This window comes from Chamaea fasciata, unplaced genomic scaffold, assembly GCF_029207755.1.
Source record: "Chamaea fasciata isolate MVZ Bird 193981 ecotype frontalis unplaced genomic scaffold, bChaFas1.0.hap1 SCAF_2, whole genome shotgun sequence".
NCBI lineage: Eukaryota > Metazoa > Chordata > Aves > Passeriformes > Sylviidae > Chamaea > Chamaea fasciata.
The window spans coordinates 56,077,800-56,321,592 of NW_027094087.1; the positions used below are offsets into that span (position 1 = coordinate 56,077,800).

The following is a 243,793-nucleotide window of genomic DNA, read 5'->3' on the forward strand; positions in this document are numbered from 1 at the left end:
GGGATCACAGAACCATGGAATCAGAATGGTTTGAGTCAGTAGAGACCCTTAAAAATCATCTAATTCCAACACCCCCACGTGGGCAGGAACACCTTCCACTCAGTCTAGTTGCTTGAAGCCCAATCTAACCTGACCTTGAACATCAGCAGCCCTGCAGGAAGGAATCTGGGGATGCTGGTTGGCAGCAGGTGCAGTGTGGGCCAGCCGTGTCCTGGCAGCCAAGAGAGAAAAACACGTCCTGGGGTGCATCAAACACGGCATCACCATCCAGGCAAGAGAGGTGATTATACCACTGTAGTCAGTGTTGGTTCAGCCCCACCTGGGGTACTGTACACAGTTCTGGGCCCCACAACTTAAGAAGTACATGAAGGTACTCGAATGCACCCAGAGAAGGGCAGCAAAACTGTTGAAAGGGCTAGAAGGAATGTCCTATGAGGAGCAGCTACAGATATTTGGGCTTGTCTGGTTTGGAGAGAAGGATGCTGAGCTGTGACCTCACTGCTCTCTACAGCTTCCTGAGCAGGGGAAAGGGAGAGGGAGCTCTGAGCTTTTCTGCCTGGGATCCAGTAACAGAATGTGTGGAAGTGGTTGAAAGCCGCATCATGGGAGGTTTAGACTGGACATTAGGAAGCATTTCTTTACCAAAAGAGTAATCAAACGCTGGAACAAGCTTCCTAAAGAGTTGGTTGATACCCCAAGCCTGTCTTAGTTTAAGAAGCATTTTGACAATGCCCTTAATTGTATGCTTTAACTTTTGGTCAGCCTTGAACTGGTCAGGCGGTTGACTAGATGATCGTTGTAGGTCTCTTCCAACTGAACAATCTATTCTTTTCTTTTCTTTTCTATCAAATTTCTATCATTTCCAGTGAGGCAGCATCCACAGTTTCTCTGGGCAACATATTTCAACGTTTCTCCACCTTCATCATAAAGCACTTCTTCCTTACATGCAGTCTAAATTGACCTTCTTTTTGATTAAAACCATTAACTCTTGTCCTATCTCTATAGACCCTGCCAAAAATTTTGTCTCTGTCTTTCTTATTAGCCCCCCCCCTAGGGACTGAAAGTCTACTATAGTCTCCCTGGAGTGTTTTCTTCTCCAGGCTGAAGAAACCCTATTGTCTCAGTCTTTCCTTGTAAGCAAAGTGTTCTGTCCCTCAGATCATCTTAGTGACCCTCCTCTGCACTCACTCTAACAGGTCCATATCCTTCTTGTGCTGGGAACACCGGAGCTGGACACAGGACTCAACACAGGACTCATGAGAGCAAAGTTGAGGGTCAGAATTGCCTCCCTGCTGGCCTCTCTGCTTTTGATGCAGCCCATGACATTGTTGCTTTGCAGGCTGCAAGCACATGTTGCTGGTTTATGTCCAGTTTTTCATCCTGCAATATCCTCAAGTCCTTCTCGTCAGGGCCACTCCCAATCTCTTCATTCCACAGCCTGTGGAATGGAAATCATCAGTACTCGTACTAATGATTTCTCCAACCCACGGCTCAATGATCATTACCTGTGTAGCTCCCCACCACACCTGACAGAAGATCTGTTGCCTTAGCTATTGATCCCACTACTCTCTGGCTGTGTTATGGAAATAACACAGATTTAGAAAAAAAATAGATTAAGATTACTATGAGTGGGGATTCTAAGGCACCTGTGCATCCCTAGTCCTTCCTCCTGACTGGGTGGAAGTGGCTTCCCAAGACCATTTTTGATCCTTGATGCCAAGAGCAGGCCTGTAAGTCCATAATAAAGAACATCCAGAATGACCACCTCAGAGTTGGGGCCCCTCTCCTAAGCACCAAAAGCTTACAAACATCTGTATCCCTTTCCACTTCTGTTTTTTAATATCTCCTTTTTTTCCAAGGCTCAATCCCCAGATGACGTGAAATCAGGGGCTTCTGCTGGAGAACCATGGATGTGAAGGAGGAACCTAAAGAGGCGATGGCTGCTTCTCCCTTGGTGAAATAGAAAGGAAAAATGAAGTCCTTCTTTTTCCATGTGGTAAGGTTTTGTAGCCTGTTTCCCAAAAGCATCAAGCAGAAGCCAAAGAAAGTAATTTGTCATGCCCCTTCCTGCCTGCACACTGCTGTGTGTGCATCATGGGGCAGACCTGCTAAGAGGAAACGTAGGGAGGATGTGATGTACCAAAAAGAGTCTGGGGAGTTTTTGGTGGTTAAAATACACACCTCTGTCATCAGTTCTTAGCAGAAAATGACAGTCAGAAGACCAAAGTATCTATGAGGTAATTCAGAGAAACTAAAAGGTCCTCAAAATAACAGAGGTTTTGTCTCTGTAATCATACTGCATGGAGGAAATCCATTATCTTATTTATGGTTTGTTTTTCAGGGGCAGTGTAGACATGGTGCTGTATATTGAGAAATACAGGTTGTAATGCTTTAACAGGTTGGGCCACCTCTGTGGGTTTCTCATGCAATCCTGTATAGTTTGTTTTAACTAGGGTGTACTCACTGGGTATACAAAATCAGTTAGAACTTTACTGAAAGCCAGGCCAGGATCAGCTAACTTGCAGTGGTTAAATTCTGTAAGACAGTCCAAAGAAGGCTTTGAAAACCTATTCCAAGAAACAAGAACTCAAATTTGAGAGAACAGCAGATAAAAATGTCAGGACACTTTGTGTATTTCATCTGGCCAGGAGAAGAGCCAACCAATTTAACTGAAAACATCTGCAAGAGATGGGTAGTATCTGCAGGGCCCTTGAAATAAGATTCACAAATTCCATCAACAGCTATCAACCAGATATTGCCACTCAGAAGCAAAGTGGTATTTTGGAAGCACACCATGTCTGCACAGAAGAAATGAACCCAAGAAACAATTCCATGTTTATAACACCTCACAAAATATCCTGTGCTTCCTCACCTGCTTTCAGTAATGGAAATACCAACACTGGCTATGCCTTGCATCTCTCCTAGCTTTACATCAGTTCCATGCAGTAGTCAGCTTTTGAGTGAGGCTCCTATTTCTGTCATCCACCTTCTTCTTCGGACCTATTTTAAGTGTCATGGAGATTAATATCTCCATAGAAGTGCTTCTTCATTGGCCAGAAAGTGAGTCAGGGCTGATGAAGATGATTAAGATCAGCTAACATGGAATCTACACAGAGAGATGCAGACTCATCTGTTCAAAAGTGCAATGGCATCAGATCTTGGTTATCCAGCTTGGGGATGGTGGAATCAGAGAAAATTCAGGTATGTCTATCCCCAGACTTTCCTAATGGCTTTTCATGTCAGCTTCTGAGGAGTCATTTGGACAGTGTTCTTTTCCAGAGGGCTTCAACATCACTTTCTGACAACTTGGAAATGAAAACCCAACTCCTAAATTACTCTTGAAGTGTTGCCAAAATTTGTGGTCTAATGGTTGAGACTGAGCATGTTTGGTTGTCTTCTTAAAGCCCTAGACTCTAGAATCAGGTTATTTATTACCTGAGAATTCCATCTACTTTCATTTGAAAGCTCAGGTAGTCACAGGGAGATCACAGGAAAAAAGCCACAAGGGAACAGAGGGGAAAGCATGTGAGTATAAAGAAAAAAAATAAAACTAGTTCAGTAGTAACGATATTGGGAGCCTAATGATTCTTAAGCAAGTGTCTTGTTTTGCTGGAGTCTGACTCAGTTTTCAAGCAAATTGGGCTAGCTTGTCACTATTAATTTGACTGGTTTTTCAAGTCCTGAGGACTTTAGTAATCTCCAGCCTTCTATCAGGCTTCAAAAGATGAAGGCATGCACCTGAAAAACATGTTCTTCCATATTAGCCAATTTTCTTTAAAATTAATATCCATGGATAGTCAAAATTATTAATTTCATTGAGACCAATTTGAAAGTTGTTTAACCAAAATGATTCTTTTGCTGACCTGTGATCTCTTCTTGCATGTCAATGTGAATTGCTACAAGCAAACCTCATGCTGTGAAGGAAGTGGCATACCAAGGACAGAAAGTTTCCAGGTGTCCTGCCATGAGGGATCACACATCGCTGTTGCCTTGGGGTGGTGGGCATATACCATTTTTGGAATTTCCACACTCCCGCACTGCTTGCTTTCAATCTGAGTAAATCTGACCGATCCTGTGACTAGGCTGGTTTCAAGTGAAGGCAGAGTGGGATGGGGTGGGTGGATAGCATAGGAATTAAGATGGCTAGAAAGTGAGCATGAGATGGTTGGTGTTCATTCGTATCAAAAAAACTGTGTCCATCCCCGATTCTGGATACAGCATCATGATCCCCTGAACTGCTAGAGCCTGCCTATAGCTGTTTTGGCATCAAAATATCCTGGCACAGGCAGGACGCATCATAACATAAGAAGAGTGTGTCTCCCATCCGTCTGGCTTACTGATAGCTGCCTCCAAGTGCTTTGAAAAGTGCTGACTGAAGATACAGAACAGTAAATCCACAGCTTGCCATTCAAAGCCTCAAGAAAAATAATAACCTTGAACCCTGTCCTGAAATTTTATCACTTCATGCTCCAAAAGGACCTCAATGTCCCAAATGGGCTATCCATCTTGAGAACCATGTTTTATTGGCAGCTCATTCTGACACAAAAGGGCTAAGAGTGCATGCCTGGCCTTAAAAACACCCACTTGAAAGTTTTCTGAAAAAAACCTTAAAAACTCTGCCTGGCTGGTGGCTTGATTTCTTGCTCCACTACCAGTAAGTTTGCATTTGCTGTGTCTCTTAATAAATTGATGGGCCAAAAAGTTTCTCTTTGGAAACTTCTTTTCCTCCCCAGCAACTGATAACCTTCCACCTTCAACCCCCAGGCCAGCATGAAAGAATGCTCTGCCACAGCAAATGGGGTTCTTTTAAACTATGTTTGCTAAATTAATTTTCAAGCAGTAGAAGGGAGTAGCCACAGAGCCACAAAACCCAATGCCACCATGACAGATGGTGCAGGGAGGCCAAGGTGGGCCTGGCAGAGGGGCAGTGCTGTGTCAGGAGCAAACACTGACATGAAACCCCAACTTTACAGCTTCCCTGGGTCCAGCCAGCACATCCCACCTGAATGCACCCTCTGTGAAAGCCCTTGAAGGCTCTCAGTCATCACTTCTCTTGCTCGCTACCAAGTGCTACCAAGTACTGCTGGCTATGCCAAGGCTTGTGAATATATTTTCCACTTACAGAAGACCAATGCAGGACAAAACAAAGGCCTCCCCATCCATTTGCTTCTCTCAGGTTTCCCATACCTCATTGCAATCCTCACAGCCTTCAGTGCATGAGGTTCTGACCAACTACCTCATTGTCTTACCTTTGAGGCATGCAATTATATTTGCTTCTGCGTTGGTTGCCTCTGTTATCAGCTGCCCCCATAGCCACAGACCATCAATCTTTCTTGGAGTTGAGAACATCTTTCTCTCTTTTCTCTCTCTCCTCAAGCCATTTTTTCACTCCAGTTTCTACCTGAGAACTGCTCTCAAGTGCCCTCAGTCCCCTCCTATTGTACTTCTTGTCCTGGCAGCTCAGCCTTGTCCTGTGACCCACATCCCTTCAGTTCAGCCATCAGGCCATGCCTAGTGTGCTGGTGGAGTCTAAAGGTAAGTAAATGGCCTTCTCTCCATCTCATGCAAGTGTTTTTAATTCTCTTCTGTGGCACTAAACTCTGTGAAAGACTGCAGTTTAAAAAACCCAAACATTCCTATTCATGATTCATTTTGCTTGTGTCAAGAGTTTACTTCTTTCATCTTTGCCGATGAGTAAATGTGTTTGCTTTTAAATCTGGCACTTTAGGCTCATCTTTTGTCACAATGTTTATCAACAAGCAAATGGAATGGCAACCCACCACTGGGAACCAGGAATGCTAGTGGCAGGGAAGAGTATGAGGGTTTTCAAGGATGAACCAAGTCAACTGTTGCTACTGAAACACAATGATAAAAGCGAGGCACACAAGTATGTAATTCCTCCAAAAGCACTTAGACAATCTGCAGGTGAGAACTGTGTCACTTCTTCTCTAAACACCATCCTTAAAATAGGTTGTCTAAAACATTCCCGAATTTTTTTTTTTCTTACAGGCAAGAGTACTTCCAGCATGCTATCTGACTGGAGAAGTCTCTAAAACTTTCTGATGAAGGTGGGGCTGAATGGCATGTTCCTTCAAAATCTGAATGTTGTGTAAGATCTGTGATAAGAAACACTTGCTGCCCAGGACACTAAATATTTCTCTAAATTACTATATGTCCAGATACATCTCTACTAGTTTTGTCAGCACAAAGACAGGAAGCACAGCACAAATAATTTCTGTACATATGAACTCTTCCATCCCACAATGGCACTGCATCTTCTGTACCCTCCATTTGGAAGGGTCCCTTGGCCACACCACTCTCTAGTGTCTGCACAGTATGTGCTGATTACTGGTACTAGTATTGCTAGTTGGTAGAGCCCAGGTGGCATTTTTTAACCTTTCTCTTTTGATTTCTAAATTGCCAATAGCTAGTGATGAAAACAAGGCTCAACGACTACAACAAAGTTCCACCCAAAAGAAATGCATCTTTCCCTATGGGTTTAATTCAAGTAACTAACTGCATGTGGAAATCGCAGGCAATATACTGTGTAATACCACTACTCTCTGTTCAGTAAAGGTATGAGACTCAAAGACAAAATCATTTGGTTCCCAAGCATGCACTGAGAAAGGAGAGCAAATGCATCGAGGCTAAGTGCTCAAACTCAGCTGTGAATGGGCTCAAACTCAGGGCTCAAACAGGCTGAAATCAAAGCTTGAGGCTGAAGTGGGGTCTTCCGTTCGTGTTGAGGGAGGCAGGAGCCCAGCTTTTTTGATAACATAAAGTGTACTCAGCTGCATAAAGGCTCCAGCTATCCATGCCAGGTCAACAAGAGATGAGACAGGGCAAGACATGCTCTGCCATAGCTCATTAGATGGAAGGCTTGGGACCCAAATGCTAGGGATCAGACAGCAGACCTGTCATCATATCAATTTAGTGATGCAACACACATTTGCAGATTTTTGCCTTGGATTCCCTGAGTGAAAAACTCCACATTTATTAATCTTCCCTTGGATTCTCTGAGAGAAAAAAATGAAAAACATATTGAAAGGCTTTAATCTGATTTTCAGCTGCTGCTGTTTATGCTATATACGCATGCCAGTGAGAGGCCCAAAGCTGAATGGCAGACTCTAGTCAGAACATTGGTGCTTAGCAACTGTAATTATTTGCAGCATTTAAAATCAATGGAGTAGTTTGTGGACCCCCATGACACACTGAGTAAATTGCTATAAAATGAATCTTGAAAGAAGCTGAATATCACTAAAGTGTAGGAAATTAATAGAAAAGCTTTTGTTTTCATTTTTCTTACCTAATCGAGGTCAATGTATCCATCTCTTCCTGTATATAAAGTCTAAAAGGAAACTTGTCATTCTACCAACGAAAGTATGGGAATGCATATGCACCAAGTCTTCCATAGCCAGCATCTTCCAACTAAGGAGCTGAGAAACCTCTTCATTTTCTCTGTGTTTAGTGAGTTTAAAAATCGTGCTTCATTTAGCCCTGGAACGAACAGGTGCCTGGTTGCATCGGAGGTTAAATTTGTTGGAGTCAAAACACCCTAATAAGGAACGGTCATTCTTCATACCTCAAGGTAACGGGGTTTGTTCTGGTTTACAGAGCCCCCGTTATAGAGCTGAAACAACATGCCTGAGCAGAGAGGAGATGAGCTGCTGGCGACTGTCTGTCCCCCTGACAGAGGGCCAAGACTGACGGTGCAGCGCAGGGCGGAAAACAGGAGACACGGGGAGGATGTCCTGTACCGCAGACAGGGCACAGGGCCTTTAGTGGTTAAGATGACAACAAATGTGCACCTCTGTCATCAATCCCTAGTAGCAAGCCATATCCATGGAGAAATTTAGACAAACCAAAGAGGTCCTCAAAAACAAGTGAGGTTTTGTTTTTTGAATAATGATAATGTACTGAGGAAAGCCATTATCCTATTTATGGTTTGTTGTTCAGACTCGCAGCCAACAGTGCACCATACTCCGTGAATATATACATTCTAATGATATGATGGGGAAGGACACAGATGTTACGGGTTTGTCACACAGTCCTGCCTGGTTTGGCTTAACCAGCATGTAATTGCCAAGCGTAAGAAGCACTTGCAATTTATAATGGCTGCCAGGCCAGTGTAAACTAATTGCTGTACCATGATTGCACAGGACAACAAGAGAGACGGGGGAATAAGAAGGAAGTGATAAAGGAAGAATTCAGAGGACCAGTCCAAAGAACAACAAAACTGAATTCAGAACAATTCAAGTTGAAACCATGTAGCTATTTTGCTATGCTGAAGCAGAACTGTAACTAATTTAATTGACTAACGAATGAAAGGACAGTCTGATCTCAAATACTGTCAAAGACCACTTGCTGCTCCTCTCTAGGGATGGCCAAGCAATAGAAAACCTAACCGATTAGGATAATGTATCACTTTGCCTCTTCCCAACAGACCACTGAGGTGGAAATGTGTTTCTGAATCACCATTCTCATCCTCCTTTGCTTGTGTGCTTTTGTAGCCAACATCTTACAAGATTTTAAAAATCTAGGCATTTTAAATATACATGCCTCCCCCTCAGGCCCATTTAACATGTTACTTCCCAAGAAAAGCTTTTAAAGCTGAGAACTATTTTCAGTTCCTCTTGATTTTGATTGCAGAGTCCCTTAAATTCCTGGTCTCTAGTCAATCCTCTAAATATCTGAGGCACTGAAAATTAGAGGCCATCCTTGTCAGATGAGTTTTTCAGGAATAATCTAGGTCTACCCATCATGACAAATTAGACAAATGCTCAGAAAAATTTGATTAGAAGAAAAGTGAATTGTTGCTACAGCACGAATAGGGGTTTACTTGTATGTGGGGCTGGATTTTCTAAGAGCATTGATTTTTGCAAGATTTCAGTGTTAGATTTGTACCTCTTCTGTACAATTTGGTGTCTTAAGAGATAAATGAAAGAAGGTGAATGCCTGAACTGCGACCCAGACAGGCCTTTGTCCTCGCTGAACAAATCTAATCCCCTCTTTATAGCAAGTTTGCCCTGGAGACAACCTCTGAGGGATGTCAGAAACCATGATGGAGAGCAAGCCAGATCTTCAGCACTGTGGATAACTGGGGCTCACTTCCCAGCCCTTTTTTATTTGGTAATGTAGGCATACCCTTAGAATCTTTCCACAGTCTCTGCAACTGGACAAGTACATCCAGAAGCCAATTCAAACGTTGGGAGAGCTGCCTTATCTTCTTTTGGATATGCCTCTATCCCTCCATTGCATCTAGTGAGAGCCATGGCAATTTGGTAACTAAAACTTCTTGTAAATCTAACCACTTAAAAAAAGAGAGAAACAAACTGAGATTCTTGTGGGAGTTAATGGTTTTTTCTTCCCAAAATATTTCAAGGCTGTTGAAGAATACATTTGGTCCAGGTAGCTCAGTGTAAGATACAGTGGGAGCTGCAGGTTGAGGTCTGGGTGGTGAGAGCCAAGGCAAGAGGCCATGGACCACTGACCCTTTGCATAACAAAGGGCACAGGGACCTGTGGCACTAGTCAGGTCACCAATCACTCAGACACATGGCAAAAGCCAAGGATTCAACTGGAAGAATCCATATTTTTGTGCACATCAACGCTATGGGTATAAAACCCCAGGATTCCTTTAGTTCAGGATCCCTCCTCAAAGGTACCACCTCAAGTTGTTGCTGCATCATTGTAGTGGTTTTGGTTAAACCACGACAATCATGATAAAATTTCTTAAAAGACACAGAGGCTTGAGACTCTGCCATGGGAAACCTGGGGTCAAACTGGTGAGGAAACCTGCTCTGACTGTGGAGTGGGTGTGTGGGGAGCCAAGGGAGACATATTGGTCACAGGAGCCACCCACGGCAAAGGGGCTTTGGCCCAGCAGTGGAAGGCTCTGGCCTTGGGATGTGACTGCCAGTGCCTTCCAAATGCTCAGACTGGGAAGTTTCCTTAACAAAAAGACATTGCATGTTTAGGAAGATGTTAAGAAGACAATTACATTTCCAGCACTTTGGAATATATTTTCTTATCTGAAATTTCATCCAGAAATACATGCATTAATTATTGTCTGGTTCTGTTTATAATCATTTTAAAAAGCACAGTATTTTGTATAACAAAACTATATTGTGAGGTGGCAAAATGAACATTTTCTCAACAATCTATATGCAGAAGTGCTTTTTTGCAAACAGATTCAATAATACCTATGAACACAGCTAATGAAAAAGAGGAATTTCTCTCTAGTGAGAAAACTGAGTATGTCCAAATCTCATCATGCTTCTTAATATGGGAAGAAGCATGAATTCTGTATTTTAGGGAAGTTATAGCTCAGGCAACTATCCAGGCTATCAGGTCAGGCCATACCTCCATGCTGTATGACAGCCACAGATATCTTTGATGCATCTCATAGAGATGTATGTCAAAAGCCTGGCAACTGGCTTTTGACAACTGATAACTGACAAAGGAATGGCAACTGTAGAGCTCTACTCTTTGAAAAATATGAGGCTCTAGAACTCAAAAAAGAATCCTTTAGAACTTCAGAGAACATGGGTTAATATCAATGCGAAATTAATCTTTTTTTTTTTTATTTGAATTTTGTCAAGCAACTCACCAAGCATCCTGGATCCTCCCAACCTGAAGCAACAAATGTTTTGTGTTGATGAAAACATGTCAGAAAAAAAAAATCAACCATCTTCCTGTGGTAAATTTTGATTTTTATGAGAACCACATTTTCCATTTTTAAGATAGTATTTCCAAGCAACTCTTAAGTATGGCTAAAAAGCATATCCACAACCATCAGGAATCATTGGTTAGCAAATGGAAAGCAAGCTCAGGTTCAAAACAAACAGTGTGGTTTGCAACCTTTTGAGGTTTCGTTGTAGGTATCACAATAACCAGCCCTTTTACCCCTAACACCCAACAGCAAGAATTTGTTCACTGTCTCAAATCGCACAAAGAAAACAAAAAAGTGAGCCCTGAATGCTCAACCACCAGCAAGAAATAAAAACAACACGAAACACATTCTTTGCACATCTCTCAGTTTTGACTGGTTGGGGTCCTGACTCATGAGTGTTGAAAGTTTGGGGTTGCCAAAACTGCTTTTGTTTGTCACTAATAATCATTCATCCCAAGGAACATGTGGTTTACTGTCTCTTGCCAGGCCTCCAGTGCTAGGGCCTGAGGTTCCTTGGTGAGACAGCCTCTCCCAGCTCCAAGACATGTTCTTCCGCATTATCAGAATATTTTATTGTTTTAAGCATCAACTGTAAAACAAATAGGTCTTTCCCTTGATAGACATTATGGTTTTTATTTTTTTAGGATTAACTTTGTTAGCCACAGAACTTTTGCAATGTTTCAAGACCACTGATAACTGACCAGGATGGAAAAGAACACAAGTACATGCAGCCTGCTGTTTGTTTGGCTTTAATTGCTTTCTCTGCTATGGCTAGAGACTTCTGGAATTATCCTCTTGGTGGAAATAAAGTTAGGTAGTTGGGCTTTTCTATCAAAATACTTAGCTGAGTCATAAGGGTTGGGGAAAAAGTAACACAGGGTGAGTTTAGAGTTGTATTGAGTTGTCTGGTAAGCAAAGGTACATTCTTCAGAAGTGCCCAAGTAAATTGCATTTTCTAATGTGTTTTCATTCTCTATGCTCAAGGAAGAACTTATCACTCTATAAAACCTCCTGAAAGGAGGCTGTATGAAGGTGAGAGTTAATCTCTTCGCCCAGGTAACAAATGACAGGACGAGAGTAAATTGCCTCAAGTAGTGCCTGGAAAGGTTTAGATTGGATATGAGGATAATTTTTGTCAGTGTAAGGATGGTCAAGCATTAAAAGGCTGCCCAGGGAAGTGGTGGAATCTCCATCCCTGGAAGCATTCAAAAATATGTGGATCTGGCACTTACGGACACGGTTTAGTGATAGACTTGCCAGTACTGGGTTAATGTTTGGACCCTGTGGTGTTAGAGGTCTTTTTCAACCTTAATTCTATGAATCTGTTTCTGTGATTGTTAAAAGAAATAGAGACATTTACCCTGTTTTCAAATGTCTCCATGAAATGAGACAAATCATGCTCCAGAAGGAGGTTTTCTTTCCCCTGAGTCCTACAAGGAACTTATATCAGCTGATTCCACCATATGTGCAAGGTGAATCACCTTATGTGCATATATTTCTCATAAATGACATTTCAGCTCTGATAGAGACTTTGCTTATGGAGTAAGAGTCTTTTATTACATTACAGGTTTTATGGTTGGGGTTTCAGCTATACTCCAAATCTCTGCTGTAATTCCAGACTGGAGAGGGGAGGGATTCAGAACCTTATTAAATTCAGTGGGGAGGCCAGTACCATTCTGAATAAAGCAATATTTAAAGGATATGGGCTCACAGGTGACCCACAGACAACTGAGACACCTCTTGCTGTTCCCATATTTGCTTCTTGATAGGAACATTGCTCCCAAAAAGAATGCACTTGCTCCCATGCCTGTCTCTTCTAAGGGGAGTTTAAAACCACCAAGGCACTTACACTCCAAGAGTAGCTTGTCACTGGTACAGCAAAATTTGTCTTTACAGTTCTAACCAACCCTTGCTGCAAAATACCCTGTGAATGTCAGAGTGAGCAATAGATACAAGAGGAGCGTTCTGACTGTAAATTGGCTTCTTCCCTGAAGACAGAGAATGTCTTGGCCTCCCTTCTGGGCCTGCTTATGCATTTTACACATCTCATTTAAGCTGCTTTGGAGAAAATGCATAAGCAATTGTGTTAGAGTTGCCAAAAGAGGATCCCAGGCCCATTCCTGAAATTAAGCCTTAAATGCTTTGGAAAATGTCTTTCCATTTCCACCTTAGCACACAGATCTTGGCCTGACTATTCATTGGCTGGAGCTTTAGCCATGCTAAAAGGAATGGAGGGGAGATGTTATTAGAATTAAAGATATCCAGCAGCAGATCAGGTATTTCATTCTCAGCCATTCAGAAGTTCACTGCAGAAGTTTGCAGTGGGCACACAACAGGACTCATTGCAGGTCCTCAGCCTGCCCACCAATCGTGTCAAGCTGCCTTCATACCTGAGGACAGGCATACCAACAGATATAGTCACCAGTGGACTTTGGGCTGAGAGATGTCTGCATTCCTCTAATGGGCTGGTAAGACCATTTTCAGCATGAAACAGTATGTGTTACTATATTGTCAAATATTGGTTTTTATACACAGGCCAAGGACATTGTCCTGCATGTTTCTGGGAAGTAAAAGTTAAGTGCTGTAAAATTAGTCCCTAACAGAAGAAATAGATTTTGTCTACATAAACACACTTATTTTAAATTCTGATAGTAATTTTTTGGTCTCATAAAGTAAATCTAATGACACCACTGTGTGTTTATTTCTGACTCTGAAACCTAAAAAGAGCCAATAAGCCAGTAATAAATAGCTAGGACTCCTCCTAGCTATTTATTTTCCTCTTGATTCATACCCATTAGTGTATCAAAGTGGCAAATTTCCAAAGAGGCATTCATTTTGACAAATGCATTTTACTGACCCCTTTTACAGAGGCCAGACCTTGGAGGATATGTAGAAGTTTTTGTAGAAAATTACCTCACTGTTAAGTAGTAAGGATGCCTGATATCTCCATCTCAGCCATCCATAAGTCATCTTGATTTGTCAGATGCATCAGCTTTTATAAAAGCTCAGGGTAAGAGCAGCCACGGGAATAACAAGCCTTCTCAGCTTCATTCCATGTTTCTAGCAACAGTCAATAGCAAAGGTGTCGTCTTCCCACCTGATTCTTGTACCTCCAAAAATCTTCCATTATTTACATAATGCCATCAGTCTTAAAAGAATTTCCAATAATTATGAATTCCAGTTTAAATAACTGCCTATTGGAAATTAGGACCAGGATTTTTGGCATGAAAATCCTTAGACTGCAGCCATCTGTGATGCCTACACAAATGCATCTCTCAGAGTAACTCAAAAGCTTTGTGAAACTGCAATCTCGAGAACACGGTTTATCTTCCTTCTCTCTCCATCTAAAAAATCCTCCCAAAAGCTGGAATTGGTGACACTGCATGCATCCTCTAAAGAGCTAAAAACTGTGGACTGACAAGCTTGTGGCTGCAGAGTCCATATCCTAGAGCTAAATCTGCAAAACTCTTTTTATACCATATACACATCTTCAGCTGGGCTTAAACCTGAGTGTTTGCCCATTCATAGCAGTTCAGGTGTTCAGCTAAATGTGAACATTTAGCTTATAGCTTAAATGCTTATGCTTATAGCCAATTTGAGGAACAAGCAGACAGGCATAAAGTAGACAATGCCAAATTTGATGATGTAAGTAGGAAGCATGTCCATCTTTGAAAATCTGTTACAACTATTGGGCTTCACTAGCATGTATTTTTACCTCTATCTGGACTTTTATTCCTGGTTCTGCAAAGTGTGACGTTTTCTTCTTTGGTTGCACACTGGCTGGAGGTGCACATACACAAGCTAAGAGATCCATGCCTTTCTCCAAAGATTTGTTATCAAGCACTCACCTTACGGCAAAGTTGTCTGGTTTCATTTTTTGCATTAAAAGTCTGACACGTTATGTTGCCTATTTTTGCTGCTACTTAGAATTCCCCAGCCCCAACACCTCTTTGTTTTTCCAGTAATCTCTTCCTTTTCACTGACCCATATACCCACAGTTCAGCAACTGAGCCATATTGGGTGCACCACTGGTGCCTGTGGGTAACCTCATTCACCTCTTGGCCAACTGCTCTTCTCACTCTCTTGCAACACTTCTCAAATGGGAAAATCCCCTTTGCAGAAACCCACCTCAGCCATCTTCACAGCTGGGTAAATCTGCATTTTCTTTAATTCTAGCATTGAAATCACAAAACCGTAACAAATTTCCTACAATCTGGAATTGCCACTCCTACTGTGGTGAGGAGAAAGGTGTCAGGGTTTTAAAGCAAAGCAAATATTTTTGAAAGCAAATTCAATTATGAGCCAGGTTTTACTGTAATTTCCAGAGCAAAGTTATTAAAAGGAGTTGCAGACAAATGTAAAGAACTAAAAATGAGCCAGTACTCTCTAAATGGTCCCAGGACATTACTTACGGGATATTGCAGATGCTGAGTCTCTCTGACAGTGTTTTTGGTCAAGTGAGGGTGGGAGGCAGGTAGAAGATGTGGAAGGTCGCTGAAGATAAAGATACATGTATCTCATAGATACAGTTCACAATAAGGACCTGATAGGAAAGGTTTACTTCACAAAATGTCAAAACCCACAATTTTAGGTTCAGCATCCAGGGTTCTATATTCATCCTTAATGTAAAAGACGTGAACAATTGAAACTTCTTACCTACTAAGAGAATACATCTCCAAAGGAAAAAAAAAAAAAAAAAAAAAGATCTGAGTATAGACAATTTTTTTAGCACTTTTAAGTCTTATCTTTGTATCATTCTTTTCCTTAAAAGGCTGTTGAAATTGTCAGTGGTAAGTACAAAGATTAAACCTGAGCAGAAGAACTGGTATAAAACTATGTGTAAGCTAGAGAGGTACAGAAAAAGGGAGTAAAATAAAACAGCAATAAAAACAGGAACGGATGTACTCACTCGTCACTAGACATGTTACATGATTAATCACTTGTCCTCATTGTAACAACGAAGCCAGGAAATCCACAAAACCTCAGTATGTATGTAATAGTGCATTTCTAGCTAACAAATTACAGCTATCAAGCTACAGAGAGAAGCATGCACTACATTTACTATAATTTAACATACTGGCCTTGCCTGAAAATCTGGCAAAGCTTGCTACCATGCAAGCCCATAGCATCAAAGCTCTGTATTTCTGTGAGGGTGAAAATTCAAGCATTTAGCATTTAGCATTTACATGAGATTCAGCCAAGGGAGACCATGACCGGGACAATTTGTGCAAAGTAGTTCATCGTAACGGTGCTTGAGATGGCAAAACATCCATCAGTATCCATAAACACAGCAAGCATTCTAAACAGGTTGTGGTGGTGTTACCTGGAGCCAAAGCACAAGCCTGGCTGTGTTTTATGTCAAACCACTGACCAGCCCTGCTGCCGCTTGGAAAGTATGGCTGACATCCGACTGTGGGCCGCCCCATGAGGTTCACCAAACCACCAGCAGAAGAGTGGTTATGCTGCTTTCTTCAAAACATTTTTGTGGCTTTCTTGGGAGCATGGTATTTGTCAGGTGAGTAGCACAGCCAGGATGGTTTTATCTCCTTGTTGCCATTATATGTGCTTCAGTACCATCCCAGAGGCCTCTCCTCTGCTCAGCTGTAAATAGACTGTATGAAGAACCATTCTCTGGAGCGGCTGCAGGCATCAGAACACATTTTAAGGCTAACAAGGAGCATTTTCAGTCTGAACTCCCATACACCAAGAGGAAATACCCAGTTATTTATGTAACTCTATTTAAAGTATTTTTTTATTTCTTTCAAGCATAACATGAAGAACATTTATACCTTTTATGCTGCAATCTTCAATCATGTCAACCCATGGCCAGTACTTTCTCAATGGGAGAGGACTGCAATTCTGAAATGGTTACTTCAGGTCTTCTCAAGGGGTGGTTAATTAGCTGTTAAATTAGCTCTCTGAGCCTAAATTAACACATGACCACTTAACATGCCTGTTAACATCCATCTGCCACACATCATCCTCTGCCAACGACCTCTTTCCCTGGAGCTTCATCAATCAAATTCAGGTTGGCAGGAGACTTCTTGTGTGCCTAGAGGAGGGAGGGAGACAATTTCTACCCACCTCCCTGAGAAAAGGGGCAGGAGGCATCAGTCATCTTCACAAAATGAGGAACAAAGAAGAATAAGACAGAAGACCTACACAAAAGATCTTCCAGAAGCCCCATGTCAGAACTGAGCAGAGAATTCCCTTATTCCAGGCAATCACAGTGTTATAAACATCATACACTGTAATGCAGTCTTTACTGTTGTGGCTTTTATTACAAAGTCATGCCCTTGGGAAAACAAAACAGAGGGATAATATCACGTGGAACCTTAGATCCTTTTACTTCTAGTGTTATCTTTGGGAATTCCTTTCACACAGCCATAGGTTTGCTACTGCCTTGAAGGTGACTCATTATGTAGAACAGGGCAAGATTTTTTATCCTTTTGACTCCCCACAGAAAGAAAAACTCAAAAACACAGAAAGAAAGACTCAAAAAACAGAGTCAGGTACTCAGAAGAATAGGATGGTTTGGATCTGGAGAGACCTTAAAACTCATCCAGTTTCAACCCATTTGTCGTGGGTAGGAACACCTTCCACTAGACCAGGTTGCTCATCTGGGCCTTGAACAATTCCAGGGAGAGGGCATCCACAAATTCTCTGGGCAACCTGTTCCAGCACCTCACCACCCTCAGAGTGAAGAATTTCTTCCACATATGTGATTAAATCTCTCCCCTTTCAGTTTAAAGGCATTTGCCTTTTTCCTGTCACTACATGCCCTTGTAAAAAGCCCCCCATCCCAGCTCTCTTGCAGACCCCTACAGGTACTGGGAAGGTGCTGTAAGGCCTCACCAGAGACTTCTCTAGGCTGAACGGCCACAGCTCTCTCTGTCTTCACAGGAGAGATGTTCCAGCCATCTGATAATGTTAGTGGCCTCTTCTGCACCTACTCCAGCAGGTCCATGTCTTTATGTTGGGGGCCCCAGAGCTGAAATTGCAAAGTGAAATAATGAGGATTTTTCTACATGCAACCAATTTGGGGCAGTGCCTGAGCGATTCCCAGATTTGCCTGAAAAGGCCCACACTTTTCAAGCATTATTACAGGAAAGTATCTGAAACTGTAAAATAATAGTTTAATCATATTTGGGAGAGAAATAAAAATGCTAACAGTTGTGGGATTTGGTAAATACAAGAAGTCATTCTGAATGTCCAGAACTCTTCAGAAGAGCCCAGGATCATAGTTCCATTTTACAGACTGACTCCTTCCAAGAGATTTCACCTTCTTTGAGGGTATCAAACCTTCTTCAGGGTCAATGAAGTGTCTGCAGCATAGGACTTGAGGTTGGGAGACCTTTTAGAAACAGAGAGTCGTATCAAAACCAAGTCAGGGATGCAAAATGCAGAAATTCTATGGAATAGGTGCCAAGGATGCTACGTGGGGTAAATGAATCCACAACCCCTGCTGAAAGGAACTAGTTAGACTGAGAAGGTGGACAAATTAACAAGTCCCACCCAATAAGGACACTACAACCAAAAAGAAAGAAAACCTTTGCAACCTTCACTCTTCTCAACAGTCCAAGACAGTAGACACTGCACATTTAAAAACAGATACAGAATTTAGGACACAACTGTGTTTGAACATTTGACTTGCAAACAAAAGAGAGCTAGTAGGAAAATAATTTCAATTCAAATTCAGTGAGCTCCAGGGTCAAGACTGTGTTGCGACCACAGTTCACTCTCTTTAATTTTCTCCTTGTTAATTAGAGACAATTTCATGAGCTTTAGATTTACTGCACTTCCAGTTTAATTACTGGAAAATGTTTACATTTTAGGAAAAAAAATAAAAATACTGATGGAAACAACCAACCTTCTCATTGCTGCCATGTATTCAGATTAATGGTTATTTCCCTAATTAATCTAAATCACTCATCCAGTGTAATTCGGATGGCAGCAGGAAGGATGACTTTTTTGTGCACTTAAATTTTTTCTTAACATTTGTGCAAGTTAATACATGGAGAAAAATAAAGTAAGTCATATTTTAAATATGCAGAAGACAAGATGGGCATATACCAAAAAAATTACAAGAAAATTTTAAACAAAATTTACCAAATTCTCTGAAACCGTGTCTCTAGGAGCCTCTCAAAAGCACTTTGAGCATACTGATGAGGACTCCTTGGGGAATTTCCAACATCCACCTCTTTATTTTCCCAGGCAGGAAAAGAGGTTTTGTTGAAGATGCCAGCATGTACTAGGCTTGTCAGGATGTTTCAGGCTTAACCCTTTGAAGACTCTGATTGCCCTGAAGATAAAATATTCACAACGTGGTTTACAGCAATAAATTAGGATGCAAGCCAAGTTCTGAACCTCCTAAGCTACACGAATGAAGAATGCGTATGATCTGTTGCCACAGAAATATTAGTTAAGCATCTCACAGTCCTGTAACAGTTACCTTGGATGCTCTCCTATTCCCAGTGCCGTTTAACTCCAATGGATTTAGCTGTGAACTCTAACTCGCTGATACTTACTGCATAACATACTGTAGAGAGTTCAACAGGACACCTGAGTATTGCCATTTCTCTTGACTTCCCTGCTTTTACAACTTGGTTTCCACCGAGCCATATTCTAACTTCCTACAGAAACATCACGTGTCTCCTCTGAACTACAACTTCAAGCAGGAGCAGATGGTTCTTTGCTGTATTTCTGTTCATATTGTTAGCATCATGTCTGATTTTGTGTGGTTATCAATCCAGCTGCAGCATCTGTTCACAGCACAATACTATGGGGCAATAATATGAAAATAAGACCTTCTTAGGTCTTGACTATTTGCTATTAAAGGTTACTATCTATCTAAATTGAGACCTGATGCAACTGGGATTTTGAAAGCTTTCCAAAGGACTGAGTTCTGCCCTGTTTCTGGAAGCCAAGCAGCAGCACACTGCACATACAGCAGCACGAATTACGGAGTATGTTAGAGTTACATTATACTTCAGTATCAGCTTAAAAGTTACTTTTAGATCAGCATAAAATCCAAGGGTTTTGCAAGCAGTAAATTGGGTTCCAAACCAAAGCAACCACAGATTACTTTCCAACAGGAGTGAAAAACTCAGCCAAAAGCAAGTTTAGCTCTTCTTCACTGCTTGATGATTTCTGGTAGGCAAGCCCGATTCCATAGCCTCACAGCTAAGACTCCCCTTGCTGGGTTTTAACCACTTCCACCAGACGAGAATGAGTAGGCCAGAAGTCACATCAGGACAACAGAGCAGGGTCAAAAGAGAAGCTGAAGACAACAGCTGCACTACAAGACTTGACAAGGGACAGAAAAAAGGTAGAAACCAGCAACAGCCACAAGGAAAGCTTAGGAAGAGCCTCTGATTTAACTCAGAAGTTAAATGAGGTGGAAGCTGTACAAAATAAAAGATTGGAATTAAGTGGGTTACAGGGGCAAATAGCAGAAAGAAGAACTACATTTTGACACACTTTCTTTTCTCAACATTCATCTGATTCCCGGTTGAAGCACTGGAATTTCAAAAACCTAAGTCAAATGAATTGCACAAATGTTCTCTTTCGCCCTTTCTTAATTAAAAACAAACCAACCAACCCAAGTAAATGCATGCAAAGCTCCCTCACAGTCCTACAAGCAGCAGTCATTTTCAGAGGGAGAAAGGAAATGCAGACTATATGTTCTGACTACATGAAGGTCCTAATTTCAGTTTTTGCAATTTCTGTGGAGAGGTGTTGGGTGATCATGGATTAGATAGCCAGTACCCTGACCACAGACATGGCCTCATGCTGGTCACTGTTGGTTCCCTTGCCCCAAGCAGTCACACGCTTCATGGTTTGCCTCAACAGCAGGGAAAAGAGACAACATTTGATTAATATGGTGCTCAATAACCAGTAAGGTCAGTGATCTGGGTACACTTCTACAGCCTTGGCATGACTCACTTTCCATAGCCACCTTCCAATGGGAGGCTTGGAGCAATTGCCAGCATGGAATTCAGTCACACCAGAAGTTCAGGCTAGGGACTGAGAGGAAGGTCTGACCAACAGCAGCAAGAGATGGAGTAGCACACATGTTGGGAGAAGACGATGGACTAGCTGGAGACTTAACTCTCAATTTAATACACCAAGGTTAAACAAAGTGCATGGATACTGTTCTGTGGTTGAATGAAGCCAGCCAGAACCAGACTGCTGAATGAAAGAAAAATAAAGTCCAAGGCAGGAAGAAAAAAGCTCAGATTTATCTTCCACATGAGTATCTCCTTTCTCTTTATGATAATCTTTTCTTTGTTTCCAACTCACTACTTGCCTTTTTTGAACATACTGTATTTGAAGAGTAAGTTATTTACTTGCTTCAGTTAACATATATTTTCCATGTGATTGACCATGAAGCATTACTCAAATAAAAAATCTTTGAAACAGATATGGTAATGAAACACAAGAATGCTCCTTTTGAAAGCAATCTCAAAATACTAAAGAAACCTCCTTTAAACAACCACGGCAAAAAAAAAAAAAAAAAAAAATCAAGGAGAGTTACTCACGCTTACTGGTTTTAAAGTAACTTCAGCAAAAATTTCCTAATCCTTGAAATGAAACCCAATTGAGAATAATAGATTCACAACTTATACATCAAAAGACATTAGGACAGCTATTTGCAACAGCAGTACTCCTAAATCTTAGAAATGGTACCTGTGCACATCATCTCTGCTCAGCATTATTCTAGGGTACTTGACAATAGGCTGTTTGGTGGATTTCACAAGATTCCAAAACATCTGAGGATTTTGAAGAAGCCTGCAAAATGTTTCATACATTTTCATTAGCAGCGTATTCTTGGATTTGTCCAGAAAACTAAAGCCAAGTTCTAAGCTAATTTCCCAAATATTGGACAAAGTGCCAAAGTCCAACCTCAGTCCACACGGAAATATCAAGGGAACCTTACTAACCCAGCTTCCGGGCAAGATGAAGGTGACTGGTTCTTACATCCCCCTTGTGCTCTGAGTGTAGTCCATGTGACACTTTACTGCATGTCAGTGGAAGTGTAAGTCAGTAAAGGACTTACATCCTCACCCCTTGCAGGACTCCAACTGAACTCTGTAAGAAGTATGCCATCTACTGATGTACTGTTTACTATACCCTTCCTCAGGAGTCTTCACACAGCCACCAACCAAGACTGGTCTTAGCTGTGTTGGCTGAAGAGAATAGTTATATTCCATGAATTTACAAGAAACAACAGCACTCCTGAAGCCAGTGAAATGTGTTTTATTTTAAGCCACTGCTAAAACAAGGACAAATTTAGTGCAACCTGGAGTTCATAATCTGAAAACTGAATATAGTTAAATTACTAAAATGGCAAAACTTGTCACCATTATACAGTATAAGACCTTCATATTCATTGAGTACAGTTACATAAACATTTATTTATTCAAACTGCTTTTGGTATACAATTGCATCACTAACTGGGCTGTGAATTACTGTAACACTGCACAAATAAGCAGCAGTTCCAGCAACTTATAATAAATTTTATTATTAAATACTGTTCAGACATTAGAACAAAGGCCCTCTAAAACTACAACACCAGCTATACAACAGGAATGTACAAAGATGGTACAAAATAAAGTGACTAAAGTGGCTGGGCTCTGTACCTGCCTCTTCAGAGCTCAAGTACAGTAAATGCTTGACAGTAGTGGCTCTTGCTGAAAAGCCAAACATTTTACAATAAAAATCATTCCCGAATCTTGTATTTTTCTTTGCAAATCGACTGTTTAGAACTACAGGGGTTTGTGCTGGTGTTTACTACTCACTGTGTTCCCATTCTCTCCAACAATTTGTCTCTCTTCATAGAAAAGGTTCCAGACAAAGTTACGTTAGAAAATGGAACATGTAAAATCTGACACCATTTTTGAGAGACCTAATTAGTCTTGGAATGTGGGTTTCTGAGTTTTGGGGTTCTGGTTGGCTTTTTTCTAAAAAGCGTACACAATCTTCTAAAACTCAAGAATAAAGAAACTACAGAAATTGCATTCATGTACATCGTCTGAGCTGCCTTTTCACACCTTGCTTTGAGACAGCAAATCCACTTTAATTTCAGAATATGGGTTTGAGTTTTGTTTTAAGGCTCTATGCATACTTTGTATTATTTATGCACCCTGTTCTGAATGTTAAAACTAGTTTTAAATATGGCCACTTCTAACTTGCTTTGTAGATGGACTATTTCTCAAAGCGCTTTTGCTACAGAATCTTACAAAACATCCCAACACTTCCATTTTTTAGAACATCAAATGTGTTTATGAAGTGTTTGGGTGATTTCTGAAACAATAACATCCTAGGATATATTTTCCTCAACATAAAAATTAAATTACCAGGGTTTCCCATACAGAAAAAATGCAAGATGAAACAAACTCTACCTTATTATGTTTGTTTATAAAGCAGAATTGTCTGCTTTAAATGGACCAGAATGTGGCCCTTCATGTTTTTACAGTTTTCACTTACGTTTCTGTACTTGTGGCCAGGAGTTTTAAACAAACTCCGTAAAAGTGTAATTTAAGACCTGCATGAGCAAGGAACAGCTTTCTCATTAATATGGCAAACAGCACCAGTTAGATATAGTCAGAGTAAGGTTTTCAAAGATTAAAATAATTGAACTACTAATTTTGGTCGGCTAGTTTTAATGCTTTTTAATTTCACACAGAAGGAGAAAAGCCAAGTTATTCAGAACAAATTTAAAACAATTTGTGTAGAAAACCGGTTTGGTTTTTTTGCTTGTTTTCAGTAAAAATGAAGTAGTTTATAACATTTTTCTCATGAAAATTTGGAAACTAGGCTACTTTCCTCAGAGGCTAATAAAACCATTTTATCCTTGATGTAACACCAATCAATAGTTACACAACATATCCAGTCTGAAAACAGGATTCCGTTTATAAAAATAATTTTCAGTGCAACTGTTGTCCACTTAACTTGCTGAATAGTTGTGAGCTTTGTGAATGGCACGATCCTCTGCCTTTATCCAAAAACGTAAATAAAAAGAAAAAGCACTTTGCCAACTTTATAAAATCCATCATTCTGAATAACAGAGTTCAAAAATGGCTGTCCCTGCAGTGCTTTTTGTTGGTTGTGTTGTAGGTTTTTTAATATACAGTTTTTTACACTTGCAATACCTTCAATATCTTTCTCACTGTACAGAAACACTTTACTGTACTGTATCCTCATGCCCTGAAATTCCACTTGGTGAGCAAAATTTAGTCATGAGGCACTGCTTTTAGCATTTTATTTCTTTGACATTTCAATTTTATAGGTAGATTTGTACAAGTATATTATTTCTGCGTTAAGGAGAAGGTATTATAGCCAGGGAATTATTTCTAATTTTTGTCTAAAGAAATGTTGAAATCAACCTTAAAAAAAAAAAGGGGGGGGGGGGGGGATGAATACAGGGGTTTGGGAGAGGAAAAAAAAATCCAGACAACCTTTGTACAATTCTTTAAAAATATCCGTTATTAGAACTATCTTCTAAATATAGGAATTAAATAACTTCCCCTAACATGCCTTGGGCTCTGGAGAAAAATCATTCCTGATGCCTGGATTATAGAACCTATAACAATGCAAAAGACCTTAGAGTGGCTTTTTGTCTTTTTGTCACATACATCCATTTTTCAATCAGTGAAATGATATATGAAGTGAGGAAATAAACTGAGCATATCAGAATTTTAATTTAATAGTAGAAGTTTGCACCAGGAGTTCACAGCAGTGAGATCCCATACACATATAGATACACATATCTGTGTGTATTCACACGTGTGAAGACACATATGTGCATATACACAAACATGAAAAATCTTTGGCTCTGTGAGAAAGGTGAATTTTGTGAGATCCAAGGCAAAAATCCAGATGACAAAAGAGGACTAAAACCAACCATGTCTCTGCAAAAAGGCCAGTGGAATGCTTTCCTAAAATACAAAGACACTGTAAGAACAGTGCTCTTGAGTTTACCAGAGTGACGCATCATAGCAATTCATGGGGTAGGGGAAATCAGAATAGTACATATGCCATTAAAACTCAGGAATAGATTTGGAGATCATATCTCTCCTTTTTTGGGATCACAAAACTGTGCACCATTATCAACAGTATATTTTTCTGTGAAAAAGCTATTAAGATCTTTCTGTTCATCCAAAATCAGTAACACTCTCTGATTATTCATGCCAAATTTTAGGTGGCAACCTGGTAATCACCTGCACATGCCTTTTTCTCTCAAAGGATATATAAAAAAACAAATCGCAAAAAACATCTTCAAACCACAGGATAAGTGAAATTCCGGATTTCCGTTCAGACAGAAAGGCAAATCAGCAGCATTGGTGAGAAACCTGACAAGACTGCTAAAAATATTCAATTAAAAGCGCCTTTAAAAAAATTCAGTGAAGGTAGTTAACAAAAATGAAAAATCAATTTGCAAGAAATTTCCCCTTTACATTTTCATTAGCTATCTTTGCTAAACACTTCCATGCTCACTGCGTAACAAAACTGTCTTTATTCTTGAAAAGAAAATTCATATGTGGCTGCTTTGAAATAAAGAATTAAAACTATTCAAAAAGAAGGCCAAAATCCTCAGAAATTTTTGTCTTCTACTTTTAACACATCTGCATGAGAGACTAATGTACACACTCCTTGACATGGAACTAATGTCATAGAAGTATCTGCCTATAAAAAGCCACAGTAAAAAATTTAGCAATTTAAATCTGACTGGCAAGCTTCAGGAAACCTTGCTCGAGAATTACATATGAAATTATGCTCTGCCCTTTTACTGGAAGTTACTAGCTCTCCCCAAATCAACGAATTCATGCCTTTGCACCTCAGCAATTTCAGAGCAGACTCTCCCATCTTCACATCAAGTTAAAACTGATAAAGGTGGCTAACAAGCCAGACTGTATTAAGGGGCTGCTTGGGAAGGTCTCAGTTTTCTTCCTGGCAATGCAGCCCTTGGGCATGTAACACCTGGCCAAGATGAATCATTTTTCCACTGTCTGCAGCAAGGTATTCCAGAGGAGATTCTTGCTAAAATCAGTGCTCTTAGTCCTGCTGTGAATATAGCACACATAGCAGTGGGAGAAAGAGCTATCCTGGTTCGAGGGGAATCCTGTATATCATGTCTGAGACTGTGGACTACGATCATAGACAAGGGCTGTTCATAAATATCTCAGTGGTATGAACACAGCAGTAAATACAAGTTATGAGTGGGTGGACAATACCAATTATGAACTGAATAAACATACCATGTGCACAGTATCACAAAGCACAGCACAGCTATTTTGACTTTCACCTCAAAGTCTTTTAACGCTGACTATTACTTAAACATTCACTAGTTGAATTTTACTTTACACATCTGTGTTCCTTCTATCTCCTTTCAGAAGAGGAATGAAGTGAAGAGTGTTACATCTTTGGATTTTTCAGACATTTTCCAGAAGCCAATCAACCAAAGATTTACTTAGAGCTTGCTCTCCATCAGATGCCGTCTCTAACATTTCACAGTATTTCAGCACTGCTTGCAATAGATCTCCAACTTTCCAATCTCTTGCTCTCAGTCTTCTGGAAAGCTAAAGGGGAGACAGGGGAACACAAAACAAAATATTTTGACTGGGACATCCTGATTAAGTTACAGAAGTTATTCTTGAAACTTAGGTCATAAGAGATCAGTTGTAATGAGTTAATCATTATTCCCACATCTATAAAAACAAAAACTTCCGCAAGATTCAAGCACTTTTCTTTAGGGCAGTCTTCACAAAGCTTTCTTCTGGAGGGAGCACCATTTTCAAATTATGTGGTGCCACAGGTATGAGGGCTGTGGTTCATCAAGACTGCGGAAAACAGGAAATTCTGAACACAGGATTAAGACATTTGCCACCCCTCCCATGCCAATAATGCATGTATAAAAAGACAAAACTCTGTCTTAATAAAAGGATGTGGATTTTCCTTTCACAACATATAGTGTGGTTGGGGTGGCACAGACACTACCCTCAATGAAAACAGTATCTTCAGAGTTGGGAAATTATAACATCTTGGGGAAGAGGAAAAGGTGATGATTAAGTTAAACTACCACTCAGGAGCAGAGATCAGTGTAGCTGAAAACATTTCTTTTCCCCCAGGATCCAAAGAAAAAATATCTTCCATTGCTGATGTGTCAAGCTCAGCTATATGTGTAAGAAAGCCTACCCTAAGGAAAGAATAAATTTGACAGCTTACCCAGGAGTAAAAAGCCTAACAATTTTTAGTTTAAATAAATAAATAAATAAAAAACACCCACTCAAATTATTCTCTGCAGCCTTCTAGACACCTGTCAATGCTGTATTTTGTAAACACAGTTTACACACCCTACTTGTTCTTTGGAGTTGTAAATTTTTACCCCTTTTTATAGTCCCTACCAAGACATCCCATATATTAAGTTTAAAAAAAGTCATAGACAGTGTTCAGGGAAATATTTTTCACAGCTACAAAATTAAAAATTCATACAGTTTCTACTATGAGACCTGTCAGATTGCAATATAAAGTTCTATAAAAAATATAAAGGAAGACAATTTTTCCCTGCTTCTTTACCTAGCTGATGTTCCAGCTGCAGCAAGGCAGGTGGTAGGACTGCCAGAAAGAACACAGGCATTAAAGCATGTATCAAACAATTAACTTCTTGAGAAAACCATTAACTTGAACAAGCAAAAAAAATCCTCTCTAATCCTGAGCATAATTTATTCTGAACACTGGAAACTTTTCTCAGTGGGAAAAAAAAAAAAAAAAAAAAGACATCTTTTCTATATAAGAAAAGACTGAAATCTGTAGCTATTTCTGTGAATTTTAAAGCAGAACAGAGGAAACGGGAGTTTTATAGTCTACAACATGCAATTTTGTAAATGATGCTTGTTGGTTTATAAAAGAATGGTCATTTTTCTTTCCTCTGAGAGAGGAAAGCGTGGCTAATGTCCAAACACCTACTTCAGCAAATACAATATAAAAATTCTGTCCAAAGAAGTTTTCCACCATGGTAAAACTACAGAGCTGGCATCGAAATTTTAATTTTAGGTTTAATTTCACTACTTCTTTAGATGACCAATCAGTTTCTTACTGCCAGATAAGGGAAATATTAGAGTTTACTCAAAATAGGAATCCTAAAACACCTAGGTAAGATCTGATTAAAAATTGAATACCTAGGATTTTTTAATCCAGGCACTTGCATATCCACACTGTCAGACATCTCACAGAAGTCAAGAACTATCTATTCTAATTTACTAGTTTCTTGTTTTCCTCCTAACAAATGTATTTTTCTCCATACATAGGTATTTAGCTTCTTTCTGCCTCGAGTCCCCTTAAGTAAGAGTTCACACCCAGCCTGCAACAATACCCTGCCTGATACACGCTAGGAACACTCCTGCCTTCTATGCGGCCACATCACATCGGTGGTTCATTACCCTGCTGTGATCAGCTAACACAAGCCTTTGCTCCCTTCCAGAACTCCCCAGCTGCTTACACAGGCAACAGCTGTTCCGACGTGCTCTGCGCCCGGGCCGGCTCCCCGGGAAGCCGAGGTAACTCCCGAGGGTCCCCAAGCGACGCCCCAAGGCCGCGGCTGCAGAGCGACCGGGACACCGGCCACGGATCCCGCTGGGCGGCAGCGCCCTCTGGAGGGGCTCGCCCAGCTTTACAACACCCGGGAATGACTATTTCCAATTCAATTCCGTCTGGGTCAGAGATCATTCCAATTGGGAAGTAGGATGGAATAAAATACAGGGAATCATTCTCTGCCTCGGGGAAGGGAAATAAAATTTCAATTTATTTTAATGGAACTGCATCTCGAGAACCAAAAATAGTCCACAAAACTAACTGAAACAATTAACTACTGTAGCATTTTTAGGAATGCATGACTACTACTGCCAGGAGGTCTTACCTTTAGGTGTCAACTCAGTATCAATTTGTGACTGAAGTGTCAAGTAGAAAAATATTATAATATTTTCAGAAGGGCACACGTAACAGACACTGCTATTTTCCAGAGTGCTCTTCTCAGTATGTCCTCTCATTAAGGTAGCTGGAGTCATGCTCATATACAGAGCCAGCTAAAAATATCTTTCCTGTGTGTCCTGGAGCACTGGCTCAAATCTCAGCACCACAACTTTGTAGTCTCTTAACTCAGAGCAGTCCAAAGAATGAGAGACTCAGGGAAAAATTAAAAAAAAAAGGGGCACCTGCCATCTCTTTTCTGTCTTTCATATTGTATTGTTAGATACATGTGTCTCAGATGCACAGAAAATAAATTATTATTAACACTTGTGGGTCCTACCACTATTCTACCCGAGTATTTGCAACAAACATGAAACAGATTAACAGATCTTCAAAAGAAGGCAGAAAACTTCGTGACTGTTATCCCTAACCCAAACTCGTTCACATCCAAAAACCTTCAGAAAATGCTCAGCCAAGCATGTGAGGACAGAAAAAGTGATGTATTTTTTTCTTTGTGTTAAGGCACTTATAAACCATAACAAAGAGGAAACATATGAGTATTAGGAGTAAAACCAACAATTTCAAACAGCACAGAAATGGAGAAAAGTCCTTCCAAACTGCCTTCCAGTCTATGGTAGCACAAAGTCCACTCTGTCATAACTAATGTACAACAAAACGTATTCCTGAAACAATTCTAAATCAAACATACCAAGCTTCAGAAAAGGAGCATAGGGCATTTATTTCTATATGCCTAAAAAACATTTCCAAACTTTCTGGGTTATTTCAAATAAGAATGCAAAACTTCCTACTCTCAAAATCAAATACACATTCCACCAAACCCGAGTACTTACAGAGACGAATTCCCTTGCAGCAGCGTCGCGAAAGTGAAGATCAGGCAACTCTGTTTCAGAAGCTGCCAGCCACTGGAGCGCTGCTCTGAGCTGTGGGTCCACTAGATTTGGTTCCAGATCAATATTCATTATTGATAAAGTCTTTCGCATTTGCTCCAAACCTAACATTAAATATAAAATAATCAAATCTATAGCTTCAAATTATTTAAAAAAAATCTCTGCAGTTCCCTGTTTATAGACTGTATTATCTTAAAAAAACTCAATTTAGTACACACAGATAATATGAAAGGAAAAAATTAGATTGGTCTCAAGTGTTTCAGCCCATTCCCATTAGGAAGTACTGTTTATCCCATTTACAACTGTGTGCAAACATAGCTAAGTATTAAAAGATACCTAAGCTATAATGTATATTCCAAATGACGAAATTTAGCACAGACTTTCATAAAGTGAACAGCAATGGCTCTCACATGGTCCATCAGTTCCTCCCATTTCCTGCTGCTATTTTTTGCTATGCCTTCATCTAACTGATTTTTGAAAGTGTATTTTTTTAAAGTTCCGAATTCTTTCCTACAGTGATCAGACTGCCTCTCGAACATTTCCTAAGTACATTGCTGTTTTACTGATGCATATCCAGTTTTTCAACATTTCTTTTACAGCATAAGTTCCAAAACTTTGTACAACATTGGAAGAGTAGTTGTGTTAATAACATTTAGGAACTACAGTATTGTCAGCTTCTGTCCCCAAGCTGAATTTCTGTATACAGCTACCACAGAGATCCTTTGTCACACCCCCAGAAACAACTAGGCACGTATGTAGTGCTCTCCAAGTTGGAGTTACTACTTCCAGACTACTGAACTTGACTCTAGAAACATGGAATATATTTGCAACAAAAACATGTATTTGTGTTGAGTTTACCTCAATCTCACTACTCTTCTAACTAAGTTTATGAAAATTGAGGTATGTAAGGTATTCATTCCTAACTGGCAAAGTCAAGCAAGTTGAAACAGATTACCCCAGAAGTAAAAGCAAGAGAAAATTAACTAGCAAAACTGTCAAACAAAACTGTGCTTTTAGTGGATAACAGATTATTTGTCTAGGAGCCCCAAAGTTTAACTTCTTCATAGGAGAAAGAACAATTTAAAAAAATTATGACAGTGGGTAGAAAGCATTGTGTGGTAACATTGTTGGGAAATTCTGGTACATTTTTTAGTCTTATAAAATAGATGTACATTTGATAATAAGGCTTTGTTTCAAATTCCTTGGTGAACAAGGCGCAGTCAGCTTAGAAAAAGCCAGACATTTGCAGGTATGACATGAACAGGTATGACTTGAACCAAATGTGCATGACCAGGTACAAAGGTTTTCTACCTAGCCCACTGTTTAAACAGTCCTACAATTACACAACATGAAGAGCCTGCTCAAAACAATAGTGAGGTGAGGAACTTACACTGGAAAAATTTCACTAGAAAATCCTTAATACAGTATAAAGCAGTCTGTTGCACTACAGACAGTAGGTGACACTTGAACTGGGTAAAGAAAAAATCCAATCACTATCCTAATTGAGCAACTTGAGTATTTGAGATGCCAGAACCTTTTAAAGATGAGACCAAAAGAAAGCAAAGACATATTGATAAAGTAGATGAAACCTACAGAGCAGAAAAAAATTTAATTATTCTGAGAAAAGATACTCAATAATTTAGCTTTACTTCCTTATATCCTTAGGATTTAATAAAATTAAGAGATGTTGATAACTTATATACATTTTCCAGGAGCTTAAACAGAGAAAAAAAACCCCAAACCAACCAAAAAACCCTAAACCCACACATCTTTCTGCTTACATTAAGACTACTTGAAGATGTGCAACAAGGTTGCATATCCTCTGTAAGGAAGTAGCAGAAGTTTCTGGAAACATTTTTATCTTCAAACTATACCCAAAACAAGGAAGAGCTCTGTTATAACTTGTTCTGATATCAGCTCATCTTAAAACCATCTTCACACACTGTGTATTCAGGCTGTTTTCAAGCTAACCTTTGGCACATCAGACAGACTGGAACCAAAGCTGTAACAAGACTCTGGATAGATCCTAGTTATACTTCACTAAGAAGAAATAGAGAATAGCAAATGCATCAAATCCAAGATTTTTAGGTTTTTTCATGACCCTCTCCCAAGATTAATGTGTCCAGTTTGAGTATCTTCTTCAGCACGCTGAACGCAGCCACGTGGATGCACTGCCATGGCTCCTTAAGTATTTTTTTTAAAAAAATTAGGCTCTGCATATAAATTCACACCTTCAACAAGCTGATCAAAGTTCCCTACCTTATGTTATTAAATTCATGCAAGCATCAGTAACTAGCACTTTCCAAAGGCCGCAAATTTCAGTGCCTTAAGAGGATTATGTAGGGCATTAATCTAAGAATACTTTCTGACACTTGACTGACATTCATTATGATGAATAGGGATAATAGAGTCGTCACCTTGTTTTGCAGACTACAAAGGCAAAGAATTAACAAAAAAATTAATGTACAGTGCGCACAACAAGAACAGTAGGATATTCAGGAACTGACATTACCTTCTACAGCATCCTTGGAATCTTCATCTTTATCTTCCATTCCATCACTGTATTTTGATTAGGAAAACAAAAATATGAATACAATCCAATATATGCACTAAAAGTAGTAAATCCTAAGACTGTAATGAAGGTTAAACAACAGGAAGTTGATAAAAGAATTAAGGAGTGATCATGAAAAGCAGCTTTGCTTCTCACACCATTTCATGTTGTAAACAGACTTATCATCACCTTCTCAAGATTTGCTCTCAGGAAAAAAAGGGAGAAGAGAGAAACAACAGAAAGGTGTTAAAGGCACTACTTATTGATTTTAATAGTTTTGCTTCATATGTGGAAAGGTTGAGCCATGTTATGTCACCGACATGAATAGCTATAGGTAAGCCATGAGTGGCCTATAAAAACCAATTACTAAGCAATTCTGAAAGTTTACACAAGTTAAAAGGGAAAAACCCCCAGAAATCCTGTAGGAAGCAAGCTCTAGTCTGCATGAAAAAAAGTAAATATAAAGACTTGTAAAACTGCAGGCAAGAACATGCAAAAAAAGGTACCTTTTTGCAAGCAAAACACATTCATCAGTTTTAGCACAGAAAAATTTAATCATTCAGGGTGAATTAATTAATTAAAAATCATATTGTGATTAAGTGAGAAGAATGTGAATAATGTATCAGCATAAAAATATACTGTATTTTTATTTTCAAAAATGATGATTTCATGCATTAATTATGAGGAACCCATCTGGTTTATATTTCTCAACTCAACCAACCTGTCTGATGTTGGAAAGGATATATTCTCCTCATACATATCCCCTTCTAAACCAAGACTGCTCCAGCTACTGCTGTTACCATTACTGCCAGGAGAAGAAGAGAAGACAGCTGAACTAGAAAAGAACAATAGCTCAAACTAGAACCTTCATTTTCCTTACAACTCTTTTTTCAAGACATTTAATGCAAGAGCACCGAATCTAGACAGGTTTGCTGGATCAAACATGACTCTCAGTGCTATCCAGAGTAGCAATGTGCACAATAATGCAAAACTAGCAGGTTTCAGTACACTGGTGAAAATATTAATTTGTACTCATTAATTTTTCAGATCAGTGCTAGCAGGAATTCTGTCTTCAGGTCTAAGCATATCACTTGTTATTTATAAAAACTCAACAACTTCAAAAGGATTACTTATAGGAAAATGGATTATATCTGTATTATTTGCTTAGGGAGCAGCTAACAGTGAATAAAATTATGCATTGTGAAGACAACTTCATGTAAAAAATCCTTCCATCTCACTCCAAAAATCCAGTAACAATCTGCAACAGCCTGATGAGAAGGAATTCCTGGAGTAAATATTTTTTTAATTTTTAATATTGTTCTGGAAGTTACTCTTTAAAAAAAGAGGAGGTTTATAAATCTATGAAAAAAACACTGATAAGATTACTTCACTCACAGTTCACAAAAATACTGCATTTATTCTATGACTACATTCAACCCAATGCAAAGAACTGAAGAAAATGAGCATGTTCTTACACTTGTTAATTTCAGTCATTATAAATAACACAGTTTGTTAAGCCTGTCACTATGTACAAGACTGAGCAACTCATTTGATTAAATCTCCATTCCTCAACATCATACCTCCCCCAGAGCATGTCTGGAAGCTTTCCAAGAACAGGACTTCCAAATATCTAACATTCTTCAAGAAAGCAGACTGTCTACTAGAGATGGCACGAGAAGCCACGGAGTAACTGCAGAGAACAACAGCTGCAAGAAGATGCTCTCTCCACCTAGGCCTTATGTGACTGTTGAAGCTCATTTCCATTCACACCACTCAAGGCAAATAGCAAAATGGTGGAAGAAAACATTTCAAGAGACAGACACTGATCTCTTTCAAGTGTCTGCCAGTAACATTATCTTCTATCAGTGTCCCTTGCCCTCCAGCATGCCTGCTTGGATCCCAATTTCAAAACAGTGAACAGCAGGTTAGCAAGTCTATAAAATAAAACGCACCCAAATAACGTGAAAAAAAGTTTACGAAGTTGCGAGTGCCTTATTCGGTACATTGTTGCTTATTTCGACTACATGTCCAAAGAAAATTCAGAAAGTTCTCTTGTTATGCACACAAGAAAAAAGAAAATTAAAGAACAGAAGCTTCTGAAGAAACCAACTTACAGAGAATGCAAACCTGGTCTAAAAAACATTCCCAAGTTACTGTATGAGACTATCACACTCTATTTGAAGTATTAAATTCGGCTTAAAATTGTTAAATTACAGGGATAAAAAAATTTAATATAGCCTATTGGTATCAATACTTCACACTCACAGCGCCTCTTTCACTGGAAGTTACAGATGCAGCACATAAATAGAGGTAAAAGCTGCGCTGGTTCTCAGACTGAAGGATAAAGATTTTGTAATCTAACAGAATAACCTCTGCACACTACTGTTCTGATTAGGTAAGAGACTTAATGCACTTTTCAGAGGTCAGTCTTGGTCTGAAATAATCATATATATATATTGAACCATATGATAATAGTGAGGTTTGAGAAAGAGATGAGACTTTTTTTCTAATTAAAAGCCAAATCAGCAGTCTTTAAAATAAACTCCTGTAACCACAAAACAAGCAATAAACAGACAAAGGCATCATAATGCCTCTGTAATGGTTCATGCAGCTCGTCAACAAGAGCCAGCAGAAGAATAACAAGAAAAGCAAGAGGCTTCTGCTCTGAGTTCTAACCCCACCTGGATGCTAAAAGAAAAGTCTATGTCTATGCCTATGCTTATACCTACACACCAACTAGAGAGAAAGTTTAAGGACTTTTTAAGTCTAAATTTAAGTCACTAGATTTAGGCATGAAAAGCAGAAGATACAAGCACTTCCCTGAATAACTAACTTGCAAGTTCTCCAAATAACTTTCATCTTAATGGAGCTGCCCACAGGAAGCAGTGAATTAATTTGTTTTGCTTTGCTTGTGCATGGCTTTTGCTTTAGCTGTTAAACTGCCTTTATCTCAACCCATGACAGTTCTCACACTCTTCCAATTCTGACCCCATTCCACCTTGGCAGGAGTGAAGGACTGGCTGGGTGGGGCTTAGCTGTCAGCTGGGGTTAAACCACAACAGGGTATTATTACTGAATCTGGGCTTGTTACAGATCTCCCCCTGGCTATCTTTTTTTACACAGGGCAACAACCCCAGCTCCTTCCTTCCACCTGATAAACCTCATCAACACAGATGAACACACATGCTGTTACCAAGCCACAATTAGTTATGTAAAACCAGCAGATTAATTTGCACATGCCAGTTTCCTCCATCAACACCTTGCTATCCAAATTATTCCTCCCCTTCTATGAGTAACATGTTAATTCAGGTCATTCCTCCTCTAAGGAGACATAGATTTTCTTCCAAGTTATATAAATTACCTTCTTTTCATTTACATCTGTTTTGGGAATGATAAACAAATAACAAATACAACACATGCACTACTGGTCCAGAATTTTTTTTTTTTTTTTTACTTTTTCTCACTATCAACTAACCTATATTTTATTGTGTATTTGTAACTGCCAATACAGCAAATATTCTTCCTTCCACTCAGATTTTCATCATCATTTTCACTTGTTCAAGAGATGATGTTTTACTAAAATAACTCTGAGTTAATGTATTCTTTTATAAAATTATTAAGGTGTATGAGTGATAAATTATAGTAGTGGTTTGATTAAATTATTTAATTAAGCAAACCAGGAAAAATACTGCAGGTATTCGAGTAGTTTCACATTGATACCAAATAACCTATCTGGATATTACTTAAACAAGCAGGTCTCCATACCTTCTTTAATCTCAGGAATGCTGGAAGTACTACCTAAAGAAAAAAAGTCTCTCTCCCATTTCTGCTGGACTTCAACAGAAATGCTGAACTTTTTTTATATCATAAAAAACCAAGCTTATTTGTTCCTCATACATTCCTTATATAGAAGATCAGGACACAACTCTCAGTATAATTCTCCCTGGAAACAGGCAGAGACATTGCAAATTTTAGAATTGCCATTCTAATCTTTGTTAGTTATCAATCAGGCAGGGTCAGTGCAGTGAGAAGCTCTGTAGAAAAAGTTACTACCCTGAACATGCAAGTTCCAGTATTACACACCTGCATGGTTAGCAGTATATAAATACTCCACCAATGCCAGAGCAGCTCATAAATTCCAGTCCCAAAAAAGACAAAAATAGCTGTAAAAGCTCATCATGTAAATCAAGCTATTACCTTTTTTCAAAAATAAATGAATTTATGTAAAACACTTTCTCAAGGATTAAGTTTTAATATTTTAGAGCACAACTTGTAAACTGTACTCTCTAGCTATATTTTACAGAGGGGGGATGTTTTTAAAATGCTTACATCTTTTGCTAAGCATCTTTCTGTAAGCATCTTTTACTTCATTTTTTTATGTACAGTTTTACTTGATGTGATTCCCTGGCATCAATGACAATGCACTCTCCATATATTTTACAGAGTATGAACATTCATGGCCAACAACATTTTGTAAGAAAACAAAATCATAATATTAGAACCATTTTTAATAAAAAGGTGTTGAAGACAAAAATAATCTCTTCTCCCCCAAACCCTAGGAGAAATATCACTTGATGACAAGTTATTTGATGTCAAAGTAACTGTTTAACTATACTAAATCTTTATAGTTACCTGTCACTTAGGTGAAGAAAACTGCTGCTCTCATCAGGATGTTCATCTTCAAAACTTAGATTGGACCAACTCCCAGTGCTATCATCACCAATACTAAGACTCATCTGCTGGCTAACAACAGATTCAACAGAGTGAAATCCTTCTCTTCCAACAGAGCTAAACAAAAATTTAAGACAAAAACATCACTGCATTTCATGCTGATCTGTGTTTAGTTCATTCAAAGCAATTTAACACCATTCCCAAGACATTAAATTCCATTGGAAAAGAAAAGGTGGAGAATCCCTTAATTTGTGTCCTATTCTTAACACAAGAAATAGTACAACCAAATTAAATTAAAACATCAACAGGTTTAGGTCAGGGATTGCTATTTGGAATTCTTTCATTAGAAATCAGAGAGTGGTACAAAGAATTCTCTCATTTGGAATATTATTTACTATGAAGCACAGAAGGCACTGTAGCTCTGCAGACTGTGTATCAAGGTACACTTTTCAAGCAGAAGACTTACCATTTCTGAACTTGTTCACCCTAGGACTGTTTGGCTGGCCCAACATTTTCCCTGGCCTGCCTTCAGTACAAGCAGCTAAGTGGTTTGCTACTTAGGGCAAAGAGTTTATGTATAATCCAGAGTCTAAAATACTAGGATTCCATTTTTTAAAAAGTTTTCTGCAGAAGAAGATGTTTTCCTCCTTCAAGAAAGTGTAGCAATGCATGACTTGTAGAGAATTTTTCCCCCTCAGAAAGTGTTTAATTTTTTTATCCGAAAACCAATCAAGCAACCTATCCCATAGAAGTTAATATTTAGAAGACACTTTAAAAAATTCATTTAAAGAAGTTTGAACTCCTTATTAAAAAAACAAAAACAACAAAACAACAAAAAAACCTCCACAAAAAACACTTACAAAATGAGTACATGCAGTTATGAACTAATTTCCATGTGCACACTGTGATTATCTATCTATATATATATATATATATAGCAGTAAGAAACACAAGAAGAAAGATCAGCCTACTCCCACACAGCATGCAGCCACAGTAACATCACTATTTAAAAAGCCAACTTAATCACATCATTTCTAACACTTTGTTCCAGTAAGTACAAATTTGTCCAAATACATAGCTGAACTGGAACCCATCAGGGTAACAAAAAAGGTCATTTTTCCCATTTTTATTTATAATTATACCAGCATCAGTCCTGTACATCACACAAGGCAGTTTCTCAAGGAACATACGCATTACATACTACACACTAGATGACAACAGAAGAAACATTTATAAATTCTGTCACAGCAAAATTCTAATATCGTCTCCTTGCCCCAGATTTAATGATAAATAGTATCTATTTGAACCCTGCATTTTGTTGTTGGCATATTCTAACTAGAATTTTTAAATAAAGTGTTATCTTTGATACCATAGATATAGAAAAACATCACCACATGACTTTCTTTTTTTGAAACACATTGAGTGAGAAGTCAAACCTGTAGTGCAAGGACCAACAATATACTACTCAGGAGCACTTTTATGCTTGCTTCATATTAAACCTTGAAAATTTTAGTTCAGTCCCACTGTGGCCTTTAGCCACAGAACATACAAAAATCAATTTGTTCTTTATAATGATGCCCCTCTAAACACTAGAGAAAGAAACCAGTGTGAGGAATACCCCCCCAAAAAAAAACCAAACAAAAAAAAGTAGGAATATAAGTATTACTTCAAAATTTTAAAAAAGGTACTAATTGATTGCTATTGGACCTGAAAAGATTTCACTCTGATCAGAGCACAGTCTGTTTTAGGAAACAGTTGTTTGCCACAAATTTACTGTGGCAAATATTTCCTATTTATAGACCTATTAAAGGAAAGAGTATGTTACCCTTTGATAAATATACAAGGATTTTTAAGTCAATTCCTTCGTTATTGTATTACTGTTTTATAAGCTAAAGTGCCATTTAGTAAGTTGTTTTTTCTTAAAGTAACAGTTATTTTTCTTCTTTTTTTTTTTTTTCTAGTAGTAAAGACACTATCACAACACAGCCATAATAAAAAAATGAAGTCTTCATACTACAAAGCAATGGCTCATTTGGCCAGCATCAGATGTTGAAGAGGAAGTATGAACAGAGAACAAACCTGGATTCTGTCACAGATCATAGATCAACAAAACCTTTAAGGACTAGTATGTACAACTGTAGGTACTATCTTGAAGTTGAAATAAGTTCCACTTATAATTCACCTATTGGAACATACGTGTGCTGATATGCATAGTATCCTTGGTTTCAAGCTCACATAAAAAGCTTTTTTCCCCCAGTTCTGAGTCATTTAAATATAACCAGAAGAACAAAAAGAAAACATTCAGAATATGAAGTGTGTCTTTTTAAAAAAATATATATTAAAATTCCTTCTGAGAACATATTTGTATTAACAACCTCTTTCTGATACGAAATGCAACAAATAAGAGAAAATTAATATTACCTTATGGTAACTGCCTGACCAATATTAGTCATAGCTGATGTCATTATTTCAGTAGTAAGACTTTCAGCGAAACTGACTCCATCTTGTCCAATACCACTGTCAGCTGTCAGACTTGTGTAACTCAGCTCTCTTTCTGCTTTCTCTACAGCCGCAGTAGCCCCCTTGTCAGAAAACACTGTCCTCTGTTCTACATCAACGTGAATTTTGGGAATATCGAGCTGAAACACTCTTGAGTTTTGACAGGCACCACCCAATCCAGAATGAAGAAAATGCCTCACTGCAATGCAGGGTTCTTGTGCAGGTAGTTGATGGCACATACTTTCTGAAAAGTACCGGTGTTCCTTCATACTGCAGTATCTACAGACAGTTCCAGAAAAAGGAGACAGTTTCTCAGTACACAAGAGCTTATCCCCATTTTTTCTGTTTTCAGCCACATGGAGAACAGCTGACTCTAAACTCATTTCTAGAGTATCATCTGCTATTTTCCTAGCATACTGTTCTATAGCTTGAATTATGCCTTCACTGTAGCCATTTTCATTTATATTACCTGTACTATGATAGAGTTTATGATCTGGGGAGAAAGGACGAAATGTCCTAGAAAACCTTGTTTTAATGATATCCCCTGTGACTTCATCAAAATCAGTCTTTTTATATAGACAGGAATCTGTTAGAGACTTTGGCAAACATCCTCCTGAAATTTTCAGTTTCTTCCTGACATCACAAGTGATACTGTGCGCAAGGGATTCGGAAAAATGTAAAAACTCCATACATTCCGTTCTCTGTGCACCGACACTCCTCTCGAACATTTGGCCTTCACAGCGATGAATGCTGCTTTTCACTTGCTGTACTCCATCTCTATTCCCTGCTTTGATCAGCTCCAGCTTACCATTTACCTGTGCATTTTGCCCAGGAAATGTCTTTCTGCTGTATCTGAATTTGGTTTTTCTAGCAGCTTGCTGCAAGCCCGATTTGATAGACCTGTAAGCAAGTCTGCTGGCGTACTGATCCACTAACAGCTCAGTGTTACCTCCTTCTCTTTTCAGAACCCGGATAACATGATCTGCATACTCGTCAGTTACACTTTCACAGCTCGGGTACTTGGATGTCAAACCTGTCGCGCCTGAACCTTGTAGTAAAGGAAGCACAGATGAATCTCTCTCCCCTGGCCACTGGTCCTGTACTGGCCCACACCATTCTTTTGAACTGCCATCTTTATTGCCTTTTCTCACATAAAAGCAATCCACCTGGCAGTTAACCCGCTTCAACCTCAACAGCTTGCAATGCCTTGACTTCACTACTTTCTTGGCCTCGTTGATGACTTTTCCTGCCATATCACCTGCATAATTCCACAAGGAATTACATGTCTCTTCTGGGACTTTTACAAATGCAGTATATCCACATCTTTTCTTTTGCATCCCTAACTGAACCTGCCTACCAGCTTCTCTTTCATTCATTTTGCCACCTAAATGGGAAGCAGCCATTTCAGTTGCCACTGAAATTATGCGGCTAGCTAGGCAATCTGCATACTGAATTATTTTTGCTGAATGATCCTCTTTCTCAACAGGCATTTCACAATGATCTTCATCTTCACTACTTTCTACTTCTTCTGAAAGCGACCGCATGAGTTTCAGCATAAATTCCTCATTTTCCAAAGAGTCGTGTTCAGTTTCAGATGAATCAGTAGTGGATGGATTGTAGGGTGTAGAAGGTGGTGTCGCAGGCGCAAATTCCTTTGCTAATTCTCCCTTGAGTTTCTTGGACAGTTTTTTTAGGTTCCTTTCAGAACTACCTTGACATGGTACTAGAGGAGTCGGTGGGGGTGTATCGGGCATTAAACAGGTATTTCCATGTTTCAGGTTTGATTTTTCTTCCATCTGCAAAGTACATTCACTGCCAAGCATCTCTGAAGAAAAGCTATTTGCATGCAGAAAACAATCAGTCTGCCTGTAATTCAAAGCTCCTGCTGATAGTCTCTGGGTATCGCTCTTTTTGGAAGGCTTGTTTACACATGTTACTGAACAGCTTCCAGTGTCAGTACAGTCCTCTAGAACATGCCTAGCAAAAGTCACAGTGGAACAAGGTGGGGGTGATTTTGAAGAAAGCTTGTTTCCTTTTTGTTCTGGCCAACAATCTTTAGATTCTAAAAAACACTGCACAGAATGAGTTGGAGCAAGAAATTTACATTGATTATTCAAAGGCAACTCTTGTTGTTCCACAATTATAGAAACATTACTTTGTTTCTCAGTCTCTTGCTTCTTTATCACACATTGTTCTCTTTGATTGGTATCTCTGTAAGTCTGTGAGCTCACATTACATGTTAAATTCTCACTGGTGTTGCATAACACAGTTTTACTTTCTTCCACAGACTGTTTTACGACATACTTGGCCAAATGATCTGCAAACATGCTCTTTCGGGAGTCTTCACCAGTACTTTGCACATAAGGCTTTTTATCTATTACTTTTCTTGTTAAAAAATCTGAATACTCTTCTACTGCTTTTGTTACTCTAGATGAGGTTATGGTTTCATAAGCTTCATTTACTATCATATCTACCATAGTTCCAGAGAAAGTATTAATGCCTTTTGACCCACTTGTTAATTCTGAATTATTGCTCATTCCAGAGCTGCTATTTGTTAGTTTGGTATCATTCTGGTTACAAAAGAGTGATAGAGTACTTTCAGTACTTTGACTGTGATCCGAAGTTAGATAAATATTTCTGAAAGAAGCAACTTCCTCTTCTCTAGTTCTGCTTGTGAAAAATGGATGAGTGGAGTCTTTGAATACTTTAGTACTGTCATCAGCATTTAGAACAGTGGATGCTTTCACTTTGTAAGCATCAGAGGAAACCTGTTGCTGACAAAGAGCACTTCCAGCTAAGGGGACAGGTATTGAACTCACAACACCAGAGGTACAAAATAGAGCTTGCTGTACTGTATATTCCTTCTTGGAGTCTTGGATTGGCTTTAGTGCTACCCTATCATTAAAATTAGGAGAAACTGTGGAAGTCTGTGTTGACTCCAACATACTTTCTGCACTTACATACTTGATATTGTCCATGGAAACACTAATAGCTGCTTGTGTTGTGAAGGTCACATCAACCTGAGATAGTTCAATAAATGCCTCCTGAAGGACAGATTCAGACAAATCTCGGGCATAGGATCTTACCACTTTGTTTTCATAATCAAATGACGAGGGCTGTGCAGTAGGTGTTGATGGATATGAAAACTGGCATACCTCCATGATTCCTTCGAACACAAGTTCTTCAGCAAGGTCTGCTGCGAATCGTGCAACGGTGTTGGTAAATATTTGTTTTTTTACCTGACGCAATTCTTTCAAAGCACCAGTTATAGCTTCACTCACCAAGAAGTTTGCTATGCTGTTAATGGCACGCTCCTTCAATGAGATTGCTCTACGTCTTCCAATCTCATAAAAAGCCATTTGAAAGACTGAAGAAGTCAACCTAGAAGCCAAATGGCAAAGTGCATTTGTGCATGAAGAAACACCTTTTTGAAGGTCTTTAAATGCACTGCCAAAACTTTTTTCAACCAATTCAGCTGCAAATTTTTGAATGCTATCTCTTATCATTAGTGGCTTATGTTTAGACTTTGCATGCTTCTCTGGTTCCTTACTAGTCTTCATTTTGAGATCTGCAGCTTGCCTCCTCTTCTCTTTCAAAGCAACCCTTTTCTGCTTTGAATCATTCTCTGCACACATTCTTTCTGACGAGGACTCAGAAAAAAAAACAGAACCCAGTATTTCACATGAAACGCTGTCAGCATATGCTGAGTAACTACTATAAGCTGCATCATGGTGACTTTGACCTGTCCCATCTCCACCAAGATTAATTCGACACAAACATTCAGAAGAACCGCAGCTCCCTAGGGGGCTGAAGGCTGATGTTCTAATGGGGCTGAAGAAGCCTCCACTCTCTTCCCCTGACGTTTTAACCGGGCGAGGGGAATCCGGGACCTCGAAGATGCTGCTGTATGGTGATTCTGGCTTACGAGGAGTTGGTTTCTTTACATTGGCGGGGAGAGTGGGACGATCAAACTTGAATTTCTGAGGATTCATTGTAACGCTTGCAGAAGACAATTTTTCATGTGCAGTCCTCCTTTTCTGGGCAGGATTCCCTAGGATGGGATCCCTAATAATTTTACAAGAGTTTTCCAAGGCTTGTTCTAGCTCATCAAACTGATCAAAACTATCAAAAAATTCACTCACTTCTGAATCTGAATCCTCTATACCATCTTTTACTACTGGGATTTTTGGCAGCTGAAGTTTTGCCTTCAAGCTTTTTTGATACCCTTCTTCATCTAAAAAGATGATGGGGCTTGGGCTGGAGCAATCTGACTCGGAGGATTCAGCTGGAGAGGATGAAAACAATGTTTTACGTAAAAAACTAACACCTTGATCAGAAGGATTATATGGCTTATAGAAACTCCTTTGTATCCAAGGATCAGAAATTGAGGTTGTAACTGAATTCTTTACTGAGGACAGCTCCTTAAGTCCCAAAAAATCAATCAAAGCAGAAGATCTGGTAGATGATTTTCGATGCGCAGAACCCACAAGAATCTTTGAGTCAACAGCTTCTAAACATGGAGCAGGGATGGTCTGTGAAGCAGCATCTCGATGGTTCTGAGCAGTAAAGCTGCATGTACCTGAACAACAACAACAAAAAAAAAACAGTAAAAAGAGATTGCTTCAAAACCAAGAATTTCCACAGAACTACAGTAAACTAGACAGATTTTAATGGAAACTTCTGGCTTTACTATTGTTGCAAAATGCTAGCTCATCTTTAATGATTAAAGCAATCTTTCATTTTCTTTAAATCCTACTATACAAATCTAATCACTGACAAATTAATGTATTTTTTAGCACACAAAGTAGGACAAGATTTTATTTGATATCCATCTGACACTGAGATTAGAATCTTTGACTTATGAGTTGGTAAGCTGCTGTGAAAGCAAAAAACTAATTTTTCAACTGCATAATATCCCTTTACAAGGCATGATTAATGTAAAAAAATTACAGTTTATTTACATTTACTTTCTTATTAAATCCCAACAGCCTAAATTTCAAAAACCAATTTCTAAAAGTGTGCAAGAGCTTACCAGCACTTAGTATCTTTGAAGGTTCATCTTCATCTAAGTGTTCAAAAGCAGTGACAAAATCATCCTCAATTGAAGAAACTGACTGATTTGTGTCATCATCTTCTCCATGGGTTGTCTCTGTTTGATGATTTTGTGAAGAGTTTATTTCCACTGCATATCTTATGCCTGTGGTATACTTGCTTAGCAAGGTAAATATATAATCAACTTTGATCCTTGGGAATGAAGGAGACAGTCTCATCACACAAAACACTTCAGGAAGCTGAGTCTTGAAAAAGAGAACAAGAAGAAAACAAACACAGCAATCTTCAATGGATTCCTTCAATTTTTATGAAGAGTAAATAATTTTAAAGTATTTTAAATACAAGAAAATGAATTCAACAGTTTGTGTAGACTGATAGCTAGAATGACTTATTTTTTTAAGGTCTGCATTCTGAATAAATCATTGCAATAATGTAACACAACCATGATAACATGTACCCAAGAATCTATTAAAAAATGCATGTTAAAAATTTGTGGGGGAACACAGTATTTCAGAGCATGTTTATGCCGTATAATATTTTAGTTTACGGGATATCTGTTCCTTCGAGGTACCTTTAATCTTATATGCAATGTTTGTAATTGGAAAGAATATAATTAGCATGGTAATAATGGGAACAATACAGGAATAAAAATAATGGAAATTATATTATTAACAGCCTTTATAATGCTTTTTAAAAAAAGCAATCACTGAGTTTTATGAACATCAGACATTCCCTTATTTTTGGGTACCTCTGTTTCAACAAAAAAGTCTGCTGAAGATGAAAGCTATCTGAGCAGAGCAGAGATAGGTAAGCTGAAAAACTTCATATTCCTTCCAAATTGCCAGTGAAAGGGGACTATAGCCTAGCAGAAGCATTGGATCAGCACCACAATTAAATATTTCTTAGGTATTTTCTGTAAACAATACAGCACAGTTTATTTTCATGAAACAACAGAAATTTAATATTAATACTACTGTGGCTAAGGTGGCCCAAAAGCAAGACAGGGTGTAATAAGACTAAACTCTTTAGAAGTTCTAACATGCAAGAAGACACAAAAATTTTACCTGATGTTTCATGACATAAGGTTTTGTCAAGGTTTTCTTTATGTCTTTTAGAAATACAGCCTCATTTTCTTTTAGTTTGCGCAACTGGAACGATTTCAGAACATCTGGAAGCTCTACAGAAACAGCTGCCAACTCCTGATTTTAAATAAAAAACATTGAGAATACAAAATCAAAAAAACAGTATGCAAATGACAATGGGGTTGATTTCATACCTCCTCTAAATCCTAACTGCTGATAATTCTGGTAAAGTTTTTCTTTTCTTCCCTATTTCTTACTCCATCCCCCCACTTACTCTCTCAAACTGTGATGTAAAGCTTGTGTAAACGAGATTTAATTCAGTCCAGACTTGGAAGATGCCTAAAAGTCATAAAGCAGAATCTTCAAAGTGCTGAAAAGCAGCTTCACATCCTACAAAATACCCAACTACACTGACCTCGGCTATGATGGTTCTCAATGGATCCCTACATGCTCTTTGTGGGCTTTATTGGAACAGTGTTCTAGCTCCCTTTCACAAAAACATGAGCAAGACACTTCTTTAACACAACCTTGGACAACTTTTAGACTCATCTAATACAGAAGAGGCTTATGAAAGAGCTACAATGTTTTTTCCAACACTTCAAACACTACTGAAACTCTATGGTTCAAAGCAAATCTCCATAAACCTGTTCTGTCTAACCTTCTCCAAATTCCATCTAATTCTAAACAATCAAACAGTTCTTACCCATACTTGAAAAAATGTCTAGTACTATAATTTGAAGAATTAGCAACATTGATCTAATATGGAACACAAACAGATTCAGAGTTTCTGTTTTACATTTTAAAACATCAGCAAACTATTACAAGCAATTCCTACTAAGATCTAGACAGAGCAGAAACATGGAATTTTACTGTGAACAGGTATGCTATGAATTATACTGATATGTAAATTGCACAGGAAGACTAAATCCTTAACTTATGAAAATGGCACATCATAACCCTCGTAGTTTGCTACACTCCACCTTTTAAAATAATATTTCCTTATCTAAATCTCCAGAATAACATCTTAAGGCATAACCATAATACTGACTCACAAACCCCCACCAGCAATTCACAGCTAGAGGTCAGATCAGTAAAGTTTAGTTTCACACATGCAACTGCACCATATCAATAAGCACAGTTCAACTAAGGGTTAGATAACAAACCAAAATACTGATACACCTAAGGTTTTAACAACAATAAAACCCAGACCAAAAAAAGCACCCACAAAAAATGCAACCAACTGAGGCCCTGCCCACCTAAACACCCCCCCGAGCCCCACAAACAATCATCCTCCCCCACTGCATTTAAGTACAAAGACTGACCCAGGTAACATTGTAAATATATATAAAGCACTGATTATCCTATTAAAATAATTATTTTCAGCCTTTGAAACTTAGGCTTTTAAATACTCAAGATACATCTATTCCATTTCTTGAACACCAAATTTCCTCCAGTTAAAAAATTAGGTGCTACTTAGAAGAAATTTTACAATATAGATAGATATATACTGTACCTGCAAGTGAGTAGTACCCATCTCTTCTACAAAACCTATAAATGTAATCTGTAAAATAAATACACCAGTACAGTCAAGTACAGTAAAGATTCTTTTCTTGTTTCCTGCAGATATTTAAAAGTTAAAAATTCAGCAGACTTTAAGTTAAAGCTTCATTCTACTGCCACAAGCAGCAGTACATGTTGCTCAAACTGTAGCACACAGTCATACATAAAGAATAGTAATGCTATATTATTTGACTTGAGAAAGGTCAGATCAGACTGAAGAGCATATACAACATTGAAAACTCACTACACAGGAATTATTCTAGTGGCTGGTATATACAGAGCAACACATACAAGCCTCATTACATCTGTTAAAATAAAGACAGTTTTGCAAAGACCAGAACTCATCCGTCCTTGCTTCAGGATGGGCACATATAAAACAGTTCCAGTCTAAAATCTGTCCATGCTGATAAACTGCTATACATTTGGATATACTGAACAAAGAAAGCATAACGCCAACATACTATGCAATTTACCATGTAAATTGATTAGCCTAAGGCTAAAACACAACAGATCACTTAAGCCTCATGTTTGCATGCATTGCCAAATAAACAAATCCTAACACAAAAGAATTAAAATGTTCAGCCTTCCACAAAAAAAAAGATCTTGTCAGGCTCAGGAACCTGGAGTACGCCAGAAATATCAGTTTTACCTTAGGTTTTTGTGCTTGTGGACAAAGGAGATATTTTAACACATACTGTCCTTCTCTTCTGTCTACAGGTGTTTTGTACCATTCAACACAAACAGACTGAAGAGAGTCAGCCACTGCTCAAACTCTCTTTCAAATATCAGTCAGTTCTCATTTATTATTTCCCTAACAACAAATCAATAGGCCATCTGCATACTCAAAAAAAAAAAAAAAAAAACCAAAAAAACCACCAAGACACTTATTTTCAAAACAAGGGTGTCAGAAAATAAACTTTGCTTCCATTTTGTAGATAAGGAATTAAGCACACAGGCTAAATACTTCCACTGATGTTTGAAATTCAGTTTTATATGGTTTGGGTTCCATTTTTTCAGAGCACTATGCAATAGACTGATTTTGAAGCCATAACTCATAAATTTGCAGCAGCTACTCCATTTACTCCAAAGAACATCACTATGTTTATATTGATATATATTCACTGGTTCAGCTACCTGCTTGTATATACACAGAATCTCTGTAAGTACAGAGCCAGAAAAAGGAATGGCCAGAATTCTATTTTGTGTTTTGAATATGTCCTTTCCAAGTGTGAGTAAAAAAAACCCAAAACAACCCAATCTTTATTTTCAACTGAAATCATACCATGAAAAATTCAGTCTTGTTTATTTCAGGGGGTCTCATGGTAGAAAAAAGATCTTATGCTTCCAGTTAGCATCTTCTAGCTTACATCCACTTATCCTTATGTCAGGTATGACAAGACCATTAAGGAAATAATGCTCCTCCATAGCATTCCAAATAGCCCCTGACAAATTACACATCTGCAGCACCACATTCACTGTGTTAACTGTGAAACAATCCTTTTTGATCAATGTTAGTCTTCAACTCCTACAGCTTCTCTTAACTCCTACACAGTTCATCTGCACAACATCTGCAAGACCTCTACATTTTTTACCTGTACAGTATGTACAATATGAACTGAATTCCTCTACAGAAGGGGCAAAATATCAAACAATTTAAACTACCTGGGGAAAAAACTAGTTCTCTAAAGAACATTTTGAGAGGCTCTAGAGTTTGTTGCTGCTTGGGTTTTTTTGGCAGTTTTGCTTCAGTTTTTTAATGGGTGTTTCTTTTTTTGTCTTCTTACATGCCTCTTCCTCAAGACAATGATTCCAACCCTTATCTTCTCCCACTGGTAACTCATTGTGAAAGACGGGGCAGTGAGCAGGAGTCATAGCTTCACACAAATGAAGGGCAGTATTACACTGTGAGATCAGCAGACAGATGTCAGAGAGACCACAACACTACTGAGTCTGTGTATTTTTGCCTCAATGACAAGACTAATCTGGATCTCTTTATTGTGGTCAAACTCCAGTTTTCACAGAAAAAAAAGTCACCTTTTAATACCTTGAATATGTCTGAAGTTAGTACATCAGTTCAAAAGTTGGAGAGTAGGCCAAGGAAATAAAAAGGTCATCAGTAACATAAGTCTTTTCTTTAAACTAAAAATAAGTGTATGAGACACTGTAATTGAAGGCTACCTTAAACCATGGGCACAAAGGAAATGATACAGGAAAAACTAAGTTCTGGTTTTCTCAAGACTGAATTCTTCTAACAGCATCTTCCACATAAGTTATCATTTCCTGTACTTTCATAAGGAAAAAATACCTGCTCTGTGACAGGACATTGACCCTCTTACATTTCAACCAGAGGGCTCTTAATTGCTCGGTCTCATAAGGTAACCAAATATAGACAGCCATCTTTCTCCACAGGGACTGTCACTGCAGGCATATAAAACATGGTCCCAGCTATTTGTCAGGTATTTTCTACAAGACAAAAAAACTTTCACAGACTCTAAAGCATGCTCTGCCTGATCAGATAAAGACAAGGTTTTGCTCACACCTCCACTGCATGACCCTTTCTCGTTATGTTAATCTGTCACAGCTTTCCTCCTTCACAAATTCAGTTTCTTGCCTGCTCCCCACACATCTTAACCCGAGTGTACCCATTCAGTTACACAACCACTGGTGTTATCCAGGCAACCCTAACTCATCAATCTGCCTCTTACTACTGCTTATGCAATTATCAGTCTTCCCTAACCATTTCCTCCACTGTCTTTACTTCAATTCTCCCTATCTTAGCTCCTCTGCATGGCCTCTTCAGGTCAGCCTCTCCTCTAAGCTCCTTGTCAGACCTGTCAGCTACAGATTAGAAGTCTTGTAAAACCCATAACACAAGTTGCATGATACATACAGCTTTTACTTTTTTCTTTTCCCTTTGGGGAGTTGTTGTTAGCCTTGTAACTCAAACAATTCTAGTAATTCCTCTTTACAGCTTGAGATTTACCAAGATAATCCCACATTCTGCCAGGTCTACTTCTCTCCAGACCTTGTCCAGCTTTCAGACCATCTGTAATCACATAAAACAAGATCTGCAATTCTGAGGCTTCTATCTGCAGACCTGAATAAAAGTGTTCTGCTACTTTGTTAGGATACCATCCATTCAACATTGATCACAGCAGTGCTCAATAATGCAGTACACCCAAGTAATCTATTTACACATTTTGGTTTTCTAGTTTCACAAATTCTCCAAAGCAGAGAAATGTCACCTTGAAATATCCCAGCCTTTTTAATATTTCAGTGACTAAATTCAAGAATGACAATGGGGCATAAATTTTAAGGCCAGTAATTTGCAGCATTGTTTCTATTTACTATCCTGCAGCTTTCCACACTGTTTCAAGAAACATTGTTTTCTATCATAGCCACAAAATATATATATAAGTGGGAATGTTATGGCAAACCTCAATAAAATTATCTTGTTCTTCCTGATTTAAGCATTCTTCTGCTGATACATTGCATAACTCTTTCCTGCTGTGTAGCAGTGACTTCATAGACTGCAGGATACTTTCACCAAAATTCTGAAAAAAAATGAAAAGAAAAATTAAGAAAAAATGCATGTTCACTTTCAGATACATAGTCCATCCATCTATTCTCTACTTCCCACAAGTTTTGCTACTCTGATTATTATTTCAAATTCTTTTGTACATAAATCACCAGATTTGACATTTAAATTTACTTCAGGACATGAAGCTGAAGCAGGTACAATTTTTCAAGCATTACTTTTATTCCAAATTAGTTTGACATTATTTAAAAACTTTTGAAAAAAAAAAAAAGAAAGATGAGAATACATGGAAAAAAAGAGCAGATGAATCCAAGAAGAAATCCAAATCACATCTATTCCTTGCATTGCAGCCTGTGTATGGAACTTTTCCATCAGCTTTTCCTTAAATAGGATGAAAAGGAATTTTTAGCCAAGAAAGGTAATGGAGGTGGCTTCAAAAGTCAAAGGGGAAGAAAACAAACAAGCAAACAAAAAACGCCCCAGAAAATCCACACAGGCTCTTTCCCATTCCTTTAGGAATATACAACAACTGTAACTTAATCCCATGTAAATACTTGTTGTAACATTTCTTGTAATAACACTTATGGCGACATGCAAGCACCCAGGGATGGCTAAAAAAGGCTGAAGAATCCATGACTTTCTCCCAGAGTAACAAAGCATAGCAGAACAAAAGAATCAACACTATGAAGGCAAATAAGACTACAGAAACACAAAACCTGGTTCACTTAGCTTGAAAAAAAGACAATATCCTCTCAATTGTTTTAGGAAGTCAGCAATCTTTTCTTTGTTTAATTTAAAATTTTCATCTTCTCTAGCAAATTGGAAGGTTAAGAAGACAAATAAGAACATCAGATGGTTAAAAATTATTAACCCAGTAATTATTCTCTATAAGACTGCCCTGTTAAAAAGGACATGAGAAATCAGTGTGTCCCACTTATGACAAGGCATTTCAAATTTTCCTAGCTTCTCAAACAATAGCAGAAGTGCTAGATAGACAAATTTGGACAGAGAATGTTTTGTATTTCTGGTACTCCCACAACAAAAACAATCCCTTTATAGTAAAAAGTGATCTTACATGGTACTTTTTTCTCTGTATAAAAAGTATCAAATACTACTATGTTGAAAACCAAATTACTAGAGCAGGACCAGTGTCACGTGGTTGTGCTCATGGCAACACAAAATTAGGAAACCACTTCTAGAATGAACAGACAAAAGTAAAACATGACTTCAGGATCTCTGAAATTGCGAAAATACATTTCAGAATGCTAGCCAACAAGGCTCAGACTGCCACACTGACAGCCAAGGTCAAGTGACACTAAAGAAGTCAAAACAGTAGCTTTTACAGAAAAGTAACAGCTGAACTATTTCTTAAAGTATTTTAGGCAGTTACTGGGTCATTTGAAAGAAATTAATGAAGTGTTCACCTAATTTCCACTTTTATCTATTCCCTTGCCCCCACATGTTTAGCTACAATTTGCTCCCACTTTGTACTTTCCAAAGAATGCCGTCAGTGCCTTTCTCTGATTCTCTGGATCTTCCAAATTCACAGGAAGCTGCAATACCAATTATTGCTCAAAGACTGCTCTCCAGTTATTCCTTCATTCATCTGGTATAAAAGTAATTCAGGAAGCCAAACAAGTATGTTGAAATGTCTAATTTTCAGCTTCTACAATAATCTAATCAGTCACAACATTCAAAATAGTAATTAGGGAAAAAATACCCCATGACCCGCTTATTTTCTGCAAGCCAACAGTGCTTCAGTTTGAGAAGGGATCGTTGTTATCCTCAAGCTGGCTTTTCTAAAGCTACAAACTATTACACACACCTTCTTTATAAACAATAACCTTTCCGTACTTTAACACGTGAAAGGCAGAATGCATAACTAGGAACCAGAGCATGGTATGAGGAACCACTGAGGTGAAGGACAATTCAACATTTTGGAGAATATTGCATTGAAGTAGGAGAAGAAGAAAGATGAAACAACTGGAAAAATCTCCCTAAGGTCTGGAAGGACCAGCATACAAGACTATATGCAGGTCTGGCAGCCCATGGTGGCACTATGCAACTGAAGAGAGAAAATATCCATAGCTAAAATGAGGAGGAATGAAGTGACATATGTTTTTCAGATCATATTAATGAATATTAAAAAAACTCAAAATGTGAAAATAATAACCATATGGAAATTAACATGCACGCTACACACACAGAAGAAAAAATCCCATCTATCTGGACTTCCATAGATAACTTAAATATATGAAGAGTTAACAAAACCAGATAAAGACAGAATTCACTAAAAGAGCTGGTTTTGGAAATGAAGACTTTGCCTGGGTGAAGATAATAAAGAGGGGTTTTGAGAATAGTTGATATAGGTCTGTAAGCAACTTCTTCAAAATTTACATTGAGACTGATGTCAAGCATCATCATCATTAATAAACTTAATGTGGAAAAAAGTAAACATGAAATGGAGACTCCTGGTAATTTGAAGTAAGCAGATGTCACCAGCTAAGAAGGAGAATAACAAATCATACAGGAAGAACTTGCTCAGCACCAGTGTTTTAAAAAACAACCATAAGAAAGATAAAGATTTGTCCTTAAAGACTTAAAGCAAGCTTTAAAATTGAATTGTAAATTCACAAGCTGTGAAATAAAAGACCTTAGCTGACTTCTTGATCATGGCATAACACTGAATGAACAGTCAACATGATACTGCACTCAAAATAGCAAACATGCATCCTCTAGTGAAAGAACTGACATCAGAGTCACTGAGAAGGACATCCTGTGTAATTGCACATACAGTATTATCCACATGCAAAAAGAAGATTAACTAACAACATGCACAGAAAGTAGGACTATGAAGGATAATCACTGGAATGCAGAGGCTTTCATACAGAAGCAGACTAAAACCTTAGTTTACACTGTTTCCAAAAAACTAGGCTAACAAAGGACAGATCACCAATTGTAAAAAAATAAGGGTGAAAATCAGCAAAAGAGAAGAAATTATTTAAGCAGAAGAATAAGGATATCATGAACAAACAGGTATAAATTTGCTGTGAGTAGCTTCAGCCTGAAATTCAGTCTTAGTAATTACCGCCGTGTGGTTCAAAAAGACAAAACCAGCAGTAGGTGTGGGGGGAGGTGTTTTAAAGCCCTCATTAACTGAGATCCAATTTCAGAGAAATCCTCTATCCAACAGACAACAACGTAAATTCTCTCACAATCCCAAACTAGGAGAAGCAACTACATTAAAAACTGAAAACTAGCAAGTTCCCAAGACTATCAGCTCAGTTTAGGTAAGGACAAGAGGTCATCTTCAATGAAAGGATGTAATTTTTTTTTATAACTAGTACACTTCCAACGTACATCAACATACGGGCAAAAAATACCCAACCAACCTACAAAGCTCTACTTGGTAGGCCTCTAGGACTTGGTACTCTTTTCTCACAGAAAATCTTGCAAGAAATCCTATTTCATTCACAAGCACAGATTTCAAATTTACTAAGTTCCACCAGGGGAAAACCAGAAATACCGTCAAGGTGCTCTGACACAAACAGTAGAAATCCTTGCCACACCTCTAGCTCAACTGAGCAATTCGAAGATTTGCATTGTTCCAGCAAATCGAGAAGTCATTATCAACAAATCCATCACAGTACATCACAGGAGATATTTGGTCTCATGAAATGTTTTAAAAAACAACTGTTTTCTAATATTTCAAACAACTTGCAAGATGCCACAATCTCTCGAGAAATGAAGTGCAGTGCTGGGCTGTCACGCATCCTCTGCACTTAAGTAACAAAGCAGCTCTTCCTGATTTCATCTGCTGGAAGATTTAAAGGGACTGAATATTCTGAGGTAATTTTGTAAAAATAGAAACTAAGGCTTTAAATATGCATGGCATAACCGTGCACTGACTTTAAAGAGCTACTACTGCAACAATTGCTGTTACTGGTGACAAAGTATTACTAAGAGGACAGGAATCAGACTGCAATCTTCCGTGAATCAACAGAAGGTGAAACACAGTGCAGTACTGACCACCCTACTGCCTCGCTCCATGAGAATGAAAGTTCCACACCATAATCTAAATAGACACCTCACAGGTAAACATCAAGAGGAGGCAGCCACAGATCAAAACAATGGAGTCTGGCTGCAGGAAAACGCAGAATTCTGCAAAAAGGGTTTAATTAGTGTTTCTAGAACCACACAGTCCAGAATGGCTTATAGCAATTAAGGCAGCAGTTCACAGAGGTAATATTTTAAGCAACTATTAGAATCAGTGAGGAATTACTGGCCACTGTCATTATTAGAAAGATGCTTCTGTATCCCGCAGGTCTAAAAACCTGGTGGGGCAGGGAGGGTGATATTTGTTTTGTTTAGTAAATTGAAACAGAAAAACAAATAAAAGGCAGATTTTAAAAGTCCTTTAAAAGTAAGCTTATGTTCAGGTTAAGGATGCAAAGTTACTTGACTGTAGTTGAAGATCTCTATTTGAGCTGGGCAGTTCTCATTAACCAATAAAATACAAGGTTTTATACCACGTGTCTTAAAGTGAAGGATTATCACCCATAATTAAGAATTGCTTAATATATGGCAGTGAACACTCCGTGTCAAGACCTGGAACAACTGACTACCCACCTGTCTGTCTCCTAACACGCTCCTCTGCTTTCAAACAGGACATATACCATAGACACTGTTTCTTTAAAACAACAAAATCTGCACAGGAAATAAAATAATGCAATCCTCATGTGATAGGATGAACCTTGCTCAGTTTCTCCTCTTACGGTTGCAGCAACTTGCAAATAAGGAAGTTATTAATAACCAAAAAAGACCTAGAAAATTACTCATCTGTGTTTAACTACCTAGAGAAATATGATTAGAGAAATAATTTTTTGCCTTCAGGATAAACTGCAACTTCTGTTTCATTAAGCGCTTGTAGAAGTTCCAAGAAAACTTTAGGAGCAGTATTTATGTTCTCCAAGTTAAAGTGACAATATTTAAAAAAAAAAATAAACTTAATTTAATATTAGAAATCCCTACTAATACCCTTTGTAAGTACTAGACATATTTTCTTCTTCACCAAGGCACTTCCTAAATGTTCATGCAAACACAAGGATAAACCATCCAAGACACCAAGATCTAAAGATATTACAAACCCTAACACAGGCTTCACAGAATTCAATAAGACTACATAGTCATATTTTAATTTATTACCTATAAACTCAAAAAATCTGCTCTAAAATAAAAGTTATGTTGTAATAAACAAGGTGAATTCTAGGAAATTAATAAATCACAATTTTATCACATCGTCTTGAAAGACAAAAGCACCCTTTCCTTAAATTATGCTGTCTCTCAGTTCAATTACACTAAATATACCAAAATGCAAAGCAAAAGCAATTTCTGTGCCTCCTTGAAATGTCAAACAACCAAAATTAAAACACAGTGAAAAAATCGCCACACAAAAAACCCAAATAAACCAGTTAACTTGCTTCATTATTAGATCAAAAAGCTCTGAAATATTTATTTTATTTAAATACAGATAATTACCTTTTCAACAGATATTCTTGATTTCATGCGATTGCCCTGAGCCCTGGTGTACATGTCCATGACCTTACCAGTCTTGGTATTCGATGAAAGACGTCAGCTCAAAATTGCCTACAAAAAACATTTATATTTGATTACTTTATGTTTATCCATTCAGTTCGCATCCACTCTAAAAATGCAAGTAGACAAAACAAGAACCAGTAAAAGCAATTAAAAAGCATTTTAAAACTGGGAAAGATTAAACAGCACACCATCCATACTGACAGCTGCTTTTATGAAAGTACTGCCTTAATGACCTTCAAAACCAGGCATGAAATACAGAACACAGACACTTAACAATAAGTTTCCTAGTTTTCCTTTAACTAGAATTTCAAGGCTGCACTGGGGGTGGGGAGGAACATTACACGAAATATTGTTTCACTGTCACTCCTATGCTGGCAGGTTTTTCAGTGGGTTCCTGTACAATAGAACACACTGCAACCACCCTTTAGCAATCCTGGGAGGCAAATGCACAGCTCACGCACCCAGCCCAGACATGTCTGTCACCCTGAGGTGCCACAGGCTAACGTGGATCATCACTCTCATTCCCTGGTTCCACTCTGGGCAGCCCAGTCTCTACTGGCAAAACACAGCAGACAACATGCATTTACCAGCACTCTCAGCTGAGAAGGTCACAAGAGTTTCTGCTCAAGTCAGCTGCCCTTATTCATCCCAAGTCTAATTCTAACAAGAAGATAAAAAAAAGCTATGAAGGTATTTTTTTCAAGTCTCCCTCTTTAACCAGCAGCAATGGATCCAGCTTGTTTCATTCATCTTTACATTCACCAAAACAGGCAGCAAACAGAGTGTAAATAAAGACAGAAAGCATGTAGTAAGCTTTTAAGTTCTATGCAAGTTTTAATACTTCATCTTTTCCCATGGTCACACAATTTAATCAGGAAAAAGAACTCCTACACTATATAAAATAAACCAGGCAAGCAGCAAGTGCATGCAAAAATGATTGCAAAGATAAAGAAAATGAACACCACCGTCATCAGAGTATGGGTCTTCACAACTGACCAGACTGGTTTTGTCAATCTCATCACACATTTAACCTTTAGATGGGAAATAAAAGTTTTATATGGGCTTGGTCTTGAGTATAAGTCATTTAAGTAAGATCAGTAGTGTCGTCTGTAACATGGAAGTAACTATTCTTAATCTTCCTCCACCCCAGCACATCTAAAAGTAAAGCTTCTTCAAGAATTCAATAGCAAGAGATTATTATTAGGTACATCTATTCACATTTCACTTTGACTTCTGCTTTCCTACACAAGATGAACTTGCTGGATCTTAGAGAAGAAGTTACACTTAGGCAAATAAATTGCAACATTTTCACTCTAGAGCACAACTCTCAACTGGATGTCCGAAGTTTGGAAAATTAAAACAATTACATGAAGCAGCTGTGGATCATACAAGAGCATGATCCACAGATTATATATAGAATGTATAAGTATAATAAATACAAATAAAGAATTCATTTCATAATAAACTATGGCAAGAAGACTAAACACAACAATGCTTCTGCTAAAATTCACGTGTTTAAAAGAAAAAAAAATCCGCAAAACAGTATGGGGCAATAGAAAGAAATTCACTTCACCTGCCCCTACTGCTCTATCCTAAATGCTAAACCAATAAAAATCCAAACCATATGGGGAAACACTTTAGACACTCCTTGTCCTAAGAAAAGCCATCTAAAGAAAACGTTGCGTTTTCACACAGGTACTTCAGCTCTACATTTTAGGATAGATCCCTCCTTGCAGCAATTTTAACAAAGCCCAACATAGCCCTCTGCGGAGATGACCTTTTAACCCTGTTGGGTGCTGCAGTGTTTACTCAGGTACAGTAGTTCACAGTTACACTGTAAACTGCCTTCAGCTTAAGTATTTTCCTGTGTCATCTGCTACTAAACGCTCCAGACCTGAACATCAACTTGTAGGGTCCCCTACCTACAAAACAAACAGACTTGCAAATCACTGTATGAAGACTCTGAAAAATGCTGGACAGAAACCATACAGATTTATCACCATAACACCAACATATTTTGTCTTCTCTGCATCCTGTCCTTCAGTACTTGAATAATACAGGTCCTAATATTTACACCTATATTATACCACCTACAGCATCTCTGCCCTCCATCATGATTTTCAGAGAATCTGAAGGGTCACACTTGTCCAACAAAACAGCAAAACCTGAAGGTTTTCTTTTTAATATTTAAAATTATTATCCATTTTCAATACAATAATGGTCCAATCACGTGAGAAGTACACAAACGTTAACACTAACTGAAAAGGAAGTGAAAGCACTGACAACAAAACAGCCTGGAAATTGCTCATTTGTATAAATAAAACCTACCGTTTAAAATTGCTTTTACTTCTGGATACTGAATTTGACTATTAAATTTAATTTCCTCCTATTGTTAATTCAAAAACGGAATAAATGTCAGAAGCATCAGATATAAGAGGAACAGGACTTTCCTGTTACTGAGTAACTATCGTCAGACACACAATAAAAGGGAAAAAATTGATCACACAACTAATTAATGTTTTTAGCAAGTTGGATCACCTTAAGTGCACACAGCATGGGCAACATACAAGAGGAGTTAGAAGTCTCTGTGCTGCTTGGAAGCTACAACTTAGCTGCCATTCCTGAAACTTGGAGGGAAAAATCCCACGGCTGGAGTGTGGCTGTGGATGGCTACAGGAATTTAAGAAGGAACAGGCTAGGAAGGAGTGGCTGAATGTTGCCCTCTTACACAAGAAATGGAAAGAGTGTGAAAAGCTGTCTCTGAAGAACAGCCATGAGCAGGCTGAAAGCATATGGCAAAAGAAACAGAACAAGGTATCAAGAGAACCTGGTGGTTGTTCCAGGGAAGCCTGCTGAGGAAGCCTTCTTGCTCCAGCTACAGGAGGCATCCCACTCATAGGCTCTTGTCCTGCTGGAGGCCTTCAACCACCACAAAATCTACTGAAAAAGTGCACAGCAAGCTATTTCAGGAGAAGACTCCTGGAATACATGAAGGATAGCTTCTTAAGACACATAACAGACAATCCTGACCAGAGGGGATGCAACACTGGACCTGTTAGTCACCAACCTAAGTGAACTAATCAGCGACGACAAGCTTGGTGAAAGCCTGGGCCATAGGAGGCACACAGTGATGGTGTTTGCAGCCCTGAGGGACAAGGAACAGGCAAAGAGTACGACCAGCATCCTCAATTTTGGAATAGCACACTTCTGGCTGTTCAAGGAGCAAAATCCTTAGGACCCCCTGGGAAACTGTCCTGAGAGATATGGGAGCAGGACAGAGCTGGCAGATCTTAAAGGACACTCCATAAAGCCCAAGAGCTACCAATCCCTGGATGTAAGAAATCTGGAAAGGAAGGTAGGGGACTGGCATTGCTGAGTTGAGATCAAGCTAAGAGCAGCTGAGATCAAACTACAGGGCAAGCAAATGAACAGGCAGCACAAGCAGGGACAGGTATTCGGGGAAGAGTACAAGGACGGTGCCCAGTTTTGCAGGGATGAGGTCAGAAGGCCAAGGTGAAGCTGAAGCTGAACTCGGCAAGGGGTGCAAAGAATAAGAAGGGCTTTTACTGTCAGAGGGAAATGGAAGGTCAAAGAAAATGCACTCCCACCGATGAACACGACTGGCAAACTGGTAACAACAGATGAGATGACTGAGGTACTCAGACGTGAACAACTTTTTTGCCTCAGTCTTCACTGGCAACCTTTCTTCCCACACCTCTCCAGAGGATGGACTGGGGGAGCAAAGAGAAGATCAGGTTTGTGACCACCTGAGGAACCTGAATGTACATAAGTCTGTATCACCTGTCGTGACACATCCCAGAGTTGTGAGAGAATTGGCTGATGTAGTTATCAATATCCATCATATCTGAAAAGTCATGGCAAGCAGGTGACTGGAAAATGAGAAATATTGTGCCCACCTTAACAAAGGGTAGGAGGGCAGATCCTCAGAACTACTGACCTGTCAGTATGACCTCTGTGCCTGAGAAGATCATGGAACAGATGCTCCTAGAAGCTGTGCTGAGACACATGGAGATAGGGAGGTGGTTCAGGACAGCCAGCACAGTGTCACCAAGGACAAGTCCTGCCTGACCAGTCCACCGGCCTTCAGGTGACTGCATCGGTGGACAAGGAAAGAGCTGTGGATGTCCTTTATCAGGACATCCACAAGGCTTTTCACACAATCCCCCAAAACATCCTTCTCTCCACATTGGAGAGATATGGATTTGATAGGTGGAATGTTTGGTGGATAAGAAGCCGGCTGGATGGACCCATCCAGAAGAGAGCAGCCAACAACTCAATGTGCAGATGGACACTGGTGACAAGCAGTGCCCCTCAGCAGCTCCCTGCAGGACCAGGGTTATTCAATATCTCCATTAATGACATCGACCAAGTGAATCAAGTGCAGCCTCAGCAAACTTGCAGACCACACCAAGCTGAGTGGTGCGGTTGACATGCCTGAGGGATGGGATACTATTCAGGACCTGGAGAAGCTCAAGCAGTGGATCCATATGAAGCTCATCACATTTAAGAAGACCATACTCAAGGCCTTGCACCTGGGTTGGGAAAATTTCCACTATCAATTCAAGCTGTAGACTGAACTGATTAAGAGCAGCCCTGAGAAGAAAGACTTGGGGGTGGTGGTGGTGAACAAGAAGGTGGACACGACCCAGTAACGTGTGAGTGCAACCCAAAAAGCCAACCACATCCTGGGCTGCACAAGTAGCCAGCAGGGTGCTTCTCCGCTCTGGTGAAACCTCAGCTGCAGTGCTGCATCCAGCTCTGGGGTCCTCAGCACAGGAAACACATGGACCTGCTGGAGTATGTCCAAAGGAGGATCACAAAAATGATCAGAGGGGTGGAGCATCTCTGCTGTGAGGACAGGATGGGAAAGTGGGAGTTGTTCAGCCTAGAGAAAGCTCTGGGAAGATCTCACAGAAGCCCTTCAATATTTAAATGGTGCTTATAAGAATGACAGGGACAAACTTTTTAGCAGCACCTGCTGTAATAGAATAAGGAGGAATGGATTTAAACTAGAAGAGGGTAGGTTTAGATTAGGTACAAGAAATCTTCTACAATGAGGGTGGTGAGGCATTTGACACAGGGTGTCTGGAGGTTGTAGGTGCCCCATTCCTGGAAACATTCAAGGTCAGGCTGGACAGAGCTCTGAGCAACCTGATCTAGTTGTAGATGTCCTTTCTGCCTGCATAGTAACTGGACTAGATGGCCTTTAAAGGTCCCTTCTAGCCCGAAGAACTCTATAAATTTATAAACCCATTTTTCCACTGATTTTCTGAAGAGCACGTAATAAGCATTTAGCTAGCTTTTCCATATACATGTATCCTTGTTTGAATATATGTAAGGAACAAAATTAAATAATCAGCTTAAGGAAATCCAACAGGAAATTTGCCATGTATTTAATCTCTTTGTGTAAGTCTATCCCATGCCTAAATTTACTTTAAGTCAGTGTGTATTGACAAACCTTAGTTAGCAGAAAAGAAGAAACTTTATCTTTTTTCTGTAAATCCCTTCAATTGCTATAGGGACATATGTGGACATATGCACACCTATGTTAAACACATACGGGTTATGACAAATTTGAGCATTATATTTAGAATATATGTAATATGACCTTATTAAAATTAAATTTCACATAAAAGATTCTAGGCAATGAAAATAGTATATCTGTATTATGTTTTAAAAAGGAGGTGTTTTTAGTAGTACTAGAGCAAAAACAGACATCTTTATTTAAAAAAAAGACTTTTCTTTGTCTTCAGTGCACAGAATCAGCCTAGAGAACTCTGATGATGATTTTCAAAAGCCAGGCTTAATGAAACACTGCGTTTTGAATGATTCATTCCAAATATGAAATATAAAAATACCTTAAGAACAACACTATTTTAGAATCATAAAATCATCAAGGTTGGAAGAGGCCTACAAGATTATCTAGTCTAACCACCCATTTCCTCTGGTTCTCTCACTGCAGGCACAGCAGAAGAGACTGGTCCCCACCTCATTATACCCTTGTTTCAGGTGGTTATAGAAAATGATGAGGTCTCCCCGAAGCCTCCTCTTCTCCAGGCTAAGCACCCTCAACATATGTGTTCTACACCTTTCACAAGCCTTGTTGCCCTTCTCTAGATGTGCTCCAGTGTCTCAATGTCATTTGGGAAATGAAGGGCCCAAAACTGAACACAGGATGCAAGGTGTGCCCTTATAAGTGATGAGTACAGGGGGACAAGCCCTGCCCTGGCGGCCACACTATTGCTGATCAAGGCCAGGATGCTATTGGCCTTCTTGGCCACCTGGGCACACACTGGCTCATGTTCAGCTGCTGTCAACCAGAACCCTCAAATCCCTTTCTACCAAACAGCTTTACAGCCACTCTTCCCCCAGCCTGCAGGATGGAGTGGGGCTGTCATGACCCAAGGGGAAGACCCAGCACTCGGCCTTGTTGAACCTCATACCACCGGCCTCAGCCCAGTGATCCAGCCTGTCCAGGTCTCCATGCAGAGCCCTCCTACTCTCAATCAGATCAACACTCCCATCCGACTTGGTGCTGTTGGCAAATTTACTGAGGGTGCACTCAATCCCCACGTCCAGATCATCAATAAAGATGTTAGACAGGACTTGCCCCAGAACTGACCCCTAGGGACACCACTGGTGACTGGCCTCCAGCAGGGTTTAGCTCCATTCACCACCACTCTCTGTCTGGGCTGGATGTCTCTGGCCCAGACATCCAGCCAGCTTTTTATCCACTGAAGACTACTCCCATCCAAGCCATGAACAGCCAGGTTTTCTAGGAGGATGCTGTGGGAGATGGTGTCAAATGCTTTACTGCAGTCAAGATAGACACGATCAACAGCCTTTCTCCCTCATCTCAGTGGGTCACTTTGTCATAGAAGGAGATCAGATTGTCACGCAGAACCTTCCTTTCGTAAATCCACATTGGTTGGGCCTGATTCCCTGGTCGTCCTGCATGCATATTTATAACCTTACCAAACAATTACTATTAAAAACCAAAATAAACAAGTCTGCACTGACAAGCAGGCATAATAGTCTAAAGGATCCTTCTCTTTTTCTCATTTTTAATGATTTATCAGTTTCACTTATCAGGTCGGCAGTCTTGAAAAAGTCAGGTATGAAACACAAGCTGTCTTAACCACAGCCAGACCCACACGAGCAAAATACATCAGAAGCAAGCAAAATACATCATTTATGGTAAGCATTAATGACAGGCTGGGTCTTCTTTCTCTTGCTGGGTTTTAATTCTCTTACACTTTATTTCTGTCACATAGAAGCAGCAATTTCAAAAGAATCAATCATTTTCTTTTCCTAGATCATCGCCAGCAAGTCGACACCCACAGTTTCCCCCCAGCCCTGGGTCTCAATTCTCAAACACTTCCTGTGAAAAAAAAGTTACTTGATGTACTAGGGATATCCATTGGTCTGTATTCTGTGGCTTATGCAATTAACTTTAAGTTTCTGTACTTCAGTTTGTTGTGTATTTTGTACATAACAGAACCATACCAGGTAACGGGGGGCTATTATTTCCTAAGCTGCAGCATTTTCCCAAAAAAGCTTATTCCAACCTAGAGAAAATTTCACCAGATTTCACCAGATTTAGTTCTCAAGGATTAATTATAGGTGGTATGTATCACTGAAGTCTAACTGTACGATTCTGAAATAATATTACAAACGTGAAGCCATGTAACACTCTTCCCAAGTGTAACCTGGATAAATTTCGACCATTGTTACAATTTATTTCAGTGTCACTGATCTTTTCCTGATACAATGTGAGCGGGATTTTTTCCTTCCTATCTCACTCCGGCAATACATCAGAGATAAGAAGGTGCAATCTTTAAATACACTTCGGGTCTACAGTTCACCCTTTTTTTCCCCTTTTGCTATTGGATTTTTTTTCTTTGTTATGAAAGCCAGAGAAAAGTACTTCGGTTGCAGTAAGAAAGCCAAAGAGAGCCTCTCGAAAGAGCCAAGAAAGCAAACGAGGAACGCTCCTCGTTCCTCCTCCCTTGAGGGAGAAGAGGAACTGGGAGGAGGACGTGTGCCGGGAGGGAGGGAGGGCGAGGAGACACTTTTACAGCGAAATGCTGAGAACAGGCTGAACTTACTTAACCCGTGCGCACCGACCACAATCCAAACAACGCAGAAGGGAACGTAAACTCACGGAGCCTCCGTGTACCGACGCCGACCGCAGCAGCACGAGTCAGTCAGTGCCCAGCCGAGACTGCGGACGGACAGACCCGGCCCACGGGGGCACCGGGGGGACCTGCGATCGCGAACCCCGCACGCTGGGTCCTGGAGCCGAAGCGATGCGCTGCCCCCTCCTCACCTCATGCCACCCCCGCGCTGCGGTCCAGGGGGCCCCGGCCTCGCCCCCGGCCCCTCCAGGTGACGGGCGGGGCCCGCCGGAGCTGCGCTGCCCCAGGGGAACGTTCCCGGAGAAGGGCGGCGGAGGATGCGCTTCCCCGCGCCTCCCCGGGAGCCCCCGGGCCACCTGTGGCAGCGAGCCCCAAGTGACAGGCCGGCGGCGGCGCCCCGCCCTGCGCCGGAGCTCCCTAGCAGGGCGGCCCGTGGGGGAGCGGCCGGAGGCGGTAGAAGAAGAGCGGGCGCTCCGTACCTGTGGCCGTGGCTGTGGCTGTGACCGCCGCCGCCTCCTCAGCGCCCGCCGCCCGCGGCCATGGCCCCGCAGCGGAGCGGCCCCAGAGCGCCCGACCGGACCCGCCGGACCCGCAGCCCCCGCCCCAGCCGCCGCCGCGGGCCCCGCCCCCTCCGGCCCCGCCCAGCCCCGCCCCCGCTCTCGCGACGCTTCCCGCCCAGCCCCGCCCCCGCCGCCACCGCCGCCGCGCGCTCCCATTGGCGGAAAAACGGCGGCCGCCCCGGAAACGGCCGCGGCGGCGGAGCGCGCGCGGGGCCCGTGCCGGCCACGCCCCGAGGGGGAGCTCTGCGCTCCCTGTTCCTGCCCTTGTCCCTGCCCCTCCCCGCGGGGTGCGCCCGGGCACGGGCACGGGCACGGGCACGGGCACGGGCACGGGCACGGCCTTTGCAAGGCCCTCGGGAGCCGTGTGCCGGCCAGGGGGCTGGGCTGTTCCCGCCCGCTCCGTCGGGGTTGGGGGTGCCACCCGCTTGGTCGGTGTCGCCTCTCGTGGCCGGCCGGCAGCCTCAGCACGGGGCGTGGGTTGGAGGTTGCAGCCTGGTTTTAGTCAGACGAGGCGCAGACAAGACTCTTGAAACCCCGTCCGAAAATCCCGTTCCCCCACTCCTTCACACTGCCTTCCTAAATTCAGTGTTGCCGGGATTGCTCAGGGCATCGGGTGTGCTTTTAGCCCGCAGATACGCAGTTCATTTTCCTCCTCATGAGTTGTTCTGATGTGTGTGTAAGTGTAGGTGCTGTTGGGGCCTGGGATTTCTTTCCATTTGGATGGAAGCGGTAATCTCGTGTAGCTTCCCAGCATGTAACTCAGTTCCAGCAGCAGCAGCAGCATCAGCTCGTCCAGGCACTAACCCGGCAGCAGGGACGCAGCGGAGGTGTGTTCAACAATGCACAGTGGATCGTCTGAGCAGTGTGGGCTGACAACTCTGTCCCCACAAGGGAGAGACCGCGGGAATCGGGAGAGGCCTTCCCGAGACCCGGCATGACACCAGTGAAGCCCGGCGAGGAAGCACAGAACCGGAGTTGCGCGGGTGGAGATGGGGCAGCGTGTGCCTGCAGCAGCTTCTGAAACACAGAAAAGAAAAAGCGACCAAAGCTACATTCAGGCAAAAAAAAAAAAAAAAAATCCCAAACTTCGCATACTAGGGAAGGGGTTAGGAAAGAAAAAAAAATCGATACAAAAATGCTACCCTTGTAGGTTTTTCAGTGCTGGGTGGTTTTCAAACTCTAACCTGCCCCGTTTTACAGAGACAAAGACAAACACAGGGAAACTACCCTAACCCCCTCATAAATTCCACTTTTCTTCTGGATACCACCTAAGACCTACAAAAAGGATATGACAGGTTTTTTGCTATGGGTTCTCCCTTACTCTTCTAGATAATTCTTGCTTCTGCCTACCTTCTGTTTTTACTTAAGCTGTGGGTTTTATTTCTATTTAGGCTTTCATGGAGGGCTGTTTCTGAGTTCTACAATCATTTTAGATACTTCAGGGGTCAAGGGGTGCATATTCATTTTTACGAACAGGTAGGGGAACTACATTTTCATTTACCCTAAAATCCACTAAGCTGTGTGACAAAGCCTTGCAAAGACTGTGCAGATAAAGGAAACAAAAGGTTGGTTCTAAACTGTGTCACACTGTATGCCATAAGTGGGACGAATAAAATGTTCCTCATATTCCCAGGGCCTGTGGGTCCCTATGGGATGGAGATAAAGTAAATGACTAATAGCCTCAAATTTGACTCAAGTTAGTCGTCATTTCAGTGCCCATTGAGAGCAGTCTGGTTTGGAAATACACTGTCTTTTGAATAAAGACATTGTAACAGTTTGCTCATCTACAGCTTAGCAGAAAAATACCTCCTTTTGACCAACTCCATCGTTAAATATATTTCTTAATTTTCATGAAAGATAAAAATTGTGTGAGAGGGTTTTGATGGTTTTAATATATCATTGTTTTTTATGTATCAACAGTAAGTAAAAAAAATTTCCAAAACAAAATAGCTGTGGAAGCAATGTAAACATGAAAAAGCATGCTTTAAAAATAAATTCAAACCTTTTATTCTCTTTGTTTTAGAATTCCTCTTAGACTGTTCAGAATAATGAGTTCCTATGGCTGCCTGCCAAAACCTTGAGGAAAAATCAAGGTTTACCCTCGTCAGGAAACTATGAAATATAACCCATGGCATGCTATTGTTTGTCACAAAATAAAAATGTTCTTCTTTATACAATAATAAAAATGAGGATAGCTTTGAAATAATGATTTTTTTAATTTTATTTTTTTTTACAATTGATTTAAATACTGCCTATGGTAAAGCACAGGAAACTTGTCTGGTTAGCCAACATTTCTTAAAATTTATATTAATTATGAAGAAATACAGTGTTGGTTTCTGGGCTCTGGTATTTTCTGTCCTGTTAATTTTATATTTTTCAGGGCAGGATCTGGCCAGTCAGAGCCCATCCCACTGAGTCCAGCCAGGGAGGAAGGCACGCTCAAGACAGCCCCAGCCCTGGGGCATCAGGCACCTGTGGGGACAGGGATGGGTCTAGGCCAGGCTGGGACACCAGTCCATATGTGGGGGTCAGGATCAGGCCCCATGAAGGGAATCAGCATCAGGCAGAGCTGACCATGCACCTCTAATGTTCTCATTTGGTATGAGAAATAGCCATCTTTAGAATCAAAACTACTGTCACGTCCCTGGTACTGTCCTGACTCACTGGCTGCACCTGTCTATTCAGCTTGATATTTCTGGATCACTGGCTTGGAACAACTTGTTCAAAGACTGTCTCAGAGTGAGTTATATGTCATCTCTCTCAGGTGTTGAATGCCAGTTCTGTGAAAAGTGTTAAGGAAATAGTCCGTGGCTTTATGTGACTTTTGTTTTGTCCATTTTTTTACTAGTCACCTACTTAGATTTTTCCCTTCGGTACATGAAAACTACATAGTTGCATGATTGTGTCAGTGTTGTTTTCTTGGTTTTTTTGTTTTGTTTTGTTTTGTTTTTGATGATACTACCTCTGGAAAATGTCTGTCTATAACTAAAGCTTTATTAAGTTCAGGCCAGACTTGACATCCTATAAGATGCACTTTTAATAATAGGGATTGCCTTCTCAAGGGCAGATGAGTAATTTATAGTATTATTCCGACCTTTAACAGGAAGTGCATATTCTTCCAATCTTAAAACCTGTGTAAGCCTTTTCCACTGATCCCCTTGCAGCAAGCTGGGAAGAATCTGCCATGTCTGAAAATATTCCAGTCTCCTCCTTCCCTCCCCAACCGCCCAAAATAAAAATCTAAAGCTCATAGCTCACAATGTAGTAATTTCATGAATGACTTCTAGTGGCTGCTTATCTGTTTGTAACATACCCTTCAGCTCTGCAGCCCAGCTCCCTGCTCCCGTGTCTGCACTGCTTCTGGCCTGTCCCAGCATGAGCATTTGTGAAATCAAGCGTTAAATGAGATTGAACTGAGAGGACCAGAGAACAACCTGCTTTCCTTCCGTTTTGCTGATCCAGTTCAGCAGCATAATAAATGTGTCAGCATGGCACTGAGGACAGCACAGACACAGCTTAAATGGTCTTGTTCTGCTGCAAGTGCACACCCAGGCGTTGGACTTGCTCTGCCATTTAGTGCCTGTTCAGTGTCTCCTTGAAAACGTTCCTGACACTTCCTAAACTGGAATTCTGCGTTTCAGTGGGTAATTCTATGAGTCATCTTGTCATAAACCTGGGCTAGTCCATGGTGTTTGTCTCCAACAAGGGTTGGGTTTATGGCATTATGGTATAATGTGAAGGCATTTTTTGGTCTCTCTTCACCAAGTCTTTCACAAATCCATTGTTTACAGTGACATGTTTGAGGAGTCTTTTTTTTTTTACTGTTTATGGGTATTTTTACTCATTTTTTCAACAGTGAAAACCCAGTAATCTTCATATATGTAAATATGTTGCAGTTATTACTGGCTCCTCTTTTCCCGGAGTTTGATCTGTAACCTGTGTAAGTTTCCAAAACAATATGCATAGAGGATGTCATCCACAAATTCTGTACTGAACTGGCCAGTCATGTCCTGCTGACAGACGAGTTCTCAGCGCCAGCCTAAGAGGCCTTTTAGCGCAGGATGGGAAGCATCACACACTAACCTTATCAAAAGATGCATTGTACTCCATAGAGATGGTTGCAGATGCTATGAGATTATTATCCAAAGCCTTGGAAAACTCCCGACTTCACATCCTTTCTCTGCATTGTGTTTATTAGAGGATGCGATAAATGCCGTCACTGTGTTACACAAGACCATCCAATAATAATTGGAGCTGGCTGGGAAGTGAAATTTTTATTCTACAGGAAATTCCAGCTTGTCAATATTTTGTTTCATCCAGTGCTGGAACAGAACATGTTGGCTCTGCAGCCTTTCTGGCAAAAATGGAACAATCTATTTCTTTGCCAGCTGACAAGCCTGGGAAGCCAAGAAACCAACTGAGCAGTTGGCCTGATGCCAGGGAGCTGGATAGCCAGTCAGCTGAGCTACTCTGAGAAGCCAGCCTGGCCAGCAGCCATAGCCAGATCATGGCTAGAGCTTCTGTAGAAAGTTTTGTTGGAACCAGGGTAATCCAGAATTTCCACTGCCAGTCTGTTCAATTAGAAAATGGCCTAACACCCTTTCGATAATTGATTCCTGTCAGGAGAGGATGTAACTCTACTGCACTCTCTGTTCCTTATGTGTTTCTTTCTTCAGCTTTTGTCTTGTGACTTAGGCACGTATCTATTGCTTGTATGATCAGATTAAATCCAAGAATTTTCCATAAGGATTAATGATGATACCCAAGCCCATAAGGGAGTTTTCAGAGGGTCCCTCATTGCTAGTTTTGTGACTGTCATTCAAATAACCTTGTGTGCAGCAATACCTCATGGTATCCGCCTGTGTATGCCCTGCTGACAAGAGTTACACAGTTACTGCAGGCAGTACAGTGTGAGCTTGGAGTAAACACTTGTCTGCTATCTGATAACGCACTGTCTGCTTGCCTTCAGCCCTTACTTGCAGATGAATTTAAGATAATGAGGCAAAAACATCTTCTGAACTAAGGAGGTGATACTGATCTTTATTGGAAAGTTGGAGATGAGGAGGTCAACACCAATATTTAGAGCACCCTTGTCTGTCAGAGCTAGCTATGTTCAAGTACTGAACTGTTTGCTCAATGTAACCCTAAACCTAAACATTATGGAAGGATTTTTGTAATGCTTCAGTTATTTTTCCCTTTTGGTGTATTTCTGGAAAGATACCAGATCAGTTTGTAAAAAAAATGACATCTTTGCCTTCCTGCAGTTCATGGTTATGGCATCGTCATAAAAGGTATCTGCTCCTTTTTTCAAATGTTTAAATATTTTGTATTATAGGATAAATCTTATAATTCCTTAAATCTGCAGACATTGTACACACTATACACATCTCTTGTTTGTTTACAACCAGTTGTTGCCTGTACTTCCTCTTTAAAGTCCAGAGATGTCATATACCATCCTTACCACAACTGTGGTAACTCCAGAGAACAATGAATTTCCTTGTAAATGTTCAGTGGTAATTAAATTTTCTGCAACTTTGTTTTTTTAAGTAGTCTCTAATATTCCTGCTGTGAAATTAGAGGAAAACCAGATGCTTTACTGAGACACATTTCAAATCTTGTGCCTTCCACATGTAAACAAATGTGACTTATTTTCTCTCTCAAATTCAACTACTGTGGAGATGCTACAGCATCTGGATTCCAAATAAATTCAATGTCAGTTTTCAGTGACCTTTATATTTTCTAAGCATGGCCCAGTTTATTGCTGGTTTTATAGAGTTTATTCTTAAACTGGAAATCATTTTCATAAGTGAGCATTTTCCCACAATGAAAATAGTTCAGTATAATGTTCATGATGTGCTTTCTTCTTCATCTCTGCTGGAGTTGTTAACGCAGTTTGCTGTGTGCTGCTGCAACATATCGTGAAGTGTGCTTGTCATCTCAGATCAAATAACTCGAGCATATGTTTAAGGTTTAAGTCAGTCTCAGTATGACCATTTGGCTTGTCTTGTTTATATTCCACACATGAATAACTGCTGCTGTGTGTCATTTAAGTCCTCCTGATTCTCAGTTTCCTCAGTGTTGCCACATACTCAGAGATTATTTAATTTCCCCTCTGATTCAGTCTATAATAGAAAAGCTCTTTAAACATAAGCACACTTTAATTATAGTGTTATCGTCTTTTTCCATCAAAATATTGACTGGAAACTACCAAGTCCTTACATGTCTTGGTGATACCTTTTCAGCAAAATAGGAATATTGATAGCTTCTCCCAAAAACTAGGAGTGACAAGGAAACCATTACCTAAGACAAACTAGAAGTGCCTCATTCCTCCATCCCCATCGTTGTATAAAAAGTTGCTGTAATACAAAGGCTCCTGAAAACCTCGTGCCAGAGAGAGGGAATTTTTATCGTGTGGGAGTTGCCGTTGTGAAAAAGTCACTGTACACTCCTTTCCAAGGACTTCTTTGTAATTTACTGTTTGAAGACACAGAATCTTGGCCAAAATGAAGCACAGAACAAAAATACCTGAAAAAAATGGTGTGAGTTCTTCCCTACCACTGTAGGATTTCTGAGTAGCTGTTTCTGAGCTACCTTCACAGAAAGCAATTTCATTTTCCCGATGAGATTTTTCTAGGTACATTTCTCGGCTCAGAAATGTTACTTTTACACGGCCTACTGAGAACCAGATTGTCATGGGTTTTGTAGAGAGCATATTATTCTATTCCATCTGCGTGGAGCACAATTGCTTATCTTTGCCCAAATGGGTCAGTGTCACTTATCAGATGGTGGAGTGCTACTTATCTCTCTTCATTGTTTCACTACTTCCATGGGAATGTCTTCTGCTAATGGACCATTAAGAGCTCATCAATGACATTACACATTACAGTGCACTATTGTAAGCTGCTCCACACAGGGAGGAGGAGCCAAACCATCTTAACCTAGATAAAAAGGAGCCACAGTCCCACTAGGTATCCAGTTTTTTCCACCGGATCCCTGGAGGAAGACCGGACCCATCTCACCATTACTGGACCCTTTTTCTTCAACAGGACCATCTCTACTCCAACAGAACCACATCTGCCACTCCAGGAGGGCTTACTTTGGACTGCTTTCAACACCCTGACCAACAGGGTGTCAAGTTGTATTTCTGACTCTGTCAGGGTTTTCTAAGATTCCTTGTTTGTTTATTCGTTTGCTTATTCTTCTGTACTACAACATCTGTGTTTTTATATCCCTAGTAAAGAACTGCTACACCTATTCCCAAAATCTTTGCCTGACAGCCTTTTAATTGCAAATTTATGATAATTTGGAAAAGGGGGGGAGGAGCTTACATTTTAAAGGAGACTCCAACCCTCCCTGGCAGATACCTGTCTATCTAAACCAAGACACAGATAAATTTAATTTTTAAACTGTTTTTAAATTGAAGCTCACTTGATTGTGACAGTAAATCGAGTTTTTCAAGAGTCAAAATGTAGCTTAAAATTATACATTCTGGTAACATATTTTACTGGGTACTTTGGACCATGTACCATTGAAGTATTAGTTATTCTTGTAATTAAAGAAGTTAAAAATTAACTTTATTGAAAGGAAAGTATCTTCTTTGTGGTCACTTATGCTTTAAAGCTGTGGATATATATATAAAAACATAATATAAATATATATTTTCGTAAATAAAGTCAAAATCTTTTTCATCAGTCAGAAGGGGATTAATCCATTGCCTCTTTGCTCAGTTGCAAGAAACTGCATTAGGAATATTTGAAAACATAATAGAAGTGTTTTAAAATCAAATTGTTTGAACTTCAACAATGTGCCATCATTTACAACTGATAAAACATTGTTCTGCCTATAAATGAATGGAAAATGCGAATTAATATTTACTTTCAGATAACTGCCTGGGTCATACATTGCATAATAAAACAGATGTGCTATAGATAAATCAGAATTTGATCCTGAAAGCTGGGTTGTAAAAGTATTAATTTATTTTTTCCTTGTCTGCCAAAAAAGTTTCCAGAATTACCAGTGGCTTTAAATTTCATGAGCTCTGAATACATGAAAATGTTGAGGCTTGTCCCTGCAAGTTGGTTATCTTGAGACATTGCAGTCAAAAGGTTTATTGAACATTTTCCTGCTATTAAGAGTTACATAAGGACTGACCAACTGTGATTTTCTGTTCCTTAGGGGCAATGAAGGTGGGATACAGGAAAGAAATCAGTGGCTGAAGCATGGATAATATTTATATCTCTTTACTTTATGCTAAAAGGTCTGTGATAGTCATAAGTGTTGAATGTTCTTAATGAGTATAATAAAGCCACTGAAGGGTAAGTTACAATGACATATTGATAATGGATTCTTTAGTAATATACCCTTTAAAATACATTATACCAAAGAAGAAAAGTGGAAGTGGATTTCCATTCCCCTACAAGCCCATCTTTACTATTTTTGTACCAGAAAACGAAGTTACATTGATCTGATGTAGCTTATTCATTGGCAAAATGTGTTCATTTTTCAGGCCATCGAAACGATTTTTTTGTGGTTGAGAGCTCAGGGATATGAATGATTTGTGTGGGGAAGAACTCTAGGGTTTCAGAAGAATCACAGAGGATTTTGCATGTTGCTCCTGTTAGGAAGCAATCCAGTGCTTTGTTTTCCCATCTTGGTTCCCCCAGGCTCTGGCAAAACAGGATTGCTCGAAGGCACCCTTTCTCCTCCTTCATTATCGAGGGAGGAGGAGCCTTTTGCAGGTTTGCAGCTTTAGGGTTCATTTTCCCTATCACAGAAATGGAAGTTTGAGGGTTTTTTATGAGGGACAGTTTTAGAACACACAAAGCCACTCCTGATAGCTGGTATGTGAAATGAGAAATGTGCCAGGATCCAGAGTACAAATTATAGCTTCCTCTCTTTTGGCTTGTTTTTAATTCAAGGCTGGCTTTCTTGATCCTGTTCTGTCTCAGGTGGGCTGGGGGAGGATAATTTTCTATGTCAATTCATTTGATGAGATTGCAGAAACCTGATATATATTGATGATTGATTATAAGGCTTGATTTCCAAGTAAACTTAATTACAGCTTTATAGGTGATGAGTTTTGAGATATTTGAAATTTTGGAATTAATATTTATAATTAATATGAATAATAAATCGCAACAGCATAGCTGTATGGTGTATTTGAGGGTAGTATATATGTGTATGTGAGTGAAAAATACACACTGTGCTAGAGAAAATACATTATATTCATTAAAATAAAGTGTTCTGCTGAGGCTTTTTAGTGTCGGTGTTTTCCAGTTCTTTTCAGGAAAGATAATGATGCACACTGCAGGTGAAGAAGATTTGTCAGGATGACACCGAACTGATGTGAAATGATCCTAAGTCAAAAGTAAAGTTCTGCCAACAGGACCAAGTACTGAGGAGCAAGACTGCATCTTTTTTGTTTTGAAAGAAGCTTGCTTAGAACTCTTTTTCTATTAAATTTCCTTCCACTATAGAAATGTCAGGATAACCATCCCAGATCCAACAGTCCAGCCTGTATTTTTGACAGTAGTTAACAAAAGATATGTGAAGGTGCCCATTATCCAGTGTAGACCAAATATAGAAAACATTTATTTATAACTTCTTTCATTTAATAATTTTCTCAAGTTTTACAGTGTAAGACATAGCTTTTCCAGAAATGTTCTTGTTAATGATACAGATTGATCCTCTAGCTAGTGTTAATTTTCCCTTTTTTCCCTTTTTTTTAAAATAAAAATAAGAGCTCTACATGTCTTTAAAAACAGATTTGAATGACAAATTTACTGATTTTTAATTTTAACTAGAAGGCTAAACCCCTACAATAAAAGGAGAGTATTTCCTAATACACTGGCAGCCATGAAGGACTGAATTTAGTTGTGCTATACAATATCCAGAGCTGCATAGCTCAGTATTTACACTTCTTTCACATGCACAAAACACCCCAAACCCACCTATCACAGAGAGGTTTATCCAAAACAAAACTTGGATAGGATTTACCTTCACCAAAATTTAGACATTCTGTAAGAAGTGCCCCAGGACTATTAATAACAGCTGGTGTCTGGGTTTTCTCCTTGTCTCACTGGGAGGAGGAAAGGAAGCTCCAGCAAAATGCTGGGATAAAGTATCTTCCTGGGACACTGGTTACATGTCTAGTCATACAGCTATAGAATTAGTAACATCATTCCAGGCTGTGCCTTTCTACTTTCTTTGGAGATGTCACATTCCGGTGTGGATACTACTGGCTCATCATTTTTTAATAGTCCATGTAAAAGACTGAGGCATATCTTTTTTCTCTTATAGTGCTCTGGTGTCAGTCTGGAGGATGAGAAGCTGTCAGTGTTTCTACCTTAATTCTCTTTTTCTCTGGTGAACCTGAGGATGCGATTTCTGCCAGCTTGCTGGTGGTGGTGAAAGGGGAATACTGTCCTCTCTTTCCCTTTTGTCTTTCCTTTTTTCTCCCAGTACTACTGCCTCCTCACTGGGCCACTTCTGGTGCTAGATCCTTCTACCCTTGGCTTAGTTCATTAATCCAGGTGATCCCAACCACACTGTCATGTTCCTTGGTGCTTCTTGGCCATATTAGGGCATTAATGCTGGTTGACAGAGGGGTCTGACAAAATCCAGCGCTGGAGCAAAGCAAGTAGCAGAGAGCCAGACAGGAAACAGGCCTATGAAATCAACAACCTAAAGTTTCTGTTCTTTTAAGTTGCATGGTGGCACAGTGTGTTTTGAAGAGTAGGTGAGTGGCTGCTTGGTTTGAAGGGAGTGCAAGTGAGGGAAGGGAGCAAACGTGCTGGCAGTGGACTTCTCTCTGTGCTGAACCTCTGCAAGCACTAGGTGGCCTGCTTTTAAAGGAAATGGGCAATCTCATCTGTTTCTGTGTGAAAGAGGTGAAAAGTACAATTTGCACAAGTGGTGCATCTATTTTATACATCACGCTAGTCATGCTAAAACTTCATCACCTTTGTAAAACACTAATCCTGTGTCAGAAGGAGGGAACGCCATCAGTGTCACCACTGGGTGCCCTCAAAGACACCGAGGCCAAAGGAGAATAAAAGGTAAGAGATGCAGCTGACCTGCAAAGTGTGGCATTCAGACATAGAAGCTGCATTTTAGCTGCGATATTTAATATCTTCGGGGAAAGTCCTCCTAACGGTTGTATTTTGTGTATCTCTCAAAGAATGACTTCTATTCTGGGTCAGTAAAAAGAGTCAATGCAAAAGGAAAACTTTGATTACTATACAGGTCTTGAATGACTAAATAAACAAAAGAAAAAATCAGTTAATATTGAAAGCAGACAGAGCTTTTGTGGAATAGTAAGTGATTTAACAAATTTCAACAGCATCATTACACATATCTTATGCTCACTGATACCTTACACATCAGAGTCACTCAGTGCCCAAAACTAAGGTGCTACAGAATTTTAACATGGTGTGCACCCTAAAAGTCTTATTTTTCTCTGTTTAATTTGGGAGGTGGGAAACTGATGGCAGCAAAAAGTGAGCTTGGAAGCAAGAATGGGAACATTAATGGATAGGAAAAATGTCATGTAACATCTTTTCAGCACTGTGATTCCTCCAGGCAAACCCCCTCTACCAATCCAAAGGCAACCTTATGGTCACATTCCCACAAATCACAAAGCAAGTAGGTCTATAGAGGATAGGAGTCCCCTCTAAATTAAGAAAAAGTATTATTTCTTTCCACTCCCCCAGGGATTAGTCTGGATATCAGAAGCATTTAAACTGGGCATTAGCTAAACAGATGTAAAAGAACCACAGGGGTTTACGTTTCAAGTTTTTCTCCATTTAATCCAGCAAAGGAAAAAGTATTTAATAAAAGCCCAGATTGCCCAGCCAGCTAAGAAAACTAAGGACATTGAATATTGTTTTCAAAATATATACGTTTTGAGAGGGGATTTATATTGAAAAAATAATCCATGATGTATTTTTGACCCTGCTAGTAAATGATACAATAATCTAACTTCTATTTAAAAACTAGCGCTTCCATCAAACCTTAACTGAGCTTAATCAGCCGTTAACAATGGTTCTCATTGACTGGGAAAAAAATGGTGATTGATTGGCCTGACATAATTAATTGTTATTATAGTTTTCAACAACTTAAGCTCATTTTCCCAGTCTGTTCTTTTGACAATGTTTGAAAGATTTAATTAATACTCCTGTCAATTATTTAAATAGGCTTAAGATTCTGGGAATTACAGAGTAATCATTTTCATGGCTGAGTGGTCACAGAGAGATATATTGAAATTTTAATTCTGAGAACCTTTGATTTTTAAAGCAGTATATACCTTCCTAAGAAACTCTGTGAAGGTTTTACACTGCAACTGTAAAATTTATGCTGTTCATTTCTTGAAGTTTCAGTGGAGCAGAGCTGGCACAGGTATTGTCTCCTCCATCTCTCCCTGTGTAGCTGCCTAGTTCCTTTATAAATTCTCTAAGGAACATGTTTGATTTTTATTCATATTTAAACTCATTCAATTATTTTCTTTGGATGAGGTAAGTAAGATAATGAACGAAAGATGTGAATTCAACTGGCATCTGGAAAAATATTTTACAAGGCAGCCAATGCTGTTTGATGCTCTGTCTCCTCTTGATCCGGAGCGTTGCCCCTGTCCCTACATGTCCTTGGGTTTACGGTCTGTGGAGCGCCTGAAAGAAGATGCTCAAACCACAGTGGTGAGGAGGGTGAAGGCCCAAAAGAGAGGAAGTGAGAGATGAAATGCCAGAGCAGAACTATGTAAGGTTCATCTTTGTAGAAAGTCAGTGCTTAAAAAAAGAAAGCTCATTTTATAACTTCCTGTTTTATTCAAAAGTGTGTGGGTTTTAACTTCAGGAAGGGGGTGCCCACACACTCCTGGTAAGGCACTCTCCTCTAAACTGTCCCTCTGCCTTGGATGAGGAGTTGGCCCCAGAATCCACCTGCTCCTCCCACAGTTTACAGAAGCTTTGAAGGAGAAAGAATAGCATGAAAATCTTACTACCATGCTTTTAGTCCATGTACTCTGAAGTGACCTCTGAACCTACAATCCTTAAAAAAGTAGCTCCCCTCACTCCAAAAAACCCATGTTTTGGGAACAGTTCCATGGCATCTTGAACTTCTTGAATGTTTTTTCCTTTTTATTCACCTGAAAATAGCCCCCTAAGATTTCTAACTTGCTTTTAAGCAAGTTAGTTGGAAAGCAAGTCATCAGGCACAAATCAGAAGAACATACTCTTACACCACTTGCAGGCTCCTGTGTGACTTGACCTTCAGAGTACCGATGGCTTCAACAGCGGGTTGGAAACGCTGTGCCCAGGAATTCTGAGCAAAGCTGTGCTCCCTCCAAGGGAGGGAAAATACACCATAGGTTGAATCGTGACACCATTAGCAGATTATTATTATTGTTGTTACAAGGGCCATGCATTAGGGATTCAGAGGTATTACATGTCTGATCCTAATTAATGAACTGCTCTGCTCAGAGGACAGCCTGACTGCCAGGAGAACACATATCTGCTGTTACATTAATGTCACTAGGCAGCAGATGGATTTTTCTTTTAATGAAATTGAAGAAAGGAAATTGAACTTGGCAAAGTGTAACTGGGAAATGACGGTAGGTACCTGAGAAGGGCTACAGCCTTTGAGCCATGGGAGATGCAAATAGCAGCAAAAGGGCAGAGGGGAGGAATGAGGTCAGAGGGGCAAGTGCAGGCACAGCTGTGCACTGCTGTCAGGGAAAGGAAATGGAAACTAAAGCCAGAGTGAAAAATCCTGCTGGCTCAGTGAGGCATCTGCCACATCCCAGGATGTCCCATTTCATCACCGTGACATCTCTCATCTCTCCCTCAATAAAAAGAAAGATGCACTTCCGTGTAGATCCCCTCAGTTCTCATCTGAAGGAGGAGGGCATGGGCCAGCTGCTGCTTTCACTCATCTGCAAGCATTTGGCCAGGACAGAAGCTATTGCACCTGCCTTGTGTTTTGTCATGCTTTCAAGACAGATTCAATCCATGACATCTTTTACCATTAGACAGGTGGGGATGATTAGGGCCATGGCTCCGTTGACATATTTTATTTCGAAAAAATATAATTATAAATATGATCAGAACTGCATTTATATAATTAGGAAACAGTCTCCAATAATTCCAAAGGAAATGGAGCAAACAACTAGTTAAATACACGGTCAATTCAGGCTAATGCCATACTCCTATATCTCCCTTCAGAATGGGCAGATTTTAATCTAAACACAAACTTTTAGTGCCCTGAATGGTGTGATTTAAAAATAATTTTTGTTTATCATTTTTCACCATGCTCAGTGTTCTAATATTTTAATATTAACATGGAAAGTTAATACTGCACCAATTTCATTTTTTGTCCTTGTAGTTTATTATGCCACCCCACTAAACTTCTTTAAATAATTTTCTACTAGATTTTGTTTTAGACAAGACATCCATGCAGCCCTTTTTGATAAAACAACTCTGGGCAACAACTCTGTTAGATTTGCCTCAGCACTTCCAATTTCAATGCTTGCCCATCTACAACCTTCTTTTTTTCAGATTTTCATTAATTTAATGATAGGAGTTAAAAGTTAGTACAGTTTCAGACTTCATCATCAGCTATTTGGTGCCACTGACATGAATGGACAGATTATATGCCACAAGTATTAACATGTGGGATGAACAGTTCATTAATTTACCAAACTTTTCTCAAAATTGTTAAAAACCTCCCTCAGTGCATCTTCCAGGTTAAGGCTTATAATACAACTACATTCTTTCACATTCTTTGACTTCTTATTCACAGAAAACTAATTTATGGTCAAGATGAACTGTGGGAAGCCCACCTTACTGTGCAGTCTGACTTCTAGAAGAATTTTTGGAGAGTTCCCTGTGTCCAAGCACATCACACCCAGTGTCCTCATATACTGCAGAGTGCCATCCCTAATGGTGTCCCCTACTTTACCCCATGAGTTATTTCTCCTACTACAGTCCCTCATTTATACCACAGCTTTGATTATTGAAACCAACCATTTCAGTTTGGTTAAAGAAATTGAATCCTCCCAAAACACACCTAAAATTAAAGTACAGGCCTCAATCCTAAGGCAACTGTAAGCACCTGGAATTCATGGTGCATTAAACCCCCCAGCACTGACCTTTAGGCTTTCTGGATTATCCATAAAATCGCTTCTCCAACATATGATCATTCAGGACAATGGGATCCCAACCACAAGACAACTTCATTGATCACAAGATTACAGCCTTAGTGAACTGACTTAAATTCCTACACACTGTAATTTTGCTTCTGTATATGCCACTGATCGTGGTTACTGTCACATCATGTCTTGTGCTAAGTACCAGCCTAGCAGCTCACTGACCTACAACATGGCAGCTGATGCTTGCCTGCAGAATGGCCCTCTGGAATCAACCCCCGTGAGTGTTTATCAGGCTTGGTGCTAGCGAGGCACAGCCCATATTGCTGAGGAAAAATGTGTTTGCATTAGTGCCACTTACCCGTGGAAAAACGGGCGCTACTGAATGTTCTGTTTTAATGGCTGTTGTTACCATGGATGCATATGCAAATCTGTTTTTACACTTAATACGCTGTGTGGCAGCAAGATCCAGCGGAAGATCCCTGCAAGTGTAAACACGTACATGCACAGTGACCTGCTTACATCTGGGTTTGCACATAGCCATGTGGAGGATGTATAAAAGCTGTATTCAAAGCCCCTAACTTAAAACAGTTTTCAGGCAGTCCCTGGCAGACTGAGTAGAAATGACGCTCGATAGTCATTCATCCAAATTTTATGTCGTTTTTAACACAGAGTTTTCTTTAAAATTCCGAAGTCTTAAATTTTGCCAAGGAGTCGCCATTGTATTGATTTTGATGGGGAATTTTGGTTTATATTTGATGACATTCGTAGCAGCCCACATTTTGAGTGGACAACAACCAAAATTCAGTGTCATGATATTCAAGCATTTCTGCTTATTTCTAGACACAAAATAAATTCAAGGACTTATGTACATTGAATGCATTCTGTTTATTTGAGAAGGAAGATCTCATACGAGTGCCTGTTATGGAAGGCATCTCTTATCATGTACAATAAAATCAACCATTGCTTCCAGCAGAATACAAAAATACACATCTCAGTGACTTCCATACAATAATAAATATGTAATCATGCATCCAACAATAAAAAGGCACGGAAAACTGGTCACTTAGTAGTCATAAAAATTACTAACTATATTAACAAAGCCACCCAAATTATCTGTACAAGGAAATGTAACAATATATTCCAAAGGTGAAAACACATAAAACATCTTTAAAATAGTATATGCAATAAATACCTCAATTGTTTTTATATATTAAAAATAAAACTGTGCCATTGTAAACAGTATGTAAACAAACAAAATTCACTGTTCCTTACCATTATTACAAGTAAATAAAGCCAAAAGTTACACCCCTGCTCTGTTAGATATACTTCATTGGCAAGTTTTGTCAGGCAGTTTAAAGTTTTACTCTTTTCTGCAGCAAACAGAGCCTGCTATGTGTGTAATTCTAAGTATTAGAGCAATTGCTAAGCTTCAAAACTGACTACCCAGGATGTAGTAGGTCATCAAAGAGAACTGAAACTAGGAAAAGCAATTCTTGCAGTGTTATGGATAGAAGTAATTTATTTTTACTACATATAATAGTGTGGGTAAAACTCAGCGGTTTATATAACACTGCTCTCCTACAGGACTTGAGGGGGCTGTACAGAGGTGGTGAGAATCCCTGTTCCCTTGGGTGGAGAAAGTGAGGCACTCAAAGGTTAACTACGCTGCCCCCAGTCTTACACCAGCTCCATTGGCAGGAAACCAAAGGCAGAATCCAAACCTTCAGCCACTTCCTCCTCATTTCCTCAGATAGCACATGGCCTTTCAGACAAATAAAGGTGTGTCCTGAACTCCAGTACTGATTAGAATAGCAGAAAGCCAACCAACACGCAAAAGGAAAGGTGTCTGCTCGCTTGGGCGACCATCTGCCCCCACTAACAACCACGGAACCTTGCCACCAAGTGAAGCAGGAGCACCACAGGAGCTTTCCCCCCACTAATCTGTGATCAGATCCACATTAGCACACTAACGAGCCCAGACAGAGCCCAGTGTATCCTTCACAAGCCTCCTGATTGCCTCAAATGTTTATTCTTTTGAGGTCTGTTTCTACAGCCAACAAACTAGAAAGTTCAAGCAGGGTGCATACTTCCTGCCTAATTAGCAAGGGGAAGGATAGGAATCTGAATATGATCCTTTCTTAAACGAAATTATAGGAAAAGGTTCCTGGAAGTGGTGGGCACTTGCACAGATGTCTTCAGAAAGTGCCTTGTGAAAGAAGGTGTCTGCTTTGTTATTTCTTCAGCTTTTGATAACCTTGACATAACTACCTCATTTTACAAGTCCAACTGTCCCTGGGATGACTATGATAAATACAAACTTACCTGTTCCCAACACATGTATTTCAAAGTGCATGACAGCTCTTGTTTGAAAATGGTATTTTAGCCTTAGATGAAGAAATTAGGATGCATCTATTTAGCTGTTTCACAGCCATATGGTTTTTTTACAGGAAGAATACACTTTGAGCATACATATTTAAAAGATACCCTGGAAAGGGATTTAGGAAGCACTGCATTATGGTATTTTTCCTCCCTTGTGCTATTAAAGAACTGATCCTTCTACCTCTAGACAAGCGATTTCCCTAATGTCAAGCAGTTGTCTGACTTGCCTTACCACTTAAAAACATTTTCGTCATTTCAATTGATCTGTGGAATATTAAAAGTCATTCAACACACTGGCTCTGAAGATACCTCCATGTCTTGGTGAGAAACTTAAAGCCACATACTTACTTATGTGACTTTTTTTCCCCAATCAGATACTTTTGGATAAGGTACTTCAAGTGTCTCATACCAGATCTGCAGAGACAGGTGAGCTGCGTGAGACCAGTAGGTACAGCAAACAGACAGGACTAATTTTTATTTATCAATAAATACTTCTTCACATTCACCTGCCACACTGCATTCCCTCTTTGTGGAGAGAGGCATGAAAGGTGACCTCTTTTTAGATGATTCTGTATTAAATCTTACAAAAGTTATTTCAGAAGGTATTTTCTTAGACGTATTCAAGGACCAGATCAATGAAAAATTCTGTACATTCTGGGAGGCATATATTCCCACCTGTGTTGTAGTTTGCAGGTTCCGTAGAAAAATCCAAATAGAAACTGCAGATTTCACATTGGGAAAAAATAAATACATTTCACTCATTTAAAAAATAATCACAGTAGGAAAATAGCCAGTAAACAACAGATTCAGAGGGGTTTAATCTTGGCCCCAGTGAGATCAATGGGAGTTTTGCCAAGGATTTCAAAAAAGCCAAAATTTCACCCAGAATCATATACAATTCTTTAGCTGACAACAATCATAAACATCCTACCACCCCATTGTATAAGTTAAATATTAATAAGCATCTGTAAACATCCTGCAATTCATCTGGTATAAAAAATACTATAATAAAAACAATGCAGCATCTCAAGCACTGTATAGTTTTAAGTTTTTTTGGCTCTACACACAAGTTGGCATCATTATATTGGGCAAAACCCGGGTATGTATATACATCTCTATGTACAGGTGTGCTCTCACATATACACCACAAACTACAAACATCCACACAAATACTGGCAAAGAAATGACATTCATAGGTATGGCATGTAAAAGCCTACCCATGATCAATTTGGGGATCACTTTTATGTGAAGAGCAATTTCCCTCCAAACAAATAATCTGTAGGCTTACATATAAATGCTATAATTGAAATACAAGAACAATCTCCAAGGGGCCTAAAGGACCGTTTAAAGCACAGCATATGCCTAAGTCCCAAAATATCTACATGATTGCAAAGACAATGGACTTTCTTGTGGAATGAACAGGAAGAAGGAGAAACAAAGGGCAGAAATTACTGAGCACACACCGGTTTTTACCTAAACCTGTGCAAACCATGTTAGATGTTTTCATTTTCAATAGAATATAGGTTTGGATTGAGTGGAAATCATGCGTTTCAGCTCTTTGCTGCCAACTGCCATTTAGACCCAATTATATGAGTTATGCAGAGAACTAGACAGTGTCACATCTCTGCAACACTTCCATGTATACTTCATGCATCCATTCATGCATGTAAGTGGATGTTACTACAGAATTAACTAACAGCTGTACTTGACTGGAATACCAGTGTAAGTTACAAGCCTGGCTTATGACAGAAATCACCCATGCTGGGCTGGGATCCTCTCAGAACCTTTGAAATACCTTTAGATGAAATTTACCTTTCTTAAATGCCAGAACTTACATTAAAAATGCATTAATGCGATTCCATAGTGCTCAACATTTGAAGATACCTGCTCTAGACAGACAGATGTGACAGCGAGAAGTTTCACTGGCAGTGACTGATAATTTTGCTGTCACCATGAATTAAGAAGAAGCTGCTAATATGATATGACATTAAATTATTTGTGTGTGATGAGAGCAACAAAGAAGAGCCAGAGGGAAGGTGCAGAGATCAGGCCCCCTTCACCTTTCTGGAGCACCTCAACAGCTTTATGTACAAATCCTATCTATTGCATGTCTCATCTGCCACTGTAAACATCACCTTGCCCTTTGACGATCCCATCAACGTACAAGCATATTAAATTCCTAAGGTAAATGGCAGCTCCAGGGAGGTGCCATAGTTTCAGCTCTTTTAAGATGCAAAGGATATGATGCAAAAAGGTGGCTAGTGAAACTAATCATTCCAGGACAGGTTTACAAGCTGTGTTCCTTGAGTAGGAAAAATGGTAATTTTTGCTGTGTATGGACAATGGGCATTTTTCAAGGTACATGATTTAAGGAGACATAAAACCAAGACAGAAAGTATGGACACCACAAATGACAGATGCCTGTAGAAAATCCTCTGGAATATGGATAAGGACACAGACCAAATGCCTGTTACAATGTATAGCCCTAATGGCATCTTGGGAGGAACCTTCACAGTGAGAATCTGCATACCTGTGTGCTCCTAGCAAACCTTCCTAAACTATCCAACTAGAAAATCTTGTATCCTTGAAATTCTCATTAGAAGCTTCCAGGCCCTACTTTTCAGCACATGTGCTCTCCCCATCCCTGAAAAGCAAGACCAAGCAGCTTTGAATGGCTTTCCTCAATCTCCCCATTCACAAAATAATTGACTGTGACTGAAAAGAGAATTAGTCCCGAACAGAACTCACTTCAACTAACGCCAGGAGAAAAACACAGTTATGTCTCTAACTCTTTTCCTGTTAATGGCACTATCAGGTTATTAATTAAACTAATTTTTTTATCCAATTAATGCTTTAGTTTAAAAAAATTGGGACTTAAAATGCTAATTCCCTTTAAAAAGTCATAGAAGGGATTTGGGGCACTGTGGAGATTTTGTTTTTGGCTTTTCACACAGTTTCCGTAATGAAAACAAACTATCCAATTTTACTGTTAGTTCATTTCTTCCTGTTTCCACCTTCCAGTTCACATGCTCTTGTCTAGCTATACCTGGCTCAAACACAGCTCCCTAAAATAGTTGTTTCCAATGAATTTGGAAAAAGATAGTTGCAAATGACTTTAAACATTGTACCACATCGCTTTTATATTCAGTAGCTTTTCAATCCTAACACAAATCTTTGAATAATACCAAAACCTATATTTTTACAAAGTATTTGTTCCACAGGATAAAATATTCATTGGCCACTTGGATACTTGTCCTACTAATAGCTACCATAATGTCCAGCATTTTCAATGTCTCACACAGCTGGCAGAGTTAACCAAAACACTTCTCTTTCCAAGGGCATTCCGGTAGCTAATGTTAATTGTTAGAGCTTCCAGCAGGGATTGCAAAAATATAGCTTATAGGATTTTAGTCCACCATGGCTATGCTAAGCTTTGGAGCCTGAAGCCTTGCTCGATCTTGCTCTTCTTGAGCTCCCTACAACTTTTTCCTGGCCTGCCTGTCCAGCACTTCTGAACAGAAACCATGGAGAGATACGCAAGGGTCTCACCTTGCCAGAAGCTGGGAACTCATCCAGACACAGCAGCAGGTAAGCAATGTAAAAACATTACTAAAGGCATGACTGGTGTTAAACATAAATGAGGCACCAGCTTCTTCTACCCCACTAATACAAGCAATAGGTTATATGAACTCAAAATCCCATCAAGAGAGCTTATCAAGTTTTTGTCAACTGGGAAACAAGTCTTTAATTATTTAAAACAGATGTCTGTAATTCTGCCATGTGCAAATATGAATTTTCTGTTGACTGTTCTGAAGGTGATGGGTCTTTAACCACTACAGCTGAATTGATTAAAATTTGTCCAGGAATCCTCTTGTGTATGTATTCATCAGCATTTTGCTTCTTTCCAAAAGTGTTAACAATGCTAATATTTTTTAATTTACATATTACAAGAGGATGATGTTTTGAGATTGATTCTGTGCACTGAAAAAATCACAAACCTTTCCAAATAATTTTTTTCAGTTAAAATATTGAGGGTGATCATTATTAAGCCTACAGAAGTTGCTATGAATTTTAGTATTAGCTCCAACTGGCTACAGAAATAGTCCTCTGAAGGTCTCCAGATGGCTTCCAAATGGATTATAATTTCTGAGAAAAAGACTGGGCTTCTGTATGGCAGAAACAAATATTTCAAGTACATAAGCTAACACTTAACAGAGCTATGAAACCTAATGCAACAGTAGTAGAAAACAACTAGATTTTTTTTTTCTTTTTGTAAAAAAGATCTATTCCACACTACACTCCGGATACAAGTAGGAATTTATACAGGAATTTATACAACCAGTAAAGGTTTTGTATTGATAATTACCAAATGATGCTTTATAAATCCTACTGATGCTACCATTCATCACTGAAGAAGAAGCAGAGATATTTTAAGTCCTGCCCAAAGCTTAGATTCCGTCCAAACTCCCAGCTTCCTCAAGTCATTATAAACTTATTCCTTAAGACAGTGATACAGTCACGTAAAGTCATGTAGACTTCTTGCAAACATTAAATCTTCGCAGTTAGAATATGCAGCATCAAACCTTGATGATATGAAAATCATACCACAAAACACACAATCCATGAGAACAGAATCAAAAATACAGGACAGCCTGTGTTATAAATGTATACAGGATGCTGCAGTTGAGAGGTACTTAAGTTATTGGGGTGAAAAAATAAAATTAAAATTACTGATTTAATTTTATTTTCTGTGGCTCTTTACTTACACTTATACAAGTGACAAGATGATTTCCTGGTTCTAAGTTAAACAAATTGCTCCAGCTCAGTTATCCTCAACAAGATACATTCCTTGTGACTTTACCTTTCACAAAGACTTTCTGCACTGGTAGTTATTAATTACCAGAACTGTTGAACTCATAGGCAAGAACTTAATACTTAGGGGCACAGAGCACTGCAGAAATAGCTGTAAACACAACTAATGCAATCATTAACAGAAAGCATCAAGCAAAATGGAATCACCATGGGGGGTTTTGTCTTGCATGTATATTATTACAAATGTTTTTAAAGTAGGACTATGGAACATCATCTCATATTTGCTTTCTATATTAATTTTCCATTACACGTGAAAGGGTCTACTGCCAGTCTTCCTGAAATGAAGACCAGATGCACTGAAAAACACTGATAATTTTACCCTTAAAATAATGTTCATTATCAAGGCCTGATGAAATTTTCATTAATAGCTTGAGTGAGTTCAATTAAAAAGTAAAATTGCCAGGTTATCTATTTCTCTACAAAAAGCATAGGAAAATATATAATGGACATTTATGAAGCAAAAAAACCCAATATCTCTCCTTTGAATTACAGTGATGCAGCACTGCAGTATTAATTACTTTGGACAGGGATAGAGAGAGTAAGATGATTTCTATTTATTTTTTACAGGACCAAGCATGTTAATTCCAGTCCCAAAACAAGAAATACTGGAATGAAATAGTCTGGGAGGGATTTTTAATCATATGCTTTAGACTTTACTGTTCTTCCAAGTTCAAAGCATTTTTCTTTGAAAGAAAGAGACATTCAGAAGAAAAGAATAGTGGTTAAGGGAAGAGACATAAAAATGTATCAAATAAAATTTTCACTTGCCATCTTATAAAAAATTGATTTTTGAACCTCCATTTCTTTGAAGTATTGCAAAACATCCCAAACACCTACAACCATGAGTTGGCTTGATTTCATTCAGTTTCTAAAAAGAAGGCATGAGGCTTTATAAAGGCAAAACTTGCACGACCTAAATCAGAAGTTGCTACAGCAATCAAATACAGTGAACTGAGAAAATCCTGTTTGAAAATGACAAAACAGCAACATACATTTAGCAACCTGCTGCCATTCTAAAACATGCAGTCCTTGTGTTCCTCTCTCCGAGGTGTAGAGCTTTTCATCTATATGAATACCAGCCACTACCAAAAAAAAAAAAAAAAAAAAGCAGATTTTTTGCATTCCTTTCAGGCTTTAATGTATACTGACCATGGAAATCACATGTATTTAACTGGGGAAAAAAGATAATCCAGTAAACTTTGTATAGGAATTGTCTTGATAAATCTAGCACGCTGGATCAGGCTCCACAGGATCTTGTTTTCTAAAAAGATAACTGCTTTTAGGGATGTGTTTACCTTGGTTTTGTTGAAATATTGCGATTTGAAGCACTTTTTAACAGCAGGATTAAATTAGGGAGAATACAGTTCATTTAAAAATGTAGCTATTTATGTACTTAGTTCTAGGAGCTAAGACTTTTACAGCAGTAAGGAAAAAAACCCCCTGTACTTAAAATAATCATGAGAGAGTAACACTGTGTTCATGTCTTCAGAAAAGCCACATCAGTTAAACACAGTTACAACCCACGACCTCCGCAGAGAACCCCTGTAAGAATATTTTGAGCCTCCTTGTAAGATGCATTTACACTTCATAGCCAACACTATTCTAAGGCATAGAGTTGCATAAAATTTGCTCTCCTGGGCATCTAATAAATACAGCATAAGTGATACTTACAGTTTTGTTGTTTCCTACTCACATGTTTAAAAAACTGCTTAGGACAATCAAAGTTAAATTCTTTGGTGGTCATTTAGAAAAATGATCATTGATCAGTTGTCCTATACTGAGGTAATTTGAGGAGTGCCATAAGAAAGTTGTGTTACAAACAACATTTGCCCATGTTCCCTGCTGAAAAGCAGGTCCCATTTTTTAATATATTCAATGTAGACCTCTACAGTGACTTGAAGAGATCTGGTTCCATAGCCCATCTTAATGCATTACAGATAGCAAGGCTGAAAGTTGTAAAGATGTTGTATCTTACAATCAAGAAAGAAAGTTTTGCTATGTATTATGTCCTTGAATAGACCAGAAGATTAGCTATGTTGTCTACTGTAACATCAATATGCTAAAATGCTCCCACATGTTAGAATACAGTGTAGCTTATGGAGAACCAAACAGAAAAGGAAATAAAGCTTACAAAGACTTGACAGATGTCACCTGAACATCATTAAAGGGGTGAATGTCAAGTACATTAAAATAAAACCAAAACCAACAAACTTTCCATTGTTTGCCTAACTTTCCATTTTTTGCATATGCTTTTCATGCAACAGTCTGAAAATCATATGATTTGGCAAAGGCATTTTGGGTTGTTTTTTATGCAAAACCTAATAGAAAATAGCCTTTTATTTTTGTTTGTTTACCAGAACAATCATTATGTCCACTGAACTCCCAGTGTGGTGCCTGTTGAACCTACAGCAACAGGAACACAAAGCACTACAATGCCATACAAATTAAGCCTGTTTTGTTTCTTTTGATTTTTATTTTCTCCAATAAAACAATGATGATTTTACTTTCCAAGGGATGAGTCCCGTCTACTTGCCACGGAACAATTCCTGTCATATGCATGAGAAATGGAGGGCAAAACCAGGATGCAGTACTTGACATTGGTCCCTTTACACAAGAAAACAAGTTTTGGTAAAAACCAAATGAAACCTTACTCTGCTGCCCATGATGAAAACATTAAGAGATTCTAAGATACTCTTTAACGTGCAAGAAACATCAAAGCTACTTGATTAAGTGAAAATCAAGTGTTCCTTGTGCTGCAATGACACATTGCTAGGAACAGCAAGGAGACAGCAATTCTGTGCAAGTTTTCTGGCAGGTGGTGCAAAGTCATTTCATCTCAAACATTTAGATAGGATTTTTTTTTTTTTTTTTTAGATATCTGAAATTTATTTTCTCTCTAGATTAATACTTTTGTGAAAAGTTAACCAGGAAATTAAATTATGAACCTGTTTCATTTAAGTTAAGTGTGAATAACTTTACAAACTCTGGTCTAGAGCAATTTCTAAACAAAGATGGGTTTAATTTTTTTAAACTGTTTACACTCATGGATTACTGTCTTGCATGTGATTCATCTTAGCATGCATAGTCTAAAGCCTTAGAGTCTGGGTTTTTTAATTTTTATGGTCTACTGATGGCAGAGTGCTGTCAAGAAACAACTTGATACCTTTTTAAAGAAATGCACACAGATGCATTTTTAAATTAATAGTTAATTAGCAATGATTAAAAGTTTACCCCACAAAAATCAAATCAGCTGCTACATTTTAAATATCTTCTTATGTATGATAAATAAAATTAAATTTTCCTTTAAGAAAATTTCATTAATATTTAAATCTGCTTTTGAACAATAGAATAAATAAAAGCATTAGTGCCTACAAGTTCAAATATGCTACAGATGTTTAAGATAACTGTATAACTACATTAAAATGCACCATGAGGAGATTCTTTACCATTTTCCATGCAGGAAGCCAATTGATGTTTTTGTGAGGTACCGGTCTTTCAAAAATTCTCATAAGTTAGTTACCTGATAAACCTTCTGTACATGATATATTTAAAAATCTAACTGTACAGCGTTTCAATCATATATACTCTGCTGAATATGGCACAAATGCTAAGTTTCCACACCCACACACCCTTTGCCGTAGAACACATTTTAGGCATAACACAACACTGAAGAATAGAAAAGTGCCTGAAACTGGAGGGGAAAAAAAAAAAGGACACTCAAGTAGCAATAAATTAAATCTCATTCAAACCAATAAAAAAGTTGTTCAAGTGTTTAAAGTATCAGATGTGTCATGCAACAGAACAACAGACAATTCAGGCAGGCACACCATGCAATATAGTTTGCATTCATGGTATCACAAGGTATCTCTCCCCTTTTCTGCACGGCCAGCGAGTGCTGGATACCTGCGGCACTGCCAGGCTCACGGGTTGACTCTTCCAAACTTCTTGGTCTCCTGCACAGGAGGTTTTACAGACCTACACCTCGGAAGGATAACCAGATGACCTCATGCTGTACAGTGGCATATCTTGCTGCAGCATAAAGAGAGGCATACTGAGCTGCATGTAAGCAAAGCAATCATTTCTTGATTATATTTTTCAGTCAGTGCAGTTCACCATCAACCAATCAATTTACCAAAGTGGGCTTATCCAAACTGGCCAATTTGCACACCAAGACAACGTCTTCACAGAACATACCACCTTTTCCTTTCTGTTTTGGCACAAATCCTTTAGTACTCTTGCTTCAAGTTCTTCGCCACACAAGAATTCAGAGATGCTAGCCTGTACAAACACCAGTGCTTATTCTTCCACACAGTAAACTACAAGGACAGCCAAGTGCCTGCAACAGCTTTGCTTCTCCAGCAACTTTCTCTTCTCTTCTCTCTTTAAGAAAAGCACCAGCATAATTATGCTTCAGACAAAGGGGTGTTCTTGCTGAGCTCTTTAATTCCCTGGAGAATTCGCTTCATATGGCCCACTTTCGTTATCCCCAGGTCCTACAGAAAATTTAAAAACAGAAAAAGAAAAGAAGAGAAGAAGACAAAGAAAGAAATTTACTTTAAAAAAGGAGAAAAGAAACCCCAATGATTATGATCTAACCATGCAACAGATGTCTAGAAACGTGCTCACTGAAATCAACACTAACCAGGGAATGTTACCAAGAGTTGCTTTACAGATAGACTGCTTAGAGCATACAATGAATCCCTCTCTGTCTGGCAGACAAAAAATTACTTACCTGCAATAGTGACAACCCAGGGCACTTCAATATATGTCAAAACCATCTTTGGCTTGACTTCTAAATACAAACACCTTTCCCAATTTCTGGCAAAATAAAGAGAACAATCTCCCCCTCCTCTCTAACACAGCAATCAAATGCTTGGTAGGATGTGATGGACTGGAATTTCTGTCCAACAATGTCATTTGATCTGAGGCCCTATGATGTCTGCTTTAATCCACAAACACACATATACCCAGTTTCTCAAGGAAAAGTGGATGTAATGGCTACAGGCATGTAGGACAACTTCCCTTTAGAGAGCAATAGAACAAGTAAGCATTTGTTTTTCATTCCGAAAAGGTTACATCTCCTAGCATGGATGTTCCTGATTAGAGAGCTGGAAGAAAAATTCTCAGAAACATAATAGTCATATCCCAAAGGAAATGTAAAAAGCACAAGAGTAAATCTCCTTGTAGCCACTAAATCATTCACATCAACTGAAATGTTTCTATCATTGGTTTCCAGACCCGTCTCTGTACGCAGCAACAGACAAGAATTTTTGTAGCAAACTTCTTCTAGTATTAGTAATAACTTTAGCAGCATCCTTTTTCAATTTTGGCTGCTCCAATGATCAGAGAAGCAGAATGGGATGCCCAGCTGTGCTAATGAACTCCCACCACACTAATGAATTTTCAGCTCAGTTCGGTGGAAATCTGCTTCTCTTGTCTGTAAAACTCAGCTATGGAAAGGCCATTAAAATCCATGTGTTAGTGGTGTTGAGCAATCAGCAGAGTCAAACACTAGTTATTTGTAGAATAAACCTTTTATAAATAGACCATGGTTAAATAACTAAAAAAAAAAAAATTAAGAAAAGTTCCATTATTTTTCTGAAATAGAAATAATTTCATTTTAATAGGAAGGTTTTTCCATTACAAAGACATTAAAAAGAAGAGAGTATAATTAGGCAGCTTGAAAAAATTTTTCTCATGAAGAGTGGAAAATGAAACCATATATATTATTCTGTACATACTCTACACAAAGACTGTATCTACATTTCTACAGCCAGAGAGACTTCAGATAATCTGTATTCTATACTATTCTAAAATGTTAGCATGCATTTAATTTTGGAAGAAAGGGGCGGTAAAATGGGCATGAATTAATTATTTTATTATAAAGGTAGCAGAGCCAAGATTAAACAGATGGTTTAATTTTCAGAGAGTCAAGACTGAATTCTGGTTATGGTAGAGAGAAAAAATACTTGGTTGTTTCTTCAGTTGAGAACTATCAGCACTATAATAGATGGCCATCATTTACAGGACTTTGGCAGCATTAAGGAGTTCAACATTTGTTCATAAAAGTTCCTAAAGCAAGTGCTTGTTCATAAACTACCAAAAAACCCTCTTGATTTTCCTCACCACATAAATTTGTATTTTATATTTCTAACATCATCTCACTTATAAAAAAATGTAGCACTAATTTTTAAGTTAAGAGAGCTAATGTAGGTAGTAGTCACATTCATCCTAAAATGACAGCAATATTTATAATTTTACATTTCTGTAATATTGTCCTTTAATGTTAAATTTAATTCTCAAGTGAATCAAAAAACCCACACATGACTACTGAAAATAATGAAATAGCCTAGTTGCTATGTGGAGGAAATTCTACATTAGGAAAAACCCATAAGGATATTTTCCAAACCACACAATTTAAAGGTTAAGAACTTACAAATTCTTCAGAACTTACAAATATATTTTCATGAATTTTCAGAACTTCTGTTGGATAAACAATATAGTGAGATGCTGCCAGAGTTCAAAATCAGAAGAAAGAAACACATTATGAAATTCCAAAAAAACCCAGCCAATTTTCCCACCAACCTTTGTAAAGCATTTCACAACACCTTTGATTCAGAGGCAAAGGATTTTGGGTTTATTTCTGTTCCAGCTGAAGTTGCTGTAATGCATATCAGAACAGCAAGGCTCCAGAGCTTCATCAAAAATGTTGGGGCCCCTATTCTGCTACACTTCCAGGAAGAAAAAAACCCCCAACCAACAACTCAGAATTTTTATGCTTTTATAATAGTTTTTGGTTTGGTGGAAATTAGAATTTATACAGTCATGACACTAGATGCTATCTGGTATTCTCAGTTTACTGCTTATGCAGAAAATTTTGCTGAAATTCTCTCATCTCAGACTAAATGGATCTGCTACATCAGCATATCATGAATCATTCAAAGAACAAGATCCTCAAATATCTCTGCATATTTGTGCATGCATGAGTTTCATCATCCTCTACATAATCTGTTCATATCTAATTGATATCTAGTTGACAAAAATTCAATTTGACTAAGCTACGGTTTTGAAGAAGAAGCTCTAACCAGAGTCTGAAGAAAAAAAAACAGCCTTTTTTTTTTCCCCAGATAAGGTGTATCACCTCTCCTCCTGCTCTCTCTAACTACTGTGCCATTTCCTGGACATTTTTTGGCTACATGTACCACCACTACCAAACAATTTATATAAGAACTCCTTAATAATAACATCTTCCAAATGTGAAATCTAGCCTACTTGTATCCCTAGAGTAAAACGCCATTTAGTATGTCTGAAATCCAACAAATCTTACAAAACTTTTTCCATAAAAGAACTTTTTCAAAACATGCTACTGCAAAACACAGGGATGAAGTGTCACAGTCCTCAGCACAGATTTAGTTTGACTGGCGCTGCTTATCAAGTTGATCTGTGGCATGGAAAGCCTTTCTCCAAGGAAAGCAACATTGCTATGGATCTTAAAGGAAGAGTCATCCCCTCATCCTACCAAATTTGTTGCAGTTCTGATTATGACTAAGTTGCATGCATAGTAACATGGTTATCGATGCTAAGAATGCCAATAACTATTTCAGAAAAATCAGTCTAGTTTTCAGTAAGTTTGCTTGTAAAATAAGGTAAAAAGAAAAAGTCATGCTAAACCTTCTTTCTACAGTTTCTGCAGAATAATTCATTATTTACTGCCCACCCATTCATCAACCAAAGAAAATCTAAGATCCCCCTAAAAGAAATCAGGCATAAGAGACTGGAAAAAGGTCATTACTGCAAGGACTGGGTGGAAAGAGGTATTCTGGTTCTTCGTTTGCCAGTTGACACACAGAGCTCCCTGAGAATGGGATCCACAAGCTATGCAGAAATATAATTGGAGGTGCCCAATTCTTCTGTCAGCATATCAATCTGTTCCAGCAATGTGTGCAAAGGAAGAGTGTTTCATCAAATCCTTCTCCATGCTGCTTTTTACCTCTCCTTTTGACCACAGAAAGAAAGGTGGGCTCAGAGGATTCAATAAAAACAGGCAGCAATTTTTTCCTGCTGCAGACATGAAAGGTAATAGAAGTAAATGTACTGCACATGAGTTAGGAGCTCATGAATCAATGGTGATTTCCTTTAGCTTGTCAGGAAGCAGAAGCCTTGCAGTGGAGGAGAGGCTGTAGACAGACTATAGCTTGCAAGAGCACTGGAGGCTCATCTTCACACCTCAATAGCCAAAGGGATGAAAGATTCACAGGGCAGCTTGTGATGTGTTCCTCATTTCCCAAGTACCACATTACACATCTTGACACGGATTCAGGTCACTGGCAGAAAACTGCAGGCTGCCTGAGCCATCCTTAATTGGCTCCCTGCAGAGACCATGTCCCTTAATCAGCAGGATGAGCACTAAACTCTGCTATGTAAGTTCAGTGCTGTTACAGAGTGCCAGCCGTGCCTGGCCAAAAGCCTCGCCAAAAGCTTATGAAGGGCACTGATTTGGAAGCTCTCAGCATCTGCTAACGAGCAGATGGGGCAATTCTGGAGCAAGATTTTGGTTAGCTTGGGACACGCCCTTGGCAACTTGTGTAGAGCAACTCCTCGTCCTACATGTCTCCAGGCAGCACTGGATAGAGGAGACAGTAGGCTCTCTGTAGGCCCTCTAAGACAAGCCTTTGGATATTTCATAGCATAGACCTTTGTGAAGGGATTTTATTTACACTGAACCAGCATGAGCCTTAGCAACAGGGATAACTGGTTCATAATTATGCTGCTGCAGATACTTCCTTGGTTTAAGTGCCAGTCCTCTGAGCACACAGTCAAATTGGTACTTATGAGAACTAAGGCATGGCCAGAAGCCATGTCCAGTTCAATGCTGATCTTACCCACCATCATTTATTCCAACAAGCTGGACTTTTAAAATTTTCTTAACATTTTAGCAAACCCATGCATTGTGTGATGCGGAGTTTCTCAGTTGAATTTTAAGTTTGTTGAGCACCCATTTAGAACAGGGACTTGCAACATCCATCACTGTAAGACTGTAGTGGATTGCTTGGACAATCTTCTATTTCTAAATTTTTGCAGGGAGGGACTGTCCTGAAACTGTCCCTCCCTGTCAGAAACTATCCTGAAAGAAAGGAATTTAACTTCCATGGAAAGAAGCTTAGGCAATTGTCATGGGTTTTGTAAAGAGCATATTATTCTATTCCATCTGGGTGGAGCACAACTGCTTATCTTTGCCCAAATGGGTCAGTGTCACTTATCAGATGGTGGAGTGCTACTTCTCTCTCTTCATTGTTTCACTACTTCCATGGGAATGTCTTCTGCTAATGGACCATTAAGAGCTCATCAATGACATTACACATTACACTGCACTTTTGTAAGCTGCTCCACACAGGGAGGAGGAGCCAAACCATCTTAACCTAGATAAAAAGGAGCCACAGTCCCACTAGGTATCCAGTTTTTTCCACCGGATCCCAGAGGAAGACCGGACCCATCTCACCATTACTGGACCCCTTTTTTTTTTTTCAACAGGACCATCTCTACTCCAACAGAACCACATGTGCCACTGCAGGAGGGCTTACTTTGGACTGCTTCCAACACCCTGACCAACAGGGTGTCAGGTTGTATTTCTGACTCTGTCAGGGTTTTTCTAGGATTTCTTGTTTATTTGCTTGCTTATTCTTCTGTACTACAACATCTGTATTTTTATATCCCTAGTAAAACTCTGCTATACCTATTCCCAAAATCTTTGCCTGACAGCCTTTTAATTGCAAATTTATGATAATTTGGAAAAAGGGGGAAGGGGCTTACATTTTAAGGGAGACTCCAACCCTCCCTGGCAGATACCTGTCTATCTAAACCAAGACAGTAATCTAATACCAAAGAGTAAAATAATACACAACAGCCAAACAGATTATCTCAAACACAGCTATTTTCAGCAGCTGCTTTCTACTGCAACAGTCACCCAATGCAAGCACTTCCATATAACACCAAGGTTTCACACTATATGAAAAACTTCACATAAAATAACACATTTGTATGAAAATATTGAAGACTACTGAATATACCTGAAGACTACTACTGCACTGTGGCTAGAGCAATGACTAGCACTCTAAATGTAAATGTTTGCAATTTATACAATATCCTACTTCCTCTCTTACATGCTAAAAGCAGTTGCAAAACCCATTACCAAGAACTCATTACTACTGAGTTCCTGGAAAAAGTAATTTAATGAATCCCCAAAGATATAGCCGCTAATACATATAATGGATGCACTTAAGTCATTCCTGAAAAGGACCAGCAAGCTCAAATAACAGCCTCAAACTGCTGGATAACATTTCTCCCTGCAAAACTTATCTATCTGACCTCAGAGGAAAAAGGTTTTACAATTTTCGAGTCAAAATAAAATACTCTTTTTTAAGAATCTATACAGCCAAAATCAGAGGTCGGTCACTGATGAGAAAACCTATTTTGACACAGAAACACTGACGCCATGTAAGCCAAATACTGCAATTTATTAAGCTGCTTATCTCTCATTCACCCACTATATCAAATATATACACAATAAATCATGTACAGCAGATCAGCCCCTGCAGGAGATAGATTCAAAATTATTATGACCACCATCAACTGATCCGTACTGATCATGTTTAGTGGAAACAGTGAACCCTTGAAGAAAATACTGTATCACACAGATACCAAGATATCAAACGTGCTTCTCCTATGCCTTCTGACATAAACTGCAACACTATCATTCTACATAAAGGGAAAAAAAAAAAAAAAGGAAATTTTGGATAACACAGATATTCTCGGTTGTGAGTTCAAGTCAGTACTTCAGAAAGTCAGGCCCAAGGACAGCGCATATTAGTTTATTGCATATTTGCACAGTGTAAGCCAAGCTACAAGCAATGACAAGTGCAGGGAAAGAAGAAAAGTTGGTTCTTGTTTTGTCAAAGAAAATGGTCAATAGCAGAAAAGTAGCACAAAGGAAATACCTTAAGATCTCGCCTTTCCAGATGTAAAAGCTCAGAGCCTCGGATGTCATGGCTGATGAAGATTTCTTTGTACTCTCCCAAACTGAGCAGATCCAGCCAAGCAGCAACTTCATCTGTGCCCCATTTTTGAACTACCAAAGTTAAGAGCAAAACCCCCTTAATTTCTACATGCTCAAATGCATCACAAGCAAAGGTTAGGCCAAAGAGAGTGGAAAACAGGGTAGAATTGCCGTGCTAGCAAAGGGAAAGGTTAGAGGTGTCTTTTCCACAAAAACTGACAATTTCTTTTTTACATGCAGGTTACAGGTTAGCAGTTAACACAAGAAAGTATCTAAACAAAGTTGGGGTTCTTTGCTTTGCAGCCATGCTTTCAGCTTTACTCCAGTTTCTTCAGTAAAGCCTTTAAAACCTCATGTCCCAACAAATTCACATTAAACCAGCTTAGGATCAGTGACGCAAAGTCTAATGTTGTTCTGCTTTATGCCATTAATTTATTAGTAGTCATCCAGGGAGAGGAGAAGCCTTCAAAAACTAATTAACATATAAAATTAAAATAGCAACCATACCTCAAATATAGCAATGGCAGCAAGCAAGTCCAGTTTTAATTAACAGATTCTAGTATTCTTAATTTAAGATGAGAAGTACTCTTTAAGCTACTGTGTTACACAGGCCATTAAGAAGCTCTCTGTAAAACATTGTTCTCTAAGGTTAGTTGCCCACATTAGTCCCATTAAGACCACATATATTAAAAAAATAGTTATGCTACTTATTGCTATAATTTTGCAACTTCATTCAATGCTGATCACTTCACTTTATAATGAAGAGAAACTGATGTCTAATCTGAAACTTAAATTCTGATCAACAACTGCAAGATTTTGCAGATTGTGATCAACTGTTCATTTAAAAAATAAAGACATAGAAAGAATTTTAGGACCATCTAATTGCAGATTACATCCTGGACATAATCTTAAGGAAGTAAGTTCACAAATAAAAATGGGAAGAGAGGAGGGTGGAGTTTGTTCAACTTCTTATTAAAAAATCTTTATTGACTATCATGATTTTTTGTTTGATCTGTCTCACTTACTGAACCTGTAACCCACTCAAAAATTAAGAATAACTGGTTAATGAAAACCAGTGTGATAAAAGTTATTTCACACCTAAAATTAACCTGAAAAACCTGAATTGGAGCTTCACAGGGAAACAGTGTGTTTACCCATGGCTTGTACAGCTATGAGTAAATCAAATGTAACCAGCGAAGACACAGATCCTGTTGCATGATACGACTTTTAAAATATTTTCACAGTAGTTCGTTGGTTCACTTGGGAGTACTGGGGTCCTACTGAATGCTTTCTAAAGGTACTGAAAGAAATATTTATTCTAATGAAGATGCCAGTTAGCTCAGGTGCTTTCCACTTTGACTTTAGTCTTAGATAAGTCATTTCACCTCTTACCAAAAAAATCCCATAAACTCACATTTACTGTAAATGCTACTACTTTTCTTGCAATTTCAAAACACGTACCAGGCTGAGGGCTGGTCTTATGCTTCTGAATTTTTTCTTTTTTAAACTTTGGCACTATACGAAACACTGTACTTCTATTGTTTCTTTTAGCATAATCCAGAGGGGGATCCTGCATGAGAAAAGAGGCATAGTTACCTTCAATTAAGAGAAGAGTTAAATTATATGCTTGTGATTGTAATTCATAGTTAATCTCAAAAAGTAAGACCCAAATTTACTTCTGTAAAGAATAATGTCAGGATTTAACTCTATACATGTTTCAATTATTAAATATAATATAAATATATATGTTTCATTTATTTATCAATCAAAACTTTTACATTCACAAAAGGGAATAAAACACCAAAAAAAAGCACTAAGCTTAGAAGGTTGTTCACAGCACACAGAAATGATCCAGCATCACTACTGAAAGTGCCTCAAGAGATCATGAAAAACTGTAATTTACTTTTCCCTATCAAAAGAAAATTAAGTCCAGTTAATCTCAGAACATATTAATCAAACTTACCTCATCATCATTTGGTTGAAAAACATAATAAAGCCAAGGAATCTCAGCAAGTTTTCTCAACTCTATTTCCACGCTGTGCAAAGCATCGGACAACAGTTCTTCATGGGGAGCTTCTAACTGCTGTTTATAAACATGCCAGAAAAATAGGACTTTCAGTTTCATGAGATTTAACATTTAAGTCTAGGTATCTTGTTACCACACACAAACAGATGATTACTTCATGGTGAGTCAACAAATGGTGAAGACAAATAATCTTCCAAAATTAGACTTTCCTTCAGAGATGTGCGAGACCACCCTCATACTACATTTAGTATGGTCCCACTCACAAAGGGATGGCTGAGACAGCTGAGACTTTTGGAGCAGACCAGTTGGGCATAGTTGTCAATCACTGTCACCCTTCACTACACTCCTCAGTCTTTACAGAGCAAGGGTTATCTGATAACACCACTATGGGGACACACTGGAAATGGAAACCACCAACAGAAGGGAGAGAAAACCTGATGAGAAGAGCAAGTGGCTGAAAAATCTTTGTATGGAAAGTGGTGAAAGAAAATTAAGTAGATGGTAATAAGCCTCAGTTATTTTTTGCAAATGTGTTCAGATCACTCTCTCATGTTCAAGTAAGAAGAAATGGATCTTGCTGAAGATTTCTATTCCCAAGAGTCTTCCAGTGGTGATATGATACCTGCTCTACCCGTTCTAAATAGGTGAAACAGGGAGCAATAGGCACTGCTGCTGGCTGAGGGAGGAAAGGACTCCCTGGCAGAAGACAAAAAGACAAGGACATCAGTAAAGGCCAAAGGGGAAAAGAAAGCAGTGACTGTGTAAAAACACCAGGACTTGATGACGCATGTGAATTTGGCTCTGTTAAGACTTTGAGAACTCCACAGAGATACCTGTTTCCTTTAAAACTCCAGTCTGGAAACTGTTCTGCGGCTGTGGTGTGGAACCTTTATGGAGGAGGTAAGGCAGGCAGCTGATCCCTTGAAAAGCTACTTTGAGCTCATCTGGGATTGCTGAAACACCATTTTGAGGTAAAGAGCTGAATCCTAGACCAAGTTGCTTGGAATCATTAATAAAGCAATCTGAACATCTATTTCTCTCTTTCAAGTAAAAATAGTCCTAAAGCAGTGCAGAATATCCTTCTAAAAAGATCAAATTCTGTTACATCCTAGTGAATGCATTTTTTAAAAGGAGTTGTAAGAAAATCTTGGATCTCTAGTGCTGAAAAAAGATTTTGACATGGTTGGAGTTTGGTGATAAATTACAAAACCCATTAATTTATCCTACCTAACAAAAATGCCTTTCCTAAGCTTCAGTAGTCTGCATATGTTCCCATCTTTCAAAGGAGAAACCATCCTTGATAAGATCTTACTGTCTAGTATAGTGATACTGAAAGTATAAGCTCACTTTGCTATCATGCTATTTTCTTCACTAAAGCTCAAAGAATTCAGTGTCCATAAGCAGACTTTGATTTTTCTTTTGAATTATCTTTTTATTTTTGGCCATTTGAATAGCTTAGTTAATTTGGAGCACAGGGAAAGAGCCACTTTTCTTTGAAGAAATTACAACTTTTCTTGTGTTTTCATTTCTGAGAAATTACTCAAGTCATCGATTTTCTGTAAAAGAATGAAGCAATGAATTCTGTCTTTCTCAACAAGTACTTAGCTAATTGCTTGATTCTCAGAGGAAAACACTTTGCCTGGGGACAAAAAAATACTCATCCGATGGTGCTCCTGAAGTAAATCCAAAATAATAATTCTGGTACAGAGAGAATCAGCAATTCAGGGGAAATTCTCCTCCTACAACATCTTGGAAAATCTTATTTCCAAGATAAAAATTCACACTATGAATGAAGAAATAAAAATAAAGGATTTTTCAATTTCTTCTCTATTTAAATTTTTGATATGAAAAAAAATTATTTCACTGAGTTTAGATAATTTTATTCAGTTTAAATGAAAGAGTCTGTCATACTTTTTCCTTAATGCATTTGAAAACTGTACTCTGTTCCAGACTGGACATGATTTTTAAAATTAAGAAATGGAAACAGTACCTTTGGAAAGCATCTAGACAAAAGATAGTATTTTTTATTTTCTTCCAAACTGTATTCCAGCCAGAAGCATCTGAGAGAATCCACAAATCAGCTTCATTGTCCCATCTTGAGCAGCCTGATCTTGTAGAAGATGTCCCTGCTCATGACAGGGGAGTTGGAACTAGAAGATATTTTAAGGTCACATCCTCCTCAAATCATTCTGTGATCCTATGTTACTATAATTTCTAAAAATTGTAATTATTTTTGTAAAAATTGTTACTAAAAATTGTATTTCACCTTTTTTTTTTTTGTGATTTCATGCTCCTACTGTTGTATGAACTTTGTTAATCATATTTCTTACAGGAGCTGGAAGAAACCACAGATTTGTTTTATGTTTATTTACCTTTATTTCTCTTCCTCAGGAGCTTTAACAGCAAAACTCAATAGCCAGTAAATGGCAACCAAAGAAGAAGCTAACCAAGTGTCCTAGTTTAGTTGCTGGCTGGGGTTAAACCAAGTAGTATAAGCACCAAAGACATGAGTTTGCTGCTCTCAAGGGCTTTGATCACAGGAAAGAGGAATGGGGGAGAAGTGAAGATGCCAAAAAAATAGAGGAAGATATGAAAGAAAGAAAGTCTGTTGTCATCAGAGGTGAAAGATCCTTAGGAGAACCGTTTATGATGGGAGTGGCTGATGCAGCAAGCAACATCTTACACTTCATCTCTCTCTATAAAATAGAGATTCTAATAAATATAGAATGAGGGACCAACATACAGGCAACTTCAGCATTTATAGAATACATGGCAATAAGGTAAACCAGGGTGCCTTGTTATTGTGACTCTGAAATACTGTTCTAAGCGAGCATGATGTCAAATGAGTGTAATGGACACCTCTGGTGCCTTCCAAACAGCTTTTTTATTTAAAAAAAAGGGCCTGATGTAGCCTTTTGAAGACATTTGCACAACCATAATGAGAAGCAGAAGTACAACATGCAAAAATTCAGAAACGGAAAAATGAATCAAATTAGGCTTTGGAGCCTGAACAAGGAACCAGTTCAACAACACAATGAGATCATAACCTGCTGCAGAAAAGGTAATGTTTCAATGGGAAGGTTTCCATGTTATTTCCAAACTGTCTCGATAAATTTCACCAGTCCTACTATGGCATCACTGACTTAAATGTTTTCTTCTAATTACATTTGTAAAACAATTTAAATTCTTTAAAAAATTCTCCTCTAAATCTGAAATACATGGAATTAGCAATAGCAATTTGAAAAAAAACCAGCAGATATTTTCCCCTTTTCTTGGACAAAAAACATCCAATGAAATAACTTTCCTTTTAAAAACATGTAAATAAAACATGTGAACCTAATCTTTGACTATTTCTATAGTCAACTATTTCTATAGTCTATCTTAAACAATTGCTAGCCTTTAGACTATATTTACTTTTGGTTACTCTAAAACAGACTCATACCTTTTATCACTTGTTTAAAAAGGTATTTGAACCTGCAGTAAGTTTTATATCCTTAATCAGCTAAATGAAAATATTCCTATTAATATCCATTTTTAATTACACCACTTAAAAAAACAAGTTAGTAATAATTCTGCTTTTAAATCTAAAGAAAATGTAACTGCTCCTACTGAGTATCTTCTTAATGTAAAAGTGGACCAGCATAGAAAACCTGACATCTTTCTCCTCTTCACAATGTCGATAGAGTTATTTTCTTATTATATATCCAGATACAATTGGTGAGAAGTCTTCAACATTTTAAAAACAAACACTTGCGAAAGAAGATGCAAAGTCTTCAAGTACCATTAGGGATTTACTGAATACTTACCAGTTAAAGATTGTAAAATAACTCCCAACAGGAATTGGAACAAGAGTGATATTTACTGCCCAGATTAGGTCTGTAGAAGTTGATAGTATGGGTCAAAACAGCTCTCACCCCAGGCTCTCCCTAAACTCTGAGGATGGACACATAATAGTTCTCCAGAAGTTCTCTTAAATGCTACATCTCCAGAAGATAAATTATCTTTTTCTAACATAAATCTCCAAGACAGTTGAGGGTAAATCGACCCCACAAGGATACTTATTTCTCTCCTATTAGCTGACTATTAGCAAGAAGACTCCAAGCAATGACTTAGCTGTCTGAAGTGAGGCAAGACGGATGCCAGCCTAGGGGAAGATTTCAAAACTCATTCTGATCCAACCACAAATCCAGTGTAATCTTCTCCTATCAACTTCTTGCAATGTGTCCTCACTTTGGCACCAATTTGCAAAAATCAGCAAAGAACAAATCACAGATGATCTGAATAAAGGAATAAAACCATGTGCTTTGTGACCTTACCAAAGGAACTCTTCCTACTAGCAGAGATTCTGTTTCGTTGTGTAAGGCCTTCACATTGACAGCTATCTCCATGGCAGTGTTTCTGGTAAGGCTCTGGGGAATAATAAGCATAAACATTCTTTGAAGTGATGCAAGTCAGAGTGAGAATAAGTACTTTCACTGTACAGCACAGATCTTAAGTGCCTTCTCCTAGGAGAAATACCTAAGTTTAGCTCTAAACTGACAACCTGTTCAGCACTGAGAATAGAAACCAAAAAATGTAGTATCCATTTACTGTCTTTCCCTTCACTTCATTTAGTATGACATTAATACAATCCTGAAGGTGATCAGCCACCGTATCAATCCACATATGACAAAGGCTGCCAGAAAAGTTGTGAGTCTCATTTAACAATGACTATTGATTTCAATTTTTCCCCTTATCCTCAGTAGAAGCAAGCAACTAACCATACTTCAAGAAGTAAGGTCAACTAACATATTTACTTACATGTGTCAATTTAGGTTAGATGTGGACAGCCCCTACCTAATTAATCATTTCTGGGTCCAATCCCTGAAAACACCCAAATTATCCAGTGTGAAGGGAGAAACCAGGAACTCATTTCCCCTCACAGCCCCTTTGCCTTCTCTGTATAGAACTTGGATAGCAATTAAGCATGCAAATTTCTGTGAAAGCATGCACAGAAATTGACCTTTATGCAGTAAGAGATCTGGTTCAGCCTTTGTCATGCCCCCACCCTCTCTGAAGAAATGCCTGCACAGTACCAGGTGGAGTGGAAACTGGTGCATGCAGAAACCGCATTTTCTGCCTTCTCATCCAACTTGTTTTCAAATGGGGACAGGGAGTACAATACAGCCCCCATGCCACAGGCTTGTGCACGCAGATGTTATAGCTTATTTACATAAATCTCTGTTCTTCTTTACCTCAGGAAACCTTGGGTTGGCTTTATTTAATGCATGTGAACATGCATTAACAGCATGAGCAAGCTCCTGCTCCAAGAGGCCATGTACTTTTGCTGCTTCGCAGATCCTACAAAAAACATGTTAAAAGGTGAAAAATATTTCTTAATTTCTTTAAAGAATAATTCTTGAGTACGCAACTTCATCAGATGAGAAAATACACAAGAACATGTTTCACAAAACACTTAGAAAATTGTAGTCCTTTATAACAAAAATTGAAACACGGGTATCTCTTCAAGCAGTATAGTGCCTCATAGAAAGTATATCCATCACACAGATTATTTATGATGCTGCAAAATACTAAGATACATTTATTTTTCTTAGAACACTAATGCTATACCAAAAAAGGGACCAAAAAAATGTTGGTCCTATTAATTCAAGTAAACTACAGAGAAAAACTCTAGCACATTGCTATAACTTACTTGACATTATCTTAAAAACCCTTACACCTATTTCACAAGGCATATCCCTCAGATGTGGCATGAAAATTGTCTGCAATCATTTAAGATTATGGGAGATCCAGCTGTAACTACAACCTCCAGACCATCTCTAGAACAGTAAAGTTTTTAAGATGTCTTGGCTAAACTTCACCTTGAGTAATTGATAAACTAAATTATTTGTCTATATAAATAGAGTACATAACACTTCCTTTCTTATATTATTGGTGATTTTTATGCTAAAGATAATCAGTTGTTATGATAAAATGAATAGCAGCTTTATAAAATGTTCTGATTTAAAAAAAAACCTTTTCTTTATCTCAGCCCATATGACTGAAGCGACTGAATGAAGTGTCCATCCTGCTGACTTCTAGAATTGACTTCTAAAGGGTTTTTCCAATAATTCCCAATTATATTTTTGCTTTGTCATAAAAAGAGAAGCTTCAACTTTTGCAAAGAAGCTTTTCAGTTTTCCATTTTTGTTGCGACTTCAGAAAGTTGGTTTGTACAAGAAAAAAAAACTAACACAAAACCACATAAATAAAATTTTTAAAAATACATAGGAAAAGGACACAAAAAGAAGTTGAGCCTTAAAAATAAAATAAATTATAGTGGCAACAAAACTTTAATCAAAAAGCAGGGAAAATGTACACTTCTAAGTCTCTGTATGAATTTTGACTAATAATTCAGTCTTGGTGTTTAGGTTGGCAATCCAACTTACTAATTTTACTATACCTGGTAATAAGTTCTTCTGCAGCTTGAGAGCACAACTGGATTTGTGCAACTTCTTCTTCTGTAGCCAACTCAACAGCTTGCTGAGGGTACAAGGGTGATCGAATGACAGGTTTGCAGGAATCATACTTCTGTTTGTCCTCCCAAGACTTTAGGGTGTTTTCAAAGGCCTAATCAAAATGAATTACACATTCAATTCACAGCACTTGGGAGTATTCTTACTCATTAAAATTTTTAATTTTACATTTTACATAAATTTAAAATTTATTTTAAATATTAGTTGCTATTATTTTAATTTAAATTTATTTAACAAATACACAAGTGCTTGATTTAATTTCATATAAATAATACTGTCTGATTGAACAATAATTTTATACCTGAAGTTTTTAAAACTTAATATAGAAAGCAATTTCTAGAAGCTTATACCCTGTCTCCTCCCCATGATCTCCAAAATGTGTCTTCCAAACCAATAAGAACACAAAGACAGTGATAATGGTTGGATTCAATGATCTTAGATGGATTTTCCAACCTAAATAATTCTAGAATTTTGTGATTCTCTAATGCAAGAACATTTTGTGTGGATAGCAAGATTGAAATTCAACACTGATCCAAATTCAAACATTAAAAATGGTGGAGAAAAACCCAAATTTACTAAAATAGAGTTCAAATTCCACCTTAACTCCACCCTAAATTCAGGATCCAGCTAGCAGATGGAGAACTGAGGGGGAGTTGTACCTTTCACAGAATAATCCATAGAGCCTGAACTCTCCAGTGGCTTTGTGACTAGGCTGTACTTGTGTCTCTCCTGTCTGAGACTGGCTCAGGGGGGAGAGGGAGGATTGGTAGGACAGAGAGAGAAATCTGCAGAAAGCTATTCTGGAAAATGGACAGTATAGAACTTTGCTATTTTTGCAACTATGCTAAAATTTCTAGAATGTGACTGGTATAATAAACCAAGAGAAAAAGAAAAAATCACTAGGAGGGGAGAGAGGGAGGGAGGGAGGAATAGATAAAATGTTGATCATTCTTACTGTATATTGATAAGAATATAGGAATAGCACTAATAAAACAAATAAAAGTTAACAAAGCTTTGCCACTTACACAAAACAGTATTTCTCTGTCAGGCTCATTATAGAAATTATATCACTTTAAGTAACTGTATGAATTATATAAATAGTAATAAAACATTTTTATAAGTACTGTTTTGTTGACATTATAACTGAAACAAATGATTACAAAAACCAATGTTAGCAATGGTAGCTCTTTCTGCAACATACTCTGTCTCGTGTTAGCATCTGAGCTCTGTTTTTATGTATGATCTTAATAACTCCCGGGGGCTGGATCCATGCCTCTCCATCGACTTGCACTGGAACCCCTTCATCACCAAGTATGGTGATCTTTACTGACCGACACTGGAAAAGAACAAACACATTATTTTACAGGGCAATAAATACTGGTGAGACTGACAGGCCACCTGTAATCTGTTGATTATGAGGAGCTGTGGTTTCTCTCCAGAACTGTCTCAGGAATTAAGCTCTCCTATACTTCATTCATCATTGAAGACAATTTTTTACCCACTAAAAGCAAAACAATGTCAGTGCTTTATTAATGTATAGGGGGGTCAAGAGTCCCACTACTTGCCAGAATCCCAAACTGCTGCCAACCAGCCTGCATGCTTACAAATAAGCAACAAACCTGGGCTATCCTGTGGTGCTGCAGTTTGATGACTCTGGACACTGCCATCTGCATGCTGCCAAATACAGCAACAACTTCTAAGATTTTATCATCAAACGATGGAGCTCCAAATATCTGTGAGGAAAAGAAAGCATTCCATTTTTGATGGCAAATCCAGTGCTTAGATTGCAGTGAAACACAGACTCATTTACAGATTTCTTTTCAACATTTAAATGCTCTAACTTCTTTACTGTAGAGTAACTACACTGTTTCTCCAAAGTCATAGGAGTAAGATACCACAGACAACAGGCAAATATCATTTAAAACAGCAATGCTGATACCATTTGAAATATCTGAATGACAAGGCATATCCTTATATAGGAAGGATGGCATATTTCAGCATGTAGATTAAAAATGTTTTTCAAGGCAAGATGAAAGACCAATTGAAGTCTCTGCATGGTTAATGTACTTAATATCTAAGAGGTTCTTGAAGGCAAGAGAAATAAATGCTTTCCATTTCTTCTCAGAAGTGCTTATCTGTTTATATTCTGAATTCTCTGGAAACCAACATCCAAGTCTATGCTCTGCTTTGTTTAACACAGCTTTGACACTGAAGACAATCTTGTTTGTGCTGTGTATAATTGTCCACTGTAAACAGGAAAATCACTTCTTTATGGAACAAATGTCCTTCTGTGCAGCTAAGGTGCTGAATTTGCACGCACTCCCACAAAGCGCAGGAAGTCTCGCCACCTGGTGTGCTGCTGGGGAATTCAGTCACTGGACAGACCTCAGGCTAGACTTCAGCTGGGTCTGACGGGTGATACCATGCTAAGGTCACTTGAGGCTTGGCCATTTCATCTTGACATGCAATAGGGAGCAATGAGGGAGAAAAATCAGCAGGCGAAATCACTCCAGTAATGGGTAGAGAGATCCCCTCTCTGAGCAGTACTTGGACTCCCTCAGTTGGCATCTCAGGCAGAGTAAACTGCATCAGTAACACCTAAGACCAGACTGGAGAATATCCCAGTTTTTCCATCTGATTTTTTTTTTTCCCCAGTTTCCATGGAATTTTTTCCATTTTCCACAGGAATATATGAACATCTTGAAAAGAACCAAGATGGTGATTCTGCTGTTCCATGAGAAAAAGTGTGGAGAGTTCTTGATCCAGTAATTGACATTTACAGGGCTAGTTCTGGCATGTGTCAAAAAAAAGTAGTTGTAAAATTTCATTTATTTTGTGTTGCCATTTCAGCAAAAGGACAGGAAAAACTCAACCCAGTCTTCTGCTGTCTCCTTCCACCAGTAATATCTGTCCTGAACACCAAGCTCTTTTTTCTCTTTTTTTTAATTTAAAGGCAAACCAGTCTCTGTGGATCAACATACAAATTGACTCCTTTCCTGTTGGAGGTCATGTTTCCAGCCTGTCTTCTGGACACCAAAATAGCATGCCTTGACAAGCCATGCTCAAGCCAGTCAGAGTGCAGATTGCCTGCTTGGCTCATGGATAATGTTTCAGCAATAGTCAGAGCTGTCAAGGTAACATCTTTCATTTGTCCAGACAAGCAGAACCAGCAGCACTTCAGACCACCACCACCACGTCTTGATAAAGAGTCATTCAAGACTGCATTAAAGCAGTGAATTGTGCTCCTAACTTTGTCCAGAACAAACATGTTGCTCTGCTGGCACATCTGCTCACTAGAAGACTAATAATATCAGTAAAACTGCTCCAGGACACACATATTTGCTGTGTACCAGTATGAAAGCTGGGACAGATCTTCTCTCTCACTGAAGCAGTCCAGGGAGAATAATAAACTCCTGAACAAGGGCTGAGCAGACGTTAGAGCAGCTTTCAAGTTCTGACTATGAACATGGAATATATATAAAAGCTTTAGATAGCCACTGCCAAATATAAACAGAATTTCCATCACCTGACATATACCAAGAATAAGAAAAGGACACTAAAACATGTCTAAATTTCTTTTTTCACTTTTATATGTGTGTGTGTAGATATTTATATACACTCACATATATAAAACACACACATGTATATACAGAGATATAAAACATGTATATACATCTGCAATTATACATGTATTATATAATAAAAACATGCAATTATATATAATAGATATATTAAGCTACATATGTTATATATAGGTATGTTTGTATGCATGTATTAAAAAATGGAAGGATAACAACTCACAAGAAACCTAAAACTTTTTGGCAAAGGAAGTCCTGGATTGTCTACATCAAAATCACAAGCCAGTTTGCAACTACATTTTTAGGTGATTCAGACATCACACACTAAATCAGGACATGCAGATTAGGAAAATCTGCTAGTAATTACAGTTGGTGCACTATGAGTGAAGCGGGTAGCGGCAGTAGCACTGTTCCATGTAGTAAGGCATGTAGGGATCCATGTGGTGAAATGTTTCTTAGAAGTTGAGAGGAAGAAGGGGGAAAAGGTACCTTAAAGTATTTTAAAGGTTCATTGAAAATAATATTCAAAAACCAGCTTACTACCTCCACTAAATTGTCAGTCACTAAATGCATAAGTCTTCATTTTCTGAATTTCTGCTTTATTATGAACATTTTGCTGGAACGGACATGACAGAAGATAATAGACAGTAAAAAATCATGGAATATACTTTCAGTAAAAAAGCCAGCAAGACAACACAGTTTGAACTGAAACAGCCTCCTCAAATAAGAGTTGTTATCAAAACTATATGCTACTACTATTAAAATCAAGTGAGAAGAGCAGTTCATTATATTTATTGCTGGTTTTGCCCAGAAGGTTAAGTCTCTTTAATGCTACTTACATCATCTTCTTTGGTTCCACCCCAGAAATTAGTCCCACCAGCATAGCTGGGAATGTTTAGCACAGCTATGCCTTGCAGGCTTGGAAGGGGGATGTACTGTCCATCACACTGTAATGGATAAAAGCTCCTTCAGTACATGAATAATACGATAAAAGTAATCAGTAAAGAGTAATTTATAGCACATGAAGCTTCAACAGAGCTAGTAGGAGAGGACAGAGTCATTAAGAGGTCTGGCACAAGACTACTCCCTCCATGCAATGAAGCACCTCTAAAACAAACCTCTTCTTTCCAATCTTAGCACTGACTTTTGCAGAGGTGAAAAATATGTAGATCTATATGCTGTAGTATCTACAGCAGTGGTGCTCCATGAGACTTGAAAGAAACATTTGCACATCCCTTGTTACGAAATTCTTCATGCACTTAGACCATGGCCTGTCCATCAAGGATTAAAAATCTTTTTGCAGCAAGAAAACCAATCTCCCTGAGTGCACGCAGTAAGATTGCCAAGGACATTACAAAAATATTAATTTACACATTCAGTAACTAGTCTTCCATCCTATATCAGCATTCCCAAAATTCCAACAAACTTGTTATTTAGTCAAATCCATTTAAGCCAGGGGTGGAGGGAGGTGGTTGTGTCAAGAATATCCAAGAATATTTCTGGCATAGTCACAAACATGTGGTTAGCTGTCAGTGTTTGCATGTATTGTTGACTTCTGTAAAAATAACTTCACTCTCCTCCCAAAAGTGCAAAGACAAATCTAGGACCGACCCCACAGGTGTCACCCTGGCTGTAGATGGGAGTTGTTGACTTTGCAGGTAAGAGGTTGCTCTTATATCCGACCATTCAGTCTTTCCTTCTTACTGCTTTATCTCCCAAAACACATGAGCAACTCCGTGTCCTGCTCAGCACGATCATGGGATGACATCAATCTCGCTTTTGGCCAAGAGTAAATTTACAGACATCAGTGAAATCACTCTTGACTTAGAGCAGTACAACTGCCTGCAGGGGGGAGCCCAATGATCTCAAACCATTCCACTGGGAGTCAAAAGTGCAGTTCTGCAGCAGTGCCACAGGCACGGAATTGACGCAAGTTAGGAACACTGGGTTTAAATGCTGGACCCAGGTGTCACTTTGTGGACCATGAAGTTGCTGGTCAAGCTGCCTTTAATGAAGATTGCTAGATGACTGGAAACTACCAGTCCACAGAAGGATCTTAAAATTATACAAATGAAGAAGAAAATCTAAAGAAATAAGGACAAAATCGGTAACATCTTTATCAGGAGGAGAAAGAGATGCAAATTATTTCCAGAATCTGCTTAGTGCTCTCTTTTTGTGATTTAATCTTAGCAGCAAGACAGAATGTAAAATTTTAATCAAGATGTGACAGTATCCAAAATATGATGTGATATTCATAGATGCTGCACAGCCATTTGTATTACAGTAGAAGTCTGCCTCTAATGCCTGAATGTACAGGCATAATATATCCAATGTTAAGCAAGACAACAGTAAATGTGAAATTTTTACTTGCTGACTTACTTACAGGAATATTAAAAAAATAATTATGGAAAGGTCTAGCAGTATGATTGAATCTTATCTGAATCCAATTCAAAAGATCCTTAAATTAGAATTCAATCTGCAGTATACATAACATTCTCTCTTGTCATTATATTTGCTAACTACTGCATAATTCCTTGATAATTACTCAATCCTTAGCTAACAGCAATCTGCTGCTACCAGACAAAATCCTTCTAAATCTCAGCGTGAGAAAGAGCTCCAGTAACCTAAAATAATTCTTTCAACTTAAAAAGTTACCCTCATATAAATATCTTAAACTTCTATATGAAACAGTCACATGAAATAAAAAGAGAAATTATATATGTTCTCTGTCAAAATCCACCATAGATATTCTTTGGGTGAGAAGAACAGCAACCATCCTGTAATCTTTTTCTGCATTTGGGAATCATTTATATCTCCTTTAAGTTGCCATGTGGAAGACTTAGATTTTATGTTAGAACTTAAAAGCCAAAAAATAACTGTGTTTAGAATGGAACTTGTTGTTGCTTTAATAGTATCTTGCTTTTTTTGTGTGACTACTAGAGAAAATCTCTACTGGTGTAGCTGGGCTTCTTGCAATGCATATTCAGTATCTCCTCTCTTTTGTCAGAAATTTGTTACTATTTATGTGCTCTTCCTATTTGTGTAGCTTTCAGAAACTTTAAAGTGAACCTGAAGGATTAAGACTCCTTATCTCTTTTTTTCTCTTTATTTTATAGTCATTTCTGTGGTTGCCTTTAAAACCTGGTCTGTCTTTGGATACAGTGAACATTACGAAATATATCCTACCTACACAATTTGTTATCTTTTTTCAACCCAGTAATTACAAGAAACATAATACTGGGTATATTGTGATCTTAAAGTACTGACAATTTACTCAAAACCATGACTTTGAGAACCAAGTTTTACATAGCACATATTCACACAGAGCCTTTGAGGTCAGCTTGGGTTGACTTAAGAACGATAACAGGTTTTAAAAATAAGCACTAATTCTCCACTACACATTGTGCCAGCAACTCTCTCCATAAATAAAATTTACCTCAAGTTGAACTTTTTGTTCTAAGTTCTTGTAAGTTCTCTGCAACAGCTCTTTTGTGCCAAGAACTCCATACCACATCATGTTTTTCGTCCGACTTCTGAAAACAGGCAAAACAAGATTCACATATTGACATATTGTGTCTTGTATTTGTAGAAAAAAAAAATAAGAAATTTGTATAAAGGGGTAAGGAGAAGAAAAGAATGGAAACATCTTGGCTCTGTTACTGAGAGAGTAATTGTATTACCTGCATTTTTCAGGGTGCTCTTCTCGCTTGTTATTAAATTCTAGTGAAATTTTTGCATCTAACCCAATTCCAAAGTAGTTGTTCATGACACATTTTTCTGAATATCCCTCCCTGTTGGAGGAAGAAAGAAAATCAGGTGTACATTTGTACAACACCTGGACATGCAAACATCTTTGACCAACACTGTGACTGGTCACAGAACAGAATTTGAACTAAGATACTTCAAGAGATCTTTCCTCTGAATCTTCCTGAGTAAACTCTGAAAAACCCAGCTCGGAAAGACTACTGTCCTCCTCCAAGTGTGCAAGGGAAAAGTGAGCAAATGTCTCCCATTATTTTCAGCTGCTGCAAAAATTTTGCACTGCTCATAAATCAACCAGCACAATCCATCTTGTTTTCAGATATTGAGGTCTACTGCCTCAATGGCAAACAAGAACTCCATAATGCAAAAAAATAAGAGACTACAAAAACGTAAGAAGGATGCCCTTAAGGAAAGCAAAACAGTATATTTAGGAAAAAAAATATTTCTTACAAGGAATCTGGATCCGGGTCAATAAACGGCGTAGCACCAAATGGATCGATGTTTGCTAGCAACATTTTGCTAATAATTGAACTTCCTGCAATGGAAGCAGCTAGACCAGCCCTTAAACCTGATTAAAAAAAAGAAAAAAAGAACAAAACAAAAGAAAACAAAACAGAAAGAAAATAATAAAAAAAAATTTGTATTTGATAAATAGACAAACATATAGTATAAGCCACATACTGGGAAACAAAATTCATTAAATCTGTACAAGGAAAGATTGTGACTCTATCTCAATTTTTACCAAAGTTTGTTATCTTTTCAGGTGTCTGGCTCCCTTAAGCAGAAAGGCAGCTATGCAAAGTTGTGGTGGCTCGATTCCGGTATCATCATTGAGAAAGAAAAAAAGCAAAGAAAATTTAGGGTTTCAGGCCAACACTCACTGGCTGGTATAGTAACCAAATGGGTGACCTAATATCCAAGAAGACTGCTAGAGGTTTTCATTCAGTTTTATCTTCATCTCCTAACTGCCCATGATTTTTCTTTTGTCCTATCCTTTGGAAGCATACATAAGGAATATTCTTACCATTTTTACAACTGGCAGAGCCGTAGTTTAACTTAATTTGTGGAAGGATCACAGCCTCAACATGCCTGCCTTAACTAATATCAACTTCACTCTACAAAATGCTCTGTAATGCACGTAAACAAAGCAAAATACTAACAGCTTTCACTTAAACTTGCCTAAAGAAAAAACATAAGTTTGGTTCTACCGTGTTTTAGCTATACTAATAAAGTTATTTAAAACAGAGTTTTACTAGTGCTCTCTAGTATTAACTGCATTTGGAGCAGAACAGATATTTTTTCATCTTTCAATTGCATTTGGGTAAGAACAGATTTTTTTTTTCAACTGTTTTACAGAGCAGCTTTGTGTGGTTTCAGTTTTCCACTTCCAGAGATATATCCACAGACAATTCTTACTCAGAGGGTTGAACTTTAAATAGCTTTGTCCCTCAGCATCTTCATCCTAATCCATTGATTAGGATAAACAATAGAAGGATTTGGGGGTGAATGAAAAATTGGGTATGACCTGGCAATGTGAGCTTGTGGCCCAGAAAGCCAAATGTGTCCTGGGCTGCATCCAAAGCAGTATGGTCAGCAGGGTGAGGGAGGGGATTCTGCCCCTCTGCTCTGCTGTGCTTTGCTCTGCTCTGCTCTGGTGAGACCCCAGCTGGAACACTGCATCCAGCTCTGGGCTCCGTGACATAAGAAGAACATGGACCTGCTGGAACAAGTCCACAGAGGGCCCTAAAGATGATCAGGGGGCTGGAGCACCTCTCCTGTGGAGACAGGCTGAGAGAGCCGAGGTTGTTCAGCCCGGAGAAGAGAAGGCTCCAGGGAAAATTTGCTATGCCCTTGTAAAATATAGAGCAGGCTTATAAGAAAGACTGAGAGACTCTTCATCAGGACCTGCAGTGACAGAAGAAAGGGCAGTGGTTTTAAACTCAAATAGGGTAGGTTTAGATCAGACAAAAGGGGGAAAATGTTTGGGATGAGGGTAGTGAGGCATGGGCAGGGGTTGCCCAGAGAAGCTGTACAAACCCCACCACTGGAAGTGTCCAAGGTCAGGCTGAATGCTTTTCTGAGCAACCTGATCTAGTGAAAGATGTCAATGCCCATGACAGAGGGCTGTACTAGATCATCTTTAGAGGTCTCTTCCAACCCAAACCACTCCTCAATTCTATGATCCTCAATTTTGCTTTTCACTCTCCAGAATCAAATGCAACATTTCTGCTCCTACTGGTGTTGTGCCAAACAATCAGAAATATTCTACATTATTATGCATTTCCTCCTATACAATACAACACAAAGATGTGTATGTCAGTTCAAACAAATTCAGGGCATGAAATAAAAATCAGTATTTGACAGCAAGCAGGAGATTGGAAGACGGTATTAAAGTAGGGTAGGAACAGCGGATTTCAAAATCATAATTACCTGGGCAGATAATCCTCGTGTTAAGTACTGGGAGGTTTTCCTTGCTTGCTGCCAAAGCTGGAGCAGAGAAAGAACCGGTCTGAGAATGGATACCTCGGCTTGTACGTCTATCAGGAGACCTTGGTGCAGTTTTAGCTGTGCAGGAAAAACAGAAGTAAGAACACTAATTAGACCTGTTATGACATTACCAATACATAGTTTTTACAGCCCTGAAAATACATCAAAAGCATTAATTTAACCTGCTACCACTCCATGACAAAAGTCCTTCTTCCTCATACCACAGTTTTTTTTTCTAAATACAGTAAGAAAACTCAGAAACAAATCAAGTGACAAACACAAATTAAAGTGAGCAAGTGTGCATGGCACTCAACATGACAAGTTCCCAACTTATACTTCAAGCTACCAGCAAAAGCATTATATGTATTAAATGTAAATGTGTTCATAAAATGCATTATATCCACCTTAAAATGCAACCATATTTAACAATGCAGTAAGCCTCTGATAAACATATTACTGAAATAATTAAACTAAAATTTCATCTATGTTTACTTGTAAATATCCACATATTACAGAGTATATTATCATTTATAACAATTTTAATATGGGTGGTTCCATGGCCTTTAGGTTAGAATGTCTATCTCATCAACACCTATACTATTTTCTTCAAGCAGCTAAAATGGGGCCATGCCTGCATCAGATTCTGAAAAAATCAGAGAACACTCTGGCATCTTTATTTACAGCCAAACTGAAAACTGCAAGGGGAGGGAAAAAGCCATGTTCATCTTTGTCTTCTGCATAAGAGACATTGTGAGGGGCATCAGTTTTCCATCATCTTTTTTCACAGAAAAACCTCAGAAAACAAACCAACCAGCAATTTCCCTAATAATTAACCTATTATTAAAATTCTCCAGAAGACTGATCAGTGAAACCATGACAGATATCAATATTTAGTAGCTGATATAACTGTTATTGACAAAGGCTCAGGAAAAGGAAAGGGAAGAAAATCAAGGGGAAAGAGAAGATATTCATGAAGGGTAACTGGTGGCTCAGTGAGGCCAGTTATCCTTTGGCTGCCTCTGGAGGTGATGTAGAAGGATCAGCTTTGCAGAGGGCTGACCTCGGGTGCTGTAATCTACTTTCCTGGCAGCACTTATTTCGTGCAGACTGAGAGAATATGCCAGTGCCTGCTTCAGCCTGAAGAATTTAATCCTTGTGCAATTCAGCCCCATCAGACATACCCAGAAACCGGTGCTCCAAAGAAAAAGTTTGGGTATTACCAAATGCTTTGTTATAGCATTTCCATGTGCATGCAGAAAACACTCACACAACAGATGGTCACAGACAGACACTTCTTGGCTATCTCTGCTCCAAATTATCTCACATGTTAAAACTACTTCATCTTAGGACAAATTCAAACTTGACCATTTGAAGAAGCTCAGAACAACAACAACAAAAAAGAAAGAAATTATTTCAAGATAATCTGATTTTTCCTCTCAAAACATCAAAACTAATCCAGCAAAAATAGAATTACTAGGACTAGCACCAGGACAACAGCAGGGAAACAGCACCAGGAATGTGGTGGGAAGGATAGACTGCATCCTTTTCAGTGGCAGGAGTGGGACAAATCAGGTCATGTCAATCATAACTTAGCTTGAGAGTAACATGGGTGTACTGTATGAAGACACTTCTAAAAAGAAAATTTTGAGTGGAAAAATCTAGAGACAGAAGGAAAACTATAACAAGGGTTTGGACATTGTGTTCACATTACTTCAGGCCAGGATTTGCCTGTTCAAAGGGTTTTTTTAAGTGATGATAATCTAACACAGAACTGTAAATTGAATGGCAAATTCTTCACTTTCTTGCATCCCCAGAGTAAGATTAGACACCTTTTTGGATGACTTGCTGAAGTCAAACAGAAATTATTATGCACAGGACAAAGAATAGTGGGTGAATTTTTCTAGATTGTTTTATATGAAAGGACTGACCAAATGGACTAACAGCTCCTTCTGACTTTAACACCTGCATAACAGCCATAGCAGTTATCAAAAAATGCTACAACATTGCATGGTAGCAGTACAACACATTGGTTGGTATCTACGCATGACAAAAACACTGTAATAATGTAAAAAAAAAAAAAAAAAAAAAAAAACCAAAAAAAAAAAAACAGCAAGTGGTATCTAACAAGAGTCATTAAATATTTAGATTAAGGTATTAACATATGGAAAAACATTTTCTTCCTCAAATGACCAGGAAGATCCTTGGAGGGTAAAATACAATACTCAGAACAAAATTAACACTCATTTTTCATAATACTACTGAAAAATTCACAACACTGTTCACACAGTCTGTTCTTTCTCTACTTGTGAACAAGGCAGATGAATTAAATAGGAAAATCAGCAGAGCAGATGCTCTTTATTTGACAGATGAGACTCATGGGAATAACTGCAATAAAGATAAACTTTTGCTGTGGATGCTCTGATAAAAACAACAGAGCTCTAATGAGTAAAACTGATGTTTCAGTGCAGATAATTGAATTCATGTTTCATGCTTTGTTCCTGAAAATCTATCGTGCAATGACAGCATTAATATGCACTCTATTCCACACAGGTAAGAATAATACAGCTCCCCATTAGATGCAGAAATTATACCATTCAGAAACATGGAGCTCAATAAATTTCTAGACCTGTATATCTTTATTATAAAGTTATGGCAGTAGGATTGGGTCATCTGTAGGGCCAGCATCCTCTATGAGCTACTATTGAAAAGGGACAACCAACACGTATTGATTCCTATAACCAAGAGAAAATAAAAAGGATCAGTGAAGAGACAGTCCCTGGAGAAAGCCTGATGTTGGTCCTGGAGAAAACATGAGATCCTGGGTCAACAGAAGCCCCAACAGCCTGTCTTATTTCCAAAGTAGGAGATACAGACACAGGCACCAGATTCAGAGCAGAGCCTTATGAAGATAACTTTTTGAGGATGTCAGTGTGGGTTAGGGTGAAAAAAGGAGATGCAAATCCCAAAATGCTTTTCTCATTTTGCCCCAAGAAGTTGTCCACCAAGTACCTGTTCACCAAGTATCTAGAGGACGGGCTTTCCTGCCTACCAGCTACCGCTGTTTCTCTATGACTCACAGATCATCTTGTGACCTCACCAACAGTGCATTACTGTCCATTTTAATAATGTGGAAAAGACTGAAATTTCCACTGCTAAGAAACAGCTATCCTAAAATTTCCATGCAGCTTGAGAATGTCAGTCTACAACTGAGACATGCTATTGCCACCATCACCTAGGCTCTAGTCTTTGCTCAGGTTCATGTAGAAAGGTGAGTGCAAAAAAACTGGATTAAATTCAGACACTTCTCTCCCCAACAAGTGCCTTCTCAGCTTTGTAATCACATTCCAAAAGACTCTTCATCGATTATTTCTCTGATTTTTCCCTTAACTTTTATTTATTCAAATCTATAAGAAGTATATGAGTACTTTTCAGTCAAACAGGATGCTAGTATTTTTTAATTATGGAACCAATTATGCTCCAAACACAACTACAAGGAGATGGAATATTTCTATTTTATTCCTAATTTACTCACTTGATGGAGACTCAAGTTCCTTTGTATCTTCCTCTTTTTCTTCTTCTTTGGATTCATCCAATTCTTTGCTGTATTCTACTGGAGACTGGTTCACTTGCTCTTCACTATGAGCATTCTGCTCATCCACAACTGTTATTAAGAGAAAAGGCAAAGTTTCAAGGATTCTAAAGAAAAATTGGATATATCAAAATAAGCACTTTATTTCGTAGCTTTTAGTTTTGAAACATCAACCATAGAGTTCTAGTATCAATTCAGTGAGAGTCAGTCAATTCTTTACCATTTGATAAAGATATGCTGTCAGACATCTTCATTTTGTGGAGGCTAATAGTAAAAAGAAATGCACTCTATACACATACATACATTACGTGTGCACACACATACATACATAAGTACTCACACTTGCAGAGTCATCAACATTCGAACAAGCTGCAATTCTTTCCCTTGCAGCTTGTAATAAACACATAATTTTATCTTTGCAAGAATATAAAAATCAAATTTTATAATGAAAACTTATTCCAATTAGACAAACAAACATCATTATACTATCCTGTTCTACCAGTCTGGATCAAAATGTTGCTGATGTGCACCTTTTTCTGCTTGTTCAATGATCTGCCTCACAGCCTTCTTCAAGCTGTTTGCTCGGAGCATCAGCTGTTCCCTTGGTTTGAAGAGCTTCTGGGAAGACTTTGAGACACACTCTGCTAATTGCTCTTTACTTTCAGACAAGGATTCTTCACTTGAGAACTCTTCTGGTTCTTCCTCTACAATGGGGGGAGCAATGCCTGGGAGAATGGGAGCAGCCTGGGCTTCTGTGTGAAGAGCCTGGAGCAGTAAATCCAGCTTTTCATTTAACTCTGAGCACTAAGACAAAGTGGAAAAGACACACACACATTAAAAAAAAAAAATTCAACAGTGAAAATGTGAATATTTTTAGGAAATAGGGTACCAGATTTTATTTGAAACTGTAGGTTTTTAGTGGTCTACGTAATTCCTTATGTAAAATCCAAACCGAGGTTCAATGTTTCAGAATATCTGATTATGAGTAGGTCTGCATGGGCTTTTTGCAGACCCTGTGACATTCAACCAGACTCGAACAATTATAACACAAACCCCCCACTTACATTCAAAAAACACTCCCATGCTAAACTCAGCCTGCCCCATAACTGCACAGATTATATCCTACCCCTCTCCCAATGACTTGCAGCACGGAAAACCACCAGAGGTTTGTCCATGCATGGGTGTTCAGCACCCCAGTTTTGAGAGGTATCTATCAGCTGTTAGACTGAGACACATGGGGTTCTTTTGCAATACACCTGTATATTTAAGCAAGTGAGCTGTCACAGAGCAAGTGGCTCAAGCCAGAATTTGATGCTGTCAAATTCCTCTCTCCAACACTAAGTAATTATTCTCTCTAGGTACACAGGAAAAGAAAGGATTTTCAGTGCCCAAGAGAAAGAAAACACTCACTGGCCTTGGAACAGTCAAAAAGAAAAACTAATTTTCCAAAATGTGCATCAGATAGAAACATGAACCACAAATTGCCACTTAGCAAGTACATTTTCTGACTCTGGGATTGCCAAGGATTTTGTTTCCTTCTTTTCTTTTTAGCTCATGTAAATTGTGTGTCTCATACCAAATCCTTCTGTTGTTTTCTTTCCCAATGTTTTTGCAACATGATCTCTGTATTTTGCAGCTTAAACCACTATTTTTAACATTGTGGTCTGTCTCCTCTTCATTCTCACAGCATACTTTTCATTATCCCACTGTTTTCCTGTAGCTAACTTAATCCCTAGAAGTATAACTAATGCAAAAAAAAAAAAAATCCTTTTATCTCTATGTATGCTACCATGAACTTTATCCTTTATGAAGAAAGAAAGTGTGAACAGTTGAAAGAGATTGTTGGAAATAATTTACTCTATGCAATAAGAAGAGAAGAATTTGGAAGTCACTGGTTAAAATTAAAGCCAAGCTGGGCATTCTAGAGCAATGTGAAAATTAAACATCCATGAGCTATAAACTTTAAGAACCCAACAGCTTTAAACCTGAACGTAGTCATAATCTTACTTTAATGGCCATGGCATCGGCTTCCTCTGCATTTTCCATTGGTTTTTCGTAAGTCTTCCCTATTTTGGCAACAAAGTCCTTTACAGTTTCACATAATATTCTTCAGATAAAAAAAGGAGAGGGAAGAAATCAAATGAAATAAAGTAGATATGTTTTGAATATTAAATTCTTATGGCAATTTATTTATATGTACACTGCTATAAATCATTCTTATTGGAAACTGAACTCTGTGATCATACTTGCAAATCAGATGACACTTTCCCATAGCTTCCCAAATTGAAGTGATAAGTTTTAAAACAAAAACTCCTTCATTTAAGCCTTGGCACACATTCTATATCTTATCTGAAATAAACATGATTTATTTATTGTTTATTTTGCCTGATTTTATCCACTCCCTTGCTTGTACACCTTCCCTACAAGAGGACTTAGCAAACTTGCATTCATTTTGGTAACTTCAAACACAGTCATGCAAATTCCCATGCAAAGTTGGAGCTTAAAAACCATGGAGAAAATCTACTGACTTTAAGGGAGCACTTCTTATATGAAAGCATTTGGCCACACACATCCCATTGTACAGCTCATGCTTTTCAACCGACCCTGAAGCTTATCTGTGCAAACTACTATGGCTGGAATTAATTTTCACTGGGTAAATCAGAAGAAGACTTGGTTCTTGTTACCTGCACTGCAGACAGACAGCAAACTTACTAATGAGGTGAGGATAATTGTTTAGTACTGTTCATTTGGTTGACATTTTTCTGACAGCAATTAAACAGATTTAACAAGGTACAGAACCAATTTAGAATCTGGAGTTAATAATATCCTGCAGTTTAATCTTCTACATGTGTTATGTATGGTTTAAAAATGAAATTTTGTTAACTTGCTTGTACAAGAAAAAAAAAAAAAGATGTAGTGATATTCAGCTGTATTTTTAAAGATTCTATGACTGGTCTTTTGCATATTGCAAAACTTAAGATTTTTTTTTTTCATAGAGAAGGTATACACAGACAGTTCTGGTTTCAGATGATTTCCATGATTTCCCAAATTTCTCTCATTTCAAAATGTTTCAGTTCAGGGAAAAAAATCCCATTAATGTCGTAGATCAGTATTGATTGAACTGATATAGACAGGGCTACAACAAAGCTACCTAAGCTAAAGTTCTACTTCATACTGGTGAAATTTTGTCCTCTAAACATATGCATTACAAAAAATAGCCAGAAGAAATGCACTGTGAAGCAGATCACATCTTTGCAATAGTAACAGTAAGTTTCATATTTAGGCCATGTGCTGATTTCGAATGACTTAACATCATTTTATATAGATATTGTGTGATTTTTTTTTTTTTATTTAGTATTAAGCCATCCATTACAACTGTACCATCTAAAAATTTTGCAGAAAAGAACATCTACTCTAAAAGATATAAATCAAGATATATTAAGCCAAGCCAGTTGGCCATGCCTAAGAAAATCAGGCTTAGACCGAATGCTATTACAGTGATGATGTTACATAGGGAATTTATCCCCCATATTGTACATAAAACTGATTGACTCACTTGGCAGATGATATGACAACAGAATGCTGATCAGAATTGAGAATTTTTGCAAGATGAGCAGCAACTGAATCCTCATAAGCAGATATCTGAAAATAGAGAGAAAGGAGATTTCAATTTCCACACATTTCAGCAGTTTCACACCAAGTAGTGTGTTTTAACAGCTCAAACACAGCAGAATTTCCATTTCAGATCTAATAGAAGGCCAAGTGTCTGGCAACGAAGATTCTATGTGCATACTGTATTTTATGTACCAGACTTTTAATATTTAAAGTTAGAGTGCATCTGAGAACTTGATCCACAGTTCTTTTCCTCCTGTAGAGAAAACAGTAAGTTACTTCTAGGCTAAAATCAGTCTGTGAGGCAGAAAAGAATTTACCTTCTCTGATTTATGACAACCTACAGTATTATAATATAATATCTAATAACTAATATTTTACTTCTAAAATAAGCAAAGCTTTCCTCGAGCAAATTGCTTAGTAAGAATAAATCTAGTTTGCAGTTATAATCTGGAATTTTCACTTTACTGTCAGGTGGGCTCTCACTTCCCAAGAACCACAACTGACAAAGGCTGCCAAACTGGTATGAAGTTATCAATCATTATCATGTTACCAATCCTCAAGGAGCAAACCATTTAGGGCTTAGTCTTTACAAGAACATTAAAAATTACAAAATACTCAGGAAAATATTTGGACTGGATCAAAAATAAATCCTCACACACCATATCCTATCTCAAAATAGCTCTGGATCTAGACCTCAGTTTTAAGAGAAAATTCTAACAAAATTCCAAATCCAAAGCTAAAAATAAATGCAGTTCTGACAGCTCCCTTTAAGAATCTCTTGAAATCTCTGAGCATGCTTTTGTCTTTGATTTTGAGCAGGCAGATATACCACTTCAGTTTTTTCTCCTAAAATCCAGCCTTCATTGTAGGACTCTGACATTGAATCAGTTTTCATTTCAAAGGAGAAAACAAAACATAAATGCCAGATCTGTAAGAATGAATTGCTGTTTTTCAAACATCACTACATGATTTATGGAAATCAAGTGGAATTAGTCTCCTGAAACTGCAGGAGGAAGGAAGAGGAAAAAGAAAAAATCAGACATTTACTTCCATTTGCTTTTCAAACTGTGGTTTAATCCAACACTTACTATAAGGTTAATTATTATTTTTTCTGAAATAGCCTAACTCAGTAAACAATTTAAAAAACCCAATTAAAACAGAGATTGAACAGGGTACTCAAAAGCAAATGGTTTTGTCCAACTCAAGTAATGACAGGTAATATAGCCTACAGAATACATTTTCTAAAAAAGAAGTTTCATATGAGCAAGCAGTTCCTTCCATTTTCAGAAGGGGCTAAAAAAAATTTCAAAGCCAGAAATAACTAGAACAAAATGATGATGAAGACACACTTGAAAATTTTAACTGTCTTGAAAAATTAGGGGCAATAAAGCCTTGATCTGCATTGCTGACACCAGAAGCAGAGCTGTGTGCAAAGCAACCCCCTTAAAATCCCAGCCTTTTTGCATCTCTGTATCCAGCAATCCATCAAAGGTTATAACCTCCTTGCCAATTAAAAGAGCCTGAATTATTAAATTGTTCAAGAGACTGCTGATTAATTATGGCTTCTCAAGTACTTTTGAGCTTCAGTTGATATGCATTAACTTTCTTGGGAATATATTATTTTCTCCTTTTCAGTCAGAATTTTCATGCCAATTAATTTGATTAAAGCATCTCCCTCTCTCAAAATTGAAACCTCATCAGATAGTACAAGCACAGATCTAGTCTGGAAGACAGACTAAGCTTTTCTTTGATGATGCTTAGGATTTTGAGCTCTTTCAAAGAACAAAGAGAAAGTTGGGTAATATTACCTGATCAAACTAAACCTGCAAAACACTTCTGTCTTTCTTTAAGAATATAACCCTTGCCTCCAAAATGCGGGAGGCTTTTTTTTCAATGCTTAATCCAAACTCAACATAGCAGACATTTGCTTTTATATATGAAAAAATGTATTTTAAATATTTATGTATATTATCATAGTATATATATTATTATACAGTAACATAGCACTAAATTATACTATTATATACAAAATTATATATAATATATACTCATATATAAGAATTACCTAAAATATATAGTATTATATTACATAATATTTTGACACTAGATTATATTCTTGTCTAACATGCTCTGTAAATACACTTTCTAATACATACTAAAATATACATATATATTCAGTAAGAAATTTTTCAGAAAGCTTTGCTGGAGACTCCTTACCTTCATTGCTTCTAGGCAAATAATACAGAACTGGAAACCTTACTAACTTGAGATACACAGCAAGAAAATGCCTTAATTCAGTTCAGTTAACAGATCACAAAACATCTATTTTTCATACAAATGCTTCAGTTATGGCTATTATCATCCCAGAAGCTCCAAGTTAAGTACATAAAACAACAAAACAAAAGTAAAAGTGCACCTGGCACTCCTCTGATTCTTCTGCAGTCACAGGAAGAATAGAAGGCTTTGCTGGTAATTTAAGTTCATATGACATTATACTCCACCTGAAAGAATGACAAGTTTCCAGACTGTTATTTTTACACTCTCTCTACTATACCAACAAAAAGAAAATCCATTGTCACACCACAGAATAGCTATGCATAAAAAAAAAGCTGCTTAATTTGCAGTTGTAAACTGTATGCGTGAAATAATTGAGATTAAAGGTAATAATTTTTGTTATTGCTCAGATTATTTTTTAGTGATTTGATTATCAGTCTCATTTGTGAAAAAATCATGGGACATTCAATACAGGCAATAAAGATTTTTCGGAAAAAAACTTTCACATTATAAAAGAATTTGTGCAAACACACTACAGAAGTCAAAGGAAACATTTTTTAATATGTGGATTGCTGCTTTCCTTTATGGACAAAAATTACATGAAACAAGGAGTGGGAAGATCTCATTTTTTTGACTAAGAAAATGCCTCAAACAGAATTATTAGTCATGGATCCAATTAGCCCAGCATCTTGTCAACAGCTCATGCCTCAGGAAAGGGTGAAAGCACACAAGGTGAGTTCTCCCCACATCCAGGGACAGAGAGCTCAGGTGTTTTCTAAATAAAGATGCTAACATTAATGGTGTTTAATAAGCATGCATGGAGTCCATAAAATTGCTCAAATCAGTTTTGAATCTACACAACTTCTTAATGCTCACAACTTCTTGTAACAGGCAGTTATTCAGCTCTTTCAGCCATGCAATAAGTTGTCAACTTTTGATGTCAATGTTTGGACACCACACTTCCCAGTTCCATCAACCACTCATCCCTCTGACTCTTTAGTTTAAAAAGCAGGCTAAAGAGCTGTCCCCAATACAACTGCAGCTTCCTTCATGATGAAGACCTTCACTCAAGAAACAAACCCACTGAACACTAAGTCTCCAAGATGGATTTTAGGCCATCAGAAACCCAAAAAAAATACATTTTAAATCTCGTGGTAAGCCATACATTTGCACATGTCGGTTTACCTGTCTAACATTTTCGTGCTGGCTCGTTCTAGTTTTTCCAAAATCTGAGGAAGTTGTGTATCATCATCACAGGATCCTCCCCAACCAAGGACACGAGCTAGGTCATTTCCAGTACCAAGGGGTAACACTCCTAACTGACACTGAAACACAACACAGGAACAAATCTACTATTGAAAACTAGAAAGAAAATGCAAGTGGTTACAAATGCTTGTTATTTCAACCAATAAATGTTAATTTCATAGCTGATGTCTAAAGCCTGTAAGTCAAAGTGTTCTATTCTGTTACAGCTCATCCTGTTTATAATAGTGAAAACTTCCATTAAACAGTAACTATTGAGTTCGCCCCATACACGGAGATACAACACAGAACCAAGTCAAGGAAAAGGTAAGCACACAAAATTAAGCCTAGCCAGTCTAGGCAAGGAAAATAAATATGCACACTTGCCTGCTTGTGCAAGCTGAGCTTATCGATTTCTGACAAGACCCAACCCACGCTTCCATCGCCACCACACACAAGAATTCTGAAGTTGTCAAACTTCTGAAATAAACGCAAACTGCAGAGAAAATGCAGAGCTAGTTACATCCATTAGCAAGAGAGCAGTGATATTCATTAGCAATTGTTACAAGAAAATATTGTGCACAGCATCTTTATGATCCTTTTATTGTTGTGGGGTATGGGGATACAACCATCTATTAATTAACCTATCTGCAGCCCATCTGTCGCTGTATATTCCACTTATACTGACATTTCTGATAAATAACATGCCGAGTTATTCTTTTAAAAAATCCCTTGATATTGTTTTCAGGATTTTATAAGTCTGATTTTATTGATTTTATTAATACTAAAAAAAAAATTTTAAAAAAATGTAAGTGATAAAATTGCAACTGCTCCATGCTTCTCACTTCAGCCAGAAGCATAATACACCAGTGGGGATTTTTCACAGGAAGAGGTTAAGACACAATGACAGAATGTGCTCCACAATACGAGTGGGCTATTGTCGGCGCGGGGCTAGCTAAATGTAAGGACCATTGAGAGCAATTCTTAAACATAAAGGTGAAGATAACAATATAAAACAAATAATACAAGTATTTCATATTATATCCTTAAAGCCATATGCTGCTTTCGCTTACTATTACTCTTCCTCCTGCTCTTCGACTTTTAACACCTCCAGAATACAACACTTGGACAGAAAAGGAGGACAAGAGAGACAGAAAATGCAGAGAGGTAAGTCACAGAGGAAATGGGAATGAGATGTGAAGAAACAGCCAAGAGGTAAAAACAAGAGGGACTTCAACTAAAAAAACAAAAAATAGAAAAAATTGGAAAGTATAAAATCTTAAAATAACAACAACAAAGATATTTATTTTTAATGCATGTTATTTTCCAGAATGTGTATAATTTCTGAACCATTTCTAAAAAGCAACGTATCAAGATCACAAATTTTTGACACATTTATATTTTTTCGAGAGAAAATAATGTCACTTGAAAACGATGGGCACATACTTATTCAGAACTAAAGAAGCAGATATTTATGGGGAAAAAATGTTGATACCACAGAAAGTTATCCTATCCTGAGAAAAAAGAGAAAACCCCTAGAAATACATTGTCTCACACAATGCAACTCTGCTTTTTAAATCAACTAGAAAAAAGAAGATATCAGTGCTACCTCATGGAATAACTGCTAACGACCTCTCCTTGGAAACTGGGGGAGTATTAAAATGCACCCAACATGAACTGCAATTTCTGTGCAAAATCAAAGTAAGCTGCCTCAGCCATGGTGGAGCTACATGAAGGAAGAGAACTTGCAAACATATTTTTCAGACTGTCTCCTTTCACAGAATGTCTAATTAATTAAGACCAATATGTCATTATAATTACATGTACAAAATGCTAGCTAAAAGTGACTTAGATTCATCTTAGATTATCAGGGTTATAATGAAAAGAATATTACAACTCAAAGAGTTAATATGATGTGGCCATAACACAGTACTAATTATTATAATAATCCACAGCTGTAATCAATTATATTTGTATTATTTATGGACTTCTTGAACTGAATTTTTGTGGATTTGCTTCATCTACTTTTTATCATTAAGTATCATTCTGCATCTTTAAGAGTACAAAAATTAGTGCTTCTAGTTGCTACAGCTGATACTATTTGGCCATTTAACCACATCGATATATCTGAGTGGAATTGAGTTAGGCAACAGAAATACGGGCATGAATTTAATCTTCATATATGCAAAGATGCTTGAGTTGTGGCCACCACTATGCAAATCTCATCACTATCTCTCCAACAATCAACTCTTAGATTTTGGGGAGAAATGCCTGGTGGTTTTAATCATGTTCTTGCTCCAAATTCTGTGGGATGGTCATTTTCTTGACTATTTGCGTATGTTGCATAAATCATATTTTGGATGTACTTTTCAGATGAAAAATTTTTCATGTACTTGTCCATTACCCATTGCAGATCCCTCTGCTGACATTCGTGTTCAGAATTTTAAAAGATACAGAGCACATTTAGACAATAGTTTTATTCCATAGCTACACACAAAAAGGTCAGAGGAATATCAGAATTATGCATGTAAAATGGAAGAAAAGCACCAGGGCAACACTGCTTAAAGGCATAATCAAAGTTCCTGTGATACAGGAAAACATCTGAACATTCTTAACAGTTCTGAGCCTTACCAGTTAACAGAAGTCAAAGCTAGCCAAGAGCTTTTGGTTTTGAATTTTCAAGCTTTTGTAGAAGGAAAATGTTATCCTACAATCCCTTCACACTCTGGAATTTATCTGGAAATTCTGTTGTCTATTAGATTTTAATTAGGAAGTCAGAGTAGATATTGGTGATAGAATTATAGCAACAAGGGGATATAACGCTATAAAACAAGGGGAACACAACACTATACTTTGCACCTAATTCCCTCGTGGAAAGGCTTGCTCAAGATTTCCAAGGTTATTACCCTAAGTGAGGTCCTCCATTCATTAAATCGAAGACCTGAGCTGGATTTAACGACTGTTTGAATCGACGAAGAAACTTTACTCCCTGATTGTCTCCACTCTTTGAGTTAACAAAAACTAAAAGAGGACTGGCACAGGATGGCGGGCATGTGGCTTTCCAGAAACCTGTAAACATAGTTAGAAAGAATGAAATAAATAAGGTTTCCTAATATGAACAACACAAAAAGAAATCATGTGAAAGAGGAAGATAGGGATGAAGGACAAAAGGATTACATTTTATCATGCATAATGTAAAGGCTAAACTGAGTTATTAGTCCTGCAAGGAAAACATAATTGCACAAGATTTACCAGTTCTGTTTGTTTGTTTGTTTCTGGTATTTTCAGTGACTAGATTTAGTAAAATCCTGAAGACAATAGCTTTATTGTTTTTCAACTGCTATTAACCTTTTAGAATACTTCTTAAATCTCATCTTCACAGATTATTCTCACATAATTGAATATGTATTTCAGTTACAAGTGTTCGGTTTTCAATCTTATTTTGCTTTAATTTTACTGGGTTGAACTGGATCATTCATGTCTGTATGAGCTTTTTAAGAACACTCACAAATTTTAAAAGTTACTTGTACTTAGTTCCTCCCAGGTGAGACTTCACATAGGAGCCTTTTTTTCAGACTGAGGTTATACTATTAAGTATAACAGAATCACTGAACAACAGACGACCTTCAGCTGTGATTCAAAGCTTATTAAAGACAGTGCAGGTCTTAACTAATTACAGCAGGCTCTCTACAAAGTTCTTAGTCAGAAGCACTAATGGACACTGTTGCCACTAACACGACGGGTCTGTGGAGGCAGTGGTTCCCCAGCAACACTTCAAAATCAGACATCACATGTATAGGTTTTGACATTTGTCTCCGGCAGTATTAAAATGATTATGTTGTTTTCAATTGCTAAAAAATACTAAAGCTACAAATAAAAAATTTAATTAAGGGATGCTAATTTAACTCCACATTATCATAATGTCTAATTTCAAATAAGGTTTGATTAATTAATTTAAATGCCAAGAAAACTAATTTCACATATTGAACAATCTTCTTGGCATGAGTAATAAATGACAGCATGATGTCTAAGACACCATAAGGCAAATAAATAGACTGAATATATACAGCATACACAATCACTTTTACTAACTTCATGTAACAAAATTTATTGAATTGCGTTCAAATTGTTGGTCTACTTTGCCATTGACACCAACTATAAAATTAAAGCAGTTAAGATTTTATGAGACTTCGTTTTTAAATCCACTCTCAGCCTTGAAGTTTAGTCTCCCACTCCATCCTGATGTGTCTCTATCCCAAACCACCAAAAAGCATTTCTGAGTTTTGAGCATTTGCTGGGTTACACTGCTTAAATTTAAAAAAAAAAAAAAAAGAGAGGCTATGAAACCAATTCCTCTCTAAAACCTGGTAAAGTAGTTGTTGCATCTGAGCTGTTCAGCTAGCTTATCTCTGCATAATACAAAATTATGCAAAATTTGAGAACTCACAGAAGGAGTGGTATATGCCAGGAAGGCATCAGCCCACTTCATCTGAGAACTCTGCACATTCACTTGAAATGTTTCTAAGGGTCATAAGCAAAATGGAAGAAAATTTCTGCTGGGGCAACTAAAAAAAAATATGACAGTTGAATAATTCTCTAAAAACCTACACAGCAAATTATACTTTTCTCTAAATTTGCAGACTGCATTCACCTGCTAAGCAGAAGGATTTTAGCCTTGTTTATTAGCATGGATCTCAACAGGGACTGGAAGTCCAGAGGTACCACTGAACCACACTACAGTACTACGTACCATCAGAGTCTATACTGTTTAGTGCTGTTGGAGGGATGATCGATACCTTACACTGGCCAAGTGGACATTTGCGAGGGTACAGATCTTTACAGGCCGTGTGAACCTACAAAAGAAACAAAAAAATATTTGCCTTCAGTGGAATTTTGAGGTGAAGATACAACAGACACTATGTTATCTATGAAACAAAAATGGACTCACATATAACATTTAGGTGTAGAGGGAAAAGGAGCGAGACTAGGAAAAAAAACCCCAAATGTTCAACCACAGAGCCTTGTTACTAATTCAACAAAACATTATTTTGGAGAACTTCATCTTCAGCTACCTCCACAGCAGATAAGAATCATCCTTTCAAGGGAATCACTTGCCCCCATCCACAAGGAAGGAAGAAATAAGCTCCCAGCATCTATGCTGGTGGCAGCAGACAAAACAATAGCTCTGTATCTGCCTGGTCCACTGGAACCATTCTGGAAGACATATCTGCATTAAAGCTGGCACACCTACTAAGCCAGACCCATCTCCCAAAGTTGGGTCCCATAGACTCCATATTGTACAGGTCTCCTCCACAGGTATTGGAAGGAGAGGCACATGGAGAGGTGGCTGCATTTCACCTAAGTTTCAAGTCACCTCCAGAGATGCCAATCATTTCCTACTGCTCACACACAGAGCCTTGAAGTTCAACAATACACCAGAACCTTCAACAATAAATAAACTGCTGACTTGCATAAGAAACCCATCTTTTTAGACAAGTTGATAAAATTAAGAGAAAACTATGTATTAGGGAAACAGCAGTAGTGAGTTAGAGAATTTCAATCAGCAACCTACAGATTGCCCTGAAGAAAAGAAAGGCAAGATTTTGCAGTAATAATTATGTTACTACATTAATATTAATAAATATTAATGTAACATATTACTAAAATATTAATATAGTAAGAACTACAATAAAAATACAAGAAAGTAACATACGATTATTAGGCATTAGGAACAGGCACCTGAACATTCAGTTAACAGCTAGAAGAAAGCAGAGAAAACACATTGGATGACAACGCCTATTAAAGAAAAGCTGCATCTGTGGGTGTATTAAAAATTAACTGTGCAAGTAGGACAGTCATCAGAAATTCTGAATGCTAGAGAGACCTGAGTTTGCAGAAGCTGCCTGCTCCTACTTAATCCAAAAGCAGGCTGTGAAATGACAAAACAAAAATAATGGCAAGCAATAAAGCTGTCAAGCTGAGAGATGCTTGGATGTGGTTCAGCATACCTACCATAGCTTTACACCAAAGGCACTTCCAATCTTGCAGGCGTAGGACACTGCCACAGGTCTTGTCGCAGACTGCGCATTTGGCACTGACAGGCAGGTTTCCCTCTAACCACTGGTGAGGCATAGCTATCTGTGGAGAAGGAGTCATTAGAGTTCAATACCCAGAAAGAGAAATTAAAGGCTTTTGTCTCTCAAATATAGGTGGATTAAAACTATTTCTCACAGCTGTACCCTTTAATCAAAGAAGCAGGTATGCTGGTGAGCTGAGATAAGGGACACTGATGCTCAGAAGGCAACAGCAATGAATTGACTACTCTGGTGTTCCACACGCTAGGCAGAAAACATGACTCCTAAAGAAGGGAGACATGTCTCACTCATGGGAGCAACTCACCATAACACAAGGGTTAAGTCTGGTTAAGTCCAGAGACTCCATCATACAAACAAGTTCCCACTCGGCTATGCTGACTACATGACATAAACCAATTAAAAATGCCTAAAATTCATAAGAATAGGCAGGACAGCAGAATTCCTCTGTTACTTCACTTACCCACTCACCATGGCTGGTAAGTCACAGCTCTATAAAGCAGTCCCAAATGCAGTGCAAAGCTTTACTCAGTGCACTCTTTGTCCCATTAATACCATAGGCTACTCAGGACACTCAGGTGTTCAACTTAGTACCAGCCTTCTAGGAAGAGGCTTCACACCAGTGGTTCATACACAGCTGTGTTTGTAAAAATTGTCCATTGATCACAATCAACCTCTCGAAAGCTTTTGTTGTTTCTCCTGCTAATTCTAAAATTCCTGCTTTCATCAGCAAAAACCCCTCCCAATTCACTGAATTCCAAACAGGCCTCCTGGGGAACTGCTCCAGGTAAAGAGGACAAAAAATAGATTGCCCAAATAGCATGGTAACTGTAAAATACCACCTTTGCTTAAGAGCAGTAGGAACTTCTGAGAGCAATTCTCCAGCAGCAGAGTTTTTTCGCATGTGGCCTTTAAAACCTTGCAATATATCTGCAGTCTAGTGCCCACAGTTGCTAGACTTGTGAGATAGGAATGCAACTTTTGTTTTAAAAACCATGTTGAACTTTGAACAGTGTTCAGGAAAATAGCTATCTACCACTAACTTCAATGGGTAGCATGGCAATATTTCTGTGGCTGGGCTTCCCTCCCGCTCCTGCCCCCTCCCCCAAAGAAGAAACAGCTTTGGAAAAAATATTGTAAATGTGAATAATACTTACACCATCTTCATCTTCGATGATGTCTTTTCCAATTGAGGCTAATGTAGTCCATTTGCAGTTATTTGTTGCTCGGACAGCACATCTTTTATGTGCTTTAAACTTACACACTGCAAGACACAGATAAATAAACATATATATTCTGTGTTATTTGCTGTATTTCAGTGATACACACCTTCTAAAAATTTAAACACAGATATCCCATAAAAAAGCCAAGTGCATGTCACTTAGTGTTGCACACGACACAAAACAACTAATAGAAAATTCAGTTCGTAATCACTCCAGCTTTAACTCTCTAAACCGGGTTAAACTGCTTAGCTGTAGCCCATGCTAAGTGCCCTGAAATCCACACCAGTCCCCATTTTTTCAGATGCAAGGTACAATATATCTTAAAGTATGGGTTTGCCTTTTCCATTCCTCTGGTAACATGACTCAGATATCTGACTTAAATTTGCAGAAAGTCACAGGAGAGTGTTTTACAAAAGTATTTTGAATCAGGAGCTCTGTTTCTTTGCTCAAAAGATGCCTTTGAGACACCATGCTGGGCCTATTTTTCTCAGAACATGAGAAAGTGAAGGGTTTACATGGTGATATTTTAATTCAGGATACTGGGAATTATGAAATTTTCCAAGAGCCTATATCAAATCAGGAAGAACCTTACTTTCTACTGCACTCTTTATTAAAAGTCTGCTAATTGGAATACCCAGCACAACTGTGTAGTAGGCAGACATTCTGACAACCTAATAACTATTTGAATTTTGTTCAACTCAATTAATATGCCCAGCTAATGATACCATATGAGACTAAACAGACTGACGCACCCAACTGTGGGTATCTCTTCTACTGGAAGTGCATGATGTAATTCTATTTCGAGTGCATTATATAAATTATTTTGGCAATGACCATTAAAAGTTTATGAGAACTAGCCAGCAGATCAGAAGTAGTAGTCTCTTTTCAAACAAATATTTGACAGGAAATTATCAAGGCTTTGGCCCATTGCTTATCTACCATTAAAAAACATTAAGCCATGGTACAAAATATCTTCTGAATAATAAATTTTCCATTTTAATTCCACTGATCCCTTGCCAGATCAATTTTTAAAGTGAATTGAGACTGTGTAAGCAACATCTGAGTTTGAAAGCAATCCTCACTGTTCTGGGAGATGTGTGAAAGTGCTCAGCTCTTTCTTACTTTCTAGAAAGAAAGAGGATGAAAGAAAACAAAGAAGTTTCATTGCTTTTACAGTACCTCCCCCAGTCATTTCAAAAAGCAGCATTCATGTATTCATAGAATTATTTGGGTTGAAAGAGACATTAAAAGATCATTTAGTTCCAACCCCCTGTGCTGTGGACTGGGACATCTTTTACTAGACCAGGTTGCTCAGAGCTCCATCCAGCCTGGCCTTGAACACTGCCATGGATGGGGTGTTCATGACTTCTCTGGGAAACCAGTGTCTCATCATTGTCACAGTAAAGAATTTTTTCCTAATATCTAATCTCAACCTACTCTCAGTTTGAAGCCATTTCCCCTTGTCCTGTCCCTACATGCCATTGTAAAAAGTCTCTCTCCATCTTTCCTGCAGGCTCCCTCCAGGTACTGGAGAGGGCTGCAATTATATCACCCCAAAGCCTTCTCTTTTCCAGGCTGAGCAATACCAACTCTCTCAGCCTTTCCTCACTGGAGAGGTGCTCCAGCCCTCTGATCATCTCCATAATATTCCTATGGTCTCCCTCAAATAGGTCAGTGGCCCCCAACCTAAGAAGGGCATGGACCTGTTGGCGCAAGACCAACACAGATTCAAAGTGTGAAAATACCCCATAACTGTCAACGAACATGGTAAGACTCACTTTTTCTAAACAGCTCAGCATCACATTGTGTGTTTCCCAACCTAAGCTGGTTCCAAGGAGCTAATGAAGCCAGCTCTCACAGAAGCACAGAAATAAAGGCTGTATTTTCAAGTGATGAACCATGAGCAATTTTCACCATTTGAATGTTTCAGAGAAGATATGCCGCTGAATTCAGCTCCCTACTCATAAATGAAAAGCACTTGCTTTGCCACACAGCTCAAAATACAACAAATCAGGGATGAGGGGGAAGAGAAAATTACAAATTACAAAATAATAAAATGTTCAAATCCTACTGAGCTATGATTGAACTTGATCTTAGGAACCCTGTATTCAGCCTCTTTCTCGACAAAGCAAGGACAAAGCAATCCCAGACTCTGAAGAGTTGCAGCAAGCCACACAATAGATGGCAAGTGACAGGTAACGTTTGCTTTGTAAGTACTGTAAATAACCTAACAGCCAAATCTCAGATCAGACTCTTGGTCACCTCCTGAAACTTCAGTATCATGAAACAACAATTTCTGTTAGTCTGAACATTAAATATTACAACAACAATAACCTTAACAGATATATATCTTCGCTTGCAAGCAAAGAAAGGAAAATTTTAAGTCAAACCTAAAGATTAGTTACCACTATAACCTAACTTCTTTTGTCTCAGATTACACTGAATCCCATTCATGAATCAGACTAATATCTGAAATCTTTCGGAAAACATGCAGACATATGGCTAGACATCCACTGCCATTATTTCGCCAATGAAAGCTAAAATACAAGAAAAGTTAAGTTACTCAGGAAACTTAACACTGCAATATAGTTTCTGAATGCAGGTGTGCGGTCATTGGTTGTATGACCACACACTTTCAGAGAACAGGACCCTCAGTCACTGCAAGTAACGGATGGCTCTCGGTAAGTATGGGTTTGTGCCATACTCTGCTTCATAATAATTTTCAACAGGTATCTGCCTTACTGACTGAAAGCTAATGTAATACTGCTTTTTAACCATCAATATTAATTTCTTCCTGGCCTTTTAAAATAATTATTAGTATTCCTATTGCTGTTGTTGTGCTCAGTAATACTACTACTACAATTAAGACTTTTTTTCAATACTCTTTATCTTCAAAGCATCAGGGACATCAGAACAGCTTCAACTGATTTTTGCAGTAATAGAAAACAGCATTTCTGTGATACAGGTTGCAGGTTATAAACAATGCACAACTACTGATTTGATCAAAAATCTTATTTAAATGTTTTACCCAGCATCACAGAAGGGTACATGTGATGTAAAGTCACAGAACAGTTTTCTACTATTCCTTCATTCATTAACAACAAACATCCCTTCTCCCTCTTGCTGCTTCATTCACTATTCTCTCTCCAGACTGTGCAGAAAATGTGGCAAAAGCATCAGACAATGACTATGCAAGTACAATTCCCTGGGCAATGGGTAAGAACAACAGGGTTTTGTGGGCAAAACCCCACAATCATAATGGAGAAAGACAAAGTGCACAAAGTGCATTTGCAGAAGTAATTTAATCCCAGTATTTTGTTACTGATTGACTTCATCAGCCTAAAGTGTTCTTATAACATTGTGTGATTTGTCACAGGAGAATGCAGTTTAAGAGACAGGTTTCTCCCACTTATTAGCTATATTTGATATTCAACAATCAAGATTCTGTCATGATAAACAAAATGCTACAGCAAAAAATAAATTTCTGAGAATAATCATGAAGGCAGTGTTCCACTGGCAATGACTTAGATAGAAATGCAATATTGGTACAGAGTAACTGAGGTTGCAGAGCTCTGGAAGAGTTTCTGTAGATAATGATACATCACTCTTGAAGCTTCTTTGCCTAAACATTCCATATTGAAGCTAAACCCTGAGGAGCATAGAAACCAAAACCGTGGAATAATTTCTAAAGCAAGGTACAGAAATCATAATTACTCCACCCTAGTAAAGACTGGATGAACATCGCAGAGATCAGTCTTTTAGCTAGAGCAACACAAGGCACAAGACAACATTGGGAAAGTAGATTATCTTTTGAGAAGACACAAAAGAAAGAACCTGTGGGAAGAACACCATTGCATCTCAAAGGAGAGTCTGATTAATTTTTTTAGAAGTCAATTGTTTGTTGAGCAATAGCAAGAATGAAGCCTGGTTTGTTATAACTTACATCTTCAGATTGATATACATATCAATTCTTCGACCTCTAAAAAGGTGCAAGTTCACACTAGTCTTTTACCTAGCAAAGGCATTAACCTATCATCTTTTTCTACACTGGTTTCCATAAGACTAACAGTATCTTCAGGGTGGTCAGCAATTAATTTGGCCAACCTTTGCCAAAGGCTGCTGAGATGGAAGGTGCCCTGAAAAAAAGAGTCACCCATTATCTCCAACAGAAATGTGGCTTGATTTATGGTCAGACTTAAAAAAACCAGCTGTGCAGGGCTGTTGGAAAAAAGCAATTTTAAGAGGATAAAATATTACAGGACAACTAAACTATCAAAAGCTGCAAGATGTCAGCAATGGGGTTTCTTTTTACCTATAGTTAAAAGTCAAGAATTAGACCCCAAAGACTCCAAGCTACTTTCAAGACAACATGGTGTGCCAGTAACCCAAACCACTAACAGGAGGAAGAGCTCAATTATCTCTTGAAAGAACCTCTCATGCTTTTCAATACAAGACATAATAGAGTAGCCTGGGATCAATGACCACACAAATAATTGAATTAAGTATAGATATAAATGGATTCCCAGTATAAAGCAGTGCTGGAGGTTTGAGAAGCCAGGCATGAATATTTAAAGAGGTTTTTTTAAATTGCGTAATGGGGAAAAGCAGCACAAAACAAGTCTGGGGAATTTTAAGACTCCAGACTTCCCAGATTGTCCTCTCAAACTGTACAGACTGCTAATACAAGTCAGCTAAAGAAAAAAATAGATTATTAAATGCATTAGAAGTGCACATAGCAAGTATCAAACAAAAATGCAGTTTTTAGATGAAGAAATTAAGGATGATGGGTTTTAACATGTATACATAATTGCAGAGAAAGTATAAAGCATTACAGTAAAAGAGTCGAATGTCAAATGCTTTAAATTAGATATATAACTAAAGATCTTATTTTATTTAAAAAAAAGGAAAACATATTAAATAGGAGCTAAGAAGTAAAAAAAGGTAAACTTATTAATAGACAAAAGAACATCACAGTATCTACATATAAAATATTCCAGGTCATACATGAATATGAAATGTGGAACAGTGAAAGGAAATCCAAATCACTTTCACAAGCTATTTGTAAAAACTGACATCAGGAACGTGGATAATGTAGCATTAGTTTGTTGTAAGTTATACAGAAAGGTGACAAATCTCGAAATTATGGGAACTTCTCTAATGTAAAGTTAATGCCAACACCCTGTATATTAAAAACATACTTAGATGCAAAATTAGACACTGAAAAAACATAAAACAGTGAACTACAGACATTAACATTGATAATCTTACAGTACTAATTCTTGCTAAACAGCCTTTTAAAATAGCTATAATATTAACTTAGGAATGGATAAATTCTCTATGAAAGTCATTCCTTTCCTTTCCCTGAGCAAATATAACTGTATTTGTACATAGAGGCAATAAAATTGCTTTTTATTTTGTTTGCATTACAAAACATTATTTTGTTAAGCAAATGATACTTCCATCTGCCAATATCAGACACTGAGAATACCATAATTGCCTTTAAACTGTCCTAAGGACTTACACACAGTGGAAAACATACACCAGAGAAGGTGGAAGTAACCATGCTATTTCTAATTTCTACAAAATGGGTTTGTCCTGTTCCTTGGCAACTGCACCATTAGGTACATTAAAAGCATGGACAATTCAGGACAGTGGGTTAATGTTTCCTTTGTAAGATTTCCTTAATACATATTACTACCCTCAAGTATTATGATAGCATCAATAACAGAAGTGCATTTGCAGTTGGGTTACAGACATCCAAAGAAATCAAATTATGAATCGTGTAACTGTAACATTTTTCTGGGCAGTCAGCTATTTGAGTAATTAAACATCTCTACCTTTCATATATCTCATAAGGTCACACAGATTCTTTATTTTCTGCCGGCTCCTAACACAAGCAGACTTGTTACCACTTTTCTACAGAACTTGCAAGAAAAAATAAAGAAGCTGTTTCAGGCATATTATAATTATTTGTTCATTAAATATAATTTCTAGATAAATGCTGAAGTGTTAGCCACACTTCCTTTTTCTTTGTGGTGGATTTCCCCTGTTGAACCATCAAATGCAGTCATCTACATCTCTACCCCCTTACAGCATGAGAGAATTTTTAAAGCAGTAAATTAGTGTGTACTGCAGGATCAGGCAGCAGAAATAGAGCAAACAAGAATTGTAGGGGAAGGGTCATAACACTTTGTTCAATGTTAAGAATGTTTTTAGATTCAGGGCAGCAAATACCATCGTGATTTTTTTTTTCTGAGAAATGCTGATTCTGCAAACCAGTAGAACTATTTTGCTCCACATTTTTGATGTGCAAATCAAATAAATCCTATCTTTTCTTGCAAACTCTCCACCCTGGACACTCCAAACTCCTTGCTGCAATAGAAAGAAGTGCTTTATTGAAAAGGGCACCTGGAGCAACAGGAAGGTGAGGCAGATCATTAGCAGTCCCACTGCCCGGAGGAGGGTGACTCTCATGTAGAGATTTCTCCCTTCAGGCTCTTTTGTTACTCATTATTTTCAGGATCATTAATCATACTGAACTTGCAGCCATCTGTCCACACACATAGCATGATAGCCAAGGGGAAGCAAGCATTGTTTTACCTTCACAAGACAGGCCGTGAGAAGTGACTCCAGAGAGGCTCTCTCTGCACACGTTACAGAAGGTAGGTCGGGCGTGGGAGCAGGCGTACCAGTTATGCATCCCTGAGAAATGTTCCACATTAAACTGTGCGGTCTAGTAAAGGAGAAGTTAAGACAAATTTGCAAGTACAGAACACAGCTACAGTGACTGACATTACGCACGGTTCCATATTACAGGGGATGACAGTGAAATGCTCACCAGAAGGATTTTCCAAAGGGTATTTATTTAGCCTGCTCTCCCTCCAAAATTCTAAACCAAAGTGTGATAATAAGCTCTCACTTTGCTAGTGAAGTTCTTAACATGAAGCTTTACTCTGACACTTTCCACACTAAGGAGGGTGAATACTCCAGTTCTGTGTCCTGTAGCTTGATCTGTTGAGCTAGAAACCTGTTGGTGCTAGGTTGCACCAAGAGGGATGTCAGCTTACCTCATAGTGTTCTCTGGACTGAACGGACTTCAGAGAGCTTATCCAGTCCTCCATTTCTTTTCTGTTCTCTGCGCACAATATTAGCCTCCTAAATGGAGTGATTATCTGAAAAAGATAACACATCCTGATTAATCCAGATAGTAAAAATCATGATAGACTATGATATTTAATGTACTCTTCCCCATGAGATGATGCAAAAAGATGACACACCCTACAAGGCAAGATACTAGACACTTAAAAATATTTTCTTTAATGCACTACCAACAACAGAAGAGTTTGCTTTTCCTTGTACAGTTCCCAAGATCCAAATCATGCTTTGGTACAGGACTCTGGAATCTACACTGATCATTACCCCTTCTCAGCACTTTGTCTATGCACTGAGATTTAAATGCTCAAATGGCAGGCACTGAAATGCTAACACAATCATTCTGGAAATTACTAATTGACTGAGACTGCAATCCTATTTCATAACTGCATCATAGCAACTGCAAAGTTCATTCCAATTGCTAGAGACAAAAACATATCCAAATCAAAAGCCTGGAAGTCTTAACGACAAAAGCTGTCATGATATTTCACTATCTTGCATATTGATAATATATTTACACAAATTTATACACACAAAAATTTAAAACAGCACTTTTTATATCCAACTGTATCAGCTCAGTATAAGAACACATACAAATCTTTATAAAAAGGCACAGAGAACAAAAGCAAACAGTTGAAATCATATCCTACTAGGACAATTGAATGAATTCCTGGAACAAGTTGAAGCTGGGAATTTTTCAGTGGTCTGGAGTTGGAGTCTAGAAATCTGAAAACACTGTACCAAGGAGGTTCAGAGTACAAGCTGCTCTCCCCTCTCACTAAACAGTAGAAAAATAATCAAAATAACAGGAAGGCAGCAGAAACTATCAGCTAACTCCCACTGAAATTATTTTGAGCACTGCATTAAAATAGAGAAAGCAGTTACTTAAATGGCAAAGAATTTAAAACAAGTACAAGAAAATAAGGAAAGTTGTTTGTTTTGTTGTAGAAAGTCTGAAAAATAAAATTAAATCCTTTATCAGTATTATGCATTTTTAACCTATTGCATAGTATGTACCACCAGCACTTGCAAATTACTTAAATGAAACAGAGAAAGGAGCACCAAAAAATGGTAATTCTGAGTATTCTTTTAAATACTACAAGCTAGACATTACAACATTCGCACAATATTAGTAAATACACATCTACAGCTGCAGTTACTTACCCAATCCCTGTCGTAAATTGTCTCTAGCCTTGATTTGTCCTATCCACTCCTTCATTAAACTGAGCTGCACTTTAACATATCTCAGAGGCGACGTAACTGAAGTGCAGCAGGCTGCAAGTCACATGGAGGGGAGGCAGAAACCCTTTGGGCTTGCCTTTTTTTTTTTTTTTTTTATTAATGTACGCACTTCACATGGAAGGGAATAGTTTCTTTGTTTCCTGCTTCCTTCAATCTCACTTAAGCTATTCAATAAGGTTTATTAGTAGCTCTCCATGACTTTTCCTAAAGAACAGTTTATGCAAAGAGCAATGCTTCTCTCATTAGTTTGGAGCCAAGCAGACACTTTATTACTTCAAAATGTTTTTCTAGGCCAGGTCATCCAATGAAGCCAAAAAAAGTCATTAAATCATAATATAACCCTAGTTCCAACAACAATCAGCATTCTGCTGAAATTTCCAGGTTTCGGTGGACATAGAAGTCCTATTTGGGCAAACCCACGGATTATTTTCTATTATATAGTATGAGATTATAATACAGATTAAATAATGATAAATCCACTCAAGACTCGGCATGTTACGTCCATCCTCCTGCCACAGTTACTACTGATTCTAACCAGTAACCATATGTTGTGCAATGCCATTAAGCAACAACAGCTCCATTTATTGCTGAAAATCCTGACTAAACTTGATTTTTTCAAGCAATATTTATACATATTACTCCTGTCTTCAATACTACTGGTCACAGAAATCCACTGTGCATCCCTCCACCCTCCCTCGCCAAAATTGAGGACCTGGTTCAGTTGCTCACACCCAGTTACCTACTGCCAGTGGGGACACACTATGGTATCCAGATTTTGGCAGGGGAGGGTAAGTGTGACAGAGGACCAGGACAGTAGCTATAAATAACCAAGGCGGGACACCAGACTTCATCTCAAAAGGCACTGCACACCCATTTATTGGCAATCAAATCACATCCCCAAACACTGCTAACCAATGCATGTAAACATACCAGAAATTTGTATATTCCAGCTTCTTACTAAAATCAGATGGCAAAAAACTTAATAAGGTTCACAGCATTGCAACAGTCTAACAACTCAATAGGCTACTGTCAATCACATGAATATAGGATCAATTATAATTAGTGCTACAAAAATAAAGTGGGAAGTTGGAAGACATACTTATTTGTAAATATAATTAAAGTACATATTCTTTTTGATTTACATATTTGCAACAACAAACTTCAAGAGGGTACCTGGTAACATGAAAAAAGAAAAAATGCATTATATGAAAGAAGTATCAACAATGCTTGGAATTTTTCAAATAAAATAAAATAAAATAAAATAAAATAAAATAAAATAAAATAGGAACTAGGAAGCCCATGTAGCTTCTCATCTATTTCAGTCTACAAAATCATAGAGAAAATATACTCTCTTTTTTTTTTTTCTTTTTTTTAGATATTTCATGTAGTATAAGAACTCAGGGAACCAAGGGAACTTGTTTGTTAGCAAACAACAAGAAGTGTTTTTCCCTAAATGCAAAGCATTCTTTAGACTTGAAAAGTATTCCCAAAGGATGCTGAGGAGATGAAAACTAAAAATGTCCAAAAAGACATTTGAAAAATACATCACAAATAAATGCATCATACACTATAAAAGACAATATCTGAAATCTTGAACTTATCAGGCCCTCAAAAATCCAACAATGAGTCAATGTTGGGAAGTGACTCAACGGTAAGAATCACTGTATATGCTCTGTTGTTTCTACTTCATTCTTCAGCATCTGCTACTATTATTGTTATACTTTGATTCAACATGGATTATGAGCTTTACATGAACTCAGTATAGCTTTCCTTGTTTATTCTAAATTGAGATTGACTTCCTAAACCTTCTAATTTGCATTTATACAGATGGCATGCTTTCTTCTGAATGCTTACACAATGCTATGATTTAACTAAGTGGGATGTTTCAAGTTCATTCACTAAAGACAGCTGAACCTCTATACAGACATAATCAAAATTAAATGGATGTAATTGACCTAAAAACAGTTTTCCTGCCATGTAAATTTGAATTTAACTAGTAATATTATCTCATTGCATGTATTCATATTCAGAGTCACATATATTCTCTTGTACTGACCCAAGTCAGCATCTTTTCTTCAACTGCATATTACCTTTTTGATCTTCGCTGCTCCAAATATTACAAATATTACTATTTGTATATCACTCTGAATATGCTGAACTCTTGACAGACAAGAAGAAAGAAAGAAAGAAAGAAAGAAAGAAAGAAAGAAAGAAAGAAAGAAAGAAAGAAAGAAAGAAAGAAAGAAAGAAAGAAAGAAAGAAAGAAAGAAAGAAAGAAAGAAAGAAAGAAAGAAAGAGAAAGAGAGAAAGAGAGAGAGAAAGAGAGAGAGAGAGAGAAAGAGAGAGAAAGAGAGAGAGAGAGAAAGAAAGAGAGAAAGAGAGAAAGAGAGAAAGGTACCATAAGGATAAGAAAACTCTTAAGTCTTGAAGGAACTCAGGTGCTAACAGTTCTCATGCTGACAAAGCAGGAAACAAATCACAAAAGATGAAGACAGTCAAAAGGTCTTAAAAAATAAATAAGACTATGTTCCTTTGAAAATTTTCACCATTGTCAAGTAGCCAGGAAGTCACTGCTGATGTTGGAGGAGACGTACCAAGAACAGATATTGCAGTATTATGGAAAGCAATAAAATAGAGGTAGTTGGAATAAAAAACACTTTTAATGCAGTAGGTATTGGGAAAGAGTGAGCATATACAGTCTTAAAAGTTGAAGACAACCAACACAAACACTGTTCACTCTGCTACCACACAGGTCTTGCCTTAAATTGGGATTTTCACACAAATATTATGATAATTTGGCTTCTAAAAATAAACATATACTCATATATATGTGTACATACACATCTTGAAATTACTTGGATGACGTTTCTACGGTCAAGTTTGGGGCCACTACTGCAACTTTTCTTTTAGACAACACTTACTAGGAACAAGCTTAACATCTTGAAAGGAAATAAAATTGCCATCAAATTCAGAGTAAATTTGAAAGTCCTTTCTTCTTTCGGTGGGAATAACCTAACCGGTAACATTCTATACACCTTCAGCCCAATGGGTTTAGACTTACAATCTATAAAATAAAATCCCAGAGAGTTTGATTAAAGCCTGTTGCCTAATTTTTAATCTATTTATTTACTATCAGAAATACATAAGAAAATACTGTTCCCAAAGCTTGATGGCTCTGTTTCTGACTTCTTTTACTAATTCAAAATGCAGACACAGTGTTTTCTAATCAAGAGAACAGTGCTCTATATCTAAGTAGCAACAAAGCAGCTATTGTAAAGCATTCTGCTTCCTGCAACATGATATTTGCATTAAGGCACCTTCTGCCACTTTGAACTATTATCAGGCATTACACTAATAGCACTTGAATTAAATTACTAATGTAGAAATATCACTTAGAATCAAAATGGGTGGGGAAATAGTTTTCCTGTTCTCTGGACAGATACTTTTAATATATCTTTCTGGAAATAATGAAGAGAGGATGACACAGAGAGAGCACCCCAACCCTCTTCTTAGGGACCATATTCAATGCCTGGGCCAGGAGTGTAACATTAAATGGTTCCTAACTTCTTTGTGCTTATGGATGTTGGTGAGTCAGTACAGGAAAATACTAGGATAATATGGTCTGCTTCCCCTGCTTTTTGTCTGCCCCTTGCTTTCCCTGTCCTGGTGCAGGTGGGTCTGTATGAGTGTGGCAGGTGAATGCACCTCCATCAATGGTGGAAGTACACTGCTGGGGTCATTGATGCTCCCACACCTTCCAGAATTTGTCTGCAAAAATCAAAGTGCTAACAGATGGACATCTCTCCAGAGTATTCATAATTTCTTGATTTCTGGATACTTATAAGAGTATTGCACTGTCAAAGGTGTAGTTAGTTAGTACTTTATGGCAAATTGTCACTGCTATTTTTCATGATGAGTCAAGCCAGGCAAAAGTATAAATTACAAAGACAAGGGAGGAGTTAAAAGCAAGGTGGGTAATAAATGGTTATTATATTTGCCTGAGTACAATACAGAATTTATAATCAGAACAATTAGCTCTGTCTTCTCCACTAAAATGTTGCTTCCCTCTTTTTCGTGGCCTTCTCCTATTTTACTGTGCCCAAGCTCACAAATATTGATGTAATGTGTGGTTTTGGCTCCCACAGTAAAAACTCTTAGGAGGAAAAAGAAATGGGTTAGTCCCACACAGCCTCTCCTGCACCAGTACAACACCAGAACAAGTGAACTTAGCTAAAAGACAGGACAAAAATGTTTACAGCATTGAAAAAGGTAAAGGGGCTTCATTCTGCAGCAGAATCCAGCCTGAGTAATTTAGGTGGCTTATCTTACACCACACTGAACAAAAATGAAGGAGCATCTCACAGAATACAACCAGGCACATGGACAAAAAACCAGTTGGGAATAGTCAGCACGGATTCATTCACCAAGGGGAAGCCATGTTCGATCAACCTGTGATGAAAGGACTGGCCTGGTAGATGAGAAGACAAAGGTGGATACCGTTCACCTTGCCTTCAGTAAGGCTTTCAACACTATCCCTTTAAGATCCTCTTAGAGAAGCTGATGAAATATAGGCTGGACAAGTAGACTGTGAGGTGTGTTGAAAACTGGTTACATGGCCAGGCTCTAAAGGTGGTGGTCAGCAGCACAGAGCACGGCTGGAGGCCAGTAATTAGCAGGTAACATGGGACAATACTGTTTAACAGGCCTGTCTAACATCTTCATTAATGATCTGGATGATGTGGTAGAGTATATCCTCTGCAGGTTTACTGAAGACAGAAAACTGGAAAGGAGTGGCTGATACACCCAAGGATCACACTGCCATACAGAGGGACTTCAACAGGCTAGAGAAATGAGCTGGCAGTAACTCATTAAGTTCAACAAGAAGTCCCAAATCCTGCACCTGGGAAAGAACAACCCCAGGCTTCAGTGTACCAGCGTACCATCAGGAAAGCAGCTGGAAAGAAAAGGACCTGGGGAACTGTTGCACAACAAATGGAGCATAAGCCAGCTACATGCCCTTGCAGCAAAATAGGCCAGTGGTATCCTAAGCTGCAGGTCCAGAGAGTGAACCTGCCCCTCTACTCAGCCCTGGTGAGGCCTCACCTGGAGTGCTGTGTCCAGTTCTGGGCTGCTCAGTACAAGAGAGACACAGACATACTACAGAGATTCCAGTGAAGGGACTGGAGTATGTGGTACGTGAGGAGAGCCTGAGGGCCCTATAACTGTTTAGCCTGGAGAAGGTTCAGCAGCACCTTATATATGTAAATCCCTGAAAGGAAGAGGACACAGCCAGGCTCTTTGCAGTGGCACCCAGTGAAAAGTTGGAGGTAATGGGCACAAACATGAGAGGCTCTCTGTGAATATCAGGAAACAATATTTCACAGTGAGAGTGACTGAGCACTGGCACCAGTTGCTCAAGGCATTGTGAAGTCTCCACCCTTGGAGATACTAAAAAGCCACCTAGACATGGTCCTGAGCAGCCTGGACTAGGTGGTCCTGCTTCAGCAAAGGGGGTGGACCAGATGACCTTCAAAGCCCACTTCCAACTCACTCCATGATTCCGTGAAAACAGAATGCAGGTAAATCAAGTCATCCAGTTACGTGTCCAGCCTTGAACTGCAAAAGTATCCAGCAAAGGTCGCTTTGTCACAAATCCAGCTCCCCAAACTGACCTCATGTATTCAACGTCAACCAACTGCTAACAGAAAAGCATTATTCCTGCAGAAGTATAACTTTATAAAGAGACAGTTACAAGAAACAGGGTAGGAGAGCTCCATGGATTTGGACAGAAGAATTAGAAATTTATTTTAAATCAGCATTTAAGTACAGCAAAACTAATCAACCATTCTTGTAAATGTAAACTGGAAACTGCTATATATAGTTCAAGGCCTGCACGCTTCTTTAAAGTCTTTACATAAAGACTTGTTAAGCATGTTAGCATTGCGCTGCTGGGTCTTTAACTCTGGTTTCACCAGCTCACTACACATCTATCAGATGGGATGGCTTCTCTGCCTTAAGGAAAACATTCAGTTATATATTTAATGGCACTAGGTGAAAATTAATACAAAGTAAACCAGCAAAGGACTGTTTTTTTTCTGTCTGTAATAACAGATTCCTGTTTAAAAATCATTCAGCTGCCTGAAGCCAGGGATCCTTGTTCACCAGAAACAGGAAATTTTTTCAAAGTTTACACCAGTGACTTTATTTATAAAATTATTTGGTTAACAGGAACTGCAGTGAGGGATACTTTCTGAGGTTTATATAGGCATTTTAACCACTTTTAAAGCATGAGTGGAAAGAAACGTCAGAGAATAAGTTAAGTGTAGAAGTGCAGGAAGAATGAAATCTGCCAGTCCTCAGTGCTTATTCTCCACACATCTCAAATGCTTCACAAGTGAAAAAGGGAAATTTTCTATAAACTATTTTTGAAAAATTTCTGCTAAGCATGAAATGTGTGGAAAACAAGCTCCAGGCAAATGCAACTAAAATCAAAATGTACAATTATAGACCAGAATGTTCACATTCTTAAGTATCCCCTTTTTTCTCTCTGAAAAGTGTTCAGCTTCCTTGTAACAGATCAATCGCAAGCAACTTATCTATTGATTTTTGGCATCACAGCTGAAATGCTTTATTGCTTTATTCATAATGAAACTTAAAGCTTCAACATCTCCAGACACTCTAGGGAAAGGGACAGTGCATCGCATCAAGTCAGAGAAAAGGAGCTTAAAACTTGGAAGTCCCACCCAAAGAGCTCTCAGCTTCATTACATTTTTTTCTCAGTCAGAGGATGGCAGGGGAGAAGGAGGGGAAATGAGCAAGTGCTAAATGGAAGCAAAAACCCTAAATGGATCACAAGCGCACACTAATTGTTTTTGTCTAATTTTTCTTTTCCTAAGCATATTAATTTGCTATTTCAGTTTTTGTCTTATTTCTAATCTGCCTGAATATAGAAAAAAAAAAAATCCCAACCTTGAGCAGAAAATTGAACAAAATGGAATCCAAAGCACTTCCCCTGTCTTTCTGTGGTTTGGGTGTAGCTCAGGCTGGGAGCATCAAAAAGCCTTCATCACCTAGAGGCTAATCACCATCTGTATGAAACAGCAGATGGTTCACAACCAGGGAAAAACTAAATCCATTCCAAGAGTTAGCTACTTGTGCAAAGCTGAGTCACGCTGGTGAAGCTAGCAGAGGAACTTGAGCCATTTCCAGCCATATTCTACCTCCTGGAGACAAGAAGAGGCCCCAGCACCTTTGCAGATGTCACTGCAGCACCTGTCAGCCCTGCTTTACACTGCCAACAGGGCACGGGGAATGTCTGGATATGCCATTACCCCATCTTTAAACAGTGCTCTGCACTGGCCCTTCTGATAATCCCAAGGAAAAAATTTAAAATACAATGCCTCTGCAACTGGAATTTAGCTCACCAGAGGACAGTACTTGAAGCAGACTTCTGCAAATGTGTCTGAACTCCCAGCATCATCAGTATATACTGTTAACAACATCAACATGCAACTGGAATGCACAAGAAATTTCAAAACATACACAAATCCAGGAAATTATTGCAGATCCAAAGGATAAAAAACAGAAACAAACCCATTCCTTTCATGTCCCTGTGGTTTATTAAAGGGAGAAGACAAGTTAGTGTCCCCTCCAAGAGAAGAACAACACAGATTATATATAGACATTTACTCAAAATAGATTTTTACAAAGAAAAAAAATTGTAGATAGCTGTGCTACAGAGTATTCTTACAGAGCAAACCAGAAATCAATCCAGGCTACAAACAAGGCAATGTTTGCTTAGCAATAGCTGAAATCAAGGGAATCCACCTCAAGTTTAGGACTTCGAGGGTGGTTGCTGACTCCACGATCTCAGGAGCCTGCTAACACAGGAGTAGCAGGATGATTTCACCAAATTAGAGTAGAGAAAGACAGTGAAAGAAAAGCAGCAGAAAGACCAGAGAAGACCTGTGTAGCCTTCAGGCAAGCAGTCCTTTGAAAAAAACCAAACCAAACTGAGGTAGAAGAGCATCTGAAAGAGGCTTGAGGCTATCAGTAAAGAAACCATCTCCTGATGTCCACTGAGATGGAACCGCAGTAAATTGGATTTCACAATCATGCAGGACAGCAGCAGAGAAATACCTCCACTAGAATCCATAAGCTTTCTGCACTCAAAGCTCAAGAGCGTAAGCTTTGGGCAAATCAAGAGTCAGTCATAAAACTGAACTGATGTTAGCTTATTTAAATTAAATTTTAAAAAAAGAAGTTTTAGGATAATTATTGCCAACTTTAGGAATATCTCTCTTTGTCTCTAATATTTGAAAAGACTGAATGGAGTGCCCAAACGCAAAGATGAAAGGTTTTAAACTCCTTTGGAAAAGGCTCTTCCCATCTCTTCCTGATGTGGCTTGGGGGAGGTTAAGCAGTTCTCACATTCCCTGAAGTTTTTGTAGTCCCTGAAGAAAAGTCTCAACAACAACTCTGAAAAAATCTCAGTTGCAAGAAAAAAGCAAAATAAGTCTAAGTCCAGAGAAATTAACACTATCTCTGAAACATACTGCAAAACTCTGGCAACACATTCTGCTTTCCAAGCCCAGAGTGAATATTAAAAGTTAGTTCTCTAATATCGATTAGAAGCAGCTAATCGCCATTATGAAAACAGAGATGACTGATGTCAGAGGCAACAGGACTGAAATAAAGTGCTAAAAGCAATATGCCTTTCAGGACTGGTTGCAATATTCAACTTGAAATCCTGACAGATCGCAAGAATTCCAGTACAACTTGGCCACCTCCCATTGAAAACAAGAGGATGCAAAAATGAAAATAATTACTTTATCCTTTAAGCTGGTTCCACTTAAGTCATATGCCAATAAACTTTACATCCTCAACTAAGACATAGCATATGCTACATTCAGAAATATGGACAGGAAATAAGGAAAATCAGAGGTCTGTAAGAAAACAATATAAACCAGAAGAAGACAATATAAATTTCAACCACACTTGAATCACAGTTCCTCCAATAGGATATTTGGTTTCACTAATCTATAGAAAAACCCTAATCAGCATATATGAATATTTTGTTTTTTCAAAATCTATCCAAATATACAGAATACTAAGAAAATCATAGACAACTGCATAAAGATTTTTGTTGTTGTTGTTAAGCCAAATTCCCTACTTTTCAGTCCAAGTGAACTGGTATGTCTGACAAAAAAAATGGAAATCAGAGAAAAAAATCCAAACTTTTATTTTCTGCAACAAAGTTACATTCAGGGACTAACTTTAATGAAATGTCATTCATGTTTTTTCTGGGTCTTTTGTAATATAATATGAAAAAATACATTAAAAATTAATCCATAAAGGGATTAATTAATTAAAGGGATTAATTTGAACAAAATTAAGTGCTTCTGTTCAGAAAAGTTAAAACATCAGGCCGATCCATAATCATGCTTAATTCAGTCATTGAACTGAAAAGACCAATTATTTTATTCACCATCATGCAATGAGATAAAAAGCTAAAGGATGTAAAAAAGTAAGAAGGAATAAGAAGAATTTTTAATATGAAAAAAGATTAATAGATAATAAGCAGCTTATTATTCTCCAACAAAATTTTGTGGAATGATTCTTAAACTGAAAGAGAAGTGTAAAGTAGCAATACAGGAATATTTGCAGACAGCACAAAATTTTGATTACTTAGTTCCCCGTCTTTATCTCCAAGGCACTTCAAAGTGAGCCAAGGAATGTATTAGGTAGAGAGTACAGTGACTTGAAAAATTTCAGTGTAAGTAAAAACAAAGAAATACTCACCAGAGATGCACAGATTAAATATTGAAGAATTACAGACAGCTCCAAATTAACAGAAGAAGGATCCTAGGATCAGTATAGGAGACACAAAAATGCACACTATGCCACTGCAGAAAACAAACAGAACTTGGGATCCATAAAGAATGTAAATGAGCATTAATTTATAAATCAATGCTCCCAGATGTCTATGATTTGGGCTTTCCTAAGTGTCAAGCATGTAACTTCACTTACAAGATGATGATGCAGAATAACAATCAGGAGAGCAGCAAGAATAGCTAAGAATATAGAAGGATGTTGACAAAGATTATTTACCTTGGAAAACAGTCAAATCAAATGACTGGGAGGTAATGGAGGTAATAAAATAAAATTTTAAAAAACCAAACCCAAAAACCAAGGCAGTTTATAAGTTTCTACCACCTTTGCATAGCAACACTAGGTGAGAAAACTTTATTAAAGCCCAGCACTTTAAAAGTTCTCCAACGAAGTATTTTTTTCACAGAATAAATAATGAGGACTCTATGGTCTATATGGTCTAAAGCATTGCTAAAACAAATAAATCAGAAAAAATGTACTATGTTAGACATTTCTGCAAGCATATCCAGAATCTTAGTAATCAGAGTTATTAGCTGGAACATCAAGTCTCCTTTCCAGCCCATTTCTAATTACTGAAAAATCACAGTAGGCTTTCCAGGATAGCAGATCTGCCGACTGCAGCTGCCTCCCCCTCAAGATGACAACTTTTAGAAGATGTATATTCAACAAAAAACCACTTGATTCAGCACCTGATTCAGAATGCTGAAAGCAAGGGCCTACATTTTAGGTGTCCTGGATGACAAAGCTGCTATTGTAGCTAAGGGAGAATCATTGGAGTTAATAAATCATTGGAGGCTAAACTGAACTTAAGAAATTACAGAAATCTGCTTTAAAGACCTATTAATTTTCTTTTAGATAGCTAAATTTAGGGGCCTATAAATTCATCATTAAGTCCCACCAGAAGTTAGGACAAGCTGAATCCCCATCCTGAGTATCATATAGTATGTTAACTCTTATATTCCTGGAGGGGACCTTCCAGAAAGACAGAGAATTTTTTTCCTCTGCTACTCTTAGGTGCAATTAGATAAAGCCAGCTACACAAAGTAGTGCCTCAAAACCAGTATTTTACCATAATATTATTATTTTCCATCACATTTACTGTCAAAAAACCCATAACTGAATTAAAAGTTTCAAACAAAAGTTTGGATGGATTAAAATATAGGTGCTCCCACATGAAGCCTGTGCATTTAACGTGAGACTCTAGCACAGATTTATAGTACCCCAGAGCATTTTATAGAACCTCAACTGGCTCAGCTACTGAAGCGCAGCGTGCTTTACATCTACAGAATTTTTCCTTAGCAATGTGCATCAGTTCTTCAGCACCAAAAGCAAGGCCAAGGTAGAAACTTATGCACAAAGTTCACCCAAGATAATTTCCTTTTAAATCACAATGAAATAACCACCTTTGTTTTTCCACCTTGAGGGACTTCATTATCTGAATATGGCTGTTCAAGAATCCTTTTAGTATTTAAAAATCCCATTCCTTGTACCTGTTAGAACAAAAGCACACCACCACTGCTCTACAAGCCCACGCTTGCACACCAGAGAGCACTCTTCAGCCTCATTTGGTCTTGAGTCTCATTTTGAGAACAATATAGAGGGTTTTCCTAAATGCATTCGAGATATCAACAAGCCAACTTCCATCCGTGCAAACCAATATGCACAAGGAAATACAGCTCTCAGCAGAATTGGTCATTGCCCCATCTGCTTCTGTGCAATAAGGGTGGGAGGTAATTCATCCCAGGAGACTCTCCAAAGAGGTAACATGCTGAGCAACTACACTCCTCTGGCTGTGCTGAGACAACATAAACCATCTGCCAAGGCAGAAGCAAAGTTCTGGGGAAAAACATGTTCTGCAGAGTACCCAATATCACTGTGAGGACTCAGCACTGACCCACACCACTGAACTGGGCATAGGCTGAGCAAAATCCCAACTTAGTTCCTGATGTGGCTGATGGAGGGAGTGATGCAAATCTCTCATGGGCTGAATTGGCTGCTTGAACCTCTTGTCTCTCTTCCCGTAGGCTTGGGACACTGGTACCTAACAAGACAGTAGGAAGAATCCAGCCTTGTGTGTCTTATACAAAGGCTCTGAAGTCAAGAGACACCTTTCCTTCTAGGTTACCTATTAACCTCTAGGTAAGGATGCTCAGAACTACAAAACACTTTATAAACACTTAAAAAGGCAAGGTTGTGCACTAGAAACTAATTGCTAGAAGTGAGTTGATCATTCACTGAAAGGAAATATCATCAGCAATAAGGAAAAAAATGAAACAAATGAGCTGATTTAAGTTTATCAGCTCTGCATTTTAATTAGCAGGTATTATGTACCTCAACTTTCCCTTTAACCTCAACTTGTTTGCAGAAAGATAGCAAAAGTAATTTCGGTGAACAAACAGTGTTATTTAGTTACATAAAATATTCTGCAAGCTTGTGCATTACAAATAAACCCAACCTTAAATCTGTGTGTTATGACTGATTTTAGGACTTGAGTTTTCTCCAAAAAAAAAAGCATGGAAAAACTTGACATGCACACCTCTGCCTTCAAACAGACAAACTAGAAAGGGCAAAAGAAGGCAAAACAGTAACTTCTACAAGCTGAGAGTGGGAAACTAAGGGAAGAGGGTGGGATTTAAGTGAAATTATGAAATGACTTTTAAACAAAAATTTTAGATCATTTTTAATATAAATTTTTAAAGGTGTGTTTTCCTGGAAAAAATTGTCATTTGGTGTATATTAAAAATATTATCTACTGGGGCGAAGAAACAAGAGGAGTACATGAACTAGAGAAGGCTGAAGTTAAGGATTTAATTTTTGCTTTTTTTTATTGAAGAGAATGCTAACAGATCGCTTAGAACATAAACAAAAAGACCCATAATTTTAAGAAAGGCAGAATTATCTTTTTAAGATGGAAGAAAATAAAATGGCAAAACGAAAAGTTTCTTTTTATTTATAAGGAGTATTGCTAGAGAGCTAACCACACACTCTGCCCCAAGTCCAACCCAGTGCAGGCAAGGTCAGAGATGTCTCACTTCACAGAGCTGTGTTGCTGGGAGACTGCGTTAGGCAAACACAAAGAAAGAAGCCAAAAGATTAAGCCAGATGACGACTATTACCATATTTCACAGTCAAATCAGACAACTCTTCAATCCAGGAGAGCTTTACATCCAAATAATTTTTCAAAATGAGTTTGAAGACTCCTTAGAGAAAACACTGTTTGCCCTAAAGTACCCAGGACATGAAAACAAACAGTGTCTCTGAAGCTGTTAAAGCTGTAGCCAGAGATCTCTTTTTTCACTACTGTCTTCCCCAGAATTCTTGATACTAGAAGCAAAACATGCTTTTGATGAAGAACGAGATGCTGAATGGGCCTAAAGGGTTACAAAGGATACCAAAACACCAAGTATTGAACAAGGAAAAAAAATTTAAAAAAAAAAAAAAAAAAAAAAAAAAAGCCCAAGCATCCCACTTTTCTGAAGAAGTAGAACTTCTAGGCAACAGAAAGAACGTTTCCAAAAGACAGGCTAGTACCTTACACAACCACCACCTTATCTGAGACCTTCCATCAAAGGAGTCTTTTTAATTGCATTCTTAGTCAGTAAAGCAGCTTAGATTGACACAACACACTAGGCTGTCAAGGCACAATCTTTGAAGTGCTCTGACTGCTTCAGCAGCTGCCTGCGAAGTACCACAGCAAGGAAAAACTATGAAACCCTCATGAGGCTTGCATTTGACTGCTTTGGAGAAGAAAAACTAAGACAGGTAATATGGACTAATATGGATCACCTGGAGAATTAAAACTATCAGGAAAATGAAAAATCAACATTTTAATAAAGAATAAAGGGACATGCAAGTTAAGGAAAATGATGTCATTACAGTCAGTGGGACATCTCAAGATGTCCTTTGAAAGGACAACTACACCAGTGGTCTTTCTCATAGCTGGCTCATGTTTGAATTTTTTTTTCCAGAGGTTAAGAATCAGCAGAGGAACTGTGTCAGACATTATCACTTAGTTCTAACAGACAGTTGAACAATAAATGAAAGATCATTTGTGTAAAAAACACCTGTGAACTTACAGAAATAGGGATTTATGAACACTATGTTTCTTACAGCAGCATCAGAATCAAAGTGCAACTGTAGGGACAGCTTTTCCAAGTGACTTGGAAACATAAATGGGTATGACTGGCAGTCAAAAAAATAAAACACATTTCAATATGGGAAGAAACAAAGAACTATTATAAGAAAATTAAAACAAGAGCACAATTACATTTGATTTAATTGAGCATGTCACCTCAAAGAAAAACTTCAGCAGAAACCCAAGCTATAGTAGTAAGTATTAAGTACTATTGTTGTATTTTTAAGGCCTTCTATCATCATCTTTTGAAGCAACTGTCATCTGACATTTCTGCTCACTGAAATAAAATGTTCTATAGCTGACGTGGTATTGTTCTCATACATTAAACCATTTCCAAAAAAAAAAGACATTTTATTTTCAAACAGAGGAAAATAAGCAACTGAGAGGATTCTTGATTTCCCTAGTAACAGTCTATCCACAGCCTTCAAAATCAGTATTAAATCATTCCATACCGTGAAGCTGTTGTTGACATTTTTTGTGCTTGATTCAGCTACACTGGCATCTGACAGGTCAACTTCATCAAATATTAGAGACTGTGAAGGGAAAAGAACATAGAAGCATCAAATTAAGTCTGAGCCCACTTTCAGGTATACTTACAAAATGTGCTTTAATTTCATTGTGTCTATTCCAATTAGAAAATAAAAATAGAAAATAAAAGTAGTGAATAAAATAGAACACACTGATGATGTGATAAAATTTCATCATTTTATGGCCCCTAAACACAGTCCTACTTGCTATTCTAAGTGGTACATGAGAGCATTAAAAAAGGGCTCAATAATTATATTGCTTTAAAATCTTTTAAAATAAGGGGGTTTTCTTACATAGATGAAGCTTTAGAGTGTTTACTGTGTAGCATAAATGTAGTGTCAGAGGAAAGAGATTCACACACAGTAAAATGTAAATTAATTATTTACTTCTAGGATGGAACTCTAAAGTCACACAGGAAGCTATCATACAGTATCCATATGAGAAGATGTATCTCAAATGGCTGAAGAGATTCCCTCCACTCCTTTGTCTGATGTTCCAGCAAGAGAAATATATGTCTACTCTAAACACCACAGCCTCTGGCAAAGGATCCATTAGGTTCTGTTATGCTCATGATGGGTTCTGTAACATAGAAGAACAGCCCAACAAAAATGCCTATTTTTTTATCCCTACCGTGTTTTTCCTCTTCCATGCCACAGGGAGGAGAATCAATGATGGGGGAGTTCAGCATTAGAGTCTGGATTCAGCATTAGAGTATTGGCACAATTGACTACTCATAATTGCTTACCTTCTCATCTTTATCATAGAATCACAGAATGGTTTTAGTTGGAAAGGACCTTAAAGACCATCTACCTCCAAACTCCCTGCCGTGGTCCAGGTTACTCAAAGCCCCATCCAACCTGACCCTGAACATTTCCAGGGATGGGGCACCCACAGCTTCTCTGCACCTCCTGTGCCAGTGTGTCACCACCCTCACAGTAAAGAGTACCTTCCTACCTAAAAATCTCCTCTTTCAGTTTAAAATCACTCCCCCTTGTCTTCTGACCCCATGTCCTTGTAAAAAGCCCCTCTCCAGCTCCCTTGTACACCTTCTAGGTACTAGAAGGCCGCTGTAAGGTCCCAGATCTCTCAATCCGTCTTCGTAAGAGAGGTGTTCCACTCCCCTGCTCAGCTTTGTGTCCCTCCTCTGGACATGTTACAACAGTTCCATGATTCCCAAGATAGCAAGGGCACAGACCTGTTGGAGTGAGACCAAGAGAGACCCAAAATATCCCATATTCCTCTTCTAACAGAGTAGGCTCACATTTTCAAACCATCTCAGCATCATACTGTGATTTGAGGTTGCCCTTCTCAGAGCTCTTATCCTTTATCTAAACTGCTCGTGGTCACACCAAGTGCAGAGAGGTTTGACAACAGAGGTACTGCAGTGCTGGGCTCCCTGGAGCAATGGTGCTTTCCTTGATTCATTACAGCCACACAACTGTGCACCATGCAGCTGCAGCCCTATAGTCCCACAAGGAGTGATCTCTGTGCCTTTACTAGGATTTTTGCTGAGAAAACAAGGCTACAGAAGATGATGGAGACCTGAAGCACCTCACCTACAGCCTCTATGAGATGCTGCAACCACACAGGGTAAAGGAGAGTAACACCCACAGCTATGAAACAGTACAATCTGAGTCAGTCAAAATGCTCTTGGCCCCAGCCTTGGGAGGGAGGAAGGAAATGCCTTTCAAAGAGAAGTATTCCCCTCTGCCCACCCCCAATTCTCCCACCAAAAAATTCAATAGATGGGAAACAGCTTTTTCCCTTATATATCAGTTTTGGCATAAAATCAACCTATCTTGATTTCACATAACTATTTCTATGGGCATCAGAGCAGAAGAGTTTTAGTAGAATGCAGCCTTAGTGTTAACTTCTATTATCCAGTTTTTACTTTTTTCGACTGTCTGAGAGCCACAAAAAACTCCACCACTTGTTAAAATTACCATATTATTTGTCTGAATAGCCAAAAAGGTTAAAATCACTGTGATAAACTTAATTTCAAAAAATTCAAGAGAAATTACCAATCTTCCTTAAAGTTAACACACTACATCCTACATACAGCAGTTTTTACATAAAACAGTGAACAAATCATTATTTTTATTATTAAACTTAATAAATGTATTAAACTTATAAACCTAAACAAAACTGAAGTCACAAGTAAATGGCATTAGACACCAGAATTACCTTTGAACAGAATTAAAATTAGCACAGAATTACCTTTGAATCCTTAGCATAGTAAAGGGTACGACCTCGAAGTTTGAAATAACGCTTTTTCCACCTCTGAAAAGAGCTGGTTTGCTTCAGTAGTAATCCTTCTTTTATACTTGTCTGAAAATATATAAGAATACAGAAACCAAGGTAAATAAAAACATGTAGAAACAGCTGTACATATAGATTAAAGTTATGCTTTTTAAAATTTATGTTACACCTCACATAACTGTGAATTTAAACTCTATTTGTTAACATTAAATAGAGACTAATTCTTGGGATCACCAGATTTTGCATTGCTATTTTTGAAACAATGACAGTCTTGGCAAAATGCTAATTTACATGTAAACTGAAAAGGCAGTCAAGAGCCATATAATTATTCTGAAGATACACACAAAATAATTCAATTGTTGGGAAATAAGAAAAGCCACAAATATTAAAGTGAGCAACAACTAAGGGTGGCACAAATTGGGGAAAAAAAATACTAAAACCATCAACAGAAGGTAATTGCCGGTTCCAAAATTGATCATGTTTAGGGGAAAAACAATTTCCACACAGATACTAATTCAACAGGGTACTTAAATGTGTTTGATTCGAGCACAAGAATTACTTTAAAATAGAGGGAATAATCCAGTTTGATGCAAGTTATGCAAGACTTTGAGTGTGTCGCTGAACTGAAGCCTTCAGCATGAAATCAGCTAACCATTAGAGATAATTATTATCTGGAAAGTGTGAGAACAGTAAGAGATAGGGATATTTTTACCATGCAAATATTTTTAGGCAAAAATGACTCACTGATCCAAACCTTTCCATTGCATACTGAATCCTGTCTATATAAAGCCCATTTTTTGAAATGGGCTTTATACAGATAGACAAATCAGTACATTTTAAAGGTATATGCTGTTTGCACCAGTGTGTGTGGGATTCATCTGATTGCAGAAGTTCTCCACATAATCAGACAAAACAACATGAACACAGCATACTAATTGCATGAGTCTCAATTTTTCTTCAGTGTTGAAGCACACAAGAGGTATGAGAAAAAACAAGCATGCTTGGATATTATATTGCAAAATTACTATTTCCAGAATATTTCCAATTTGTAATGTAATAATATGGTAAGAATTTTATAACACAGTTTATAACAATGTGGGAAAAACATCATTGGAAGTTATTTTAGAGCTTCTGCAAACTTAACCAAGACCTGACCTAAAGTTCATAAATATTTTCCATTATCAGACATGAAATTCTCCTTTAATGAACTTTAATGCAAGCAATAAATACACAGAAAAAGCAGAAAGCACTTTGCTGTTCCTACCATTTCCTTGAAACATTGGAACATTGCTCTTATGTACAGCAATGAGATCCCACCCTTCATTCAGATAGTCCTAACGTCACAAACCAAAAACACGGTCCAACGATCACAAAGTGATTGAATTAATGGTCTCAAAAAAGCAACCCTCTTCAAGCAAACATTATAGCTGAAAGTTTAGATCTGTCACAGTTCGCTTCACATGCCAACATCCTGGAGGAGTGGATTCAGTCTCAGCCCTCCTGCTCTAACTAAGGGGTAGCAATTCCCATAGGAAAGGATCTGCTCGCCACACACCATTTAAAGACACTTTGCAATTTTCTGATCAGACCCCAAGATAAGCTAGTTTTCCATGATATAAATAGATTTAATCAAATACAAGCACTTCTTCAAAGCTGTCCGTTGCAGCCATGCAGCACCTGTGCTTCATATCGCACTCTGAGATTTTGGAAGCTCATCACAAGGATGGAAGTAGATGACTTGTATGTTTATCGAGGGTCAGAAGACGGTAAGACTAGAGAAATTCAGCTCCAAGGAAATGGTACTCCACTTTCACAACAGACACTGATTTACTGGGAAAATTTCCAAAATGAAAGGAAATCCACACTCCCTAAAGTGCACTAGGTATACTAGGAGACACAGAACATATATTGAGCTTAATACTTTGGGGAATTTTAAACTCTGATAAAAAACATAAAGCTCCCTAAACCTTGACGTATTACTCACTAAAGAATTAGTTAACTCCTTCTTGTCATTTTTATGCCTACTAAACCATTGATTCCTATTTCTACTCACTCCTTAAGCACCAATATCCCTAATATCAAACCAATACCTTCAAAATTAAATCTTTTTTGCAAGTCAGACATTTAAAATTAGCTTCCTAAAACTGACAGTAAATAACCTCACAGGCACTACAGAATTTATTTTTGCATCAAAATTTTCAAAAAATCTGGTAAACATTTACCCAAGAAGTAGAAGCACTTAATGAAGTACACTCATGAAATTTACATTTTACCACAAATAACTATATTGGGCTGAGATTTGACCATCTTAAATAGAAAAATCCATGGCTCCAGGCATCCAAACTGAGCACAAAGCTTTAGCCCAATACTCTTAATTAACTTTATTTAGACTCTAAAATGTTTAAAATTCCAGTCATTAAGTAATCTGCTAATAATGCTTTCCTGAGTCTATACCAAGTTAGAGCATTTCCAGTAATTTGAGACTGGAAGGGACCTCCCAGGTTGTTGAATTTGGGTCCTCATTATTGCCTACACCCAGGTCATGTTAAGTTTCTCAAAAGCAATGCTCAGGCTGTAACTGCACCTTAAGAAAGTAGTTCTTTTTCTTCTCCCCAAGGCAATTAAGACAGTGCTCCAAGATCTCACTGTTCTGAGAAGACTTTTTATAATTAATCTCAGCTGGACATGAAATCTGAAGCATAAGCAGTAATCACTCGAATTAACTCCTTTCCTACTGTAATTTAAGAGAAACAAGAAGTACAGATCCCACAGTCCCACGCTACTTCTCATCTTTATAGAACTACTTCTCATCAGCTTGCCAAAACCCCTGAACTTCCTCATCCTGTATCTTATGTCATCTAGTAATACAATGTCCCTTCAGAAGTATGGGACTATAATTAGAACAGAATAGAATAGAAACTCTAATAATTTTTACTATTTTAGCCATTAGAAAAGAAAATGATTGACAATGTTATAATCACAACATCAGAGTGCTCCACTGTGGTATATTTTCCAGAAGAAACCTAGTTATAAAAATCACAGCCATTTTTCATAAAATTAAGGAGTACATATGTGTTCAATTATCCAAGAATGCCAAATACAATTCTGCATCTCCAAAATCTCAATGACAAAAAAAATTGAATTTGTGGGTATTTGGGTCACTAAAAATGAGAAACATCCCCTTTTGTATCAGCAGATTTAAAAATGTCCAGTATTCTCCTTTATAACACCTGAAAAGTCAAACAGTTTTTACCTCAAATGAAACCAGCCTCATTGCCTTACTTCTAATTCACTCACTTTGTAAAGCTCCAGATTTCTGCAAAGAGAAACTTTTTACTTCCGCTGCTTCCAGAAAGACAGAAAGAAAGGAGAAAATATTCTGAATTTAGAAAATAATAAACTAAATGTGGACCCATTATTGGCAACTACAAATTGAAACACTAAATGGTTAAAGATAAAAGTCTACCCTCTATTTCTTTTCATGTAAGTAAGTAGACATGCTGCTCAAAACGTGTGAACAAAAGAACACGAGGAAATTTCTGAAAGTGAGGAGGATGAAAATGAGAACAGGAAAGCCCATAAAACAAGGCAGTCAAATGGAAACAGGAAATTAAGAGCATGAAGAAAGAATTTTAAGATAACCTTGAAATAGATGCTCATGCTGAGACTAAAGTGTTCATAAAACTTTGAAAGATGAAACACAGCTAGCAGGTTGGCAAGATCATTTTGGAACAGAAGTATGAAAGGGGTACTCAAGGATAAGAAGGTCACAGGAAAGCAGCTCATCAAATCCTCAGCATCTGTCTTTACCAACAAAGATGATGAGATGGGGTCCCACACAGCACATTCTCCACAATGTCAGAACAGCTGCCGGGACACAGAGGGCATATACCGGAAGTACTAGACTAGCCAAATCACTGAGTCATATGGGCCAGGTGGCATTGAGGTGGCATTGACCTGGGAGCCTTGAAGGTCCCAAAAGGACCACTGATACTAACATCCACTCCTGGGATAACAGTAGAGTCCATACAAAAGGATATTGCTGAGCCCATACATATCCAACTGGAAACAGTCAACAGAGCTTTTGTAAAGGGAAATACTGCCCTGCTACCTACCATGTGCTCAGGAGATGCAGAGGAAAGCAAGTAGACAAACTAAGACCCTGCAGACCTGGATTTTCAGAAAGCCTTTGACAAGGCTTCCCACCAAAGAATACTGAAGAAATGTTATTAGAACTAAATTGGGAAAAGGGGCATGTTGTGAACTGAAAGTTGTTTCAAAGAAAAATCTAACCCTCATTAACATTCTCACATCAGCTTTGAGTAAAGAAGAGATCTGTGAGTCACAGTTCACAGTTCCCTAGGCTCAACCACAGCCAGAAATGCCATACAATTTTGCCTATCACTAAGAAAAGCTACAAACCCAAGACAGAATATAATTTTGCTGCTCTACGACACTGTGATTGACAGTATTAGACAGTTCTGCTCTCTCTAATTCAAGAAATGGGGCTAAGAGAAGGTACAGAGAAGGGCAACACAAATGATTCACACAACAGTAGATGCCTTACAACATGAGAGATTGTAGAGCAGAAGACCAAGGGGGTGATAGGAGTGATATGAACAATGTTTAAAAAAACATTATGGAAAAGTAAGGTGACTGCAGAACTATAGCTCACCAAAGCCCACATTATAACAAGGAGGAATGTGACAAAACTATATTGAGATCAGCTTAACAAAGATAAAAAGTAGCACATCTTTACATAGCAGGTAGTGATTTTATGAAGTTTGCAGGCACAAGAGATTGTACAGGCAGACAGCATCAGCAAGCACCAAAAAAAAGAAAAAAAAAACAAAAACCAACAAAAAAAACCAAACCAAAGCAAAAAAAAAAACCCTCAAGAACTGTGTAGCTGCACATGGTCCCTTTAATTTGCCATGAGGAAGTACCATGGGAATGGACAGCCACCAGGCTCACATGCTGCTCCTGAACAGCCTTTTCTATTCCACTGCTGAAAGTGGATCATTGTGCAACCAGGCAAAAAACTTCACAGGTTGAATTTCTCCTGCTATGTACACAGCATCTCTTTTGCTTTCAAGTCTGATGTTTGTATCTGCAAGTGGGCCTAGGCCCTCATTTACCAAAACAATTAGTATTTGGATTCTTGACAGACCAGGCAATTAAAGAAAAAAAAAAAATAAAGAGAGAGAGAGAGATGATATGATGACACTCTTTGATATTAACCCTTTCCTGTAATACTTCCTGATCCTGTGACTTTGCCAAGTTGAGTACCAAAATAAAACCAACCCTCTTCTTTTCAGTATTGGAGCATTTTCAGCATCTGCACAGGTATGGCTTTAGGCAGACAGTGCCTTCATTACTTTACAAGGTAAAATCTCACAGCTCATACTAACTCAGAATCCCTTAAAATATTCCATGTGTACAGTGGATTGAAAATCATTTTCATTATTAAAAATGTGACAATCAAACACTTGATTTATATTGAAATTATGACTCGGGAACTCCAAGCCTGTGATTTTCTTGACAATCTCTGTATAGCAGCTTCCATTACTGTCACTTAGGCTGACAGATTTTTCATTAGTTACGTCAAAATAAAAAGATTTTATCTACCAAGAATAAAAACTTTAGTAGCAGCTTACTGCAAGGTTACATTTTTACTGAAAATTCCTGTTCACAGTGCAGGGACCCTAACATTTGAAAATTAAAACCAAAGAAAGAATCTATGAATTGATACAGCAAAAAAAGCATCAAAATAAATTTGAAAATCAGTATGTTGACTAAGTAACATTGTTTTAATATCAAGAAAATCTTAATAAAACAAGTACCACCAAGAACTGGTAGCTCAGTGGAGCAAGTGGAGCTGTATCATGGGATGCCTAAAGCACGACACTTGCCTCAACCAAGATGTCCCAGGTCGCTGATGCTAAAACATCCTCCAGATTACACCAGTGACAGAAATCACAAAATGCAGCAAGTTGCACATGCTCAGTCTGTCACTGCTGATGACAGTTATCCCTGTCCTACTAAAGAAGAAAAACAGACCAGCTAGCTATGAGAAAACAGCTTTCCAAAATCTCAGAATGAAAGCCAGCCATACACCCCACCAAAAAAATAATTTGTGATTAAGCACCACCATTTCTGTGTAATAATAAACACTATATTCCTTCAGAGTTATTCTTATACTCCATATTTTGGAGTCATTTATGTGGATGGACTCTAGCCTAAGTGAAACTCTAATACAAATAAATGCAATTGTACAGCTATGCAGTGCCTTTCTTCCTCAACTTCATTTTCCCTTCATGACCCTTTCCAGCCTACACTAAGAAACACATTTTTGGACTAATATTGTTAAAATAAATATTTTTTTAAAAGCTTTCAACTTCCTCTAATTGAAACATATGGTAATGCAGAAAGACATGAAGTAAATATGAAATTACAGAGAAATTGCCAAAACAAAAATATCTTAGTAGCAATGTGAAATGCAATTAGCAAACTGATTTAAAAATAGAGGTTGTAGCACATAACAAATATGAGTAAGATATTGCCATATTGGGATAAAATGTTACACCTGGAATTAAAAAAAAAAAAAAAAAAAAAAAAAAAAAAAAAAAAGAAACAAATACCCTATTTTAGATATAAAGTTGATACTAGATTGAGAAGAAACTTTATCTGCAGTTCAAGTATTTAAACTCCTAATGTACACTCATGTACAGCATGTTGCTCTCACTGTGTTCTCATTAATCAGGGCGTGAAACAGCTGCAATCTGCTGAAAAAGGATAAAACACTCCATAGGACCGCAGCTTGGTGCCAAACATTTAAGAGTTTTGGTGCTGTAAAACAACTCAGCTAACTTTGAGCAGTATTTCACAGCTACCATTTGGAGCTTCAGTAGTTGTTCCTTTTAAATTACACATGCTCTGAGCAGAGATTTAAATCAACTAAGTCTGTCTCAAAACCAAATGGTTTTGAGACAGAAGAATATAGATGGTATATATTTCAGGAATAAAAAATATTAAAAAAAACCCCTCAAAATAAAGAGTCAAAGCATTCAGCTGGAAAGATTTTTTTCCCTTCCAAAATAATCTAGACTCTCTCTCAACTGCAGTGCCCAACACACTTGCTAGTCAGTAAAGTATATACAGTGTAGGCCCAAAAAAACCATTTTGCCACCTCACACAGCAAGATACAGAAAAAAACCCCAATATACTTCCACAGAAAAGAGCAAACTCCCCTTAGTTCTGTCCAGTGTTAAAGCTGACCAATTACTTGAGGAAATTAAAAAAGTATCATATAATTAAAAAACCTAAATATCACTATAAACTTTTTAACGATCCCTTCTTGAAAACAAACTCAAAGTTAAGCTTGTTATAACAAACCTTCTGTGTTTTAATTCTTGCCGTTTTCATTTTGTTATTTTGGTAATCTTTAAACAAAGTCTAGTAATGCTGCCGGACTCCCTAGGAGCTACACTCAGTAGAGAGGAGCCTACAGAGTCACTTAGAGCTTGCAGCTCTTCAGGGAAAGCTGGGGGACAACCCATTTCCTTCTTGCAGGCTTTTTCCACACCTCTATTTGAATTTTACTGATGAGGTTAGTAAAGATAAAAAGTTTTTAGCAAAAGAAATCCCACAAGGCCAAGAAGAGCTGTAGAATAGAACAGAGCTGTCCAGCTGAAAGGGACCTCGAGGCTTTATTTAGCCCAAAACATACAGATTGTAAAGATACAATTTTAGGAAATTTCAGTATCACATAAATGTGGTTTTAAGAAGTAAGTTCTTAGCATCTTTATCACTTCTTTGAAGAGATGAAAAATGAAACAATAACATCCTATCCATTCAACTCCCTAAGCTTTACTAAAATACCAGTCATTTTTATACAGTGATTGGTCATTGCAGTTGGTATCTTGCTCAATACTCAAGTCCACAAGGACAAGAACCAGTTTCACAGATGCTGTAGCCCTGCGATTTACAAAATCTTGTTATGTCTAGAATAAGAAAAAGAGAAGTTTATTAACTGAATAGCCAAGGACTCCTGAATTTTTATAGTGTTTCTGATGCCCAAAGATACAGAGACTATATACTTTAATTCAGTGGTTGCACTCTACTGGTGTAGAGCCTATATTGGCCCTAATTTTGGTTTACTCCATGGCAGATAAAATCCTGCATGCATATTAATCATGTTTTGAGTTACATTTTCTAGTATTCTCCCAGCACAGTCTTAACACACTATTTTTAGAATAGCTAAGTCAACAGAACCTTCAATTCTATAATAACTCAAATGTAGGGTTCTCTCACTTACCTGTATATATGAAGGCAAATACTAATATACTTGCCACTATTCACCTAATTTGAGTGATGACAGTAAAATTATACTAGTGAAATATGCCACCTGGAAAAGACTAATAATGTCCAGCAACAAGAACTCAGAAGAGCTAATTTATTGCAGATAGTGAAAAATCTTTTTGATTATCATCAAAAATATTTAGAGACAGCAGAACTACAGGATAGCTAATCCAGAGACTGGAAATCTACTCCCAGTTTGACTATAGATTTTATGCGTGACCTGAGACAAATCAGTTACTGTGTGTTCTATGATCTCCACACTGAAAAAATACCTTCTTTATTCTTCTCCATATGAGTCTTGTTGTGATTTCTTACCATTTTATTAAGCATCTCACTAGAAGTGGCATTTCATTTTAATCAAAAATGTTCATAAATGGCTTTTTTAAAGACAGGGACTTCAGAAGTAATAAAAGTGAAACTACAAAGTCATTAACAATTCCTATTCTTACAGATGGGAATTATAGGAAAGAATGTTGAAAACCACAGACTTGTAAAAAAACCTGCATTTTGAGACAAGATGTGGCACAGAACTTTTTTAATACTTGTACTGTGTAACTAATTCTGCTACTGTAGGTTCAGGTTCAATACAATTAAGGAGCACAGCTGTTGAAGAATCACAGAACAGCTGAGGCTGGAAAGGATCTTTGGAGATCCATATAGTCCAGCCCACCTCACAAAGCAGTCATCTGGAGCAGTTTGCCCAAGGATGTCTATGTGTCTCCATATATATATATCTGAGTATCTCCAAGGACAGAGATTCCACAACTTTCCCAGGTAAATGTTCAACCTGTTTGATTGTTCAATCACTCTCAAAAGAGGGAGGGAACAAAAAAAAAAAGTCCAAAATAGTTTTTTTCTTGTGTTTAAATGTTGTGGTTTCTTTATTTCTATCTGTGCCCATTGCCTCTTGTCCTGCCACTGGGTACCACTGAGCCTGTTTTCCTTACATTCCTCAGATATTTGTATATATTCATATGAATCTTTTCAGCCTTCTCTTCTTCAGGATAAGCAGCCATAGATCTCTCAGCCTCTTGTCATATTTAAGATGCTCCAGCCTCGTAATCATTGTTGTGGCCTGCCACTGGACTCTCTCCAGCATGTCCATGTCTGACTTGTACTGAGCAGCCCAGAACTGGGCACAGCACTCTGGGTGTGTCCTCACCAGGGATGAGTAGAAGATCACCTCCCTTGACCTGCTGGCAATCCTCCCAAACACATCCCAGCATCCTGTCTGTCTTCATTGTCCCATGATCCCCCTCTGCCACACTGCTTTCCAATCAGTCAGCCCCCAGCCTGCCCACTGCCACAGTGGGATAGGATTCTTCCTCCTCAAATGTAATACTTGGACTTGGCCAAACTTCATGAGGTTCCTGTTCGCTCATTCCTGCAGCCTGTCGCTCTCTGAATGGGAGCACAGCCATCTGGCACATCAGATATTTCTCCTCATTTTGTATTGTCTGTACACTCTGCAGATAGACTCTGCATTATCATCCAGGCCTTAATGGAGATATTACACAACACTGACCCAAGTAACAACCCCAGGGGTAAACCAGTAGTGACTGACCTCTAACTGGACTTTGTGACACTAATCGCCACACGTTTTGCTCCATCACCTTCCAAGGGATAGAGATGAGGCAGCTGGTCTGTACTTCCCCGGATCTTCCTTCTTCCTTTTGTTGAATATGAGTGAGATTTGCTTTTTTCCAGTTCTCAGGAACCTCCCCTAGAGGCTATGACCTTGGAAAGATAATGGAGAATGGCTTTGCAATGCCCTCAGTACTGAGATGTGTAGCCCAGAACGACCAGTAGACTTGTGTTCATGCAGTTTAAGTGTTTCCAGACTTTATCTTCCTTCACCTTCCACCACTTTCCAATTGGCCACAAGCACCTGGGATTGCAGAGGGCTGGTGCAAACAGTAAAGACCAGGTGAAGAAGTCATTGAGTATCTTGGCTTCTTTCATGTCCTCATTCAGCAACAGCCATGAGTTTGCCCCACTCTTCCTCCTTCTACTGATGTACCTGTAGATGACCTTCTCATTGGCCTTCACAGCCCCTGCTAGATTCTACTGCAGGTGGACTGTGGCATTTCTAATCCCACCCCCACATGACTGTTTCTCTAAATGCCTTCTGGATCACTTGTCATTGCTTCCAGTTTTTGAACGCTTCCTTTTTATGTAGGTTTATTCATAAGTGTCCTGTACACCCATACAGTACATTGTTCTTAAGACTGTTGGACTATGACAAACTCATTCTCTCTGTCTTTAATTTCTGTTAGCTCTAAATGTAAAACGATGAGTTTCAGTATTTAAAGGGAGTTCATGAAAGAAGGACTTTTTACAAAGGCATGTAGTGTCAGGACATGGCAGACAAGGGGGAATGGCTTGAAACTGAAGCGGTATATTTAGATTACAAGGAAGAAATCCTTCACTGTGAGGGTGCTGAGACACTGAACAGGTTGCCCAAAGAAGTTGTAGATTCCCCATTCCTGGCAGTGTTCAAGGCCAGGTTGGATGAGGCTCTGAACAACCTGGTCTAGTGAAAGGTGTCCCTGCCCATGGCAGGGGTATTGGAACCAGAGGATCTCAAAGGTCCCTTCGAACACACACCATTCTATGATTCTACACAACAGGAACTGGAGAGCACAGAAGTGCCACAGCCCAGCACAGTATCCCATAAGCCTGCATTCATTTCTTCTGTAATGATAATCTTCATATGTTCAGTTTCCAATTACAGAATTCCTCGACAGAATAATGGGGGCTCTACAATCTGAGATTTTACATGACCTGTCATTACAAAAATATACTGTCCTTCTTTTCTTTCTCTTTGAATGAAGTCTTCATCTGTCTTTGTCAGCTCTCCTTGAACCATTCCCAGATGTTTTCCCAAGATGTTTGTAAAGCCCTCACTTACAGAGATTCTTTACCACTAAAATGGATTCCCTTGTGTAAACTTTTCTTGTTGCACTTCAAACTCATAAAGTGGTTTGGTAGGACAATGATGCATATGGAAAACATCAATAAATTAACTCAAAGGCTGTTACTAACTCACAGTAGTTTTTAATGACAAAGCACTTGATGGGACAATTGCTATGGTTCTTTATTTGTGTCTTGGTTTAGATAGACAGGACAAAACCCATGACAACTTGGTACACTCCAACTTTCTTTTGTAAAAATCACACTAACGTTTCAGCAGGAGAAAATAATATGAACACACAGCTATTAAATGAGTAATAAGGTTGCTCTTCTTTTTGACCAAAGTAATTCTTAATCAACTAATCAATGCCCAAAGCAAATCTGCATCTAGAAGTATTTTTAAACAGAACAAAGACGGAAAATTGTTTTCCACAGAGGATGTATGTTATGGAAGTCCTCTATTCTGCTATGCACTAAGATTAACATACAGTCATAGAGGTAAACATGATTATGCTCTGAAACTTCTCAATGAAGTTTCTCACACCATCTTCAACAGCATTAATGAGTGAGCAGCTTTACTCTCCTCTGGAATGCGAATCAAGTGTCCTATTTATTTTACTGGCCCTTCACATAAATGTGAAAAGCATGGAAAATATTTTTTAGAAATAGATATGGTTAGTCAGATTTCCTCTAAGATTTCCTGATCATGTTTCTTTGGTATCTACTCTATTCTGCTTGAAATACTTTTATCCTCATAATTGCTTGCTTGTGTTTAATACAGGTACAATAAACTTCTGAGATTCATTCCATTTCTAAGAATTAAGTACTTAAGGAACATCTGGATCTGCCATCTTTTCCCCAAGACAAGAGCTGGAGGACTTTGCAAGATACACCCTAGAAATTCTTGCTGTCTCCCACGCTGGGACAATCATGGAAAGGGGGGTGCAGCAACTGTGGAGTGTTTCAGGTCAAGCAGTCAACAATAGTTAAGTCTGAGCTGAGACCATACCCTTAGATGCTGCAATGATTGATGCACAATGTGCATGCCTTGGAACCAGTAATTTGGAGCAGAAATGCAGGGCAGGTCTCCTGAGCACTAAACCTACCGAAACTTCTGAGCCAGAGCATCACATTGTCTTTGCACTGGAGGCTGAGATACATTAGAACTATTTCCACATGTAGAGAAAGCCACAGAAAACCAGCTAAAATAATTAAAAATATACTAATCAGATGTAAGGTGTATGATAAAAATTCTAAAACTACAGGATGATCTTCACTCTCCTTTAAATTAGCCAGGCTTCAAAGACTAGGCTAGGTAATTGTGGTCTTATGTTATCTTAATTCCAAGAAAATAATTCTAGCTATTTTATAATGCTTTTCTTGTTAGACAACCCCTTTATGTGGATTATTTTAAGAAAAAAAAGACTAGTTGAAAATGTCCCTTGCACAGAGGTACTGTGAGTTTATTAATTGGTTTCAGACATTAGATAGAGGTGCTGATCACAAGGACCTGGATGAAAGAAATGTAACAACAAAGTCAAAGCACCCACATCAAGTGTTAATTTCTGAGTCACCTGAGTAATCACCTGAATTTATCACTCAATTCTTCCAACCAGATTCCTGATACGGTCTTATACCAGCAAGAAGTCTGGGAATAAATGTGATTAATCCTTCTTATTTTTTTTCCCTATCCCCCTTTTTTATTTCATCTCACCAAAGAGATGCTTCTCAAACAATTAAGCCATCTGTACACTTTGTAAGTTGCTAGTTAGGCTGGTTATTGTTGCAATTGTTACAGTTCCAATATAGACCATTTTTTAAATTGTTATTACATATAATCCCCTATTAAAGACTCAACTTTAATGGGGTGATGGGTTAATGAAAAACATAACTAAAAATTATTATTCTGATACATAAAGTACAGTGACTGAAGGCAAGGAACTGTTTTCGTGTTAGTAGGGTTTTTAAAGAATATAGTAGTTCTACTTTCTGCTGCCTTAAACACCAAAGACAAAGGCAAGATGCTCTTGCTGTGTCTTGGAGCATCCTTTTGATGCCGTTTATATTTGGACCGAAAATGGGCTGAATCTGGTCCAGGGCACAAGGAATTACCACCCCAAAGAGCAGCTTTAAACAATCCAGATATGAAAAGGATTTACTAAACCATCCTGAGGAAGGAATATGTCAGTTTTAAACTAAGTCCAAACAAAAGTTATATTACTGTTTCAATGCCAAAAGTAGACATGGACAGTTAAATGGAAAGAGAAAGGTGGTGTGATATGAGTGAAATGAGAAAGAGGATTCTTAAGGCAGAACTGGCACAGAAGAAGGGTAAGGAATAAAAAGATTATTAAGTTGAGCATCATTGATGATGATGGGAAAAGTCACACACAGATCAACAAGGGTCTTTTGCATTGTGAGAATACATCCTCCAATTTACAACAGCCATTCAGATATGCTATGAATAATCAACATCCATATGAACAAAGTATTCATTATGAATAATCAATGACTGAGAAAAACCATGCTTTGGACTCCCTGCATGAATTTGTTATTGGATACCATGGTGTCCCTGAAACCATACAATTCAGTTGAGCTGTTTAAGTCACCTACCTAGAAACATTTTGAATAACAAACAGGATCAATATTGAACCACAGAGAGAAGCACTGTCAAGAGTAGGGACATCTTTCTGGACAAGCAAGACCCACCAGTATCAAACAGGAGACTGCTCACCAGTAGTGAGGAGATGTACTTTATATCAAAGTAGAACATTCCTCTCTTCTAAGGATAGCTGGAAGCTGGTTCTAAGCAGTTGTCTGAAGAAGTTCCACAGAAAAAGTAAAAAGTAAATACAACCAATTTAAAAATTCCATTAACATTCCTCTAGGATGAAAAATAAGAACCTATGAGCTGAGTCCAATTGGAGTATAAATGGATATATAAACAGTAAAACCTGGGGCAAAAAAATGAAAAAAGTGAAAAGCATTGTTTATTTTAGAACAATTGCTGGATAATATGAATACAGATTTTTTCACACTTCTTAAGAATGATTCATGTATTCTTATCTACAAATCAGGATTTCAATGAGAAATTATGACCACTGACCACTTTTTTGTATTTAATGAAGATTGAGACAGGTTTTTGAAACTAACAGAAGAAAAATCCCTCTCCACAAACTGCCCTGGCGTAGTACAAAATGCTAATTTCTAGATGAAAAATGCAGCAGACTCAGTTCAGGTCTCAGTGGTTGGAAAAGACTATAATTAATCCTAGAAAGTCCCTTCTAGAATTGCACTAATAGTGAGGATGGAGATAGCATCAAAGCAGTGCATGGAGCAAAATATCACCTTTACATGGAACCCACATATAGGTGAGAATATACACTCCCAATAATCAAATGAGTTCACTTACAATGCAAGACACAAAGACAGCTTCACTACCAAAATTAGCACTACTTGTAAGGGATTTTGATAAGATTTAAATTTAGATATGACATTTGGACTGAAAAGGAACATCGTTAACATGCACAGAAATTATTTAATCTTTTATAAGTTCTAAAATATATCATTATGAAGCAACAAATCACTGCAAAGCAAAAGTTTTTTGCAGTGTTTCAAAAAGCACATTGTAATTATTTCAAAATTTATTACATGTTGTGACAGCAAGAAATTACTAGGAAACAATGAACATTTTTAAAGCCTCTTTCTGAATACTCTTGCTCTTTACTTCATTTTCTTACATAGCAGAATGTCACAGACAATGCATACACTGTTTCTGCACATAAAAACTACTTTGAGAATAAATACTGTGCCTAGTACTTGAATACAGAATAGCTGATACAAATGAAATCCCATGTCAATGTTGTTTGTATACATTCTGGTTTATGTTTTACAGCTTCTTAAAATTACTTTAGAATCTATGCCTGAAATTTCGAGGTGTTGTTTCTCTAATGAAGCCAGAAAAACTGTTGGAAAAGGTAGTTCTAGCAACTTCTTAAAAAATATTTTGTCACACTATTATGTGAAAAGGAAAACACATGCTGAGTTTTGCAGTTTCCCAATACTCTCCATCTAAGGTCTTAAACAAAGATAAAACATACAGTGTCCCTCTGAAAATTACTCTTGCCTTTTCAAGTTGAAGTAATCTGCAGGAACTTTCACTTCTTTTCATAAAAGTTGTTCTATAGCAAATGACCACGCGGGGGTAGTAGCGTGACGCAATGCTCAAGTGCAGCCCAGCAGCACACAGCAGCGCAAGCGCTCAGGATGGGTGAAATAAGTGCATTTCCAGAGCAGGTTTTTGAGTCTTTATAGCATAAACACTTTAACTACAGAACGTACGTATGCGTGGACAACTGCAGCATAGTTGAAATCTCAAGTTGGAGTCAAAATCTGAAATTTTTGAGACTCAAGGCAAAAGTGTTATAAGTTATCCTTTCATTCTACACAGGTTTTGTTGTACAAAACCAGAACAGTCTCAAATTAACATTTACTGAGAACATACACAGAAGAGTTTTGGCAGTCATTTACTGAAAGTTGACATTTTCAATTGCTAAATTACAAAAGTGTAAAGATTTTTTCTCAGGCAAGTTGCTAAGTTATATGTGGTTAATAGCTTCTGCTCTTATGTATATTTTTGAATTTTCTATACATGAAAGAGGATGCTCAGGCTTTACTGTTATTAAAAGACAAGTTACTTCCTATTTTTTTTTAGTGTAAAATATGGTCAATCTTTTTTTTCCCTTAGTTACACCAGCCAGTATCATGAATAACTCAAAAAAGTTGGTCTTGTGAAAGGCACTTGCCTTTTTTAAGATAAGTACATAAATATTTATTAGATTTGTACTGTACACAATGTAATAGAGGAGAAAACAGGTGAAAGTGGTTCCTTGCTGTATAAATAGCTCTAGGCACGTAGATGATACAGCTCAACTGAGCATTATATCAAACTGGTTGTGCCATATCTTTTGTTGTTATTCAGCCACATTCATTCAGACTTTTTATGGTTTTACTCTCATATATTCTATTTTTGATATATAATAGAATATATTTCAAATATTAATTATTTTTACACATATAGGGGTCCCAAATACATTTGATAGCACTGTTATCCAGTCAGAGCTTGCCAAGAGAATACAGGCAGGAAAAGAAAGGAGTCTTGAAGTTGCCAAGCCAAGCTGAACTACAGCCCACTGACTTGTTCCTCCCCAACCATTTTTCCCCTCAGTGCTTTCCCAAGTAAAATGTTACCAAGTCAAACTCCTGCCTTCCTACAATCTGTGAACAGCACTAAAACCGAAAGAAGTATTGTTAAGGGCTTGCCCAGACCTGAAAGTTGTTGCCCGTCATAGGAGTGTTTGACACAAAAGCGTAACAGCCGAGCAGTAACCCAAATGTGCAGTCACTCTCACCCTCAAGCAAAAGCATCACATTCCTGTTTGCCTTAATCCCCAGCTAACAAACTTCTCTGCTGTCAGGATGATTCATTAAGTCAACACTGGAAGAAATAAAAAAGCTCAGAATGGGGCAAGATATGTCATGACAAAAAAACGATGGAGCAGAGAAATGAGGGTAGCAGAAGCAGTTATCAACAAAATTCAAGAGCAGAAAACTTACTTGCCATTTTAACTCTCTGAAAAAGGAGATGCCTATTATCAGGAATTTCAACTGCCTGCTTAATATCATGTTATCTCACTTTATCGGAATGATTTTACCTTTTGTAATAATAAAAATTAATATTAAATAATATAATATTATCACTTAGGACCTAATTTGTTAAATTAATACCCTCCCCTTAAGCCAGATGAGGCTGAGCAGTTTGTTCTGGCACAAATAACCTGGTAATTAAAATGCCAGTGTTAAACATTATCAAAGGGGATTAAAAAAGCTATTCATGTTTTTAGTTTGTGTTTGCTAATTATTTTATAGAACAGTTGCTTTAATTGTAAAATAAGGCAAAAAGACAGTTCTTTCCCTTATAAAGCTCTCCACAGTGCAGCAGGGAAAGACATTGCAAAACAGTAATAAAACAGGAAAATGCAATTTAGAGAAATTAGAGAGTGTTTTAAGAGCAAGATTTAAAAATTTCTTACTATTTTTTTATGTACTTCTGCCCTTCCATTTGCAACAGTGAAAGTTTGCAAGCAAAGGTGAGAGGAATACCATATTTTTAGGCTGAGCTGCTGATATGTAGAAAACTTCACTGACTTGCGTAAGGTCACAGTGAGTCAGCACCAACAGAACAGTCGATCGAAATCCTAATCCCATTCTCAAACTACTGAATTGACTCACTTCCCACATCCAGTTACTCTACTTGTATTTTATGCAATAACCCACTCAAATCATGAAGCTGTTTCTGTAAGTGGAATTTTTCATGTTACAGCCCACTCTTGTAAATCAACCAAGGAGGCATATAATTCCTTTTTAATGAACTTCTGTGATCTCACTTCCCATGTCATATTGGATATACTTGCCTAATGCTAGATAAATGACTCAAGTTGGGCATTCCTGATGACTGATATGAAATAGTTTTAATGCATCTCCTTAGGAATATATTTCTACAAAAAAAGACACTGATCACAAAGAACATAGATATCATTACATCTGTAAATCAATACACAATATTGTTCAGGAATCATCTGTTCTGGCTTAGGGAACAAAAATAATGTGTCTTATTTTTTCATACAAAATGACCATTTCAAATCTCAGAAGACCCCCATAAATGATGCTACAGATCCTGTTTGTTCTCCCAACTTCATGAGAGAAGGGGAAAAAAAAAAAAAAGAAGGGAAAAAAAAAAAAAAAAAAAAAGGCACTTAAGAAGTTCGGGAAAAAAACCCATCTTAGCCTGAAGCTGATTACTGAAAGCTCCAATGTTGCCTGCTGAAAGTAGGGTAGTGTCTTACTCTAGCTCCAACTGTTTCAGACACTCAGACCAACAGACTACACAAATGCCAAGGGCTTCCCTTCTACATTATATCTAAATCTGTCAACCGTCCTGCTTCAAACCTCACTGAGAGTGGTAAGAGTTGCATCCCTGGGGTGTCATAAATGCAGCAAAGCCATCCCTGCACAGCAGAAGCCATGCAGGTCTTAGGGCTGGGAGAAGGCAATTCCCTTTGGTTGGTAACCAAGGTAACCAAGGACATGCCCAGCCAGATCAAGAAAGAACCCAAAACCTGACTCTTAAGGGCACTAGGGAGTCACATAGCCTTTTCTGGCATTGTCTTAAATGCAAGAATTTCCCAGCCTTGCTCCAATTACAAAATTCTCTTTCATGTCTTCATTCACAAATGAACCAAATAGAAGGGACAAAGTACTCCGTTGTTAATATATTTAACTGCTAGATGTGGGAAACAGTTGAATTTTTTATCTTTCTGTTGCAATTTCCTCATACCTCCCAAGGCTACAGCAGCACAGACTATCAGTCACATTACGAGAAGTAGAAAAGATGTGAAATCCTGCCTGGAAAGAGTCACACAAAGGCTTCTTAAGCCATATGTTACATTGCTAGAGCAAAAATCAGAGGCATGATACACCTGGTTGTGCAAAGCATTCTGGAAACTCTGAAATGCTTAGTGTACTGTTTAAAGAACATCCTCATGAGTGTGAAGACCTCTTAAAGTACTTGAAAGACTAAAATAAAATAATTAATAGATATATTTACGTATTTTAAAATATTTAAAACAAACCTAGTATGTGAGGAAATTAAAATTTATAAAACCAAGGAAAGGTAAAGATCACAAAATTCAGACCAGTAGAGAACAGGCAGTGGTTATGGGGCCACATCACTTCTTCACTCTTCTAAAGATACCAGCGTGAAATTTTCTGTTACCAGTTGCTCAAGAGCTGAAAATTAGCTGCCAATTGGGAGCACATGAGGGCTGTGAACTCGTAGGTGCTATAGCAGAAAACATTCAAAACCCAGAAGAAAGAAAAGAAACAGAAGAAAAATCTACTGACAACTTCCCCCAAGGTTTTTAAAATAGCACTTTTAAAACCACTCAACTTTAGTTGCACTGGAAAGAGGTAGAGCTGTAATGACACGTGCCTGTATGACAACAGACTTTCACAGATGCTGTGAAAGTCACACATACACTAGCAGGCTGAATTTTTGCCAGCATAAGCTACATCAATTGTCTGAAGAATTATAAACTGTACTAGGAAATAATTTTAACAAACTGTACTAGAAAGCTTTTGGTGGCTTTTGATAGTTCGTTTAGGTTCCTGATGAAAACATTAATCACACTCTGATTCCTTCCTCACAATGACAGAACCTTCTCTTGAGTTTCACAGATCCCAAACCTCAGTGCAGATGAGCAGACACTGGCTGAAGAACTCGCTAAGAACTCTTGTCTAACCCTAATCCTTTCCTTGAAGGAATCAAGTCCAAAATGGTTTTTTGAACAATCAAATTTGACAAATTAAAGGCAAATCGATGGTAAAGAATTAAGAGACTTTATACTCCATTCACTTGATAATTATGAATAGCCAGAATGATTTCACTTATAAATAGCCTGAAATGGTTTCAATTAGTTTGAGCCAGTATCCAATTTAAAGACTTCACGTTCCATTTCCAGGAGAACAACTCCAATATCAACTGTCCACAAATCTTTAAGAAATGCAATACATTTAATGTGAGAACATAGAAATAAGCCCCGTAAAATGCTAGTGCAGACTGAACCCTTCCACAAAAAATACTTCTGAATTAAAGACTTCATTATTTAATGTAGTGGTAAAAGCAATCCTCAGAAATAATATATCTGTTTTTAAAAATAAACTGACTCAGAACACAGAGCACTCTGGACCAGCAAACTAAGCACTGATCTGATTATACTATTCATTGGTTGGACAGTCACGATCTTGAAACAAGTCTAAAAAACTCTGGCATTTCCAATTATGTATCTTGGTGTACAGAAACGCTGGGGTTTTTCTTTAGAAAACAACTACTGGGATCAACTTTACAAAATCAAAACCCCTCCCTACTCATTCATTTAGTAATTCTGGAATGCCTTTAACATATTCCAGCACCCGTGTTTCCCACGACATGTATTGTAGACGTTGAGGAGAAGACAACACCTCCACTATCAGAGAAGGCAGGGAAGTCATTATTTACCCTCTGTACACAGCCTTTGATCTCCTTGTGTTTTACAGTGTGCCAGGTTATTTTCAATGCATCCTGCAAGGAATATAAACCAAATTATCATAACTCATAGAGAAAGCACTATTTTTTGCTTATTAGAAGACCCAGCTTTATAGTCATGATGTTCAAAAGCAGACATATTATTCTTACATCTTCTTCTGTGTTTTTCTAACAGAGAACACAGGCATGTATTTAAAAAGGAATGTTAAAATACCCAGAGTTTACCAAAATAAATGATTTTTCATTTCTGGTTCAAAATATTTTAGGATCAATTGTTCTAAAAAAGGGCCTACTCATATCACAAGACAATCATGTTTGACAAAGTCTAATGGAAGATAAATTTTGTAATCAAAAATGTATCTGAAAACATTATGAGAAGTCTGTGGGGTTTTTAACAGAAACGTCATAATTTCAGAAGGAAGCAGAGGTGTGATACAGTCATCAATGTGTAATTTTAGTTCTAGTTTGTGCATAGTTTCCATATTCTGGGCCATCTAATGAAACAGGGGTTTGTGCAATTTTTCTTCTCTTGTTTCTTAGTTACCCCAAAAACGTAGACTCTTGCAGTAGTTAGTAAAAGCCTTCAAACATGTAGAGAACAGGTTTGTTTTTTTTTTTCCACTGATGTGTCATGTGTCTAACTGTGGAATAAAAAAATCAGTATATTCTATTTACTGCCATCAGAAATTTGCATCTCTGTCTACAGAGTAAAATTAGGGGTTCAACAGGTGCTTTGCTAAATCACTTCCTCCATTTCTGTTTGATGCACAGGAGAGCTAGATGTACCTTTCATAGCTGAAAGAATATATTCCTAGGTTATCCATCTTCCCACTCTTCAAAAGGAATGCTGATTCCAAGGGAAGGACAGAAGACAACTCCAAGTGCATCCCCTCTTGCAGAGGACTTTGCATGAAGTTTGCTGAAAGTATTACAGCAAAGACAAAAATAGGACTGAACTACATCTGAAGGATTACCACTTCCTCAAATTGCTACATTCCTTGTAATGAAATATGTGGAACAGCAGGTACCCAAAACTGCTTCTGCAAATTTCATAAAACTATGTGCCTATGGCACTACAGGAACCTAAAGACAGATATATTAGGTGCCTATAAATGAAAGTCATATTGCAATGCAAAAGACACTAAATAACCTGATTCACTGAGCCTTCTCTCATTGCCTTAGAAAACAGAAATACAGATGCAAGTAGTTCCTCTCCTCATGCAAAAACTAACACAGAACCACTCCCTGCTTTACAAACATTTTTTTTCTGATTAGTTCAGCCAGAGCACACCCAAACTGCAGCCACGCTCTCCCCAGCAGCATGACCTCTCACAACCTTCCTGGTAGGCTTATGCAACCAGGAAACCAACAGCAATTCTGTGTAACTTGGCTAATTTCAACCCATCAGGCCATTTTAAATTAAAAACAAAAACCGAATCCCTAATTTAGAATCAGCAAGAAAAAATTAGTTGGAAAATGAGTATGAAAGCACACTGAAAATTCTGAAGGCTGTAACACTTCTCTCTATTTTTCATTCAAAAAACACATAAGTGTTTCACTTCAGTTAATTACTCCTTTCCAATTGTGAATTAGAGCTTATTAGAATTCAATAACCTTTCAAAAACTGGAAAAGTCTGGATGCTATGTGTGCATTTCTGTCACAATTTCAAATGAAACTTTCACCCCGTGCTGGCAGTAATCGGATGTTTTATGATAGATTATTACTTCAATAGATCTTCAGAAGTTGTATTAAATTGTTTTTACTTCACAATATCCTTCACCAGAAGACCATTTGAAAATCAATGTAATAAAAGCTTCCTAAGGAAATACAGCCTTTTCTAAACATGTACATTCAGACTAAAAGTAAAATTCATACATGGTAAACATGGCAAATAATTTACAGTGTTGCTGAACTATGGAAAAAGAAGCTTTCATATGGACATGTGAGTGTGAGTTGGTGACCACCAGTGATACACCTAATGCTTACAAAAATCCTCTGCTGCAAGTGTGTGTATCTGCAGACAGCGAAGCCACATCTCCTCTCTAAGCGACACTGGGAGATCAGATGGAGGGTTTTTTCCACATCAAAAGAAAATCTTCTCCCTGTGGCACCTGTCTTCATCTGGGATCAGTAGGTTCAAAATTCTCAACAAAAAATCCTAAGTGGCACTTGGGACAAAAATCACCACCTTCAGTAGCCAACTTCATGGGAAGTTTGAGGAACTTCCTGGAAATTTGAAGAAGTGTACAATTTCATGGCAAGCTAAAGGAACTGCACACTACATATAAAAGCAGGGAAATTCTGGTTTTGGGAGGGGATGAGAGGAAAAATCAGAGCAAGAACATTCCTCATGCATCATGCATATTGACCCCTCTTCAAAACAGGCAGATGAAAAGGAGAGTACAGGGTATTTTCTGCACAGCATAAGAGGGGGAGCAAGAAAAGAAAAAGAAAGGCCACCATCTCACTGATTCCACCTAAGTGATTTTACACAGGAAGAGATAAGATCTCTGGCAAACAGCTAAATTTTACTACATTTTGCTTAAAATAGCAGCTCATCTGAAGCCCTGGACAGCTGAAAATGAAAATATACTGTTCTTTTAAGTGGAGGTGACTGCAGTCTGATTTACTTTCTGTCTCCATCAAGTCACACTGCCAAGTTACATAATTCAGTATTTTAAAACTCTGATAAAATGTCTTTAAAATATAATAGAGTGGTATAACTTCCATTAAAATCAGCAGAATTACAGCTGAAAGTTTAGGGGGAAAAAAGCCCATTAAAAGTTTTGCCTCTTCAACTTCATTCAACATTGCTTCAAATAGAACAGTCAATGGTGGATGCCTGGAGCTGAAACAAATATACAGTCTCCAAATGGCTCATTTTTATCACAACTCAAGTAATGATTTACTTTAGAAAGACTAATTAACATTATTTCTTTTGGCCTTAAGAAAAAGTTTTCACTTTTGCCATCATTTTTAGTCTACTCTTATTTTCTCACATAGCTAAAAATGATTCAGAGAAAATCCTAAAGTTTATATACTGAATTATCAAATAATGACAAAACTGAAACTTCTATACACACATACAAAGTAACTGTTTGAAGAATGACTCTAAAGCACCACTACTCACTGCTTTACGGTTATTTTAGTACTCAAGAGACAAATAGAAATGCCTGGCTGGTCCCCAAATTGCTCTGTACTCCCACTCAAGCTTTGTAAGATAAAACCTATGTCATAAACCTGTTCATAAGCAAGCTCCTGATAATGTCAAACTGACCTTAGATTCATTGCATCTGAATTTATCAAGCACCTATTTTTGTCATGACCACATTTATAATAAATATAGCAGGTTATGGGAGGATAATACAGCAGGGGGAAAAGGAAAAATAAATCAATACACCAAACAGGTACACATTAATATAGGTAGCCACTGGAAGAGAGGCCAGCCTGCTCAGAGCTTTCAGTTGAAGCTGAAACTTCAAAGTTACTAAAGATAATGTTATCCTTAGGAAAAATTGATTTTTATTTACAAGCCAGTCATTGAGCTCTGCATCAATCCAATTATTTCTCTTCAAAGTACTGAAAAAACAATAATTATTTGGAAACAGGAAGCTAGGCAATTTGTGTTTAGTATAGTAAAATAGTTGCGAATAAAATATATCATTTATCAAAATTTGCATGATCTATACTCAGCTTCTTGTCAGGTTGTAAGGTTTGGTTCAAGCAAAAAAAAAAAAATCCAAGTAATTTTCAAAGATTCTCACAAGCAAAGCCTGGCAAATAAAGCCTTATTCACGACTATGCACATTGACTTAGTAAAATTAATTACCTCCGTTTTTAACCCATTCATCATCTGGTTTTCATTCTGGAGAAAACCCAGAGTTTCATCTTCCTTTGTACTGCAACATTAAACCAAGAAAATTGCCAGTGGCAAAATAAACATCATCATGCTTCATGTAAGGTTTCCAAGATTCTGGTGGGAGCTCTGTACAGAAGTATTTCTGTACTCCGGGTTACAACATTCTGTTATTTAAATATTAATAAAACAGTGATGTAAACCACATTAGAAAAGAAAACAAATCTTTTCAATTAAGTTTATTTTTAGAACAAGTCCTAGGATTCCGAATACAGCGGCATTTTCTGAACACAGTGTTTTTCCCTTAAGATTTCTCACTGGCAAGTTTCCATAACCTACTCAGTTTGATGGTGGGAGGTGAACTTTTGTAGAGAGAACAGGCACCTCGGAACACTTCTAAATGGCCAGCCAGAACATTCAATAGCTGCTACAAATGTTTAACACAATTAAAATTGCAATCAAAAGTAAAATTCTAATTTTTTTCATGGCATGAAACACCAAGCTATAAGGAGTACTTTCAAGAGTATTTATTAAGTTAACCTCTGAGGTATACAACAAAAAAGTATTAGCTCACAATACAAGAAAAATCAGGCTAAGCAGTGCTATATCAAACCTAATTTATTCAGGCGACATGCAATCTAGCCTCAACCAGATTGTATTATCACATCTCTGCATGGAAAAAAAAAATCTAAAGCTGTTATTTTTAGGGGAAAAAATATTTCTTTAAGGTTTCTGGATAATAGCCAGCAGCACAGGGCTATGTCAAGATGATGGAATAACTCAACCTTACATCTCTAAGCATCACGGTCACAGGAAACAGAGGCCAAGGCTAAAATGTGACCCTTTGTGGGAGGATTTAGTTAAGCTCTGAGTTTAAGTGGAGCAATTTCTTTCTCAAAAAAAAAACAAACAAAAAAAAAAAACACCAAAACAAAACAAATCAAAACATCAGTAGTGAAGTGCACAGGTCATACTACGTTTGTTTAGTATCCATAAAATACCCACTCCCAGTCTCCATCACACTTCCACAAGGGGGACAATGTGCATGTCTCATATTCCCTCAAGTGATCAGTCAGAAGTGAGACAAAGCTTTGAACTTCTTTAGTAAGAAGAGCAAACATCACCAAGAAAACACCGCTCTTCCCCCAGCAGAGTGGCAAGGACTTCACTGTACAATTCTTAAAAGCAGGGTTTTTTCATTCCCAGGAAAACACACACTGCTGATGGACAGCTGGCATTTTAACAGCTGCATTAATAACAGCTGCTAAAAGCTTAATAGCAAGCTTTTTAACAGAGGACCTGGAAGCATTTGGTTATATGCATTTACAAATTCAGTTAACATGGGATACAGGGAGCAAGAACCCTCCTGCACAGTTTGGAGAAAGAGCAGAGTTCATGCCTAGCGTAGGGTTAAAGATGATGGCTGGCAGGCAAGAGCCAAAGGCAGCTGCCAAAACCTCCACTTCTCCACTTTACAAAAACCATTCCTCCTCTGCAGCCATGCCACTCCCTCTGCCCCGCTAACTGAAGGTGCACGTGCAGTTAAGTACGAACAGAACGTGGCTCCGTAAAGGGAATCATAAATACTGTGCTCCCAAAGAATGCACAGCATGTGTAAATACTCCAAAACAAAAACTGTCTGTCACTAGTGATACAGAGAGGAGAGGTTTCCTAGTGGGCAAAATTCTGACACTGCTAAGAGTCAAACAGGCCAAATGCCAAAGGTAAAGTGAAAAAAAGGTAAAATTTAAAAAAAAAAAAATAATAATCTCCCCCTTAAATCCCTAAGCACATCCCGAGTCTATTTAATGCTCATGATTCACATAATCACATTTCTGATTACACTGATGTGCCAAGGTTTCCATTCTCAAGTGATAAACTGGAGAAGTTATTGGTCCCTTTTACTCTGTCCTGGAAAATCCAAGGATGAAAAATGGCACAACAGGACCTATTGGAAAAATTCAGTGTTTAATATGGACCTTTTATTTTTATGCTTGTACCAATAAAAGTGAGGATGGCAAAAAAGGAGTTGAATTTTTGACACTAATTACTTCAGTAAAGAAATACACAGAAAAAAGAATTATTTAACAAAACAGAGCTTAACAATCAGGCACATCACTGAGGACACTTCTTCCAGAAATTCTAGTTGTCCCATACAGACATATCTGGAAACATTAACTCAGTGAATAGCCACAGCATTTGGCAAGAAGCACAATCCCATTCAGCAAAGATCGAAGATGGGGATAAACGTCAAAAATAATTATAAGAAAAGCTAGCTTTTCTTCATTAGAAACTACATATTAGCAGCAGTATACAGGCTTCATATATTACATGCATATATCTCTCTAAGGGGGAGGAAAATAGCAACAGGCATGATACTGGTCTGGAAGGTAAGTGAACAACTAAAAAACATGGGGATGTAGAAGAAAGACAGAGAATTAATAACCTCTCAAAAAAGGGCCCTAAGGCAAAAGTAGTGTTCATACAATCACACCACTGACAGTCCAAGCCTAGAATACACGTTAAGACAAACCTCATGTACATATGCTTCCTAAACATGAAACATTTGAGTAAAACTGCTGACTTTCAGCCATGAACATAACTTCAAGACATCTTTGTAACAATTTTCCATGTAGTAAAATCACAGAAAATATAACCTAGAGAACCTGAACGTTATACAAGATTTCAATCTACACATAACAGCCTGAACAAATGTGTTATCAAAATGAAAATAAATAATACAGAAGGATGCAAATGTCTGCACTTCCATCCATCACAATGACGTCTGATTGTTCATCACAGCACAACAGCAATTAATGGGGACAAGCAAAATTAGGGGTTTCCTGACAAATTAGGGAACCACACTAGAGGCTATGTTCCAAAGTTATTTGTTTATTGCGTTTTTCTACAATGCATAAGAGGTTAAAGAATAGACTTCTACAGTCATTGAAAGTACACCTGCTACTTTAACATATCTCTAAGTACCACAACTGATGCACTTTCGAAAGTACAACCACACCAATCAGCACTGAAGATAAATAAGGAGCACATCTTCATGGCTTTCAAACCCTTTATCCTGTGTACCAAACACTTCTAAAATCTACGTTCCTTAAAACACATTGTCCAACATAACTTTTAAGAAGTGTCTCCCCTCTGCTCTCCTCATGTCCACTAAGCATGAAGGGGGACATACAGAAGCAAAACTTTCTCACAGACACTGTGCCTCTGGATGAAAAAATACCCAGAAAGTGAAATTTTCTCTCAAGAAAACCAAAACCAAACCAGAGGATCATCCTGGCAGTTGACAAATACCCTCCATAGACATTTCAGCCAATGGAATGAGAAGCTAATTTTTCTGGCTTGGGACAAAATAAGTTCTATTTAAGGTCCCAAAACATGACTGAATATAACTCCTCACTACCTGGTTCTTCAGACTCCTCTGCTTCCAAATGGTAAAGGACTGCACAGGAGGCTGAAGCTCTGATTCTAAAAGTGCCCACATTGGACCACATTTGCCTGGCCCAGATGCACACATCAGAAACAGGCTTGGAATCCCCATAATATCCCAGAAGTGTCCGATCTGGCAGGTGTTGTCAGCATAAATATGCACAAAACCTACAACCATACCTCCAGGAAAGCACAGAAGAGCCATCACAATCACTTATATTGAGGGACATACAGAAGCATTGATGGTCCAGTAGGTCACAGTTTAATGTGCTGTCCCATGATGCAAGAAGCCCATGATTGCACTCCATTCTTCAGCTGCAGAGGGCCCGAAGTTGCATGTCCCTTTAGAAGGGAGGAACTTCACTAGAAACCGTTTAGTCAAGAAGCAACTGCCTACAGCAAAGCTGAAGGTGCGCCACTTGGCAAAAAATACTTAGCAATGTCCAAAGGGCTTCTGAAAAATCAGCATGATTCCATGAGTCAACAGACACTTTCCCAGAAAGCATTCTAACAAAACAAAAAAAAAAGCACAGTTTTACTTCCAGAATTAAATAAAAATATAGTTTTACAGATGTATTTGGACCACAAAACCTTGTGGATTAGCAGACCAGCTTTACATCTGTACTTTTTGAGGTTCCTGTCACTATTGTTCCTACACTGTCAACACGCCACTTACCTTAAAATAACCACCAGTATCCAAAAATAACTTAGTTTTGAATGTGTAATGCTATATTTGACACTCATTCGTCAATTAATAATCTGGTTTTAGCACACGAATTTATGATTTCTCAAGTCTCTTTTAATCTCTACAAGTATTTTGGGTGCTGAAATTTTTCTTTATTTAAAATGAACTATGGCAAAAAAACCCGCTTTTACCAGTATAACACTCTTATATCTAGGCTGCAGACAATCCTGAATAGATTCTTCCCTGAGTAACTGAGCTATTTAATGCCAATGAGAGGATTAAATCTGTTTAAGGCACAACAAAAGCACATGACACCCTGTGTTATACATCCGGATACTACTGTCATGAACAGGGAAGCAATTCTAAGTATAGCTGCCAAATTTCTCTTTTTTTCCAGCAGGAACTCCTAACTGGAAACACAGCTTCTTCCTTTTCTGCACTGATACAGCACTCCCAAAGGCAGACACAGCAATCTGTTATGCCCAGATGTTATTCAAGGTCCTCTCCAAGTCAACAGCAAAAATTCCTTTGTTTTTGATGGGAGGAGGAAGGCTGGGTTCCCAAAGAATTCACAGTTCAGCTTCCCTTTCAAGTACCTTTTCATCCCAGGACATACAGAGCTATTCACAGCATCCTATCTCATCTTCCCACATTCCTATTCTCAGCTCAAGTGTATGAACAGAAAAATCTCCATTTCTGCATACCGCACTTAGATGCAAATCTGGGAGCACTCCAGTACTTCATGTTAACTCAGACACACATGAAGAATTAACCATCTGTGTTACTCCATCTGTTGCCTACTGTACTTTAGACTAGTTCAGAACAGCTTACCACATCTCACTTTCTTGTGACCTAAACTCAGACTGTTGGGGGGGTTTTGTTACAAAAAACAATGCAACACACTAAAATCATATGGTTTTCTGGGTTATGTTTTCAGGAACAGCTGTTTTAGACAACGTTGCAAACATTTTCTTTGGCAAACTACTGGTTGGCAAATCGTAATTGTTAAATTGCTTGTAGTCTCCAAGAACCAAATAAAAAGGAAGTTTCACATGCGAGACAAATAAAGAAATGTAAAAGTAATTGCATTTCAAAAAAGCTCTTATGTTTTAATTCTTTCTTTAAATAGAGATGGGGACAATAGACCTGCTACACTGCATACTTAATAGCAGCTTACATGTATAAACTCTTAAGAATTGAAATAATATCTACCTTTTGAAATATGTTTATCAAACTTTCTTCTAAATGACAAGCAACCCAGGCCAAAATGTCAATCATAAATAATTAGGAAACAAAATTACTCTTACGTTTTTATTTCATTAACATTTCTATCAGTGATACCATTTAGGACTATGGCAACTTAGCTTTCACTTGTGTTGCAGATAATAAAGTGCTCATATATATATGTAAAAGTTATTAGTAGAATCAGATCTGATCTGAGAACATAAGAATGTTGAAAGTTGTTATTCTATGAGATTTGGTCTTAAGGAACAAAAATTTCAAAAAGAGACTGTGCAAATCATTTCTATATTCTGCACCTGTTTTTCTTAGCTTGTCTTTATCACAATATTTCTAAAAATAACACCTCACATCTCTTCCAAATGCTCACATGTACAACTGTGTTTGAGTCAATTTAAAGGCTTCAGTGGCTCATTGATAAGGTCACCTCACAAAAGAGGAACATGAAACAAAGAGTGGATGGAAACCTTTTATACATTGCCCAAACTTATGTCAAAACTGAAAGTAAATTAATGACTATAGACTTCTTATGGAGTATAAATAGTACTGAAAAATTATGAATTTTACAAAACTGCGTATGAAGTCTGTAAAGACCAGTGTGACAAAAGCACAACTTGTGATTTGGGAACAGGAACTCAGGTGCCATCTGCTATAGGCTGCTTGATGATTGCATTAAGTAACTTTTCACTTCTCTTTTATACTTTCATTTCAGAGTTTAAAATAGCAAAAATACCTTTTTATTCATGGAACAGAGAAAAGATGAATTTAGTTATTTTGATGATTCATTCAGATACAATAGCCATGGGAGACATTCTAACATCCAGAATGTAAGGCAGGCAGATGTTATTGGCAAAAGCTTCAAATAAATTCTATGCAATATAAATATATACTGCAGTCTATTGAATGTTTAGAAGGGAACCATCTATTTTTTTAAAGAGCATTCACATCAGATGAGAAGTGAAAAGACTGCATGGCATGATGAATTTAACACAGCATTAAATAGTATCTTATCCTATTAAATATTTTTCATGCTACCTTCCTAAATAATTTAAGAAGGTTGTTTTATACTTCTGTGTTCTGGAAATCAGTTCAGTGTCTGCACATATGGCAACTGCTTCTTAATTTACTATATAGCCTACCCATGTGGGAGCATTGCTTTATTTTACACAAGGGAGAAAGTATAACTGTAATCAGAAACTTTCAAGAGTACAATTCACAATCTATTTCTAAATATATAACCTTTCTGTTAGTGTTTAAAAATTTTTACACAAAGCAGACAATTTTCATCTGAACTGTTTAGATGAAGAGCACAATTTTAGCTGCAGGACCCCCAGAACAAATATTTTGAGACTGTTTAGATTAATACCTGCAAAGCTGTTCAAATCAAAACAGAAATTAAAAATTATAGCAAGGACAAACAATCTAGCATAAGTAATATATGGAACAAAGCTCAGATAGACAGAATCTCAGAATTTTAATCCAAAGCAAAGCAGCAAATCAAGTACCTGATTTAGGGATGTTCCCAGTAGTACTTAAATATTAAAGGGTTATCTACACTTCAAAAGTGCAATCACTCAAGTTAACCTGCAATACAGTCATTTGAATTTACAGGGGTTTTACTATGAAATATTTTTATTTTTACATGTTGTTTTAATGATTTTTGAAAGTGTATTTTGGCACAGAAGCACTTTCACCAACAACTTCAGTAAAGCAAGTATTTATGTCTAACTGTCCTAAAGAAATGACTGGTTATTTGTCAAGTTCTCCAACTATTAGGCCTGATGTTCTTCTGACTAGCTGGAGAGCCCAGCTTTTTACCTGAATATTATAAAAGTTAGAGAATTATGCAGAGAGATCTGCATAATTTATGAATTTATGAGAATGTATGTGTTGTATCACAATGCACCCAACATTAGCTTGAACTCTCCAGAAGAGAGGACTGAGAATGTGGGGGAAACAGCCCTGCAAATACACCCAGGTCAGTGGAGAAGGAAGGGCAGAAGGTGCTGCTTCTGACACCAGAGCTGAGATTCCCCGGCAGCCCCTGGTGCAGCCCATGGGGAGGCAGCTCTGCCTCTGCAGCCCTAGAGGTCCCAGGGGGAGCAGAGATCCATCTGCAGCCCGTGGGGGTCCCAGGGGGAGCAGAGATCCTCCTGCAGCCCACGGAGGATCCCAGACCAGAGCAGGTGGATGCCCTGAGATCCAGTGAGAAGCCCACACTGGTGCAGGCTCCAGGCAGGACCTGTGGCCGCATGGAGAGAGGAGCCCATGCTGAAGAAGGTTTCCTGGCAATACCTGTGACCACATGGGAGACCTATGCTGGAGCAGTCTCTTCCTAAAAGACTGTCTCCTGCGGAAGAGAACCAAGCTGGAGCAGTTCTGAAGAACTCTGTTGATCTCAGACCAAGCTTTCCAACATTGCACAATGCACACACCAGCAGAGGCAGTGTTGCCAACAAGGCTTCATACACAAGCAAAGCAAGATGTTTCCTGGCAAGCGATCCTAAGAAAGAGTCCCTTTGGCTCTCAAAACATTCATTAAATAGCTCATTATGCTACCCATCTTTCCCAATATCCACAGGCTTGGATTCCTTGCTCTCAGGAGAATCATAAAACAGAAAAAAAGAAACCAAAAACCCAGAAGGCATACAGAAAAAGGCAGATTAGACTGTGGCCATCAAATACCTTAGTTCACTCTTCAGTTTTGCAAATGCCCATTCCATTCTAATTCCTCAACTAAGCTGCAGCACCTTTTTCCCACCTGTGTGTCCTCACCATAAGGCTACAGAACCATAATTTTGTCACTACAAAGGAAACATAAACCATTCAAAAATTTCACCTTGAGATTCCTTCCCAGGAAAAGACATGCTGATGGTGCCAACAGAATTGGAAAGCTTAGCTTTAATATCCTAACAGTTAAACTTTCCGTATGGTACTCTGACTTGTGACCAGGAAAGAAAAGTATCCTTTGATAACAATGCAGACTTCCTCAATACAGTAGCTCCGAATTTCCACCTATCAACATTAACCAGGTCAGCTATTCATCAAAAGCACACGGAAAGTAAATTAGACATGTCAAGGTGAAAAGTTTCATGCTCCTTGTCTGCCTCAAAGCACTAATGGGTAGCCTGTTTCTGTATTTCTAAGGCACGTTCAGGTCTCTAGGATAAAGTGTTTCTTGTGTCTGTGAAAATCATCTCACATTTTCAGGACTACCTACTCACTAAGAGTAGAACTCCAAAGCAGCATCCACTGATGAACTGCAAGTTTTCTGCCAGTCCCCTGCTGCTCTGGTTCTGAGTGCACAAGTCTCACAGCAGCCCAGTTAAAATCAGCACTGAGGAGATTAATTTCTGTCAACTTTTCAGCCCTGATGGCTTTTTATCCACTCTAGGTTCTTCCTCTACCAGCCAATTTATGCTGCATTGACATCTTAAGCATAGATTGAAATTTTTAAAAGGTGAAGTCTCATGTAAAGTGCAAAGTAAACCCTAATTCGGATCCTGCCAAGGATGAGTACCAGTTTAGACCACATACATTCTGTTCATTTCAGTATATTTTTACTGAGATAAAATATACTGAAATGAACCAAATTTAAACTTAATTGAGTACAGGACTGCTCAAGTTCAACTATACTGTTCTGAAATGCTGCTTTGCATTAATCTGCACAAGTTGTCTACAACTCCAGACATTGGAACTTCAGACTTCTGCGATTTCTTTTTTTTTATTTGAGCCCAAAAGCAAAAAAAATAGGGGGTCAGATTTAGCTTTTCTGAAGTTGTATTGAAAAAAAATTATGGGACATAGGATAATGATTATAAATTACAAAAGAGTAGATTTAGATTAGAAATAAAGAAGGTATTTTTTACAATGAGGGTGATGAGACACTGCCACAGGTTTCCCAGAGGAGCTGAAGATGTCCCATCCCTGTAAGTGCTCGAAGTCAGGTTGGATGGGACTTTGAGAAACCTGCTCTAGTGAGAGGTGTCCCTGCTTTTCGCAGGGCAGTTGGAACTAGGTCATCTTTAGAAGGTCCCTTCCAATTCAAACCAAATCACTCCGTGGCTCTAAAATTCTCTGAAAAATGGTTCGAGACGTAACTAACTAACTTGACACATGGAAGGTACAGACTACATACAGAGAGATGAAGAAATCAGAGTGAGAAAGGAAAGGTTAAATGATTGCATTTGAAAACCCATTCCAAAGGTCCCCAAGAAATTTTTTTGTAAAATGTTTCTGGATTCACTGGTTGTTTCAAGGACTGAGGAAAGGAGGGATAAATCCAAATTGATGTTTTCCTCTTAAAAGCATTGACAAATTTTCTTCAAAATCAAGTAGAAAGTTGAGCTACTTTTCAACAAAGTAGATTCCACAGGATAAAACATTAATGCAAATAACATAAAGAATGTTTGCCATTAGCTGACCAATCTGTAAAATATCATCTAAAAATCAATCAATTCAAGAAGGAGTGACAAAATTTCTTTCCATACTGTATTTTTATCAAAACACAAGGCTTATTTGCATTTGGACCATGGAGTATGGCCTGGACATTACCACTTTTCTTACATACTCCAGAGACTGTCACATGAAATGTTTCAAGCTTTGTACATCCACCACATTAATGCTGAATACAAAACAGGATGTGGCTATGTGGTGAAGTTTTCATGTTGTAGACAAGGCAGAGTCATCCCAGGCCCAAGAAAAAGGCATAACAACCTTCCAGAATTCACATAGCACCCAGCTAGACAGGGATCAGTTCTGTTGTAGTGAGCCATTTCTGGCCACCACTCTTAATATGGGAAGGGCTTTCACATTCTTTTCAGAGATTCTTTCCCGTTGTACAAGTTTTGATACAAAGACACTAGGATTGGCACAAAACCTTCACAGATTCTGGATGCCCAAAGAGAGCCATCACAGTGACTGATGTCTCAGAAGAAATCAAGCTCCTGTGAAGGGCAGAAAATTGAGTGCTGATACACAAAAGCGAAAAACCAGGAAGGAACAGGCATTATTAGTTAATCATAAAATGTGGTCCAGAAAAATATAAGAAAATAACTGGGGCCTCTTTGCATACATCATTTGTCAAAACATAAAAGTCTCAAAGCTTTGTTAGCATCCACCAGCAGCCCTGATATACCAAAGCTTCATTGCCACACCTGCACCTAGCAAGGCATCTATGACAAAGTGAGGCTTAAACTTTACTACCAACAACCCCAGCTTGCCATCCAAGAGCAGACAACTGAAAAGGCCAACTGAGAGTCCACACACTGATCTAATCAAGAAAATCATGTTGATCTGTGATCATTTCTGTGGTCAAGAAATGAAGAAATCAATTAAGACATTATATATATTTATATATAGAAAGATACATATAGATATGTAGATATTCTATACACACTATGAGCTTGAAGTCCTTTGTTTCAAACTCAATTAAGCTACCAGTATCTCCCTTTTCAAATATTTGTCTGACATTGCCCTTTATTCATATTATTCTGAGGAAAAAAATCTTTTAGTTAATATTTATCCTGGCTAAAAATAAATGAGCACTTAATTCTCAGCTGTTCCAAGCTCTAATTAAAACCAGTTCCACAGCCAGACACAGACACTATGCTAAGAAGAAACAGCCTCAAGTAACACAATGTTCATTGTTAAAGAAAGTGGTTCATAAGCAATTATATCTTGTCAGCTCTAACAGTTAATCTAACCTCTTCAATGACACCCAGTTATTTTCACACTCAACATCCTGCCACGAACCAGTAATTATGGCCTGTACTTGCTATCTCTGCTGACGCTGACTTGCAGACTACAGAGACATAGGCAAATGAGCTTATAACCTTAACATAACCAAAGGACACTAAAGAGGTTATTTTTTGCAACATGACATTTATTCCTGCAATTGTTTGGCCATTAAACAACGATCGTTTCATCATTTAATCTAATTCTAACCAAGATTCTGCTTCAAATGGAAAGCTTTTCCACTGGATTTTTTTTCCTATTTGCAGCAAGTCATTAAAACAAAATTAATACATGATTAAAAAAAAACTGCAGTGAAGAAAAAAAACCCCAACCATGTAGATCTTTTTTTGCTCCAGGGAGATTAAGCTTTCTCATGCTGGAGAAGAGGGAGAAGGGAAAATGAAAGCTGGCAAGCAGTGGCTGCAGAAGACTCCAAATCCCTTCACTCACCTTCCCAAAAACAAGTGGTAAAAGACATCAGTTCTTAATGTTTGTTTGCAACATGACAAAATTCATGACAGAACATCAGCAATAACCTTGACAAGTCAGGGAAATGCCCCTCAGGAAGAGCAAGGAGAAAAACATCATCCTTGTTGTTAAAAAGAGGGGTAAAGAAAGAGCCAAAGAATAATGGTCAAATTCTTTTTCTTCGTAAAATACAGAAAAATACAATACCCAAGGACACAGAAAAGCAACATGTTCTGAAACATTTTGACAGTCCCTCAAGACGTGGTATCACAAGACGAGAAGTTAGTCTTGCATGGTTGTAAAAGTGGCTGGGAAACTGCTTCGGAAAAATATAAATGGAAACGTGACTTTTAAAAAAGCAGTATGGGCTACTTATAGACTTTAAGAATTTGAAGGTCATAACTGAAAAAATGGGCTCTCACAATAGCCAGTATCAGCAGGTATCTGAACAGATTTTTCAATTAAATATTGAAATGCCAACAGTACATACAAGCAAAATACACTACAGTGTGCATCAGTCTACAGATTTGCCTGAGAAAACAAGGTATAAGCTGTGCCTGTAGAGACTGCAAAAGATTTCAAGGATTTTAAGCACTAAAAGAAGGAACTGAAGAGCTGGCATGATCCTATTCACCAGCTATGTACAGTTGATTGTTAAGAGCCAGAGATTTATTGTATTACGTCAACAAAATTTGGTATCTCACCTGTGGTTTAAATGATTTTCCTTGGAGTTTTCTCCTATTGGCAGATGACAAGCAAAGCCACAATACAACAAATTTTAAAATGAATGATATTTCAAGTAGTTACTCAAGTTAGAAGTAGTGCTACTTTGCACTTAATGCCTGGTCCTGCAATTTTGCCAAAGTAGGGTACATCTTTGGAAAGTTGTGCTTTAGTTTATTGAATGAAGTTGCATGTATATTTGTCATGTATAACCATTTAATACATGTGACTGAGATCTAAAGAAGTCTAAAGCCTGTACCCTGAATCATGTTAAGTACCAAAAACAGATCTTCCTGACCTCTTCAGTCAGAAAACCAAATAATTTTCTTCTAAAAGGCCTAAGAAATTTGAATAAAGTCTACCCAACAGCTACTTAAATTTTGCTGATTAAGCCATCTGCACAAAGGGGTCAAGTGTTTAAAGAAAGTAAGAAAATGCACAATATTGCTAAACAAAATGAAGCTTTAAGACATCACCCTAATCCCAATCATATTTCATTAATACACTTTTTTTTCTGTGGCTCAGTGATGCTATCAAAGGTTTAGCTCCAAAGGACCAGTTCTCTTGGTTACCAAACCACGAAATTTAAAACTTTTCTGTTCCATCTTTCATTTTCCTTTCACAGATCCACATTCTTTAGTTTGTCAACTACCCTTCAGTGCCCAGATTTCTACCGGAAGTTCTAACTCAGCCAAGAGAACTGTAAGAATTTGAACACTTTATAAGTCATTATATGAGAACAACTAAAGGGAGAGACATGAAATGCTCTCTCACTTTCTTTTACAATGAATAAGTCTTCCAGTGTTCAGTTAGGGTGCCACAGACAAGGGAAGGGAAGGGAAGGGAAGGGAAGGGAAGGGAAGGGAAGGGAAGGGAAGGGAAGGGAAGGGAAGGGAAGGGAAGGGAAGGGAAGGGAAGGGAAGGGAAGGGAAGGGAAGGGAAGGGAAGGGAAGGGAAGGGAAGGGAAGGGAAGGGAAGGGAAGGGAAGGGAAGGGAAGGGAAGGGAAGGGAAGGGAAGGGAAGGGAAGGGAAGGGAAGGGAAGGGAAGGGAAGGGAAGGGAAGGGAAGGGAAGGGAAGGGAAGGGAAGGGAAGGGAAGGGAAGGGAAGGGAAGGGAAGGGAAGGGAAGGGAAGGGAAGGGAAGGGAAGGGAAGGGAAGGGAAGGGAAGGGAAGGGAAGGGAAGGGAAGGGAAGGGAAGGGAAGGGAAGGGAAGGGAAGGGAAGGGAAGGGAAGGGAAGGGAAGATGGTGGTTCAGCAGCTAAACAAGTTTGGATATCCATGTGCATTTTGGAGAACTGCTTCACAAGAAGTTCTTCAGAGTACAATGTCCCAAGCACAGACATTTCACTGGGAGACCAGAAAGTGATTAAATGAAAGCATAATTTGAAGTATTTATTATCTTTTCTCTTCCAAAGAAGTTTTCTTTTGCTAAGCAAAAGACTTCCTTTCTAAGAATTAACTTAATACAGAGAAGATGAGGATCAATTCTACATTACAAGGCACATTCTGGAAAATTCTGATTACCAGCCCCATTCTCCACAAAACAGAGTGAGAAGGTCACAAGTTTATAACAGGAAGCTGTTCATCCCTATTAGGAGAAGTCTGTCTAAAAACAGGTAATGGCTTCTTTTCAGAATAAGCAGAAGATAAGTCTGTTTAAGGAAGACTTTGGTAGATGTACTTTCCCTTCATTCCTAGAGCTCTCTAGGAACTTAACAACAACAACAAAAAAAAACACCAAAACATGTGAGTCGAGAGAGCTGAGCTATAAATAGAAATTTTTCCTACTAAAATTATTACTAGAATTTCTTGGTAAAGAGCTTTAGCTGAAAGAAGCCTGAGAGAAAGTTTGATACAATTCCCTTGCAGCCTGCAAAATATCCATTTCTAGCCAGATTTAATACAACACCAAAACCAAACAGAGAAGCTATCTCCTGAAATAAGACAGGCCAGCAGAGACATCTAATTATCCTCAGTAGCACTTTACTATTTACACAAAACAATTTTAAAAAAATCCACTCCCACTTTTCTTACAGGAAATTAAAGGCCCTGATTATAGGATCAGGAGTAGCAACACAAATGTTACTATTTGGACCATGAGAAGCATTTTACAATTGTATGGGAAAAAAGAGAACCAAAGAAACAAGTATCTATACTGGCTCTATCTTTATTTCAAAAATATTGTCACATTAAATTCACTGAAAGTTTTTTTAAGTGATAAAGTCAAGCACTAAGAAGCTAACTAAACCAGAATAGTTTGGCTGAGCAGTTGTTATTTAGCTCTGTAAATAACAAAAATATTTTTACAAATCTGCAGTTACAAAATGATACACCATTTCTTTCCACTGAAGCCTCAACTCTAGGCAGGTGAGACAGTGAGAAGGATATAAGCTGCTCAAAGAGCAAGAAAATAATGTATTTATTTTTATCCTGTTTATTTGGGGATGCTACACTACCCAGACTCCTGCTGGCTTCAGAACTGTCAATTTCCTTTTAAGAAGACACTTCATCATCACATCATTCAAGCATCAGTGCATGTTATCTTCTTATCAGTCCTGTGGAATTAGAATATACCTTTCCCCTTGTGTAAATAAGGGCAGTGAATCACTTATGGAGCTGGGGACAGAACTTCAGAACTTGTCTCCAGCCACAGTTTTACAGACTGCTCATTCCTGTAGTTCACAGATGGTCTTTCCATGTAATGTTCCCATGTACCTCAGGAGAAATGGTAGGAGTCCTATTTTGCCATAAATGACACCCAAAATGCAGACAACTTGCAATTTTAGTGGCCATCCATGCTGAAGTTATTTTAGTTAATCCTTCAAAGAAGAAGCAAGGCTCATATACAGCCTCCTTTGTATATCACTCATCTAATTCATAAGATCAGCTTTCCTATCCTTGTAATCTCTGGTTTCCCAACACACACGGTGAGACATGGCACTTTCAGACTACAGCCCCAGCATCTTGACTTCATTCTTTCCAAACGTTTTGAGTCCTGTCCATCTGTTAACCATGTATGTAAAATAAAATAAATAAATAGCCCTGCCCTTCTTGGAGAAGTGATACAACTTTTTTCTTCCAAGTGATACCATTTCTTCCCTCCTCCCCAGTAAAGCACTGTACACTGCTGACAGAAGGTGTGGGACCAGATTTTGATAAGAATATTTGTGCTCGGGCAGTGTTTTGACAAGCTGCCAAAATTCTGCAGACAACAAAAGCAACAAGAGAAAAAGACTATCTGTTTTCAATCTTTTGTAACTTAGCTAAAAAAAAAACAAAAGCACTAGGATTTCAAGCAACAAAGAAAAAGCACTTTTTTTGGCTTTGCAGTTATCTCCGCTGATTTCCAAAGGCCTGCAGTAAATAATGGACTTAATAGAGGTACAAAACTCTTTTTTAATGAAAAGTGTTGACAACATAGACAAGAATAAAAGAACATCAACTGAAGGCTCTTGATGCCCTTAAAAAATAATTGCAAGTGTAGTTCATCAGACAGCTGCAGTCTGAACTCAAGCAGTAGCCGTCGGCTAGATCATGTACAAATCCCAAATTCACCTCAATGAAATGATACTTCCACATCCATGCAATGTTGACCTCATTTCTTCCTTTCCCATCTCATCCTGTTCCTGGTCTACCAACTACATGCAATTAAATTAAAGTTGTCAGAGGCTGAATCATTTCTTGCATACATTTCATTTTCCCCCCAGCCCAAAGATTAGGAGGGAAAGCAGAGGGAACCAGCTACAAGAGAGAAACAATCTCTGAACTGGTAGCTGCTAAAAGTGCACCCACTGCCTCCAAGAACCAGCAAAATTTTGATCCCAAGTGTTGAACTACAAAGAAAACTGCACAAAGACATCTCCATGGAGGTTTCTATGGAAAATATTCTACAATGCAGCTTCAAACAGCTTGGCAGGGGGAGCAGAAGGAGGGAGAGGGGGAAGGCAGGGAGGTGTCACACAGTCAAAGACTCCAAACTTTATGTAATATGAATGTGACACTGAAATCTCCTTGTTCTTGTGCCCAAAATATTAAACATAGTGAGAAAGCAACACCCCTTCCTCACTAAAAAATGTGGACTATTGAAGGTGATGATGCTTTCAAAAATGCATATGACTGACTTTTCAGTAATCCTGACAAATCATCACAGAGTCATCTTTCTTCAAAACTTGCCTTATTTGTTTTCAACAGGTTCAATTTGGCTCAGAACTGTAGGGAATTCACTGCTCTGAAATGTCATTATGCCATTAGACTGTCCTAAAAGAAATAGCATTGTTGCTAATGACTCAAGAGGGATTTTTGTTCCTCTGCACATCTAGTCATATCGTGGGACAGGGACAAAATGCACATCTTTAGCCTAGAAACTTCTCTTGAAATTCAAGCACTTTCCCCCCAGGGCCTGATTAGCTACAGGAATTAAACTTGTTGTGCTAAGCATAGGCAGAAGGCAGTCTCTGATACAGCTACGATCTGGTCTATTACAGTCTTTGAGAGCTATGATCAAGGTCTCAGCTGTCCCTAAAAATAAATTTGGGATGTTGGATATCTAATTGAATAGGACAAGGGAGAATAGCTTTAAACAGAAAGAGAATAGGTTGAGATTAGATATGAGGAAGATATTCTTTACTGGGAGGGTGGTGAGGCACTGGAATGGGTTGCCCAGGGAAGCGCTGAAAGCCAGGTTGGATGGGGCCCTGAACAACCTGGTCTAGTGAAAGGTGTCCCTGCCAATGGCAGGGGGGTTGGGACCAGAAGATCTTTAAGGTCCCTTTGAACACACACCATTCTATGATTCCATGCAACAGGAACTGGAGGGCACAGAAGTGACACAGCTGGACATAGAGACACAGACACAAAGTGGATATGGAGAAATGCCATATAGCTGCTCCCCTTATGGCAATCAGTGGCCCACATGCAATGATGGGGACAATAAAACTGCACAAATATGTCCATTATCCCTCTCATAAACTTTCCCCAGCAATGTTATGGGAAAGAAAATCTATCAAACGCTATGCAAAAGGAAATCACCTCTCATTCTTCACATCAAGCACAGAAATAATTTAGTCAATAGAATATTAAGTCACAAAAGAGACACAGGCTCTTTCTCTAGACTAATACACCCAAGAAAAAAAAAGTAGCTGATATTTAACTGTGCTTTCAACATGTACTGACAAGTAGAGCCAAATCCTCTTTTGGAAGGATGGGATGAACTCTACTAGCACGATGAAGATGGAAAATGTTATTTCACTCACTGTCATCACTTCATTAGATTTCTCCCTATTGTTGAAAGATATAAAACCTTTTTCCTCTAATGAGTATTATTTTGTGAATCGGCTGCTTCCTTTGCAACTCAGAATCCTACCTGTGATTGTATCACAGGCCTGACTTGAAGCAATATGATAAAGATCATAGACGGGAGTGGATTGGAGGGGACCTCAAAGACCATTTAGTTCCAATCCCACTGCAATGGGTAGGGACACCTTTCACTAGATCAGGTTGCTCCAATCCTGGCCTTGAATACTTACAGCAATGGGGCACCCACAACTTTTCTGGATAACCTGCACTAGTGCTTCATCACCCACATTTCTCTCTAACATCTAATCCAAACCTGCCCTCTTACCATTTAAAACCGTTGCCTCTTGTCCTGTTACTCTCTGCCTCTATAAAAAGTCCCTCTCTCTCCATTTTATAAGCCCCCTTAAGGTACTGTAAGGCTGCAATAAAGTCTCCCTGGAGCCTTCTCCATGCTGAACAACCCCAGCTCTCATAACCTGCTCTATTGTAGGGAAGGTTTTCCATCTTCGCGGCCCTCCTCCGGACCCACTCTACGAGATGCACAACTTTGTGCAGAGGACCCCAGAGCTGCATGCAGTTCTCCAGGTAGAGTCTCACAAGGGCAGAAGGGGAGAATCCCCTCCCTTCCCCTGCTGCCCACACTGCTTTTGATGCAGCCCAGAATGTGGTTGGCCTTCTGGGCTGCAAATGCACACTGTTGGCTCATGTCCAGCATCTCACCCACAAGAATCTCCAAGTCCTTCTCTGCACAGCCACTCCCAGTGACTACTTTTCCCAATGTGTACTCACAATTGGGGTTGCCCTGACACAGATGCAGGACCTTGCACCTGGACTGCGTGGACAAAGCACCTCTCTTCATACCCTTCTGCTCTCCTTGGAAAGCTAATGCAGGTAGAAGGCAGCACTGTGGGATCTGTCCCAGCCACTCCCCCTACCCTGCCTGGGTAGACAGTGGAGAAAAGGTTAGAAATTTCCTTTCTTTGATACATTTATATATCTCATGTACTTAATTAATTTATTTATTCTTTGATATATTTATATAATAGAAATATTTGATGTGCTTTATCCTGAAGTCTCTAAACCAGACCAGACATCACCCTAATGGTGCCCATTTCTCTCTGCTGATTGTAAAGTGGAAGCGACTGGCTTAATATAAGAAAATATTAATATTAGCTGTGACTGTCATTTTGCCGGTCTAGACTCAGTTCTGCTTTGCCTTTTTTATTCTGTTTGCTTTTCTTTGCCAATTCTCTCTCTGAGTTACAAACTCAAATATCTGATATTCATGCTTACCAAATGTCAGTTGGATTCTCTGCATGAAAAATACCGTATCTTAGTTAAATAAAATAAAACAAGCAAACAATAAACAACCAAACACAAACCACCCTCATCACCACCCCCAATCAAACTCACAAATACAAAAGCTAATTATAAATGTAACATCTAGATCCAGAGGTTAGGTTACGGCAAACTTCAGGATTTATTTTGATCAAGGCAAATGAAAGCCAGTCCTGACAGTGAAAATCCAGATGAGTTGTTTTTGCAGAATTCTATCTGCATACAAATTGCCAGAAAGATTGATGATGCACCCAATGCAGTGATTAGAGTCACTGCAAAGCAGTGATAAATAAATAAAAAGATCTAGGCTTTATTTATTACTGCCCACTGTAGGTATTCATCACTATACTTCTGACTCCTGGGATTTTTGCATGTACGTTATACGTGTTCATTTCCTCTTTGCTTCTAGATTGCCTAGCTACTTCCTCCCTTTGAAGATGAATAAGGAAAATGGTCCCTAAGAAAGATCAGACTCAAACCACATATTTCTTACATTCTTCTTCTTTAATAAAGTGCACTAAGACTGGGATTGAAGTAGCTAGAAATAGCATTTGTAGGTATCTTAGTGGTCAGGACTCAGCAGATCGAAACAACAACTGTAACTTGCTTTTATCTTAGGTCTCTACACTTTCAGAAGGGAGTGACTGTATCAAAGCCCACATTTGATGGTTAAAGACAGTGAAAACAGGAAGGGGAGAATATAATGGTCATCTGCAAAAATACATACACAGAAATAACAGAACTACATTACACCTCCCTGAAGAAAAAGTTATTTTATGTTGTTTTATATATGGTTTGATGACTAAATCAAATTGTCTTGGTTTGAAAGATAAGTGTCTGCTAAGGAAGGCAGGAGCCTCCCTTGGAATAGAAAATGTAAACCCCTTCCCTCTGAATTACTATAATTTTGAAATTAGGGGGCTCTCAGGCAAAGATATGAGAATAGGAAAACAGTTCTTTACTAATATCTATAAAAAAAAAAAAAAAAACAAAAACAAAAGGAGAACTCCTAAAACCTCAACACAAATAGATCTGAATTATTTTTTAGAAAAAAAAACTGCTCTAAAAATCTCAATAACAATAATTCTGAAGAGCTGGAAATCTAAGATTAACTTGGTCAATGGTTAAAACTACATTCTTTGATTTCTTGCACTTTCTCCTCATTAGAAATATTACATAGGCCAACCAAATGAGCTGATGGATTGACTATTCAAAGCAAAGTGATTTTAAACCCTTTTCAAAATGTAGAAGTCTAATAAAGCCAAGAATGTCAAGCACTCCTTCTGCTGGGGACAGCCAACCTTAATCTCGTACTTCAGATCACTGCAGGCAAGCTGAAGAAAGCTGTCAGCCTCCATACACTCTCACACGCTAGAAATGCAGTTGTACGTCCAAAAGGGAAGGTATGCGGACATCCAGCATATGAGAGCAATGAAGAGACACACGTGAAAAAAATCCAAGTCCAGCTCATTTAAAGTTGTATCTAGCAGGATGTTTAAAAATGAACTGTTTGTTCCTTGAAGTAAACCACTGGACCATTAAAGTAGAGTTTTAAAAATAGCTTTTTCTAACACTCAAGAATTTACATTTTTATGTCATTCTGTATTTACAGGCAGCTTTTCTAGCAAAACATAAATTTGACATTAAAAAAACATTCAGATCAAAGGAATGATGTGCAGAATGATCACTGAGCATCAGTGAACAGAAATTAATTTTAAAAATAAGTCTATTTAAATATCCTAGCTACTTAAGCGTGTATTTTTTCTTAGAAAAAAAATAACATTAATATTACATGGATGACTCCTCCAGATGCTGCCTCTTGTTAGGTGAAAGTATCTGCTGCTGTACACATACAAATGTAACACAGAAGACAAAATTAATACAGGAGATAACAGAGAAACAGAACACTTATTAACCTTTTGTTTAATACCTCTGACTAATGCTAGAAGTGTACATACTGCCTTACAGTTCTTAACTCAGCAAACCAAAACAGGCAAAGATAAAACCAAGTTTTTAAAGATTTGGGTTTTCTCCCCTCTAATGGTTATCAAAGTAGATTATGAGCAAAATAAAGGAGCAAAATCAAGGTAGAATATGAATAGTATCATTCAGGAGACTATGAGCACAATAAAATTGAGATGATCAAAAATATACAAAACCAATTATCCTCCCACACCACCCAGAACACATTGCACAATGAATTTAAGATCAAATCTGAAACAGAGATCAGACCATGGTTTATATAACTTTTAACTCAGCATAGAGCAGGTTTTGAAAAGGATTGTGGGCTGGAGGTAAAGGTGTTTTAGATGGAAAGCAGGCACAATGCTAAACAATGCAGATTAGTATGGACTGTGTGGAACATTGAACTAATGACCTCACAAAAATACTGCACAAAAGACTTGTTTCTAAAATATATGTCTTAAAATTATTTGAGATAACCAATCAAGTTGATACATGAAAAGGAAATTTCTATTTATCAGTCTGATTATCCTACTTAGCTGACTCCATCATGACTGGATCTCATATCAGTATTCAACAGCAGTTTGCTTAAGAAAACGCATTTGCCCTCAGACCCACTTTAATGGCTTTAATATTTTCTTACAACTAACTGATTACCCAGTTAATGCAGTAAGATCATTTAAAGCCATGATTCTGTTTACTCTCTCCCTTCCAGACTCAAAGGAAAAGTTAGCTGCAGTTCTCACTTGTAACTAACTATTCAGCCCCCAAAACAGATGGAAAACTGGTTATTACTGAACAGTACCCAAGCAGATTCTTATATATAAGGTATATATACACATCCGCAAGGAAAGTTCAGTAACTAAGGGGACAGTTATACCTCTAATAACTCGGTCTTAACCACACACACACAAAAAGGCTAATTAAATTAAAGGCAAGACACTGGAAATTGATAATTAGAAAACAACATGATCCAGAAGATACTGTCAACTTTCAGCTGTAGTGACTCACAGAATACTGACAGAAAGCAGTCAACCCCATCCACCAATTACACATCTGTTTAAAAACTGTAATGAAGACATGGCCTTTCTAACCAACATTAATGTCCAAACAATTTTCTCCTCTTTGAGATAAAGCAGGGATGCCACTACATGTCGATTCATCTCAGTGACTTTTTTTGTGGTGAAAAAGAAGAGTGGGGAAAACAGGGAACAAAAAAATCCTCGCATGCTCCTCTGCTGGCAAAATATGTCAAAAACTCCTAACACCCTAAAATTCCCCAAAAATTTCCATGCATGCCTAATGCAAACTTTTAGCATGCACAGATATATACACACACAGAGACGCATGTATGTATGTGTACAGTCTCTATGTGTATAGAAGGCCCCATGTATGCATAAAATATATAAAAAAATCTCAAAATATAAATACCTACAAAAACTAATGTGCTGGTTTCAGCTGCGATAATGTTCTTCACAGTAGCTGGGAGGGTGCTAAGCCTGATTTTTTTTCTGAAAACGGTATTAACACAGGTATGTTTTTGTTACAGCTGAGCAGTGCTGACACAGCATAAAGGCCTTTTCTGCTTCTCATGCCACCCCAAGAGTGAGTGAGCTAAGGGTGTACAAGGAGCTGGGAGAGGACACAGCCTGGACAGCTGATCCCAACTGGCCAAAGGAATATCCCATAACATGTAACAAAATCACAGAAATATGCTGAGCTGGAAGGGACCCTCAAGGATCATCGAGTCCAACTCCCAGCCCTGCACAGCACCATCCCCAAGAGTCACACCATGTCCCTGAGAGCGTTGTCCAAATGCTTCTTGAACTCTGTCAGGCTTGGGGCTATGACCACTTCCCTGGGGAGCCTGTTCCAGTGCTTGCCCCTCCTCTTCCCCTCAGGAGGAAGCTGCAACCGCAATGAGGTCTCCCCTCAGTCTCCTCCAGGCTGAACAGACCGAGTGACCTCAGGCATGCCTCAAGCCCCTGCACCATCTTTGTTGCCATCCTTTGGATGCACTCTACAGCGTCACACTCAGCACAGAAACCTGGGGGAAGAAGGAGGAAGGGGCAGAAATTCAGAATGATAGTGTTAAGTGATCATTACATGCGATGGAACCCCACTTTCCCGGAGATGGTTGAAAAGCTGCCTGCCCGTGGGAAGTGGTGAATGAATTCCTTGTTCTGTTTTTTTTTTGTGTGTGTGTGTGCACCTTTCGCTTTACCTAACAAACTGTTTTTATCTCAATCCATGTGTTTTCTCACATTTAGCCACCGCCTTGTTCTCTTCCCAATTTCACTGGAAGGAGTGAGCATGCGGCTGCGCAGTGCTCTGTTGTTGGCTGGGGGTAATACATGACAATCACTGCAAAAAGCAGCCACTAATGAGCACTAGACTCCAACAGGCCAGCAAACCCCATGGCAAACATAGAAGCCTGCCAATTTATAACTAAACAGCAGTAACAGCTATAAATTCAATCTAGCACCCTCCTGTCAAATCTGTTGTCATCTCGAACCCTCCAAGCTCTGCACTGGGCACCAAAACCTACTCTATCCCAGCCAAAAGCAGCACAGCTATGCTTATTTTGTGTATATTTCTGTATATGTGAATATGTATACAAATGCATTTACATATATGCACACACAGACAACATCTCAGTCACATTTCTTCCTCAAAATTTCCATCCCAAGAATAAGGTAAATTTTGGATGAAGAGAACCAGGTAATAAATAAATAGGTAAATAAAATGCAATTAATTTAATTTGGACTGTGGCCTGCTTCCACAGAAGAGCACATTAACTACTCTTATTTCTAGTCCTCTTTTTCACACTGCTGCTCAGTAGTGACAGGCATGGAAATGAGGAGAGCTACTACACTGTATTCCTGTCTCCAAAGTCCCCAAAAGCACTAATTAATTCATAGGCCATAGCTTAGAAATTTATGAAAGTGAATATCTGAAAGTTAATTGAAGCAAAGAAAGAACTCTACCCTTTTTAACTTACAGGGATTACTCACTGGCCTCTTTACATCTCTAACTCAATTGCTTTATTATTTGATTCAACTCTTAAATTTTTAAAGCTATCAAAACATATGAGAAAAATGTCAAAAATGAAAGTGCTTTCAAAACAAGGAACATCAGTTTTAACCGTTACTTACGCCTCAAAACATTAAGCTCTCAGATTCTACCCTTACGTGTCATTCCTCACCCCATTTTTTTAAATTTCCTTTTTCGTGACAACACAGGCTTTTTACTCCACACGTCAGGTGCTGATCTCCTACTTTTTATCATGAAGTACATCGTCCACTACAGACAGTAGGTGAAGTAGATGAATCAAAGAACAGTATAAATAACCCATTGTTTTAAAAATGAAACCAAGCAGTAGACTTGGGTGCAGTACCAATTTATCTCCAATTCACTGGACCATCCCATCTGATGTACTTGAGCCGTGCTCCCACCCTGTGGGGAGATGGAAGGGTTATCAACACCATTTCACTGTTGCAGAGTTTCATCTGGCTGTGTAATGCACTAAGGGAAGTTGAGCAGAGTCTGGGGGCTTCATTTGACTCTTACCCCAGGGCTTCCACTAACTGCACTGGGACTTTATTTACTGAAGCTGAACTAAAACCTCACAGCAGAACTGGCAAAACATAACAATGGATTTGTTCTCATCAGCTTAACATCTGTTTTCTGAATTAACATGAATTATAATTATTAAACCAGAGTATTCACAACAAATAGCAAGAGCTGCCTGTCTCCAGAGTGAATGACTATCTCCTACAAGTTACTGCTTTTCGCTTGCATTCATTACTTTTTTTCTTCAAATTGTAAACACTCAATTCTTTCTCAAGCAATTCACGTTTCACGTTTTTACTGATCAGCACAGTCATCTGGCTCAGTTCTGTGCATCAGAAGTTCATACACTGTAAAATACCTCAGTGCAATATGAAGGTACAGTTACTTTATACATAGACTCACGCATGCAGTTGTTCTCCTTTGGACGAACAAGGAAATGTTCCTTGGTAATCTGGTTAGGACAGGCTTTAAATTTAAAAAAAAAAAATCTCATAGGAAATAAAAATCTCAGTCCCCAAACATGATCTACTTCATGCATAACACATCTAATCTACTTTTTTTTCTCAATTAGAAAATAATTTTTTTCTCTGTTTTATGTCTCAGACAAGCTGAAATTGTTCCCTTGAATAATAGGTCAATATCCTATAAAAATGCATTAAGGAAAACTTCTTCAAAAGTAGTTTTCTGAAAAAAAAAAAAGCAAAGATACTAAAACCGTTGGCAAAAACTCTTCCCTTTGTTCATAATGCATCCAGCTCTGGGCTCCCCAGTACAGGATGGACATCAACCTCTGGACTCATACCTCTGCCCAGAGCAGCTGCTCAGTACCACTGTCCAGAACAACTGTGTATGCCCCATCCCTGGAAGTGTTCAAGGCCAGGCTGGATGGAGCTCTGAGCGACCTGGTCTAGTGAATCTAGTGGAGGGGGGCTGGAACTGGATGATCTTTAATGTGCCTTCCAACCCAAACCATTCAGTGGTTCTATGCTTCTTGTATCGCAGAAACTGTATTTCTAATAGCAGAACTGATCCTAGTGATGAAGACACATTACACTATCAAGAGGCCCAAAATAAGGAGGTATGCTTACTGAACTGTGATTTAAATTATCAACACAATCCAAGATACGGGAATCTACTCTATTGCCAAAATACTAGCTTATTTTGATGGAAATTTTAACCTCATCCTTGCTCTAGTGATAGACCAGAATGGCAGTTAAACCAGACCTTTGTAAAAATTACAGCACTTGGGTTAAATGAAGCACAAAGATTGGACTTTATTCTCCTTCCCACACAATTCATGCTCTACAAATAATTGGTCTTCACTTCCTGGTACACTGCAGGTCTGTTCCAACTTGCTTGGTTATAGCAACCAACACTGCTAGCACAGATCATGCCCTTCCCTCTTACTCATTCCTTTTAATCTTCCAACATTTCAACAAAATATATTTATTTTTTTGCTAATATCATTTCCCCCCATCTCATTTCAAAACACATTGTTTTTCCTTTATCTGACCTTTTTAATTAGACTTAATAATCCAATAAAGTACTTAACACCAGTGGGCAGAAAATGCTCTACCTAGATGAAAACATTTGCTTTGAGAGGAAAAAAAAAAGGGATTAAAAAAATGTGTGTGCCAAAAATATAAAAACCAGAATTAAAGTATTTGTTCTGATGGTGCAGTTGAAAGGCACTTTAATCTATTTCCCAAATTCCAATCACTCAACTGGAGATACTCTGTTTAAGTTCACCACTGGGCTGACATGGCATGAAAACGACAGATACACAGACACACCCTAAGAGAACATCCCAGCTTTCTTCTCACTTGGTTCTGCTTCCCAGTTTTTTCCCCAATTATTTTTGAGCCAGACCAAGGTCACCACACAGGCTGCACAAACCTCCCTCTTCCTTTCCCCATTTCCTTGCTAGTTTTAAACTAACAGAGTGGCGTAGCTCCCCTCCTCTGTTAAAACGCTGTGTTTATCCCCAGTTTAACTACTTTTTTTTTTTTTTTAAATTAATCTCCAACATGCTCAACGGAAGTTTTCCACATGTTCTACTTGGATGAGTGTGTATTAGTTAGTGGGGCCTATTTTTAGCTGTTTTGCCTTTCTTTACAGTTTATTTCCTTAAATAGCAATCTGGATATTGACAGAGAGCACAGATGAAAAATAAAACATATTCCCTGTTTCACATATATTTAGGGACATGGAGTTTTATGTTTATAAATAGGAATTACTGAACTCGGGAGTGAAATTTAGCATCATAAGTTAAAATAAAAATTATGATTATAACTTGGAAATTTAAATAGTTTTTTTTCATTGAAAATTAATCCACTTAATTTTAGACATTTTTAATGATGGAGCTGCATCAGCTGGTATGGAATTTACTTGTAATATTAATTACACTATAAGCTCTACTCTGAATACCCTTTAAACTTGAGGCACTTCAACTGAGGTGGACAGGATCTCCCTCTGGAGGCCTTCAGAGGCATCTTCCTCTCTCTCAACAAGGTAGGAAACTTGGTTGCACAACAGGTTGAACAGTTTGGCTCCTGCATGCAAATTCAGCATAAAAATGCTCACCCTCTCCTTCTCATTCTCCATCACCCATATACTGACCTGTGTTCCACCCCTCTGTCAGCTGTGGTGATTAAGCCTGGCTCAGTGAAATAACTGAGTTTAAAAAAAACAAAAAATTCTTAAGTTATTTTCATCCCAGATCATGACAAAGATCTCATTTACAGAGTAAACCATAAAACTGTACCAACATAATTAAGAGAAGCAAATGGCAACACCAAAATAAAATAAAATTTAAAGAAAACAAACCAACAAACATCAAAGCAAAGCATCATGGGAGGCATTAATTTACGAGTCCCTTCCCACTCCGAATATGGTATGATTCTATGATTCATCTCCAAATGCAGATACCAGTAATTAATAGAATCAGTATGGCTTCACCATCCTGGTAGTTTGAGTGAAAAACATTGCAATGAAGACACTAAAGAAAAGAAACTTGCAAAACCACATGAGAAATCAGAGGAAAGTGCAATTCCTAATGGTTTTGCAAAACTCTGCCCAAACCATGAAGAAATAGTAAGCGTTCTGATAAAATATGGTCTTCAGTGAAGCTGAGATGATAAAAAAACAGATGGAATTTTCAAACATATTAGCAAGTCATGCAAACTCATTAGTTAAGTACACTAGAGTAACTTCTTCAGCAAGGCAGAGCTATCAAACATAGGACCAGGAAAAGCTCCATTGTATAATGGACTCGATAGTTTTCATCGCTTTGATACAAGCATGAATTAACCAAAATCTCCTGTAAACAATGCAATGCATTTGCTTGTGCACTTTTTTGATGGATTCATTTTAGGTTTTCCCCTTGTTTCCTTATCCAGCATTTTCACTCTACATCCTATCAAGGGGATCTTCCATAACCACGTAAGCATCACAGAGACAACCCATGTGCTTAATCTGCCTTAACCTTTGGGAAGTCTGTCTGTTCATCTACATGATAGTACATAGCAAGATAAGATAAACCTTCCCCTTCTCCTGTGGGGATACTTTGTTGATTCCAAATGGGCGTCCCATTTTTACAGTACTTCTTACAGTACTTACATGGGAAACTTAGTAAAGACTGAGATAGGAAATTTTTTTCTTTGATTTAATTTTATGTTTAGTATTTTACAGTTTTTTACTAAAGCTCTATCATGAAATGAACAATTTAAAGAAGACATTTCTGATGATGATGATATTCAGAGGACATGCCTGCTTCACAGCAATGCAGACAGAACATCCATAATAATAGAAACATCAATAAACCAAACCAATTTAATTGTTTAATACTATACAACACTAAGAGTTGACATTTAACAGTCACATTTAAGAGTAACTTAGGTAAAAGAAGAATGCAGCTGTGTGTTCAACAGGCAACTTATCTTGCTTCTTTGTGCTTTGAAAATAAAGTATTTTATCTACCAATTTATCTACAAGTACACATCAGTCAGTATTCAGCAACATAGTATAATACTCCCCTTGACAGGTCCTAAATACCTCTTTCAACAACGTCAAGTACATAGTTATTTCAGTAAAGTAAGATTTAAAGTATCTGACTTATGTGTAAGAAGATTCAAGAGAAAGCTAATGATCTAGCTGTTGCCAAAATGGATTTCTTTTAATTTGACATAATAATTAAGAAAATTAGTATAAAGGCAGCCACAAACCATGGAACATTTCTCTTGTAATAACTCATTATTCAATGTTTTACACTAAACATTCATCACTAATCATTTTCATCTTCATAAGAATTGGGATCAAAATAAAACTAGGATAATATTCTTGTACCTCCAGCAGCAACACAAAGATGTAAGCTTGATTCCTGCACAGCAATATTCTGGATCTTTGCTATTGTGGATGACTATGAAAAGTTTGAGAAGAAAACACTACAAGGAAGAGGGTAAAATAGTTTCAGGTAAGTGACATTTATATACCTCCAATTAAAGAAAATGTAAGAAAACAGGTACTACACAAAAAACAAAATATCCACTGCATATTACTAAGGTAAACCAGTTACAGATAATGGCATGCATTACATAGAAAAAGACAGGCAGCTGTAGATTAATACAAAAATAAAATAAAAAATTACAATGAAACAAAAGATAAAGCATTCATAGACATAAGACCAGTAGAGCTGAGAAATGCTGAAATCAGTGATTTCCTCTAACAGACTGATGATTCTAAAACACATCTGTTTTAGAAGAAATTATGCTCACTGCACAAGTTTACTGAACTTACATGCTACCACTGATATTAGCTCAGTCAAAATCCATCATTCTGCCTTTACAGAGAAATCTGATTTTTCAGATACACACCTAGGAGTTAACAAGCTTAATATTCTTACAATACTTACTGCTTCACTGATTCGCTAGAACTATGTCTTCGACAAATCCAAAAGTCTAGTCTAACTCTTATTTCCCAGGAGTTTTCCCACAAATCTGCAAAATAGAAGATTTCAAGTATGTACTGTGGCTATTCTGCCTCTCAACGTTCTTATATGCCACTGCCCTCAGCCAGATTTATTACTCCCCACATAATCTAATATAGAAAGAATTCACCCGATTGGTTAAAGTGCAGAGCAAAATGCTGCTATATAAAGCAATATTTTGAGCTTCCAGTTTGGGATGTTCCATGAGCACAACACTTTGAAGGAAAAGAGAATTTCCATCTACAAGGAAATAAAAAGCTACACTTCAAGTATTTTCAGCTATTTGAGATATTTTTAAACATCAGCATTTCTTATCAGCATTGGCGTGGGTCAAACTGGAGGGAAACATGAGATAAAACCAGGAGTTTGAAGGAGGGAGCAGCAACTCCTGCTCCTCCTCGCTGTCTGCCCAGGAGGTCAGGTAAGAGATGGATGGGGGGGGGAGGGGGGGGGGGGTTATGGAGAAAATAAATGAAACACAGGAAAGAAAGCATTTCTGCTCATCTCCCAGCACCTTTCATGTTCCCATAAAAGCCTCCTTGCAATGGATGACCTCTGTCCCATGGGTAATTTAAGGACTGAAATATGAAAGGCACAAGTGACACAGGTGGGAACCCAAAATACAGAAAAGAGAGGATAATGACACACAGAAGAAAAAAGGAGGGTAGATGCAATGACACAAGTGACTGAAGTCCAAATGCACTGGACTGAAGGAGGGTATGAAAAAGCATGGAAACAACATGAAGAAGTGAAAATACTGTAGTATTTACTGAACAAAAGCCCTCTGCCTCCCCAGGTCACCTCAACCACTTGACACAACACCGTCTACACATCCTAAAAGCTTCTATTAACATCTTTAACTAGTGCCTATATTTTAAAAAAAATTAAATAAAAAAAATCTGGTCTAAACCAGGAGTTGATTAAAGCAACTTTCTAATAAAGTAAAAAAAAATTAGCTATTTATATTCCAGCACCAAGGAATGGCACTTGCCTTTGTTCTCATTAAATGTGCCTCTACTACACATATTATCTATTTACTTATACATAAGGAAAGTTAAATGGCTCAGGTGTTCTTTACTAGATACATTTTCCCTCTTTTGCAAACAACAGTTTTAATGCCTAATATACAATGCTTGCCTCTGCTGAGCTGAGCTACTAAATCTTGTGTAAATTCACTGATACATTTAGTAAATGAAAATGGAATTCCCTTCCCCATGCTATTTTGATTCATACCTTCCATGAAGATATTAACAAAATAAATCACAAAACACTTGACATTGTACTTCTACATAGCAGTCTTAAAGTGGTAGAACTGCCCCATTAAAAGTCACTTTTGTGTAGTGGGAAAGGGCATGAGAAAGATTAGATCTGTGAGATTTGCCTTGAACAGGGAGTGAAAACCTGACTGTGAGCATTCAGAAAGTTTTTGTGATTGAACTGCTCTTGCTATCCAAATACACAGCTACCTTGTTCAGGTTCTTATTTCGCCAGCTCCTCTAAGGTAATTAATACAGCATTTTAGGAGGTGACCTAAATGCTAGGTAGGATTCGGCAACTCCCTTCCTACTGAGCACCAAACCTGTCACCTTTTTAGAAGAGGAATAGATCCTCTCCAAGTACTTGGAGCAGTTACGTACATTACAGCAGACAACAATGAATGGCTAGTACACCCAAACTAAATTACTGTGAAGAGGAATAAGGGAAGGAGCAATATTCAACAGAAATCCCTGGCATCCATCAGGCTCCATGTTAGCAAGTCCCATTACTGACTGATAAAGTAAAATCTGGCCAGATAATAGAACGTGATGAAAAATAAAAGGGAAGCCTAAAAGATGGGGGTTGCAAATGAGAGTAATTGCTTTGGACAAGGATCTTTTTCTTTCCACTAACTATAGAGGGAGTGTGGGTAACAAGGCAGATGACTAACCTTGGTACCAGTGAAATGAAGAGACATGAATCCCATCTTAACTACTCCTTCTAGAGATTATAAAATCTATACGTATTGCACAACTTTTATATAAAACAATGTGATTTAGCAAAACAGCTTTTAAATTAATTTTTCATACAGCTTTTCTGACAATCTATTTTCACCTCAAAAAGCGCTATGGTGTTATATTCAGACTGATGGTTAAAAAGCATTTCAGATGACAGATATTATCTATATTTATTTGCACCATAAAGTAATTTCATGAAGGCAAAGCATTATAAAAAGTGTGAATTATCTAATGAAAGACGTATTAATATTTGCATTTATGATGCAATTGTTTAAAAAAAGAAACCTTCTTAATAAATGTTGCATGGAGATGATATTTGGACAATGTGAACCTAAGTGGTAGAAGGCTTAGCTGGAAAATTATATTGATATCAAAAAATAAACTCCTTTTTTCTCAAAGAAAACCCCCCAAAAACCCCCATAGTTCAGACTCCTTTCCACTCGTACACTGTTTGTTTTCTGTAACAAAACAGATGACAATCTGTTTTGTTTATTATCACCATTATTTCCAGACACCTTTCCAGATACATCTGCTGTATCTCAACTCTGAAGGTTATTAGTTCATTACTTTATTAGAGAAGCCTAGGAGTAACCAGGTAAAGAGAATGTAGTTCATTAGCAGCTCTGAACAGAATATATACTAATTCAGTGTTACAACATGTAAAGTGAATGGAATTAAGGAAAGCAATTTTAGATAATGAAATTTTAAATACTTTATATTCTATTAAGTTGCTTCCAGACTCCACTGGACAAAAGACAGACAGACAGAATCAGCTACAGAGTTAATTACCTCTGTTTCAGATCTTTCTAGTGAAATAGCCTGTTCTCTTGATAAATCGATACACTGAAGTAATACTGAGGTTTGAAACTAAGAAGTTCATTGAACTGTTGAATTATGGCTCCATACAGTTTTTTTCTCAGAAAACTTATGGTTCTGGCTTTGATAAATTTTTTGGACAAAAAGCTACAAAGTGAAAAAAAGAAACCGCAACAAAGTGGAGCGATCATTAAAAGTACACCTATTTCAAGGTCATCTGTGAGTTTTTACTGCCATCCAGCCCCTGAAACCATTGACACGTTCACTGGGAAAAAATGCTGGGTGCTGCCAAGGTATATTGTTTATTGGCATAGAGACCAAGAACTCAAATGAGTAGTTCCATCAGGTATGCATTCAGCATAAACCAAACATTATTCGCAATGAAATGATGTAACGAATGTAGAAGCTAGAAGAAAAAGAAGCTGTGGAACAGTAGCAAGGACAGTATTCCCAATAACAGGGATGGGAGGTGATTCCTAGGGCACTAACTCAGGGCACAGCAGTAAAATATCAACTGCAGAGTGTGCCACTATTCTTGAATTGTTATTTCCGTTGACACTGTCAAAGGTTGGCTGGCACCCGCTCCTGACAGGTGCAGGAATGCCACGGCCAGTGCCAGTCCAGCCCTGCTGACTCACTGTGGCAGGTGCTGCCCATCAGTTCCCCCCAGAAAAGGGAAGCTGACCCCTCCAACCATGCCACTCATAGCTGAGAAACAGAGAGGAACCATAAATGCCTGGCAGATGCCCAGCCAACGTGCTGCATCCAAAGGTCATTCTCTGGGGTCACCTTATTGAAAACTCATGGACACTTACTGTACATACATTTCTTCTGGTTAAACACTTCCAATAGAAGTTGTCTGTGGACACATAACCAGGGCTAGGGATATTTCACAAGTCCCACAATAATAAACTACTCGAGCAACTGAGATTTCAAAAAGGACAGCTGGTTCTTACCCCGCCACTTTTGTCTCAAAATCAAAGTTCTCTTAAAGGCAACTATGCTCATGCAACAGAAGTGATGCCTTTTTAATTGCTTTTCCATTGATTGGTTTCCAAAGTTTTCTTCATTTCCTGCAAGGATAAGAGGGTCATATTCTCTATTATATCCATGAATTTGCCAAGATTAAGAACTTTCATTTACTTAATTCACGAAAATTCCAAAGAAGCTGTTCACAAGAAAAGATTAAAGGTCTGGGGTTTGAATCACTGGGGCAGATTTACAGTGGTCTTTTTCTGGTCTTTTTCTGGGAGCTCAAAACAAAACAGACATCATCCCAACATCCTCTCCAGCAAGACGTCTTTTGATCTTCTTCTCATGGAACAGTTCAGATGATTCATGAGGTAGAAAAGACCTCTCTTTATTCCAGTCCAACACCCATGTAAATCTTGCTCCCTCTCCCCTTCCCAAGGACTTCTATCTTGCCTCCAACTTCTCTTACAAATCATCAGATAAGCCAGGCTTATGTATGCCCTGATGGGTAAACAGACATATTTTCCATGTAATGGCTTTGTAACAACCTCCCCAGACATGCTGTTCTCTCTTTTGGGGAATGATTTCTCTCAAGAGGAGGATCCAGGTTGTCCTTCAGGATTCCTGAGTGTGTCATAGCTGCCTCTTCTTCTTCCTGCCTGGGAATGGAAAAGCTTTTGATCTTAGCCTGAACAGCCATGAACTGAGGTTTGGTGGCATAACAGAACCATTAGCCAGCCATCCTCCACCTCCTTTTCCTCCAGGTGAGCATAGCAAAAGGTACAAAACAACTCTGAACCCTTGAAAAAATACTTCCTTATAACATATTACAAACCTGTAAACAGTGAAAATTCAGAACTACCAAGTGAAACATTTACAAGCTTTGCATGCAAACCTCTCCCTAGCTAACTAAAAAGAGGTAAGGGTAAATCTCTTTGTACATTGACAGTTCTCAGGGCTTTCCTCAATTGAACATGTTTTTCAGAAGCCCTTCCATCTCCTTCCATCATTTCTATGGCTTCCCTGTTCTCCTGCAATTTACCAAAACTAAAGGTACTAATTCCCCTTTGCCTCCCCACTCCTCACCAGGAAGTAAGAGGCAGAAAACAGTAAGCAAGCTGTCTTCTGTCCTGCTTCCCACACTCCCATTCATCTGAGGAAAAAATAGACAGTATTTGTACAGGTAACTATGAATAAATCAATTTAAATACTTCCACCATCTGTCATAGTGTTTCTTGTTTCCTAAAGTAACAAGTGATCTGAAAATCTGGTATAAGTTGGTCCTTCTTGGAGGTCCAGAAACTACTTGTGAGAATAGCATTCAAAGTACGCTGTTCTTTGGCATCATGAAGAGGTGTCAAAATGGAGGTTAAGTCTCCCAAAGCAATAAGTCTTATACCTTAATTTTCACAGCAATCAAAATCTCATCTACTAAGAAATTACTGCTTTTTGGCAGCCCATTTATTAGCAGGATGTGAATATTAGCCTTGTCCTTGAACTAAGATTTCTGTTTAAGGCAAAATAAAGTTACTTATTTTATTCCCCATCTTCTGCTCTGTTCATGACAACAGACTGCTTTAAACACTCTCAAATTTTCAAGAGCATTTAGCACCAACAAGTCCCATTTAGGCATGCAAATAAGTCACTTTGGATTTGCTGGATGCTGAGTGTTCTTGAAGAGCTGACCCAACTATGACTTCTGCAGTACTTTACATACTGTTCGCTGGATTTAAAGATGACATAGACAGACAGACAGTGCACTACTTGGGAGCAACTTTAATTGTTGGGCACACAGGAAGAGCGGTTCTGTTGTGGTACAAAAATGCCTTTCAAAATGATACACTCTTCCATGTATCCCTGAACATATGTGTTTAAATTACATACCTTGTACAGATTTCCATACTGAAAATAAACTTCCTGAGTACCCTCACTTTTCAAATACTTCCACAACTGCTCCTTGGTTACAGCAGGTCATAAAACAGACCCTTGCTCTTCTCTCTGTACTTCTTGATACTAAAACACTTGGGAATGGTCATTATTGAATGACTGAAGAGAATTTGCCACAATTAAAATCATGCAGCTTTTTCTTCTGGGCCTTTCATTAGGAAGGTAAGAATTCACAATCTTCTGAAAACTAAAGGGGAGGCATGGACCTTCCCAGTTGTTGTCATGGATACAGCTGCTGAGAAAAATGTCATTGTACCCCTGCAGATAAATGTATGTGACAACTGCTTGGAATTTGTGGTGGTAAAGCACCACAGATGTTAAACATTCTCACATGGCCACCAGGTTCCTCTTGAAATGTACACTAAATTTAAAAAGAAATTAAAGAAAAAAAAAGGAAAAAAGTTATTTTTAAACATAAAAGGTTATAGCATGAAGGAAGAAAAGGCTAAGCAGTTAAAAAAATGTTGGCACTTTCATAGTTCATGATGTCATGGAGGAAAAAATATTATGGAACAATAGTGTGAGTAAAGGATCAAGTGTCAGCCCAACTTTGAGTTATCTGGATTTTGTCACTGTGTGTTATAACAGCATTGTTAGCTACAATAACTGTATTTCTTAGGTCAATGGACAATTAAAAACAAAACAAACAAATAAAAAAGGCAACAAACACACATTGGAAAATTCTGACCAGGGAAGCTCTGATCTTGATTAGACCACCTTGAAGTATCAGCATTTCTACTTGGACTAGGGCACTTTGAATCTACTTCTGCTTGAGCTTTACACTAACTCTTTACTGGGGACACAGGTTACAAAAAAAATGAAGTGGTTGAAAACAGGAAACAGTTCTTCATTGAACTGTAGAGTCCTAGAACAGCTTGAGTTGAAAGGGACCTCAAAGATTATCTAGGTCCAACCCCTCTGCCATTTTCCACTTCCACTGATCTCAGACCCTGAATGAAGTAAGGTGATTACCAAGATGCTTCTGGAGTGTTGCTGCACATTGCTTAGTGGTACTTCATTGTACCATGCAGGCAGGAAAAGGCAAATACTGTTCCTACACAGAACACGTTAAGCTTTGGATTCCCCTCTCCTGATCAAGTGGAAGTACACAATACCCTCTCCCTCCTCATGTAATCTTCCAGTTACCACACTCCTAAATAAGCACAGAGAGAAGGGAAGGCAGGTTACTCCTAGGGCAATCATTACTTTGAGTGAGCGAGCAAAACACCAGGGGCTGGTTAGGATGCAGAAAGGTGAGTTTGATTGTGACACAAAGACAAACAAGAAAGGAAGAGGAAGTAGTAAACAGGTCTGCAAGCAGTGTAGAAGAAATCCCGGGAAACTGAGGAGCTAATTCACCGCTGTGCAAAGACCAAAGAAATAAGGAAGCAGAACTGACCACCCTGCTATAAATCTCTCCTCCTAAGTATTTTGGGACTGGCCTAAACAATACAATGCTGTATTTTACAGAGATATGTGAGCTATCGCTAAATGAAGCACTTTGGAACGGGAAGCAAGTTAACTGCTTTAGCATGATGTAATACCCCAACTAATTAGCTCTGTTAGAAACAAAGCCCAAGAGGGCTGCACTGGATCCAGAAGGCAAGCAGTCCATTTAGGGCTACCGAGCAGCACTGCTCTCCTCCAGAGAGACACCTCCTTGACATTATCAGCTGAAGTAGTAAAGCATGATACAATAAAAATAATCGTCATCATCACCATCACATGCAGAGCTATGGTTTTAGTGGAAAAGTAGTTGTGAAGTATGTGCTGTAAAAAGAAAGGTGAGAGCATCCACTTACACCCCAAAACGGCTGGTTGTTTCATCAAAGTTGAAAGAGAGCTCCTCCTTTTGATGAGCAGGCAGAGCACAGATCCTGCCTGAGCACAGATTCCTACACTGCTGCTTTCACCACAGGTCATGAAGTTCGTCCCAACCAAAAAAACAGCTGCTGATTGGTGTTCTGCCAAATCTGATCATCACTGGGGCCCAGCACCTTACCCTGGTGCTCACTGCAACACAAGCCCTTTGAAGCTATCCAGTTGTTTTAGAAAAGAAAAGCCACAAGAACAGAAAACAACTTCAAACAGCTCACTCATGGCAGATCCCACCAGCCTACTACACGTTCCCTCTTTGTGTAGCAAATGATTAGGGTAACAAATGTTTTAAAACCAAAATACGTTCTTATCCTCAAAACGCATACAAAGTTTAGAACATTATCATTTCACTCCTGAAAGATGGAAAGGGGTAGATGGATTTTTAAGATAAGCAGTCACGTTTTACTACTTGGCCTCCAACAGCAGCAATTAGAAATATACTAAATTCATGGAAGAGATCCACCTGAAGAAAACAAGGAAAACAAACAAGGAAAACAAACAAGAAGTGGCACAGAAGCTACAGATTACAGAAAAAGCATGAAAAATTTCAGAGACCAAACACTGCCCTCAAGGCAATATTGTCCCTTTTAAGATCCACCCACACAGTAAAGCCTCTCCTGTAAGCACCTCTCTTCCGGGAGAAAAGCTGTCACAAAGCCATTACAACAGGCAATACCTGATATGGAGCTGGACATGGAATGCCCACAGGTCATCTTCCTGAGCAAGCTGCCCCATGGTATTCCAAGGTACACATGTGCAGCAGCCAGCAAAACCTACAGGCACTTAAATCCTGCTTATTTGCTACAAAGTTTTGCAGTATGATCTGTTTACTATGAGAACAGGTTAGGTGCATTCTAAGAACTCAGCACAAAACACTAAAATCACACTTCTCACTCTTACTTCTACTCCACAGATACTCCTTATTTCTGTGTCTGGTTCTCTGTCTGAAGCAGGAGCTTACACATGAGTGATTCAAGTACTACATCCTTCCTTGCTGACGCACTGAACACCCTCTCTTTCACTAAGACTTCACTTGGCTGTGATGACACATGAAGACACCCTTAGAAGCTGTAAGAACAGTCCTGTTCACTGGCAACATTATGCCCCTCTCAAGGCCCAAAGAAAAGACTTAGAGGTCACTGAGACAGACAGTCAAGTTAAGCATTCACTGGGATGTGTACTTCCAGGACTCCAAGACATTGCCCCCCAAAAAATCTGTTCTTAAACTACTTTCTTGCTTGCAAACAATTCTCTGCCTCTGCTTTGATGTACCTTCAAACGAAAGCGGTTCCACACATTAAATTCCATTTCAACTGCACTGATGAAATGTGCAGAGTGCCCTTTGCATCCTGCACTCTTTTACATTGAAGCTTTTAGGAACGTTAAGCATATCTATCCCCATTGTTCAAATCCCAGGATGCTGACATTTCAAATCAAACTCTCCTCTATGCAACTTGTGAAAATAACAAAGATAACCTCCCACCAATGCTCAGCTGCTTGCCTATATGCAATGAACCCAGCACAGGTTGCCAAGAGACTGCAATGATGAGCAGCTTTTATTCCTGAATACTCTCAAATGAGCTTTCATGATATATTAACTATGAGCAATAAAACATGGAAGACCCCATTCTTGTTTCAGTTTAGAATTGATTTTATTGCCAATATATAAAAGGACATAATTTTTTTAATCGATTAAGAACATCATAGCATGTCAGTTAAAACTGAGAATAAGCAATTTTCAGATAGCATGCATAGAAGTCCCCCCTGTAAGCTCCATTCCCTAGAGTAAAAATTAAGTGCAGATTCAGTGAAATTTAGGAGGCCCTAAAGAACAGAAAAACGAAGCCTATTATAAGATACTGTTAGTGATTGTCAACCTTTCCATCTAAGAATAAGGCAATTTAGCAATTAAAACAAAAGCCACCATTAAACCTTAGGTGTCAGAACATTTTTCCTCTTTTGTAACTATCTAGATGAATTATACACTGTGTACTACCTAAAGAACAAAAGTTCTTTTGGATTTGTTCCTAATACATCATTGCATACATTCTTAGGCCCTAATTATTGATCAAATTTTTCAAGCAAAATTCAGTGCTGTCAACTATCTTTTTTTTCTGTGGATACTGCATATTTTTGTCATATAGCCTACTATAAATTTCGTTTTGTTTAAATTACACTAAATATGTCTCCAATGAAAGTAAAACACAGAAGTGCTTTTCCACACATGACAAAATCCTGCACACACCAAGAATCAGAAGTTCAGTATTGCTTAATTCCTTGGGGAGAAGAGCTCGAATCACTATTTCTCCATCATCATATGCTGTGGTAAAACTGATGAGTGCTGTTGGCAGCAACCGACAAGGTTTGTGCGGTCAAAGGTCAAATAAAATGAAAGATGAAGCTTGGGCTCAAACAAAAGACAGCTTGAAAAGCTTGATAATGATTTTCATGATAAACAACTTACTAGAGGGAAAGTATTAAAAGTAAAAACAGAACGTGAATGGGCAAGAAGTCTACATTTTATCAAGTCCCAGTGCCACACATTTTGTTGCTGTATTTATTTGGGTCCTTTTCTGTACCACACTCATGACTTCTGAATCATCTGTTACCACCTCCAAGAGGTGAATATCCACCTCCATGGCCAGACCCAGTGATGTTGGAAGAAAGGTGAAAATGATGTAGTGCTATCCAGGCACCCTCAACTGCATCTTGATGAACTGCACCTTCATCAAATCCTAGGTCATCAAATGTGATACAGAATGATACCAGAAACAAACAAATAAACAAAACTAAAAAAATAAAAGGGGGTAATTATTTAAATTCCTGCAATTTTCTTTTATAGCACATCCCAGCTTCCCTGAGCCAAGTCCCTCTTCAAAATCTAGCTTTCTAATATTAACTAAATCTGCACACAGTCTCACAGCAAATAAATCACAGCCATAGTAGGGAGAGTTTTCAAAAAAAGCAATCAGACGGGAAAGCTTAATTTAGAGAGAGGAGAAAGTCTTTAGACCTTGATAAGGTGTGACATAATTCCATGCCATTGATCTGCAATCATATAGCTGCATCTGTAATGCAAACAACAAGTTATTTATAATACTCTTAATTAGGTGTAATAAGTGTACACCGGCACATTACTGAATCTACAAATAGACAGCAACCACATCATTTCACTCCTGCCCCATGTTATGAGATATGGGAGAGGAGAAGAAAGGCACTTTCATTTCTTCAGACCTTTCTTAAAGTTGTTTTGGTGGTGGGTTTTTTTGGGGGGGAGAGGAGTGTTTGTTGGGTTTCGTGGTGGGTTTTGCCCCTGAAGGTATTTAATCAGGCCTTTAAATATTGACAAATCTTCCTCAGCAGACACAGGTTATCCTCAACCGTTGTGTAAAAGGAAGAGAGAATACCTGATTTGTAATAAATCAGGAATCACATTCTATTGATCTGTAGGACATTCAGAAAGACACGGCTCTGGGCAACCAAATGTCACCTTGAAAATGTCCCTGCTCTGAGCATGGGAGTGGGACACATGACCTCCCAAAGTGTCTTCCAACCCAGATTACGATTATGATCCTGTAACAACATTCATAAATATTTGTTTCTATAAAAAGTCCCTCTCTATAACCTGTCACACCTACACACAGTAACTTGCACTGTAGACCAGCTACAAATAACCTTGGGGTATATTTTAAAGGAAAGGTATAATCATCTGTAACAAAATTCAGTAGAAGCTCATATGCCTCTTGCCCTGGCTATGACTTATTTTTATTTCTTTTTACTCAAATAGAAAAACATAAGATTTCCCTGTCATTTCCAACACCTCACTGTGAGACAACCTCTCAGGGACACAGATTTATCAAAATCTCAAAGGGTAATTTGAAATATGAGCCCTTTGCAAAACAGTTGGCAGCAGATCCCTGGCTGATGAAGGAGTAGAACCTATGATGTTAACTCCTTTTATCTCTTCCTTAATGGTGCACACAGCAACCATATGGAAAAAAAAATCGTTTTTTTACCCTAAACAGTGTAAGCAAAAAAAATATAAAGTATTGGTTTGCATGCACATGCACACATGCATGGAACTGCTGGGCTCTAAATACTGTTCTCTATGCAAGAAGTAAGATCATCTGGAGCACACATATGATCGCAACTGTGGAAAAAATGCAAAGCTTAAGGAAGCTGGAATAAAAATTATGTATTGAAAAAAAAAAAAAAGCTATTCACTGCAGTTGGATTTACCTGGCAACAGCAGGTAACATGAGATAATACACAAAAGCACTGACGGGTCTTTAAACGTACAGCTTGACATTGCCAGCACATTTAATAGCTTGCTTTTGACAGGAGCTCGTCAGAAGTTCTGTACTTACTAATATCTTCAGTTCCTTTGAAATGCTGAAGAAGAAGCAGAACAGAGTCTTGCAAGGCAGCATCAGCAGCACAGATAGAAACCTGACAACCCTCTGAAGCCTGAAGGATTTTTTTAAATGCCTTTTATAGAATTACCAAGTTGGGCAAGGGAAGAACTTGTCATCTAGTCAACAAAATATACACACAGAGCCCAACTTGTGCAACCCGCCTTGAAATTTCCGAAAGATTATTTGCCAGTGGATCAGGGAGGATTGGAGACCACCAGCCTAAGCAGCAAACCATCTCGGGTATAAATTTTATCTCCCCTGCACATAGTTTTGAGGCACATTTTGGTCAATGTTCCCTCTACAAAATGTTAACCAGTGGACAGTATGGGTAAAAGTTTTCTTTGCTTCCAGAAGCACCACAGAATCATGTTTATTAGCCCAACATCCATTCATAACTAAATTTAAAAAAAAAAAAAATTCCAAGATGCAGTCAACTGAGTTACATGAAGAGGTTTTCCTAAATTCTGGTTTCCCCCTGTAAAACCCTCATAATGCAAACTTTTATGTTATATAAAGGTTTGCTTAAATAACTTCACTCAGGGGAAAGAAAATCAAGTTCAGTGTCAGATAGATGGTTCTGAAAGTTATTCCTGGTTTTGTCAGTAACGAGAAGCTGTGCAAAGGGGGAAAATATTTTTTACTTCCTTGAAAGTTCATATTGAATCAGAAATATTGGTTCTTCAGCTCACACCCAAGTAAATCACACTAGCTCCCCATTACAGATCTGTATCCCCTCTGCATTCATCCCAGGCAGAATCCACATATTATAAATGTACCATTATATACAATAAAAAAGAATACTGCTTACACCATGAACACCACCATATTCTTTCAGATCCTTGACTCACAACCCCCTTTTTACCCTTTGTGTTCTCCTTTATTCACTTTAAATAGATATCTGAGACTGAGGCCAACCACTGTTTGCCTAGAGAGTAACTCATGTGAAGCTCCCTGACGCTTCAGGCAAAAAATGACAATAGCTGAAAAATCAGCAAAAGGAGTGCATTAATTTTCAAGTCAATAGCTCCACAGTGAACCATCTGCTCCCAGGATTGATCAGCACCACTGAAGGAGGAGGCAGTGAAGGGTAAAACTATATAAAAGAAGCAAACTCATATATCTGCACCCTCCCCCAAGACCCCACACCCAACAAACTTCATGGTCTTTGGCAGTTACTCTTTTTACGGGAACTATTGGGAGAAATCTTGCAGAGGCATAGACTAAAATGAAAAGGGATGTTACCCCTTCTCTGTTCAAATTCCTGAAGAAACCGTGACAGCAGCAGGCAGGAAAGAAGGGACAGAACATAAAGCAAGATGTCTCTATGGGAGCATTAAAACAAACACAGAAGTATGTGCCCGTCCTCACGGTCAACAGAGAGTGTGCACAGGGAGGAAAGAAGTCTCTGCCTGACGGGCATCAGCCATGCTGATCCTTTCCAACATTCTTAGCTGAACCAGAGCAAGCCACCCTTCTCACAAACAGAGAAGCCACTGACCTTCCTCTCACTCCAGAGGATCACAGCAGCAGTAAGGACTACCAGCAGTCAAACTGAAGCCGTTCAAACTCAGTTACTAAATTTAAGCAACCACACAACAGGACATAACTGACCAGAGCAGCATGACAGTCCTTTAGAACCACTTAAATCTCTGCAGGCATGAAAAACCTCAGCAGATCTTCCCAGCATGGAATTATGCCAGAAGTGCAAAATGACACTGAGGGCACAGCCGGTTCTCCTCGGCAAGCACATCTAGAGAGACCCTGGCAAGTGCTGGACACACATCCTCCTGGTGGCTGCCCACAGAGGGGCTCCTGTTGCTTCCCACCAGGAAAATATATAGGGAGACTTGCCACCCACAAGCTACTACTCAGTTTCAAAACCCTATTCAGGTTGCTAAGTGACAATAAAGTAGTGCAATCTCACACAATTTGCAAAGCCCAAACGCTTAAAGGCAAGGAAATGAATTGTCCAGATCATCATAAATCTCATGCTGCCCATCTAATAAATAAATAAATTCTCATCAAATGTAAAAGCTTGCTGGATTCATTACAATAACGCCAGCTATCCCAAGAGGACAAGCTCAGGTTTTGTTAATGTGCTTTCAGTATCTAAGTGGTGAAATATTCCTAACCAGGGATATTATTCAAACAAAAAATAGAGTTAGAAAAATAATTTTTTTGCTCCTTCTTCATAATTGTACAATCTATCATGATAATTCGTACATGGCAAAAATTTTTTAAGTCAACTATGATCTGACTTTATATACAAAATTTTTATGACCCACATCTGATGAGCACTTAAGCACCAGCTTAACTTTAAGAAGTAATTAGTCACATAAAAGTGTACAGGGTGACTAAAGTGTTTCAGTATGTGCACAAATGGTGTACTAGAATAAATCTCTTAATTCATTTTAAATAGCGTCTAATGTAGTGGTCTTATTTTTAGTATATCAATGAAATAATGTTTATTGTGGGTTAGAATTAAGCTTGTTTGCTGTGATAAATGCAATGTTTACATTAAGAAAGAATGAAGCTTCTCTTCAGTATGATATAGAGACTATGAGACTATAATTTCAGACTTTTTTTTTTCTTTGCTAGCAAATTGAGAGTCATGGCTTGAACTTAGTATTATACAGCTATGGTTACTGCATGTATTTAGTAGCCTGTTCTTAGGCTTTTAAAACAAGATTTTGGAAAATGCAACTGATTTTTTTCAAGGCCAGAGGGGAAAGGATAAAACAGCAATGTAAAAAGGTGGCAGATACAAAGGTGAAAGAAAGAGTTCTCTCACTTAATAAAGACAAAGTTCAGATACCAAAGTACCAGAGTGAAGAAATGCCAAACAAAACTAGCCATGCTGTCAACAACTTTAAGAAGTTGTTGACATCATTTCCCCTTACTTGACAAATAATAATAAAAAAAACCTCAAAAATTTAATGGCCAACCAGAACAAAATACTGATCTTGTGGTTCCTTTGCAAGAAAGCTACTGAAGTACTCTCACAAGACATCAAACTATGTCTTAGTTATCCCTGTCAGAGGAAAACAACCAAAACAGCATGACTACAGAGCATTCTTTTAAACCCAAAGCTCCATATTCTGTGGATCAATGAATCCACACATTAGCTTCTTGCTTTGCTGAGATTTGAGGTCTACAAACTTTGTATGTTCTTCTATAGATGCCTTACAAGAAGCATGGCTGGTCAGAGTTCAAAGAAAATGAGAGGAACATTGTTTTTAAAAAAAACATATATATATAGCCTTTTGGAGTGTTCCAGAGCAAGAGCATTGGTCTAAGCTGCCTATTACTGTCTTCAGCTAATCAAGAGAATTTCAGTACTTCCCTCCAGAAAAAGGCTTTATGATAGCCAGACAGGCGATCAAATACAAATATACTTCAAACACAAAACCACTGTAATTCTAGCTATTCTGCTTTAGATATCCAAACTAATTTCGCTAGTCCAGCTAGTCATCCAGTAGTCATACAGCAGTCATACAACAGTCTTGCATCCTGCATTCTGACGTAGCTGCTGGAAACAATTCAAAATGTTTGCAAATGATCTATATAGCCTTACATGGATAAAGACCCTGCTATAGAATAGTCCTTTCTCGAGCTCTGGCATGGCTGTTATGTGACTCTGGGACTCTGCACATGAAGTTCACAAGATAAGGCATCTCTGAAAGGGATTCCCAGTTGTCATTTATTCTTGAAAAAGTCTCTTCTTTTGCTTCTTAAAAAACAGAAATTCTCCTTAAAGTACAAAATTAACTCAAAGTGTTTCACCCAATCTTTTTCGCAGAAAAGAGATCTCCAGCTCCTTGGAACAAAACATAAAATAATCAAAATCTTGTATTAAAATATGAAAGTGTTATTAAAGATGAAAGGAATTATTTTTTTCCACCATCACAACTCACCCAGCTGGCTGGGGGGAAAAAAAAAAAAGGGTAATTCATGTTATCTCGTAGTACAAAATAGCATCAATACTTTAAAGATTCTAGAAAATGAAAAAACAAAACAAAACAAAAAGAGAAAAAACAGAAACAAAGACAAAAAAAAAAAAAAAACAAACCCTCTCAAAAGCAACATTCTTTGAAGACCTGCTTGCAAATACCCACTGAAAAATGTTACAAGCTCCTCCTTTCTGGTACTTAGCTAGCAATTTAAGCTTTGCCAATATATGCATCACCAAAACAGCCTTAGCAGATTTCATTTCAGTTTTATACAAACATGTGTCAGAATTTGGAGTGGTAATGACCACTGTGCCTTAAATAGTGTAACTCTTTCCATTCTAACTCTGCTTGCTTCTATGTGGTGTATCCAGTCATTTTTAACTTCCCCAAACTATCATGACTTTGCCTGAAGTTTTCCTTTAATGGACTCTATTTTGAAACCTTATGTAGACACACAGCAATTTTAAGAAGCAACCATATTCCACACCATTTAATGCTACAAACTGGTTTGCTTTGTCCAGGCATACTCAAGGATGGAATAACATATATACATATATCCATATCAAAACTTAAATATATTGCCCTGTGCATACATACATGTGTTGCATGTATCAAGAATACACATTTATGGATATTGAAGTTTAAAAATAGGTTAAAGTCCCTAGGATGTGGTCAGAGAAATAAATTTGCCAGATTTTACAACAGTTGGGGGGGGGGGGGGGGGGAAGTTGCTGAGATATTTTACTAAGGATGGCTATACAGTACATCAGTTTAATTGCAGAATGAAAATTATGGAAAATATGAATGCTGAAGACAGATATCCTGCAGCACCCTTTAGTCTGTTCTGTGAACACTACCAGGTGCTAAGAACTTGAGGACGATTGCTGTGCACTTCCTTACTAGTGACAGTATTCATATTACTGCAGTTGCAGAATACATTACAAATTACAATGCATTTTGAAGCTGTGCAGAGTCACACAATCCTAATACATATAAAGGATCTCCACTGGGGTAAACTTTGCTACCATGGCATTTTCCTGACAATTTCTGGTCCATAAAAAAATCATGTTTCCTTAACCAGAAAGGAATGAACCACTACTTAGTTGAGTAAATTGGGAACCACTAAAACAAGGAAAAGCAGATTAAATTGCAGAGAATGATGCTCATGCATTTGCACACTGGTATCACCCACAGCACTTTACATTTAGGTGAATTAACAAGCTATGGTAAACTGAGAGAAATGTATACTAGAAACAAACAGGAAGTGACTGCTGGGACTTGGCACTGTCAAATGTCACCATATGGAAAAGGTTAGAAACTATTTGAAGGCTCAGTTCCTAAATGGCTGGTGTTAAGGCAAATAAAACCACAGTGGGGAATTTAATTACTTTACTTTTATTACTCCGTAATGATTTAAGATCACAAAAGATATATATTAATAACTCAGACAAGAAAATTCAAGTAACAACGCGTGCCATTTAACTAAACAACGCTATATTATCTCCACTAATTATAACACAGTCATGCTTCTGAACATGTCCCATGTTACAGCAATTTCATTACTAACAAAAACCACTGGGGGTGAAGGAGAGGAAGAAAGCTTTGTCCCACATACCTTACAAGTGTATTTATCTTACTCAATACACCACGTGTTCTTGCATTTCCTAAATTATACTTTCTGCTCCAGAATGTCTGCTTCATGCAAAAATAAACACAGGCCAGATACTCAATGCAGATTCGAGAGCAAAGCATATATCCAACAAAGCTTTTGCATTAACTGGATATGGACCCATTAAAATAGGAAACCAGGCCAGTGATAAAAGTGCTATACTCTTCATTTCCAGTTTTTCTGCAGAGTACTCAAGGCAAGAGTGGGAACTGTAACTGTGCTCATCTGACAACTATACTTCCAAGGACCCAGGGATTGTTTCATTTATTAATCTTGCGCCAATTCTCAAGGTGAGAAGAATTCAAAGAGAAAAAGTGTGAGCTCTAATTTGAACCTTCCCTTCTCGACATGTTCTTGCTATAAAGAACAGAAGCAAGGCAATCTTTTTAAGGAATGTGCTTTGCACTACAGCAATTAACTTTAAAGCAACTAGAAGCCAGCTGATGACAGGCAGTTTTCGGGCTGAAGCCCCAAGAACTGAAGTCATCTGTTTAAGGAAGGCACTGACTCTGCCTGTCTTAAGCAGCATCTTTAAAAATGAAGAAGCCAAATTTAACACTCACATGGAAAACTTTCCATTACTTCAATCTCCAATGTAACCCTGTTTGTAACCCAGTATTATCATACATACTACTTCAAAACTGTCTGACTATAGTTTTCCAAAGTTCTCATAAAATCAAAATATATATTCTTTTTTGTAATTTTTTTGTAATATTGTAACTTTTTTGTAATATCGTAATTTTTTTTTTTTTACTGATATACGTTTTATGTACTAAATATTCAGGTCTCCCCAGATGAGGGGGAAAGATGAGTAGACATTACAAAACCAAGAGCTGTTTCCATTAGTGATTTTGGCTCAAAAGTGTTCAAACTTCATGGAGTACCTGTCACCTATTTATTCACTAGTATTTCCTCCATGGAACACAGACAAACTCCACAGATGCAAAAGCTTCCAGGATAACATTTAAAGATGCCAGCTTTAATCTCAAAGAAGTCCTAATCAGTTTTGGTCCTGATTTCCCTGAAGGTACCTACTGCTACAGTGTCACTCTACAGCCAAGTATGGGGCTTTAGCAAGCAGTTCCTAGTGACAAACAACATGTTGGCCAAAAGAAGAGTCCCTTGGTCCTTTACACCACTACTTCTGCCCTCCTCCTCGAGTTGGCAGACACCAACACATGCTAACCGTCAAGTTTTCTGTTTGGGGTAATTAACAATGGCCACATTTTGACACAAATATGCCTTTAAAATATTCCAAATATGTAAGAGCTAGATATGCATAGACTAAAATTACAGCCATAACAGAAGTTACAATGATGTCCAGCCGTATCACCAATCTGTTTCTCTTAGCAACCAACTGTAAAAGTAGTTCCACTGAAATCAAGTAAGCAGTTTGCCAAGGAAGTTGCTATCCAGTGTGGGTAAGCTGTGGCAGAACTGGACAACAGTCTTCTAAATAGAACTGTGAACCAACCATCAGAACCAATCATTAGCGTGTCACAAACAAGCAATAAACTTAGGTGTAATTACATCTGCCAATACAGTACTCCTGCTTTTCATCTTCTCATTCTCTTATTCACCCCCTGCCCTCAGCTAAATAATTAATTGCTTTTATTTAGGAAGAAAAGAGCAAAGAGTAAAAACTCCCTTTGAGAGCTACAGATGTTAGAAGATTTTAGGCTTCTGTTTGTGCTAGTGGAAGAGGCTTATTCTTGTGCATTTATTTCCTAAATCTTGTTACACACACATTAAAAAAAATCCACTCCTGAGTGATTCTGTCTGCAAAGTATTCACCATATGGTAGCTTTCACAAATGATCAACTGTACCAAAACATCTAAAAATAACATCTTCCTTAAGTAAAATAAAAACAATTACCAGCAGAGACTTTTGGGTACAGTTCTGAGCTAAGGAATCAATACCACGTCGGTGAAATGCTTCAAGTAAGTAAGTAAATAAGCAACCTCTGGAGAAAAATAGCACAGTCCTAAATGGCTCACAAGCATCAATGATAAATGGAATATACATGCTTTGGGTTCTTTCAAAAGTCTATTCTTAGATGTAAGACAAACCCAATCCATTTAATTAAAACCTTAGCTTACAAACACATCCACCAAGTAAGTGAAGCTTAACAAATCTAATTTGAATGAAAGGGACTAGCTGGGTAAAAGAGCAGCTCCCTGATGTTCCTTGCTCTAGTGGTTTCATGTAACCACTGATCACCAACTACTACAACAGCAAACATACAACACCCTTAAACTAAATGGGAGTTGTCTGTCTAAATATAGCTACTTTTAAATAATGCATTGTGAGTTATAAAATAAAGTGCTACTGAATTATTTAACATGAGTCTCATCTTTAACAATGATATATCACTTTTAATTAAATTGAAAGAAAGATGTTTCTATTTTGAGTTGTATATTATTGTAAATTGCAACCAGTAAAGCAACATTTTAACTCCAATTATGTCAGCAGTCAGTTTTTCCTATATATATATATATATCTGATTCACAGAAATAGAACTGGGACTCAAGCTAAGATAAGCAAAAGCAAGACTTGCAGAGCTGTCTTAGATCTTCAGGCGATCCCAGCTTAGCGTTCATTCACAGCCTTCAGATACATAATATCCCACCCATCTGTAACAGTTGGCAAGAATTGGCCGGGATCTCACTCTCACAAACCTGTGTCGATAACATTCATAAGAGGCACGTTTTCCTTTTGCAAGTATCAACCTTTATGAGAGCAAACACTCCAGTGCACTTAATACCCCTACAGCTAATAAAGGCATCATGTTCTGTAACTTTTAAAACGTTCTGAAGACTGCCACACAGAAGGGTTTTACAGCTTAAAGTTTGTGTAGAACTACGTTTCCAACACAATGCAACGGTTGTATATTATTTACTATAGTAACCTTTCAGCCAGGCCTAACATCTGTAAATGCAAAATTAACATTGAGCAACAAAATGGAATGACACATCTTGTTTAGGAGGTTTCAGGAAAAAACTGCTTTCCACCTCACATAACGGAGTAGCATTACTGTTTAACAACAACGCTTTCTGTTTAAAGGTAGCTGCCTTTTGCACGTAGTGCATGGAGCAAAAGCCCAAGGGAAGAACAGCACCAACCGGACAGGACTTCACAAACTACTAACTTTAATGGGTGCTCTGTAGAGGAAACAACACCACATGACCAATTGTGTAGAAATCAAACCCTAACTGTGATCAGTCCAGGCCTGCATGGAGTCACTTTGCCCCTCAAAACAGACACTTCCAAGAAAAACCCTGATCTTCATGTCATTGCATCAATAAGCTCTCCCCAACGAGGATTTGTGCAGATCCCATCATCGACTGTGGACCACGCTTTGTAGAAAGTTATGGGATCCTTCTACACAGCAAGTAAGTCTGTTTCATTATTTTTATGCTTTCAAATGCCTGCTTGTTGATTTTACAGGGGAAAAAAAATTAAATAAATATACCGTCCATGAAAAAAGTTAATTCCACTGGGATATTTTCAGCAGCCCGAGACAGCCAAAAAACTGCATTAACCTAAAATTTTGACAGCTGCTTTACGCATCCAGTGCCACGAGCGAGGATGTATAGAAGTTTATTTTATTACTTTCCGCGAGGTGCCTCTCAAAGTGGAAGCCGCCTTTGCCTCCTTGGCGGCACTCCCGCTCCCGAAGGGGAGCCCGACGTGCCACCGCAGGCTCGGTGCCCGCCGCTCTGGCGGGGCGCACGCCAGCGGCCCCCGGGACCGGGGGTGAACTAAAAAGGGTGGGTGGCGAGTATGGAAAGTGGCGAGGAAGGGCTCGCTGAGCCAGCCCACCCGCGCCGCAGGGTGGCAGGGCGGGATCCCCACGGCAGCGGTGCCCGCCGCTGAGGAAGAGGAGCCGGAGGGAAAGGAGGGAGGGAGGGAGGTAGCCCGCTGCTTCCCCCACACCCAGGACGCCCGGCAGGGCAGGGCGGCTGCCGGGGCAGGCAGCTTCCCCTCCGGCCAAGCGGAGCCCCGCCGCCCCGGGGGGCTCTTCCTGCCAGCCGGGGACAGATGTGGACGCAACAGCTGGACGGGGAGGAGGGGAGAGGAAAGGAAGGAAGAGGCACGGCTGTCTCACCACCACCCCCCCCCCCCCACCCCCGCCGCCGCTCCCGGGGATGCGGGCGGGATGCAGCGGCCGTCCCCGGCTCCGGGCTAGCTTCGCTTTGGGATAGGGATGGAGAAACCGGCCGTGAAAGCGGCAGGGCTGGCCGGCTCCTGCCCCCCTTACCTTGCTGCGGATCTGGCCCGAGGTGGACACTTTCCGGATGAGTTTTTGGGGGCCCTCGTGCTCCCCTTCGCTGTCCGACGACTCGTCCGCCGGCCCCGCCGCCGCCGCCGGGGCTTGGGGCTGGGGCTGCAGCGGGATCCCGGCGCCGCTCATCCCCGACTCGGCCCCGGCCATCTTCCCGGACTCCTACCGAGAGAAAGCACACGAGCCCGGCTCAGCCAGGGCAGCCGCTGCCGCTCCCCTCCCCGGGGAGGAGGAGGAGGAGGAGGAGGAGGAGGCGGCGCGGGAGGGTGGGGAAAGAGGCGGCGCGGGGAGGCGGGGACGGGGGCGGTGGCGATCGCAGCCCTGGCGGAGCGGAGCGGGGCCGCCCGCCCGGCCGCCATCTTCCACCGCCCCCTACCACGGGCAGGGGCCGCGGGCCGGCCGGCCGCCTCCGCCCGCTCCTGGGGACCGCGGCACGGCCACCCGCCGGCGGGCGGAGCCGGGCGGATGGGCCCGGCCCCCTGCGCCCCTGCTGACGGGGAGCGGCCCGGGGCGGCTGCAGGGGGCGCCGGTGCCGGCCGGGCCGCCCCGGCAGGAGGGTGCCCGCCCGCAGGTGAGCGCCGGGGCCAGTCCGGGCGGCGAAACAAGCGACGGGGAGCGGGAAGGGCGCCCGGCGCCCCCGCACCTGCCAGGGCTTCCTCGGGTGTCCCGGCGGGGCCGGGAGGTGGGACGCGGCACCGGAGCGAGCAGCGCCCGCCCCCGCCGGCACCCCCGTGCGCGCTGCGCCTCCCGGTGACCCTCGGAGCGCGGCGAGTGCCGAGCTCTGGGCGCAGGGATGGCGAAACCGGGCGGTGCCGTGCCCGGTCCTCGCCCAGCCCAGCCCGGCTGAGGGTTGTGCCGCTGTCCCCTGGGAGCGCAGGATGTCTCTTCGGGACTTGGACGAACGGCATCTGATGCGATGGGCTCCTTATCTGTATGCTATTCCTCCAGCCAGTCAACCCCGTGGTAACTATCCATCAGCGCCAAAGCCTTGGACAGTTTTAGTAAATGCATCTGTTGCTTTCCAATGATTTTTCTCCTAATAGCTTCATTTTCTTGTTATTCTATTCATTTTTGTCTTTGTGAAAGAGCAGCTCTTACTTCTGAGGAAAGAAAGGGTCAGTTTTCCTTTTTCATCTGAGATCTGGCAGCTCGCGCGATCTTGAAATGTCACCACATGTTCTGAATTGTGGGACTTAGAAATTATTGTGGCTTGTATGTAGTCAGTGTTCCAAATAAGTGTTTAAATCACAGCAATACTAAATAAAACACACAACTCCTGCGTGGACTGGGTTAAACATAAGAAAGCAATCAATACTTGTGGCTTCCATATTCCCACAATTCTATTTATATTTCTAGCAAGGGAACTGACATCTCTTAACATGCTAATATAATGCCACAGTACCTAAATACAAAGCATTTAATGAGGAAAAGTAAACAACTGTACAACCTATCCTACACTGCAGACACCTTGCCACAGTCTGAATTTCAAATAGTGGAGAGTTTTTATAGCCCAGCCCATTTCTTTTATTGGTGTTTTTATTTCTAGTAGCATTGGGGAATATAAATATTTCCATGAAGCCTTGGAGTTCTTGTGGCTTAGTTCTGTGTCACTGCACCAGATGCTTCAAATACAATTCTACTAACCACCCCCACATAGGACCAATTGTGGAGATTATATTTTAAAAAAATAAAAATAACATTTAAAAATTCAAACTATCTATTAAGTTATATTTTAAAGGTATTTTGATCAAATTAGCTACGTGCTCTATTAAAATATTAATAAGGCCTAAATCCTATCATTAATACCACATCTCAAAAATGCTTGTGAAACTAAGGACTAATTCTGTCTTATCTCACTCTTCAACTGAGAGGGAGTTCTCCACTGTTCAAAACTTGAGCAGATGCAAGTATGCATTGCTCTCAGTAGGTTAATTTAGGGCACAGTTAGGAAGAAAGAGAGTTAAAAGCAATGTTTTTGGACACTGTGTCTTTCCACCCTCTTTTCTTCCTCTTCCCCATCTTAATTTTGGGAATAGCAATTTATGCCAGAACATGTCTCACTGCAATTCCTTAATTCTTTTGAAGGTAAATATCACTTGAATATTGCAAGGGGACAAGAAAACATAGTTTCCTAATTAATGCTACTGTATTGCACATAAGAGTAACTGTGATTTGAGAAACACTTGGTGCTAACAGAACACAAGGAACACTGACTACATTTAATTCGACTGAATTAAATAGTGCTGGCTGAACAATAGTAGTTACTGTTAGAATAAATACAATTCTTCAATTTCTGTTCATTTTTAGAGCTTTATAATGAGCACTAGTTGCTGCACACTTTCTGCACCATGCATCTTCACCTGGGCTACCCCGGTGTCCTCTTCCTCACTCCTGACTGTCCAAACACAAAAGTGTGGTTACCAGGAAAGAAAGCACTAGCCTTTCACTTCCAAGCAAGTCTTTTTCATCATATCTTGGTAAACTTCAGAGTGCTATGAAAAAAAAAGTACTAGGAGTGTTCTCTCAGGTTACTTATGTTAAGATTTTAGTAGCAATAACCTAAGTCTGCCAATGATAGGAAATGTCCCACAGGAACAATTTGGTGAGAATATGAAAACATGGTTTCTGTGAAGTATGCAGTGGATTCTGTGAAATTATAGGCTCTAAAGTCTGCAGTTGTTTAACATTTACAGAGTTCTCCAAAATGGAGAAACCAAGTGTTAAGCATTGCTGAAAATACAGAAGTTACTCACTCATGTTAGCATAGAAGGTTGTTTCTACAAAGATATACATTGCCCAGGCACAAAGACAGTTTTAAAGATATCATTATTTCCGCTTGTTCTTCTTTTCAAAGGTATTAAGAGATAATCAGGGTCCAGTTGCAGCCTTTACCCAGATAAAGCTGCCTAAGGTAGCCATGAAGTTCACCTCAATAAGGACTTGCAACTTGACTTCTATCCCTTCGTCTCACAGCTGGATTCTCCTAGGTGATCAATGTCTGACTCAATATGAGAAATATTGGATAGCACGTTTCAGCTCAGTGACCACAGCTACGAATACTCTGGCACAAATGGCACCACTAGACTTCTGCAAGTTGGGCTCTTGAACAATGTGCAACTATATGCAGCCATTAAAAACACATACAATATTTGCACATGCTGTGTTTTTCACTCAAGAGTTTCACACTTCTTAGTAATGACCATAAATTTCCTAACTGAAGCAAGGGAGTAAAAAGCATAAAGAAAGGTTGACATTTAAAGGAAGATACTCAGCTAACAAAAAACAGCTCCGCTGACATAATTTGTGCTACGGCAATTAATATCAGCTGATGAGCTGCCCTTTATATACAATATATACCTATTTACACTGTGATATTGCATACATTTAATATACATATATACACTGTGAGAACATTTTAACTCAACCACATTGAGTCCCAATAATAGGATATGTGTCACTAAAATGCATATGCAATGTACAAAAAATCTAAATACATATGCACTCTAGCTGCACTAAAGATTATAGTTTATAATACAGATTACTGCACAGTTTGATTCCAGCCCTAAAACTGATTCCCTTTGTAACAAGCATTTTTACTTTTTTTTTTTTAATCACTTTGGCATCTACAAACTAGAGGGTAATACTTTTCTATCCTTCACTTCAGAAAGTTGTTCTGAGGGAATCTGAATCAATAGTGTGTCAGATCAACAATGCATTATTCATCATGCTTTAAAGATTTTATTGAATCTTTCCTAATTTTGGTGGTTAGTGATAGCTATGGATTTTAACTAGGCTCCCCACTCTGAACAAGTTAATTTCAGATCTGCCTGTCTGAACTCCCTCTGCAGATCGAATTAGTGATACTATTCTTTCTTGACTTCCTTACTTAGCAAAGAGGAAGCTAAAATATAACAACATGTATCCATGCCACTGTTAAAGAAAGTAATTACATCACTTGTGGCTGGTTTGGGATTAGGCAAGGGAATCCTGTACCTGTAGGTTACAATATTAAGGAAACTACTAAAGTATGTTGTTTGCTTCAGAGTGAAAAGGTCCAAACCAGGGCAGGTAATAAAAGTAAACAGATGCTTTGTGAATATGTTAGGACTTATGCACGCATTTCAAGAGCAAGGTAAAGCCAAGACTCAGGTCTCATATAAAAATTGTGTCTAGAGCTTTGTAAGTCATGTGTTAGGCATATTTTTACTGCAAAGTCACCAAACCTCCCTTGCAAGAATGCAGCATGAGCGTTGCATTTTAAGTCACCTTTACTTCACTCCATCATGGGCTCTTACACAACTCTTGCTGGATTCAGGAAGATCTTTTCCATTAAAAAGTGTGCTGTGAGTTAAGGAAAGGACTTTATAGAAATCTGAAGTAGTACACAGACAAGTCCAACCCTGATTGGCAAAGGACTTGTGGCTGCATTTAGTGCCCATCACTGATTTCTCAGAATAGCTACAGGAAGAGCACTTCCCAATAATCTGACACAGATTATTAACTTGCACAGATTCAAAACCTGCAAAAAATAGCTTTCCCTATCTTACTGGTCTTTGTTTTGTGTTTTAAGAGCAGGGGAGGGAGGTTTACTATGTGTTCCCTTTCATCATTCAGGTCTTCACCTAAATCTCCCTTTGCCCCCATTATTGTAAAAAGCCTGCTTATGAGCAGATGAAAAGAACAATGTGGCTCTTGCCACAAAGACCATGTATTTTACCAGCAGGTTTCCAGGTAAAGGATTGAGTGGATCCGCTGAAATTAGAGTCTTGTAAAGGAAACTGGTGCAGTGGTTAACCTTAAAACTGCCTTCATGGATGTACTCTTTAACAAATGCAGCAATGAAATGATAAACATGACCCAAATCCTGGCCCTTACTGGGGAGGGGGAAATGGAGGGGGGGGAAAAAAAAAAATAAAAAAAGAGAGAGAGAGATGTGCTCCTTGTTTATCTAAGGCGTGCTCACAGAAGGAAACGGGCTTGGATGCTTCAACCAGGACTCCGCATTTCCAAGCGGAGAGGGGCTGCAATCCATCTGCCTCCCGAGTTTCAGCTGAGTTTTGGATGACGGCAGCAATTTAAATGTCACTGTTTAATAGGATAACGCATTCGCAGGAATTGACTACGCTGCCTTCCTCCCACGATGTCTTCATCTCTCCAGGCAAAAACTCTCGGGTTTCCCTTGCCTGATCCGTTCAATGTCAGCTCCGTGTTACCGGAACACACATACAGCTGTTTTCCCTATCACAGCTGCATCTCTGGCAACAGTTTCGGGGCTTGAGGACTGCAGAGGGCAGCGAAGGGGGGTGTTCAGCTTAACCACAAAAATTAGAATAGTAAAAATATATTTATGAGGGCTACAAATCCTGACAAGGAAGGGAGTGAACTTAGTTCGTTGTGGGCAGCTCCGGGGCTCGGCTGCTGCTTTCCTGAGGGTGCGCACAACAAGCCACGCAAAGAATGGGTCTTCCCCGTTCGCTCTTTGAAACTGGGTTTAGAAGTGAAACCTGGACCAACAAAACGAGCTAGCAAAACATGGTACAGACATCTAAAGGGGAGCTTGGCAGTGGCACGGGGCCATGCTTCATGTTGCCTCGCCAAGTTCAGGGCCAGAGGCAGCCTAGCCTTGACCTCTTAGATAGCCTGAAATCTCCCAAGCAGCTACCCAAAGCCTATTTTTAGCCCTCCCTGCCTGATGTATGTGTGCACAATGGAGAAAAGCCTAGGAGCGGGACCAGACTGCCCTGAAAAGGGAAATCTGATTTTATCGCCTGCTGAGGATGCCGGTGACATGATTTCCTTTGGTTGGAAGGAGGGTCTTCGAGTTGCTTAAACAAACCGCAAAGGCACCTCACCGCAGCTTTCCTCCTGGCCAGCTTGAGCACTCCCCTCCCTTCGTAGCGGCCCAAAGGCGCGACTTTGCCCACACCCCACAAGGCAGGGTGACAGCAGGGTACCCCCAGCCCCGTTCCACTTTGCCGCCGCGATGGGAGCAATTCCCAGCTTAGCTCCAGAAGACGGGGGGAAAGTGTGTGTCTTTCTGGAAACTGCCTCCCAACGCTGTTTGGACACGTTGCTTTTGCTGTGCTAAGAGAAGGAGTTTAACGGTGCCAATATCCAGCCCACCCCCCTCGGCAAAGTTGAAGGCAAGGCTCTCGGTGCTAATCCCAGGCTTTCCACCCGGGCAGTGAAACTCAGAAAGGGCAATGAACCCCGTCTCCCAGAGGGACGAGCTCGTCAACAAATGGCCAGACACGGCGGGGGCGAAAGGCTCCCTCCCCCCGCTTCCCGCGACGAGGGGACGAGCGCCGGCGGCCGGGCTCTGCCGTGGAGCGGGGTCGAAAGAAGGGAAGGGGGGGGCTGGAGGGCACAGATAAGGATGGTAGCCCGACCCCCCGGCTGAACAATACAGGCAGGAAAAAGGGTAGGAAACGCCTGTGCAACGGCAAGGCACGCATGTACCTACCAGCTCCTCCCAGGCGGGGCTGCGAACGCTATAGGAAGGGTACCCATGCTCCTCCATCACCCCGCAGCAGGTCCCCAACCTCCGCGGGGAGAGCGCCGACGGGCAGCGGAGCTGGGTCCGCCGGGCTGCGCCTCCCTCCCGCCGCTGCCGCTGCTCCGGCTGGCAGCGCTTCCCCGGCGCCGCTTGTCCTCCCCCCACCCCGGCCCCGCTCCTCCCTTTTCTCCCCCGGCTCTGTCCAGGCCCCCTCCTCCCTCCCCGCCCGGCTCCTTTCCCTCCCACGGCCACCGGGCTCAGCCCCGGCTCCCGGGGGAGCCGGCCTGCAGCTGCCGCGCCGCTCACATCATCGCCGCTTCCCGCCCCCCGCCCGCCCGCCGCGCTGTCCCGGGCGCCCCGCACGCCCGGCCCCCTCCCGCCAGCGGATCACGGGCAAATCGCCTTGGGCGTAAGCCGGTTTACGGCCGCTCCTGCTGTCGGCGTCGCGGCGGGGCCGGGGGGCGAGGATGCGCCCCGCGGCGAGGGGAGAAAGCCCCTCGGTGCGCCGGGGGCCGCGCCTGCCCCGCCGGGACACGCCGCCTCCCCTGGCCCCCAGGCTGGCCCCGCTGAGTGCGGGATCTGCGGCCCGACGGGCTCCGCTGGGGGTTGCGGGGTGTCCCGGAGGGAGCATCGATGCTCCCGCATCGCCCTGCCCCGAGCCCAGCCAGGAGGGGGCCAGGGTCAAGGCCCTGGTGCTGGGACAGCCCTCTGGCCCCACTCCTCCGCGAGGGCTCCGAGAGCGCGGTACTGGGCTTTCGACACCGTGTGGATGTTAAATTGAGTGTGAAACGGCACCTCGTTCCCCCGCAGAGGCGCCGGGTGGTTCCACTGGCACGTTAAGACAAAGTCCGGGGAGCTGGGTCACGGAATAGCCACTGTGGAACAGAGAGCACGGATGTGTAGGACGTGACTGACAGGGGGTTCTAATTTCTGGGGCCACCATGCCAACCTTATGGAGCAGCAGGATTTCTCTGTCCCTCATTACACCTTTTATTAATACAGAGTGTGTATACTTCAGCCTTCTCAGTTTACTAGATACCAGCACTCCCTTGAACACCAGCCAAAGCACTACAGCTCTTCAAGTGGATGTTGTATCTCCTCTTCTCCTCTGAACTCAACACTTTTGCTCATTTGTTTCTCCCTGTTTTTGTGGAATAGCGGGATATGTGAAAAAGTAGGACTGGAGGACAGAGAAAAAAAATGAAGCATAGTCACCATCCAAAATAACGGTGTTCTTCACTCCACTTTCAACCTGCCCTTTTGAATTTGCTGCTACCTTGTTTGATTACAACACGTTGTCTTCAGATCATCTACTTGGTAAGCGCAAACATGCACAAGAAATTGTATTTCACAAGAAAAAATAAAGGAATTTGGATTTGTAATGGTTATAATTTTATATTTTTTCATTTTGTTTGTGTTTTAAAGCTTTTTCATACCGAAAAAAAAAGGTTCCCTGACATCTGAGCTTTAGCTTTTGGAAAATACATCTATTTACAAAGATGTAGGAGTGCTATTGGTGCAAAAAGATTAATCTTGTCTACTCATTTAACTAAGGCTATTAAATACTGCCATGAAGTTAAGATATTGTGCCACTAAGCCAGGCTCAAAGAATTGCTGCAGCGGCTCAGCTCATTTGAGGAACTGAAATTGCTGCACTTCTTCCAGATGTAGAAAAAGGAACTATTTTTTTTGATAGTAAGTTTATCAGCAGTGAGTTGATGAACTGCCTTAATGGTAAGAGTGTAACCTCAAAAGGAAGAAAACAAGATGACTTA

At 38.7% G+C, this 243,793-nt stretch overlaps 2 protein-coding genes across 6 annotated transcripts; both read right to left on the reverse strand.

The window, feature by feature from the left end:
• Positions 1-21,914: 21,914 nt before the first annotated feature.
• Positions 21,915-64,854, reverse strand: AKAP11 (A-kinase anchoring protein 11). 5 transcript variants are annotated; one of them, XM_066176224.1, is made up of 12 exons: positions 64,736-64,854; positions 56,038-56,145; positions 50,399-50,515; positions 46,915-46,962; positions 45,384-45,518; positions 44,300-44,564; positions 39,190-43,846; positions 36,730-36,885; positions 32,819-32,902; positions 32,059-32,105; positions 29,490-29,650; positions 21,915-26,252 (listed from the first exon to the last, which is right to left on the reverse strand). In XM_066176224.1, the coding sequence occupies exons 2-12, from the start codon at positions 56,095-56,097 to the stop codon at positions 26,106-26,108; spliced, it is 5,877 nt and encodes a 1,958-aa protein (XP_066032321.1). In that variant the 5' UTR covers positions 56,098-56,145; positions 64,736-64,854; the 3' UTR covers positions 21,915-26,105. The 5 variants fall into 5 exon arrangements, with proteins under 5 accessions (XP_066032321.1, XP_066032322.1, XP_066032323.1 ...); XM_066176225.1 differs by lacking the exon at positions 64,736-64,854 and adding an exon at positions 64,448-64,477; XM_066176226.1 differs by lacking the exon at positions 64,736-64,854 and adding an exon at positions 64,227-64,269.
• A 15,986-nt stretch (positions 64,855-80,840) lies between these two features.
• DGKH (diacylglycerol kinase eta) lies at positions 80,841-242,115 on the reverse strand. The gene is made up of 31 exons (XM_066176230.1): positions 241,986-242,115; positions 235,499-235,684; positions 159,831-159,941; positions 157,538-157,618; positions 141,733-141,837; positions 141,266-141,398; positions 134,600-134,706; positions 133,363-133,488; positions 132,101-132,203; positions 130,257-130,419; positions 127,738-127,846; positions 127,294-127,433; positions 126,251-126,335; positions 123,776-123,861; positions 122,227-122,326; positions 120,750-121,023; positions 120,163-120,291; positions 116,574-116,708; positions 114,594-114,711; positions 114,062-114,172; positions 113,818-113,914; positions 111,221-111,328; positions 108,423-108,536; positions 108,005-108,139; positions 106,731-106,897; positions 105,523-105,628; positions 104,605-104,697; positions 100,226-100,345; positions 99,724-99,832; positions 98,204-98,334; positions 80,841-91,702 (listed from the first exon to the last, which is right to left on the reverse strand). The coding sequence occupies exons 1-31, from the start codon at positions 242,040-242,042 to the stop codon at positions 91,613-91,615; spliced, it is 3,729 nt and encodes a 1,242-aa protein (XP_066032327.1). The 5' UTR covers positions 242,043-242,115; the 3' UTR covers positions 80,841-91,612.
• Positions 242,116-243,793: the final 1,678 nt, after the last annotated feature.

What these genes read in the sequence shown, in the direction of transcription:
- DGKH (XM_066176230.1), bottom strand. Translation starts at nt 242,042, where the DNA reads ATGGAGGAGCATGGGTACCCTTCCTATAGCGTTCGCAGCCCCGCCTGG. An exon ending in TAAGACCAGCCCTCAGCCTG is followed by an intron (nt 98,335 to 99,723) that starts GTACGTGTTTTG and finishes TAACTTTGGTAG; the next exon opens with TTCAAAAATGGGGCACAGAT. An exon ending in TGGAAAGGCGAGATCTTAAG is followed by an intron (nt 91,703 to 98,203) that starts GTATTTCCTTTG and finishes AATTTTCTGTAG; the next exon opens with GACCTGGGGATAACGAAAGT.
- AKAP11 (XM_066176224.1), bottom strand. Translation starts at nt 56,097, where the DNA reads ATGGACATGTACACCAGGGCTCAGGGCAATCGCATGAAATCAAGAATA. An exon ending in TTTCTTCACCTAAGTGACAG is followed by an intron (nt 32,903 to 36,729) that starts GTAACTATAAAG and finishes TTCTCCTGGCAG; the next exon opens with TAATGGTAACAGCAGTAGCT. An exon ending in CTGCAAGGGAATTCGTCTCT is followed by an intron (nt 26,253 to 29,489) that starts GTAAGTACTCGG and finishes TCTCCCCTTTAG; the next exon opens with CTTTCCAGAAGACTGAGAGC.